This window comes from Sciurus vulgaris (genome assembly GCF_902686455.1).
Source record: "Sciurus vulgaris genome assembly, chromosome: 2".
Classification (NCBI taxonomy): domain Eukaryota; kingdom Metazoa; phylum Chordata; class Mammalia; order Rodentia; family Sciuridae; genus Sciurus; species Sciurus vulgaris.
Window position 1 is genome coordinate 184,365,778 of NC_136462.1, and position 285,844 is coordinate 184,651,621.

At 47.7% G+C, this 285,844-nt stretch overlaps 3 protein-coding genes, 1 long non-coding RNA gene and 1 pseudogene across 12 annotated transcripts; 3 read left to right on the forward strand and 2 right to left on the reverse strand.

Annotated features, from left to right (window-relative positions):
- Nucleotides 1-4,906: 4,906 nt before the first annotated feature.
- PPP1R16B (protein phosphatase 1 regulatory subunit 16B) lies at nt 4,907-106,179 on the forward strand. 6 transcript variants are annotated; one of them, XM_079126215.1, is made up of 12 exons: nt 4,907-5,264; nt 14,756-14,895; nt 33,662-34,009; nt 81,010-81,080; nt 86,311-86,456; nt 90,130-90,233; nt 92,107-92,231; nt 93,642-93,767; nt 94,495-94,570; nt 95,320-95,449; nt 95,539-95,707; nt 101,498-106,179. In XM_079126215.1, exons 3-12 carry the CDS (start codon nt 33,760-33,762, stop codon nt 102,005-102,007), a joined length of 1,707 nt encoding a protein of 568 aa, XP_078982341.1. In that variant the 5' UTR covers nt 4,907-5,264; nt 14,756-14,895; nt 33,662-33,759; the 3' UTR covers nt 102,008-106,179. The 6 variants fall into 6 exon arrangements, with proteins under 6 accessions (XP_078982341.1, XP_078982344.1, XP_078982345.1 ...); XM_079126218.1 differs by having other exon boundaries at nt 14,756-14,832; XM_079126214.1 differs by lacking the exon at nt 4,907-5,264 and adding an exon at nt 5,375-5,700.
- On the reverse strand, nt 5,261-7,567 carry LOC306653241. Its single transcript, XR_013761674.1, has 3 exons — nt 6,380-7,567; nt 5,652-5,800; nt 5,261-5,350 (listed from the first exon to the last, which is right to left on the reverse strand). It is a non-coding gene; the product is annotated as an uncharacterized lncRNA (long non-coding RNA).
- A 2,852-nt stretch (nt 106,180-109,031) lies between the features above and the next one.
- FAM83D (family with sequence similarity 83 member D) lies at nt 109,032-130,289 on the forward strand. Its single transcript, XM_079129200.1, has 4 exons — nt 109,032-109,550; nt 121,498-121,665; nt 126,447-126,571; nt 128,858-130,289. Exons 1-4 carry the CDS (start codon nt 109,074-109,076, stop codon nt 129,840-129,842), a joined length of 1,755 nt encoding a protein of 584 aa, XP_078985326.1. The 5' UTR covers nt 109,032-109,073; the 3' UTR covers nt 129,843-130,289.
- A 6,958-nt stretch (nt 130,290-137,247) lies between these two features.
- Nucleotides 137,248-206,711, forward strand: DHX35 (DEAH-box helicase 35). Of its 3 annotated transcripts, XM_079126212.1 has the most exons (22): nt 137,248-137,379; nt 143,672-143,805; nt 147,457-147,549; nt 155,877-155,954; nt 162,525-162,629; nt 164,442-164,503; nt 165,418-165,487; nt 165,869-165,928; nt 171,344-171,456; nt 172,290-172,386; nt 173,435-173,593; nt 175,246-175,456; nt 179,711-179,835; nt 183,617-183,671; nt 187,030-187,125; nt 189,404-189,498; nt 191,124-191,201; nt 192,589-192,718; nt 195,434-195,515; nt 197,410-197,481; nt 199,594-199,705; nt 205,388-206,709. In XM_079126212.1, exons 1-22 carry the CDS (start codon nt 137,340-137,342, stop codon nt 205,430-205,432), a joined length of 2,112 nt encoding a protein of 703 aa, XP_078982338.1. In that variant the 5' UTR covers nt 137,248-137,339; the 3' UTR covers nt 205,433-206,709. The 3 variants fall into 3 exon arrangements, 2 of the variants coding, with proteins under 2 accessions (XP_078982338.1, XP_078982339.1); XR_013761673.1 differs by lacking the exon at nt 205,388-206,709 and having other exon boundaries at nt 197,410-197,579; XM_079126213.1 differs by lacking the exons at nt 179,711-179,835; nt 183,617-183,671 and having other exon boundaries at nt 205,388-206,711.
- A 77,567-nt stretch (nt 206,712-284,278) lies between these two features.
- LOC306651807 (ATP synthase subunit O, mitochondrial-like) lies at nt 284,279-284,960 on the reverse strand (annotated as a pseudogene). Its single transcript has one exon. The product of its transcript is annotated as an ATP synthase subunit O, mitochondrial-like (transcript).
- Between the last annotated feature and the right edge of the window lie 884 nt (nt 284,961-285,844).

Consider the following 285,844-nt stretch of genomic DNA (forward strand, 5'->3'; position numbering starts at 1 on the left):
TCTCTCCCTCCTTCACCTTCTCCCCAGCATGCATTTCCTAAAAATAAGGACCTGTGCCTCCGTAACCACCATGTCACTGTCATATCCAAGAATACTAACCTCCATGCAGCGGTATCTCCTGCTATACAGACAGCATTTAAATTCCCAGCTGCCCGTGGTATTTCTTTTATAGCTATTTACTATTCCCATCAAGGGTCCCACGTTACATATTTTTCTTGATCTCCCTTTAGTCTCTTTTAGTTGAGCAACTCCTTGTCTTTTTTCAAAAAGTGATATTAACTCGAGGCTTGTAGAATGCCCCACATTCTAGATTTGTCTAAATTTTCCTCATGATTAAAATCAGGTTAAGTATTTTTGGCAAGAATATGACATAGAAGGTGCTGGGTACATCTTATTGCATCACATCACGGGGAGAACAATGTCAGGTTGTCCCCCTCTGGGTGAGGCTGAGTTCGATCCTTCAGTTGAGGAGGAGACAGCGAGAACTCTCCACTGTAAAGGTCCGTGGCCCCCTTTATAATTACCAAGTACTCTGGGGCATGCTATTTTGCTCTCCTGTTACCCACTGACCCTTCACTCATGGCTTTTGTATCCAATGCTGACTCTTATTCCCTCAAGCAATTACTGTATTGGTGATTGCAAAATGGAACCCCCATTTTAAATAAGGGCCCCAGATGGTTCTTCCCCTCAGGGAATTTGGGGAACCCTATTTAAGACAAAGTAAGGGATTCAGGAGGATGGGATGTTGCTACCAAAACTATTGAAGGCATTAGCTGTTCATTAGAGTTGGTTGCAATGCACAGTCCTAGGTTCCATCCTGTATCAAAGAGCACAGGGGTAGAAAGCAACATTCTCTACGACCCCATCTCCTTCTCTTCTTCTCCAGACATTTCTGTGCTCTCCCTAATTTGACGAACAGGGACAGTGATCTTGACCCCTGTCTACATTGCCAAGTTGCATTGCCAAACTCATGGGGAGTGTTTTGCTTTTTTTTGTTGATGTGTGTGTGTGAGTGTGTGTGTGTGTGTGTGTGTGTGTGTGTGTGTGTGTGAGAGTGTGTGTGTGTGTGTGTGTGTTTCAAATTAAACCTTCAGTGACTTTGATTGAAATAGTTTGGGGTAGAGTCTAGGTAACAAAAAATTTTAAAGGTTCTTTAGTGAGTCCAGTGCAATGCTGAGACTGAGAGCAACCGAGCTGGGTTTTCCATAAACTGAATACGAAAATGAAAACCTAGAAAATCTAAAAAGAAAAGAAAACCAGTCCACCCCCACTCTTTGTTCCTGAATTCTAGCAGCATCTTGGGACAGGGATCACGTGCCAGCCGCAAACACCTGGTGGTCCCTCCAGGTTCCCACTGTGCAGACAGTTATGGGGAGCATACAAATGAGGTAGAGAAAAGGTCACTTCCCTCAAAAGTGTGGGGGACGTGGGAAAAAACCACACATCCAAACACACCGAGTATTGTACAATTGGAGATTACGGAGCAGGAAACCGGCACTGGAAGAGGAAACGACCGCCCAGCGAGCTCAGGCCAGAGCCGGACTCTTCCCCGGAATGCCTTTCTCCCCACTCGGCTCAGTTTTACTTCAGACCTCGTGGCACCCTCTGCACTTCCTGCACTGCTGTCCCGGGGTCTGGCCTCAAGCCAACACCATCCAGCAGCATCAGCAAGGAGACAGGAGCCCCCGAGTGAGGCTCATGTGAGCCGGGCACTGGGCTGTTTGTTGAGTGGGTACAGCCAGCCAGCCCCTGCCCAGCAGCTGGTGGCACGAGCCACTGGATCGAATTATCTTTAGAATGCATCCAGATGCTCGGATTAGCTCATTTTTCAGATTCAAGGGTCTCTAGGGCTCACCTTGCATCATAGCAACCTTACAGCTCACCCCAATTCTACCTTCTATGGAAGGTATATCTGAGTTGGTTAAGTTGTAGTTGACATGTAGACATGTAGTTAATTCTATATTTATAAAATCAGTGCTTCAGGTTTATTTTCAGGTCCTCACTATTTTTCATAGCCTCTTAGAACTTTCTTTGGCCCTGAAATTGTATTGTTATATTGTGTGCATGCATGGACAGCTATCAAATCCCACCATTATGCACCACTATAATGCACCAAAAAAAAAGTTATGGAAAAAAAAAAAAAAGAACGTTCTTTGGCCTTGAACTATATCTTAAATATCTTACTATAGATGACCATAGATGTACCATAGATGACCTTGAAATAAAGGGTGGGACTTTCCTATCTGGGATAGAAGAGAGAGCAATTTGGAGGACACTGGAAGTGTTGGTTTCAAGGATTGGAGTATAGTTTAACCTTTTTTTGGCTGGGGGAGGGTAAAAACTTGTTGATAATTCACACACCATACAATTCATCCATTTAAAGTATACAATTCAGCTGGTTGTGGTGGTGCCCGTCTGTAATTCCAGCAGCTTGGGAGGCTGAGGCAGGAGGATCAAAAATTCAAAGCCAGCCTCGGCAAAAGCGAGGCGTTAAGCAACTCAGTGAGACCCTGTCTCTAAATAAAATACAAAGTAGGGCTGGGGATGTGGCCTCTGAGTTCAATCCTCAGTAACAGCACCTCCCCAAATAAAAAACTAAAGTATACAATGCAAGGGTTTTTAGTACACGCATGATTGTGTGATCATCTGCAATCAACTTCAGGACATTTCATCATCCCAAAATGAAACACCCCTTACCAGTCATCTCCCAGTTGCCCCGGAAAATACTCTCCCAGCTCCAGACAACCACTAATCTGCTTTCAGTCTCTATGCATTTGGTCTGTTCTGGACTTTTCAAACAGAATCATACAACATGTGGCCCATTTCACAGTGCAATGTGTTTGCAAAGCTCATCCATGTTGCAACATGTGTCAGTGCTTTGTCCCTTTCAATTACCAAATAATAACACATAGTGTAGATGTATTATATTTTATTTACTATTTATTGCCTGATGGACATTGCATCTTTTTTTTTTTTTTTTTTTTTTTTTTTTTGGTGGTGCTGGGGATTGAACCCAGGGCCTTGTGAATGCAAGGCAAGCACTTTACCAACTGAGCTATAGCCCCAGCCTGGTCATTTTTTAAAAAAATTTTAATTTTTCCCCCTATTCTGAACATTTTTGAACAAATTTTTTTGTGTGTGCATGTTATTATTTCTTGTGAGAACCTACCTAGGGGTGGAGTTGCTGGGTCATCTGGTAACTTTATGTTTAATATTTTGAGGAAAGGTCAGTTTTTCAAAGCAGAGGTATCATTTTACATTTCCATCATTGAAGTACGAGAGTTCCCCTTTCTCCATATCCTTACCAACCTTGTTATTATTTGAATTTTTCTTTATTATAGCCAACCTAGTAGGTGAAGAGTGATGTATTATTTTGGTTTTGGTTTGCATTTCCCTTGCAGTTAATGATGTTATCTTTTTGTGTGCTTCTTGGCCAATTATGTACCTTCTTTGAAGAAATGGATATTCTGGGGAATGAACCTAGGGGCTCTCTATATGACCGACTACACCCCTAGTTCTTTTTATTTTTTATTTTGAGACAGGGTCTTGCTGAGTTTCCCAGACTGGACTTGAACTTGTGATTATTCTGCCTCAGTCTCCTGAGTTGCTGGGGATTACAGGTGTGTCCTACCATAGCTGACATCATTGCATAATTTAAGGTCACAAAGATTATTCTTATGTTTTCTTCTGAGAGTTTTATAATTTTAGTCCCAACATTCGAGTCTGATCCATTTGGGGTTCATTTTGTATGGTGTGAGGTAGGGGTCCAGTTTGTTGTTTTGCACATGCCTATCCAGTCATCCCAGCTCTATTCAGTTGAAAAGACTATTCTTTCTTCACTAAGTTGCTGTAGTACTCTTGTTGAAAACTGATTGAACATGTATATCTTTTATGTCTGGACTCTCAGTTTTATTCCAGTGACCTATGGGTCCCTCCTTTTGCTCTTACCACACTATCTTGATTACGGTAGCTTTGTAGTTTGAAATCAAGAAGTGTGAGCCCCCCAATGCACTATTCAGTATGCTTTAACTCTTGACATCAACCCCGTGAGACATGTGAATGAACAGCACAATACGGGGATTTGGAACATCCTCTCCCACTTAAGACCACAGGCTCCAGGTTCTACCCATGCCTTGGAGAGATGGATTACCGCCTTCTCAGCCCGAAGCTCTTCATTATAAATCAATGGAAACATTCTGCAGAGAACAATGGTCCCCTTGGGTTATTTTAAACATCACTGTAAGTCTTTCCCACCTGCTCTGCTCTCTAATTGCTGCTACTGAAGCAGTGTCATTCACAAACTGGATTATTAAGGAACAGGGCAGGGAGGGAGACAGGGCAAGTGAAGGGGGACTTCAGGGGACTTGAGAAGGGCCTGTGGCCCCGGAGCAGGCATAACCAACCTATAAATTTTTCACTCCTTCAAGAAAAGTTATTGAGTTTTCTTAGTAAAGAGGAAATCACTTAAACTCAGGTGGTGCCTTCAAGCCTCAAAAGAATATTGCTCACAAATAATGACCCAGGGTTCTCGAAAGGAGACTGCTACAAATTGAATTTACTGGATAGAGCCCCAGACTCTCCAAACCTAAACTTCATCTGCCACCCCACCCCCAAGCTTGTTGGCCCTGGGGTGCCTAGGGCTCTAATCTGGGTGCTGAGGAAAGTTCAGGAAACAAAGCCCTTTGTTGAAAAGAGAACCCTATTGTTCTAAGGCCAGTGTTCAGCAAGTGTGGATTCCAGAGAATGTTTTGGGTTGGGTTTTTCCCCCTTTGTTTATTAACTTTCTCTCCTCTTCCTGGGGGGGGCGGGGAGGGCTTGGTTTTCAACAGCAACTTAAAGGTAGTTAAATCCATTGTTGTGTAAAGAAAGGCACAGGGCGCAGGGCCTTGTGCCCCAGAAGGGGCTTGGATTCAAAGACAGAAAGAAGGCACCCGTTATGTTATGCGTGTTTATTTTATTGCGTTTGCATTTTTAGCATGAAAGCTCAGGGAAGCAGCCCAGGTCTAGATCCTGCACATCTTCAAACGGCAGACGTCAGCGGAGGTACGACCACTTCCTTCCTCCTTTGCTTCACCTCCCTTCTTTCCAGAAAGAGGAAATGATGCTAGTCCACACTGCAGGTCACACCCACGTGCTCCCACTTGTCTCGCTTTCCTGGCCTGGGAGACCTGTCCCCACAGACCTGTTCCTAGGGCAAGACCTGGTCGCGTCCCCGGACGTGCTGGGAAGCCTGAAGGCTGACAGACTGCGCGCGGGCCCTCAAGGTAGGATACTTGAATTCTTGACACCGGCGCTGTTCTATGTGACCCGCGGGCAGGTCACAACTCCTTCTGGAGTTCACGATGCTCATCTGTCAAATGGGAGCAAGAATGCCTTTCTCGAGTTCCTCCTTTCCATGGTGGGAGTGGGTGGGAGGAAGCGCTCCATCTCATCTCCTTTCCGTTTCCTGTTGCTCAAAGAGTCCCTCGCCCCCGGGAGCCCCAGGACCCTTCTCCTAGCTCCCTTAGAAGCAGGCTGGTGTTGAGTGGGCCCACCCCACGCCCGCGACTCAGGCCCCGCCTCGGGGGAGGAGCCCAAAGGCGGCGCTGAGGCTCGCGGCGGAGCAGAGCCGGCTCTGTCGCCGCACCAGCAGCTGCGGCTTGGGGACCTACCGACTGAGCCAGGGCCGGGAGCCGCCCGGGGCAGGGCTCAGGAGAACGGGTGAGTTCCCCGGCGGCGCCGCCTTCCTCCCTGCGCTCTGCGGCTTGACAGGGCGAGGGACCAGAATCCTGGCGGGGAGGCGGTCTCGGCTTCCGATAACCTGGTTGGGGGCGAAGGACTTAAGATAATTTGGCGGGGGGCACTAGAAAAGCGGGTACTCGACTCAGGGCTGGGGATGGAGTGGGGGCGTCCTCCCGCGTCTCGAGCGCCCATGACTAGGCTGGGTGAGGAGTGCACAGGCAGGTTGTTAGCTGGGCTGTAGGGGCGCGATCTTGGGGAGGAAAGGGGGTCTTCAGAGGGTTCTGACTGTTGGGCCGCTGTCTGCCGGGGTCGCAGTGCCCGGCGGTGGAAGCCACAGAGCGCTAAACACTACCGGCGCCAGTCTCGGGACTGGGCATGGGGGCGCCGCCCCCTCGCGTGGCGGCGCCTGGTCCCCGCAGGTAGCGGCAGGGCACTGGGAGCGCTCCTGCCCGGGCGGGAAAGGTCCCCAGGGCTTGTACGCGGGCGAGCAGACCTGCCCCGCCGCGGGATCCCCGGTGTCCGCCGGCCAGGGGAGACCCCCGCGTTGTAGTTCCCTGGGAGGCGTGAGCCGGGCCTCTCCCCAGGGCCGCCGTGCCTCTCCCCAGGGCCGCTGTGTTGGATGCCGGGTCCCTGGCGCCAGGAGCGCTCTTTTCCTTACCGCCGAGTCCCGCGCGTCGGCTCCGGCAGGGAGTAGCGCCCCCGAGCGCCTAGGGTGGGCAGACATCGTACAGTCCTCTCTAAAGAGAGGTCGCGCAGAGGGGTCTCCCCCAAGGTCACCTGGCGAACCCAGATAGCCGCGGGTGGGGAGCCAGGAGGGGGCGGCGCTCGCTATCCGCCTCCTTTCCTGTTACAGACTCCTTCCTCTGCTTTCCCCGATCGGGTCGGGCCTCTGGCTTCACTGGAAATGCTGTTGATGCAGCTCCCAATCCCAGGCGGAAAATTGAGCCTAGGCGAGCTGTGAATCTGGCCCTCCCGGGAGCCCAGCTGCGCGCCGCCACCACGCGCCAGGCCCAGGACCCGGCGCTGCCTGAAATCTCGAGAGCGGAGGGAGAGAGATGCGGCTGCATAAGCGCTTCTCAGAACCGAAAGCCGAGCTGCTTGCGCGCCCATGTGATTAAATTCCACATAATGGGCCCCTGTTCTCGCTGTCAGAAGCGCCCACCAGTTCCCCGCGGCCCCGAGCACCAGGTGCTGCTTCTGAATCGCCCTCTGTAGAGGACCCGGAGCCCCGATGTACCAGGCGCCCTTTCCCGCCGGGATCTCTGGCATAGGCCTGCAGTTAGCCGCCTCGGCCCGCGGGGGTACTTCCCTGTGCGCCCTGCCATTTCCTGCGGCTGGGGAAGCACCGGAGAAAACCTTCCAACGGAAAGGTCTCCTTCCAGGCTGCTAACAAAGCTTCTCAGCTCAGCCAGCGATCAGCTGTCTGCCCGAGGGCAAGGCACTTGGCCTCCTGAGCCCTAGAGGTCTCTATGAAACGGGGCTACCCAGGCCGTGGGGATGAGGAGTGCCAGGCCTGCGAAGCGCTTGGTGCAGTGGAGCATGGGAGGGTGAGCCCTCCTAGGCAAACGCCAGCGCCTTCAATACTGGTTAGAGCTGGGCGTGTCTCTTAGACAGGTGCCTAAGTGGAGCCCTGGTGGGTGGTTCTGCAGGGGCTGGGGGAGTTTCTACATCTTCCTCCCTAGTTCTGTCACAGAGAGCCAGCTTGCAGGAGGCGGTGGGGGCCGGCTAATCCTTCCAGAGTGCTGCCTGCTAAAGGGGCCTTTCCCACACAAATCCCCCATCCCCTTCTCTCCCACCTGTCACCCAAATCCCATGTTTTCCACCCCAGTCCCTAGGATACTTCAGGCAAGGGGTCGTCCGGGCCACTCTGGACCTTCAAGTTTTGGGGTCTGACCAATAGGGTCTCCCCAGCTCTTCCCAGTCTCTGGGATGTCTTCCTTTAGGAAGACCACTGAATCCTTCCTTCACCTCTTTTGGTCTCCTCCTGCTGTGACACTCACTTGTAGCTCTGTGGTTCAGGTGCCAGGGCCCAGTGCTTCCTGTTGCTCTCTGGACCTTCCCTGGTTGGAAGTGCATGGTGGGAACGGCTGATGCCCGGGGCCTGCTCAGACTTTGTTCTCTCTGCTAATTGAGCCAGAGTGGAGGTTAAATTCTAATCTGGCCATTAACTCTTTTCAGGAGCTCAAGGGGATGTTGAGGCAGAGATTCATTTCCCCTAAGGCTAGAACTTTCTTCAGAGCTCATTTGGCACCCTTGAAAAGTCTGATCTAGGTTCTTCTCAAAACCAACTCCATACTCAGACTGAACTGTCTCTGACCAACAGAGGCTGAGCCAGTTTGGTTTAGCAGATTGTCAAGGCATATACCTTGATTCCATGCTGTTCTAGACTCTCAGGACTCCTGCCCCTGTTCATCTCTCTTAACATAGCCACCCAGCTCCCTGTCCCCAGGACACTTGTAGCATTTGATAGACAGGGCGTCCCAACTGACATCCTCCCAGCTAAGACTGGGACAATCTTCTTTGTTCCAGCACATCTTAGAGATTGGCCTCTGCAAAAGGTATTTTGTCTTTTACAGAAAGCTGTAAGTATGAAGAGTAAGGGAGCCAGGCAAGTCTAGTGGAAATTATAGCTCTAAACCTAAAAGCTCTGGGGGCCTTTGTAAAGTTCTTACTCTCTTGAGCCCTGGTTTCCTCATCAGAAAATTGGAATCATATTAATGCCTATTTCATAAGATTGTGAGGATCGTGGAGACCATAACACAGAGAAAGTGCTTAGTAGATCACCTGGCGCAGGGGGAATGCAGGAAATGATCATTGCCACCATCACCACCATTTCCTGCCCTTCATTGAGCTCTTAAAGGTCCTACTTCCTCCTGTTCAGGGAGCTAGATTATGTGTCATCTGCCACTAGCTATCTGGACAGGGAAAGCCTCACAGCCTGTGTTGGGAGGGAGTGTCTCCTGGGAATTTGAATCTAGCATGAGCCTGTCCCCAAAGAGTCTGAACATCCACTTAACCCTTCCTCAGCTGGCCACCATTTTCCAGGGCTCATTGATTCCCTTGAAGATGTTCAGTCCATTCCAAACCTTGTGCTTAGCAAGGGGTTTCAAGATGACCAAGGTAACTCTCAGGCCTCATTTGGGGGAGAGGTAGGCCTGGAGACAGATGGTGAGGACCCTGTGAAATAAAAGCTTCAAAAGCAAGAGGCAGGAGTTAAGAACATAGGAGAACAGGTGGGCTGAGGCTGACCCAGGTGTGAACCTTCAAGCTGCCATTTCATCACTGAGTGATGATGGACAGATTTTTTTTTTTTTTAACCTCTCATGCGGATAAGCTACCTATTGAAGGAAGTGATACAAGGAGAAAAGAGACCATGTGGGTAAAAACTTAGCTCAGGACCTTCTAGACATGAATAAGTACTCGCAGATGTTGGTTGCTATTATTATTAGTCTATTATTACCAATAGCAGGTGGGCAAAATTTGCTGTGGGAGCACATTTGAGCCCTTCAGTGACAGTTTTCGAGGTGGTAGGTACCAGAGGGGTGGGCAGCCCTTGCAGGGAGAACTGCCGTGCATGTAAAAAGGCACATGGACTTGAGAGCGCTTGGTGTCTTTGGAGAGCCGTAGGTGGGAGTCACAGCTGGACCCAGCCAGCACAAAGTGTGATGGAGCAGGGGCAGGAGGTATGGCCTGGGAGGGAGGCAGAGGCCATCCTGCCAGGGGCCCCGAATGGTTAAACACTCGCTGACCCGAAGCAGGCACACTGTGGCCTTGTAGGGTGGCAGTTCTCTGAGGAGTGCTGTTTGATTGTGGCATCCAAGAAAGTTCAGGATTGACTTTTGCACAGGACAAAGGACTGGCTGGCGCTTGTTTGCCAGTGCATTCCCTGTTCCTCCTTGGTTCCACCTAGGAAGCACAGAGGTTCCCCACTTCTTCCTGAGATGCTTTGCCCACCTCTGCACCTGTTTCTCCCTTCCTGGGACTCAGTATCTCACATGGAGGAAGTGGGTCTGGGAGAGGAAGTGTCCTGACCTGACTCCCTTATTGATCACAATATTGCACCAAATGCCTTTCTGGTCATGTTCTTGCCTTTACTTGCATAGCCATTGAGTTCTTGTATCAACCATGGAAGTGGATGCACTTGTCTATTTCATGGAGGAGAAACTGAGGCACATTGATAAATGCATGCCACTCGTATTTGAATCATGTGTGGGGATCTCCAGAGTTGTCACATACTGCCCCATACCTCCTCCTCATGTTCTTGGGGACTGCAGAAAGTCTGGCTTCTCTCCTGCTGTACCCCGCAGATGCTGGTCAGGGCACTCTGCAAGATGGGTCACAGTGGAGTGTGCTCGAGTACCTGCTGTGATTTTTGGGATATCGCTGTGCACAGGTACTTGTATGGGGAGGTCTTCTCGAATATCTCAGAATCCAGAATGTCATTCCTCAGCCCACTGGTGTCCCACAAATGTGCCTTGATGCAGGCAGTTTGCAGCTTGATTGATGTGGCAGGTGGCGGCCAAGCCCCACAGTGGCCCCAGGGAGGAATGAGTCTTTTAGGATGGTTGCTCAGAACATCACATGACCATAGAACATGTTTCAGAAAGCGTCTAAACAAAGGCTCAAATTTCCTTTTCATGGGGGGCAAACTTTAGGGCTAGGGTTCAAATCTTGGCTCTGTTTTTCACTAGCTTTAGGGCCTTGGGCAATTTTTTCGCTTCCTCGAGCCTCATTTTCCTAATCTGGAAATTTAGAAATACTCCCATATTTACTATAGATATAACACACATACACAATTCAGAGTTGTTGTAAGGATTGGTAATTCCATGTAAAATGTCTGGCTTTCAAGTCGTAGGTAATACTGGTTTAATGCCCATCAAATTTTCCTCCATGGTACTTAGTTATGATTATAGGGTTACATTCTACGGTGATCATTATTCTTTTAGTCTCCTGGTTCTCAGCCGGAGGCAATCTGCCCCACAAGAGCATTTTTGCCAATGTCTGGAAGTGTTTTTTGTTGTCACAACCCAGGAGGGAGAGCACAGGGGCAGAGGAGCTGCTGACCAGAGATCTCTCTAGTGCACAGAGACCAGGGATACTGCTAAATATTCTGTAGTATACGGCAGAGCCTCCATAGCAAAAAAAAAAAAAAAAAAAAAAAAAAAAAAATAGATCTGAGCCCAAATGTTGATAGTGCCAAGGTTGAGAAAACTCCACTGGACTGTAAGTCCCATAAGGTCAGTGACTGTCTAATTCATTCAGTCCTGTGTCCCCAGTTGCCCAGTATGATACCCAGCACACAGGAGGCAATCAATATGCATTAAAGGAATGAATGAGGACTTGGAAGGCCCTTGTGCCCTGGAGTCCCAGGCTTTGGCTTACGGGACATTCTGAATGGGAAGAAGAGATTTAGATGAAACTCAATGGTGATCAGCCAGTTGATAATTCAGGCCAAAGAAATTCAGACCAAGCACTTCATCTTCCTTCCCCAGCAGGTGTGTGGGGCCGATCTATTGGGATTGTTGCTGCAGTCGCGGCTGCACTCACTCCCGCAGATGCAGGGCCCACCTTGAGTCTGAACAAGAAGGCTAGGGGGCGGACAGGGGAACGTAGGTGCTGACAAGAAACACCGGTCCTCAGGGCCCTTGGGATTTGCCAAGCCGGGGCACAGCTGTGATAGCTTCCTGTTATTCCCCTTTCTGGTGGATTGAAGGAAACCCACTGAATGGCTATTTTTCCACTGCCATTTACAGGGGTGTGATAGGCCTTGGTCTGATGAGGTCAAGCTGTGGCGTGAAATCTGCCCGATGCCTTGACACCTGGCCAACAGGAAGGCCGTGCTAGTTTTCTTCTGCTGTCTGATGTGTTCGGATGGCTTTGGGCAGGGAAGCAGGGGTCAAGACTGTTCAAAAGAAGGGAGCGTTTTATGCCCAGAATCATAGGGGCCAGAGTTCTCTCTCTCTTTTTCTAAAAAAATTATTGGGAAGACTTATTTTAATATGAACTTGGAAATAAATACCTTATTAAAGCAATGATTCCCTCTGAGCCTCAGGCTGGCTGCTGAGCATGAATCTGGCTATTGAGAGGAGTACACTGTTTTTCCAGGTCTCTAGGAGTTTGAAGGACAAGATTGGCCCCCATTAGATATGCACATCGGTTAGAATCTATGCAGATCAGGGGAAGGGGTGAGGGTGTATGCCTGAGGTTCCTCTTAGAATGCAGAGTGTGACTCAGGGGGGCTGAGGCCAGAACTTCTGTGTTTCTAATAGGCTCCCAGGGTGCCATCCCTCTGGTCTGTGAACTGCACTTTGAGTAGCAAGTGTCTGGGGAACTCTAAGCCTACAGGTGAGGGTCCCTGGTGTGACCCACTCAAGCACAAAAGCAAATTCAGCCTGTGTGCCTGTTTGCACAGCCATCTGCTCTGTTGGCTGGCTCGCAGAGTCACAGATGTTTACTGCACTCATTTGCTGTGTGCCCAGGCCTAGGACCAGACGGGATGCTTGGTCTCAGGGAGCAACTCAAACAGCCAGCACTTGTGTGATGGGCTCTAGGGCTTCCAAAAACATGTGTCCAGGAACACACTGTTCCCAGGCCAACTGGTCACCTGGGGCTTTTGTTAAAAATACGGATCCCTGGGCCCTAGCCCAGCCTACCTGCGTCAGAATCAGCCAAGGTGGGGAATCTGTATGTTTCAAAAGTGTGCCAGGTGATTCTGATTCACATGGTGGAGGGGAAGGTGGAGGAAGAACTGGCACCCTGAGCAGGTTAATTGCTCAGCATGACTGCGGTAGGGGTGAAGAGCTGGTCCTGCCCAAGGGTACTGGGCTAAGGGAGGGGCTAAAACCCAGCCTGTGCTCCACTGGCCAAGCTCCGCCCCCTGCAGGCTTGCCTCTGCCTGGAGGGAAGGGCGACCTTTTCTTAATATTAGTAATAATCATTAACATTTGGTGTGTATTATGAGCATTGTCTATTTAACTCTTTTAATTCTCCTGGCAGCCCTGGAGGTGGCGTTATTACTACCCTAATTACTATTGCTCAGGAAAGTGAGGCATAGAGAGGTTCAAGGACATTCCCAAGGTCATACATTGAGTAAATAGCGGTCAGGATTTGAATCGAGCACCTCTGGCTTCAAGGTCCTTGCCCTTAATTATTTCACTTTCTGGCTTTTCTTTGCACAGAAATGCTGCCTTTTCTCTGTGCGGTTGTCCCTCCGTTAAGTCACATCAGCAGCCTGTTTTTATTTCTTATTTTGAGATAGGGTCTCACTGAATTGCTCAGGGCCTTGTTAAACTGCTGAGGCTGGCCTTGAACTTGCCATCTTCCTGCCTCAGCCTCCAGAACCACTGGGATTACAGATGTGCACCACCACACCTGGCTGGGAGTGCTTTTTGTCATCCTTCCTTCAGATGGGAGAGGGGGAGGCTAGAAGTGACCTCGCCTGGCTTTGGAGTCAGACTTGGGTTTAATTGCTGTCTCCACCGCTGAGTGCAATCTTGAGAAAGTCACTTGCTTAACTTCAATGGCTGAACTTCGGTGTCCCCAGGTGTAAAGCAGGATGGACAGTACAATGCTGTGGGTACAAGGAAGCAGGTCATCTTTGCTTGTCCTGTAAGATGTACTTGCTACGTATCGACTCTTACTACTGCATTCTTATCTTTAAAGTCAGCTCCGGGGAGATGACTGTAGAGCAGAGGTGACAAGTGAGCAGAGCCCTGTGTCAGGGGCCGGGTCAGCTGTGCTGCTCACCAGGTTACTTACAGCCATCACTTACCCGGGCATCCCCAGCCCTTGCTTCTTGGCACGGGTCAAAGCCCCGGCGTCCGTGCCAGGCTGGGGAGTTCTCAGAATGTCTTGGTTCAGTGTCTTCATCAGAACTGGTTTTACTTGCTGTCATCCACTTGCAAATAAAGGAACACATTCTGACACTCTCTTTAGGGTTCTTGGCCCTCGGTGACTGTCGGTGTCTCCAGGGTCCTGTTAGAACTATTGCTTTGCCCAGCTCTCCTGTTGACAGGAGAGAGAGGAAACGTTGTTGCCTTCCCAACATTACCCATAGCCTTACAAGGAAATATGAAAGGCTTTCCCCAAAATGTCATTTGTTTGTTTCCTTTGACATATAAAATCAAGCTTTTGTTTTCTTATTGCTGCGTTTTATGCTTTTTAATTATAAAAAGAATCCAAGCACGTCATAAAAGATTCACACAGTACAGAAAAGTGAAAAATGGAGAGTAGGATGTCCTGTCCTTCCCAGTCACGCATTCCCTTCCCCAGACAAAATCCCTCAGTGTTTTTGTATCTTAAATTTCAGATGCATACATAAACTCATATCCATTCACGTTTGTCCCTTTTTCTCTATAATGCATCTGTGCCACACTCTTCTGAGGCTTCTTTTTTCAACGAATGTATCTGAGCACCTGTCCACACCTATGCATAGACCCATGCCTTTTTTTTTCTTTTTCTTTTTTGGTATTGGGGATTGAACTCGGGGGCACACTACCACTGAGCCACATCCCCAGCCCTTTTCACTTTTCCTTTTGAGATAGAGTCTTGCTAAGTTGCCCTGACTGGCCTGACCTCTGAGATCCTCCTGCCTCAGCTTCCTGAGTTGCTGGAATGACCACTGCCCCCTGCATCTTTAGGGCTGGGTAGTATTCCAGTGACTACAAAAATAACAAACAAAAAAAACCATCATTTACTTTCTTGTCCCTTGCTAAGGTTAAAATTATTTCTACTCATTACCTCATGCAAATGTGTAAGGCTATAACATTGTTTGTATAGTGTATCTCTTCGTACATTGGTATGATTTTATCCATAAGGAAAATTCCTTGCAGCTTAAACTGGGTCAGATATTGCCAAATTGTCCTCCCAAGAGGCCAAACCAATTTCTTTTTCCTTAGTTCCTTGCCCTTCTCTGACACTGAGAATTTTTTTTTTTTTTTTTTTTTTTTTGGTGGTACTGGGGATGGGACTTAGGGCACATTACTATTGAGATTGACCTACATCTCCAGCCCTTTTATTTTTTATTTTGAGACAGGGTCTTGCCAAGTTGCCTGGGCTGGCCTGGAACTTGAGATCCTCCTGCCTCAGCCTCCTGAGTTACTGGAATTACAGGTGTGCACCACCGTGCCTGGCTCCAACACTGAGTATTAAGGAAGCTTAATTTTTGCCAGTCTGGTAGGTACAGGTTGAGTATCCTTTATCTGAAGTGCTTGGGACCAGAAGCAGTTTTTTTTTTTTTTTTTTTTTTTCTGATTTTTGGAATATTTTTATATGTGTTCTTAATGAAATATCTTGGGGGATGGGACCCAAATCCAAACACAAAATTCATTTATGTTTCAGATATATCTTGTGCGCATAGCCTGAAGGTTCTTTGGCAGTCTTTACTGTGCCTGCCTATTGGCTGCGACCTGTCACATGAGGTCATATAGAATTTTCTACTTATGGTGACGGTTGGTGCTCAAAAAGTTTCAGATGTTGGTGTATTTTGAATTTTAAATATTTGGATTAGGGATGCTCAAACTGTACATAATAGAGAACATTTCTGAGTCAGATTCTGCAGTAATTCAGATTTTATAATGTTTTGAACTGTGCCTATATAAAGATTGTTAAATATTCAAGATCTACATTTTATCTGGTCTTGTGCTTTGTACTGGAGGTATAAAATTAAATTAAGCCAGTCTTGGCCCTAGGTTGATCCCATCTCCTGGAGTGGGCAGAAACATAGACAAATAAAACGAGAGCAAAGCAGTGTGGCTGGCATTGTGCGGGAGGAATGCATACACCAGCGTTTGACGAGCCCTCTCGTGCACATTGCAGTGACTTCATAAGATCCAGCACGCACGGTGTCCTGGGATGCAGTGGGGGGGCACTTAAAATTCTCAGAAGAAAGCAACTTGATTAGAGGCAGAAAAGTAGCGCCCCTCCCTGGCGAGAAGTTAGGGAATGTGAGTGATCTTAAAGTAGTCTCTGGTGGTTTTCATGTTTACTAAGGTGGTTTGTTGGAGAGAGCCTGTGCAGAAACCCAGCCCAGTTTGCAGTGGGTATGGTTACGGATCCCTCATGTCTGGGCAGAGCTAGACTAGGATAGGGAGCAAGGGAGCAGGGGCTGGCTTTAAAAATCCATAGCCTTTGGGTCCACAGAGGTTGCACCTGGGTGGCGTAAACCAGCTGTTTACCCTGGGGTTACAAGGAGAGGTGCCTGTTGTAGAGCGGATGCACAGGATGGGTCTATGAATGAGCAAGCCTCAGAGATCTTCTGCGCCTTGTAAGGAATAGGTTCATTTAGAAAGGGATCTGATATCTGATCTAACCACTTAGTTGGGATCTACCTGTCCAGACCTCTCTTCATTCATTTGGGACATCTTAAGAGCAACATCAGGCAAGGAGCAGTTGAGAATATCAACTGAAACAGGGCTATGGAATGAACCCAACCACTACTTTCACAACAAATCCCAGAGGCAGTGAACGCAGAGCCAGTGTGGAGCAAGCGGAGTGAAGAGACAGCCCAGCCGGGGCAACCCTACTCCATCTGCCTGTGTAAGGGAGGTTAGCGGTCTCCCTTCTTTCTCCCATCGCCCAGATCTGTTTTGTCTGGTTTGATGCTACCTCTCTTGTTCCAAGCCAAAGGGCCACTTCCTGACCTTGGAACCATGGGATGATTTTAGTGGATTTTCAGTCCCTTGTTCTCCCATCCTCCCATGTATTGAACACCTCCCATGTGCTGGGTGGCTCTGCCATGGAATGCAAGGGTCAATAACAAGTATCCTCGCCTCCCAGGAGCATCCGGGCAAACAGAGCAGGTAGATCTAAAACCAGCAATTACTCAACAGTCTTAAGTGTCACTGTAGAGATGTGGCCAAGTGCCTTGGAACTAGAGAGCAGGGAGAGGTACTCATCTGGCACAGGGCAAATAAAGAATACTACAGAGGAAGTTTAAAGAGTAGTGAGAGCTGGGGTTGTGGCTCAGTGGTAGAGCACTTGCCTGGCATGTGTGAGGCACTGGGTTTGATACTCAGCACCACATTAAAAATAATAAAATAAAGGTTCATCAACATTTTAAAATATTAAGAAAAAAAAAAAAAGAGTAGCGAAAACTGGGTGTGGTGGTGCAGGCCTGTAGTCCCAGGGACTTGGGAGCCTGAGCCCGGAGGATCGCAAGTTCAAAGCCAGACTGGGCAACTTAGCAAGGCCCTGTCTCAAAATAAGAAAAAAAAAAAAAAGAACTGGGAGTGTAGCTCAGTGGTAGAGTGTCCCTGAGTTCAATTCCCAGCATCACGAAAATAAATATAATAAAATAAATAAAATAAAGAGCAGTGAGACAACATTGTCTGAAGGAGACAGGGCAAGTCACGTGCCTGGAAAGCACTCAAGGTGGGCATTGTCATGACAGCACGCAGTCAGCTCTGACAGCATGGAGGCCTTTTCCCGGTGAGGAGGTGAGGATGGTGTAGGAAACCGCGTGGGCTCTGTGCACGTGGATCTGGGTCCCCGACCTGCGGCCTCCTGGCTGTGACTTTGGGCGTGTTAGGAGGAGCCTTCCTTTCCTACTCTGCCCCGGGGGGATGAGGGTGTCTGTTTCTAAGACCCTTTGCGGGGATGACAGGTCCTGGTCCATTGCAGAGTCTCAGCAGATGCCAGTATCATCGTGCAGGTGTGAGCCATCGGGCCGGTGCAGCGCTGCTGACCATCGGGTCCTTATGGGTTGGACATGGGGGAGGGGTCTAGGATGGCCAGGCAGAAAGAGGAAACGGGAAGGCCAGAGGCAGGACGGTCTGGACTTGAGGCTGAGGGCTCGAGCTTGACTCTTAGGGGCAGTGGGAGCCATCACATCTTCCCTGCTGGGAAATACAGGATTGGACTTGGCCAGCAGTGTCGATGATGGCTGGATACGGAGGCCAGGACACGGCTTTGGAAACTGTGGCCTCCTCATTCTTGTCTTGGCAACTCACAGTTCACATCAGCAAGTAAGGTCTCTGTGAAGTCCTGCAGCCAAGTACTGCCTGGAGCAGCAGTTTGGGCAGTGGCTAAGGAGCAGGGGCTTCAGTGTCAGAGCCAATCTAGACTTGAACCCTAACCCTGTCCGAGGGTCCCACCCCACTGCTCACTAACTGTTGGTCTTGGGAAATGACTTAATCCCACTGAGCTTCAGTTTACCCTTCTGTAAAATGGGAGTTAGTAGTACCTTTCTCGTAGGCTTGCTGTAAAAGTTAAATGTGTTCATGTAGATAAAGCACTTTGCTCAGCTCTAAGAATGCAGTCAATGTTCAATAAAAGTTAATAATTATAATGGTGAAATATATTACCTATTTGACCACAGAACACTTTTTCCATTGAAGGTCTAGTAACATCGTCTACTCGTGTTTTCCAGAAAACATCCTGCTTTAGGTTTTCTGGAGAAGCAGCAGGATTTTCTGCTCCAAGAAATAGCGAGGAGGGTTGCCAAGTTCTGACACAGTGGTTCTTGGATGCACACGAGACCCACCTGGGGAGCTGTTAGAAATGTCAATTCCTGGCTGCACCCCAGATCCATTAAAGCAGAATCTGTCCAGCTGGGACCCTCAGACATCAGCATACTTTTTAAAAATTGCAATGACTTACTATGGAAGAACGTACGTGAAAGCATACAAATCCCAAGTGAATGAATCTTTCACAAACCAAGTGTGTTCAAGAGACAGAATATTCCAGCAATTCAGCAGCACTGCCCCCACTGTCCCTTCTCAGTCACCCTTCATTCCTACCATCCTGATTGATAACAGCATAAATTAGCTATCACCTATTGTTGAATTTTATACAAGTAGTATCATATAGCATGAATTTTTTTGTGCATTTGAAACATTTTGGCCAATGGTGTTTGTAACTGTCATCCACATTGTTGAATAAATTGTATATTGTTCATTCTCACTGTGGTACAGTGTTCCATTGTGAGAATATGGCATTCCCCTCCCCCTGAGCTGCTTGCTGTTGGGCATTTTGGATTCTTTATACTTTGGGTCTATTACCAATAGCGCTGTTAACTTTCTGGGAAATGCCTTTTTAGTGAATGTCTAGAAATTACTGTTGGGTATATTCCTAGGGATGAAACTGCTGGATTAGAGAGTACTCATATGTTCAGGTTTACAAGACAATGCTGAGCAGTTTTTAAAAAAGTGGTTATATCAATTTATAGTCCCATTCAGAGTATAAGAATTCTTGCCAAGGATTTGGTGTTTTCTGTCCTTCAGAAAATAATTGGTGATTCTTCAAAAATATTTGGTAGCTATGTATTAGTCTTGCGTTCTGGTCTTCATGTATATGACCAGAATTTCCAGTTGATTCTATGTATGGTCATGTTTGTGAACCTTCTACCTGACATGTTTTTGAAAATGTTAGTGTAAATGGAGAATGGGATGTTATGGTGCTTGTAGCCAGAGTTGTTGATGACCCAGCTGATCAGTCAGTGGAAGATGTTTTGCTGTGAAGGGAGGATGTTCAGGTGTATCAAACCTGACAGGTTGCCCCTCATTCCTGTAAGCTTTACATGGGGCAAATAACTCCATCAAGAGTGATGGAACTTGAGGCACCATGAAGCTCTGGAAAAAGGCCATGTGGGACTTCAATCGTGTGTGTGTGTGTGTGTGTGTGTGAGAGAGAGAGAGAGAGAGAGAGAGAGAGAGAGAGATAGAGAGAGAGAGAGATTAAAAACCTGAAAGAGACAGGAAAACATGAGAAATGACCATACAGATGTTGTCAGAGAAGATCTGGTCTTTGGGATCAGAGTTTAGGACTTAGTCATATTTTTGTTCCTTAAAGCTTGCCAAGAACCTGGCACTTGAAAGATGCTAACAAAATGATCACTGAAATAAATATTAGGACTGTATAACTGTCCTGAGTGAGAAGCACAATTCACATGGATGCAAAGGAAGATGACAGAGGATTTAGCTGAATTATTTTGGTTCTTTTGTTTGTAGTTTCTTTGTTGTGACTGAGATTTCCTATCTGTTCATTTATTACAAACACAATTTCTTTTATAGCTTTGAGTGAAACTATGATAGCTGCTTTGAAATCCTTATCTGTTAATTCTAACGTCTGGTTCATCTTGAGATCAGTCTTCATTGATTGCCTTTTCTCTTGAGTTTGGGTCATATTTCCTATTTTTTAAAATTTGTCTAGTAATTTTAGATTATGTTCTGAAAATTGACAATGAGTGAGACTTAAAGAGATTCTGAGTTCTCAGAACAGTGATTTAAAAAAAAAAAAAAAAATCTAGCTGTTAACTTGACCAAAGTCGAACTCTAAATTTGACTGGGTGGAGTAACATCTGAAATCTTTGTCCAGGTCATTTGACCTTAGTTGAACTGCTTGGAATCTGCCTGGCACATTTACTATTGAGGGAGATTTGGGCACAGTTTATACTCAACGTTGGGGGCTACTGTTCTGCATCTCTGTCTTTTCTGGACTGTATCTCTTCACTTTCCAGCTTGTGGTTACTTGAATTACTCAAATGGTAAAAGAGGAGTATTCTGCCTAAGCTTTAGCCACTATGTATAACATTTGCTGGGGCTTTCCCTCAGGTAAAAGGCTACAAACCCACAAATGTCACTTGGTGCCATTTCTTTGTTTTAAATGTTGACTTCCCTCCAGTTTTTGCCCCTTGTGTTGAACAAATCTAGTGACTTCCAAAAAGGTTTTTTTTTTTTTTGGGTGTGTGTGGGGGGAGCATATCTAGAGTTCATAATAACTGTATGTAGGAAGGTTGGTCCAATAAGAGCTGCTCTACCATTACTAGAAGCAGAACCTTTCTGATCAGAAGTTTGTTCATTTAGGGGTCCTGGGAGCCACTTTCCTTTACTGCCTAGCATATGGTAGGTGGTGATAAATACTTACCTCTTGACTAAATAAATGAGACTTTAAATTTAAAATGGAAGTGAATTAGCAGAGAAAATTGCCAGAAGAAAACCCCCAAACTAATTATTCATTGGTGGCTGGAAGACTGAAATAGAGAGGGTGTTCATTGATTGGCTGGTGATCTGAGGACTGGGAGAAGTCAGAGTCCCAAACAGCTGAGTGTCGACCAAAGTGTTTAACAAGTGAACCTGAGATTGTAACACGGGGAGATAAATTCAGTCCTGATAGTAACACCACTTTTGTGGGATGGGACTTCTGGCTCCTGGAGACTTAATCACGTTTGAAGGAAAGAAAGCTGGTCCGAAGGGAAGCAGAGGTATGCTTGGCATTCTGTACACCCAAGAGGAGGGAATCAAAGTGAAGGAACTTTGGCTGGAGATCAAAGGGGAGGGACAGAAGTACTGTACAGGCAGTCTCCTACAGAGAGGTCTCCGCACGGTGACCTGCAAGGTCACAGATCCAGTATGGGGAGACTTCAAAACCTGCGTGTTGGATGAAAACTTCATTGACTAAACTGTACAGCATCTGGAAACTTCCGGATCTAGTCCATTAACAGTTTCATCTTCCAGAGAGGAGAAGAGAGAGGGCAATAACAGTCATGAATCTGACTCGGGAGTTGGAGGGTGAAGCTCAGAAATGCTCATCAGAAAGGAGAGGCTGGCCGTGGGGGCTGGGCCCACGGGGATTTGGAAGGCGCATTTAATGGAATTTAGAATGAGATACATATATCTCCTGCCCAAGCCTCCAAAAGCAAGGACAGCTGCAACAGTAAGGGAAGTTATGATTTTAATCAGTTTTTCTTACTCTGCATAAATTTTATTTATTTTCCTTCAAGGACTCTCTCTTGCTACCAGTTAGGTTTCTGTGGCCCATTTTCCCTGTCTGACTTTTTAAAAATTGTGTTTTCAAGCAGGGGAGGTATTCCATATGCTTAGCAAATGGCCTAGGCACTGAGCTATCAGACAGATCCTGGGTTGATCCAACTGCAAACAGCTGGAACACCAGCCCCTACTTACCAGTTCCTTGTCCTCTCTGAGGCTCAGTCTTCTCCTCTTTGAAATGGGGATAATACCTACATTTTCAGAGTTGGTGAAAAGATTCCAGGCAGTGTTATATGCACAGTGCTAGACAGGTAGAAGGGAGCTGTGCATAAAGCTTTCACTCTTACCCAACATTCCTTATCTCTGGGTTCATTTCATGCACATAGTTTAACCTAGTTTTATCAGGTCTAAAATGCTTGCCTTTAGTTTCACATACCTTTTGCCGTACACTGATTTCAGCAAGTATTTTTTCTATTATTAATTGGTCTGTCCAGTTTCTTAGCCAAAATGTCCTCTTATCTTTCTGATCGCTAGTGCCATGGGTTTTCTAAAATCTTGCATTTCTCATGAAAGTTCTTTAAAAAAAAAACTGTTATGGTACTTTAGAGTTTTTCCTAGTTATTTCCTCTGCTTCTGCTGTAATATACATAGGTTTTGGACTTAAACCTGGGTTTGAATCGCACATCTGCCACTCACTGGCTGTGTAGTTAATTGGGATCAAATTTTTGCTTTGCTGTCTCCTTCCCCCTCTCATCCTTTCTTCCTTGACGTAGGACTTTCTCCTTCAAGTTTAACTCACTGCTTGCTATTGCCTTGCTCCTTTGGAATTATTCTCTAAACCTCAGTGAATAGTCTATATGAAAAGTTGAAAAATTCCAACCTCGGCTACTTCCTAACTGGCTAAGAATGCCACTGGCTCGTGGGGAGGAGCTGGGTACAGTGGCACACGCCTGTAAGTGACTTGGGAGGCTGAGGCAGGAGGATGGCAAGTTCAAAGTCAGCCTCAGCAACTTGGTGAGACCCTGTCCCAAAATAAAAAGTAAAAAGGGCTGGGATGTGGTTCAGTGGTTAGCGTCCCTGGGTTCAATCCCTGGTCCCCCTCCCCCCCAAAATAAATAAATAAAAAGGAGGTGGGGTGAGGAGATGGCTTGTTAGGGATCTATGTGAGGTTCCTGGAGAGAGAGATCTGATCAGTGATCAGACCAGAGTCCCCTTCTCTTTTATGTTGGTCTTGATGTGCAGCCCAAGATGCTTGGGATGGACAAGACAGTGACCTGATCTAGGTGCTGAGGGTGGGCGAGCTGGTGGCAGTGCCCTTTCCCCTTCCCCTTCAACAGTGGCCTTCAGGGGCTGGGGCTGTAGCTCAGAAGTAGAACGCTTGCCTAGCATGTGTGAGGCACTGGGCTCGATCCTCAGCACCACATAAAAAAAATCAGTAAACAAAGGTATTGGGTCCATCTACCCTTAAAAAAAAAAAGTGGACTTGATCCAGTTCCACCGACATGGCCTCTCCCTCCACTCCAGGGCTGCCATCCTTATTTTGAGGTGGCTCAGCACAGGGCTTGCTAGGAACTGGGTCCAGTCCCCTTTGCAGGATGGAGTACCACTTGTTCATTCACCCCACAAGGCAGGTTAGCCTCAGGTGTTCTTGATCGAGGCCACAGTGATTTTCCTGGGATTTGAGGGGCCTCGCCACTCAGTTTGATAACATCCTAGATGCTTATGTTTAAGACCAGTGTGTTTCAACCCGTGGGGTAAAGGCAACGCTGAAATCCAGGTTTAGGTAAGCACGAGGTGGCAAGATGGCACTCGGTGGGGGTGTGCACGCCTCACGCCTCTGCTTCCCACGTCTTTATCCCCCACAGCACTCACCCCTGTTACCACACCGGCTTCATAATCCCTGGCCTCCCAGTGCTCCGGACAGCCGCCACCAACCTCAGAGCTGACACAAGAGAAGAAAGCTTGGTGGAGGACTTGACTGAGAGAGAGCGGCAGAGGAGATGCAGGCCACTCTAGGCCTGGCCAATGCCAATAGCCACCCCTGTTTACTCACCCTGTAACCCAGGAGGATGTTCTGTGGTCACAGGTGGCCTCCTTTGGAAAATGATCCCTTCAGTTGCAAAGCGGATTTTTTCATCTTCCGGCAGAGGAGTGGACAACACTCCCAGGGGTCTGGAGAAACCGCCCTTGCAACCTGACTCCCATTTCCCTGTGCTTAGCTATTACATAAGCTTCTTTGGTTTGGTTTAGCACCCTGACTGTGACTGACACAGTCACATGGGATGTTTGCAGGCATCCTCTGCCTTGTGTGTGCCCCCGAGTCCTTAGCACCTTCTCCACACTGGTATTCTTAGCCCACTTCTCTGGGTTCAGGTTCGTGGGGGGACGTCGAACATGGAGGACTGGTGTGGTCATGGGCTGTGTGGGCTGTGGCTTCTTTGAAGATTTCCTGGAATTGAGCCTGAAAAGGCTGCTTCACCTTCTCAGGCAGAACCAATCCAAAATGTCAATCATCATCTACCTGGGTCCCCCAGGTTGTCTTGCCTGTCAACCTTGCATGCCAACTTGCATGATAGATGCTCACTTCTGATATGATCATCTCTCTTCAGGCCACAGTCGGGGTTCGCTGGCCCAGTCCCGTCTACACTCTGACCTGGATCTTCTCTCTCAGCAGACTCAGTAGCCACGCCAGGCTCTGTTGAACTGTCGGCTCTGTTAGATGGTTTCTCCTCACGCCCAGCGCTCCTGCTTCTTCATACTGCCTGTGCATGACCCGAACACTTCCTCAGCTCCCAGTGTGACCCAAGCAGCAGTTCAGACAGAAGGCCTTATTTTCCCAGGGCTGGACTTGGCTCTTTTCCTGGGAGAGCTCAAGGTGTATGTGTTGCTTGATCACTCTTTGTTCCCTTTGGACTCCTGACTTCTGAATCCTGCTTCCCCTCTCCTGCCCCAAAACACTAAGTCCTCTAAATGAGCTTCAGGGGCCAGTGACAAGTCAGGGCCAAGCCCAGGGCTGCCATTCGAGATGTGAACAAATGAAGCATAGCTGGAAGAAGCAGAGTTAAGGAGCTGCGTGGAGACCTGAGTCCCACCACAGACCCCACACTAGGAGTCCTGTCTATGGTGATAGAAGGTTCCTCCCGGCAGGAATAGTACAGGCAGTGAGAGGTGGGTGGGGGGACAAGGATAATTTCTAATTCAGATATTTGGAGCACCCCGGGCCCCAGAAGTCTCTTTGCTCATGAGTGACGCATCATTATGCTGAAAAAAAAAAATGATACTATTATTCAAAGACATGTGCTGTGGTAGGGCGGGTGAGTGCGTCCTTTAGAAGAGAAAGTAGGTCCCAAGTGAGCTCAGAGGAGGAGGAGAGCCGGACTGTTTGTATTCTTTTCCTTTTCCCCTCGTGCTCAACGGTGCAGGAAACACGAGGAGAAAAGCACTCATGGCCTTCCCCAGACAGCTGCCAAGATTGTGCGGGGAAGAATAGCTGAAGGATCGGGAATGGAATCTTAGCATTTTCTTTTAACGGTGTGAACTTTGGAATGCTTTCTGACTCATGTTTTAAAGTCTCTTCAATTCGAATTCACCTTCCTTCATATTGTTTTTCTCAAAAGCAGTTGGCTCGAGTCCAGAGATGTGTCAGCCAGCTACTCCCCTGGAATTACGGAGGCACAGGGGGCTGGCCATGTGGTTCAGTGGCAGGGCACTTGCTCAGCATGTGCAAGGCCCTGGGTTCAATCCCCAGTGTGTAAGGAAACAAACGGAAGAAAGAAAGAAAGAAAAGAAGGCATACAGGGTCTTCTCCCATCTCCGTGGGCAGGAATGCCATGGGAACGTGGCTTTGATCTCTCCATCCTCCCTCAAGGCTAGCCCTCTACTGGGGCCCAAAGGGCCAGAAATGGTCATTGTCGAGGGTAGTGGAGATATCTGGTCATGTGCCCCAGCATGTCTTGCTACAGGCCACAGTTCTTCCTGGGGTCTCTCTACCTGCTACCCTGAAAGTGTCATTGCTCTTTTAGAGTGACTTGGGGGCATAAATTAAAAAAAAATTCCAATTCACTGGTTTAAATAATGTAGGAGATTTTGTTGGTTTGGACGGCTGAAGCATAGAGGCTCCCTAAAGGACCCTGTTTCTCTACTGTCACTCCCAAGTGTTGGTGGCATCCAAGATTGACTTCCAGTAGTAACTGGGCTTCATGCTTCCAGTCCACATAGAGGGGGAGGGGAGAGTGTCAGATGGGAGCAACTCAAAAAGGGTGCCTGCACCTCAGCCAATCACTGTGGCTGGGCCTGGCTGTAGCAAGCTCTGGCCACTCAGGGTCCAGTATGTAATGAGATTGGAAGAACTCACAGATCCCCACCCAAACCTGTGCCCTGGTTGTTTCCCCAGGGGTGTGCAGAACCCCAAACTACACTCTGTAATAGGTTTTTATTTTGGGGTAATGATGAAGGGGTTCTTTAGGGCATCCTGCCTGCTCCCTGGTTCTACCTCCCTACCAAGTCCTGGTACACTAACAAGGGCCAGCTGGGTGCAGTGGCACATGCTTATAACCCCAGATACTTAGGAGGCTGAGGCAGAAGGATTGTATGTTCCAGGTTGGCCTCAGCAACTTAGAGAGACTCTGTCTCAAAATAAAAAATAAAAAGAACTGGGTTGTAGCTCCGTGGTAGACTCCCTGGGTTCAGTCCCCAGTGCCGGCTAGGTGGGGGAAGGGCAGCCTTTTGGGGCTGAGCCTCTGCTTCTCTACATGGACACTGACTGTTTCTCCCTCTGGGGACAGCAAGGGTCAGTTTATGCAGGAAGAGGAATCAAGTTCAGACTTTGTTAGACAACAGGCTACATCAAGGCCCTAGGGAAGAGGTGAGGACACCTCCACAGCCTGTTCCTACTTCTCCAAGGGTCAAGTGCCTTGGCCTCCATTTCCTGTTGGCCACAGTCAAGCTATATTGGTTCATTGCCCAGATGCTGGAAAAATTAGGTACCGCCCCCAATTTCCCCTGTCCTCTGATTTCTCTTCTCACATCGCACACGCTTCCTGGATGACCTGGCCTGACCTGGCCTCTGCAGGCCCCTCCCGACCTGCCAGTCCAGCCACTGTTGACTTATGGGTCCACATGTCCCGTTGCTGCATGAGGATGTCTGGATATTCCCACAACACACTGGGTTTTTAAAATGGCTCCATGCAGCTGGTTTTCCTCCCAATGTGGCCTTCCTTGGGGATCCCTGTTGGGTGTTTATACTTATTCTCCCAGGTCTGGGCAGCCTGGGTTATTATGTTTTCACTGCCATCCGGGGCCTTCTGTGGATGTGTGGACCGGTGAGCCCAGGTTTCACGGAAGCCACTCACGTCCCATTGGAGCCATAGGTTCTGTGCACTGCCCCAGCACCCGGGCCAGTGCCCTGTCTCGGGGGCTGCCCAGCTGCTGCTAGCAGTACCAGGCGACTCTTTAATTAGACCAGGCAGGGTTTTCTCAGACGGGGGCGGGAGGAGGTGTGTGGGTCTATTGGGGGAAAGTAGGTCACCTGAAAACCAGCAGTCAAGAGGGACCTGTCCTGGAGCCCCAGCTCCAGGGAACCCAGAGGGGCAAGACGGGAGGGGCTGGCAGAGAGAGCAAAGTTAGAGAAAATATGCCCTGGCCCCTTTTACTGGCCCTTGGGAGACACTGTCCTCACCTTTCTCCAGGGGGCTGGGCGACTGCCCTTAATTCCTTTGCCTAGACAGTCAGGGCGCTGTAGTGAGTGCCTCCTGTCTGCCTGGCGCCCGGGAGGGAGCGCTCTGCTGGGGCCAGGCCCCAGGGTGAGTAGCTGCTCATTCTCTGTATCCTTGGAGCATGTCACTGCTCCCTTGTGCCCGTTTTGTCATTCATCAGTTAGACAGGGGCTGTGTCTGTCTTTTACCCTGCCGTATCAGCCCTGGCGCACTCTTGGCACGTGGCAGATGCCTGATAAATATTTGTCAAATGACTATTGAGTTTGTGTGAGTGCTTCTCTTGTAAGATTGTTGTCGTGAGACTCCATGGCGAGGCGGGTGTCCCAGATGTCAGTCACTTATATTTTTTGCCAACGCTAAATACCATCATTATTTGATTTTTCTTTACTACTAACTTGCTGGTTTTAGACTGAAATAGATTTATTTAAAAAAGAAATTTTACACCACTGCCATAAATAAACAGTGACTGTGCAGACAAATCCACAGAAAACAAAACAATGTTATTACATTTTATCCTGCGTGCTGTTTGCTGGCCCGAGGCTAGGAGCCTGAGGCCACCTTTTCCTTTGTTGACAAGGGAGAGTGGCATGGTCATAAAGATGTGAAAGTCTGATTAGCACCAGATTGACACCTTCTTCTTAAGAAAATCTGGAAGATTATAAAAGAAGTGGTGCATGCATGTCATCCCATTGACTTGGGAGGCTGAGACAGGAGGATCACAGGTTTGAGGCCAACCTGGGGAATTTAGCAAGACTCTGTCTCAAAAAAAAAAAAAAAATTTAAAAGGACTGGAGAGGTGGCTAAGTGTTAAAGCACTCCTGGGTTCAATCCCCACTACTGAAAACAAAACAAAACAAAACAAAACAAAAACAAAAAACAAAACAACAAACAAAAACAAATAATAGCAACAAAACTCCCAAAACCAACCAACCAACCAACCAGCCAAACAAACAAACCAAAATAATCACAGCTTTCTGGGCAGGCCCATGTTATATTGAGTCCCATTCCCATGCTTTTGATAATTCCCTTGGGGTGGATTCTTTTTGCACACTTAGGGAAACACTTGGCTGAGATGATGACTGGGGTAGGTCTTTGAAAGGGGTAAAGTGCTTTAACAGTGTAAATGAGTGGTACGATTATTCTTCTCTTTATGCTTGGCATGTGTTTGGGGCCTCCTACCTTATAGGTGATCAGTGATAATAATGAAGAAATGAATAACTGTATATAATTTCAGCTGAAAGAAATCTTAGAGACTCCTTAGGTCTGCCTGATGCCAGCGGAAATTAACCCCGCGGTGGGTGAGGGAGAACTTGCTATCTCATGAGACAGCTGCTGTGTTGGACCATGAGCACCGTGTGAAGTGCTTGCTGGGCAGCTCTGGAGTCCAGTTGTCTGTTCTTGGGGTGCTCACAACTCCTTCCCTGTCTTCTGGTCCTGTTCTGCACTGGGGAGACTCACAGGCTGTCTTTTTTCTTAGGCAGATGGCAGCTCTGGATATTTGGAGTCTGTCATTCTGCCTAAGACAGGATTTGCAAACTCCAGTGACTGTAGGAGCTAGTAAGTGAGGATGGTTAATAGGTGAGGTCAGGTAGGAGATTTTGGGGAGCATGGGGCCTGTGGTAAGTCAGAAGGTGTGTGCTGTAAAGAGAGCAGTCCTCTCTGTACCCACTGGGGGTTGCCGGGTGAGCCCTGCATGGCCAGACATTGAAATGTTTCTAAGAAAAAGCGGAAACCCTACTGTTGGATATAAAATCTCTATGCTTCCAATGTTAGCAATGAGTTAAGATATTGCAAAACATGGTGTGGACTGAAACCAAATCAACCAACAGGTGCAGTGTGGACCACGGCATGTTTCTGGTTAAGTCTGACCCACAGCCACAAATTGCTCTTCACTCTCCCCCAAACTTCCTTGATCCTTTTGGTCTGGGTAGCCTGTCCTCTGTAAGACAGTTACACTCCATTTGAAAATCAGACCCTGCTTTGCCGTGGCAGGGTTAGTTGTCAGGCCACGTTAGTATGAGTTTTCCAGAATTCCCTCCCTGTGGCCAACCTCTCTGCATGCCTTTGAACACTACCAGACTCCCTCTCTCCTCCTCTGCTCTTCTTACCTGGCAGAGGGTTCATCTTTTGAGATTCAAATCAATTGTCCTCTACTCTGAAGAGCCTTACCTGGTAACCCCAGGGAGGCTGGTTCTTCCATTTCCTAGCTGTGTGATGTTGGGTAAATTAATTAATCTCTTTGTGTTTCAGATCACCTCTGAATCAGGCTAGTCATAGAACAAGTGTTCATGAAATGTTTGTCCACTCCAGGAAGTGGGGCAGAATAAGCCAGTGGTCCCCAGCTCTAGTGGGGTCTGACCATTATAATAATACCATGTGGAGGTGAATTCAACACTCAAATTCCATCTAAAAAAGTAGACGAAATATTAATCTAAATGGCTGAAATACAAGTCAGTGACCACATTGCACACTGGCAGTGAAACTAGATCACTTATACATTGCTGGAGGGAACATATCCCTCTGGAGAGGAGTTTGGCGGTTTCTTTTTAAATTCAGTGTGCAATTACCAGATGACCCAACAGCTGTACACCAGGAAATGAAAACTTGTTCAACTTAAAACCCTGTGCATGAATGTAACAGCCCCAAACTAGAAACAACCAGATGTTCTTCAAGGGGTGAATGGTTAAGCAAATTAGGGCACATCCCTAAAATGGAATACAACTCAGCAACCAAATAAAAGGAACTATGAATACTCGTGACAACTTGAACGAATCCCAAAGGAGTAATGCTGAGTGTAAAAAACCGACTCCAAAAGCTACCTGCCTGCTATTTCTATTTACATGATATATTTTGAAATGACAAAATTCTAGAGATGGGGAACAGATTAGTGATTGCCATGAACAGGGACAGGAGTGGGTTGGGAGGGGCTTAGAAAAGGAGATGGGGGATTGACATGAGGCATCCTTGTAGCCGTGGGGCTGCTTGTACCCTGACGGTGATGGTGGACCCACTGGTAAAATCGAGTACATGAAAACACACATATGCACACCAGTACTGGTAAGCCAGGAAATCTGAATGCGATTGGTGGATTGGATCAATGTTGGTTCCTGGCTGTGACATCGTACAGGAGTTTTTGAAATAAACCGAGTCAAGCATACTGGGATCTCTCTGTATGATTTGTTACAACTCACGTGAAGCTACGATGATCCCAAATAAGAAATTTATTTAGTTAATTGAAGGACAACTGCAAGAAATTCAAAATAAAAATCAAAAGAAAACCACACCAAAGGCAACCAGAGCTAGTTGGTTTGTTTCTTGCTGAGCTTGCCTTTGGCTTATTTATACTCTCGGTCACATCCACTCAGACCCCTTGGACCTTTGCCCTCGAGCCTTGCCAAGCTACCCTTTCCCCATCTGTTGGTACGCCCTGCAGTCTCAGGACTGGAAGAGACCTGAAGAACCGTCTCACCCACTGCCAGTTCCTGCGGGTCCCTGTTGAAGTTGGACTCTGGTCATGAGCCTCCTGAGGAAGGGCCGTCGGGACCCTGGGCTGTCCCTGTTCTCTTTGAGGTATAGGCAGCTCCACGTTGTACAGATGGAGACCTGTGCCCAGCTTTGCCCGTGGCCCAATAGCCCTCAGCCAGCGTTGCCTGCTGCATTCACGTCTCCCTGCCCTTTCTCTGCAAGCTCTTTTCTCTTTGCTACAAGGTCCATAAGACTTTGGGGCAGGGGATGGGGTTGTGGCTCAGCGGTGGAGCACTTACTTGCCTCTCACGTAGGAGGCACTGGGTTCGATCCTCAGCACCACATAAAAACAAATAAGATGTGTCCATCTAAAACTAAAGAAGACTTTTGGGCAGCTTTTTTATTTCTTGAACATTCCGAGAGGTGATAGATCATTTGGTAGGGGGAAGCAGGCTTATCGAGGTGCAGGTGATTATCCTCAGACCGCCTTTCTCTCTCTCTTTTTTTTTTGGCAGAACTGGGGAATTGAACCCAGGGCCTTGTGCTTGCAAGGCAAGCATTGTATCAACTGAGTATCTCCCCAGCCCCAGCGCCCCTTTCTCTGTGTCTGAGAATCCCGACTGTCTGTGCTGACATGCAGGCCAGTTGGATCCAGACTGAGATTTTGCTGACCTAATGTTGCTTGAGACCCATGAGAGCAAAAGGTATGCATTGTCCCCCCCACCACTTTAAAACGCTATCTAAAAAGGGAAACTTCAACTAGGGTTGCCTAGGTCCCAATAGTTCACCTGTTATCAAACGTTTTTGGTCTTAGAGCCACTTTATTCCCTTAAATTGAGGATCCTGAAGAACTTTTGTCTATGTGAATTATATCCATCAATATTGATCTTAGTATAAATGAATACTGAGATTAAAAAAAGTCCTTTAAAATAATAAACCTGTCATGTGTTATAACAATATAACAACCTACAACATATTTTATTAGACTGTTTCAAAAATAGAACAATGTGTAACATTTTGATGAAAAATTATTGATGAAAAGTTATTGAGGAAAGTGGCATTGTTTAAAAACTTTTGCAGTTCTCTTTATGTTGGGCTTCATAGCTGGATTCTCCTACCTATTTTTTTTTTTTAATTTTATTGTAAACAAATGGGATACATGTTGCCTCTCTGTTTGTACATGGCGCAAAGGCATACCATTTGTGTAATCATAAATCCACATACAGTAATGTTGTTTGTCTCCTACCTATTTTTGATTAGAGCATTATAGTTATGCATAATAGCAGGGTTCATTTTGACAAAATCATACATGCATAGAAATTGTTTCACTTCATTTCAGTCCCAGGTACCCTCCCCGTCCTCTCCCCTCCTTCCACTCCCTATTCTCCTTCCTCTACTGAGTTTCTTTTCACTCATTTATTTGTTTTTGATCGATGCTTTATACATGTACATAAAAGTGGAATTCATTGTGGTATATTTATACAAGCATTTGTTAAAGTCATTCTGCATTTCCTCCCTTTTCCTGTCCCTCCTCCCTGCTTCTCAGTCTCCTTCTATTGCACTATATGTTTGTGATATCTTATCTCCCCTCTTTCTCCTCTTATTTTGCTGTAGTTTCCACCTATTAGAGAAAACTTTCCGCCCTTTATTTTCTGAGTCTGGTTTATTTCACTTAGCTAGATGTTTCCTAGTTCCATCCATTTGCTGGATATATATATTACTATATATAATGAAATTTTACTCATCCAGTAAATTATTATATATATATATATAATGAGATAGAGGTAGCTCCTGAGCCTTCCTCAGGAGGCTCATGACCAGAGTCCAGCTTCAACCTGGACCTGCGGGTGAGATATATATATATATATATATATATGGTAAAACTTCATTATACATACACACACACACGCCACCTTTTCTTAATCCACACGTCTGTTGATGGACATCTGGGCTGGTTTCATAATTTGGCTATTGTGAATTGTGCTGCCATAAACATTGATGGCGCTGTGTTGCTATAGTATGCTGATTTGAGTTCCTTTGGATAAATACCAAGGAGTGGGATAGCTGGGTCATATGGTGGTTCCATTCCTAGTTTTTTGAGAAATCTTCATACTGTTTTCCAGAGTGGTTGTGCTAATTTGCAGTTCCACTAGTAACGTCTCCTACCTATTTCTACATTTAATCTGCAGCAGTGTCATCTGTCACGTGGCTTTGGGAACTCTGTATGTTTGTGAGATAATGAAAGTGGAGAAGATTAATAATAACAGCTTAATCTAATTATTCAAATAGTTTTGAACTTCAGAATGGTTTGAAGGGCTCTCAAGGGTTGCGCATAGTTTTCCCAGGCCATACTTTGAGGACCACCTCAGTGATATGTTATATCCTCTGGTTTCCTTCTGGTCTTGCCTGTCCTATCTCCATAACAACCTGAATCCCCTAATGAGCAAAACAAAAGAGCCTTGTGCAGAAGTATTAGATATTCCTATTTCTGAGGACTTGGGTTCCTATGTGGGTGCCTGCATAGTCTCCAGATTTTCTGGGTTCTGCAGCCCTCATGTTCAGAATCCATGGGTACCCCTCTGTTTCCAATACCCGCATATCTGAGTCCTTAAAAACACAATGACTTTATATAAGAAAACTGGACAGACATGGTTCTTATTAGGTGGTTGTGACTGCAGAGGAGGACAACCACCACTATCCGGTAGAACCTTCTGGAATAATAATGGGAGAATGCTCTCTGTCTGTGCTATCCAGCATGGTATCCACTAGAAGCAAGTAGCTGTTGCTCGTTTGAAATGTGACTAGTACAAGTGAGGAACTGAATTATTTTAACTGATTTAAACTTGAGTAGCCACATGTGACTCCAGCTGCCATTTTACCCAGTACAGTCGGACCTTGCACGTTGGAGTGCAAATCCTCCACTCTCAGGATTTGCACTTTTGTCCTAGGCGTAACGGAGAGAGCGCCTCAAAAGGGTCTGGACGTGGGGCGGCTGGGTGACATAATCAGATCTGAGTTTTGGAGTCTGACGAGCATGTCACTCTCTTCCTGCCACAGGTCCCACCATGAGGCCCCAGCCCCTCCGGAGCCCCCGTGCTCCGCCGGCCCTGGGTGCACCGCGCTAGCCCGCAGGGCACTTGGGTGGCGCGGTGGCCATGGCCAGCCACGTGGACCTGCTGACCGAGCTGCAGCTGCTGGAGAAGGTGCCCACGCTGGAGCGGCTGCGCGCCGCCCAGAAGCGCCGGGCCCAGCAGCTGAAGAAGTGGGCGCAATACGAGCAGGACCTGCAGCACCGCAAGCGCAAGCACGAGCGGAAGCGCAGCGCGGGCGGCCGCCGCAAGAAGGTGTCCTTCGAGGCCAGCGTGGCGCTGCTGGAGGCCTCGCTGCGGAACGACGCCGAGGAAGGTAGGCCGCCCTGTGCCTGCGGGGCTGGGGCCCTGGGCGCCGGTCTGCGCCAGGTTCTGCAGAACCTCTCCCCAGGTCAGGCCGCCCCACCCGGCCAAGGAGAGGAGGTTCCAGGGGAACCTTTGACCTCGTCTTAGACTTTTTTTTCTTTCTTTCTCTTTTGAGCCCAAGGCTTCCGGTGGTGTTGCCCCTGTTGGTCTTGAACTCCTGGCCTCAAGCAAGCCTCAGCCTCCTACAGGCGCGCCACCGCCCTTAGGCTAGTTTGTGGAAACAGGGATTCCAGCCTTTGGCTCATGAATGCTATAATAATTTCCCTCAATTCCCACAAATATTTACTGACAGCCTATGTCCTGCACATTACCACTCTAGGTAATGACTAAGTAGGACCTGGTTTCTCCCTTCCAAGAGCCGGCACTAGTAAGATCTTGGTTTCTTAAGCCCCTTCCTCTGTGCCACACCACGCCTGCCTTTGCTTGCTGGTCTGGTTTCTTAGCCCTCCCTAGACCTAACTGGTGCAGGGGATGGTTCAGAGGTTAAGAGCCTGGTCAGCCTGAAAGGTAGACTCCTCCGTGACCTTGGCAGTGACCAATCACTTCACTCCCTGTTCTTAGTTTCCACCTCTGTAAAATGAGGGTAATAATAGAATTCACCTTCAGGGTTTGTTGTGAAGATTAAATTAGGTAAAACCTGTGATGTTCTTGGAATGGCCCCTCATGCTGAATCAATGGTTACTGTTTTATTTTATTATATTCTTACTATCCTCCATTTTATTACACTTATAATTTATATTATTCTAGGATGTCCAAAAGGCCTGGAAACAGACACATATGCCCAATATTGTCGAGGGCATTTTTCACTTTATGAAGTGAATGAATAAATAAATGTAAACACATAAACACTCATATAATCTGTGTCCAGACTTTATGACTTCCCTATATTTTATATCTATATATCTATCTACGTCTATTTCTATCTATATATTTGGGGAATTACTGGGGATTGAATCCAGGGGTACTCTACCATTGAGCTATGTCCCCAGCCCTTTTTAATTTTCTTATTTAGAGACAGAATCCCACTAATTTGCTGAGTCTGGCCTTGAGCTTTCAATCCTCCTACCTCAGCCTCCTAAGTTGCTGGGATTACAGGTGTGTGACATTGCACCTGGCTACTTGTTACATTTCATTTAATTATATTACTATTATATATCCCATGATCCAGCTATCATGATATTTTGAAAGCTATGTATAATAATACCCATTTTACTGATGGAGAGATTGAGACTCAAAGAGGTTTAGAATCTTGACCAGTGGCAGAGCAGGATCAGAACCCCCAGGATCCAACCTCTGGTTAGTGCCCATGGCTTTGCAGGTGTGCTTCCCATCTTAAGGATGAATGAAGGAGCTGTTACTCAAGTCCTCTTCTCTGGGCATGTGCTAAGGGGGTCACGCCTGCTCACTGTGCAACCAAGTTTGTGCGCGTGTCCTTTGATCCCCTCAGCAGCCTCTGGCCCATCCTTGAATACTAAGCCTTTCTGTTGTCCCTGGGGAGTCCTAGTTGTTTCCGGGGCCCCTCCATACAAACTTCAGGCATATGGCGGGAAAGTAGTCAATCAAAGAGCTGAGAGGTGGCTGCATTTACAACACACAAGGGTGCTGGATTTCACTGGTTGAGCATCCCTAATCCAAAAATCTGAAATCTGAAATGCTCCAAAATTTGAATCTACCTGACTCTCCAAGTGGAAAATTCCACACCTGACCTCACGTTGGGTTGCAGTCAAAACTTAGGTGCACTAAAAATATTGAATAAAATGACCTTCAAGCTATGTATATTAAGTGTAAGTGAAACCCAAGTGAATCCCCGAGTTGGCTCATTACGTATATGCAAATATTCCAAACTCTGAAAAAAAAAAAAAAAAATCTGAGACTCTTCAGGTCCCATGTGCTTTCGGTTAAGCTTATTCCACGTGTACTCACTTAGTGCTTCAGGTTCTCCAGCTCTCTGAAAACACAATTCCCTTTCATCCGGGTATCAGGGGCTCTAGGAAGTGAGCAGAGACACATTTCCAGACACACTCAGCTGGAAGCAGCTCAATCTCAGAGGCATGCAGTCTCTGGCTCAGGGACATGGCCCTGAGGCTCCTTCCCACGTGTGGCTTGCCGAGTGACGTGGCAGCCCTATCCCACTCAGTGGGCGGCTCATCATGATGTCTGATTTTTGATGGGGTGGTGGCTCATCAGCTCTTCTCTCCCCACTCACCATTTACTCCCTTCTTTCCTGACAAAGCCCATCTCCCCTACCCAAGGGGCTTCTCAGAAGCCCTGTGAGCTGCCTGTGTGGTTTCAGAATGACTACCCAAGGGATGGCACCTCCTGGCCCCCTGCCCTGGCCGCACCCCTTAGTGACCATTATGTGCCCTGGTTAGAAAAAGCACTGGACTTGGATTTCAAGGGTCAGTCTCTGCCTCTCCCTCCAGCCTTGCCTGTGACCTTGACATTTCACCTCCCTGGACCCAATGTATTAAATGTATAGCATGGAGTCCTGAATGACTGCAAGAGGGTGTGTCAGCAATGAGGCAGCTTTTTGAAAAGTTACCCTGCGCCCTGTATCAGAATAGTGGTAATTTTAACGTGCTTTCTCTATGAATTTTTTAAAAACAGACTTAAATGTTTTTAAGAATGCAAATATATACAAACACAATCTTCTTGTAAGAATCCAACAACAGCTGGGCTTGATGGTGTCCGCCTGTAATCCCAGTGGCTCTGGAGGTTGAGGCAGGAGAATCGCAAGTTCAAAGCCAGCCTCAGCAACGTAGTGAGGCCCTAAGCAACTTAGCGAGACCCTGTCTCAAAATAAAAAAAGAAAAAGGGCTGAGGATGTGGCTTGGTGGTTAAGCACCCCTGGGTTTAATCACCAGTACAAAAAAGAAAAAAAAGAAATGTACAAGATCACAAGTCCCCTCCCTCCTCCTCCTCCATGCTCTTCCTTCCTTCTTTCCGTCTTCTCTGATCATTGCTTGTTAGTTTGCTGTGTTTCCTTCCAGGTCTTTTTTTCATTTACCTCTGTATTTGTGGACTTGGAGAGAGAGAGAGCAAAGATTTTTTTTTTAAAGCTTTTACATAAGTGGTGACATCCTGGAATCTTGGATACATTATTCTGCAATTTTCTTTTTTTATCACCCAACAATATGTCTTGGAGCTATTTTCATGCCCGAGCATGCACCATGCAATAGCTCTGCGGTATTCATCTTGCCTGCTGTGTACTATTCCAGAGGATGCTTTCACCAGAATTTTTGCACTGGTTCCTTAGGGATGACCATGGAGATTTTTGTGGTAGTTTTTCTTTTGCCACAGTGAATGTTTTGTGGGCACGTGCGATTGTTGGTCTAGAACCGATGTTGAAAAATGCAAGAGCTGAATCAAAGGCTATTCGATTTGCATGAGAAAAATGCTAGCCGCCAGGGGCAGGTCCCCTGACTCTGGGGACTGGTAAGCGAGGATGGACAGACCTGAGCGCTGTGCTCTGTGTATGCTATGGGGGTGGAGCTAGAGGCGCCCCGGGGTTCCAAGGTGGCCTGGTTTGAGGCAGGTGTGAGGCCATCAGACAGCCTTGATCCTGCTGGGCTGAGCTCAGCTTGCCGGCAGCATGACAGCCCAATGCTCTGCTCCCAGTTGGCTGGGAACGGCTTCTGCTTGACGTGGAGCTGGTGTTTGGGAGGCTGCCGGGGTGTTAGCTCCCAGGGGGGTGGGAGCAGGGGGTGGCAGCTCCCCCGCCTGGCTGAGCTCACAGCTTGCTCTGAGTCAACCTTCTTCACCTGCCTGGGGAGTGTGAGTAGTTCCCAGGGAGAGGCAGCGCCGGCGCGGGAACTCACCGAATTTCCCCCCCCCCCCCACCCGTGGCCTTTAGGCTAATGTCTTTGACCTCTGACCTGCCTGAGTCCTACCCTTGCTGTTCCCAATCATCCTCCCCTGCCCAGCCAGGCGGATCCAGCTCCTCCGAGCTCCTCCCCTGTACCCTGAGCTCTCTTTCTTTTTGCCCCTTCGCATATGCAGTTCCCTCTGTCCGAAACACTCTTCCCCTAACTCAGCCTCTTCAGGTTGGGTCTGGGGACCTTCTCTGGGAGCCACCTGGGAACCTTTTCTGTATCCCACCCCATCACTAGTTAGAGCAGAAACTCAATACCTCGCTTTTTTTTTAGCAAGAGGCAGGTAGTGTCCAGACTAGGAGAACAGACTGCAATGTGACCTCCAGGATTCAAATTCTGCCTCTATTATTGACTAGCTGTGCATTCTTGGGAAAGTGACTGAACTTCTCTGTGTCTCAGTTTCCCTGTTTATAAAGATGAGGATGATTATAATATACCTGCCTCATAGTTGTTGGAGTGTTAAATTGAGTTGGCAAATGTTGAAATGATGTGAAAAGAACTAGATAAGTGATGTAATTGTTGCTTCTACATTATCTATTACATATTCTCTTGTTATTACATATTCTCTTAATATTATATAAATTATTATATATTGTCATCATTATTGATTATCAGGTGCTTACTTTGTACCAGGCAGCCTGTTTTACCTGTGTTATCTCAGTTGGCTAATCCTCACAGTAACACTTTGATGTTAGAGAGTCAGGCCCCATTTAAAAAAAAACAAAACAGCTTGGGTTTAATTTTCAGGTTATAAAATGTATTTTTTTTTTTTTTTTGGTACCTGGGATTGAACCCAGGGGCTCTTAACAACTGAGCCATATCCCCAGCCCTTTTTTGTATTTTATTTAGAGACAGGGTCTTGCTGAGTTGCTTTTGCTGAGGCTGGCTTTTGCTGAGATTCTCTAGCCTCCTGCCTCAGCCTCCTGAGTCGCTGGGATTACAGGCATGTGCCACTGCGCCCAGCTGAACGTGCCGTTTTAAATGTACAAATTCAGTGGTTTTCTGAAAATTTATGGAATTGTGCATCCGTCACCACAGTCCAGTCTTAGAACATTTTCTCTACCCCCAGGCGAAGTTTATCGCCCTTGGGCAGTCCCTCCCAGGGCCTGTCCCCAGCTGTAGGCATCCTCTAGCTACCTCTGCCTCTGAAATTTGGCCTTTTCTGGAATTCAGCTTACATGCCATCATACGGGCTTCTTGGCTGTAGGGTGGTGTTTTCAGGGTCCAGCAGGCTGTGGTCTGTGTGCTTCCTGCTTATTGGTCTGTAGGGCTCCGTTGTACAGACCTGCCCACCTGGTTCATCCATCCCCAGCGGATGAACATTTGGCTTGTTTCCATTCTTGGTTAAGATGGAAATGCTGTTGTGGACATATGTGCAGGTCTTTGTGTGGACATGTCTTTGTTTCTTTGGGGTGGTGACCTAGGGATGGGATTGCTGGGTCCTATGCTGTATTGCTCAGTTTTCTGGGTTGGCTGCCACCGTGTTATATTCTCCCACCTGGATTCACAGATGAGGAACTAGAAACTCAGAGAGGCCAAGTCACTTGACAAGGTCTCATGGGACTTAAGTGTCGGATTCAGGACTCAACCCAGATGGGTTTTCTCTGAAGCCCTTGCCCTTGACTACCAGGTGGTCCCTGCACCCCCTGCTCTCGTTTACCCAGTGAACCGGAAACCACTTGGCTGCTTCTGACGTGCTTCTTTTGGTGGTATGGACCCCGGGGTTTCTGGTGGTCTCAGGCCTTTGGTTTTGGGGGTCCCCAGTTACGTCCCATATCCTCAGCCACTACTTCTTTTCAAGGCAACAGTAGCCCAGCCTTTTTTGAAACCACTGCTGTTTGTTATTAGGGCTTCTGTTTTTCTCTCGGAATGTGTATGGGTTTCTTATGGAAAGTCTATTCACATTTTGAAAAATGAGTGATTCTTCTATACTCTAAATTTAACTCTTCAAGTGTTATTCTCACAGTAAAGGTTTTTTAAACTTTTTTTTTTTTTTTTTTTTAAGCAGTGGAACCTTTGTGTGAAATATTATGCAGAAACCCAATATGTAAAACAGATGAAAACAGATGAAAGAGAATCTATTCTGACCCAAGTCTGCTGGGGACTGCTGGAACCTTCCCACCCACCCATGCAAACCTCTCCTGACCTCAGGCACCCATGCAGACACCTGGACTCTGCAGGGGCGGCTCCAACCACTGAGGGAGAAGTTCTGACCTTCATTCACTTTTGGTGAATTTGAAGGACTATCTCAATAAAAAAAAGGGGGGGTGTTCCTTCTCTTTTCAAAGTGAAAATAATGCATCCTTGTAGAAAAATTTTAAAGTACAGAAAAAAAGAAAACACTAAGAAGATAAAATGAACTGGATATGAAGTCACATACCTGTAATCCCAGCCACTTGGGAGGCTGAGGAAGAAGGATCACAAGTTCAAGGTCAGCTTTGGCAATTTAGCAAGAACCTGCCTCAAAAAATAAAATAAAAGGGCTGGGGATGTAGCTCAGTGTTAGGAGGTCCCTGAGTTCAAAATAAATAAATAAATAAATAAATACTCACACACCCTTTGAACACTAATAGTGATTGGTAATATTTTTGTAGTGTTTTATCAAGGACACGAGTAGGGCTCTCATGTAGGGTAAACTGAGGAAAGTTTAATAAAGGAGCACTTTACAAAGGGTTTTGGGCAGTAGTCTTCAACCCTTTTGGTCTTAGAGCTCTTTTGTTTTCTTAAAACGAAAAGTCAGCTGAGAGTCCCTAAGAGCCTTCGTTCAATTAGACTCTATCCATATTTACTGTATTAGAAATAACAGCAAAGGAATTAAATACTTATTCATTCATTAAGTCAGAACAGTAAACCCATTATCTGTAATCCTAATTATCTATTGCTGCAGAGCAGATGAGCTCAACATTTAGCAGCTTAAAACCATAAATATTTACAGTCTCACAAAATTTCTGTGGCTCAGGAATTCAGGAGCAGCTTAGCGGGACGGTTCTAGCTCCGGATCTCTCGTGAGGCTGTGGTCATCTCCAGGTTTAACTGGGGCTGGAGGATCCACTGCCAAGATGGAGCGCTTCATGGCTCTTGGTTGGAGGCCTCGGTTCCTCGCTGCCGGAATCTCTCTGTAGGGCTGCTGGAGTGTCCTCCCCATGTGGCAGGTGGCTTCTTTTGGCAAACCAAGAGGGAGAAAAAGCCACCGTGCCCTTTGTGACCTTGGAAATCATGTACCATCACCTCCACTGTATTCTCTTCATTAGAAGTGACTCACTCGGTCCTGCCCACACTCAAGGGGAGGGGTATTAAGTCTCATCTCTTGACAGAAGAGGAATTTTTGGACACGTTTTAAATGTTAACATATAAACATGATATTTTTATTAAAAACATTTTTCAAAACAAAAAGTAGTAAAAAGACTAGCTTTGTTTTATACTTTTGCAAGTCTTTTAATAGACTGTTTAATAGAAGACAGGTGGATTCTCTTATTTGCTTCTGTATTTATTCTATTGTGATATGTCATTTTGGTTGAAGTAAATGAAGAAAATCTTATCTCACAGAGATAGGTAGTTGGGAAAAAAAGGAAAAATTATAATTGCTTTTTAAGACATTTGTGGATAATCCCTGATTATACACCAAAATTCAACAGGTGGTAGTTTCTTAAAGGTTGGTTGTGTTGTAGAGTCTGAAACCGTTCTGATTTTTAACTTTTCTTACTCTGTCGCATTAAATTTTGTTGGTCTGTCTTCAGTTTCTCATGGTTCCTGTATCCATGTGTACTTTTTAAACAATAGGGTTTGATCTGTTGGAAAACCGTGGTTCACTGAGTTCCAAAGGTTAATACATTTCATTATATAACATAAAAAAATTATAACCAATCTCATCAGAAAATTCTTCAGGTTCTGGGAAACTGTAGGCTCATGGTGGCACACAAATTCTCTGAAATTCAAAAAAATTGGGTAGGGGTTGTGTTAGTCAGCTTTTCCTCTCTGTGATCAAAATGCCTGACAAGAACAACTTAGAGGAGGAAAAGCTTATTTTGGGCTCACAGTGTTAGAGGCTCAATCCATGGTTGGCTGTCTTCAAGGCAGAAACATCATGGCGGAAGGGCATGGCAGAGGAAAGCTGCTCAGCTGAAGGCAACCAGGAAGCAGAGAGAGAGAACAAGGAACCAGGGACAAGATATATCCCCCAAGGACACACCCCCAGTGACCTGCCTCCTCTAGCCTCATCCCACTGACCTATCCTTACCACCCACTAGTCCATCCAAATTATTAGTCCATCAAACAAATTAATCCATTGATAAGGTTTTAGCTTTCCTAGTCTAATGGGTTCTTCTTTGAACCCTGCTACACTGTCTAACATGAGCTTTTCTGGGGACACCTCATATCCTAACCATAATGGGTCAGCATGGTAGTAGAGCATGAGCTTGGCATGAGTAAGCCCTGGCTTCCAACCCCAGGACCAAAAACAAATCAATAAACAAATAAAAATATAAGTTAAATTGTTTGCTTGAAAGTTCAAATTATATCTTTGGTGACAAATGCTGCCTGTTTTGGGAGATCCTTTTGCTCACTTTAGAGAAAATGCCTTTAGGTGAGAAGGGCGTTCCACAGAGGCCGGCTCTGCATTGCTCAAGGAAGGCAGATGAAGATGACAATCATGCTTCCTGTGTTTCTCTCATTTTGTCACACATAATATTAAAAGGAAATGTACTCGGAGGATGAGTTTAATACAATTACTGCATTTGACTGCTTCATCAAAGACATTTGAAAAGGAAACTGGTATTGATTCTTTGCACTTATAAAAAGGCGAGGAAGACCGTAACTGCTAGTGTATTTGACTCCCTGAAAGTGTCTTGGGAGCCACTCAAAAACCACTGATTTACAGGAACCAACAAGGAATGGTCCAGTCATCTGGACTAGCAAAAGTGGGGAGCTGTTCTTACCCTCAGGGCCTCAAGGGTCAAGGGGAGGGGGGCACAGTGCACCTTACAGCAGGCACCCTAGGGAGAGGGCTGCCTGACAGGCGCAGGGCTTCCCCCTCATGCACCTGCTGTCCAGCCTTCTGCTGTTGCTTCCATTACCAGACCCAACCAGATAGCGTTTGGTGTGGTCCAAATAGATAGGCTTCCCCCGGCCCAGAGGAGGGTGCATCTGGAGACCCAGGTGGAGCTTTTGATCGCCACCCAGTTGACATCCACTCTTTGGATCTATAAACAAATGCAGAATAATTCCATGTATATTTAAAAATTCACTTTTACTCTAACCTTCGCTTGTCAGTTCAACAACACGAGACATCTCCCATGGATTTTAAAGAACCTAAACAAAGTAATGGCATGAATGAGGTTGGGAGGTGGGAGGCTTGTGTGAGTTACAGTGTCAGGGACCACGTCTCTGAGGAGGTGATGTGGGCTGAGCCTGGGTGTTAGAGGGAACCAGAGGAAATGTATAAAGGGGCCTGCAGTGGGAATGAACTTGGTGTGTTTGAGGACAAAAGAAAGGGGGAGGTAAGAGGATGGGAGGTAGAGAGGTGAGCAGGGGAGAGCATATTGATCCCCGAAGACTGGGATGGGAAGTGTACATTTAAATGAGAAGCTACTAGTGAGTTTTGAGAGGGGAATTCTGTGATGAGATGGAGATTTGGAATTAGGTATAGATTGTCCTGTCTGCTGAGTGGAGATTAGACTGCAGGATTCTATTCTCACAGCGTATGAGCAGGAGCAAGGAGGCCTATGGAAGCCATCACAGTAGTCCTGTGAGAGTCCCCAGTGTGAGCCAGGGAGGTGCAGCAGTGAGGAGGAAAGTCCTCAGGGCTCTGTACAAAGGAGGAACTCCATGATGGCATCTGGGCTCTAGACTTGAGCACCTACGTGGATCATGGGAAGAGAGGGGTGGGGGGGGTTGGGATTTGGACAGAGCTGAGAGCTCTGTAGGACTATCCATGTTGATATGCCCTTTACCAGGCAAGTGGAGATCACGAGGTGGCCACTGAGCTTGTGAGTACAGAGCTCAGGGGGAGCTCGGGATGGATATTGCACTTCAGGAGACCTTAGTGTGCAAATCTTTCCAAAGCCAAGGGACTGTAGCGATCATCTGGGGAGCAAGGGTAGATGGAGCAAAGGAGGTTCCCCAAGAGGAATCCTGGTGCACCTCAATAAGTACATGTTAAGCCAAGAGATCAAAGGAGACCCAGAATCAACTGACAGGGAAGTAGAAAGAAAACTAGGATGGTGTCTCCAGAGCCTAGGGATGGAGGGTTCTAGAAGGAAGGACTGTTGGCCAAATCAAATGTTGTTGAGAGGTCAAGTATTTTGTCTTATCTTTGTAGAGTCCTTCGAAAAGAGATTTTTTTTTTTTTTTTTTTTGCAGTGCTTGGGACCGAACCCAGGGCCTTGTGCTTGCAAGGCAAGCACTCTACCGACTGAGCTATCTCCTCAGCCTGGAAAAGAGATTTTTAATGATGCCCTCATATACCTATCTAGATGGATCATCATTTTTAAAATCACTCCTCTCTATTATTGTATTTTGTTTCTTCCTGATTTTTGCTGCTATAAATTGTGCTGTGGTGAATATCAATGTATACAAGTAATTGGCTATAGTTTTGATTATTTACTTAAGGTGGATTACTAGAGGTTTATTAGGCTTGAGAATATAAACATCTATAAGGTTTTGACATAAAAGGCTCCTCTGGTTCCTAGAAAGCTTGCGTGCGCAGCCTGTGCCTGGCCTTGCCACCACCTTCTACGTCAGTGCTCTGGCCACTCACTTACGTGTCCTCTATGGCTGCTTTCACACTGTGATGGCAGAATTGAGTTTTTGTAACAGAAATCATATGGCCTGCAAACATGAAAATAATTACTCTCTTGCCCTTTATTAAAAAACAAGTTCATGGATTCTTGCTCTGAGATGTTTCCTTTTCCAGCAATGTCTATTAACTTGTATTTTCTCCGAGTCTCTTTTGGCCTTATTTAAATCAATTCAACATGTAATTCTTCTGGAATTCATTTTAGTATGAAGTGGTAAATAAAAATCTGTCTATATTTTGTTTCCAAAGCGTTATCAATTGTCCCAGTATCCTTCGCTTTCCCACAGATTTGTGATGCCACCCTCCTACTCTGAAGCATCATCTGTAAGGAAGGGTGACTCGCCAAGCTGTTCATTCTGTTTGAACAATGTGTCTGTGTGCTAGTCACACACTACTTCAACCCCGAAGCTTTGGATTGTGGCTCAGTGTATGATGCAAAGAGTTCTTCCACGTGTTGCTTCTCTTTTCCAAAATGTTCTAGGTTATTTTCAGCTGTTCACATAGTATTTAGGACTAGTGGTTGTTTTCCTTTGGACCTAAAAAATTTGGAAGTATAAAAACTAATATATTAATTTGTACCAAACTGAGCTAGCTCTCTTTCTTTCTTCCCTTCCCTTCCCTTCGCTTCCCTTCCCTTCGCTTCCCTTCCCTTCCCTTCCCTTCCCTTCCTTTCCCTTCCCTTCCCTTCCCTTCCCTTCTTCTCTTTCTTGTACCTGGGATTGAACCCAGGGACACTTAACCCTGAGCCACATCCCCAGCCCTTTTTTTTTAGACCCAGAGTCTCATTAAGTGCTGAAACTGGCTTTGAACTCGTGATCCTCCTGCCTCAGTCTCCCAAGCCACTGGAATTACAGGCATGCGCCACCACATCGCAGTGAATTTTCTAAGCAGGCACATGGCATATGTCTTTATTGGGAAGGTACTCTTCCATGTCCTTCAGGAAAGCTGTGAGATTCTCCCCCTCCCCATATAAATTCTATTTACTTCTTGAAAGGAGCACTTTTGGGTTTTGTATATTAATGTTGTATCAAGCCACTTCATCTTAGTCCTGGTTTTTCAGTGGTTCTCCTGGGGTTCTCTGTGTGTTTGCAGATGATAAGGTTGTTAGATCAGCCTAGTGTTTCCATGAGCCTGAGCATAGTAGTCCTGTCCATATTCTATCTATCTTCTCATCTCCTAAGTTAACTACTCCTGTTCCTTCTACCATTTCTTTCATGACACATGACTTTGAGATTTGTGAGCATGTTCTACTTTGTCTGTATCCTCCCCAGACTCTGAGTGAATGGAATGGTCACCTTTCCTTGGCTGGGTTTGTCTCTTAGCACAGCCCAAGTTTCCATCAGCTATTTAGATAGCTGCTATTGACTCATATTGAGCTGATAAGAAATAAGCCCCCGAGTTGGTTTCTCATCAGTGAAGCATCTTTCTCATCTTGATGGTCTAAAAAACCATTTTAAAGTATAGTATATTCTTCCCACAGACAAAGGGCAAAACTAGCTGCACTTTCCTATGCTGAGCACACCATATAATCAGCACTCAAATCAGAAACTGAACATCGCCAATACCCAGAAGCCTTCCTGGATACATAGTTGATTTCTGACTTTGAAGTTAAGGCTCTAAATTTATCTTGTTGAGTTCAGAGCCCATTATCCACCTGCTCAGATAATTTTGGATTCTTGAATGATAAATTAGGACTTTTGTGTCATCAGTGACAGAAACTCAAACTAACTTAAGCAAAACAGGGTTCACGTAGCTGAAAAGCTCAAGGAGATCACAGCTCCAGGCATATGTGGCTACAGAGATCACCAAAAGGTAACTGTGAGTTGATGACCATCATCAGCTCGTAATGCATGCCCTATCCTTTCAGCTACCCTAATAGGATCAATCCCCCCCCCACCCCCCCGCCAGGAGTGCTCCAGGTTCACCAAGTCTCTGAATTGAATCTCATTGGCTAAGATTGGCTTTATGACTCCCTCTGAGTCCATCTCAGTGGCTAGGTCAGGGGGACCAGTGCTGTGCTCCGTCCTACCTCAGCCATATGCCCACACCTGGAGCCAGCTCCTTTCCAAACAGGTGGACTAACACTAAGAGAATATGTTATAACTGCCCCAAGGAAAGGGGATGCTGTTTCCAGGAGGAGACAAAGTGGATGCTGACCAGGCCATCATGGAATGTTTCCACTGCAAATGAAATGTTCTCCAGCACTTCCTACTTGCTGTTCATGACTGCAGTGAGCTTTGTCTTCCAGACCAGAGTTGTCCAGTAGAGCTTTTCTGTTGATGAAAATGTGCTGTCCAAGGTGGTAGCTACTAGCTATTGGTTCCAGAGCACTGAAAACATGGTTAGGATGATGGAGGAACTGAAGTTTTGATTTTATTTAATTTGAAGTCTTTGGAGTAGGCAGCTGTGCTGGACCAGAGGCTGCTCTATCCGAAACACAGTCCTTCGCCATTATCCAAATCCCTGATAAAAATATTGAATAGGTCGTGGCCAAAGAGAGCCTGAGGCACACTGTTAGAGAGCCCCCTCAGGTGAATGTCTCAAAGTCAGTCTTCACTCATTGGAAGTAGTTATGCAACTGACATGAACTTCACTCTGTTGGTATTTGTAGTTAACATGTGGGGACACAGCACAGAGGAAGAGCCTTCCTGCTGCGAAACTCAGCAGATTTCTCAGTGAGAGTTAAAGTACAACAAAACACGTGAGATGTGAGTGGGGATTCAGGCATGGAATGCGCAGAGCACCCCTGGCCATCATCAGACCGGTGATGAAGCAGCCAACAGGACAGGCTGGGCCAGACCATCCTGGAGCTCCGAGTCCAGCTCAGGCACTGGGAACACAGCACAGCAGTGATGTGCTTCACGCTAGGTAGAGCATCCTAGGAGGGCCTGGCCAAGAACAGATGCCCAGAAAAAGGAAGCCAGGAGATCACGTGGGAGCAGTGCCATTTAAATGCTCGCCTCAAGAGAGGGCACGGTGACCAACAACTTCGAGATTGCCATCCTGTTGCTAGGGACAATCTGATTACAGGCAAAAGATGCTTCAGCCAGTCTTGGCGTCGTGCCATTGAACACGATGATTATGAACCTCCCTGAAGCTTCTGATTGTCATTTGGCATCCCTGCCAGGTCTGCCTGCAAGCACAGAGCAGGCTGACCATGCTCAGGTGCATTTCAGGCCCCAGGGCCATTTCCATTCTCCTGTGATGCAGGCGCTGTGTTGCAGGAGCGGCCTCATGATCTTGGGTGGTATGAGGCTTCCCTGGGGAGATGAAACCTCTCCTGGTAGGCTGGTCAGCCATGGTCCGTCACCAGGGTGATGCATCCTGGGAGTCTTGCGGAGAGTCAGCCAATCAGAACTCCCTTGAAAGGGCACCAGACTCCAACCCCCTCATACCCAACCACTTTTCCCCAGGGTGTTAATAAGGACACATAGGAGAGGCTTGTCAGCCACTCACTGGAATCCAGATAATCCTTACCTTTGAAAGGTCTCAGTCTAGTGAGCCCATTGAGGAAATAGAGAAGGTTTTGCTGTGATAATTTATTCTTTTTTTTTTTTTTTTTTCATGGTCCTGGGCATTGAACCCAGGGTCTTGTGCATGCGAGGCAAGCACTCTACCAACTGAGCTATATCCCCAGCCCCATAATTTATTCTTGCCTGGCTTCTAAGGACCCCTGTTCCTATCTAATCGAGTGAGAAAATGGTCTCTAGTTCTGTCCAGCTCAGAGGCTCCTTAAATGCATGAACCCTAAGCCCTTCTCTCAACAGTCACTAAAGCCAACTCATCAGATGACCACATGGAGGAAGGCTAGGGTTTTAAAAGCAGAAGAATGTTCCAGAATCTTCCCAGGGTATTGCACTGTATGGAACACACATCCATGTTGGTGCCACCACTCCATCCTCTGCCTGCCATGGTAGTCTATAGAAACTGCATCCAGAACCGAGGTGGAGACTAAGAAAGGGGATACACGAAACCTGAAATGCTACCTTTGTCATTTACAGAGAAAAAGCTAAGCTAAACCCAAATCCTGATGGAGGAGTCAGGACTTCCAGTCCTTGAAGGGGAAACTCTAGATGCAGGCTTTTGTTTGAAGCCCCAAGTTCCCTGGGTATCACAAAGGTCCTTATGGAAATCCTCTGGTGAGTCGCCCTCAAGAGCTCAACTGTATTATTTAACTATTGTTGCATGACAAATTCCCCCAAACATTTTGTGACTCAGAACGACTTAGTATTTCTCAATGAGTCTTTGGCGTGCCTGGGCAGAGCTGCTACTGGTCTTGCCTGGGCTCACTCATGAGCCTGTCGCTAAGGGCAGCTCAGCCAGTGTCCAGGCTCAGTGAGGGTGACTTGGCCTCTCTCTCCATGTGGTCCATCATCCAGCACAGTGGTCTCAGGGCTCCAAGATGGTAACCAACCCCAATGTAGAGGCCTTACCAAGCCTTTGCCTGCATCATGATTGCCAATGTCTCTTTGGGCACAAGGTCACATGGCTGACCAGAGCGGTCACAAGCACACAGGTACTGGAAGGCAGGATTCACTGGGGACCATTATTGTTACAATATCATCCTAGACTTTGCTTTGCTTTAGACTGGATTTCTCACAACACAGTGTGATAACCCTGAGCATGTCATGTTGAGGGGACACCATGATTTGCTTTTGATGTCCCTTGAATGTTTTGGGTATGCTGAGTGGACTAAATACTGCTACTGGAGCCCTCTCTCTGGGTACTCTGGACCCTGGGTTGAGAATGCAGCTGATCTGATCAGCATTGACGCTAAAACCGTGGTAATCAGGAGGCAGCCGTGGAGAGTGGTGCTTCTGTTTATTTAATTTTATTGCATATTAGCTGCAGAGCCATGACAATGATTTATATGATTTCATAATATTATGTTGAACTCTCAATAATTGGGGTTAAAGTCTGGATCAATGTTGAAACAGAAACAGGAATAGAAAAATAATCATCAGCCAGATGGAACAAACCATTAGTTCACAAATGCAGTGTGCTCAGTAAGAAAATCTCACAAGACGTGGATGACAGAGGGGATGCAACGCAGAGGGGCCCTTGGTGGCGGAGAGGCGGAGACGTGGTGGACTTCCTGTGAAGAAGGAGCACGAACTCAGATTGGCGAGTGGCGCAGGGGTGGAGCGCTTGCCTTACATGCACAAGGCCCTGGTTTCCATCCCCAGCACCACAAAACATGGAATCAGACAAAACTAAGTTTCAACTTCTATTTTGTGACCTTGGGTAAATTACTTAACCTCTTTTGGACTCGGATTCCTCATCTGTAAAATGAAAGAGAACGACGTGTGTGGCAGGGAGGGGTAAAGAATGGGCAGCGAACAAGGTCAGTGTGAATGCTACTGTTCTCTGCCGCCAGCCGCGGTTCCAGCCGGCCAGAGGCAAGGTTAGCATCTCGTTTTTCTTCCGAACGCTGCTGCTCATCTGCATGGCCGTCACTTCTGCTGTGTTCTCTATTGCTGTTCACTCAGTGCTGTTCTCCTATTGGTCACTCACGCCAGCGTGTTCTTATTATAGTCATTTACACTTTGGTATGAAAGTGTCCACAACTTTTTTTTGCAAGTTTTCTTTGTAGGACTTGAAAAGTTTTGGCAGGCCCATGTAATGTATGACCTAGAGCCTGCTTACCTTAGGGAATTCTTTGACAGTCTCTAAAACAAAAGGACCAGTTCCCTGAAAGGACTTCTTTTTTTTTTTTTTTTAATTCATTTTTATTGTAAACAAATGGGATACATCTTGTTTCTCTGTTTGTACATGAAGTAGAGGCATACCATTTGTGTAATCGTACATTTACCTAGGGTAATAGTTTTTGATTCATTCTGTTATTTTTTTCTCCCCCCCACCCCTCCCACCCCTCTTATCCCTCTATAGAGTCCCTCCTTCCTCCATTCTTGCCCCCTTCCCACCCCCTATGTGTGTCATCATCTGCTTATCAGTGAGATCATTGGTCCTTTGGTTTTTTGAGATTGGCTTATCTCACTTAGCATGATATTCTCCAACTGCATCCATTTGCCTGCAAATGCCATAATTTTATTATTCTTTATGGCTGAGTAATATTCCATGGTATGTATATGTGTGTGTGTGTGTGTGTGTGTGTGTGTATGTGTGTGTGTGTATATATATATATATATATATATATATCACAATTTCTTTATCCATTCATCAATTAAGGGGCATCTAGGTTGGGTCCACAGTCTGGCTATTGTGAATTGAGCAGCTATGAACATTGATGTGGCTGTATCTCTGTAGTATGCTGATTTTAGGTCCCTTGGGTATAGGCCGAAGAGTGGGATAACTGGGTCAAATGGTGGTTCCATTCCAAGTTTTCTAAGGAATCTCCACTCTGCTTTCCAGAGTGGCTGCACTAATTTGCAGCCGTACCTGAAAGGACTTCTGACAGAGACCATAGACCTCACAGTGCCCAGGGTTTCTTGTGTCAGCTCATGAGGTAGCATGACAATCTGTTTTGGTTGGCCTGAGTCATTTGAGTGTCTAAAACCCATCTTAATTATAAAAGCTCTTTGGAGGGACCCTAATTAGTTTCTGTAAATTACTTCCTCTAACCTTGCCGAGTTAATGTAATCTGCTCCCTTGTTATTAAAAGAACCCACATAACCCTAGACTATTTTATAAAAACTTCTTCCAAGGTACTTGGGACTTAACATTTCTTTGAGGAGATGTGGTGGCCAGCCTGGCCCTGAATGGGCTCTGTTTCCCACAGTCATACCTTCCGGCTCTTGACTTTCTCCTCCATTGCTGCCCACGGATGCTGAAAATAGCTTGTTTTCTGGCAAGCCTGAAATGAGATTCTTTCTGATTTAATCAGATCCATAATGAACTTCTCCTGGCTTTCAGGAGAAAACACCCTGAACTGCAGGGCTGGCTAGGGCAGGGTCCTGGGGAAGAAGGGGCTTCGTGCCTGAGCGGCCCACCTGAGCCACTCCCGCGTCCTCCCGCTGCAGCCTGGACTCTGGTTCTGGCTGGCAGTGATTCATGGCATGTGTTGTGTGGGCTGTGCCTTCAGGTCCCCTGTCGTGCAGACCCAAGGACTCAAAGATAATAGGACTGTTCATCCCAAACATCAGCTGCTTGTCTAGGAAGAGACACTTTCTGACCAGGTCTAGAGGACTTCTCAAGGACTAACAGGCCTGGCTGGGGCCAGGCTTCACTCGATTTTTCCAAACTGGTGGGGCACTTTGTTTGTTTGGTTTTGTTTGCAGTATTGTATATGGAACCCAGGGCCTCACACTTGCTAGGCAAGCACCTCACAGCTGAGCTACATTCCTGGCCCTTTAAATTTTTATTTTGCAGATTCTGAAACAGGAGCTTGTTAAATTACCCAGGCTGGCCTCAAAACTGCAATCCTCCTGCCTCAGCCTCCTGAGTAGTTGGGATTACAGGTATGTGCTGTCCAGGTGCCCAGCGCAAAATGTTGTTAAGTCAGAAGATAACCACTTCAGGCCGGGCATGGTGGCGCATGCCTGCAATCCCAGCTACTTGGGAGGCTGAGGCAGGAGGATGGTAAATGCAAGGCTTGCATGGCAACTTAGTGACACTATTTCTAAATAAATAAATAAATAGGGCTGGGGGTATAGCTCAGTGGCGAAGTTCCTGGGTTCAATCCCCTGTTTCACAAAACAAAAACCCAAACAAAGAAAAACTCCAAGAGGATCACAACTCTGGAGAAGAGGCTGGGAAGGGGCGGCCATCCATCATCCGGTGGGTGACAGAGTTGGCTAATGAAGGAGCAGGTAGGCTAATGGGGAAGTAGCTGGGGAGAGAAGTAGCTGGAGGCGGGGAGTAATTGGGTATGGAGGCCAGGCACAGCAGTGAAGACGGCCCCCGAGCTGGGAGAAGCCCATTCCCACCTATCCAGTCACCTCCATTGCGTCACCGACTGAGGTCCTGCTGGGTCTTAGGCTGCCAGTCAGCTGAAGCGGGGCTGCTGTGAGCTGTGGGGCTCAGCACTTGGGAACAAGGCTGCTTTGAGGCAGTGGCAGGCGGGCATGGTGTGGCTGGGTGAGTCTCTGCCCTTTAGAGGGGCTCCCGCCTTTCTGGGCCCCTTGAGGGATGGGGAGGCTGCTGGCTAGAGGTTTTGGCCTCCCCGCTGCGGACTTCCTCATCCTTTCTATCCGTCCCTCTGCACGCTCAAGGTCCAGGCGTGGACTAATGCCATCTGTGCATCAGCTCACTGCACCTCCCAACTGCTCTTTGAAACCAGTACCATTAACAACGCCATTGTAGCCAGGCACAGTAAGCGTGTGCATGTAATCCCAGCTTTTCAGGAGGCTGAGGCAGGAGGATTGCAAGTTTGAGGCTGGCCTGAGCAAATGAGTGAGACCCTGTCTCAAAATTAAAAAATAAAAAGGGCTGGGGGGTGAAGCTCAGTGGTACAGTGCTTGCCTGGCAGATGTGACGTCCTGGATTAGATCCCTAGTACCATCAAAAAACCCACCTTAAAGGTAGATGGAGGGCTGGGGAGATAGCTCAGTCGGTAGAGTGCTTGCCAAAAAAAAAAAAAAAAGTAGATGGATTGAGGCTTAAAACAGTCTAGTGACTTGTCCCCTTTAGTAGGGGCAGAGCCAGGACTGTCTGACTACAGGATCTGTACTCCAGGCCCGATATTGTAGTCACAGTTAAACCTACGTAGATCATTTATCCTTCTTCAAAGTCCCATCATCCCCACTCACCGTTTAAGAGCACCTAGCAAGGCTGGGCTGGGAGTGAGGGCTCAGGGGGAGCTGCCTGCCTGAGCGAGGACATTGAGAAGCAGGTCAAGTGATCGTGGCCACCTCTGGGTGGCTGCCACCACCTGACTGCTATGTTCCAAACCCATTTCCGAGGAGGTCGGTCAGGTTAGTCAGGGTTTAGAATCAGGCTTCCCCAGGGTTTCTGTTTGCACTGAGGCATTTACAGTCCGGGGTGAGTCTCCAGCATCTGTGTAGCGTGAGACATAGAGAACAGTGACTTCACATGTGGGAAGTTCCTCCTCTTCAGACAGCCATCCTTCCAACAGGTCTTGAGACAGATGCCACACCAAGGGTCAGACCTCGCTGACACGTTCAACTGCATCTTCTGACACCAAGTGCTTGGAAAACATTGTATGTAATTCCAGGTTTAAAAAAAAAAGTGTTTAGAAAAGAATTACATTTGGGATCTGAGGAGCCAACTGTACTTCTTTCATGAAAGTGAAGCATCATGGCATCCAAGGTGATGTGGTACCCATTTAATAACCTGCTGGCTCCACATCAGGATGTTCTTGGTTGATAAAATTGTTTTTCACTTAAATAATCTTGAGGTTAAGCACCAACTAATGGAAGGGGGTTGGATTTTATATAGATAGATCAGTAGGTAGGTTTGGGGACGTGTCAAATACACCATCTTTGTCTCTGCAGCTGAAAATATATTCTTCAAGCCCACACAACTCTGTAGATTTCTTAAAGTTCCATTTTTGGCAAGTATATTCTGGTCTTGGTGTGTTCTGGCTTATGAACTGCTTCTGACTCATGGTACTCAGTGACTGATACTTGCCTTGACCCAGATAGATGTCTCTCAGGGCACCGTTGCTGGGGGCTCCCCATGGCGTCTGAGCCCTTCGCTCCTTAGTATACATGGCTTGAAGCCCTCATCCGGGCACTTGAGCACTGTCTTAGCTTGGGCTGCCATAACTGGATGGCTTAACCAATAGACACTTGTTTCCTTACAGCTCTGGAGGCTGGGAGTTCAAGATCAAGGTTCCAGGGTGGTTGGTTTCTGGTGAGGACATACCACCATCTTGCTGTATTCTCACAGGGCCAGGAGAGAGAGAGAGGAAGTTCCCTAGTGTCTTTTCTTATAAGGACACAAATCCCTTCATGGGGCCCCATACTCATGACCTCATCTAAGCCTAATTATTTCCCAAAGACCCCGTCTCCAAATACCATTGCATTGGGGGTTAGGGATTTAATCCTGGGAGGACACCATTCAGTCCACAGCAGGTACTTTGTGCTGTCAGGCCAGAGGGCTGGATTCTTTGATGCCCCTGGGTGGGGGTCCCTGCAAAGTGGAAGAAGCTAGCAGGGATTCTTCAGGGGGAGCACAGAGGCCTCATCAGGTAGGAGGGGGTTCCAGAAGGGAAGTTCACAGCTACTTGGAGGCACTCTGGACTCCCAGGTCTTAGCAGAGCTCAGGATGGTGGGGAGAATCCTGGCTGCTCCCGTGGGTCCAGAGTTCAGATGGAGCCCAGCAGGGAAGCTTCACTTCCGCTCCATTCTGTCTGGAGTCCCAGCCGGGATGACTGAAACAGTCATCCTTCAGGAGGCGGCACTGGGCACTGACTGGGCATCTCGCTCCCTCATCCTGTGGCTCCAGGGCCTCTTGCTGAGTCATCTCTAGCACGATGCCTTTGGCATAGTCTGACTTCCCAGGTGATGGCTTGCAGCTCCGGAAGCAAGTGTTTTAGGATCCAGGAAACTGCCAGTCTCCTGAGACCTCGTACTGTCACATGGCACACCCAGATTTAAGGGGAAGGGTGTCCCTTGGGCCCCAAGGGCCTCCTGATGTCAGAAATTTGGTGATCACAGTTGGGAATATAGACCAGACAGAAGGGTCTGAGTTCCAAAGGCAATTGAAGATATGTAAAAATGTGGATGTAACTGTGTCCCAAATGTAAGTGTAGATAAATACCAGTGCAGGCGTGCAAGTGTCCAAAGTGCTGTAGACAACCACCAAAGCAGATGAGACGTGTCCCAAATGTAACTGTTTACATTTGCCAATGCAGATGTGGGTGCATCCCAAAGAGAGCCGGACATGGATAAAAATGAAGATGTAGCTACATTTGAAAAAAAAAGCTCTAGCCAAATACCAATGCAGATGAGTCACTGTCCAAAAGGGAGCTGTGGACATACACCAGTGGAGATGAGTCTGTGTCACAGAGGTAACTGCAGATACACCAAAGCAGATGTGGCTGTCTCCTGAAGGCAGCTGTAGATAAATACCCACGCAGATCTACACCAGGGAAGACGTCTGTGTCCCAGAGTGACCTTAGACACATACAAAGGGAGATGTGTGTGTGTGTCCCTAGTGCCACTGAACACATGTATCTGTGCACGCTTGCTGTGTCTTAAAGGTAGCTGTAGGCATACACAAAGGCCAACATGGCAGTGTCCCAAAAGTAGCAGAATCACGACGCATGGAATTCAGTTTCTGTTCACGATCCTGCTTTTCCCTCCTTCTTCCCCTCTTCCTCCCACCCGCCTCTCCTTCCTCGACTCTGCTAGACCTCCTTTGCTCATCTGTTTACTCCTGTTTGATTGGTTCTGGGTCTTGTTTTTATAAGTCTGTGAAATCTGTGTGCAGGGATGTGCTATATGCCAACTCAGATTGGCCATGTTTCAAATGCCAGTGGCCACGTGCAGCTGACACTCACTGTGTCGGGGAGTTGGGCTCTGGACCGAGTCCCTCCGTTGCTACGTTCCACTGATCAGGACCCAGACTGTGGCTGTACCTTTGAAAGAGAGAATGGTACAGATTTTCAACCCATGTGCCCAGAAGAATAAGGAAATAGCTTTGTAAAAGCACAGCAAAATTCTGTCCCAGCAGCCAATGATTTTCTGTACACCTGCAATGTCCTAGTCAGCTGGATTGGAGGCTTTGCTTAGTTGTATATTTTTTTTGGCTGGGGGCGGGTACCAGGGATTGAATTCAGGGGCACTTGACCACTGAGCCACATCTCCAGCCCTGTTTTGTATTTGATTTGGAGACAGGGTCTCATTGAGTTGCTTGGTGCCTCTTTGTTGCTGAGGCTGGCTTGGAATTCCCATCCTCCTGTCTCAGCCTCCGGAGCCGCTGGGATTACAGGTGTGGGCCACCCCGCCTGGCTTGGCTTAGGCTTTCACTGGGGAAGGAAGTTTGTCCTCTAGACTGGTTTCCACTGGCTTATAGTGCAGGCTCCTCAAGGTGGCATCCCAGGTCTTCCATCGGGGGTCTGGAGGGTCCCATCTGGATATTCTTGCTCGTGCTCTTCCTTGCTGGGAGTACTCATGCCTTTTGTTGGGCTGTGACTCTCTCCCCTGATTCTCTACCCTTCCCTTGGCCCTCGGCTACTTCTCTCTGTCCCTGCTGCTGCCCCCACTTGCCACCTGGTACAGGCAGGAGGCAGCACGTGGATAGAGGAGGAACATGTGGTTCAAGAGCTGTCGGTTTGTGATTCCAGGCCCAGTTCTGTTCACCTGCTGTGTGGCTTTGGGAAAGTCACTGGACTTCTCTGAGTTCTAGCCTCCTCCTCTGTACAATGGGAATAATCAGAACTACAGCAGGATGTTGCTTCCCACCCGTCTGGGTTCAAAGTTCAAGTGCTATTTGAGCCAGTCCTGACCTGAGCAGGCCCTGGAAGAGGGTCAGACCCATGCCTACGGAGAGGGTTGACTTGGCCTTGCTGCCACAGTCTTGGCCTAGGAGATAATGTGCTGGCCTGAGGTGCCTGGGCAGTTCTAGTGCACCGTGGGGCAGCCCTGCCTGGGGCCAGCTCGGCCTCAGGTCCACCATCCGCTCTTTGGGGTCTGCTGGAAGAACCCCCGCCTGCTTCTGTGGGGATGCTGATTCTTCAAGTCTTTTCGCTGGGAGCAGGACCCCTCCTCACCGGCCAGCCCACATCAATCCCCTGCTGTCCACCTGAGAACCAGGACAGTGGCCTCTGGCCTATTTACTTCAGTCTCTTCCTGGACCCTGGGAAGAGGACTGGGGCCAGCTCTGACCAAGTTCAGCCTCCGTGGAGGAAAGAGCCGCGTCCAGCCATGGTTGTGTGGCCCAGCTGTGTGGCCTCCCACATCTGGCTTCCTGCCCTCTCCCTCATGGCAGGCTGTGCTGGGCTGACTTCCTGAGGCACTAGAAGTTATGAATGTCAGGTGACCGGCGACCCTGAGCCAAAGTCCCCCTTCCTCTGCTCAGTGGAGACAAGAACCGTGTTCACATGTTGAATGTGCAACTGGGCAGGGAGCAGTGGAAATGCACAAGGCAAAACCAAGGCGGGGCGGGGGTGTGCCCGTTTTTACAGAAGAGGAAACCGAGGCTCAGAGAGGCTCAGAGACTTGCTCAGGTCTCCCAGCTCCTAAGTGATCAGGTTGGATTCTGACTCCAAGCCCAGTGAATGCCAGGTCTGTGCTCCTAACTACAGCTCAGCCTCTCAAACTAGAAGGAAGATCTGAAAGCAAATTTGGAGATAACACAGCCGGTACCCAGAGGAGAAGTGGAGAGGCCGGTGACTTGGAAATAAATCACTGCCTAGAAAACTCCCGGCACATGATGAGATTGGTCGTCCCAGGAAGCCCTGAAGGACATGGCACCAGGTGGGACCAAGCAAGTCTCTGAGGACGTGAGCCATCAGATGAAGAGAGAGGCTGGAGGGTGTGAGCAGCCATGGTGGCCTTGACCTTCAGACTGGGGACCCGAGGGCAGGGTCTTGCAGGCCCTGGGCCCCCTTCCCACATCAGACTTCAGAACCCGTCAGTCTCTCCCTGGCTGCTGGCTGGCCAGAGCCCTGCCTGGCCCGGGTCAGCCTCCCAGGTATGCAGGGGTGCTGGGGACATCCGGGCCACCGGGGAGGGATAAGCATCTACATCGACGCACCCAGAGGTCTCTGGTCAGCCCCCTGGGGCTTGGGAGCTGTCAGGGTGCTTGTCACGACGCAGAGAGCGCTGCTGGGCTCTCCCAGCCCAGGACTGGAGCCCGGGACCACAGTGGCCCCTGGACGGCTGTTGCGTCCCTTGCATTTAAAAACCACCGTGCAAGACCGAAGGCGCGCTGACGCAGTTCCCAGGAGACCACTTCCTGGCGGGGCGGTGACCCTGGGCTGACCACAGAGGCCCGAGCACCTCCTACTTCCCCTCCTTCCACAAAGCACAGACGTGGCTGGTTTTATGCTGCTGGACTCACTTGTCCCTGTTGACAGGTTTAACTCCACGCGTGACTGTGAACGTCCTCAGAGCTGGCCCCTCCGCGAGCATAGGATGGGGACCTGGACCTTCCTTCCACCTTCCCATTTCCTGCTCTCTGGCCACGCCCCCTCCAACTCCCTGGCCACGCCCCTGACTCACTGGCCACGCCCCCTGCCCCTTGGACTCTAGCACAGATGACAGAAGGAAGTAGGTCCTTCCCAGTTCATGGCCCAGCTCCCCTGCACATCAGCTGTGTGACCCAGAGCAAGTTGCTTTGCCTTTTCAAGTAGATGTGACGGTGACATTTTTAGCCACTTCCGTGGAACTATGCAAATGTGTGTGTCAGCAAGCCTAGCACAGTGACTGTCATAGTTACAGCCAAGTGCTCAGTACCCGTCAATTCCTATCTTCTCTGCTGGGTGACCCCAGATGAGATGAAGATGTTTTATTTAACAACTACTTACATAATATTCACTCCTAGGCATTTCCCCTGAGAGAAATAAAAACATATGTTCACACAAAAATTCATCCATGGATGTTTATCACCACGTTTTTCAAAATAGCTCCTAAGTGGAAATAGTCCAAATGCCCATCAACTGATGAATGCATAAAATAAACCTGGAATAGCCACCAGTGGAATATTATTCAGCCATGTAAAGGAATGACGTTCTGACACATGCTCCAAGGTGGACGGACCTGGGTAGGCCAAAGAAGCCAGGCACAAAATATCACATATTATATGGTTCCATTGGTATGAGAGTTCCAGAACAGGAAAATATAACAGAAAATAAATTAGTAGTTACCTGGGGAGAGAAATCGGGAGCGACTGCTAATGGGTCAGCGACTGCTAGTGGAGTTTTTGGGGGGGGGCTCATAAAATATCCTAAGTTGACCTGGGGCTCGGTATAGAGGCAGGCTTGTAATCCCAGCTACATGGGAGGCTGAGGCAGAAGAATTGAGAGAAAGTGGTTGTACCACTCTGTGAATAGAGTACAAAATAAAAATAAAAGAAGAACCTGTTGGATTTTGTACTTTAAATAGGTGACATGTACAATATGTGGATTATATTCTCAATAAAGCTCTTAAAAATGAAAAGGTAGGAAGAAAAAAGGAAACTTACTAAGCAGCACTTGCTAATCACTGACTTAAATTGCTTCCTAAGGGCTGTAGCTGCAGCTCAGTGGCAGAGTGCTTGCCCGCATGTACAATGCTCTGGGTTCGAACCCCAGTGCTGCCAAAAAACAAAACAAAACAAACAACCCCACCTAAATATTTACCTATTTAATCCTTCTGACAGCCTCTTGAGAGGTCCTGTTATGACCCAGCGTTTGTAGTTGTAGAGACAAAAGCACAGAGAGGTAAAGCAACATTCCTAAAGTCACACAGCAGGAGAGCGACAGACCTGGAATCTGAGCAGGGGGTCTGGCTGGTGCCTCAGCACGTGCTACACCCTGAGCGGCTCCCACAGCAGCCCAGGACCAGCCTGCATAACAGAGGGGCTCGGGGTCTCCTTGGCCCTTGCCTCCCCTGCCTCTCACAGAGGATCTTCCCGGTCTCGGGTGGGGAGGCTGGGGGTCTGGAGGAACCACTGGAGGGCCAGATTCTGGGAAGCAGACAAGAAGTGGGTGTTTCTGGGTGACTCTGCGGGACCAGCACGTCTCTGACCCAGCGAGCTCGGGCCTCCCGGGTTGGAGCAGCAGACACGGATTCACAGAGGGCGGTTTCCACCTAATTAGCGCGACCTCCTTCTGGCTGGGAAAACACCGCGGACTGGGCTGGGCCGGCCTGAAATCATGCCACTGGCCTCAGCCCCGGTCCCCCTGGGGCTGTCTCTCTTGGGCTCTGTCCCCTTAGCCAGGCTGAAATTCAGAATGGCCCGAGTGCCCAACTTGGAGCAGGGGACAAGCCCCACCCCTGTCCCAGCCCAAGGAAACCCCTGGCTGGAAGACAGCCCTGTGGGGTGGCCCTGAGCCTGGCCCTCCAGGGAACAGGAAAAGGAAGCAGAGGCCCCCCAGCTTCTCCCAGGGCACCTGCCTTCCTTGCTGGGGCCCCTTCTCCGTGGGCCCACATGGGCGGGCTCCATTTCACAGATGAGGAAACTGAGGCGCAGAGAGATCGTCACGTACTGAATGCTCCCACAGCAGAAGTGGCCGAGCAGCCTCCTGACAGTCGGGTCTCCTGACTTCTGGCAGAATCTCTACCTACATCGTTTTTGAAGGCCTCATGCCTTACCTGGGTTTCAAAAGTCTAGTGAGGTTTGATTCCTGTTCTTGGTTTTGGAGGGAGGTTGATTACTCAGTCAATGGGCTCCTGAGGAACACAGGAACCCCCCAATTCTGAGTGCGCCCTCCTTTGTGGATCAGTTGTGTGTACAGAGGGGAGAGGGGGGAAACTGTGGGCTTTCCTGTTTGCTTGCTGTGTGACCTTCGGCAACTGACTTGACCTCTCTGAGCCTCTTTCTCTGTTCCGTAAAAGTGGGATCCTAGCAGCACAGTCCTCAGTGTTGTGAGGATTAAAGAGGACAGCCGAGCAGGTGCTCGGCACACAGTAAGTGCCAGTGCTGCTGGCAGTGCCACTTGGCCCCTGGTGTGCTCAGCCTCCTGGATGCTGGCATGAGGGCGGCTGCGTGCTTTTTCTTGCACCGTGGAGGGAAGGAAATCTCTTATCGCAGGTGCAGGTGTGGCTCCTCCGGCCTCATCAGCCATTAATGCTCGAACGTTTAACCTGGTGCTCATGAGAGTGAAGCAGAGTGATCCCGGGGAACAGGGATCGTTAGAGATCCACCAGGTGCAGGTCAGCTTCCTGTGCCGTCCTGCCAGGAATCACAGAGGTGCGTGGGTCAGACTCTGGGCTCTGGAGCGAGACCATCTGGACACCAAGCCCAGCTCTGCTGGGTGACCCTGGGAAGATGGTTAGACGTCTCTGTGCCTCAGTTTTGGTTTTGGTCCCGCGGGAATAACACCGACGTCGAAGGGTTGTCGGGGCCTCGCTGTGCCACTCAGGGCCTGGCTCCTAGGCAGTTTCCAAAGGGCGTCGGAACGTGGGTCATCGTTTGAATCCGCCAGTGGGCGCGACCCCTCCACCTGCAGCCCCCTGACTGCGGGAGTCCTGACTGTGCGGGGCTCCTGATTGGCACCTGGGGGCGTGGCGTGGCGTGGCGTGCCTCCTCCTGGGTGGCCCTGGTGTGGGTGGTGGCCGCTGTGTGTCCCGGGAGCCCCGCAAGGCCGAGGCAGGGCCTGGTGGGCGCGGCCGTGGGGACGGCTCTGGGGCCTCGGCTTGGATTCCAGCGAGCCGAGCTCCGCCTGTCATTTTGGGAGGATGTAGGTCCCCGTGCGGTTTAAAAACAACGCTGGCGGTCGCCGCCCCGCTCCAGTTCACACGGGTGGAAACGTGGCGCAGACCCAGTGCCACGTCACAGCCGCCGAGTTGACAGGGACCCTGCCGGCTCTGCTCGGGCCTCGTCGCTTTTACACGCACTCACTGCGCACGTGTGTGTGGCGCTGGGAAATCTCTTACCGCAGGTGCAGATGTGACCGCCGCCTCGGTCCCAGGACAGAAGGTGAAGTGTGGGCCACGTGAGGAAATGGAGGGTGCCCTGGCTGTCCTGAGGGCAATGAGACGTGTCATCAAAATGTCAACTGTCGCTTCCTTGACGTCGCTACCAGAGCGTTTGAAATGACCTGCGTAGCCGGCGACGTGTTCTCAGGGGACGGTGCTGGTCTAGACGCGACACCTGTCACCCCAGGAAGCGCCCCAGGCCCGTTCCCGGACTGTCTTTTACTCCTGTGACATGCGCCCAGGTGAACAGGGGGCACCGAGCTCGTGCGCAGCATTGTCCCCAGCCCTCTGTCGAGGTCCGAAAGGTGATCACCATCCCAGAGCAAACCCGCGTCCCCTGAGCCGTCGCCCCTCATCTTCTCCTCCCGCCAGGCGGCCGCCACCCAGCCGCTCTCCGTGTCTGTGGGTCTGTCTGCCCGGCTGAGCCTCCTCTGGCTGGCGTCTCGCTCAGCCTGACGTTTCCAGGGCGCCCTGTTGGAGCTCGGGGGCGTCAGGCCCCCCAGTCCCCCGACGCACTTGGATATCGACACAGGCACGTCTCACCTGCGCTCATCGCTCATCTGTCGGTGAGCACGGGGCTCTTTCCCTCCTCCGGTTACTGGGCGGGAAACGGACATCAGCGTAGACCTGCAGGGGTCCGAGCCCCTGCTTCCGCTTACCCTGGGGGTGCTCTGGAGTGGGATTGCTGGGTCTTCTGGTAACTGGAGGTCCAACTTTTTTGGGGAATTGCCCAGACATTTTCCATTTCCTAGCCACACATTTTCCAGTTTCCCCACGTTCTTGCCAGTCCTCGCTATTGTCTTTTAAAAAAATTATTGTTATTATTACTGCCATCCTCGTGGGTGCAGAGTACGTGGTCGGTCTTGCGTGTTTTAGGAAGTTGTGCGACGGGAACTGCTTGATGGGAAGCTTCTCTTACTGAGCAGAGTGAAGACTTCTGAGGTGGGGTGGGGTGAGGGCCTAAAATCCCACCCTGACCTGTGGAATATATTAAAGAGGAAGATAAAATGATTTAAGGCAAAGACGGTAACGCTCTCCCCTGCAAAGCCCTGAAGCCCTACATACAGAAGGAAGACCTGGCTGCCTTCCTTCATGGAAATTATTAGTTGAGCACCTACTGTGTGCTTGGCCTTGGGTAAGATGTCAGAGACTCAGTGAGTAACAGAAAAGGCCCCTGCCCTGGTGGGGTTTAGGGTCAATAGGGAGAAACTAACAAATTGACACACACGTAACTTGCAACTTAGAAGCCTGGCCGGGGCGGGGGCAGTACTCGTGGTAAAGCACCGGCCTGGTGCGCACAAGGGCTTGGGTCAGTCCAGCACCAAGTGAGAAAATGAGTGTAAGCAAGAGGCAGGGGGCTTTGAAAGGGGGCAAGGGGACATAATGTATGTAGGAGGACTGGCACGGTAGGCCTCTCTGAGTAGGTGACATTTGTGACCTGGAGGATGAGGATGACGCAGCTGTGCAGAAAGAGAGGAGAGCATTCTAGGCAGACAAAAATAGCATGAGCAAGGGCCCTGGGGCAGGAAAAGACTCTGGTGGTTCAGGGCCAGGTTGGGAAGGTGAAGCCAGGGGAAAGGACGAGAATGTGACTGCTGGCTGATGGCCTGCGCTGCAGGGGTAACGTTGCCAGGGCTTCTGGGTAACTTCTTTGTTGTTCCATGGGCTCCAAGGGGCAGCCCAGCCAGGATGTTGTCACTCACCCCAGTCCCAGGGGGTCTCCGAAGTCCAGGCCCCAGTGCACCTCTGCTGCTCCCTGGAGCGCCCTCTAGTGCCTCTGACCGTATATGCGCTCTCATCCTCCCTGGCCCCTGTGGGACAGGCAAGTGCAGGCTGAGCCTGGCACCTCCCCTCATGGGAAGCTTGGCCCTAAAGCCCGAAGCTCATGTCAAGTCCATGCCCCGATAGCCTCCTGGAACTTTAAGAAGAAGGTGTTCTGCACAGGGAGTCCTGGTCCCAGGACCCGAGTGCACCTGAGCCCCGTATGATCCCAGCCCCCAGTGACGTCAGGACATCTTTGGAATTGGGCTCCTTTTGAAAGGAAATGGAAAAATGACCCACCAACAATCAGACCCGGGATCTGAATCAGAGGGAGACACCCTGGGGGACCCTGGGTCAGTCTGCATCCTGGGTGTTAGTTTATTCGTTCAACCAACACTGCTGGTGTAGACTTTGTGCCAAGCCTCAGGGCAGGGGTTCCAGAGCAAATGTTCAGCCAGTGTGGGAGGAAAGAGAGATGCAGAAAGAAGGAGGAAGGGGAGAAGACAAATGGGCAGAAATACCTTCCCAGGGCACCCCGCTGTGGCAGCGTCGCTTGACTAAATATCTACAGCCTAGCTCAGCTCTGCTCAGAAGAAAAGCCATGTTGGCCCCAAAAGTAACTTTCCATTTCCTCATAGTTGTACTGCAGTAGAAAGGGAAGAGGTGAAATTAATTCAAAGAACTAACTCTAGATACTTCAACGGGAGTCAATGTAAAAATGATCAATGACATATTTTACTTTTCTTTTTTCTCTTCTAATGCTCCAAAGTCTGGGGGGCATTTAATACTCTGGTGTACCTCTCGGCACAGATCACATTTCTAGCTTTTCGTGCCCCACAGAGTCTTTGAGGACACTGGGGTGGGGGACGGGTGCTGACTGAGGGAGGTGCACATTGCCTGCGTGGAGCACTAAGTCAGGGTCAAGGAAGACTCATTGGGGGTGATTCATTATCCATTCACTACTTAATGTTCCGCTCATGCTTATGGAGGGCCTCCTGCGCTGGACAGGAGCTGGGCAGGGTTCTCTCGGGGGAAGAAAGTCCACCAGACTGGGGAGCTGCAGATTGCAAACTCGGAGATGGTAAACCGGTATGCATGTCCTTCCCTGCTGGTGACTATTTGTGGAGGGGAAGGAGAGAGAGAACTTGGGTGTTTCTAGGACATAGGAACCACAGAGGGGACTGTTCTGCACACTGGCTCCCGCTTGAGGGCAGATCAGAATCATGGGAGGGCGCAGGGTCCCGGGCGGTGACACACTTCTGTAATCCCTGTGACTCTGGAGGCAGGAGGACCGCAAGTTCAAGGCCAGCCTCAGCAATTAAGCAAGGCCCTCAGCAACTTAGCGAGACCCTGACTCAAATAAAAAAATAAAAAAAGGGCTTGGGGGTGTAGCTCAGTGGTAAAGCACCCTGGGTTCAATTCCCAGTACCAAAAAACAAAGAATCTCCTGGAGGAATTGTTAAACCATAGATCGGCCGCCTTCAGAGCTCCTGGTTCAGTGGCTGGGGCAGGGCCGCAGGATTTGTATTTCTAACAAATCTCCAGGTGCCGCTGCTGCTGCTGCCGCTGCTGCCAATCCAGGAACCATACCTGGAGAGCCACCCCGAGAGGTGCTGGAGCAGGAGAGGTCGGTCATTCAGGCTTGTGGTTTAGAAAACTAGGTGGCTGCCGAGGACAGGGGAGATGGTGCCTCCTTGCCAGCCTTTCTCTGCCGGGTCAGTGGACCCTGAGCTCCGGCGGGGCCCATCCTTGAGTGGTAGGGAAGCCTGGGCGGTGCTGCCAGAGCCAGAAAGACACCAGGTGCTGAGTGACGTGTGTGGGCAGTTCTTAGCACTGTGAGTGGACATGGAAACCCTGAGTCAGCTCTAGGCTTCCGTCAAGAATTTCCCCAGGGAAGGGAAATTTGGCGGACTGGGCGAGGGGGTGTCTGTGGTGCCCCAGATTGGTGTGATGTCTGCAGGCTCGAACGCTCTAACTCTGGTTGAAACTCTTCTCTGGTGCATTAGTTATGTCTGCTGCATAACAAATTTCCCCCAAATGTGGTGACTTCAATAATAATAGTGAACATTTGTCCTCTCAACTTCTGTGTGTCAGGAACCTGGGGGTAGCTGCGTGTTCAGACCCAGGGTGACTTGGGACGGTGCAGGCAATGTCATCCGGGGTCTTTTCCTCTGCAGGCTGGGCTGGGGCTGGAGGAGTTGCTTCCAAGATGGCGCTCATTTAGCTGTGGGCAGGAGGCCTCAGTTCCTCACTTGTGGTCTCCCCTGAGGGGTACTTGAGGGAAGCTCTCTTTCCCCAGAGGCAGTGGTCCCAGGGGCAAGCTGGAAACTGAATTGTCTTTTCTGACCCAGTCTCAGAAGTCACGCTCCATCTTATCATTGGCACCTATCAGTCCTATTTGGCGTGGGGGGGAACTGCCTATGCTTCCCTGGGACGCCTGGCTGGTGTCTCTGGGAGTGACCGCCATGCCACGGCTGTCCTTCAGCCCTGTCTTATAGCTGACCCCCAAGATCTCCCTAGATGCTTGCTGTCAGGAACTCCTTTGTTGTGTTGGACTCTGAAGACTGAGCCACACCTTGTGAGACTCTGGTACCCATTTTATAGAAACTGAGACTCAGGTAGAGGAGGTGAGGAGTCTGAGATGGAATCACGGGGAAACGAATGGTCCGGGTTCCTTGCCCTGGCTCCGTGTTTTCCAGCCAGGCGCCGTGCTGGGGCGGATGGCATGCTCCCAACAGTGCGCTTGGTGGCATCTCTCCAGCATGCAAATGAGTGAAGCAAAGATCCTTTTGTCCCTCTGGCTTGGAGCCGGGCACTGGGCACACTTGAGGACAGGAAACAGGAAGGCTCTGGCATGCAGATCCCGACCCTCCAACACCTGGGGTCGGGTTGGCTCTGAGACCTGCCTTGAAATCCTCAAGATGGAGCGAGTTCAGGTGTGGGCTGCGGGGCCTCCTGCTAACCGAGTAGGTCAGACTCGCTGTGCCTCGGTCTCCCGGATTGTAACTCGGAGCTCATCTGCAGCCGGCCTTGCTTCTGCCTGTGGCTGTGGTGGCCTGTTCTGGCACAGGCCCGGTACAGGCAGGATACCAGTGCTCCACGGAAGTGAGCTTGTGTTACCACCCGCTTGTTAGATGCTGATGTCTCTGCTCCGTTACCACAGCTGGCTGAACCGCGAGGACGTGAAAGTTGAGGACAGTGACATATTTCTCTACGACTGGGACCAACAAGTGATTCCCCAGGTCCCTGAGTGCAGGACATTCTCAGCAAATGACTTCCAAGTCCCATACTTACCTCTACTCCATCGTGTCCTGGTCCTCTCTGGGCCAGGGCTTGCTGAGAACAGTGAGTTCCGGAAGCTCTGGACAACCTGTTCACACCCCTCCGGGCCCAGCCAGCTCCTCTCTAGCTGCTTGTCTCTGATAAGGGAGTGGATTTTTCCATTTCCTGCAGCAGAGATGCTCCTGATTCCCCTCTGCCCACCAGCTGCCCTGGTTTCTGCTCCTGCACAGGCAGAGATGGGTATCTGCAGGCACAGGCGCTTGTGCGGCACGAGGGGAGAGGTGCAGACCGGGGGCCTGGGTAGGTGGGCCTGGGGACAAGCAGCATCCCCTGTCAGGGGGCAGACTTCTCTGTTCTGATGTGACAGGGAAGCCAAGCCTCTACCATTTCTGTATTAGAATTGGCAAAACCAAACATCAGCAAACCCGTCCCCCACCCCAGCCGGCAAACAGGAAGCAGGGGCTGGATAAAAATACCATCTTTTTGCAGCTGCAGCCTCCGCCATCCAGGTTGCAGGAGGTCACGCTCTTGACAGGAAATGCGGCTGCTTGCAGAGGGGTGAGGCAGCTCCTTTGGGGCTGGGGGTGGAAAGGGTGGGCGACGACATCAAGCAAGAACGGGAGATGGGTGCAGCCTTGACTCCTTGGCAGTTGGAGAAACTGGGCCTGTCCCCCATACTCCCTTGGCCTCCATGCCGGGGCCCACCTGGACATTCGTCCATCCCCTCCTCTCCTACCTGGAACCATGGGAGATGAGACTGTCGTTTTGAATGTATTTTGTCAGCCAAAAAGCACTACCCTAGGGATCAGCAGTTTTTCGGTAAAGGACCAGAGAAGAAATATTTGGGGTTGTGTGGGCCCCGCGGTCTGTTCAGTACTGCTCAGCCCTGCTGCTAGAGAGCGTGGCCTAGGGCAATACCCAGCCAAAGGAGCCCGGGCCAGTTAACTTACGGACGCTGACAGGTGACTTCTGGAGGTTGTTCATGTATCACTCGATGCTATTCTTTGATGTTTTTCCACCACAAAAAAAGTAGAAATTGTTCTTAATGTTCAAACAGTACAAAAGTAAGTGGCCGGCCCCGTTTTGGCCCATGGATCTTACTTTGCTGGCCCCTACACTGTATGAACAAGTTTACTTTTATTATCATTGCAATTTATTTAAATTTATTTATTTATTGGTGCTGGGGATGGAACCCAGGGGTGCTTTACCACTGGTTTCCATCCCCAGCCCCTTTTGTTTTTTATTTTGAGACAGGGCCTTACTAAGTTGCTTAGGGTCTCGCTCAATTGCTCAGGCTGGCCTCATACTTATGATCCTCCTGCCTCAGCCTCCTGAGTTGCTGAGATTACAGATGTTTGCCACCGTGCCCAGCTTATCATTGCAATTTAACCTCCTACCCAGCACATGAATCTCAGCTTTGTCAATTCCTTCACAGGGTCAGTCAGCTTGAGATTTCATTTCTGTACTAGCTGCTTAGAGCAGAAACACAGTTTTTACCATTTGGCCATCATTCGGTGGAGGGTTTTTGTTCTTTAGTGAAATTTGGAAATTCTGATTATCAAGGGAGTACATACAGATTTTTAAATGTTTGGAAAATGCTGCAACCGTAAAATAAAAATTGCTGATAAGCACAGTTAACATCTTGATGTTTTTCCAGTGAAAAGTATGTGGCTGTGTGGAATGCATTTTTTCCTTGCCAGTTGAAACTGCATTGAATGTATTCTTTTGATTCCTCGTTTTCCTATTCTATATTATTAATCAAAACTTTCCTAGGTCATTAACAATTCCATAACCAACTGCAGAGTGTTCCATTCCATGAATGTTCCATAACTGACTCTCTCAGTGCCCACTTGTTTAGACATCTCAGTTGCTTCCAGGATTTCTTGGTTGTAAACCATGTAGATAAACAACGGCGTGGTGAATGTCCTTATCTGGAAATCTTTGTCTACTCTCTGTTCTTTTCTTAGGGTGCGTGTGCTCTAAAGATTCCCTGGATAATTGTGCTTCTGACTTAAATACTAACAATTTTTGCTTTGCTGGATTTTGCTCTTCCAATTATGCAATTCCTAAGTTTTCCCAGCCTCTGTGATTTCGCTTTCCCCACCAGCCAGGCACGAGCCCAGACAATGACTGATCTGATTTCTGGTTCTGATTTCATTTCAGCGTCTCTTTTTCTGATGGACCCACAGCAGGTTGCCTCTGTATTTGCCCAGAATTCCATTCTGCATCATAGTAATGGTGCCCCACCCACTTTCTTTCTGTTTGCATTTGCCTGTCTTATATTTGAACATCCCTTTATTTTTAGTCTCTCTGTTATTTTGTTTGGGATCTATCTCTTGTAAGCAGCACGCGCACTCAAATTTTTTTCTTCTTGGCATCCACATCCTTTCTGCTATATAGGGTGTAGAGGAGGATGAGTGATTTTGTTCATGCTCATGGGAGAGTTGGGTTTGGGTTCATCTGGTATCCTGCTTTGTGGCATTAATTTTTGTTGTTATTTCCTTTGTTTTGTGACTTTTGTTGAATTCTGCATTTATTTGCATTTCTCTTTCCCACAGATAATAACAGAGATCCAAATCTTGATTACAAGTGCTCAGGTGGTTACCTTTAAATTTTTCAAAAATCTTATCTGATGTCCCTAGATGAGTGCAATACCCAAGTGGACCTGCTCATGTCACAGTACTGAGGCAGAGAGGCTAGATGGCGTCTTTGGGAGAGACCAACATTGAGATCCAGGCAGGCAGACAGAGAGGGATCAGGTGTTCAGAAGACAGAAGAGCACAACAAGAAAACCAGAAGGAGGTTTCAAAGTGGACTGGTGGGAACTGGAGGAACTTCCCCTTTATGATCAACTGCTTTTCTCTGCCTAAATATTGGTAGGCACGAACTTTATTCTTGACTTTATTTGGTTGAGGGTATCTTGGCACCAGTTGCGCCTGAAACACCAGTTACACGTGGAATAGCCCAGAGTAGAATTGAGTCTCAACGCTTCTTAGCAAAATGAGCTTGGACTGGGCACAGTGGTGTATGCCTGTAATTCAAGCTGTTTCAGAGGCTGAGGCAGGAGGATTGCCAGCCTCAACAGCTTAGTGAGGCCCTGTCTCCAAATAAAATTAAAAAGGGTTGAGTATGTAGATCAGTGGTAGAGTGTCCCTGGGTTCAACCCTCAGGATTGAAAAATAAAAAAAAAAAGAAAGAAAGAAAGAAAAAAGGAAAAGGTCATGGGCAAGGCATCCAAGTTCTCTGTTGAATGGGTTGTTTATGAACCCTAAGTCATAGGTTGTCATGGGGATTATCTGGGACATGATATGTCACATCTTAACATCTTAGCACAACACTTCGTGGTTGGAAAATAGTCAATTAATATTAGGTATTATTATGATTACGGTGAAGCCATTAACACCTTATGTGTATGCATCTCCTACCTGGAGGGCTGGGAGTATTTTTATCTATTACTTGCCTGGAGATATGAAATAATTGGGTTATTTAAAAAAATTCAGGAGAGATAGGTGGGAAGAGAAGTGGGGTGAGCCAGACAGGGTTGGGAGAGCAAGAGGAAGTCAGAAAGAGATGTGGAGGGCATTTGGGGAGAAGGGGGAATTGGAATAATAGCGGGTACCTTGGAGAGCTCCTGGGCCCTGCGCCTGCGCAAGTGAGCGAGCCAGGCTCCAAGGGGTAGAAGGGAGACCGGGTTCCTGGGTCTGCCGTGTGGTCGTGCAGGGGAAATCTTGGAGGTCTAATCGGTGGATATCAGGGATCTGGTGCAGCTAGGATCTGGTGTGCTCCCAGATGGATTGGGGGAGTTCCAGGATGTTTCAAGCTAAGCGACCCCTTTGCTTGAGTCTTGAGTTTAAGCAACCTAGGGGTCAAAATACCCATGGGATTGGGGGATAAAACGGAAAGGAGGGAGAAAGGAGGAGAGAAGGAAGGTGTGTAGGCAATCTTGGAACCTCTGTGGAGAACCTGGGCAGGTCCACATCTTTCCCGTGTCCATCGGGTCCAATGCTCTTCTCCTCCTCTTAAGGTGATCTAGTGCGTAGATGTCCACTTGCTCATTAGCAAGCGATTCTTCATCCCACCCCAGCTTCCACGGTTCAAAAGACTATATTTTCCAAAGGATCAACTGAAAACTTATTTTGTACATCAGCTTCCCTGAATTTTTAAATTTTGTTTTCGTAGAAGAGAAAAAGTTTTTGATTTGTTCATTTGCTCAACAGGAATTTCTTGAGCACTTAACTCTAGAGACTGGGTAGCTCAGGGAAGAAGACAGACAAGGTGTGTCCACCTGAAGGGTCTGCATTCATTTCTGCACATACCTGATGCTAGGTGTGAGTTACACATGCGGAGAGGCATCTGGGTAGTGGATGCAAATCTCTGCCGACCCCTTCTGTCCAGCACGGCCACACATCCTGGGTGTGCAGGTTCTGGAAAGACAAAGGGTATAGCTGTGTGCTTGGGGTCCCCCTGGCTGTCTTGATGCTGATGGTATCTGATATGTTAAGAGAGAAATTGAAATGATAAAATTATGGCATTTGCAGGCAAATGGATGAAATTGGAGAATATCATGCTAAGTGAGATAAGCCAATCTCAAAAAACCAATGATCTCGCTGATAAGTGGATGATGACATATAATGGGGGGGGGAGGGGTTAGTGTTAGGGTTAGAGTTAGGGTTAGGGAGAGGGGCAAGAATGGAGGAAGGAGGGACTGTATAGAGGGAAAAGAGGGGTGGGAGGGGTGGGGGGAAGGGAAAAAATAACAGAATGAATCAAACAACATTACCCTATGTAAATTTATGATTACATAAATGGTATGCCTTTACTCCATGTACAAACAGAGAAACAACATGTATCCCATTTGTTTACAATAAAAAAAAATAAAATAAAAAAAAAAAAGAGAGAAATTGGCCTCTTGGTACAAACCAAGGAATGAAGGTCCATGGCCCCAGTTCCGGAGCATCGTTGGCCAGCAGAAGAGGTGTAGAGTAGCCCAACAACAGATGCCCTGGCTGGTTCTGAGACTTGGGCAGAAGCCAGGTGGGTCCCATCCTCTCCTGCAGGCATTAGATATTGACCGGGGTCCTGAACTGCAACACAGTAGTGAAAAGATGGCGCTCCTGCCCCACCAGCCAGAGCTCATAGTCCAGGGCGGACACAGATGGGTCCACCACAGCTACACCGTGGTGTTAAGTGTTCTCAAGGTGGGGCACAGAAATCCATGAGAAGGGTACCTGGCCAGCCTGCTACCCTTAAGCTGGGTACCCTGAAGCTGAAGGCTGAATAAGATTTAACCAGGTAAAGGAAGGTCAAGAAAAACAGGCAGAAGAACAGTGCCCTGAAAGGGGTCCACTGAGGTTAGGGAGGACAATGCCTGGATAGGTGGGCAGAGGTCAGATCCTGTAGGGCTGATCGGAGCCCCATGACCTACTGCGTTAGGCACCCTTCTTGGCACTGCAGGTACGGTAATGACGGGTGTCGTATGGACCTCACAGAACCCCCAGGCTGGCATGGGAGTGAGCTTCCAGTAGGAAGCCTGAGGCCCAGCCCGGAGTCCCCTGCTCTTTTTAAATTGAAATATAATTCACATAAAGTCACTCTTGTGAAGTATGCAATTCTGTGGTCTTTTGTTCAAGACCTTCACGAGCTGGCCCAGACATCACCGCCAATCCAGTATCTAATTCCAGAACATTAGCATGTTCCCAGAGGAAAGGCCGGACTCCTTAACTCTTCACTCTGCCCTCCAAACCTCCCAACCTCTGGCAGCCGCCAGTCTGCTTCCTATTTCTGTGGACCTGCCTCTTCCCCTCGAAATGGGAGAATATCGTACGTGGGCTTTTTTGTCTGGCTTCTTTTGCTTCTCATGATGCTTTTAAAATTCATCCACGTTGCAACAAGTATCAGTACTTCATTTCTTTTTATGGAAGAATCATGTTCCATTGCATGGAATCTTGTTTATCTAGTCATCAGTTGATGGAAATGTGGGTTATTTCCACTTTGGGGTTATTATGAATAGTGCTGCTATAAACACCCACATGTAAGTTTTTGTGGCAACATTTGTGTTCATTCCCCTTGGAGACATTCTGGAGAGTGGCATGGTGCATCCTATGCTACCTCTGCGATTAATCTTTGAGGGGCTACCAGACAGTTTTCCAAAGCAGTTGCACCATTTCAGTTTCTACTGGCATTGAAAGAAGGTTCCAGTTTCCCCGCATCCTCACCAACACTAGTTATTGTGGAACCCTTTCCTCTTCTTGCATGGGTCCAGGAATGAGATTCTAGGGGAAAGGAGAGACTGGCTGCTGGGGCCTGGGCCTGGGGGAATGACCGTGAGGGAAGCCCATGTCTTCCTGGGCCCCCTCCGCCATGGCTGAGTCACTGCCCAGAATCCTGGGGGGACAGCCTGGCAGAGGGGCGGGCTGCACTCGTCACTGCAGAAGCCACCACGGGGCTTGACTGAGTCTCTACTCCAGCCCTAGGCAGCTGGGCTTCCCTGAAGCCGCTATTTCTGGCTATTTCTGTTCCAGGGAGGAGCAGTGTGTGGAAAGGTTGAAATTGCTCAGTGGGGTAATTTTGGAGCACGGTATTTTGAGGACCCAGGTCTTTGGCTTGAGAGGAGAAAGGGGCTGCTTTCTGAGAGCTCTGGGCCTACTGCACTGTGACAGCACCTGGAGGAGGGGACATGGGGTCGGTGAGGGCAGGATTTTCTATGGAGGAGGTGCAGCCCCTGTGGGTGGGGCCTGGCAGCTGGAGGCAGGCCACCCCGGTGCTCAGAATCAGGGTCGGGGCAGGGGTCTGCCTGATGAAGACACAACAAGAAGACAAGCCGAGGGCATGGGGGACCTTGGGCTCAGAGCTGCCACTTGTTTACCACATGACCTCAGGCTAAACGTCCCCCTCTCTGCCTCAGGGACCTCGTGTTCAAACTGTAATAATGAGGCTGCTGTAATAACTGCTGTGGTTATTGTCTCCTTTATCATGAAACGTTCTAGAACACCTAACTTTGTAGGCAATGGCCTGGGCTTTTCTTTTTGCTGTCTTTCCGTGGTTTTCACAAGGTAAAACTCTTTTAGCAAAGTGATTTAGTGTTTGGTCTTCCGAACTGGCCCGACGTGGGTCTACCATTCCCAGCCACGTATGCCCTCAGGACAGGGTCAAACCTGACCTTCAGTCTTCCCATCGGTAAATTGGGCAATAGTAACAGGTAGTGAGTTGAGAGTAGGGAGTTATCATTCCACACAACTGGACTATGAAGACTAGTTGACCAAATGCAAAATGCTTAACTAACTCAATGCCAAGCACAGTCGGGGCTCGGTTACATGAGGAACAAGTAAGGGCCGACAGAATGAGGACTGGGATCGAGGGCAGGAGGGAAGGTATGAGGGCCTGCGCCCAGCCTGTGGAGGGGACAGTGCAGGGGGGCTGAAGACCCTACGGTCAGCCCCAGGCCTGGCTGCATTGATGAGGGAGGCTCAGGGAAGAGTATTTGTTCCCTCTTTTCTGTAAAATCCATAATCCCTGCTTTTCAGTCCTTGAAAAATGCTTCCTGTGGCGCTCCATGTCTGCAGGACCACACTGAGAAGGAGGCCCAGGGCAGGAAGTTCTGTGGGCAGTGAGGCAGGTACTGCTGGGGAGTACAAATGCGCAAGTGCAGGGGGCTGCCGCGGAGGCTGGGGTCATCCGGGAAGGCCGCCTTGAGGATGTGACATTTGGGTTGGAATCCGAAAGGTGAAGAGGAGTTTGCTGGTCCAAGGTGGGAGGAAAGAGGGTTCCGGGTGCAGCAGAGGCTGCTGGGAGCCTGGGAGCTCAGTTCTTGTTTTGTTTTGTTTTCAGAAATGAAAGAAGCCAGTGTGGCAGGGTCAGTGAGTGATTCAGGGAGGGGAACAGGATTTGGGGGTGAGGTAGGGTCAAAGGCAGGCAAAGACTAGAGCATGCCACACCTTGGGAGGATGAGGCCTCCTGGCTGGGTGCCAGCAGGAAAGGAAGGGAGTTGGGAAGGGAGGAGGGCTCAGTGGTCAGTGCCCCATGACCATGACTGTGCATTTCACATGGCCAAGTGGTAGCAGCTCAGCCTCAGGACACCTGGGGATGTGGCTTGCCCAGGTCCACTTCCAGTGGGCAGACCCCTCTGGCTTCCAGAAATTGCACCTGGGGTTGCGTATGGCCCACCAGGTCCAGGTCAGGCTGTGCTCTGTGGGTCGGGGTAGGTCAGATGCCAGAGGAAACAAGCTTGTCCGTGCTGATTTCTTCCTGCAAAGGCAGCCGCCACCAGCTTCCTGCCGAGGGGGACCAGTGCAGCCTCACTTGCTACAGCTGGAGATGGAGGGGAGCAGATGGCCCTGCTTGGCCCAGATTCCAGCCAGATTGCCAGGGAGGTGTGGGTGGAGGGGGGCGGGCAGTGCCAGCAGCAGGATCCAGGAGTGAGGAGGGCAGGAGCCACCTCTTGGCTCTCAGTGGGTCCTGCCTGCAGTGGGGGGAGTGCAGGGGACCCTGACTCTGGCCTCATGGTGGTCCTTGAACCGTGCACATTGGAGCTCCCTGGAGAGGCCACCGTGTCTCTCAAGCCAAGAACTCTGGAGAGGCACAGGTCTGGGTGGGTACAGCCCAGCACCCAGCTCCCAGCCCAGGCAGGAGCACGATGCTTGTTTTCTATATTTATTTTCTTAATTAATGATAATAGTAGTTCTTGGGCATTGTCTTATCCTCACAGCAACCCTACAATGGAGGTGCTGATGTGATCCCCACTTTACAGATGAGTACCTGAAGGCACAGAGAGGAAGAGAAATTTGCTTTAAGTCACTGCTAAAAAATGCATGAGAACAGATGCCTCACTTTGATAAACTGATGGCCAGCACTGGGAGTTGGGTCCCTGTGGGCTGGCAGCAGACTTGAGCGTGGGCCAGGAGAAGTGGTGGGCACTCCTGGCTAGAGGGGAGACCATGGTCCTCTTGTCTTTGTACTTCCTGAGACTGTGTCAACCCTTAGGCCCCAAACCGTCTTCCTCCATTGCTTGAAGTGCTCACAGAACAAGAGATGAGCCCAGAGAGGCAGGGAGATGGGCCTTCGGTACAGCTGGCTGGGCTGCACACTGCACAATTCCAGGGCACTCCATCCACATAGACTAGGAAGACTATAGTGCCCTTGGAACTGTGCATGGTGGTAGTCCTGTGGGTGGGCCCACAGCAAAGGACCTTGAAGACCAGGGTCTGCAGCCCTTTCTGTAAAGGGCCAGAGAGTAAATATTTTGGACTGTGCAGGTCACACAGTTGCTGTTATAACTCCTGAGCTCTGTAGGGTGACGGCAGTCGTAGGTGATATGTAAATGAATAAGTATGAATGTGCTCCAGGGAAACTTTACCTATAGAAATAGGCTGCCTAGCAGATTCGGCCCATGGACCAGTTTGCCAGTCCCAGTGAAGGCTATGGAAGGACTTTGATCTTCCTTCTAAGAGCAGCGTGGAGCCATGAAAGGGTTTTAAGCTAGAGTAAAGAGAGCCCGACTTCCATCAACAATAGCTCTGACAGATCCCACTGTATCCCCCGCCCCTCCCCAGGGCAGAAATGGTCATTCCATCCTCTGTGGATCCTGGAGTCCTCTGCCTGCAAGAAGAGGGTTAGCCTGGGACCCGAGGGCCTCTGAAGTTTGCCTGTCTTGGAATCGGAGGCCACGCCTATGCATCCCCACCCCACCCCCACCGCCCTGCCACACTGCAGCTCTCAGCTCAGCAGGGCTTTGGGAATGCTGGTTCCCATCCCTGACCTCAGGGGAAGCACAGAGCACTGGGCCATAACCCGGATTTGGAAATCAGAGAGGTCTGATGCCCGATTCCAGGTCTTCTGCTTGGCAGCGTGCCTGCGAGCTATCCTTTCCTGACCTCTGGCTCCTCTTGGGCATCAGGGGAATAATTATAGACGTGTGTCCGTGAGAGAAAACGGTTCTGCATTGAGCTGGGTGTGTAGGAGAGGTTCAGTAAGGAGACTATTGATAGAGGAGTCCTTTTTCTTGATGAACTCCAGATGCAGGAGAGTCTGGTGCACTGGGTACCAGAAACTTTGCTCCAGTGAGCTGGGCCCAGTGCCAGGCTCCGGATGCCCAGCTAGAGCTGGAAAGTGGAACTGCCGAGGCGGCCTTGGCTCATGAATATTAAGGCTTTCTTAGAGAGGGCGATGATTTGTCCCAATTCTTGGGCTGAAAATAACTGCCCGACATCAGGGTAATTACATGGCTTGGACTCCCGCACAGCACAGAGAGCACCCCAATAATTACTGTGCACAGACTCTGCTTTTGGCAGCTGATGTTTATTTTCTGCCTCAAAGAGTGTCTCCTGGACAGGAAGCCTGTTCTACCACCCACCTCAGGCAACTTGAATCTGCCTCATGTGAACAGAAACTTCCAGAAACCCTTCTGGGACAGGATCATAATGGACTCTTCCACTCCCCGAGAAGCCCATCTTTCAGGCTTTGGGCAAGCCCCTTTGGATAGGCCTGGGTGATCACTGGTTTTGCCTGAATCTCCTAATGTAACCCCGAGGCTAGGACCAGGTTACCCACAGCTCACCTACACGTCAGAGGGACCTGCAGGCAGAGCCGCACACTATAGACAGGAGTCTGCTGGGGTCAGCACCAGAGGGTGTCTGCATTGCTCAGAGATGGCAAGTTGGTATCTTTGGACTAAACTAAGGGGCTGCCAATTAGGTCAAGAATATGGATGAGTTCTCAAGGACTTACTGTATGCCAGGCTTTAGATGTAGAGCCATAAATAGCAGGTTACAATTGTGCCTTCTTGCTGCTTAGTGTCCAGTGGGCAGACAGATCCAACACTCATAAATACTCAAATAGTTAGGTAATTATATTTGTGATAAGGGTGTATGTGTGTTGTATAGGAGCAATGAGTGCGTACAATGGGAGGAGCCTGGGGAGTTTGAGCTGAGACCTAAAGGAGGGGGGAGTGAGGCAAGTGTGTATGTGTTCAGATGATGTAAGAAATGGGTACATAGATGATGGTGCAGGATGGATGGGTGCACAGGTGCATGTGTGGGTGCATGGATGGATGACTGGCTGGGTGAATGTGTGGGTGCATGTGTGGGTGCATGGATGGATGACTGGCTGGGTGCATGTGTGGGTACATGTGTGGGAACATGGATGGATGACTGGCTGGGTGAATGTGTGGGTGCATGTGTGGGTGCGTGGATGGATGACTGACTGGGTGAATGTGTGGGTACATGTGTGGGTGAATGTGTGGGTGCATGTGTGGGTGTGTGGATGGACAAATAGATGGACGGATCCATGGATTCATGGATAGGTGGATGACTGATCTTCTAGGCAATGGGAACAGGCTGTGCAAAAGCTCATAGATCAGAGGAAGTGTGGTGATGGTAGCTGTTATGGATAATGTTGGGAACTTAAGAAATGAGACTGGAGAGGTGGGCGGGTAGGACCCCTGTGTCTGGTTGAGCACGTGGTCTGTTGCAGAACTCTAGGAGGTGCCAGCCTCCTAAAGCACCATGTGAATGGTGCCCCTGGATTGGCACAAAAACAGGTGTGTAGGTAGGACTCACATCATGCAGGCCTTCTATGCCATAGTTGGCATTTAGGACATTATTCCCAGAGCAAGTGGGGGCTGGGAAAGGGTATTAGCAGTTTGTTATGGGGCTCATTTCCATTTATAAAGCAGCATTGTCCAGTATGACTTTCCATGAAGACAAAAATGTTCTATTGCCACACTTTCCAATATGGTAGCCACACGTGGCTATTGAGTTCAGAGTGACAGAGAAACTGAATTTCAAATGTTTATTAATTTCAAATTAAAGAGCCACAACAGCTAAATGTAGCTAGAAGCTCCATATTAGGTAGTGCAGCTCCAATGGATGGGTGTCTTACTGGATAAAGGCTTGTCAATCTAGCCCCCATGGCTATGCCTCTCTGGCGAGTCTGAGGAAGACCTCGCATTTTGCAGGGTAGACCTCAAACACCCCTTCACATGGAGCCTCTGTTCACAGTGAGGCCCTGGGTACAACTACAGCTGTGGTCTGGGAGCCATGCCTAATAGGATGGAGCCGAAGGGCTGCCCCCATGCCCACTGATCTGGACTCCCCACCACTTAACTATCAGCATCTTGTCCTTGGCACCTGCTGGGGTGGCTGACATTTGTCCTGCAGGGTGGCTGCTGTCTTCACCCTTCAGGACTCACTTGTCATTTGTGCCCTACACAGAGGCAATTCACTGAGGTCACCCTCTCAGCCTTGCCCAACTGTATGAGCCATGGCTTAAAGACGGTGACCGCAGTGGACTTTTGAGGACGTGGATTAGGCTCATGGTTAAAGGGAGCCAGGTCAGTGGGTGTGGGAGGAGCTCAGAGGGGCCTGAACCAGCCTGGGCCTCCAGCCCTGCTTCACCATCCACCTGATGCCAGGGTCTCACACACAAGCCAGCCCATGTCCGAGTCGATCCATTTGCTGCACAGAGAGCCAGCCCTTCTTCATCCTTCTGGCCTAGGGGCACGATTGCCCAGTCACTGCCCAGTCCACCTTTGGGAAGCTCAGTCTGGGTAGGTGCCTGGTTTGAGCCTACATGTGGGCTCAGAGCCATTTAAACAGGAAGGGTGGAGAGGTGGCCCAGAAGAACCACGGGCTCCAGGAGACCCTCCTATTGGTCCCGTGGCCACCCCACTCCTCAGGGAGAGGCGTAGCTGGAGGCCAGAAGTGGTTCTGCTAAAGCTCAGGGACCAAAGCAAGGAAGGAACCCAGTGGCCAAGACTGGGTAGGGGCCTGCAGGGTTGGGGGACCAGCTCTTCCTCTCTTTCCCTGTGCAGTTGGGTTCTGGATGAGAGCTGGGGCCTGAATGGGGCAGGGTAAGAAGGAAGATCACAGTGGTAAGGGCAGAAGGGTCATCCTAAGGAAGAGGGATCCAGGCTGCCAATGGTGTTCACTCTGGCCTAGCCTATCCGTCCACCATCCCTGAGCACACACGCAAGCATGCGCACACAGGGGCTGGGGCCTGGCTCAGGGATGGAAACAGTTTGACCCTCCACTCTCCACCATCACCGTGGCTCAGTGGGGCCAGAGAAGGGGCATCTGGCACTCATGGGTGAGCCGTCTGGTACAGGGACCTAGTGTGAATAAATGGTTATGGGGCTGAGTGTGGTAGAGCTTTTGCTTGGCACGCATGTGGCCCTGGGTTCCATCCCCAGAACCACCAAAAATAAAAATAAAAATGGTCATAACTGCCAAAGCCAGTCGCCTGCAAACCACGTGCCACCCTCCGTGCTGAGTGCCTGACATTTCGCACTCCATCAGACCTGACGACACCCATGTGATGAGACCCGCACCAGCAGTATTTGACAGATGAGGAAGATGAGGCAGAGAAAGGAAAGGTTTGAATGGGGCTGAATTTGAACCCAGGCCATGGGACTCCTGAGGGGAGGTGTCAAGGAAGAGGAAGTGCTCCCTCTGGACAACCAGTGACAACTGCTCAGGTCAGTGCCTGGCACGGAGGACTGGACAGTGGTGAGCTCTTGTTAGTATTGCCCACAATGAGACAGGTGGTGCCACCAGCTGTTGGAAATCCTGGGCCCAAGACCTATGTTCCTGCCTCAGCTTCCTTATCTGTGTTACATGGAAGGGATTAACACTTATCTCATAGGCCTTTTGTCAGGAACCAGCAAGGTCATTTGTGTGGGGACCTGGGGGAGTGGGTCTTCCCTGCATGCATGCACACCCCTGTGTGTTGGGGCGCTCACCCCTGTCCCCTTCTATTGCAGTGCGCTACTTCTTGAAGAACAAGGTCAGCCCTGATTTGTGCAACGAGGATGGACTCACAGCCCTGCACCAGGTGAGCCGGGCTCTCTGGGGTTCCCCAGTTCCCTGCTCCCCACCTGGACAGGTGCCCCATTTCCCTGTACTTTCTGACCCAGAACCCTCAAGGAAGAGGGAAAGAAGGAGGGAGAGCCACAGGTGGCTCATCTGAAAAGCTCTTGTCTGCTTTGGAGATGTGTGTGTCTGTCACAAACATGCCCACAGAGCCCGTGTGCAGAGATGGGCTCCGAGGACAGGGAGCTTTTGTTCACTGCGTGCTCACTGCCCAGCAAAGCAAGTTTGTTTGGAGCTTGACATTTGACAAAGGATGCTCATACCCACCAGGACATCCTACCCACCTGGGCGATAAAGATGATTGACAGGTGCTATGTGACCTGCCTAAGGCTACAGGACCAAGAACTATGGCCACAAGCCATGTGCATTATAACACATACCCTTTGCCAGGAAGCAGAGTAGATCCAGCCCTCCCTGCCTGGGGACAGGCTGCTCTGGTGGTTTCCTCTCACACAGATGCTTCCTTCCCCTCCATAGCTCCCTACCAGGCCCCAGAATTCAGTCTGGTCCTGTTGTAATTCTTTCTCCATGTGGCAGCCACGGGGATGCACAAGTTAACAATCTCCCTGAGTTTACTTGAAGCTCTTCGATGTCTTCTTGGAATGCTGGGTGCAAAGAATAAACTCTGAGCATAGCTCTTTGCCATGCTGCCTGAGCCTGTGAGCCCTGCCCCGCTCTGCTTCCCGACTCCCCAGGCTTGTACCTGGAGTGTGCTCTGAGCTCCCCGACAGCTTCTGTGCACAGCAGGAGCCCGAGGGTGTGCTGTGACGAACATGCCTTTACCTTCTGAGTGCCCTTCCTAATGGGTGATTTAGCCACCAGTGTGACTATTCGATATTGTCCTTCCCTTCACCCAGATCCTGACCCTCCCGAGGACACAGCCCATGTCTCTTGCTCATTGGTGTGTCCCAGGTCATTTCTCCATGTTGGCATACAGTAGGTGCTCAATATGTGAATGCCGAATGGATGATTGAATGAAGCTTCTGTGCCCTGGCCCAAGTTTCTGAGCAGATGGGCTTGAGTGTAGCCTGGAGGGAGAGGCCAGGCACCTGGGGCCCTGGGTGGGGGTTGGATCAAAGACCAACCATGTGCTACCCATCAGCCTCAGGGGCAGAGTCTCGCCCTCAGGCCTAGAGCCCAGGGGCTCCCTGTATGTCCTCTTGGCTTCTCTTCTTTTCCCCCAGGGCCCCAGGTACCCACTCATGGGCAGCTGCCTCAGCACCCCACTGGATCATGCTCATAGAAACTCTCCCAAACCCCCAGCTCCATCGCCTCCAGGGTGCCTGAGACGGTGCCAGGGGGGAGTGGGGAGGCTGCCTCAGCTTACCCTGGATCAGCTCCCCAAGCCAGGAGGTGCTCCTCAGCCAGAGGTGTGATGGTAATACGTGTGGGCTGCTTCCTGGTGTGTTCTGGAAAGTGAGGCTGCTTGGGTAGAGAGTTGTCTCTGCCTGGAGCCCCCACTTTCCAGCTGTGTGATGGTGGACGAGTTACTGAAGCTCGCTGTGCCTCCATTTCTTCATTTGACAGAGGAATAACAAGTACCCATTTCATTGGGTTGTTGTGAGGATTAAATGGATACCCTGGACACTGGAGAGATGGTAGTCAGTCATTATTAAAGTCTGTCATGTGACCACTTCTCTGCAAAGCACTTCACTGATGTATCTCATTTCACGATAAACCTCGGAAATGTTACCATCCCCATCTCCTGGTTGAGGAAACTGAGGCTCAGAGACAGTCCTATTCCACACGACTTTCTACACCGATGGAAAGGTTCCGTGTATCACCCTGACTAATACCCTAGGCAAGAGCCACCTGTGGCCACAGAGCTCTCCGTGTGGCCATGTGACCAGGAAGCTAGATTCTGAGCTTTATTTTACTCTAGTGAATGTAAGTAAGTAATGTCTGCTGTATCAGACAGTGCAGCTTGGGGAGGTAGAATCTCTTTTCCAAGGTCACATTGTGGACTGCAGCAGAGACAGGACTTAAACAAGGAGGTCTTAACTGGTGTGTGGACACAGCGGTTGGCAGAGCGCTGGGCCCCCTTGCCTGGAGGCACCATCCCAGGCTCAGCGAACTCTCTGGGGGTGTCCTCCTTTTGTCTTGGGGTTCCTGCCACTCTCATGTCATGTCCCCACTTCTTTCTTGCTGGCATGGCTTCCCCAGGACCCGTTCCTGAACCTAACTCAAGGCTCCAAGTTCAGCTGCCTAGAAGTCATGGCTGGCTAGAGACTCACCCCAGCCCCCACCTCTACCGTCACACTGGCCTTGGGTCCCATTCCAAGATCTCTCTCTTCCCCCACTGTTCTGCAGCCTTCCATTCATTTGTTCAACCACTACATGCTGGGCATCCCCTCCGTGCCAGGTACTCGGCTAGGGATGGGACTCCAGCGCTCTCAGAGTTCATGGTGGGGTGTGATCTCAGGCACATAAATAACAGCACAGGCCACACAGTGTGTTCTGTCCTCACATGGAGGTAAGCAGAAGGCTCTGTGGCAGTTTGAAGCTGGGAGCCGATGACTTGCCTCAAAGGGGAACTGAGAAAGGCTTCCAAGAGGAAGGACATCGGATGGAGCTGGGTCTTGAAGGCTGAGTAGGAGTTTGCTAGATAGAAGAGGAAGAACATTCAAAGCAGAGGGAACAGTTTGTACAGAGGCATAGTCTTTCCAGTTTGGAGTTTGGGGGTTGATTGTGGCACAAGTAGAATGCAGGGAGCCGCAGGGAGATGACAGGAGGCAAGCTTAGGAAGGCTGGGAACAGGCCTTTGGCATCCGACTGTTTGGATTTCAATCCATCTCTGTAGGTGGATTTTAATCTTGGATTTAATCCACTTCTTACCGTGCGTGGGATTGTGCACCCAGACCTCTCTGAACCAGTTTCCCCATCTGTAAAACAAGATGAGAGGACCCTCACAGGCTCACTTTGAGGATTAAATGTGGCAAGGCATGGCCAGAGCTTAGCAAGGTGCCCTGCCCCAGTCAGCTCTCAAAAGCCTTGACTGATATTACAGATAATGTGACATGACGTGTTGTTATTACGTGGTTGCCAGGACTGTTGTTACTGTTGTCACTGTGAGTGTGGCTGCAGTACAACAGAGGAGGCCAGGGCACGTGGAGAGCTTCACAGGCCTGGCCAAGGAGTGTGGATTTGCTTATCTTGACAACAGGGAACCTTCTAGGTTTGCAAACCAAGAGCAGCATGATGAGATTAACCAGGAAGCTCTTCCTGGTTGAGGGTGTTTGGAAGGGGAGCAGGAGGGAGGCAGGGAGAGATGAGCCTCCCCAGGGCAGTAGCGGGGGGCTGTGACTGACAAGATACATCCACAGCTGGGGATAGATTGGATGTGGGAAGTGAGGGCAGGGGGCAAGTCCCTTGCCATTTTCCACATTGGTGAATTCAGGGCCTGCCTATGTCACCACCTACTACCCTCTCCACGTGCACCCCTGCACTTAGACCCCAACTCAGCCCTTGCTTGGCTATGGTGTCCAGGTCCAGACTGGCCCGGCCCCTGGCCAGCAGGCTGAGAAGACTGCAGTTCTGGGTGTGCAATTCCCTGCACCTCCATCCTGAGGCTTCCACCCCACGCCACGCTTTCTGGAGTATCTAAGGGTGAGATCTCTGTTCCTCTGTTCCTTGGAGCCCCTGACCCCAGGGCTCCAAGATCCATCTCCCAGTGACAGGCTGGGGCCCACCCCCTGCTCCATGCCTCACTCTGGTGTCTTTGGTGCCCTCTGCTGGCCATTCCACATCACGGCATGGTTCTGTCCCCCTTTGGCAGGAAGGGGCAGGGTCACATCTTTCTCCACCTGTCCACAGTGGCTGGCTCAGAAAGAACCTGAGTTTCTAGCAACATCTGTGCAAATGGTTGCTGCTTTCCCATATGTCATTCTGGCACTGAACCCTGGCTCTCTGGGGACAGGGTGGGCTGTGGTGCTGCCCACACTACACCCACGTCATGCCCACCTCACACAGGTGCTTCTTCTCCTGCTTCAGTCTCTTCTCTTCATTCCTACCATCACTTCTGTAGGCCAGTCTACCATCATCCTTAACTGGGTGACTCTGACATAGCTTCTCACAGTCTCCTCCAAATGTGGGTGTAAACACACACACACACACACATACACACACACACACACACACACACACAATCTGTTCCCCACATGGAACCAGCAGAGTGATTAAAAAAAAAAAAAAAAAAAAAAAACAAGTCTGTTCTACTTTTCTGAGTATAGTTCTCCAATGTCTCTGATTGCACTGAGAACCAAGCCTGCACCTGGATGGACAGGGCCGAGCTCAGTTCCCTGCTGTGTCCCCTACTGGCATCTCTAGAAGTCACTGCTAGGGAGACTCTCTAGCCTACAGTGTTCAAAGCAGCCCCTGACATCCTCCTCTCTACCTGCTCTCCACCCGCTCTCCTGCATGGCCCTGCCTGAAGTCCCTCTGTCCCATGGAGTCTCTCACTCCCCTGACCCTGGAGTCTGGGGCCCCTAGAGCCCTGTGTTCTCTCTGCAGAGCGGTGGGCTCCTGAGCCTTCCTTCTCGCTGGGCTCGCTCCCTACAGGTAGGAGTACAAACAAGCTGTCTCCTTGCAGAGGTGGTCTCAGGGCTGGAACCTGCATGTGGAGCCAGGTTCTTTGTGGGAGACCTGGTCATCTGGGGGCTTTTCCAAGTGCTTTCCTGGGTCAGAAGTTTCCAAGTCAGAGATTTCAAACCATGATCTGGCAGCCATACCTTGAAGACCACTGCTGGGAGGGGCCCCCCTCCCCAACACACACCTCTGCTTCAACCTGAGCAGTCCTGCTGGAGTCGACTGGGTATCTCAGTTGGATTCCCTGTGAAATGTTGTTTGGAGAAAGCCTTCTGGGTTTTTAAAACCCCAATCATATACCATGTCTCATTCCACCAACATTTGCATGACACTCTATAGCAGATGTTTTTTTTTTTTTTAAACCTTTATACTTTTGTCTTGTATGTTAACTTCATTTTTACTCACAAAGAAACTGAGGCTCACAGAGGTAAAGTGGCTTGCTCAAGGTCATGGGCAATGCTTACAGCATAAAAATAATGGAGCTGGATCCAAACTCAGGTAGTCTGACTCCACTGTCCTTCTCATGAGTGGCCTCTAAGGGGAACATGGTGTGTCCTCACCAATGCCTGGGGCCCTGCCGGGAACTCATCTGCCTCTGTTCCTCCCAGTGCTGCATCGACAACTTTGAGGAAATCGTCAAGCTGCTTCTTTCCCATGGTGCGAACGTGAACGCCAAGGACAATGAGTTGTGGACACCCCTGCATGCTGCGGCCACCTGCGGCCACATCAACCTGGTGAAGATCCTCGTTCAGTAGTACGTGCCAGCTCACCCCAAGGCTCTCCCTGTGTCTCTTGCTTTATTTGCCCCACGTTCATTCATTCTCCCTCCCTCCTCTGCCTTCCCTCCTTCCCTTCTTCCCTTCTTTCACTCACCTCTACTTTCTCTCGGCCACTCTTTCTTGGTCTCCGTTGGTGCCTGCCCCATCTTTCTCTCCTCAGATCCTCTCTTCATCTCCATCTCCTTTTCTCTGATTCCCCTCCCCTCCTCCCCCATTCCCTTCTCCTCTGTCCATCTCTGTGTGTCTCGCTCCTTTTCTCTCCATCTCCGTCTCCTTCGCCCTTGGTCCCTCTCAACCTTCTCTGCTCTTTGTCTCACTTCATTCTTTTTCTTTTCCTTCATCATTTTTTCTCCCATTTTTTTTATGGTGGCAAAATACCAATTACATAAAATTCACCATCTTAACCATAATGTGTGCAATTCAGTGGTATTAATTCTGTTCACACTGGTGTGCAAACACCACCACCATCCATACCAGAACTCTTTCCATCTTGCAAACGAGAAACACTGTACCTGGTAAACTATTATGCCTCCCATTCCCTCCCCCACTACCCCCTGGTTACCCATTCTACTTTCTGTATTTATGAATTTAAGTACTCCAGGAATCTCTCTGAAGTGGAATCATACACAATTTGTCTTTTTGCAACTGGCTTATGTCATTTGGCCTAATGTCCTCAAGGTTCATCCATGTTGTTGCATGCGTCAAAATTGTCTTCCCATTTAAAACTGATTAGCATTTCATCAAGTTTGTGTGTGTGCATGCTTGCATGTGCACACACCACATTCCATTGTGTATATATATGCCATATTTTGCTCATCCATTTATCTTTTGATTGACACTTGCATTGCTTCTGGATTCTAGCTTTTGTGAATAATGTTGCCAGAATGCCTGGTACCACACTTTTTTTTATTACTGTAGCCTTATAAGTTCTGAAATCAGGACACTTCTCTAGCTTCATTCTTATTTTTTAGGATTATCTTGGCTATTTGTGGTCCCTTGAGATGTCACATGAATTTTAAAATAGGTTTTCTATTCTGCAAAAAGCATCTTTGAAATTTTGATAGGAATTGCATTAAATACATAGATTGCTTTGTGTAGTATCAACATCTTGACCATATTGAATCTTCCAATCCTTGAACATGGGATGTCTTTTAAAATATTTTTTCAGATTTTTTTTTTCAATTTCATTATCCAAGTTTTTAATCTTATGAATTAAATTAATTTCTAAGTATTTTAGTCTTTTTGATGCTATTGTAAATGGAATTGTTTTCTTAATTTTTTTGATTTTTCATTGTTAACTTATAGAAATGCAATCAATTTTGTGCATTGACTTTTTATATCTTGCCGGTTTGTTGAATTTTATTATTAATTCCAACAGTTTTTTTTTTTTCTCTTTTTTTGGTGTGTGTGTGTGTGTGTAGAATTTTTAGGGTTTTCTGAATATAAGATTGTATCATTTGTAACAAGTATAGTTTTATATCTTCCTTTCCAATTCAGATGCCTTTTATTTTCCTGCATAATGGCTCTGGCTAGAACCTTCTAGGTTGAGTAGAAGTGGCAAAAGTGGGCATCTTTGCCTTGTTCTTTGTCTTAAAGGAAAAACTTTCAGTCTTTCACTATTGAGTGTGATGATTGCTGTGGGGTTATTTTGTGTATGGCTTTTATTATGTTGAAGTAGTTTTCTTCTGTTTCTAGTTGGTTATTTTTTGTCATGAAATGGTATTATATTTTGTCAAATGCTTTTTCTGTACCAATTGAGATGATCATATGGCTTTCTCATTCTGTTAATACGGTGTATTACATTGGTTTATTTTTGCATGCTGAATCATCCTTATGCTACTGTTCATGGTGGGATCCTTTAATATGCATCCTTTTACTATTTTACAAATTTGGTTTGGTAGTATTTTGTTGAGGCTTTTGCATCATCACTTATTAGGGATATTAGTCTGTAATTTTCTTATAATGCTTTTGCCTGGCTTTAGGATCAGGATATCATCCTCTTTTTATTATCTCCTTTTCTCTTTCTCCATGCGTCTACCTTTATCTCCTTTACTCTCTTAATGCATTGTTGCTATTTTGTTTTTCTTGCTATTTGTTAAAAAATGTATGCATATGTCGCACACACACACACTTGGTCTTACCCTCAAAGTCTGTCTATGCTTTTCTTTAAGGCAGAACTTGCTTGGTGTTTTTTGTATAAGAGGGGCCATCCAGCAGGGTCTTTCTCAGGAATAAGACCATTTCTTTCTGCCATGAAGGTCTTTTCCCATCTTGAAATTCTTCCCAGACTTCTCAGATTCTATAAACATACAGACAAAGCAACTTCGATTTCAAATATATTCATTTGAATCTAGTTAATAATTGGTGGGCTTCTGAATGGGGCTAGACCCTGTGCTGGGCATTGGGCACATAGGGATGCAAAAATCCTGGGGAGTCAGGCAGAATATCATGGCAGAGACTGAGCAAGGCCAAGGGGAGTAAGTGTAAGCGGCCTCCCTTTGACCAAAGAAAGCCTCTGAGTGCAGGAAGTCAGAGGAGTGACTGAGAGCAGGTAACATGTTACACAGGTCTTGGCAAGCAGCAGGAGCCCAACAGGTGGCTCGCAGGGGTAGAGTGGGCCGTGACAGTACTGCTTCTTCAGCTCAGAGAAGTGGATTAGCTTGCTCAAGGGTGCACAAGAGCTCAGAGAGGTCACAGCAGAGGGCTGAGTGTGGCTACATCTGCCAGGAGCATCAGGTAGCCACATACTGGATCTGTATTGATACTCAGAAGACAGAGTGGTGCTGGTCTGATCCAGTGGGTCCCCAATGCTGGTCTGTTCCAGAATCACCTGAGGCATGGGTTCCCTGGCCTCATATGTTCCCTGGCCTCGCCTCCAGAGACCGTTTCAGGAGGGCTGGAGTGAAGCCCAGGGAACCGCCTTTTATTTCAATGGTCCTCGGGTAATTTTGCTGTAGGGCACCCCTGCACAGCCATGCTTGGATACTGCTGGCCCAAAAAGTGAATTCTGCCAGGGAGTCCCAAGGCTTTGTTCTGCCCCTGTTGCTGGCCAAGGTGGGGACTTGGGGGGAGGATGTGTCTGTATATCAATGGAGAGTGACATAGAACAAGAAGTGAAAAGAGATATCACAAGAGAGACTGGAGTTTGGGTCTTGACCCTCCCTCAGCCAAGCTATGTGACATTGGATGTGACAGAGCCATCTGAGTCTTTGTTCCCTTTGAGTGAGATGAGGCCATCAGTACCACCCCACGGTGACTATTGTGAGGATTAAATAAGGTGACATGTATGAAGGGCTTAGAGCAGGCTTAGCTCCAAGCAGGTGTCTGGTGATTGGTCCCATTGCTGTTTATATTTTTATTATTGTCACCAGAACTTTAATGTCTGTCCCTAGGTGCCCACCTGCTGCTTCAACATAGCAGGAAGCTGAGAGGGGTCTTCTGGGACTTTGGTCCATTCTACCTGGGGCCCTGGGATGCTAAAGCCACTGAGCTCAGAGGCTGTGTGGTGGGCAGCAACGAGCATCACTTTGCTGGGGTGTCCATGGTGGAGCCATGGATGCTGGGGTGGCTGAAAGGTCAGAGGGCAGAGGCATCCAGACTGACCCTTGCCACCCCCACCTGGCCCTCACCCCGACCCTTTCTCTGCAGTGGGGCTGACTTGCTTGCTGTCAACTCCGATGGGAACATGCCCTATGACCTCTGCGAGGATGAGCCCACCCTGGATGTCATTGAGACCTGCATGGCGTACCAGGGTAAGGGAGAGTGGCATGCTATAAAATGGGCACGGAACTGCAGGGAGCAGCGCTTAAATTAATGCAAGTGAACGTGTTAGTTAGCTGTGTGCCTGTCTCCGTATGCTCAGCCTGCAGTGAATGTGAAAGTCGCTCATTATTGTTATCTGTGATTAACCAGATAAGGACACGAAAGGACCCTGGAAAGCGTGCTATGCTGAAGGGAGATATTGTTCTCATCCCTGTCACCCACACATGCGGGCGGCCTCAGCTGGCCTTGTTTCCTCTTTGTCAGCTGTGACAATTCAGTAAACAGCCACCATAAAGATATATTCCCATTTGGGAAGATAATAAAAAGTTAAGAACATTTGCGGGTGCTGCTCTGTGCCAGGCACCAAGCTGGCTGCCAGGGGCCCAGATAAACAAGATGTGGGCTGTTCTCAGCTCACAAATGAGGTTTAGAGAGGAAACAAATGCAGCAAGGGGAGAGGCTGCCTGCCTGCGCCCCCCCCCCCCCCCCCCTCCCCGTGCATGCTTCTGAAGTGCCTCCTCAGAAACAGGCCTCCAATGCAGACCTCCGCTGCAGCCCAAGGTCCCGCCTGGCCCTTGCCTTGGGTTTCTCCCCAGATAGCTGCAGTCCCTACTGATTGGGTCTCTGTTCTCTGGCACCTGCGCATTGCCACTCACCTTCTGCAGAGGTTCTTAGTGATTTTTGTGCCAGTCTGGTGACTCTATGGACCCCTTCTCAAAATAGTGTGACTCAATATAGTTATAAAATCACAGAATTGTACAGGAAGTCAGATTATATTCAAACACAGCTACCAAAATATTTTAAATACCTGAGGTAGAAACTTCATTAATTCATTAAATGGTAATATAACAATAAGAAAACCCCTGCTTTCTGTTGGGGATCAACTCAGAGGCACTGACTGCTAATACTACAGTGGGTTTTACTTTCATTGCAGGAAATTCCAAATTTCACTTAATCAAAATGAGCATGTACTTTTTTTTTTCATCCTTTCAAGTTTATAGACCTCTTGAATTCTGTTCAAGGGTGCTTGATTGAATGATCATTTTGTAGAGCATATCGCCCTCTCCTTAAGTACTATTAGTAGCTGCCACTATCAGCTTACACTTTTTAGCCTGGAATTCAGGTTATAAAATGTCTTTCTGGGCCCTCCTGCTTCTGTTTATTCAACTCTTCAGGTAATGTATTCATTAATTCAGTCATTTCTGCAACAATGCTATATTGAATATTGTACCTGGTGCTACAAACACAACTGTGGACTAGACAAAGGAAACTAGCAGAGACTCTGGTCAGATAGGGTGACCAGCAGTGATGCAGGCTGGGACCTAAAGAACGAGACAGAGCTGAGTACAGTGGCTCCTGCCTGTAATTCCAGCAAACTGGGAGGCTGAGGTAGGAGGATCACAAGTTTGAGGCCAACTTCAGCAACTTAGTGAGACCTGTCTCAAAATAAAAAGGACTGGATATAGCTCAGTGGTAAAAAACACCCTGGGTTCAATCTCTAGCACCAGAGAAGGAGAAAGAGAGAGAGAGAGAGAGAGAGAGAGAATGAGAGAACACCAGGCAGTTAAGCAGATGGAGATGGGTAGGTGTAGGTGGATGGTTGGGACTTTTAGATAAGAGAACGGCATACATGAAAGTGACCAATATTAATACCGTACCTACGGAGTGCCAGGCAAAAATGGCTCTTGCTCTGTGGGTCAACTTGTGTTCATCAGGCCTGGGGGACAATGGTTTGTGGGCTAGTCTGTGTGCACCTAGACTGGAAGACCCTGGGAACAGGAACCATCCCTCCCCATCTGCCCTCTCTCCCCTTCAAGGCCCAGCCATGAGGATGCTGAATAAATCCTCTTTTGCACTCTGCAGGCATCACCCAAGAGAAAATCAATGAGATGCGGGCGGCCCCTGAGCAGCAGATGATTGCGGACATCCATTGTATGATTGCAGCGGGCCAGGACCTTGACTGGATCGATGCCCAGGGCGCCACACTGGTGAGGAGATGGGCCGGGCTGGTTGGGCTGGGGAAAGGCAACAGAACCAAGACCTCCTAGACTTGAAGTGGATCAGCTCCTGGTGGATCGAGACTGAGAGTCAGGTCCCTGGATGGCAGGCTTGGATCTTCTGTCCACACACTCTGTCTCCAAGATCTTTCTTCACTGCAGTCTCCTGGTGCTCATCTGGAGTAACCCCTTCCTCTAGTGATGTCCCCCTCCCAAGGACTGATGCCATCATTCACCCACTCACCTGTGCCATCTTGCTTTGCACTGTCCATTCCCCTGCCTTAGTGTCTCCTGTCCTATCCCACTGCCTTGCCTCGTTAGCAGTCCCTGATTCTGCAGCAACAGCCTCTCCTCTGGGTTCCCTGTCTTCAGAAATTAGACAGCCCCAATCATCCATTCATTGATTGGTCCATCCATCATTCCATTCACCCTTCATCTGTTAGTCACCACCGTTTCAAGGGCTTCTTTGATTACAATGGAACCTTCTTCCCTCTCTCATTTGCCTGGTTAACTCCACTTCCTGCAGCCAAGTGTCAGTGATTTAGGGAAACATCCCTGTCTTCTGCTCCTAGACCCTCAAGCACACTGAAACCCGGTATTATCGAGAGTCTACTTCTGTAGCCTCTAAACTGAAAACAGGGCCATGGACCTGGACTCCCACCCCAACAAAGGCTAAGCACTGTCCTAGGCTTAGGCTCTGTGCTGGTCTTGGGCACCCAAGGGGTGCCAGGGTCTCAAACTTAGCAGGCAGGGCTCCATAGTACCAAGCTCCTTTCATGGTCCCTCAGGGATAACTTGGTAGGCCCAGAAGGATAACTGGGCTTGTCCCACTTGGGTTCAGAGCTCTGATCCCTACTTCACACCCAATTCTATCAGCTGGGTCCCTGCTTGGATGTCTGCTTAAGAATAGGTTCAGGTAGTGAGATTGAATGCTACTGGCCTCAGGGTGGCCCTCCGAGCTAGACCAGGCACCTATTAGGTCTCAGGTCTTTCCAGGAAGCTTGAGATAATAGTATCTTCTTCACAGGAATGTTGAGAGGTTAAGTGAGATTCTGTATGCAAGTGCTCAGCACCAAATTTATAAACTCAGCAGATCTTAGCAATGATCAGTATTGTTATTAATAGTATCACTATCCCACTTGTGCCTTATATTCCCAGCCAAATACTGAGCTGCAGGGCTCAGCACACAGTAGGGAATCACGGAGGAGAACTCACTTCTCTGCTTTCTCCTCTAGATCCGTATTTCAGATTTAATAATCCTCTGCTGATTTTCCCACCTCATTCTATTCCATTCTGCTAGCCTCAAGGATGTTCTGGGATGTCAGTGGGGGTGAGGGATATCCTGCCTCCAAATGTGGGGCCAGCCCCCTAGGGAATGCTCACTTATTTCCTCTCTTCCAGCTGCACATAGCTGGAGCCCATGGATACCTGCGGGCCGCTGAGCTCCTCCTGGACCATGGAGTGCGTGTGGATGTGAAGGACTGGGATGGCTGGGAGCCCCTGCACGCAGCAGCCTTCTGGGGACAGGTAGTTCACACCCACAGGGATGTGGGGGAGGCCAGCACAAGGTCAACCTGCCATCAACAAGTCCTTGGGCTGGCAGTTGGTTCGAAGAACCCACTTAAGGTGTTGACTACATCAAGTACATAGGATATGAAAAGACTCAGGGAGTTTGCAAAAACATTTGGTTCATTGTATCTTAATGAGGTGATAATCAGATTTTCCCAATTAGAAAATTCCCATCATTTCTGCTTTGCATATTTTCTCCATTTGTTTCCCAGATAGTATTGCAGCTGACACAGTGCCTCCTTAGACATCTGGCAGCTCTTGAGTCACAGCCAGCTCCAACTTCTTCTCCCTGTTGGTGTGACCAAGGCATGTGGAGGGGCTTCTAAGCCCATCGTATCTTCCAGGGTTCCCCCGTGGCTCCAGGTTGCAGGATCTTCCCTGAGAATCAACTTTGACCCACCATCTTTTGGGTTACATTCTAAGAGGTCTTGGGGCCAGGTGTGGTGGTGCATACCTGTACTTCCAGCTATTCAGGAGGCTAAGGCAAGAGGATCATGAGTTCAAAGCCAGCCTTGGAAACATAGCATGACCCTGTCTCAAACAAACTAAAAAAAAACCCACAAAGCCCTGGTTCAATTTCCAGCATCACCAAGTAAAATAATATAACCAAGACCCTGGGCACTCTCTGCCTTCTAGGCTTTGTGATCCCTGGTCAAGGGAACAAGGGCTTCTTCCTCTGTTTTAGATGCAGATGGCAGAGCTACTGGTGTCCCATGGGGCTAGTCTCAGTGCCAGGACATCCATGGATGAGATGCCTATAGGTAAGTCCTGCACAGTGTCTGGCATGCACAGAGGCACTGTGTATTGATGGGGGAAAGGATAAATGGATGAATTCATGGCTGAATGATGCGGGATTGGTATGTATGTAGGTAGATGAATGACAACTGCATTAATGAATGGTAGATTAATGGACAGATGAATGGATGGATGGATGGATGAATGGATGGACGGATGGACAGATGGATGGACGGATGGATGGAGTAGACAGGTAGATGTGCTGATATGTTGGTGGGTGGATGTGTGGATGTATGGATGAGTGGATGGATGGATGGATGGATGGATAAATGGATGGGCAGAGGATGAACCCATGGAGAGATGACTAGGTCAACCAATGGATGGATAGAAGGATTAGGTAGACCAGGATTGTGCATATTTCTCAGTTTCTTTGCATAACTTTTTGCTTGAGCCACAAGGATGGGGTTACTGCTTGTTTCTCTCAAGAGACTCTCCCAGAAACTATCAAAGAGGGGTATGAGTCCCTTTGTCCCTGTTGGGAGCCTTGGGAGTTTGTGTGCGGAACTGGGGTTTCCTATTCTTACCCTCTTCTAAGATGTGGTTCTAGCCCAGGCAACAAGACTGGCCTGACTTTCTCCCTCCCTGCATGCCCCAAAAGGTGTTGGGAGCTCTCAGTGGGTTGGGGTGGTGGCTGCCCTGGTCGGGGGTACCCTCCTGGGCCACATCCTGGGCCCTGCCCACCCCTCCCCCACTACTGATCTCTCTGCCCCTCCAGACCTGTGTGAAGAGGAGGAGTTCAAGGTCCTGCTGCTAGAGCTCAAGCACAAGCATGATGTGATCATGAAGTCACAGCTGAGGCACAAGTCGTCCCTGAGCCGGAGGACATCCAGCGCAGGCAGCCGTGGGTGAGTCGGAGCAGGGCAGCCAGGGTCCCCTGCGTGCTCTTACCTGTGGTGCTTGGGCGCAGCCTCCAGCACCCGCTCTGTCCCCTCAGGAAGGTAGTACGTCGAGCCAGCCTGTCGGACAGGACCAACCTGTACAGAAAGGAGTACGAGGGGGAGGCCATACTGTGGCAGCAGCGGAGCGCAGCCGAGGATCAGCGCACCGCCACCTACAACGGGGACATCAGGGAGACCAGGACAGACCAGGAGAATAAGGACCCAGTGAGTGACCCCCACCCTGCCCATTGTCAGCCGGTGCCTTGGGAGGACAGAGCCAGTTCTAGTCTTTCTCTTTATCTGAGAACCTTCAGAGGGAGGTAGCTGGCCCACAAGCAGCTGGGTCCCCTCCGGTGGGTGGTGGCTCCTGTAGTTAATGTGGTGACCCTTGGTATGTTAGTCAGAGCTGGGAGCTTTGGCATGCAGGAGGGAGACAGTGACTACCTACCATGTGCCTCCTTGTCCTCCAGCAGATCTGGTTTGGGACTCTCCAGAAGACAGGTTCCATAGGTCAGTCGTCCCAGGAGCTAAGGGCACTAAAATTTTGTGGGGAAAATACAACCAGATGTTGAGAATGGTGTTTATCAGAATACTTCTGGTTGGAAGAATTTCTGGAAAGATGAGTAGGGCTGGCAGGACCTCTAAGAAGCAGCCAGGGGGCCTGGGCTTTGAAGTGCTTCGTTTCCTGTGTCTGTTGTAACAAATTACGATGGCTTAGGTGTTCCTTGACTTTTGTTAGTGTGACTTCAATCTCCGCCTCTGTCCTCACAAGCCTTCTTCCTTATGTGTGTGTCTGAGTTTTTTTCTTCTTCTTCTAAGGACACCATTGGATTAGGGCTCACCCCAATCCAGTATGACCTTGTCTTAATTTAGCTAATTACATCTCAGAAGACACTATTCCAAATAATCACATCCAGAGGTTGTGGGTGGACATGATCAACCCAGGACCAACACCGTCAGTGAGGTCCATGCATGGCAGCTGTCTTACTGGTTGGAGAGGACAAGTTTAGGGCCAGGGCGGAATTGCTGAGCAAGGAGAAGGGAGAAGCTAGCTGTACCAGCAGTGATCTTCCTTTCTGTCAGTGAGCAGAGCAAAACATTCCTGGAGGATATTGCAAAATGATAAGCTGCCTGGCATGCCCATGGATCTCTGTGGGACCCGTTTTCTAGTGTGAATAGAGAGGTCACTCCCAGGCTGTCTCATAGGCATGAGTGAAGGCACCTGCCAAGGGATTGCTGGGCACAGAAAGGGTACATGTGCAAGCTCTGCTCTGCCTGGTCCCAAGCTCAAGAGAAGGGAAGGAAAGAGAGATCAAAAAAGTCACATTCACATGCTTCCCAGCTATGCTTAATATTTTCTTTGTGGTTGAGTGTATCTTATGTGTGGTATAGTATTCAAATCTTAAGTGAGTTTTCCAATGATTTTCTTTTTTAGTTATCAGTGGACCTTTATTTTATTTACTTATTTATATGTGATGCTGAGAATCAAACCCAGTACCCCACACATGCCAGGCAAGAGCTCTACCACTGAGCTACAACCTCAGCCCTTTCCGATGTTTTTTTTTTCTTTTTAAACGTGTATGCTTAGATGAATCTCTAGAACAATATCACCCTAGAAGGGTCCCATGGTCCCTCTCCTCATCAATCTCTCCCCCTACACCCCTATTTAACTTTGAGTGCTATAGACTGGTTTTGCTTATGCATATGAATGAGTGGGTCTTTTGTGTCTGGCTTCTTTTATGTCTGAGATTTCATCCACGTTGTAGCATATAGTACTAGATCCTTCTTCCTCTTTACTCTGGAATACAGTCAGCCTTCCATATTTGTGGGTTCTGCATCTGCGGATGCAACCAACTCGGATCGAAAATATTTTTAGAAAGATTGTGCCCATGTGAACAGGTACAGATGTTTTTCATGTCATTATTCTCTAAACAATGTAGTATGACAGCTATTTATTTAGCATATGTATTGCATTAGGTGTTATAAGTAATCTAGAGAAGATGTAAAGTATACAAGAGGATGTATGTAGGTTATAGGCAAATGCTACATCATTTTATATGAGGAACATGAGCATCTGAAGACTCTGGAATCCACAGGGGTTTCTGGAGTCTCTGGATACTGAGAGACAACTGTATTACAGTTTACCTAACCATTCTCCTGTTGGTGGATATCTTTGGGCTATTATTCCATAAAGCTGTTGTAGACAATCCTGTGAGTGTTTTTGGTATATATGAGCACTATTTTCTACTGGGCATTAACCCAGGAATCCAGTATGGGGTAGGCATGTTTAGTTTAGTACACACTACCCAGCCATTTTCCAAAGTGGTTGTACCTATCTGCTCTCTCATGAGCCATATGAGAGTGTTTCTTAGTCTTTTTTTTTTTTTTTTTTGACACAATACCTTTATTTTATTTATATTTATTTTTATGTGGTGCTGAGGATCGAACCCAGTGCTTCACACATGCTAGGCAAGTGCTCTGCCACTGAGCCACAACCCCAGCCCCTGATTCTTGGCATGCTTAGTATCACCAGTGCTTTTAACTTGAGCCGCTTCTCATGGGGTTGCTGTGGCAGCTTATGTTTTAAATTTGTTTTTCCTCTGCTTATTGGCCCTTTGTTTATCCTCTTTTGTGAAGCATCTCTCCCACCCTCCCACCTCCTGCTTTTCTCGCTGTGGTATCTTTCTCTTATTGATCTGTAGGAGACTGAGATTCTTAAAAATCTTTGTAGAACCAGCTCCCCGCCCCCATCCTGGCTTTATCCCTGTGTTGGTTCCCATTCCACAGGTGCAAGGACTCCCCCACAAGTGCTCATTGATGGAGTCTTATAAATCATTAAGCCTGTGGGGAATAGGGCCAGGTGTATAGGAACCAGGAACCACACTTAGGACTGATTCTGTTGTTACTCTCTAGGACTTCCTCATTAAGACTAAAGCCTGTTTGGTTTTAGATAAGGCAAACAGATGGGCTCATTTGCCTCTGGGACTGGGTTTTTCAGGTTGGGGAGAAGAGGGGGTGCAGAGAAAGTCTGGCTAGAGCAGGACCATAGTCACCTAGCAACCTACCTCCTGGCAACTCTCAGCATCCAGGGCTGCATTCAAACTGAAGCCTCCATCCCGGAGGAAAGGAGACGACAGGGCACAGCTACAGAGGTCAGAGCTCATTCCTTTTCCATCCCTGTCCCTTTCAAGGCTTTAGGTGTTAGCATGTGATAGTCTCTAAAGCAGGAATTCTCAAAGTGTGGTCCCTGGACCAGCAGCATCAGCATCATCTGGGAACTTGTGAGAACCGCAGATGTCCAAGCCACACCCCAGCCATACTGAATCAGCAGCCTTGGCCTGGGGTCTAGCTGTGCTTAACCAGCCTTCAGGTGTAGATTCTAAGGACATGAGGATTTGGGAGTCACTTATCTGAGGGAGTCTTTACTCAGCCTGCCCCCAACATTAGATTCTTGCCATGGCTCTGACCTGTGAGCCCCCCGGGGCTGGCTTTGCTTCACTCTTTGGCAGAGCTAACTCCCTGGTCCTGGGCACAACTGTGATAGGCTTTTCAATCCGTGGTTTAACTGTGCAATAAAAATCACCTGGGGAGATATTTTTCTTTCTTTCTTAAAAACAAACAAACAAACAACTAATGTCCAAGGCATGGTCCAGACTTATGAAACCCGAATCTCTGGGGTGGGGACTCAGGCATTTTATGTACAAGTTTCTTTTCAAAATTAATACCTTTTTTTTTTTTTTTGAGAAAATTTGAGCTTGCAGGAAAATTAGTGGAGAGTATAGACAGTCCTTATATACTCCTTCTTCATGATCCTGAGATTCCCCTTTTATTAACATCTTGCACTAATGTAGTACATATGTATTGCTAATGAGTCAATGTTGGTACGCTAATCCAGTTCACAGGAGGTTCAATCCGGGTTATTGCTGTGGGTTTTGACAAATGCAGTGTCAACACGCATCCACCATATATCATGCAGAGCACTTTCAGTGTCCCCCAAATCCCTGATGCTACACCTGTTCATCTTCCTCAAACCCTGGCAACCTCTGATCTTTTACTGTCTATACAGTTTTGCCTTTTCCAGAATGTCCCGTGGTTAGAATCATATAATATGTAGCCTTTTCAAATTGGCATTATTATATACCAATGGTATCCATGGGGACTTGGTTCCAGGGCACCTTCACTGATACTCAAATCAGTGGATGTTCAAGTCCTTTATATAAAATGCATGTAACCCATGCAGTCTTCCTATTACTTATAGAATAAGATTTGTAATACCTAATATGGTGTAAATGCTATGTAAATTGTTGTTATGCTGTGTTTGTCTAGGGAATAATCATAAGAAAAAAGTCTGTACGTGTTCAATACAGACCGAATTTGTTTTGTGTGGATATTTTTGACCCAAGGTTGACAGAATCTGCAGATGCAGAACCTGCAGATACGAAGGGCTGACTGTAAATGTATTTTTGATTCTCCAGATGATTCCAATGTATATCCAAAACACAGTGTCTTAGATCCTTGCTATTCAAAGCATCAGCAGTAAGGCGTTAGAAATGCTGAGTTTCAGGCCCCAAACCAGACCTATTGAATCAAAGTATGTATTTTAACAAGATTCTCAGGTGACTCATTTGCACGTGAAGGTTTGAGAAACACTGGCTTGAACCATCGAAATCTGTGTGTGTGTGTGTGTCCCCTTGTCCCCCTGTGATATGGTATGGTCTGCCTGCTTGGTTCAGAAGGAGCCATGAGAGAGAGAGAGAGAGAGAGAGAGAGAGAGAGAGAGAATAAACACACTACAGAAAGTGTCTCTCCCAATGTTACATTTTAACCTTATTTTATGTTTCCTGGAGATCTTTCCATGCCAACATGTGGAGACTTCTCCATTCTTTTTACCAGCTGCAGAACATTGCAATATAAGGACTGGTCACATTTTCTTGTTTGCCGAGAGATGACGTGCCGGTCTTTATGTGCCCCGTGAGGGAGCTTGTCTGTGGAAACAAGTCCTAGGTACAGTCTTGCTGGTGTGCAGCAAGATCCTTTTTATAAAAAAAATAATAATAATAATATTTTTTGAGCATGTGTGAGATCCTGGGTTCGATTCTCAGTACTTCAAAACAAAAACAAAAAGACAAAACAAAACAGAAAAAGGATACTTAAGTCTTTTAAAATTGACTTTTAAAAGCTGTTGATATATGTGCAAAATGAGCCCCTTTTTGTCATGTATGTTTCCAGCTTTTTCCTGTGTCTCTTCACTCTGTGGGGTGTGCTTTCCCTCCTTGCCACTGTCACATGTATGTCCCTGTTGGTGTCTAGTTTCTGGGCAGGGGCTGCTTTTTGAGCTCTTTTCATGCAAGGACCATACAGGATTTCTGGATGAGAATCTCTGTCATGTGAAGTGGAGCTTTGCAGAGAATAGAGAGGAAAGATTACAAGTGATCGACAAATCCAGCTGAAATTAACTTACACAAAAAATGGAATTTATTGGCTCACGTAACTGAGAAAGTCTGAGTTTAGCTGGATCTAAGGGCTCAAAGCACAACATGAAGATGCAGTCTCTCTTTCTCTCTCTCTCTCTTCCCTAATGGTGGCTTCCCTCACAAGCAGAGAAAGCACCTTTGACATGGTGTCTCCACAGCCTCCAATTCACATCATTCTTGCCTTCTGCAGTTCCTACAGAAACTTCTTCTTCCCAGTTGTTCAAGCAAAAGTCCTGGGGTAGAGTTTCACGGAATCACTTTCAGTCAAGGGCTCATTCCTGGACCAGTCAGTCCCTGGAGTAAAACATGTGCACTAGCCAGGCCTGGGGTCACGCTCCAGCTCTTGGAGAAAAGTTGGGGTTGGTCAGCTCTACCAGGACATATAGACGGGTGATGTCCTAGAGGAACACAGAGGCCCTGTTATCCAGGTAGAGAACAGATGGAGGATGCGTCAGAACATCCATGCTCTCAGCAAAGATGCAGGTGGGTTGTGGGTGTAGCCCCTCTAGCCAGCTGGTAATGCTGTTCTTCTCACCCTCAGAACCCCAGGCTGGAGAAGCCTGTGCTGCTCTCAGAATTTTCTACCAAGATCTCCCGGGGTGAATTGGATGGGCCTGTGGAGAATGGCCTCCGGGCCCCGGTCAGTGCCTACCAGTATGCACTGTCCAACGGGGATGTCTGGAAGATGCACGAGGTGCCTGACTACAGCATGGCCTACAGCAGCCCCAGCGTGGCCGACACTGCCCCACCCTGGAGCGGCTACAAGGAGCAGAGCCCCCAGACGCTTCTGGAGCTGAAGCGCCAGCGGGCTGCCGCCAAGCTGCTCAGCCACCCCTTCCTGAGCACCCATCTGGGCAGCAGCATGGCCAGGACCGGGGAGAGCAGCAATGAAGGCAAGGCCCCCTTGATCGGAGGCAGAACTTCACCCTACAGCAGCAACGGGACCTCGGTGTATTACACGGTCACCAGTGGAGATCCCCCGCTCTTGAAGTTCAAGGCCCCCATGGAGGAGATGGAGGAGAAGGTCCACGGCTGCTGTCGCATCTCCTAGTCCCAGTGTGCCGGAGGAGAGCAATGCCGCAGGGCCAGGCCCCTGGGACCCGGGCCAGCCCCACTGCCCTGACTGCGGAGGCCTCAGAGGGCAGCCTGGGAGAGGTGGGCTCAGCTTTCCAGAGGAATGCTGACCCCAGCCCTCAGCCAGCTGCCCTCCGCATCCCCGCTCCCCTCACTTCTGCTTCCTGCTGCATCGTCTGCCATCTGAAACGCAGTGGCCCTGACTCACTCTGCCGTCAGATTTGGGGAGGGCGGGCTTGGGATCTTAGTTCTGTTCTTGATAAAGGCTTCTGGGGACCAGTACTCCTCTGTCTCTTCACACACACACACACACACACACACACACACACACACACACACCACACTCGTGAACTGTCAATTCACATGTTCAGGAATGACCTGGGCTCACGGAGAACAGGAGGGGCTGAGAATTTGTGGGCCATTCCCAAAAGGATTGAAGTGAAGACAGTCTTGGCACAACTGCCGTGGTGGCTTAAATGGGAGGAACCTGCTAAGCTGAGGCCCACAGTCCTGCCCAGGGTCATACCAGGGTCCTGGGTCACCATCCACACCTGGCAGGGACAGGAAGTCCTCTCTGTGTCCAGAGGAGGCAGGAACCTCCATGGGTTAGACGTGGAGGGCACAGACCTACTCCTGCAGCCTCACTGAGAGCTGCCCTCCTGTCCATCTCAGGACACAGGAGCTGCGTGACCACCCAGGGGCTAAGTGGAAAACCAGGCCATTCTACTCCAGTTTTGCTCTTGGTAGACGGGGTGCGATGGGGAGGGATGCAGCAAAGTCAGTGTTTCCAACTACATTGGATGAAAACATTCTTTTAGGCTGTAACACTCCAGGTTTCTCCCATGATGGTGTCAATATCAGGTTTATCCATTGGTGTTGGAAAGATGAGGTGAAGCGAGGAGTTTTGTTGGGAGGCCTTTTCCGGGGAGAGAAGTGAGTTAATTTCTGAGAACATTTCCGGTTGGCCATGACAGAACCTAGCATCCTAGCCCGTCTTTGTAAGGGATTTGGGTCATTCTGGTCCAGCGCATCTCTGCCAGCCCTCCTTAGACTGAGCCATCAGAGTGAGCTGTTGGGCCCCCTGCGCCCCACTCCTTCTGCCTTACACATCAGTCGGGTATGCAGAGTGAATGCTCAGGACCCCAGGCCCAGCTTGTCTTTTCTGGAATGTTCAGTGAGAGGAGTTTGCCAGTTGGCTCTTGTGAGTTCCTGCCTGACCCCAGGACTCCCAGCCTACTCCTACTGGGTTGGCGGTACCTCAAGGCTACAAATCCAAGGTGCCTGTGGCCAACATCCTGTACTGCTCTCAGGAGAGCAGAGGTAGGGCTGGAGGTGGGCTTCTCCCTGGCCCTACCTGTCATAGCCCCAGTCTTCCTGCTGCCGGGGAGGAGGGCTCCTGCCATCTCACCCTCACATTCTCTCATGACCCCCTTTGAAAGTGTTGCCCATGAGTCCGGCTCCACCCACAGGCTTTGCCAAATCCTATTGGTATAACTGACAAGCTGCAGGTTTGTTTCCTGCCCTGTGCGCCTTTATTCATCCTAAAACTACCTCCTTAGAGCTCTGAAGGAGCCCTCTTGGTCCAGATTCTGATGTGGGGAACAGATCAGGGTTCCCTTTAACCTCCTTCTTTCTGAGCCTGTGAGAATTCTCCCTGGGTCAGGGGACTGGGGCTGGAGGAGCCCCCCTTGTGCCACAGCCTAGTAATGGGGTCCCCTCTTTGTCATTTTCAGTCCTGTCTGTGGCTCCCATGGCTTCTCTTTCCCAGAGAGGAAGCAGGACCACAAGGGCTCTGGTTGATGCTTTACCAGGAGCAGAGCAGCTGGGCCAGAGAGTAGCCCTGGTGGCTGCTGGAAGCAGATGGGGGTCTCCCAGTACCAGGTCTCCCCGTCCCAACTCCTGAACAGATGTAGTCTAGGGCAGAGATGCAGCACTGGAGACCGAAGATAGGTGTACGTGACACCTCTCACATCTCTGGGGTCTGGGAGTAGGGTCTCCATCAACTCAGCATATGGCAAAAGCAGGGGAATATCCCAAAACTACGCTTTGGGCTCTACTAACACTGAAATGCCTCTGTGGCTGACGTGGCCTACAAGGTAGATGGGGCCGAGGGTAGCCACCCTCCCCAGGAGACAGCTGTGCAGGTGTTCTGATTTTCCTGAGCAGGGGCCAGAGACTACTGTCCACATTGAACCCTCCTGCCCATTTCCTCCTTCCTTCTCTCCTTCTTCTGGGTCATTCCTCTTTACCCAGAAGGCTGGGAATCCCAGCTGATTCCCCCATAGGAGCTGTCCTCAGAGAGAAGTGATTCCTGGGCTTTAGCTCTTGTTTTCCATCAGGGATAAATGTTCCCTGTTAGGACTTCAAGTCCCTGGAGAGCTCTCCCTGTGGGTCTCCTGAATGTTGAGGGATGAGTTGGAGAACAGCTTCCAGGGTCATCAGTTCATTCATTCACGAAACTTCCTGAGTAGCTGAAACATACCAGGCACTATGTCAGGTTCTGCAGAAGAAGGAGGAACAAAGATGGAGTAAGGAGAGCCCTTCCTGGTTTTCATCCCTTGAGGACCACAGGCATCAGTAGCCCTACCTGGTTCACCTGAGCAGAGGGACTGCATCCCAATCCACTGTCCCCAGGCTGTTCAGCTTCTGGAATCCTTAAGAGTGTGAATCTTTTTAACTGGGAAATACCTTCATGTCCACCCCTGGATAACATTTGCCACTGAGTGAAGATGCTGAATCTAGGGTCCCAGGCAGACACATCCCAAGTCCGTCAGGAACCTTCAGAGTTAGCTGCCTTCGGGCCAGCATCCCTGGGGGGAGGGGGAGGGATTGTATAATAGCAGTCTGAGGTCATTGTCTAGAAGAATAAGGAGTCTGCAGTTTTGCTGTCAAATGCATCTCTGGTCCTTAAAGTCATTGTGTCTTGCTTATCTATCAGCCCCCTACTCCACCAGTGGACACTGGGAGGGAAGCAGCCACTACTTTAACATCAAGTTTTTCCCATGACTCAGCTTCTCTCCCTGGTGGGTGTGGATCAAGGAGCTGGGAGAAACTTGGTAACGTCCACCCGATGCCCAGCTCCTGCTGAGACCCAGGTCTGGTGGCAATTCCTGGCAGATTGATGGAGGCTATTTCCAAAGCAGGTGCTGCCTGGCTTGCTGTGAGCTCTGGCTCTTGCTCCCACCTTATGCACCAAATCATTGGAAATTGTTAGTGGGTTATCACCAAATTGTGAGTTTCCGGCCAGTAGCTCAGGGAACCTGAAAGAACCCTAGGCCCAGGTCTACTGAAGATTTCAGGATATAATTACATCAACTATACAGCTCTACACTGTTTGATCAGTTTTAGAAAGCTTAGAAAAGTAGACAAAGATGTGGCCCCTGTCTGGGCCTGCCACAAATTTGCTGACTTTGTAATAACATGCGACTCTTGGTTCTTGGTGTCAGACACTGTTTGATTCTGAGCTCTCTCTCCCACCTGCTCTCCCAGAGCAAGATGCTGGGGTAGTTTCCAGAAGGGCACTCCTTCCAAGATGCCCAGAAGGACTGTGTGTAACTCCTGCTATTTGTAGCCTGGGGTTAGCCTCCCCTCCCCAAGGGCACACAAGACCAAAGGGTCACATGGTCAGTGGACAACTCCGCAGGAGTGACTCCCTTTGCCAGAAGCTATGGTCCTCTCTAGTTGGTTAGAGGGCCTGCTTCCTGTGGGCATTGCAAGTGCCACCGTGCGGGGCCTGGCTCTGCACACCCAGGAAAAGTCTGCAGACCCCCAGCCCTCCGCAATAATTCACCAGACCAGAAGCCACTGATGTACAGAGAACACTTAAGAAAAATGTATTTTATGTGAAAAAAAAGTTAAAACTCTGTATACTGTATCAGCAGCTTTGTGTAAAAAATGGCAATCAAGAGAGTCTAATATATTTAAAACTTTTTTTTAAAAAAAATCCTCATGGATCTTTGATATTGTATTGAAGTAACTTCCTGGTAACTCCTCGCCATGTGGCAGTGGTGGGCCTCATGTCCAAGACTGGGTTCAACCACATCCCGAAGGGGGCGCATGCCCCTGGAGTTGCTTCCAGCTGCCAAGGCCTGTAACGGAATTCGCTGTTAAGAGTTTTTAATTAAGATTATTAAATTCCTTTTAATAACATCTGCTAGTGTGACTGTGATTATTGCTGTGGACTTACTTGGATTGGATTGACTTGAATTTGCAAAGTAGTGCAAGAATGGAGGGTAGGTGAGGCTGATGGTCCCAGGAGGTCCCTGAGTTCTGGGGACTCAGATGCACAGCTGTTATCTTTCTAGATTTGGGGATGATGAAAACTAATGAATTCAAGAAAACACGGTGTCTTAGTTTTTTTACTGCTGTGACTAAATGACTCGACTATCACAACTGTAGAAAAAGAAGAGTTTATTTGAGGGCTCACAAGTTTCAGAGGTTTTACTCCATAGAACGCCGGCTCCATTCCTTGGGGCTCAAGGTGAGGCAGAACATCGTGGCAGAAGAGTGTGCAGAGGGAAACAGCTCATATCCCCAGGACGCAGAGAGAGAGAGAGCGTGTCCATATCCCAAAGCCATGCTCCCAATTTCCCACTCCTCCAGCCACACCCTCCCACTTCAGTTACCACTCAGTTAATTCCATCAGGATTTAATCCAGTGATTAGATTAGGGCTATGACCCAATCATTTCTCCTCCAACCTTCTTGCATTCTCTCACACGTGAGCTTTTGAGGGACACCTCACATCCAAACTACAACAAACAGGTGTTTGGAAATGAACTTCATTCTGTTCATATGAGGCCCTATTGTAGCATATATTTATTCCCAACATTTTCAAAACCTTTGCCTGTGGACATATTTTACCAGTAACACAGGTTCCCCCTCCTCTGTTCCATTCTTGCCCTGTCCCTTCCCCCACCCATTCCAGTCCTTCTCATTTAGGTTACAGTGGGGAAGTACAGTACCATATAGTACTTCACCTTATTACAGCAACACAGCGGGTAAAGTCCTGGTTTTATTCTCTCCCCTCCCCCATCAGCAAGAGAGGCATAAGCAAGCTATGTGTTTGCATAGCCCTATGCCTTGACCCTTGTCCTTGTCACATATAGAATTTGTTGGTGTCTTGAAAGAGAAAGGAAAGGGTGCTCTCTTGTGGCCTTCTGCATGCTGGGTCCCAGAGCAGGGACACAAGGCCCTAGAGTTGGGCTTGAATAACTTCATAAACAGACTGGGGATGGGGAGAGGATGGGAAGAAAGGGAGGGAGGGGTGTCTTAGCAGTAGAGTGCATCAACTATTTTAAAAGGTGGTATCCACTCACAAGGATGAAGTGCTTTACAGTTGCACATATGCTCTCTGCGCATTTTCACAAAGAAGACCCACTCTGCAAATCAAACTGTTGGATTTAGCACTGTGGGGCTCATAATGACCTGACCAGAGGTTTTGGTAGAGCCATGGGTCATTAGCTTGATTAGAGAGTTCAAGAGAGAACTGGAGGGGAACTGGAGAGTCAGTGTAGACCACTTATTTGAGGTTGTAGACTGTGAAAGTGAGCAGAGAAATGGGGGGGGGGGTAGCGCTAGAGGAATGTAGGGGCAAGAGAGGTTTTTTTCAAGATAAGCTATACTTCAGCATGCTGCATGCTGTTAGGAATGAATTAATAAAGAAGGGAAAGTAGCTAGATGTGGTGGCTCATGTCTGTAATCCCAGTGGTTTGGGAGTCTGAGGCAGGAGGATTGCAAGTTCAAAGCCAGCCTCAGCAACGCAATGAGACCCTTTCTCTAAATAAAATACAAAAAAGGGTTGGGGACATGGCTCAATGGTTGAGTGCCCCTGGGTTTAATCCCCTGCACAGGAAAAAAAGCAGGGGGGAGGGGGAGTGATGATCCAGGAAAGAGAGAATTGCTGGAGAGATAGGGGTTAGTAGTAGAGGGGCTGGAAGTTAGTGTCCTGGCAGAAAGGTGGTGTTGGATAGGCAGAGGCACAGATCACCCATGGAAACAGAAGGCCTGTGTGGGCAGAGTTGCCCTCAGGGAAGTGGTGTGGTGGGGACGGTGGGTTCATGTGGAGTCCTCTTCCGACTACTTCTATTTTCTCAGTGAAATGGGAAACACGTTCACTGAGAATAAGGAGAGAGGAAAAGGTAGAGTGAATGTGCAATGTAAGCTGGCAGGCAATCTTAAGAACACACTTAAGATCATGCATTTGGAGCACAACAGTCAATGGCAAGGTTGCATTATCTTTCGCCAGCCCTATATGGCTGCTTGGGTGTAGGTGAAAAGTAGGTGGAAAATGGGGTTTAAACAGGATTAGAGTTTTGCTGAGCAAAAACTACAAAGTGAGAGAAAAGAAAGAGAAGTGTGTAATTGAAGGAGTGGCTTTCATGATAGTCCAGTATTTTTTGAACGAATGAATGGATGATTAGATGCAGGGGATAAAGATGGCAATAGCTGACCGCACCCAAGCTCCGAGAGCCCAGGAACAGTGCGAGTGCGGTCACAGTGACCAGAAGCAAGCATCAACCTGTCCTCCCTGGGTAGACTTGGCAGTCCCAGGTCTTATAGAGCTTATGGGGCGGTCGGCAGGGGGCGCTCTGGGAACGGTCAGGACTTTGGGGGTCTCGGAGATTCGCTGACTCGGCCACCGCCCCCAGCTGGCTGCACAGCCCCTCAGGCTCAGAGGTTCCCTCTAGCAGATCGCGTAGAGTTCGGTTTCCAGAAGGGCCGGAGCTGGAATCCCTAAAGCGCCACAGGCCAGAGTAGCTAAATTTAAATTCCGCTCAGCAATTCTGCAGTGAAAGCCCGAGCTGGGCGTCGCGGCTAGCCGGTCAGCGCAGTCTGAAGGGTGCGGCTGGGGCGTGCCGCTGGGCAGCCAATAGCAACAGGCAGGCGTAGCCCCGCCCCTCCCCGCCGTTGGGAGATGACAGCCAATGGGACGCCCGGGGCGGGGCGGGGCGGCCAATGGCGCGGGCCCGTTTGATTCAAAGATGCTTATAAAGTGGGCCCGCACCTCCTCCTAGCCCGAGCGTGGTCGGGTCTCGCCACCACCATGGCCCTGCGTCCTGACCTCCTGGACGAGCTGCCCGCCGCCTGCCTGTCGCCGTGCGGGCCGCCCAACCCCGCTGAGCTCTTCAGCGAGGCGCGGCGCCTGGCGCTGGAGGAGCTGGTGGCGGGCGGCCCCGACGCCTTCGCGGCTTTCCTGCGGCGCGAGCGCCTGGGCCGCTTCCTGAACCCCGACGAGGTGCGCGCAATCCTGCGCGCGGCGGAGCGACCCGGCGAGGAGGGCGCGGCCGCGGCGGCCGAGGACTCGTTCGGTTCGTCTCATGACTGCTCGTCCGGCACCTACTTCCCGGAGGAGTCGGACTTGGAGCCGCCGCTGCTGGAGCTCGGCTGGCCCGCCTTCTACCAGGGCGCCTACCGGGGCTCCACGCGCGTCGAGGCGCACTTCCAGCCCCGCGGCGCTGACGCCCGCGGCCCCTATGGCTGCAAGGACGCGCTGCGCCAGCAACTCCGCTCGGCGCGAGAGGTGAGCCGGCCCCCGGGGTCACCTCGGTGCCGAGTCCCCTCCTCAGGAGTGGGAAATTGAGGGCTGCTGGGAGCGCGAACCGGACCCACTACTCCCCTTCTTCTGTGCCCTACGCTGATGGTCTCGGGGTCCTTGACTGAACCCACTCTGCAAGTCTTCCTCGGCCCTGGTCCCCCTGGCAGCTCTTCGTGGCAGCAGAGAGTGAGAGGATCTTTGGTCCTCAAGGGTGTGACTTGTGCTGCAGTTCCAACTCCCCAAATTCATATCCCTGGAGGAGGGACCGTTCCTCATCAGTTAAAACCAAACCGGATTGTTAATTTTCCTGGCCGTCGGCCAACACTGGATCCCACTTTCAGGAGCTTGTTAGGACACGTCTTAATGAGGAATTGCTTTACTTAGAAAAAAGTTCCTGAAAGATGGGCCCCAGAGACAACTATGGGGCATTGGGAATCAATTTTTCCTAATTACTTACTATTTTCCTAATTACTATGTCTTATGTTGTAGTAGAAAGAGGATGCACGCAGGAGCCGCACAGAGCCCTACCCCTTTGTCTCCGGCCTGTGAGGAAGGGAAGGTTATCTTCCATGAGTAGAACCTTCCATGGAAGGTTATCTTTTCCATGAGTGAGGCAGGGGGTTTGCTTTTCCACGAACAGGGGTTTTTCCCGGCGCAGTGATCTCTTAAAGTGCAGATGCCTCTGCATTAGACCTGCCTCTAGTCATGGTGGGTTTCTGGCCTAGTATTGGGGTGCAGTGGGAGGTCTTGCCTGCCTGCCAGACTGAAATGGCAGCAAGGTTCTGGGAATAAGGGAGGGTGTGGCAACAGGCACCTTGGTCCAGAGCCATGATCTGCTTTCTTGCTGACTGGCAGTGCTCAACTTCCTGGCCTTCTGGCTGCATCAGGGAAGTGACTGGTAAAGCCCCAGACCATGAAAAGACTTGGTAGAACTCATGCCTGAGGGTGACTTTGGGTGACAATATCTGCATCAAGCCAAGTTCATGAATAAACCTGTGTTCCTGATGCTGGTTCTTCTTTATTTGACTGGCAGGGATACAGGGAGCTAGTGCTTTACCATTGGGGAACTGAATGTGGTCTGCAGCTGGACTGGTTTCACCCTCCCCCCTGACCCCCGTGGTGCTTTGGGGAACTGAGGGCACTTGATTGTGGATTCAGTAAGAATAAACGGTTGGAAAAGGCAGAATTTGAGGGCAACTGTGCATTCCCAGAGTTCACCTCCAGGAGAAGAACTTGAGCACTTGGTATGTGTGACAAGTAAAGAATGGGTCTCCATGAAAGACAGATTTAGATTGACTTTGTCTTTGGCTCAACCCCAAATTTTAGTGATAGTGGCAGGGCACTGGAGCTAGAGGCCAGAGAGAAAACTAAATGCAGTTTTACAGTCCCTTAGAAGGGATCAAGACTGGAGCTCAGGTCCTGACCTGCAGGCGTTTTATGATACATTCCTGGATAGAGCCTCCTGCCCTGTTCTGCACCCTAGTATCTGCCATCTGCCAAATTACTTACTCAGTACCTATTGTATATCACCCTGCCAGTGCTGGGGTCACAGGGTAAGGCATGATCCTTGCCTGCATTTGAGGATGGACAGTTTGCTGGTGGAAAGGGGTGAGGATGTGCTGCAAGCAATGGCAGAGAAGCTGAGAAAGAGTCTCAGGAGTGGTAGTGACCTTGGAGCAGAGTCCAGGAGGATGGGGTGGGGGGCTTGCCTGCTGGAGAAGGCGGGGGCTGGCCAAAGGTGTGAAAGGACCTGGCATGTCTGCGGGCAGCCAAATGCCCCCCAGCTGGAGCAGGAAGTACTTGAGGGTTAGGAGGCTGAAGGGGAAGATTGGAGCCAGATTGTGGATGGCTCTGCACCCTAATGAAGGAGCATTAGGGAGGGAGGTGGGCTGTGGTCAGTTTGGAGTCCTGAGCAGTAATTCTGGCCGGACCATGAAAGGGTGGTTTTGAGAGGGCTGAGAATGATGTTGGCATGGCTATAAGGAGGAGGCCAGAGGGACCTGTGCCAGAGAAGAGGGTCTGTGCTCAGGTGGTGTGGGCAGGAAAAGAGTTACAGGAAGAATCGATGGAACTTGGTTAGAATTGGAAGCGAGGGAGCTGGGGAGGATTGAGATGATTTTAGCCTGGATAGCCAGTGGTGCTACCAAATACGGGAAGGAGAATAAGGCTGAGGACAAAGGATGGTGACAGGATTTAGATTTGAGACATGCAGAATTTGAGGTCCCAAAGATCATCTCTCTTGTTAATAAATAAAAATTGCTTCCTCTGCCAGGTGCTTTTCTAAGTAATCCAGTAATCCCCAGAGTATGTGCAAATACCATCTTCATTTTAAAGATGGAACTGAGACAGAAAAGCATAAGTTGGCATGAGGTATGTAGCTAGGGAATGATGGAAACAGGACAGCCTGGGGCAGGAAGTTGACCTCTGTCAGCCACTGTGCCCTGCTTGTGCCCTGTGTGCAGAGGAGAAGTCTCTGTCCACAAGGAGTTCGTCCTCAAGTGGACAGAGGCTTTTGGGTGGAAAGGTAATAGAAGTCACTGTGGTGACCCTCAAGTGCTGCCTCCCTGTAAAGCTGTGTTGTATACATCAGAGGGTCTGTGTCACAGAATACAGTCAAGGTGCATGCACAGAGGTGCGAGTCCCAGGCTGTTTTCAGATGTCTGCATCTGTATTCCGAGGGCAAATGTACTTGATGATGATATGATTGAGTGCTTTCAATGGGTCTATTTCCATGCTAAGTCCTTTACCTGGATTATCTCATTTAACCCTTCCATCCTTGGGGAAAGACCACAGTTAAGAGACCAGGCACAGAGAGGTTAAATAGCTCACTCCAAATCACATAGTGTGAGACAGCGGGACTTAAGTCCAAGCCTGCCTGGCTCCAGGGCTGACACTCTTTACTCCGGCTCTATGCGTATTTCCTGCCAGGAGGAGGGATCAATGCCTTGGCAGTTTTCAACAGGCTGAGTGTTTGGAACAGTTTCTTAAAGACTGGGACTTTTAATTTCCATGTTGCAAGTTCTATAAGCAGGGAAAGATGATGGTGCTAGGGCTGCCCTTTTAAAGAGAAGACTGGGTGGCCAATTTTAAGAGGAGAGAAATGAAACTAGCAAAGAACTTCCTCGGCCCATCAAGTGGGAAAGATAGTTGTGACACCAGAATTTAGGTCCCCAGGGTTTAAGTTTTGTAAATTAGCAGGCATTTTGCCTGTCCTGGGGAAGGTACAACCAGATAGATATTTTTAGTGCCTGAGGCAGAGGAGAGAATGTGGGAATCTTCTAGTGGGCAAATGAAGAAACTTTGAATTCCACATGTATTCCCACGTAATGACCCCAAGGGTTGGGACCAGGCTGCAATGGAGCAAGTTCAGACTCAGTGTTTGCCCTGTGCAGCTTTATTTACCCTCACTGAGGAGGTCTTAGTACCAACTTGCATCCTTAGGTGTGGCTCTGGAAAGAATCTGGGTGCGATGCTCCATGATCAGGGTATGGGCAAAGGGAGCCAGGGCCACTTGGAAAAGGGCAGGACCCAATCCTGACATCACAGCCTGAATGGATGGGATAGGTTGTGTGGAGCAGCTCACTGACCGCACAGAATCACCCAGGGTGTCTGGCACATAACAGGTGCTCAGTGAATACTGTGGATCTGTCATATGTGCCCTTATTCTTTGAGCCTCATACTTTGGAAGGAGACGGAAAAGACAGGAAAACTAAGTGGTCACATAGTTCTGTCTGCCCTTCCACTCAACTAGTATTTATCCGTGGATAGGTGGGATGGGGCTGTGAGTTTGCATTGGCTCAGTTTCTGTGCACCTTTCAAAAAAACAGGCATTCTGCCACAGTGAGTGAGTACAGGTTTACGTGTAGTATGTCTTGAATCCAAGCTGCCACTTACCTGTTGCTCACTTGAACTTCATCAGAGTTGGAGGAAATACTACACTGGCCCTGTTGGGAACCCATGTTTGTCTTCTAAGGGATTTTTTAGGTTAGGTTGGTTTTGAACTAACGTGGGATTTTTTTCCTTACGTATTTGCTATAGCCTCTACCCCTGTATTACCGTGTCTGTTGATGGATCTCTCAGTCCTTGGTCGCCATGGGAATCGGTGCTTGGCTGTCTGGAAGAACTGCCTGGCCTCATTTGGTGAAAAGCTTCTCACGCGGTTGCCTGGCTATTGCTGGCTTCCAAATGGGCATCCACAGGCCAAGCTCTCGGTACCAGGAGATTCTGCACTTCTCACAGCCGTCCTTACCAGTTGCCATTCCCTATGCACTTTTGATCCAAAGAGGCTGCTTTTGCTGTGACCTCACCCTTGGGCATCCTTTTGATGACCTGAGCATTAGTGGAGACAATCTTTGCGTAGCCAGAGCGGGAGAAACAGCAGCTAGAGAATCTGTCGGAGGCCCCTGGTGTGTGAGGCAGTACTGAACCAAGGCTCTTGTCTTGCTCAACTCTGCGTCGCAGTAGCGCCTGTGCAGTGTGGTCAGTTCCTGTTCCAGATGCCTGGATCGACCCAGAGGTTTCTCAACCTCACCACTGTTGGCTTTGGGGCCGAATGATTCCTTGTCCCAGGGGTGATTGTTCTGGGGTTTGTAGGATGCTGGCCCCACTCACAAGATGCCAGTAGCTTGTCTCCCCCCAGGGAGTCATAGCATTGGGAGTTAGTGCTCAGTGGTCAGAGTTTCTGTTTGTGGGGAAGGAAAGTTTTGGAAACCATGGAGATGGATGTACGTTGTGAAGGTACTTACTGCTGCCACTGAATCACAGGCATTAAAGCGGCAAATTTAGGTTATATATTTTGCTACAATTTTTTAAAAAGTTGCCAAATGCCCCTGGTTGGAGGGGTGGAGGGATCGTCCGGTCTTCCTAGGTGAGAACCACTGGCCTGGAAGTCCTTGGTAAGGCATTATCATAGGACGTCACTGCCAGCACCCAGTGTGGCTGCCCTTTATCCCTTCCTTTTACTTATGTATTAGGGTAAGGATTTTAGAATCTTCAGTCTTTTTATTTTTTCAAATTATAAAATATACACAACAGAATGTACTGTGTTAACAGTTTTTAAGTGCAGGGTTCAGTGGGATGAAGTACCTTCCCAGTGTTGGACATCCACGTCCTCTCATCACTCTACACAGGAACTCTGACCCCTCAGCCATGACTCCTCTCCCTCCACTGCTCCTGGCAGCCGCCCTTTTCCAGCTGCCACTCCATCTCCTTAGCCTCAGGCCTTCATCAGGAAGATGCAGGATTAGCCTCTGACTCCTTTACAGATATGGAGTCTGCTCTTGCACACGAAACAAAAGCCGAAAGAACAAAATGTAGCGGGTTATACCAGCTTCTAAAAACAAATTTTGGGGAGGGGGGATGCTGGGGATCAAACCCAAGACCTTGTGCATCTTAAGCAAGCACTTTCCCAATGAACTTCACCAACAAAGAATTTTTTAAAATCTTGCTGCAGATGATATAACCTCTAGATGGGACTTTGGCAACATCAGCAAAATTTCAGTTGTATTCATGCAGTAACCTAATAATTCTATTTCTATGTAGCTAACCCAAAGATCAAATGGCAAAAACAGACATACGCGGTAGGCTACTTGTCTCAGCACTAATTCTAGTAACAAGAGCCTGGAGAGAGCTCACATGTCCGTCGTAGACGACAGGTGAACATATTACTGCGTCCATGCAGTGGAGTACCCCGCAGCTCTAAGGAGTGAGGACCAGCTCTGTGTTGTCATTTGAAGTGTCTAGGGCAGGAGCATTAGCCACACGTGGCCACTTATGTTTATATCAATTAAAATAAAAAATTCAGTTCCTCATCTCAGAAGGTTCTTCTGGAAATTAAAAAAAAAAAAAGAAGATAATTTTTAAAAAGGAAACACACAGGAGGTTCTTTTGGCCTGCACTAATCTCGAATGATATGTGTCATATACTCCTTTTATCTGTGGAAGATGTGAACACTTACATTTATACACACGTATATTTACAATACCTATGTATATCTACATACACTTGTTTACATTAAATAATGGAAGACTAAGCCAAAGGCGAGAGATTGTGATTTGTTATTTGAATGGGAAAGGCAGGGAGGAAAGGAGAAGCAGGAGGGAAGGGTGAAGGATGGAATCAAGGGGTCCCTGGAGGTACCTTGTTTTGAAGATTGGATTTTGAATTTATATACCATTATAAAGACTACAAATGATGAGCCCCCTCCACCCTCATGTCCCCCACCCCAAAATAGCTGTCTTAATGCTTTTCCCTCCTTTGAAAAGCCCAGCCCACCCGCACTGGGAAATGCAGCTGCATGTGGTCAGCCCTTCAGAGGGCAGTGAAAGCTTGGCTCCTGCCAGCCGCTGCCTGCCCGAGACGCATCCAGCCACGTGGGCCCTGTCACACTGTAATCTGATACTTAAATTGTTCATTTTACACTAACTGCCTATGAAACTAGGGAAAATGACATCCATCAACAACTTTAGGTTTTGCTGTGGAAATTTCCATTCTTTCTTATTTTTAAACCTTGAAGATGATATCAAGGCAATTATTTAAAGATTTTTGAGGAAATCCCCACAAGATAATTTCAGTTCCATTAAAACATGTAACAAATGGAGAGAAAATGTACCTTTGGCTCTTTAAGGCACCAAGCCTCTAGGAGAATAGGTGGCAGGAAGGGGACTGATGGAGCCATGGGGTCAGTGCCAGGGGCTTAGTGGCCGGGCTGCTGATGGCCGCTGCCCATGCTAAGGCACCTTTGAATGTGTGCACACCTTTGGTTGAATTCCCCGCACACCGCACACCTGACCTTAATCTATGACTCTGAGTGGGAAGGGAGGGAAACTGAGGAGCAGGGGGAAGGGGTGATTGACAGGTACTTCCTGCTTCATGTAGCAGAGCTGGAATGAGAACTTGAATGAGTGGCCTCGAGTGGCCACTGGAGGCTGCACAGGAGCCTGGTCAGAGCCCCCACCAGCCCAAGGAGGGGGCATGATTCACGGGCTCTCCAGAGATGGCAGAGGCCTTGTTTTGAAGACACTAGTCTCAGGTAGAATGACTTTCCAGGGATGGTGGCAGAATCAGACTAAGAATCTGAGCAAGTAGCTGCCATTTGAGAGCTTTCTGTAGGCTGGAAACTGCCAGTGGAGTCTCACTGATAGAATCGCGGCGTGAACAGGGTAGGTAGTGTTATTGGTGTGTTACAGAAGTCAGTATAGCTTAGTGTGCGGTAGCATACCTGGTCCTCAAGACAGGGAGCCAGGATGCAAGCCCAGATCTGACTACAGGACAGCTGTGCTTCCTCGGGTTTCCTGGTCAGCAACACTGCTGCAGAGGGAAGGGGCCCGGTGTGCCAGGGAGTTCCAAGTGCCTTGACGTCTGTTGATTATTTCGTGTTATTACAAATTGTCCTCCGTGGTGGGCTTGAGCCTGTGCACTTTATGGTGTGCTTTCCTGATCCTTTCAGGGTTCATTCTCTCAGTCATTTGAAGACAGGACCATAGACTTGTCTGGAATGATATGTCGTCTAACACTTTTCTTATAGATGACTCTGCAGTCACACAGATCTGGGTTGAAATTCCAGTTCCTACACTTGCTTATTTGTGTGTCACTCTGAACAAGTTACCTAGCCTCTCCAAAGCTTTAGTTTCCTCATCTATAAACTGGGTGTAATAGTGGGGTTTTGAAATCTCTAGATGTTTTGTTTATGCTTTTGTGCAAGAAGGCAAGTGGGAAAGGTTCCAGTTCTGCATGACAAGTAATGTAACCAGGCTCTGGCCCGACCCCTGCCTCCCTGCTCCGTCAAAGATGGAGCATCAAAGAGTGATCTCTGCTCTTCAAACATGTGGGTCCCTGTGTCCTTTAGTGCAAATCAGCAGGGACAGCTGAGGATACCAAGAGGGGTTCTGCGAGGACCTGAGAGGGTTTGTTGCCTGGGATGAAGACATGGGGTTTGACACAGGTGTGGGTGCTCCCTCTGTGGCCAGAGAAGCTCAGGTATGGTGTGGGGCTCAGGCAGCAGCCCAGTCACCCCAGCTTCTAAGCAGCTGGGCGTTTCCTCTGCAGGAGTCATCTTGGATGCAGATGGGTGCTGATCCTGGAGTAGACTCAAAACTCACCACTTGCCCAGCTCTGTAGCTCTGAGTCAGTGGGCAGACCCCGTGTGCAGCTCAGGCTGAGAGAAGGCAATGCCCAGGATGACTGGCACTTGCTGACCATGGGCTGCCCATCCTCTGGAGGTATCTCCTTTGCCATCCTCACCTTATGTCTCAGGAAGAGGGTGGAGTGACTGATGTCCACGCCATCCCTCAAGTCTGGGTGCACATCTGGGTCTTAGCAGTCTGCAGCATGAACACCTCCACCTTGCAGATGTGTCCACCCTAGAACATGGGGTTCAGTGAAAAGTCTGTGTCTTCAGAGCCGTGGAAAGCCCCAGGGCTAGTTCAGTTATGCAGAGCTTGGGTTCATGAAGGTGGGGAAGGGTCTTGAAGGACAGCCTTCCTGCTGAAAGCCACCAGGAGGACTGGCCCTCCCAAGAAGAGGTTTTCTATGAATCCTGCTTTAATAAGAAAGGAGGGCATGTTGGGCACGAGGGGAGTAGAGAAGGAAAATCTGCATCAGGCCCCTGAACCCCTGAGGGAATCAGGGACCAGCCTACCATCCCAACACTAGAAAAGTCCAGCCTTTAAAATTGAACAATAATCCCCGCTACTTGGGAAGCCAAGGCAGGAGGATTACAAGTCCAAGGCCAACCTGGGCAACTCAGTAAGACCTTGTCTAAAAATAAAAAGGACTGGAGATGCAGCTAACTGGTAGAGTGCCCTGGGTCCAATCTCCAGTACTGCAAAACAAAACATGAAAGAATAGCAAATTAGATACCCAATAACAAAGGTGTTGTCTGTACAATTGTTTTGTTAAGCGATGAATCAAAATTCAGTTTGGCAGGCCATGTGCCCTGGGCCCTGCTCCAGGTTCCTGCCTCCTGCAGCCCTAATGCTGCTGGCTGGGTGTGCTCCTCTGGTCCCTGTTTCAGTAGCCCCCAGCGTGTGGTCTGCTGGCCCATCACACCACATTACCAGCTCATCTGCTGCTCATCAGCCTGGGTTCCCGCAAACAGGGCTTGACTTAGACCCCCAGTGACCAACGCTGTGCCCGGCTCCTGTGGGCTCACACCACGTGTTTGAAAGAAGAGTAAGAGAGGAGAGAGGCAGGCGTCTGTTGGCCTCTTTAGTTCTTGTCACCGCTACTCTCATCTTACACCCATGTATCCACAACTCCTTTACAAAGGAGCCACCTCCAAACCGGTTTCAAGCTTGTTTCTTTTTTATTGCCCCTGTGTCCCCCTCCCTCCTCCGACCCCTCTCCCATCTCTGCAACCCTCACTGCTTCTTGCCTGGCCCATTGTCACAACCTGTGACTGGGATTTCCTCTTTCAGTTTGCTGTTCTCAACATTTGCTGGTGTCACATGGCCACAGTGGTGTGGGCCTTAGGTGCATGGCCCTGTGTTGGAGGAGGTGGGGCCAGGTCTCTGACCCTCACCAGCATCAGTTTCTTTGTCCTGTTGGTCTCACTCCAAACTCGTTGCTCACATGGGCAGCATGGGGAGGGAGGATTATGGTGACTCCTTAGCTGGCATTCAGAGCCTGCTGCCATCTTGCTCATTCATCCGTCTTGCCCAGTCACGTTCCGTGGCTCTTCCACGCATGCTGTGAGTTCCAGCCAAGCTGGTACGCATCCATCATTCCACCTCTTCCTCTGTCATCACGTGGCTGCCTGCCAGAATATCCTCACTTCTCCCATGTCCTCACGTCTGCCTCTTATTTGTGATTTAGCCCCATGCCCTCTCCTCCAGGAAGCCTTCCCTGCTCTTACTACTAAGCATTTGAGTGCCTACGGTGTAGGCACCACTGCAAGGGAGATGATGTGTGGCCCCTCTCAAAAAAAAAAAAAGGTTTTGCCCAGATCTAGTGACTTCTCAAAGTATGTATCACTGTACTTCCCTGCATCTCACATCTTCTCAGATTCTTCACGACCGTCTTTGTGCCTGGTACATGAATAGCCCGCGGTAGACTGAAAAGGTACTGGCTGCGCGATCAAACACAGTTCATTTCAGTTTTTGTCTCACTTAATTTTCACGCAGCCCTTGAACATGAGTACTGTTAATAGCTACATCTTCCAGAGGCGGACCCAAGACTAGAAGAGATGAAGCAACTTGCCCAGAGTCACACAGCTAGCAAGTAGCATATCCGAGTTCTGCGTTCGGACTTTTTGACCTTTTAACTATTGTGTTATGTGACCCAAACGAAGGGGATGGATACAACTGTCAAAATAGAACATATAAAATCCATTGGGCAATATAAACTGAAGCTGCCACCAATCTAGAAAGAACTTTTTATTTTTAAATCCCATGTCCAGTGGGTTTAGCTATGCCCTTTCCCAAAAATAATAGCTCACAGCGAGGGCATCATAAAGATCAGGCAGGGAGAGGAGGGAGAAGTAGGGAAGGGATAATGAGTGTCAGGTTCTGTCTTTAGTCCTCTGGGGCCAGTGGTAATTCTGTCCCCATTCAGGAGCCTCTGCTGCTATAGATGGTGTGAGACTGACAGATAACAAACCTTCAGAAAAAGGGTCGATGTGATCCCGAGAGACATGATACTTACTGTTGAAGCCGGAGAAGCCCCGACAAGCTCCCGTTTGCAAAAGAGTCCTGAGCCTGGGCTTCCTTAGTTTATACTAACTTCTGACTTGGTTTGTAGGGGCTTGCTTCTAAGCTGGGATGTTTTGACACCCCAACTACCTGGCCAGAAGTTAGCTGAGGGTTATGGTTTTAAGCCCACAAAAGGGTGATTAGAGGCTTTGAGGCCTCAGCAGCCTCTTTTTAAATGAATGAGCAAAGATAGGAACCAGCAGCTCCTTCCCCATGGAACTGTCTGGACAACTCCAACCCTGGACTGGAAAGTGAACACTTGAGCAGGTGCTAAGGGGTCTTTTGTACCTTGCACGTTATGCAGACTCATTTAGTTTTTGCTATAGACCTGTTTTTTTAGCATAGGAAACAAACATTCAAAACAACTATAATTTGCCCAAGGATGCTTGGGAGTCAGCTCTTAACTGTAATCTGATACTGGGTGTGGAAAATCAATTAGCAGGCACAAATGGAGCCTGTTGCTGGGGGGAAGAAAGGGACTGATGTGCGCGGAAGGGCAGAATCATGAGGAAGTTACCATGTTCTTGTGCAGGTTTGCACTGTGCTCCTGGACCTCAGAAAGCAGGGCCACCTTTCAGTAAGGAGAGGCTGTTTGGTTAGATGAGGCCTGGCTGGTGGAGACAGCAAAGGTTAAGATGGGGTGCAGCATAGGGAGGCAGAAGGTGGGAGAATCTGTGTTTCTCCTCTAATCATTTTAAGCCATGTGCAGGTGGTGGATGGGGTGGGCCTTTCTAAATCAGAGTAGAACTAAATATCAGAGAGCATGACTCAAAATCAGACAATAATCCAAATCACAGAACTGGAGGACGCTATACCCAGCCTGGCGGGGAAAGCAGCATGCCTTGGATGACAGTGTGGTAGCCCAGAACCTAGACAGCTTGCTGGTCCAGATGGAGCCTGGAAGATGGAGGTTTAGTAAAGGAGCAAAAGTTGAATGGAGCAGGTTATAGGAAGGCGAGGCACTGGCTTGATCTGCATTGCTGAGAAATTTGCCAGTGAGGAGAGTGGCTAGAAGGCAGCAGAGCAGGGCCAGGTCAAGATTTGTAGGCTGTGGGGGCCTGGGGGCCTTGGGAGAAGGAAAATAGTCCAGGTGGGGGGAGCCAATCTGTAGAGGAAGGAGGGCAGGAGGGCACTGGGCGGGGGATGCTTTTGCAGCTCCGAGTTGGGGGCCAGGGTTCAGGCGGCACACCATAAGGTGGTGTCCTTGTGCGCTGACAGCTTCTCTCCCCTCTGCCTCCCTGTAGGTGATTGCAGTGGTAATGGATGTTTTCACAGACATTGACATCTTCAGAGACCTGCAGGAAATATGCAGGGAGCGGGGAGTGGCTGTGTACATCCTTCTGGACCAGGCTCTGCTCTCCCATTTTTTGGACATGTGCATGGATCTGAAAGTTCATCCTGAACAGGAAAAGGTTTGTGGTATGCTATTTCCACTTTTGCCACGATCAACTATCGTGACAGAGCATCCGTGATCTACAAAGCTGTTGGTGGTAGTGTCCCCATTTTCAAGTGAGGGAACTGAGACTGTGGGCAAAGTCATTTGCTGAGAGTCTCACAGAAAATGAACAATGCCCATGACCTCATGATTCCACTCCTAGGTATCCACCCAAGAGAAATGAAAACAGGTCCACACAAAGACTTGGGTATAAATGTTTACAGAAGTGTTATTCATGAGAGCCAAAGGCTGGAAACAGGCCAACGTTCCTCAGCTGATAGATGGATAAACAGTTTGTTATCTTTTCATACAGTAGAGTATTGTTCAGCCATCAAAGGAACCAAGTATTGACACATGCCACAACATGGATGGGTCCGAAAACATAACGCTAAGTGAAGGAAGCCAGTCACAAAAGACCACGTATTGTATGATTCCATTTATGTGAAAGACCATGATGGAGAAATCTATTAAGACAGAGGCAGATTAGCATCAGGGTGGGGGACAGGTGGGGGGTGGGTGGGGTGCTAACCAAAATGTACCGATTGCGTATATCCATGAATGGACGTGGAAACCACAGAAGTGCACAGCAGGTGAGTAAACTGAATGGTGTGAGGATTACATCTCAGTTAAGCCGTTGAAAAGAAAGTGGCCGCCTAGCTTCAAACTCTGGCCTCTCCTAACAAAGCGCAGACCAGCCCCATGCTGAGGGCCTGGAGGCCGCCTTGGATGCTGCTGCGTGTGACAGTAGCTCCTGGGCGCTCCACTTTTCATCCCGTCACCCATCCTTGTTCGCTTGGGCTCTGTCCTGGGCACCGCTTGGTGCTCTTGACAAATGCTGTGTGACTTGCTCCTTTCAGCAGCCTTATCAGCTAAGTGGCAGTGTCCTGATGCTCTAGATTGGGAAATGGTGGCAGCGAGAGCCCATGTGCGCAGCTCCTGAGTAGTGGGGCCTGGGGCTCGACTGTCCGCCGCCGGCCCTGTGTGCGTGATCCCCAACGTGCTGCTGCTTATTTCTCATTATTATAAAATCAGACCTCATGTTCTTTTCTATGGTCATAAAAATAACCCAAGTATTTAAATGTAAGACTGCACAACTTAGCTGGCTTGGTCTTTTTGATGGAAAAAGGTGAGAGAAATAGACATATTTATTTCAGAATCCATTTTTAAAAAACTAAGCAACATAGACCTTGAACTTCAGAGATTAATTTAGTCACCAGCTACTTGAGCAACTACAGCTCCAAGCCACATGCTGTCATGAGTACTGGAAATAAAGCATTCGGCAAAGCAAACAGAACTTGAGCTTTGTTACTCCAGGTTTCTGCATGGGAGACACTAACTGAACACCTTGTTATTATCAAGCAATTTGGCTTGCAAAATTTTAGCTATTTAACGTCTCCCATAGAGTTCTTGGCTGTTTCCTCTGGTGACAAACTGAAGGATTCGGCCTAATTATGTAGTTACTAACCTGTCACTCGTACCACAGGCAGATTGAAGATGGAGGTAGGATTGGGACTTAGAGACCAGATGAAATGGGACAGCCTTCTGACTGTCAACTTAAAAGTGAGATCAGTCGGACCTGAGGAAAATGCACGTCGGGCCTGGGAAAAGTGCTGTCATCTAACTGAGCATTTGGTCTACAGCTGCTCATCCAGCATCAGGAGACGAAATGGAAGGTGTCAGTGTGTAATTTCAAGACTCTCTGTAATTAAAGCTGCGTGTTAGCAGCAGAAAATCACAGAATCGTCCTAGCACAGCTTTGACCCAGTGATTGGCAGAAGCCCAGGAGAAACGTACTGATGCAGTTGCCCACTATTGATGGCTGCCTCCATGGCTGTCAGATCCTCTAGGAGGGTTGGAGGAGGGCTCTATCTCTGGCCTCCCCAGTTTTTGTGCTGTCTCGACTCATTCCTAGGGAGGTACCATCTTTGCTGTTTGCCCTTCCCACCTGGTTATTCTCCCTTTATGGAGTCGGGGCCAACTCCTGCCTGCCCTGGCTCTGGCTGGTTTAGAACTTTGGATTGTCTTGTCTGTAAGAACTTGGTCATACATTTGTGTGCAGATGTTCAAAAATGCTTTGGCCACAATCACAGAGTCCTGTCCAACATTCAGATGAGTGTCAAAGGGAAAGATAGGCAATGCCATACCTAAATCAACCAATAGTGGTATTTTTATGCCATTCATGTATGTTGACAGCTCCAGAGTCATCACCTCCTCCAGCAAGCCCTCCAGCCAATTCTGCATGTGCTTCTATGAAATTTTCTAGTTTTCTTAAGAAAAACTTCACCTTGAACTAAGATTTAAAGAAGTTACAAAAATAATATGTGAAATTCCTGACTACCCTGCCTAAATTTTCCAAATGTTGACATCTTATAAACCTCACCACAAGTAACAGAATCAGGAAATAAGCCTGATCTGATAACTAATCTGCAGACCTCATGAATCTCACCAGGTGCTCCACTAACACCTTCTTCCTGGCCCAGGGGCCAGTCCAGGACTACACCTTGCCTTGAGTCATCAAGCATCCCGGGCTCCTCTCTGGAGTTGTTTCTGCACTTTTGTCTTTCGAGGTCTGATGCTTTTGAAGAAGATGGCCCGCTGTCTGTGGAGTCTGGGTTTGTCCTGTTTGCTCATGACTCGGTTCCTAACATTCTGATAAGAACACCACAGAAGCAATAGCATATCTAGCCATAGTGTTTTGTTGGTTTTATCTTTTGTTTTTCACTTCTCATTATGAAAAAATGGATTCATAGAGTTGTACTGAAAACAGAGAGAAGTTCCACGTGTCCTTCAGCTAGTTTTCCCAGTGGGGATTTCTTTCGTGATTTATAGTTCAATTTTTGGAACCTGGAAATGGACATTGGTGCGATTCTTGCCATTTTCTCTCTTATGCCCATCAAGACATGGAATGATTCCATCCTGCAGAACTCTCCCTTGTACTGCCCCTTCACGGTCACTCACCTGCTCTCCTTGCGCCCCACCACTCCCGCTTCAATTCCTGACACCCACTAATTCATTCTCCATCCTGATCGTTTTGTCCTCCAGTCCATTATGTAAATAAAATCATGCAGAATGTGACCTTTTGAGATTGGCCGTTGTCACTCAGTAGCATTCACCCATCAAAGGACTTTTGGATGATTTCTATGTTTGACTTTTATGAGTAAATTGCTGTAAATATTCACATAGAAGTTTTGGGTAGACATAGGTTTTCCTTCCTCTGTTTCGTGCAAGTCTCACCACAGACTTTTAATCATTCAGTTGGTTTTCTCCCTCTTATTTGAGTCCTTGAGGGCAAGAAGCATGCCTAGTATCTCTAGTGTTTCAGGGCTAGGCGCATAGTAGGGGTTCTGTCTGTTTGTGGAATGGATGGAAAGTGAAACAACAATCTTAAACATTTAATTTGAATGTGTAAGATTTCTAACATGTAGCTTCTGGTCTGCTCTAAAGAATGCAGATTGCAGCAACTTGGGAGGCTGAGGCAGGAGGATGGCAAGTTGAAGGCCAGTCTGTCACAAAAACTGTTTTTTGTTTTTTTTTTTTAAAGAACTGGGGGTGTAACAGTGGGATGGTGTCCCCAGATTCAATCCCCAGTATCAGAAAAGGGGAATACAGATTGTTTTATTTTGCATACCGTTGTATGTGTGTTTCAAGTGTCGTTTACGGGAATAGAGATCTGCATGCATGTTATGTGGTGTACCACCAGCACGCCTTTTCATTAAGCATGCACTGGTAGGAGATGGACCTTGCCAATTGAGCCCCACGTGATGTGAGTGTTTCTGCTGCAGTAGTCCTGTGTCAGAAGGCCTGTCCTCTGTTCTTATCTTCAAACCCCTTACTATATGGGGGAAAGAGAAATAGGCTGTTCCATAGTGATGTCATTAAACAAAGGATTAGAAGAAGTATCATCTTAGCTTCTCTTGCCCTTGTCAAAATGTTATCTATCATTGGCATGTTTTCTTTCGTGATTTTATTCCCCACATTTTGTTTCAAAATCATTTCTTGGATTGTGTGTGGTGGCACATGCCTGTAATCCCAGCAACTCAGGAGGTGGAGGCAGGAGAATCATAAATTCAAGAACAGCTTTGGGCAATTTAGTTTTGTCTTAAAATAAAAAATAAAAAGGGCTGGGGAGCTGAGGATATAGTACCCCTGGGTTCAATCCCCAGTACTGGGAGAAAAAAATCATTTCTTGAATTCTGTTATTTAGTGTCCCAAAAAGGTGAACCTTCTTTCACAGCACATACACACATGAACTAAGGGTCTCAAAAGTAAATATAACCTGGGCACGTTGGCACAAGCCTATAATCCCAGTGACTTTAAGACTGAGGCAGGAGGATTGTGATTTCAAAGTCAGTCCCAGCAACTTAGTGAGGCCCTAAGCAACTCAGTGAGTTGCTTTAGTGTCTCTAAATAAAATGCAAAACAGGGCCGGGGATGCGGCACGGTGGCAAGCACTTCTGGGTTCAATCCCTGGCACCAAAAAGAAGAAAAAGTAAATACAAGAAAAGGACATATGCAAAGACAGACTAAATGTAGAAGGATCGTTACTTGAGTGACATCGGGCTCATGCACCGTGTGTGGTGTTAGGGAGTGGTAGTGACCCTAAGCCACGCACTGCCAGCCCATGCATTTGTGAATAGTAAACTGAGCCCTCTGGTCCTACTCATTTGCTTACTGGATGACTGTCACTGAAGTGTTCGTTGATTTTTTTTTTGTTTTTGTTTTTGTTTTTGTTTGTTTCTTCTACTCCCTTCCCAACAGCTGATGACTGTGCGGACTATCACGGGAAACATCTACTATGCAAGGTCAGGAACTAAAATTGTCGGGAAGGTTCATGAAAAGTTTACACTGATTGATGGCATTCGAGTGGTGACAGGCTCTTACAGGTACGTTTCTGACAGGTGCCTCACTTGTTAATCCACACTCCTCACACAGAGGTATGACATTGTTCCTCTCAGCGAGAGCCTTTGCAGCTACACATCCCCACCTGCACACGCCTGCGTGTGTGAGTGCTTGATCAAAGCCTCTTCCTGTTGGAGGTAGGTGAGATGGGGTCACTTCCCCGGTGTCCTGCAAAACTTAAACTAGCCTGGAGACTAGTCTCTAAGTTGAAGTCTTGGCCTAGGCCTGTGGGGACCAACTGGCGTTATCAGTGACACGTGCAGCCTCAAATCTCAGTTTCTTGGGGATTTGGACCATGCTTGCTCTGCTCACTGGAAGGAAGGCAATTGCAGGCGTTGGCATCAGTGTTGAAGGCAGACCTGAGCTGTCCCCTTTGAATTGAACCCCTTCCTTTCACCTCAAGCCTTGTGAGTGCTTTAGTCTAGAAAATACTGGTCAAGTTTCCAACCTACCTTTGAAGTCATCCACCTTTGAAGTCTGGCTTTGACAATGGCGTCTTCAGGTGTGAGCTGGGTGTTGAACGAAGGACGGAGATAACAAGTGACTAACACTATCTCAGGAAGTTGTGCCATCTTTACTCATGTGGCTTATGGTGCACGTTTTGCTCCCTCGACATTAGTGGTCCGATGATGTGCAAGACGTGTGTCTGTAGAGTTTAGAAAAGAAAAAGCCGGGCTGGGGGTAGCTCAGCTGGTAGAGTGCTTGCCTCCCAAGCACAAGGCCTTGAGTTCGATCCCCAGTACCGCAAAAAAAAAAAAAAAAAAAGAAAAGAAAAACCCACTTGAAAACATGTGCATCACTGAGTGATGAATAGGTGTGGACCCTGAATCTGGCAAACGAGGCAGTAAGATAAAGAAGCTCTTGACACTTTACTTTCAAACGGCACTATCATGGCTCAGAACAGAATTGGAATTCTTTCTGGAGACTTCCGTTTGTAAGATCTTCTGAATACCAGAAGGAAACTAGTTTCTCCCCCCAAAGAAGAATTTCTCCATACTAATGAAACTTAGCTCCAAGTGGTTTTTTGGCTGTTGTAAAATCTCAAAATATAAAAACTGCCCTCCTCTTCCAGTGAAATATGCTATCACCGATGACGATGACAGCACCATTTGTTAGGACATGCTGCCATCCTGGTGTTGGGTAGGCACATTGTTTACATTATCTCATTGAGGGTTTTCAAAAAAACCTCCCTTCTCAGGCCTTGAAGGCAGTTCTCCGCAGCAGCATGTGCATTAACTGTGGGTCTCGGTTGCCAGAGGCAGAATTGATAATCATGTTTTATGGTCTCATTAAAACATCCTACTTCTGGTACAAGTCTCTCCATCAGTGGGGTGATTACAAGTGTCAGAAACTAACTCAAACTGCTTTATGCAGAATGAAACTTCTTAGCTCACAGAACATGGAGGTGTGAAACGTGACAGGCTTTTAGCTCCTCCTGACCTGGGGCTCGATACTTATCAGAACACTGTCTCCTGGTTCTGCTTTTCCCTGGCTGATCTCTATTCCCATGCAGCAGGCTCTCCCTTTGAAGGCAAAGATCCCAGCTTATTTCCATGGCCTTTCATAGCTGGCTTCCTTTCTCTCAGCACTTATATTGATCTCTGAAACTCATTTGGCACTGGTGCCCACCCTGGATGAATCCCTGCATGCAAGGGGTCTGTACAATCAACCAGCCTGGAACACCCACCCCCACTGAGACTGGAGAGGACATGTGCCTGAGAGCTTTCTGAGACAGGGGTGGCTGTGGGCTCTGTTTCCAGAGAAAGGGGAAGGGACACCGGACAGGCAGGGACACATGGCCACCATCAGCTCTAAATATGTTTGGAGTACTAGCGTTGTGCTTAAACTAACAAATCATCTCCCTTTGTGAAAGTAGAAGAGGTAGCAAGGAGCGAGGTGGCACTGGCGATTTGTGAGGGCCGAGCCCAATCTAGAATCTGCCATCAGCTCTCCACTATGTCATTTCTAACAGGTTTCCTCGCTTCTAAAATGAGGGTACTGGCCCAAGTGTTCTAGAATCCTTTCTAGTTTTTAAAACTCTAAGGCTCAGGATTATGTAGGTTAACAGTTGTCCTTCTTTCTTTTGTGTTGACACATATATCTATTATATAGTTACATTAAGACTAGTTGAATCTACACTAAATGGTACGTATGTTATCACCTTAGGAGTGACTTCTGTGCCAGGATATCTGAGCTTTATCAGGTCTACAATAAGTGAACTGACATTCCTTTTTCTTACCCACTTCTGTCATTTGTTTTCAATCCTTCAGTTTTACATGGACAGATGGCAAACTAAACAGCAGCAGCTTGGTCATTCTGTCTGGCCAGGTGGTTGAACACTTTGATCTGGAGTTCCGGATCCTGTATGCGCAATCAAAGCCCATCAGCCCCAAACTCCTGTCCCACTTCCGGATCAGTGGCAAATTTGACCACCTAGTTGACCGAAAACCACAGTCCAAAGAGCTCACGCTGGGCAACCTGCTGCGCCTGCGGCTGGCCAGGCTCTCGAGTACACCCAAGAAGACAGACCTGGGCCCCGGGGCACCCGTGGAGGGCGAGGCAGAGACCAAGCGCCAGGACTCCACGTCCTCCACCATCAGCGAGGAGGACCGCTTCCTGGGCCTCAGGGATGCTCTGGGGGACAGAAAGGTGGTTAGTGTTGCCACCCAGACGGACCCGGGAGAGGAGACACCCACAGTGAGCGTGAGCGAGGTGGGGACACAAACCGACAGCAGCACGGTGTGTGCCGGGACCCAAACCACTGTGGCCACCAGGGTAGCGGCCTCCCAGACGGTGGTGTGGACCAAGGCGGCCACCACACAGACTGATGTGGATGAGAGCGGGCTCTTTTCTCAGGGAACCCAGTCTAAAGAGGGGTCCCCAGTATCAAAAATGTCTGTGTCGAGGTCTTCCAGTTTGAAGTCTTCCTCCTCCATGTCTTCCCAAGGCTCGGTGGCCAGCTCCATCGGCTCCCACGCTTCCCTCAGAGCCACCGACTCCCACAGCGCTGGACACCCCAAGTACCTGGGCACCCCCCACCTGGAGCTGTGCCTGAGGGACTCCTTTAGAAACTTGAACAAAGAGCGGCAGTTCCACTTCGCAGGCGTCAGGTCCCGGCTCACCCACATGCTGGCCATGCTGTCAAGGAGAACAGTCTTTTCCGAGAACTACCTTAGCATCAGTCCTGGAAATTTCACGAGAGCATCGGTGAACTTGGTTGCTGTTAGAGATTTGGCTCTTCATCCTTATCGGTGACTTCAGTGATGACTCCTGGTGGCAGCCAGCTGGGCAGCCCCAGAGCTTCCTGCTTGAAGATCAGCACACGCCCCGACTGCCTCTCTTTCCCCCGACTTTTGGCCACCTTGATCCCCTTTGAATTTCTGTTCTGTACATTACTTTATGTGATTTTTATTTTATCTTTGTCATGTAGAAACCAGGTATCGATTGTATGGTACAAACACTATGAGTACAATTTATTTTGCACAATTTTAATATTGATGACTCTTAAAGAGAATGTTGAGGTTCATTTAGTAAGTGATAAAATGTTCCACCTTTTTCTTGACTTGTGTACTGTTCTTAGATGTCTGAGTCACCAGCGTTTTTATGATCAAAATCCTATTTAGAAAAACAAAACTGTTTAACTGTTTATCTCTGTAGAATATCTGTGTTCTTAGCATTAAATAAACAACTTGTTTGCTTGAATTTTCTTTTTTTCTTCTTGCCTTCTGGCATTTTTCTCTTTAACTCTTCAACTTTTGCATATAAATACGCCCACTAGGTATCTGAGTGATTTTTTTTTTTCTTTTTTTTTAGTATTGGGGTGGGGAAGAAGTAAATGATCTAGAGGGGGTCATACCACCCTTAGCATGATGGAGACAGATGTTACTCAGATTTTGGAGACACTTGGCAGCAGTAGCAGGCCTCTGCACATGTGCGAGCTATTCTGTTTTCAAAGAAAAAGCCTGAGCGATCTCAGTGAGGACCTTGGTCTTCGTTTTTCTGCCAGAGGAGGCCTTTGTGTGCATTCCTGGATTCATGCCCAATGTCAGCCCTAGTGGCCCCATGGGCCTAATTTCATCAGATGGGTGTATTGACAGTGTTTAGCAATCTTATATCCCAGGGTAGTGGCAAGACAATTATACCAGATTCCTGGTCCAGCAGCAGGCAATGTAACTGGTTTCTACATCCTGCTAATCAGGATGGTATGGCTGTGGAATCCTGTTTTTGTCCAGTCTAATGCACATGGACGAATCAAAGGAAGAGCGTTAAGCAGTGGCTTCCTTCTGGCCTGCTCCAGCAAGCAGCTCTGTGATAGGGAGGGCGTCGTCTGTCACGTAGAATGCTGAGGCACCTGGGCCGAGAGCACTCCGCAGGTTGCCATGCGTGTTCCAGGCTGCCTGGCCATGGTGGGGTATTGGCTGGGTTAGTGTGATGACCTGTGGCTGTGAAGCAAACTTAGGGAACTGGTTTGTGTCTGTTGCAAACAACTCTGGGCTGAGCCCCGAATGAACATGGTTATTTGAAACCATTTTACAGGTTTAGGTCACTTTGTGTGTGCTATTGTTTGGGATAATGTGGTAGAGAGTTATATAGGTTAGATAGCTGTTTTCAATTTTCTGACAAGCTGAGACCCAGATTAAAGTAGCATGTTCACACGGCTGGTAAACGATGACACAAGAACATCAACACACATTTCCAGGTTCTAAGTTCAGGACTTTTATGTTTCCTCACTTGGTAGGATTGGAGACACTGGAGTGTGTACACTGAACAATGGCAGTTAATGGGATTGTGAATGTAAGGCAGAAACAGCCTCAGGAACAAATATAGGTACCAAGCACCCCCCTCCTTTTTTTTTTTTTTTTTTTTGTACCAGGGATTGAATCCAGGGGCATCTACTACTGAGCCATATCCCGACCTTTTTGTGTTGAGACAGGGTCTCACTAAGTCGTTTATGCCCTCGCTAAGTTGCTAAGGCTGGCTTTGAACTTTCGATCCGCCTGCTTCAGCCTTCCGAGCTCCTGGGATTACAGGTGTGTGCTACTGTGTGCATACACACACACACACACACACACACACACACACACACACACACACACATATACTTTTTGTTGTTGTTGGACGTTTATTTTATTCATTCATTTATATGCTGTGCTGAGAATCAAACCCTGTGCCTCACACATGCTAGGCAAGCACTCTACCACTGAGCCACAACCCCAGCCCTTGAATACCATTTGAAATTTTAATTCAGTGTTCTATAGCACTATTAATAGGATTACATAAAGTTCTGTGTCAAGTTTGAGAAATACTGGACCAATAAATCGAAGCAGGTTTCTTATGTGAAGTAAGGGGCAATAAATTTCTCAATAGGGCAAGTACTTAGGCCTGTTAGAGACCTAACCTGATCATATAATCCTTTTATTTTATTTTATTTTATTTTTTAGCAGTCCTCTTTTTCTGAGCAGTACTCAAAGACTTTATTCCCTAGAATTGCTGCCAATAATTAGACATTAGAGCAAGAGATACATTGGATCCTAAGAAAATGGCCCAGTTTCTTAAAACAAGAAAAGCTTTTCTGGAACTAAGTCTGGGATGTATCACTATAGTTGCATTTCTCAAAGGAAGATCTGAAGACCACCTGCATTGGAGTCTGATGGAGTACTTGTTTAAAATCATTACCCAGGCAGAGTAGCACACACCTGTAATCTCAATGACTCAGGAGGCTGAGGCAGGAGGATCAAAAGTTTGAGATCAGTCTGGGCAATTTGGCAAGACCCTGTCCCAAAATTAAAAACAAACAAAAACATTAAATAAGGGCTGGGGGGTGTAGCTTTGTGATAGACCACCCCTAGGTTTGATTCCCAGTAGTGGGGGGAAAAAAAAAAGAATTATTAGGAGCTGGGGTGTGGTCCTGGGTTCCATCCCCAGCATTGTCAAAAAAAAAAAAAAATATATATTGATTATTGACTCTACTCCTAGGGGAGGTGGGGATGAGTGTGACAGACTATGTGGTTCAAAAACACTTGTTATCCCACCTTGGGAGAGATTACATGACTTTATCCGTTACCCACCTGGCTACTACAGATCTGTCTGTAAATATTTCAGCAATAATTCACTTTTTAAAAAAAATAACCATGATACCACTATCACGCCTGAAAAAATTTGACATTTTCTTGATATTGTCAAATAATGTTCAAATTTATTTTATTTTATTTTTTATCCCTAAAGGTATGTTTGAATTAAAAATCCCTCTGCAGGATTGACATTCCCTTATAAAACTTAAGAAAACTGCTGGGCATAGTGGTACGCTTTGGTAATTCCAGATACTTGGGAGGCTGAGGCAGGAGGATTACAAGTTTGAGGCCAGCCTGAGCAACTTAGTGAGACCCTGTCTCAAAATAAAAAATGAAGAGGGTTGGGCATGTAGCTCAGTGATACAGCACTCCTGGGTTCAATCAGTATCACACAAAAAAGAAAGAAAAGAAAAAAACAGAAAAGATGGCCACTCATACCTCTGTAGGCAGTCAGGCTGGGTAACTCCCCTTACTTAAGGAACTTAAAGTAACTCACAAGGTTAAACTAAGTTACATGAAGGAAACCCAAGGGACGGAGGGTGCAAATGGAGACAGACATGAAGATAAAAGAGTGCATGCCCTGACATTCACACTTACTTCATGTAGGCCACACGTATAACTTTAAAGTTTCCAATAACCAAGGTAGAAGGAAAAACCTGGTGGGATACACCAGTCACAATTCCATAAGATTGAAGTAAATTCAGGAACAGGTTGGACAATTATCCCTGCTTCTACAGGAATGTAAAAATTTCTTACAAGGATCTTATTAAAATGCTGCAGTGAAACATTCTGGCAATCACCTCCTGGTAATAAACTATGACAGATTTCTGGGGCGGGTCCAGAACCCAAACTCATGAGTGCAGTGTTTGAAGCTATAAATGAAATGAATGTGTTCAGGAGTATTTTGTGCATAGTATTAAATAGGTTTGGATCTGGAATGTCCCCCAAAGTGTGTTCAGAGGTGGGGCTTTTGGGAAGTGGTTGGATCATGGGGGCTCTGACCTCATTGATGGGTCGATCCTCTGAAGGCTGAGTGAACTACTAGAAGGTGAGACCTCCTTGGAGGAAGTCAGTCACTGGGGCCACGCCCTGGAAAGGTTTATTTTTTTTTCTGGCCCCTTTCCCTCTCTCTTTCTGCCTCCCAGCTTCCAAGAACTGAGCAGCTTTCCTCCCATCAAGCCCTTCCGCCATGATGTTTCTAAAGCCTGGGAGCCAGTGGACCACAGAGTGAATCCTCTGAGCCCAAGAGCCCAAATAAACCATTCCTCCTCTAAATTATTCTTGTCTCATATTTTGGTTACAGGGACAAAAAGTTGTCCAACACACATGGGTTATGCACCTTTGATTGAATACATTCAGATAAGCACGTTTACACGAGGTTTCACCAGTGCAACACACCTCAATAGGTGCCCCAGTTTGCCTGGCAGAGTTCCAGTTTTTCTCTTATCCCCATGTCCCATCTGTGTTACACTCCCTTTCATTCTCAGAAGTGTCCCAGTTTTGAGATTATCCAGAAAGCACCTCACAAACCTAAGAAGTCCTTCCCCAACCCAACCAGCTCTGAGGAATTGGACGCTTCTCTGGCCAACATGACAGATTCCTCTGGTTGCTGAGTCTTTCCAGTGGATCTCTCTGCCACTCTGCAGTTTCTTGAAGCCAAGTAAATACTTTTGCTTATGCTAATACATGTGAATGTGATCATTGGGGGGGTTTACAGATGTTGAAAGAGTTGCAGAGGACTGCACCTTAGATCCTCAGTGGAAAAGCCTGGTATAGTACAATCCCATAAAATAATTCTGCAGCAGACCTCTCCATCCTGGGGTCAGTGGTAGCTGCAATTTTTTTTTTTTTTTAAGAAGTTTACCAGTTCTAACACATAGATACGCAGATGGTTGTAGTGGACATGTTATTTTTACTTTATTCATTCATCCTTTGATAAATACCCATCTAAGGAACCATTCTGTTCCCAACTCTCAGTGTGGCTCTAGTAAAGCTGACCACAATTGATCCTGGGGGTAGAACTGGTACCTGGGCCTAAGGCAATCATATTCCCTGGCCCTGGTGATTGATTCAGGAATGGATACAAGAACCAGTCAGAGATATTTGTGCCTGGGAATTTTGGAAAGAGGTTTAATGTGGCAGTTGGATGTTGATATGGCCATCTTGTTGCCACATACCTGAGTCAGAAGGTGCAGAATATGATCGGAGTCCTGACTAGAACATGTCCTGATGTGGCTGTGTCTCAAGCCAGACTACCCTTGGACTTTTTTGTTTATATGAACCAATTTTAAGTGATTCTAGGTTGGATTTTTAAATCATGTTCATTTATACAAGTCTTAACTGGTTGGTATAGGGATGAAACCCCTAAGTTCTACATCTCCTAAGCATGGTCAGTATTCTTGATTTGGAAATATTTCAAAGCAGAGTGTTAACATAGCCACAGAAAAATTATAATGTAGCTGAAAAACATGATTTGGGGGAATATTGTTTTTCTGGAAAATATGTCATCATTTGGAAGTTGCAAAATGTACCTCTGTGTAACAAAATGATGAACTTTTTGTGGAAGCGTTGGCAATGAACTAAAATTCTTTAAAAAATTTTTTTTGTAATTATAGATGGACAGAATGCCTTTGTTTATTTTTTATGTGAGATTAAACCCAGTGCCTCACACATGCTAGGCAAGCGCTCTGCCACTGAACTACAGCCCCAGCCTAAATAAATTCTTAATGCAATTTAAGAAACAACGGTTTTAATTTTAGAGTAGTTATTTTAGACCATTCTTCCTGAACATAGTTGATTAGGAAGACTGAGAGTCTATTGAAACTATTCCTATTTGTGACAATTAAATCACAACATCAACATGTAGGTTATTACTTAGGTGTTTTCTCTAATTGAAGGCTGTGTAGGCAAAACAATCCATTGGGGACAGTTGGATTTGGAGAACTTCCTGAGGCAAATGGACTGAGTCTCACGTAGGAGAGCTTTGCTCTAGTGGTTTTAAATGGCCCATGTGTGTTGAAGAAACACCAGCTTGGGGATTAGAAAGCCTAAGTTCTAGTTTTAGTTTAACTCTGGTACTAAATTAGCTCACTAATTCTGATCAATCCTTTAAACCTCTATGGACCTCAATTTTCTATAAGAAAAGGAATTTAGGCTAAAGGTTGACTAAAATCTCAGTTTAAGATTGTAATCAATAATTTGGGCATGGTCAATCCATTTTCTCTTGGTAAACAGGAAGATTTCTTCATATTAAGTCATGAGTAATATCAAAATATAGAAAGAAAGCTGGCCCCAGTGGCCATATCTGTAGCCTCAGCTTTTTGGGAAGCTAAGGCTGGAGGATACCTTGAGCCCAGAAGAGACTAGCCCTGGCAACATAGGGAAATTGATCTTTAAAAAAAAAAAAAAAAATAGAGGTACTTATTTCACTTTCCCTGTATTCATATATAAACTTTGTCTTCTATATTTAGGCTTTTAGAAGGATCAATGTCATGAAGAACTGTTAGGATAATAATATACACTCCTCGCCCCCCCCATGGATTTGCTCTTAGTTGCGGTAATGAGAGGTAAAATTGATTGCCTGCATAGTCTTGCCTTGTGTTAGGTACGTTACAAGTTGTCATTTAATACTTTTTTTTTTTTTTTCCCCAGTCGTAGGGTCTGAATCCAGAGCCTTGCATATGCCAGATAAGTATTTTAACACTGCGCCTGTTTGTTGTTATTACGAAGGGTCTCGGTAAATTAGCCAAATCGCCCAGGCTAGCCTCAAACTTGAAGATCCTATTTTAGCCTCCTAAGATCGCAGGCACATGCCACCACTCCTGGCTTGCTTAAGTGTACAATGAATCAAAATGTCTGTAAAAATAAAAAAAAATATTTTAATTAAAAAAAAAAAATCTCATCTTACAACTAAGATTAAATGTCAGATAGGAGTCAGGAAAATTCACCAGCTAGGTGAATGCCCCGGAATGATTTCATTTCTGTTCTCTTCTTCCAACGCAATTACCCCTCCTACTCCGTTTTCCCGCCTTGCTCCTGTCACTTCTATAACATTTCGTACTGTTTTACTTGAGGATATTAATAAAACACTAGTGTTCATCCAGCCTTTCAGAACTTACAATTCACCCCACCGCTACCCCTGGCCTAGGGTTTAAACTTCACGAACAGGTAGAAACCGCTGTAACTGGCCACAGTAGACACCCAACGTTTACTGCACCACAAACCCACGAGGTAGGTAGGATCGCTATCCTTTGACTTGGAAATGAGACTGAAACAGAAACAGGAAAGCTGGGGCAGCGCATAATCTCAGTTAACCTTGGAAACACGTGCACACATTGCGTGCAGGGGCCCTCAGGCTCGCGGTCCTCTCTCCAAGCCCGCGGGTCGTAGGCGTGCATCCTCGGCCCCCAGGACAGGCAACCCAGACGCAGCGCGCTGAACAGAAACCAAGACGCGCCCCCTTCCCTTCAATATGGCGGAGCGAGGGGGTCACGTGGGTCCGGGGCGGGGCTGGAGCAGAGCCGTAGGTCACGTGGTCGAGAGGGTCGTGGCCACGGGGGCGTGGTCACCCTACTGTTCGTTCCGCCTGGGCAGAGGTTCTTCGCGGGCCACGCCCCCTGGGCCATGCGGGACTCGCGCGCGACGGCGGGGTGGAGCCTTCCTCGTGACCTTTCACCCCAGCATGGCTGCGCCCTTGGGACCCGTGAAGTTCTGGCGTCCCGGTAAGGCCCTCGGCAGAACTCCGGGCAGGGGCGGCGGCCTGACTTCGGCCTTGGCACCGCGGCCAGCGCCTTGGGGGCTGCGGACCTGCTCCTAGGCTTGACCCGGGTGGGCTGGGCACCACCGCCTCTGTGCGGGTGGTCTCTGCGACTCTGGCTCCCACAGTGGACCGGTGGGATTGGGGAGCCCACCCTCAAGCTGGACAGAAGCTCTTTGTGTGACCTTGTTCGAGTCTCAGCCTCCTGGTGCCCCGTTTTCCTTGTTACTGTCCCTGCCCACCCCGCGGGATGGGGAGTCCTAAAACTCCCACTCGTGCCTTGCTGCAGCCCTCGGGCTACTTTGGGGCCGAACAGGCGGTGCTGCTACGGGTTTAGGAGCTCAAGCCATGAAGGCAGACTGCTGGGGTTCAGATCTTCGCCCCCGCTTTATAATAGTAGAGTGACTTTGAGCAAGACGCTTAACCCTTCTGAGCTTTGGTCTCTTCACCTGTAAAATGGTCAGAATAATAACATTGTGCTTTCGGGTTGAATAACGAGCATGACACATGTTTGATGTAAAGTGCTTGTAAAAAGGGAAAGTTATATTCTTCAGATATCACCCTGAATGTATACAAGAGAGTGAACACTACCACCACCCACTTCCTCTCTTGCACACTAACATATCATTATCACAAAATGCTTTGTTTTGACACACACTAATCAGGATTTTATTGAATGTATATATACCAGACCATGCCAGATGCACTGTACTTCCTTTTTGTCCATCAGTTTCAGGTTAAAAACAAAAAACAAAAAACAAGTCTTTCTTTTTTCTCTTTTGGTGTTGTATAGTGAACACAGGGTCACTCCACCGCTGAGCTGCATCCCAGGCTTTTTTATTTTTATTTTTTATTTTTGAGACAGGATCTCGCTAAATTGCCCAGGCTGGCCTCTAACTTGGGATCCTTGTGCCTCAGCCTCCCTGTTGATGGGATTATAGGCATGCCAGTTACCAGCTTATTACCCTTGCTGGTCTGTATGTGCAAAGTATATTGCACCAAAAAGAAATGAGACAGAAAAGGTAATATAGGGAAAGCTTTTAAAGGGTGTTTTAGTGTTTGAAAAACTCTGACCATGCATGTAAGTGATATGGGAGATAAACCCAACCCAGTTGTGTACTTAATTCTTTTATAAGATCTGTAGTTTGCCTGTTAATGGTAGTTTTATGATTCAGCATTTCAGGGCATCAGTCAGTTATTCATTTTGAGTTTTATTTGCAGCCAAAACTAAAATCCCATTAAATAATGGGTTACTTTTTATGTTGTTTATTCAAAATTTTAGTAACAGATCAAAATATTCAGTATAATAAAGAACTGAGTGAATTGTTGAAAATCAGACTAGGGTACTGTTTTGATTAAAGAACATGGAATTACTCAAGAGTTTTATTCCATTTCGTTCTTTGAGTGTGCACTTATTGAAACTCTAACCCCATAGTCAGGAGACAAGTATAAATGATCAGAGCTCTTTTCTCAAGATGTGCCTCTTTCTCAATTGAATATGAAGTTAGAAGCTTGTTAGAAGAGATTTTTAAATGAGGCAGAATAAGGTGGTGTTAAAGAAGATGGGCCCAAGAGTCAAGACTGCAGTGGCCATCTTGACCAACTAGTTACTAACTTGGTGGCTTGACAAAGTTGAGTGAGTTCTCAGTCTCGGTTACCATCAGTAATTTGGCCTAGTGGAATTGTGAGGATTAAATGAAAATAATATATGAAAGGTTGAAAGGCTCTTAGCATTAGATATGTAGCTATTTAAAATTATATGGAAGAAGAGGGAGGGAAAACCCATCATAAAGAGGGTAGTATTTTTGGAATGCACATTAAGGGATGTTTCATGGAGAGGGAGATAGAACTGGAGGCAAAGGGTGCAGTGTGAACAAAGGCAGAGTGGAATTTGTGTCACAAAAATGCCTGCAAAACCAAAATAACTGAGTTAGTAGCGTGATGGTGTTATATGGCAGGGTGTTTTTTGGGATGTGACAGTAGATGCAGCTTCAAAGATAGGGAGGGGTCTTATTGTCTAAGATCTCTCTGGCAAGTTAAAGACTTCTCTTTTTAAGCAGGGGAATTTTTTTAAGTAAGGGAATTACACAGTCTGGTTTATTTCAGAAAAGTAATGTTGCTGGTGGTGTAGCACATGGATGGGTTGAGGAGCAAACTAGAGGCAGGGACTTTTTTTTTTTTTTAAATACTGGCTATTGAACCTAGGGCTTTGCTTTGTGCACACTTGACAAGTGCTCTACCACTGAGCTACATCCCCAGCCTTAGGGAAACTCTTAAGACAGGGTGGTACTAGCATCCAGGAGGGTGCTGGAAGCCTCAGTCCTGGGAGCTCAGATGAGGGACCTACTGGAGAGATGTTTTGGAGGTAGGTAGGGGAGAAGGTGAAGTCACTAATGGCTCAGATTTCTGGGCTGGTAAGTGGTTCTCAAATTCTGCCATAGAGTGGAATTTCTTGGGAAGCTTTAAAAAAATTCCTTTGTCCTTTTGTACCCCATATCTCAGAAGTTCAGAGAGCTAGGAACCAGGCAGCAGTATTTTTTAAACCCTTAGGGGAATTCTAGCCTGTATCTAAACTTGGGGACCACTTGTCTAGGTAAACTGTCATTAACTGAGATGGGAGTAGTTTTAGTACACACTCATTGGGCCCTTGCTTTGTGCTAGTCACTTTGACTATTTGATTGTGTATTAAGCAATCACAATATCTTTGTAATGGAGTTAGTATTCTTGTTTTACAGATGAGCAGACACAAGGGCAAGATATGAAATGGGTTGTGAAAATTGCAGGGAGGTGGTTGAAGCTGTATATACGCCTAGACATTGGAATGAATCATGAACATATCCTGTAGGTCAGGAGTCCCAGGCTCAGATAGCTACAGGGGCCTCTCAGACTATCTAAATGAGTGAAGCTGCTTAGTGGAATAATGAATGATAGGGACTGTGGCACACTAGAGCGAACAAACACTGCACAGGTACGCTCAGTGCAGGCATGCCTTGGAGCTTGCGTATGCTGAGGCAAGGAGCTGTACTGGGCGCCACCTAATTGTTACCACATGGGCTCAGAGTTGCCAGATATTTTTCTTTTTTAAAAGTAGCCTAATATCCAGATTCAAATGTGAATCATAATGAAAAATTTTTGCATGATCATTTTAATGAACCAAATTAAAACATTTTAGCAATAGCATATCTAGGGACCTTAAGCTACCAGTTTGTGATCTCTACCTTAGTAGTGTATTTTTATAATGTACCTGAAATTTTTGTAGAAAAAATATTCACTGAATTTTCTAGCACATGTGGATCAGAATGGCCTGTAAATTTCCATTTGCTCACTCAACAGATATTAATGGTTGCTGTCTGGGAACCTTACAGAAACTTTATAGCAACAGCTTTGAAGCTTTTTGACCTGACTCACAGTAAGAAATACACTGTGTTGTGATATAGCACATGTACATAGCTGAAAATTGTACAAAAATAATGCAGCTTTCTGAAATGTGCTCTGATAATTCCTGTTTCTTTTATTTCTTCTGTTCTGGGGATCAAAACCAGGCCTTGTGCATACTAAACATGGGCTCTACCAAGTTTCACTTTAAAAAAGGCTTCTATGAGCCCTGTATCAATTTCATAATTCACTAATGGGCCACCTGTCAAATTTTGAAAAGTTGGGCTAGTTGAAGGGAATGCTGGATTGAGCCTTTTTTAAATAGGTAGAGAAATGAAGGTGTTCATGGTTTGTGAAAATTACAAAGTTGATATTCCCTGAAGCATAGGGTAGATGCACAGTGAAAAAGCAACCTTAAGCAGCTGCAGTGGGCCATGGCATGTGTACAGAGGCAAGGGAGTCCTGATGTGCTGGTTTGACTGATCGGAGTCTTTTGTAAGAAAAAAACAAGCTCTTTATTGATTGACAATCATTATTCTTGAAAAGAGTTCTTAATAGAATATCCTGAGGTGGACTGGGCTGTGGGTTAGAGACAGCGAGGGATGGGATAATGAAGAAGACCTGTATTAAACCCTGATGTGGGAGGGAGCAAGGCCTTGCAGGAGCAGGGTTAAAATATTCCAGATATGGGTAGGAAGGTTTAGAATGTTTTGAAATGGAGAGAATTCTGGACAAAAACAGAGCAGAAGAGGATAATTTTTTTTTTTTTTTTTTTGTATTTTTTTTTCTGGGGATTGAACCCAGGGGTGCTTACTTAACTATATTGAGTCACATCCCCAGCTTTTTTATGTTTTATTTTGAGATGGGGTCTCACTGAGTTGCTTAGGGTCTTGCTGTTTCTGAGGCTAGCTTTGAACTTGTGATCCTCTGCCTCAGCCTTCCAAGCTGCTGGGATTACAGGTGTGTACCACCAGGCCGTGCCAAAGATAAGGTATTCTTTGGATAGTTTTATTGGGTAAAGATCCCAAGGAGTTATTAAGATGTAGCAATAATGAGAGAAAAAAGGACAGAAAACTTGTTTCTCGGAGCACAGGCTTTGTTCCAGGTTCTGTTCTATCTTTTATCTTGTTGAAAGGAAGGTCAACATTTTGGCAAAAGCAACAGAGTAGTGCCCCACTTATCTGATTTTTTGGCAATCTTGAATCTCTGGAACATAAAAACCGTGTTCCTGGAAGTAAATGGAAAGGGGATGGAGATTTCAAGCAGTGATTCTGAACTTAGCTTTAGACCTATGGACCCCTGTGCTTCCTATTCTGATAAATTATATTCTGGTGGATTCTTTCAGAATAGGGAATTCATAGCTTTTATCAGATTATTAAAGGGATTCAGAACCTCCAAAATTTTAAAATTAAATCACTGAATTCAGCGTTCTTATCCCAAAGCCCCTGTACTTTCTTATAGCATCACAGATTCTGAGTTCAGAAGACCTGTGAGATGGTAGTTTTTGGTAATTATCCCTTTGGGTGCCCCCAGTGGGGTGCTGCACAGCAGGTCTGAACTACTAACATAGGGTTTTTACTGGTTTGCAAGGCAACATACTGCATGCTGAACAGCTTTACTTTTAGAATTGTCTTCCTCATGATGGGTGGAATTCTGAACCCTGTGTCATTGGCTGGCTATTCCTAGTTCTGTCCTAGGCCCCCGAACAAATAAACGTGAAAAGTTACAGAAGCTGATCATAAAATCTGAACCCATGTTTCTTGTGAGGCATTTTACTGTTCAGACTAATGGCCTACGTACCTTCAGTGGGCTTTCAGAATGGGGTTTGTTTCCCCGTTCTTCACCGCGCTGAGCACCAGTGTGCCCTTGTTCTCAGCAAGGCGCTTGGCTGTCTCGTTTCATCTGCTCTGTTCAGTGTTTCTGGAAGAGCGTTTCCAACAGTCTTCCTACTCTGTGTTCTGATGGGGCTGCCACGTAGTGCATCCACTCCATTGGCTGTGAGTGAGTGGATGGGGTGGCTGTTGGGCGTAAGCTGGGAAGAGGAGTCCCTGATGGTCCAGTACATAGCCCCCTTTGCCCGCCGCAGAGCACAGCCCTAAGACGCTCAGTCCCTCTTATGGTGTCTTTAGTTCTCTCCGTGGCACCCTTTACTACTTTATGCACCAACTTACATTCTACAGGAAGAAGCAAAAGAGAGTCAGTTCCATGAGGTGGGCCTGCGCCCGCGCTGCTCCCTGTTGTGCTGCCCACACTCAAAGCGGTGCCCAGCACACAGCAGGTTCCCCCCTCCCTCGCTGGGGGGGGTGTGAGAGTGATCGGCAGAGGAGGTGAGAGCAGGAGCTGTGGCCCTGTCAGCAGTCTTGTTTCCAGCTCCTGTGGAGAAGCCACCCCCAGGGACTGCAAGGAACTTGTCAAGAGGTGCAGAGATAAGGAGGAGAAAAGCATGGCAGACTTCAAGTCATCCCTGAGTCTTGCTGCCATCTCACAGTAACAGGATTTGTCCGTGGCCTCAGTGAATTCTCGTTGGGTTTCTTTCACTTCTGTTCAGTGTTTGATAGTACACAGTTGTAGGTGGCATGGGAGCCCAGTAGGATTGTCATCTCTTTTGTTTTTGATACTGCAGTGAAGCTTTCAGGGAAGATTTTTGTGTTCTGATAGGTACTTTCCTAGCTTTATTTATTGATTTTTTTTAAACTTTCCGAAACTTAATGTTTAATACTAGTGAGATAAAAAAGCATTGCTTCTTGTCTAGACTGTGTGGTAATTCCTCTTCTATCAATATGTTGTTTCTCCAAATGGATATCTTGGTCTTTGAAAAATTAAAAATTTTGTCCTTTTTTGTTCACTGTATCAGAGAATCTGATGAAACATTTCTGCTGCAGGTACAGAGGGGCCAGGTGTCAGCATCTCTGAAGAGAGACAAAGTGTCACTGAAAACTCTGGGACAACCATTGTTTATAATCCATACGCTGCCCTTTCCATAGAGCAGCAGAGGCAGAAGCTGCCCGTGTTCAAGGTATGGCAAGTCTGGGCTGCTTTGGGGTCTGCTGAAGCTTTATCCTTGGAACCAAAAGACAGTATGCCCTTACTCTTAGTGTTCTTTGAACATAGTGAGCTAGAGGAACCCAGGTCCTAAGGGAACACTTCTAAAACATGTGTGATTTAATTGTATAAATCTTGAAAGTCCTTGAGATGGAAAGAATTGGACAGTTGTTCCTTTTCCCCTTCATTGCTTTCAATCATGGATGATTTCAAACCCAAAAAAGCAGGCAGAATAGCTCAGTGAATATCTGTGTACCCAGCTTTAACACATCGTTTTGCTTTCTTTTTAAAGATGTATTCCTTTAAACAAGTCCTTTTGTCCAGACTGTGCTGGTAATTCCTCTTCTTTTAATATGTTCTTTCTCCAAATGGATATGAAACTGCAGCCTTCTTACTTTACCAGAGTTGCCTGCATTGGACTTTTATGTGACCCCAAACATTTTAGTTACTTATGAACTGACAGTCTCAGGGTTTCTTCTTAGATGACTAACTTGAACCATTACATGTAAAAGTTAATGATTTTGTCCCTCAGGAAATGAGATGATAGGTTTACTGTTCCTTCCTCTCCGTGGAGGGTCACTGGTTTTGATCCATAATGAAGTCTCTAGACTCTGGAGGCAGACTTGAAGCTTCACCATTTGTGTGCTGTGTGACTATCCTTCACCTTGTTGAGCTTCCATTTCCTTACCTATGATACAGGGCGAATGGTGGCACCCACCTCATAGGGTTGTTACAGTGACCATGAGATGATCCATGCAGAGTGTTTGGCAAGAGGCCTGACATGTAGTAAATGCTCCAGTGCAAGGAAATTACTCTTTTCTGGGTACTCACATTTTGGCTTTTTCTTGGCTGTTTTTCATTTGCTGTCATATAAGATAAAATAAATGTAAAAATGTTAAAACAATGAAAACAAGTTGAGCTGTATTGATAGGATTAAAATGAACTTCGATCCTCCTGCCTCAGCCTTCTGAGTTGCTGGGATTACAGGTGTATGCCACCACAACTGGCTTGCCTTGGTTGCCTTCTGTTGGCTGGTATTCTCTTGGGGTCCTGGATACTGCTGAGCAAAGTTGTTCTTGTTCTTTTATTCCTGCCAGCTCCCTTCCTTCCTGCACCTGAGATTGAACCCAGGGGTTCTTAACCGCTTAACCCTGGAGCCACATCTCCAGCCCGTTTTATATTTTATTTAGAGACAAGGTCTTGCTAAGTTGTGGAGGCTGGCTTTGAACTTGCAATCCTCCTGCCTTAGCCTCTGAAACTGCTGGGATGATAGGTGTGCACCACTGCACAACCCAGCTCCCCATTTCTGAAGCTCAGTCCTACTTACTAGCTCTCCTTGGTTTCAGAGCCTGGTGGTATTACTGACTTTCTTCCAGTCTCTAGACCAGAAACCTTGTTGTCATCTCTCAAATGCAACACATTGGACGCTTTTTGTCTGTAATTCTGCTATGACCCCTAAAGCCTGTAGCCCATGAAGCTGGAATCATTTCCTTCAGTTTCTTTGCCTCCAGATCAATCTTGTATGCTGTTGTCAATTTTCTCAAAATGATTGCAGCCCATACTGCCTCCTGGGTATAGTCCAGATCCTTCAGCTCTGCATTAAGTCTTCACAATGAAGCCCTAACCACCTCTCCCAGCTCATTTCCAAATCAAACCTGAGCTTTTCATAGCCCTCTCTAATAGAGTTTGCATAGTTTATTTCCATCTTGCCTTGGCTTTTGTCATTTGTGTTTCCTAGAATGCCTTGTCTGTTGCTCTGTCTATATTCAAATTGTCTTTCAAATTTTCCTTTACTGTTCATCCACCCATCTGTACATAGGTTCATTTGAATTTACCATTTATAAAATAACTGTAAAGCACCCAAATCTTTCTTTTTTCCCACCCAACATGAAAGGAAGCACAAAGTCCAAGAAGAAACATCTACCAAAAGTCCTTAGACCACCTGCAGCAGAATCTCCTTTGGGTGCGTGCATAAATACAGATTTCTGACCCCACCCAGCCCTACTGAAACCCTGTGATAGGATGAGGAATCTTTATTATTTTATTTATTTATTTTTTATTGTTAGTTCTATTTAGTTATACATGACAGCAGAATGCATTTTGATTCATTATACACAAATGGAGTACAGCTCTTCATTTCTCTGGTTTCTACATGCTGTAGAGTGACACAGTTCGTGTAATCATACCATGTACACAGGGTGATGATGTTTGTCTTATGCTACCATCTTTCCTTCCCCCTGGAATCTTCATTGTCCTAGAAGATTTTCACATTAAGACTTGAGGATTACATACCTAGATCCCAAATAATGCCAAATTCAAAGGCCAGAAGTAGCCACCACCTTATTTGCTAGCTAGAAGCTGGCAGTATCCCAGCTCTCCTCGTCCTTACCAAGCACCTTGTTGGTGTGGTGACAGTGAGCTGAGCATCCATCAGAGAGGGAAGAGGAAGCGGATATTCCTCCATTCCAAGCCAGGTATTTCTGGAATCCCTTCATCATCCTCCAGTCCATCACTGTGTCTGTATCAGCTGTGTATAGAAATACCTTCTGAGGCCAAAGAGAGAGGGTGTTGGAATGACTGTGGCTTTTTAATGGCAAAATCAGTGTTTCTGCTCAAACAAAGTAAAAGAAATACATATGTTGAAATATAAATGTAACTTGTGGATGCTTTGTTGTGAACTTGGACTTAGAGGGAGAGGTAAAAGCATATTATGTATATTTTTTCCTTTTTCTTTCTTTCTTTCTTTCTTTTTTTTTTTTTTTTTAAGTAAGGGATTGAACCATACACATACTAGTCAAGCTATGTCCCTAGCCCTTTTTCTGGGACTTCTTACCCATTAATAAATAAAAAAAACTTGCTTTTTTGCTACAACAAGCAATGTACTTTATTTTTTTATTTTTTGAAATCATAGATAAGAACTTGAATTTTTCCCCCATATCTGTAAAACCTTTTTAGTTAGACAGCACATGTGTGTCATACAGAATTCTGAAATCTCCCTCACATCCTGTTCCTCACCTTTTTGCCTTCTCTAGAGGCAGAACTGTTTAGTTTTTTGTTTCATTTTTTTTTCCCAGAGAAAGTCTACATATAAATATGTAAGTATATTTGAATTTATCCTTTCTTTACAAATACAAATACTAGTATATTATTCATACTGTTCTATACTTTGCTTTCTTTCCTTAATGTATTCTGCAGATTGTTCTGTTTTAGTACAAATAGAGATTTATTCTTTTTAACAACAATTATTTCCTTATAGGAGTGTTTCATAACTGATCAAACACCTGTTGATGAACATTAAACTGTTTGGACTTTTGGCTGTTATAAACAGTTCTGCAGTGAGCTAGTCTGTTAAATGCATCTTTGTGTACATGTGTTAGTATGTCAGCAATAAGGGAAAATCTGAGATAAAGAGTTGGCACGTTTTCTATTTTGATAAGTATTACACTTGCAGCTGTGTCAGCTCAAGCTGACACTAATGGTACCTGGGAGTTGGAAATACATTTTGATAATCCTTTTTAAAATTTACTTTACTTTGAAAACAGCTCATTTCACAGTGTTTAAATATTTTTGCTTAGGTCTTTTGCGATAACATGGCTATTTACAATGTATAGTTATTCTTTTTCAGCTTAGGAATCATATTTTATACTTGATAGAAAACTACCAGACAGTGGTGATTGTTGGAGAAACAGGATGTGGGAAAAGCACACAGATTCCTCAGGTGAGTACATATTTGATATGTCTTTCCACAGATTTACTTGGAAGCAATTTAAGAATATCTTTACTATCATTTGCATTTTTAAGGTCTCCCGGGAAATATTTACCTCTCAGTTAAGGATTACTCACTTCAGGTATTTTTTATTATACTTTTAGAGATTATCATTTCTTTGGTTAGTACTAAAGTTAACAGTTGTCTTCAATTTATTATAATTCTAAAATAATAATGGAACAGCCATTTTCTGAAAAGATCAATGGGGTCTTATTCAATGATATGTAATATATAGTTTTTGTCTTCAAATAACTACAAGTTGAAGAGGTAGAGTTGAAGGAGTACAATTTTACTGTAAGTAAAAATTGGCTATTCTAGCCAATTATTCTAGCAGTGCTGTGGAAGAAACATGTCTTACCTGGAAAATTAGTATTTGGTGTGGATAGGATTGGAAAGAATGATCTGGAAAGGCCTTGTAAAGGAAATGAAATTTGAACTACCCCTTGAACAATTGGTGGGAGGGAAGTGGGGAGATATTCTAACCCATTGAATACTGTGGTTAGAAATGTTGGGGTGGAGAAGTGTAGAGTGAGGTCAGTATGTGTCTTAAGAACCTTGACCTGACTGGTGGCAAGTGGCAATTAAGTGACCAGTGCTGAGAGTCTTGACTATTGTTTCCTTCCTTTATGTGTGTGTATGTGTGATTTTTTTTTTTTTTTTTGTGTGTGTGTGTGTAGTACTGGAGATAACTACCACCGAGCTACATCCCCAGCCCTTTTTATTTTGAGATAGGGTCTCACCAAATTGCTGAGACTGTCCTTAAGCTTGTGATCCTCCTGCCTCAGCCTTCTGGGTCTCCAGGATTACTGATATGCTTCACCATGCCTGGCTATCTTTCCTTTCTTTTGATAAATTTTTATTAAAGTATAAAAGATATGTAGGAAAGTACTATATCATAATTGTATCACTTGATACATTTTTATAAGGGAATATACCTGTGTTTCAGTTCCTAGATTAAGACATACAACATTAGCAGAACCCCAGAAGCCCTCTTGTGTCCTCCTCTGGTTGCTACCTGATCCCTCTCTCCACCCCTTCAAACATACACACAAGGGTAACTCTTCTCCTGGTTTCTGCCACTGCAGATTAGTTTGGCCTGTTTCTGAATATTAGAAAGTAGATCTTTTGTCCAACATTATGCGCGTGAGATTCTTCCGTTTTTGAGTGGATTTGCAGTTTGTTCATTCTTGTTGCTGCATAGCTGGTGTCAGCAATCCATAGCCCAGGGCTTGTTTTTGTAAATAAAGCTTTATTGACACACAGCCATACTTGTTGAGGTATTCCCGTGGCTTCTTTCATGCTATAGTACGGAGTTGAGCAGTTGCCATGGGGACCATAAGACCTTCAGAGCCCAAAAATGTGTTATGTGGCCCTTTATAGAAAATGCTTGCTGATCCCACGGTGTAATAGTCTACTGTATGAGTGTTCTGTGGTTGATTTATCCTTCCTACTGTTGATTTTCAGTCAGGTTGTTTCCAGTTTTTAGTTGTAATGTCCTGTGCTCTGATAAGCCCACTGCAGCTTGTTTTTGTTAAAACATGTGCATGTTTCTGTTGGTTTATGTAGAGTAGCCATAACGGATCATGTTCAGCTTTAGTAAATAGCATCTGTCAGTGTTTCAAAGTCATGTCCTTGTGGGTTTTAGGAACATAATGAACAGATCTATACGAACATTTTAAAAATTCAGATGCAAGATGACCGAGAGGCCAGAGGAGGCAAACCACCAAGGGCTGTTGCACTGGGGTTGATGGAGCTTTTGTCCAAGCATGGTAGTGGGATGCTCGGGGGATAGGAATGAGCGCAGTTTTAGAGTTAGGTGCTCTCGTCATTAGAAACTGGTGGATAGTTGTGATGACAAAGGGAAGGAACAGAAGTGGAGGCTGACTACCAAGCCTTGCTACCTGGAAATAGTGGTAGTGTTAAATGAGGTGCAAAAGCAAGAGAGGGGATTGGTTTTGGGAAAAACTGATGAGTTCATTTTAAACAGACCCAGTTTTTCTTACATCATCGATGATCTTTGATGACATTATTAGCAGGAAAGTTTGATTGGAAGTTTGAAACTTGGCAGAAGTCAGACACAAAGGATGTGGAACTGCAGATCATCCACGTATTGATAAAACATCCTGATGCTTGCAGGAATGAAAGAGAACAGAAAGAGTTGAAGAAAGAATCAGAGACAAAGCCCCAGGAGCACTAACATTTAGGGTCAGGAGCAGAAAGGAGACAGGTGGCCTGGAGGAGATGGCAAAGGAATCAGTAGAACCTGTGGTCAGAAAGCAGAGGAGGGAGGCCTCAGGAGGTGGGTGGGCACCTAGAGGGTGGCCAGCGAGCAGGAGCCCTGATTCAGTTGTGGCTTCTTCATCTTGAGGGAGCCAGACCTGGGGAGTGGGGTGGGAGGAAGAGGAAGAGGGAAAGTTCACAGGGAAGGCAAGGAAGCAGAAACAGCAGCTCTGGTAGGGTTTTAGAGCTGGGAGAGGTTTGGGGGAAGCCAGTGAACATCCTTTTGCAATTTGGAATGTGTCACTGACTGCTTGGTCCAGACTTGTGGGCTTGTCAGTGTCTCTGTGGTTTGTTTTCTGCTCTGCTGTCCCACCCCATTCTGAATAATGGGTTTAGGATGGGGCCTAGATACAGGCTTTTTGTTTTTATTTTTATTTTTGTGGTACTGGGGATTGAACCCTGGCAGGGCCTTGTGCATGCAAGGCAAGCACTCTACCAACTGAGCTATATCCCCAGCCTAGACATAGGCTTTTTAAAAGTTTCCCAGGCAATCTTATGTGCAGCTGGGAAAGGGAGGTTGAGGGGAATGACTTAATGCAGAAAGGACAGTTTGAGATGCAGACAGCAGACAGGATGGTGACCTTGGAGCAGAGGTGTGTGCATCAGGAGCTCGGCAAGTTACTTGTTTCTTACAGAGAGAGATGGGGGAAGGGCCAGATTAAGTTTCTGAGAGGTCTTTAGTAATAATAAAAAAAGTAATTGTTATGATAGTAGCGCTACAGTACAAATGTTGTGAGCAGTTTACAGATATTTGCCTATTTAATCCTTGATGATGTAGCAACTATTATTATCCCCTTTTTATAGATGAGGACATTGTAGAGAGGTTGGGGAATATAGAAGAGACATAAAAGGCCATTTGAGATCTAGTAATGTTAGCCTGTTTTGAAATTAGTCTATATTGTTATTTTGTCAGCATAAATTATGTTAGGGTAACAGAGAACCTGAAAATCTGAGCAGCTTAAAGACACAGAGGTTTATTTCTTGCTCATACTGTGTGCTCATCTTGGCGTTGAGCTGTTGTGTCGTCCCTGGTACCCTGACTGATGGCACAGCTCTTAGGTAGGACTTGTTGATCTTGTTGTGTTAAAAGGCACCGTCATGAGATGTCTTCTAAAACCTCTGACCAGGAGTGGCCCTCCTGCTCACATTTCATGGGTCAAAGCAAGTTGCACAGCCAGGCCTGATAGCAACAGGGCAGCTATGGGTGTGACCCTCCCAAGGAATGAGTAGCAGATATTTGGAAGAATACAATACACACAGTGTTCTGGTGTCGTCCCCCCCCGCAAGCTTAGCTGCTAGGGAACAGAGAGGGCCTGCTGAGGGGCTGAGTCCTAGGAGAGAACGGCCAGGAGAGAAAGGGAGTAAGGGCTGAGGATTCAGACTGGGCAATGCGACACTACACTCACAAGATATGTTTTAATATTTTCATTTTTTTGGAATATTTAATAGGTTTGCATGATTTAAAAATCAAAAAAGCCTGAAAGGATATATAAAAAAAGATTTCCCTAGTGCCCTATATTCTGATACTCATTTCTTTTATGCAGATGCAACCAATTTTATCAGTTTCTTGAGTAGGAATTTCATATGCATTTACAGAGAAAAGAATATGAATATTCATTCATATATGTATACATGTATACATTCTCCCTTTAAAAACACGAATAGTAGCTCGTGTACATGTTTTAGTGCACCACCTCGTCTTTTTTCACTAAATGTACCTTGTTCAGTTTCCTAGGTTCTATTATGTGCACCAAATTTATTTTACCAATCCCCAGTTGATGGACATTTAGATATTATCACAATCATGCAATGGATCAATTAGGCATATATTTCATTTTGTACACATAGGTGTGTGTATATATGTATATACAGGATAAATACAGTAGATTTGGAGTTACTGGCCCCAAGTACATGTACATTTGAATTTAATTATTTTCAGGAATTTTATTTCATTGTAAGTACTTAGTTTGGATAGGAAATACATGGTACAAAAATTTGAAAAGTACAAAGTAATAAATGGTGAAAAGTGAATCTCCTAAGCTTTGTTGGTTAGTGATTATATTATTGGTCCAAATGTCTGCTACACTTTCTGTGGATGGCTCTTCCCTTTTCTCCTAGCCACTCGTTCCCCTTCTCTGAGACAGTCACTGTTTTCAGCTTATTGTGAAGCCGAGTTTGAGTTATGGCCTAGGAAAATCGGAAAGGCTAAAGAACCAAAGGTAAAGGGAGCATTTTTTCCCCTCTTTTTTGCCAAATTTATATAGTAACTTTCCTTGGAAAAGTACAACATACCAAAGCAGTAAACTCCAGTTTTAAAATCCTACAAACTATATTTGGAAGCTTGATGATTTTTTTTGCTCGAGTCTAACAAAACAATGGACCATGAAAACAGGCTTTTCTTAGCCCACTTTTGTTAATGGTGTTTTTGGTGGAGTTCTTCCTAATTCCATTCATTAACTAGAAGACCAGATTTGGTGATCCTTAAATAGCATGTAGAAGCAAGGTGGAATTAAGCCTCTGGTTTGGTGATCTCCCTTCAATGCATCCATTGCCCCCCCCCCCCCTTTTAAGATATTCTTTAGTTGTAGATGGACACAATACCTTTGTTTTATTTACTTTTATGTGGTGCTAAGGATCGAACCCAGGGCCTCACATGTGCTAGGCAAGAGCTCTACCACTGGTGTGAGGCCCAGCCCCTCACTGCCTCTTGATGTCAGCATTACTTCTCTTGGCAGTCCATGCATGCAGTAGAACTCTGAATCACATGGTGTATTGAGGTGGCAACTTCATGGACAGATTGTTTATTTTTATGGAAATTTTGTTTCTTTTAGCTCTACTACAAGACATTAGCTGCATGCTTGTTTGAATTCCGTGATAGAATTATGTCCTAGTTATGTGTCAGGGCTTTGGTCTGCTGAGTTTCAGATTAGCTGTATGCATGTTTGAAATTGGGTGGTAGAATTGTCTATAGGTTATGCATCAGGGCTTTGGTCTGCTGAACTTGAATGCCAGCTCCTAGATTTTTATTTGCTTCCTTGGACAAGTTATGTGACCTCTTTGTTCCCTCTCCTGTATGTTGTTGATGATACTGTCTTTTTTGAGGATTTGTTGTGAGGTTTACACAGCTAGCTGCTGGTACTTAGGAGGCTGTTCAGTGAATCTTAGCTATTGTTCTTATAGTTCTGTTCTTGTATTTGTGTTGATTGGGGTGGTTGGTAGTATTTTGTGTATGTAATTAATACAAGAGAGAAAAACATTATCGGTTTTATAGCAAAACCTCCTCCCCTTACATCGTGTACAGCATTTTGTTCCTTACTGCTATTTTTTAAACATTTTAACTTATTATAGACAAAGAGAAAAATTGAAAAAATAATATAGAATTCTCTTATGCCCTTCATCTCACTACTAGTTCAGTGATCAAAAGCAGGACCTTAACCTTGGGCCCAATGCTAGTACTAGACTACAGATCTTACCCGAATCTCATGTTTTCCCCATTAGTGTTCTTTTGCAGTTCTGGGACCCTCCATTGCGTTTGGTTGTTACTTTTCCCTTGTTTCCTCCAGTGTGTGAGAGTTCTTCAATTTCTCAGTGTCTATTAGAGAATACTAGGCATTAATTTTTTAGAATATCTCTCAGTTTGGGTATCTGTCCTGTTTTCTCATGATTGGAAGGAACTTAGGCATTTTGGGCATGAATATCACAGAAATGGCACTGTGTCTTTCTTAGCGCTTCATGTCAGATTTCTCCGATGTTAATGAATCTCATCACTGGTGATGTTAACTTTGATCCCTTTACGAAGGTTTCCTTTATAGTCTTTTCCTTTATAGTTGATAAATATCTTGGGCGAGATGATTTTATTTTGCATATTCTGCTTCTCTTCAAACTTTAGCCTTCAAATTTTAGTGTCTTTCAGTGAATCTTATCTGCAGAAGTGATGGTTTTCTTTTTTCCCTCTTTCTCAATAATAAATTATTATGGTCAATAATAAATAAATGGAATCTTCTCTAAGAAAGAACTGTCCCTTCTCATTCACTTATTTTGGTTATTTATGTGTATTAATATGGATTCATGGGTATTTACTTATTTTTTATCAGTTAAAATCCAGTACGGTGATTGTTTATTTTGTGGCTCATGTTGTTCTGTATTTGATCATTAGAAACTCCTTCAGTTTGGTTCCTGTTTTTTTCTATAAGAGTCTGCGTTATTTTTTCTTTTTTCTATTGTGAACTGGAGATTGTACCCTGAGGTGCTCTATCCCTGATCTACATTCCCTGGCCATATTTATTTTTTATTTTGAGGTAAAGTCTTGCTAAGCTACCGAGGCTGGATTTGAACTTGGTGATCCTGCTTGCCTCAGCCTCCCAAGTTGCTGAGATTACAGGTGCGCACTAATCACACCTGGCAAGCTTCCATTCTTTTTTGATCATTACCTTGTTAGTAGCAAAAGATGTGGCTCGTGTATATTCTGTGCACAAGCTCTGTTTACTTTTATTAGAAAATGGTGTTTAGAAATCATGAAATCATGATCTGGATGCTAGGGTGCTCATTGCTGTTTCAGTGGACTGATAAATACAAGTATGAATATTAACCCATACATAGAAAGGCATCTATCTACCTGTGTCTGTTCCTCTCTATATGTATTAAACACCATGAGTTTATGATGCTTCTTTTTTTAATTAATTATTTTATTTGTTCTTTTTAGTTATACATGACAGTAGAATGTATTTTGGCAAATTATGCATACATAGAGTAAAACTTATTCTAATTAGGATCCTATTCTTGTGGCAATCCTTCTTTTTTGATAGTCTGATTCTAGTCCAGTACCCTAGGGCTCATTTTAGCCTTCCTTTATCTGTAAATTTTCCCCACCTGTGAGAAACTCACTCCTTATTAGCTGCACTGCATTCATGAATCTGTTAAGTTCAAATATACAAGTTAAATAGTTTTGGAATTGCTAACCCATATCCCTATTTGAGTATTTACTGACATTCACTAACAGATGATAGCATTTATGTACAGTTATTTTCGTCTTTAGCATTTCTGCATCCACTGAGAATATTATAGTTCTTAGGTTAGTTCTTCTGCACCCCCTTCAATGTGATTATGTTACTTATTTGCAATGCAGAAAGGATCAATGTTTGTATTGTATTTCCTTTTATTTCCCTGCACATTCTTGTTGGGTTTTTTGTTTTGGGGTATTGGAAAAGAATATGAAACGTGACCATGGGTTCTACAGTCGGAGCCGCCCAGAGTGATCCGTTCAGAGCACTGCTGCTCCTTCTTCATCCCTGGTACTCTGTTGCTGGTTCCCCTTTAGTTTATATATTATCTTTCTATTATTTCTTTTGAACCAGTAAGCACATAACATGCAATAGTAATTATATTCTTTTTTCTATTTTAGAACTAATATATATTTTTTAAAACAATTAGACATTATAAAAATATTAACCTACAGTTATCCATGTTGATTTTTAAGTGCTTATAATCAAATAAATTCATAAATAAGTCAGATAAATACATTTAATCAAATTTTACATATACTAATATAATATAATGGTATATATCCATGTATAATTGTGAATAACTAGTTTGATTTAATTTGATTAAGATTTGTCACATGGTTATTTATATTGAGCTGCCTCTATGCATAGTTTAAAATTTTTTGTTCTACGCGTTTAGCACTATTTTGAGTCACTCAGGGATGGTTTTTCCCCCTTCAAGGCATCTGCAGTACATGGAAATTTTGCAGGACTGGAGCATCTGAATGCTAAATTTGTGCTTTGTGCTTTGGTTCTTTGGTTTATCAGCTTTGATGTGAACTTAAGTGATTACTTAACATTATCAAGATCTCTCATCTCTAAAATAATTCTCAAAGTTTTGCTGAAATAAGAACTGTTATTCCTTTGGCAGTGATTTTAACACGATGCAGGGTCATTTTGGGGAAGTTGCACCAGGAAAAGTGGTGTCAGATGTGTACTCAGGTGTGATTCTGCTTACAGTACCTGGCAGAAGCTGGCTGGACGGCGGAAGGAAGGGTGGTCGGCGTTACCCAGCCTCGGAGAGTGGCTGCCGTTGCAGTGAGTTTCTTTCTGTCTGCACCTTTTTTTCCCTTTTTTTAGTTATTTCCTCAAAACTACAGATAAATGCAAGTTGCTCCTTAAGAATTTAGCTCTTAAAAAAGAACCATGATTTGAATATTTTTGTAAAATTGATAACTGTACGTTATGAACATTTTATGTAATAAAGTACTGAGGAAGTAATTTATTTAAAAAAAATTAAAAAAAATTTTGGTACTGGGGATTGAAACCCAGGGGTGCTTTACCACTGAAGTATATCCCCAGCCCTTTTAATTAATTAATTTATTTTTATTTTGCTTAGGGCCTTGCTAGGTTGTGGAGTTTGGCCTTAAACTTGTGATCCTCCTGTCTTAGTGTCCAGAGTCTCTGGGATTATAGGTGTGTAACACTGTGCCCAGCCAAATAATTTTCTTTGGAATGGTCATTATTTCATTTTAATAAGGTCTGTTAAAGTATAATTTACATGCAGCAAAAATGTTCCCTTCTCAGTCAAGCATAGTGGCAAATCCAGTGTACTTGGGAGGCTGAGGAAGGAGGATCACAAGTGCGAAGTCTGCCTGGGTAATTTATCAAGACCCTTTCTCAAAATAAAATAAAAAGGACCAGGGTGTACTTCAGTGGTATAGGGCCTTCTGAGTTTAATCCCCAGTAACACACACACACAAACACACACAAACACACACAGAAATCCCTTCGCATATATACTGTTTGATAAATTTTGACAAGTGCATAGTCCTGTAATCACTGCAATAGTCATGATTGAGAACATTTCTAACACACCCAAATAAAGCCCTTTGAACTACCATAATTTTAATAAACCTTTTAGAGGAACCACAAAACCTATAAATATCACAGGTGATATAATGTAGCATTGCATCTTAGACAATTTATTGCATCTGTCCAAAATGAGTTTTGCTTTCTTGTAGTCATGCCATCATTTTCAGCCAAATAATTAAAACAAAACAAAACAAAACAAAACAAAATCTCAGCACTTGGCAAAAGTATTGTGAACATTTGTTAACTTAATTCCAAGAGTCCCTTCAAGATAAAGATGAGTGGTTGTCTGGTTGGACAGAAAGAATTTTATAAAAATGGGAACATGAACATACGCTTATTGTGTTGAGTTTAACAAAAGAGGAAACTGAAATGAAATAGGAGCAGCTTTTGAACTGTAGATAAATGTTTGTTCAGCACAAGAAAGTGTATTAAAACTGGAAAAGCAAAAAAATTATTAAGAACTTCATAATATTCCTTATTTTTCAAACTATATATTGTAGTTTTCCTTTTATGAAAGAAGAGCAAATTACCACACATTCATCGTCTGCCTTCTCGTTCCCCATTTGTAGATACAGAACTGTCATTTTCGTTTCTAGATTTATAATGTATGTATTCTTAGTCATAATTCCTGCAGGTGTTTAATTCTAGTTTGAATGGATTAAATGCTTGTTGCTAATTATTTTCCATGTTTCGCCAATCCCAAATTGCTCATTTTTGCTTTATTTCTTGATTGGCTGAATTTTATCATCCAGTAATTGTTTTTATGTGCGTGATAATATTTGAGTGTGATCTCAATGTAATTTTTTTCTTTTTTCTGTGCTGGGGACGCTAGACGGCCATGGGCCTTGTGCATGCTAGGCAAGCATGCTACTGCTGAGTTGTAACCTCAGCCCTAGTAGAAAACTCTTGATTTGCACTCTCCCTGGCAACTGTGCAGACTTCGTTCCACTGACTTTCAGAAACTCTAGTGAAATCTGAGGTCTGGAGGGCTTTCTCTACCTAACTTCTTGGTTTACCTTTTCTTACTGACTGCTTTTAAGATTCCTTTTTCATGAGGATATGTATTGATGTTATCATGCAGTCTCATATTTATATATTTTTTTCTTCCTGGTACTGGGGATTGAATCCAGGGGTGCTCTACCACTGAGCTACATCTCCAGCCCTTTCTATTTTATATTTTGAGACAGGGTCTTGAACATACCCTCCTCTTGTCTCATGCTCCCACATAGCCAGGATTACTGGTATGCACCATGGTTCCTGATGTGCTCTCTCAATTTTTTTTTTTTTAATATGGAAAAACTCTTAATCTTCAGATTCAAATCTCTTTGATATCTGGGTATACTTTTCTGTTCCAGTTATTTTATTCTCTTGTCTGAAAGTACTAGATGTGTACCCTATTGTCTGTTTTTAATATTGACCACTATCTCTGGAATCTGCTTCTCCCCTCTAGTTTTATGGGGTTCTTCAAGACTCTCCATAATGTTCATGATTTTTTCAGTCAAATTTATTCGTTTTGATTCCTTTATAGTTCTACCTCAGTCTCATAAACATATCTTTGAATCTTTTCTTTTTATTAAAGAAGTGAATGAAAGGAGATATACTTTTTATGAATTTTAAAATCTGTAATACTGCAAACATTAAAAATTCCAGAAAATACCTGTTTGTTTGTTTTTTTTCCTTGATGGTACTAGGGATTGAACATGGGGTCTTCCACCACTGAGCTGCATTCCCCAATCCTTTTTATTTTTTATTTTGAGACTGGGTCTTGCTAAGTTGCTGAGGCTAGCCTTGAACTTGTGATCCCTCTGCCTCAGCCTTCTGAGTTGCTGAGATCACAGGTGTTCCCCACCATTCTTGGCTTGAAATTTCTTTTAAAACTGCTTTTTTTTCTCTTGTTCTTTCCTCCTTTATTCCTTCTTTTTTGGCCGGCTTTCATGCACTAGGCTTGTGTTGGTACTCTTGTGAGAAGTTCTTATCTTTGAACATGTCCACTGGCCTCCTCAGAGGTGTGAGACTGTGCTAGTGTGGACATGGCTTGGCCTCTCGGTGATGCTTGTACCCTTTGCTGAGTGGGCATGAGGATGAGGATCTGGTGATGCACTCCTTGGTGTCTTGAGAGGTCTTTATGGCTCAGGCTACAATTCTCAGGACTCTCTGATTTGAGATTTGATACTTGTGTCCTGCCCACCTGTCATCATCTCACCCTCTCCCTTGTAACTCTTTATTGCCAGAGTAGGCCTCCACTTTGTGGACATTTCCTGTCTCTGGGGCCTGAGTGCTGCCCCTTCTAGTGGGAGGATTTTGGGCCCTGCCTTTTAGAGTCGTGACGCTGACATTAGGAAGCTGTAGTCCACTGCTGTGACAAGGCAAGGCCTCCCTTCTGGATTTGGACCTCACATGTTTGGCAGCTGTGCTTCCTGGTTTACTGTTTGGGCTTGTAGCTGCCTCCTTTCATTGAAGATGGAGTTAATTTTGTTTATGTTTTAATTCTTTTCTTTTTATTTGCTTCAAGAGGACAATGGGAACAAAAAAATGCCTTTATTTTGACATCCTTTCCTGGATAAGAAATTCATTCTGTTTCCCCAAGGTATTTTTACTATGTGTAGAGTTGTTTTTTTTTTTTTTTTTTAATATATATATTTTTAGTTGTAGATGGACACATTACCTTTATTTTATTTATTTATCTTTATGTGGTACTGAGGATTGAACCTAGGGCCTCACATGTGCTAGGTGAGTGCTCTGCCACTGAGCTACAACCCAACCCCTGGAGTTTTAATTATTGTTTAATCCTTTCCTCCAAAGTCTGTTTTCTAATGGTCTTCTAGTTAAAAATTATAGGTAAAGATTTAAAAGGGGTATGTGTGTATGTGAGTAAAATGGGGATAGCCTGGAAACTGCTGCAATGACAGAGTTAACCTTTTATGTAACTGAAAGATGACTCAGTTACCTAAAAATCAAAGCAATTTTTCCTGTTTGTGGTTTGGAATCCCAGCTCTTAATCAGTTTGCATTTTGGCTTCAAATTTGTAGCCATGGATAACTTCCATGCAACCACATGCTTTCTCTTGAAAGAACAAAGAATGTATAAATTAACCGTGTAGTATTAATAGAGCTGTCACATTTGTAATGCTGCATCTCAGAAAGTACTGTGTGTGCAGACTGAAATCTGAAAGGAATCTGAGCCTGAGAACAGATTGCATAAGCGGGGCTTGGTCTCAGTGAGAGGCAGTCAGTAATGAGCGTGCTCACTGGCCTCACACGCACATGCGCTGGGTATGACTCGAGACCGGGCCCTCCCGCACCTGAGGTTCAGACCAAGCTGGGAGCATGTCTTCTTTCAGCCCCCTCATTTCTAGGTCTGAAGGTATCTCGATGACCTCCTGGGCTGTGTGAAAGCTCAGAGGCCAGCACTTGCCATCTGCTCAGTGACTGGGTTTTCTTTCTTTTTTTTTTTTTTCCCTTTATATATTTGGGTTGTCAAGAAGATGGTATTTTTCCATTCCAGTTGATGTGATTACTGGGAGCAGAACATAAACAATGGGGTAAAAATCTGTTAAAAAACCAATAGATGGCCAGGCATGGTGGCATATACCTGTAATCCCAGCCACTTGGGAGGCTGAGGCAGGAGGATGGCAAGTTTGAGGCCAGCCTCAGCAACTTATCAAGGCCCTAAGCAAGTTAGCAAGACCCTGTCTCAAAAAGAAAAATAAAAAGGGCTGGGGATGTGGCTCAGTGGTTAAGTACCCCTGGGTTAAATCCCCAATAAATCACCTCCTCCAAAAAAAGAAAAGAAAAAAGCCAATAGAATATAATCTAGTATGTTTAATAAATGAAGAAATTTTTTAAAAGTGTGAAAAGAAAAGCATTTTTTAAGGCAAATGTATACAAATAGTGAAATAACAAGAATTAATAAGTTCGACTTTTGTTTTATAGGCCCACAAAATGATGTTTAAAGAAGAGGATTGGTTTACTTCTTCGGATTCTTACAAGCCTGTTTTCCCCACAGGCTCCTAGTGACTCTGTGCACATTCTCTATTCATTTTCTGAGATTTATGATATGACAATGTGTAGTTTAAAGTGAAACAGTGTAATAACAAAACTGGTGAAAAGCTGGTTATGGGGACACAGATGCTTCAGAGGTAGGGCAGTGCAGGATGAATTTCTGGTTTCATAAGGTGATTTGAAAGGCTGCGTGGGGTAGACCAGCTGCTCGATGATTGATTGTGTTTTGGCCTGCCAGAGCTGTAATTTCAAGTCACTGGACCAGGCAGAGCCACTTCTGAGCCTCATCTGCTCTTGAGTTCCTTAAATAGTGATGGGCAGATAACACTGGGTGTGCGTGGCTAGGAGCTGTGCAGGAGCCTCTGCTCCTGAGCCTGGGGCTCTGGGGTGCTGATGGCTGAGTCAGTAATTTCTGCTGCAGGACACCTCCTGTGGCAGCCACTTTCCAAACTGGGCCTCAGGAACTTCAGGGGTGCCGGCTGCCTTACCTGTGGAGGGCAGCTGATTGCCTGCCACACCCGGTTGGTTGTGCCAGGTCCTGGTGGCCTCCGTTCATGTTGCTTCCCTTTGACTCTCAGGTAGCTTATGTAGTGAATTTTAATTTCTTTTAAATTAAATTAAAAATCATCATTGGTCTTTTATTTATTTATTTTTTTGTTTGCTTTTGAGAAAAGGTCTCCCTAAGTTGTCCAGAATTGCCTCAAACTTGCGATTCTCCTCCCATTAGCCTCTCAGTGTCTGGCATTACAGGCATGAGTCACCATGCATGGCTTACATTTATTTACTGTTTCAAATATTTTCCATTAATCTGTTAATAGCCTTTGAATAGCCTTCTTGGGGATAATTCAGGGATTTTTGCTTGTTGGATTTTTCTTTTAAATATTTTCCCTTACACTAATTTTTTATTTGTTATAAGTCAGTGGGTAAAATTCTGTCTGTAGTGTATGGTCTTTATAGTACATTATTTTTGTCTTCTTTTACTTTATTGTGCAAACTTGGATCCTTTCTTAGTCTTCTCATCTGGCCTTTTTTTAAAACCTGCCTCCTTCATTTCCCCTTTCAGGGATCTTGGTAGTTGTGGTACTATTGAGAATTGTTTAGGTATGTGGCTCTTTCGGCCTCCAAAGAGAGATTGAACTTTGTCCAGTATTGAATTTGATCATTGCGTTTCTCCTGCTTCCATTACCAGGGGAAGGTGCTTTATTTTAAGAATGGAGAAGCGAAAAGTTGTCACAGGTTGGTGTGCTTTTTCTTTTGGAGCAGGGCAAATATTGTCATTTCTTTTGTTTCCTTTTTACTTTGGCCACAAAATTTAGAAGAGAATTTGTGGCTTAGCTTGTTTCAGATAACTTTAGTGTATGTATTTAAATTTCTTTTTCTCATTGGTGTAAATCTTTAGAATTTTATTGGTCATTTCTTTGAAATTTATTTGTTTATTTGCAGTACTGGGATTGAACCCAGGGCCTTGCACATGTTAGGTAGGTGCTCTACCACTGAACTGCACACCCCTCGCCTTATTTCTTTGATCTTGATCTATAACATCTTTATATGATTTCATTTTTAGTTTGTTTGCTTTTATAAGTGACCCCAAGACCATGGTAGGATGAAATGAGGTATATAAATGCATCAGTTAGTAAATTACAGAGGTTTTCATACTTATTTTCTGACATCCTGCTCCTTTTCTTCTTACTTACCATGTACTGTTTAATCAATGGCCTCTCGATTATCCGAGTATGTGCTCTGTGCAGTAATTGCTGTGTCTCTATTTTCAGCATGATCTTTCTTCCCAAAGGTTGCAGGGAGAGTAGCCGAGGAGAGGGGTGCAGTACTGGGCCATGAGGTGGGCTACTGCATCCGCTTTGATGACTGCACCGACCCGTTGGCCACGAGAATTAAGGTGAGGTGTTCAAGCTGCTTTTCCTGGTGTCAAAGGAGGAAGAGTGTAGGACACAGAAGCCGTGGCAGAAAGTGTGGGAAATTGTCCTGGCCCCAGGCACTGTGGTTTGCTGGGAATTACAGAGCTCTTATGCAGTGTCCTTGAATCTTGGCTCAGAAAGGAACTCAGGAGTAAGGTTTAGCCCTTGGCCTACAGATGAAGAGGTGAGGGCAGGGGAGGTTAAATGGCTTGCCTGTTGGTGACAGCACTGGGACTCAAAACTGTCTTTTGTTAGGTCTGTTTTATTTTTTTTCCACTGACTCCTATAGCTAGCTAAATACAGAAACAGGTCTGTTAAAGAGGTAAAAATGGACAAGGTAGTATAAACTGATGAAGTGTAGAATTCATAGATGATGTTTTAACTAGCTAGATCTTTCCTATTTTGTATGATAATGGATTTTTTCTGTGTGTTATTTGGCCTAGTTGCTAACATCAAAATAATTAATATCATAGTAATCGTTGTATAATCAACTCAGCAGGGCTCTACTGTGTACCACAAAGCTTGAATCAAATCTAATCAGATTATGCAATAAAACAGTGATCAAAATGCTCTGATGAGATGAAGATTGGTTATTAAAATCTCAGTTACCTTTTATTTTGCAACAGAGAAAAATCGAAAATAATCAGATGAACTAAATGAGCAATGCAGTGATTTATAAAAAATATGGTTCTTGTTTTCCAAATTTCTATATTTTGTTACCACTGACATTCCTTTTGCTAGGGTAAAGGGAATATTCTTCTGTACCATCAGATATATTTAATCTAGCTAATTTTCAGTGGATCACTAACCACATGATTGTTTTTGAGTCCTTCATGAGAAACTTTTGTATTTCCTTTGGCCATAACTCCAGGGCACTCAGTTCTCGACTGTGGTTTGTCATTAGTGGCGAGTTCTCACTCCTGATCCCGTGTGTGTGTGAGGCAGGTGGTACAGATCCAGGTGGACTATGGTGGAAATGCAACCTGCTCTTAAACCAAAACAAGAAAAGCAAAACATACATAGCACACAGGGAGGTGTTTGGTCTCGTTAACGTAGCAACTGTGTTCGTGGTGAGTCTGACAGCATCCAGTTATTACCGCACATTTCAAGAGTATTTTACAAACACTCATAGGCAGTAGAACTGATGTTCTTGAGTACTGGTGTAAGCTCCTGTGCTAAACTTTGTCTGTATCACCTCATTTAGTTCTCATGATATCTCTGTGAAGTAGATTCCTTTATTACTTCATTTACAAATGAGGAATCAGGCTCACAGGAAAAGAACTTGCCCAAGGTTTATACAGCAAGTAAGAGGCGGAGGCCAGGTCCGAAGTCCCAGTGGTGTGACACTGTAACCTATGTTCTTAACTCAACCTCACCTGGCTCCCTAATAACGTCTGTAGAGCTTAAGGTAAAGAACCTCAGGAGCCGCAGTCCAGTCTTTGGGAATTGTAAAAGCAGTTATCTCAGACTGCCAGCATTCCCTGGGCAGACACAGGTTTGTCTTCATTGCCCCATCATCTGCAGGACCAGAGGAAATGGACTTTAACTGGTGTGTGAAATTCTGCTAAGAGATGTGCAAGCCCAGCAGGAACCACATGTTTGAAATCTGTTTTGGTAACGGTTCTGTTGCTCGATAATAAAAATGTTGGGCTGTTTCCTCACAGTCCTTTGTAGGAATTGTCCTGTACATGTGCTGACAAACAGAATACTTGAACTTTATGGAGTTATGCTTGGATTTAAAAAGAGAATCATTAGTATACAGTGTAAACGAATTTTGTATTTTTATTTTTTAGTTTCTTACTGATGGAATGCTGGTGAGGGAAATGATGGTTGATCCATTATTAACAAAATATAGGTAAATATGTTTTTCCTATAATTTCCCTACAGTTTCCAAAGTCCACAAATAGATTAAACAGTATTTATATCAATAGGTGAGATTCACATCTGTGTTCAGCTACCCCATAGCTTTTCTCGTAACCTCGACTGTGTTGACCTTTTATGTTTTACTCAGAATTTGGATAGCATAGCCCTTTATAGACAGCTTGGAGTCTGGCTTTTTATTCACAGAAAGTAAATAAAAATGGGCACAGAAATTCTCTGTTCTTACTTGTTCATTTATTTTTTTAGTGTCGCTGGGCCTTGAACCCAAGCCTCGTTCGTGCTAGGCAAATGTTCAGCCACTGAGCTATATCATCAGCCCTCTTGTCAGTTAATAGCCCGTTGAGTTGTCCTTTCTACCTTGCTTCTGTTACACTCTGGGTTGATAGTGACTGTAGAGAACTAACTGGGCAGTGTTTTGTTGAATATAAGGCCCAGAGTGCAGATAATTAATCACTTTCTCCTTCATGGTCTTTGCCCATCACACACACCATAAGGCTCTGTGGTACATGTGTGTCCCAGCTGTGATCACCTGCCTGCTTGTTTGTTTCTACGGCTTGCCAGACTTAAGGTGACTGGGCCTCATTCTGGTATTTATATGCCCTGTGGCACGTAGATTGTATTGTTATTGGAAATCACATGATAGATCCTGTAGGAATCCATGTGTTGGTGAAGCTCTTTAAAAGTCAGCAGTAAATCACCACTTTCTTCACCAAGATATGTTGAAGTGACCATGTTTATTAGTTTAAGAATTATCTCATTGTCAAAGAGTGACTTGGATTTCCTTTTGATCTGAGGTGATTGTAGGAGGGCTGAGTACCCACAGGTTCCTTTGGTGGCCTGGATGGGGTGGTTGTTTCGATGTTCACTGACAGTGTCCCTTGATTTTAGTGCCATCATGCTGGATGAAGCTCACGAGAGGACCTTGTACACTGACATTGCCATTGGCTTGCTGAAAAAGGTATGGCTCCACTGCCAGAGTTTTGTTTTTATGTTTTTCCTTTTTGTACCAGGGGTTGAACCCAGGGGCACTTAACCACTGAGCCACTTCTGCAGCCCTTTTTCTCTATTTAATTTTGAGACAGGGTCTTGCTGGGTTGCTCAGGGCCTCCATAAGTTGGCTGGCTTTGAACCTGTGATCCTTTTACCTCAGCCTCCCAAGCTGCTGGGATTATAGGTGTGTGCCACTGCATGTGGCTGTTTTTGTTTTAGCTTTTCCAACTGTTGCAATTTGGAAAATTCAAACAAAATCAAAAGGGGGAAACAAAAATGTCATCCATCAGATTATTTTATCCATAAATATTGCACTGTTACCATTGTTCCTAATGCCTTTTTTTTTTAGATTCAGAAAAAGCGTGGGGATCTTCGGCTGATTGTGGCTTCAGCCACTCTGGATGCAGAGGTAAAGGCATCTCCCTTCCTCCTGTTCTCCCCACAGCACTGGAATTGTTGGATGAGTCCTCGGGAAGGGAGCTGTGGCAAGAGCTCATCTTTGGCAATGGCCTGCCTTCCTTATGGGACCATCTGCTGTCCTAGATTTCACATGATCACAGGATACTCCTTTTCAGCATGTGGGTGGAAATTAGCCTGTAATTAACTAAGGGAGTTCATGATTACCTACTTGTCTCATTTCTCTACACGCTGTCTTTCTCCCCACACGGGCGACTTCTTTTTATTACTTTTTTCAGTGTGAGGCTTGAATTTATTTATGATGAGACCTTATATGTTTAGTGTTTGTGTGTGTGTGTGTGTGTGTGTGTGTGTGTGTGTGTGTATGTGTATGTGCACGCCCACACGCACAATTGATGTTTCACCTGTACGTTTAATAATTTCTTCCAGTTAAAATTTTTCATGGTGGGCTGGGACTGCAGTGGTAGACACTTTCCTAGCATGTGTGAGGCCCAGGGTTCTATCCCTAGCTCTGAAAAAAATTATGGCTAGGTTTACATTATTTTTCTCTTGATGAGTAATATTTTAGTTTAGACAGTGGTTCAACTCTATAGATATTTTTGGCCATTTGCTATTTATGTATGTAAGCACTGTACTAGCTGCAGGGGATCCATACACTTCCCAACTCCTTAGGGGAAGCAGACATGTAAGTAGATGTTTACTGTTTGGTGAACTTAAAGTATGGGTAGTCAAGGAGGGAGCACTTAACTCCAGCAAACTAGGGAGTATCCAGAAACGGTCAATGAGGAGGTGGTATCTCAGCTCCTGAGAAAGATGCATAGTGGTTTTCCAGGTGGGCAAACTGGGGAGGGTCTTCCTGAGCAGGTACTGAACCACAGTAGAAAGAAACTATGAGTTCAGGGAGCCGTGAATCTTACCTTGCCTGCCAGGCCCTGCAGGGTTGATTCATCCCCCGATCACTGCTCTGACTTCCTCTCCTTCCACCACCTCCTATGTGTTCCCCCATTCCGGCCACAGTGGTCCCCTTGCTGTTCCTCAGAAAGAACAGGATACATCTGCTCTTGGGGGACCCCTCTTTCTAGATCACTGTTTCCTCAGGCAATTTCCATGGATCTCACATCATTTCATTCCAGTCTTGATCAGACCATATCTCCTTCCTTCCAAAGCAGTGTTGTCACAGAGTTGATGCCTGTGTTGAATAAATTTTGATCCAGTGGGAAGCAGTGGGAGAGTACACTAGAGAGGTTGGCAAGGGTCAGATGCTGGAAGGCCTGACTAAGCGAAGGGGGATGTGGTTACATTGTGCACCTGCTTGGGAGCCGTGGGGGCAGGTGAAGCAGAGCAATGACTTGATCATATTTGGGTTCTAGAAAAATCATGTTGGATGGTGTATAGATGACACAGGAGTAGATACAGAGATGCCAGTTAGGAGGCCAGTTCTGTAATTCAGGAGAGATGTGAAAAAGTTCTGGCTCTGGCTCCTAGTCCTTCGTCTCCCTTTAGCTTCAGGAATGCAGAACAACTTGGAGAAGGAAAAGCTCAGTGTGGCTAAGACAAGTGTCTGCACATGTACTCAGGTGGGCTTCTCAGACCTTCTCTCAGGCTCTCTGAGTCTGTTGTTAGGGCTGCCCATGACCACTTCTGAGTCAGAGCCTCTTTGTTGCCCTCTTCAGTTCTCATCTCCCTCACTCCTGGTATCTCCTGGAATGTTCTCTCTGAACCCAGGGGTGTGCTACCACTGAGCTGCACCCTTGCTGTGTTTTATTTAGAAACAAGGTCTCACTAAGTTGCTAAGGCCCTCACTAAGTGGCTGAACCTAGTCTCAAGCTGCAGTCCTCCTGTCTCAGCTTCCTGAGCTGCTGGGATGACAGCCCTGGGCCACCCGCTGACTGGAATGCTCTTTTGAGGACAGTGCTTACTCCAGTTCTTCCTCCATGGCCTCCTGACACAGGCTATCTCTGTTTTACTTCTGATCTTTGCCTCTTCTTTCTTTTAAAAATTAAATTTTAAAACTGTCCCAAATAGCTTTAGTTCTGGTGAAAACTAGAATGTCCAAGTCTTTTCCTAGAGTTGTTGCTTATCAATAATAATTGCTCAGAATTGCCTTTCATTGTCTTTTCACATAGAGATTTAAAAATAGCCACTGTTCTACCAGTACTAGTTGACATAGATATAGGTGATTTCCTGGAAGTAGTCTTTTTTTTCTTTCAAACGGGAAGGCAGTGTGTAGGAACTTTGTCATACCGTGGTGTGCTATGATGCAGGGCTTGCTGGGACCTCAGCAACACTCAGCTGGGCCTGTGGTGAGCAGGGTCACTTATTCCTTTGTCCCTTTCTTACCTATGCGTCAGTACCTCCTTTGTGAGGGAGGATCTGTGGGGCTGAGGGGATCAGCGTGTGGGTCCATGCTGTGAGGGTGTGGTGGGTAGGCGTGGGTCCACGTGGGTGATGTGTGAGGGCGAGGAGGTGAGGGGACGGGTGTGAGTGGGCAGGAAAGGACAAGAGTGAGGCGCTTTTGTGGGATCAGGTCAGAAATGGCTGAGGTAGCACTGTGATTTAGAGGCCTGGGATTTCCTGGAACTCTTCTCTGGCCCCTGGCTGTAGGCGACAGACTAATACCAAATTGCCCAGTGGGATAGGGCTGCTGATGTGGTACCTGCTCTGTTTTCATTCAGGGACTAGGGTGGCGCAGCTTGCAAAGGAAGACACTGGTGGCTGCTGTGGGGAGGCTGAGATAAGCTGAGTGTATGGGGCTGGTCACGCACTTGCTTTGCGGGTTTAGCTGCTTTGTGAATGTAAGCTCACTTAAGTGAAGTTACATACATGACCAAACAGTGACATTTATGACACAGTATAATTACCAGGGTTTTTTCCCCAAGGACTGGGAATTGAATCCAAGGGTACTCTGCTACTGAGCTACACGCCCAACTCTTTTTATTTTTTGTTTTAAGCCAGGGTCTCACTGAGTTTCTGGCCTCAAACTTGTGACCATCCTGCCTCATCCTCCCTAGTTTCTGAGATTATAGGCATGGGCCTGGATCATTGCAAAGTATTTCTTAACCATTGTATCACGTGGTGTTGTTTTTTATTTCTGTCCACATGATAGAAAATATGGTTGCTGACAGTTACCATACTTTTTGTCACAGTTTCAACTACTTGGAGGGAGACTTTCTCCCTTTTCAAATTCCTGGAGAAGGAACTTGAGGTCACCTGGGCTCTGACTCCCACCTAGGACCACTGTGCACGGGTTAGAAATTGTTGGTCAAGGGGTAGACATGGCTGCTGGGACCCCACTTGTGTGGATCAGGTAGAAGCAGCTACCAGGGAAGGAAATCATGGTGAGCTAGAGGACAGCCCAGCAGATGTCCCCATCATTTGCATTTCTTTCAGAGATTGTCCTCTTCCAGATGTCTTGTTACGTTTATTATCATGTCTCTATGTCATTGTGATGCCACCTCCCATGAACCTGACTTAGAATCTTTTTCCAGTTGTGTTGCGCTCATTTCCAGTTCTGATACTACCTCGAGACTCTTGTACTGTTGATACTGGATTTCTTTGCTTTATTGTGTATTTTATATTTCCAAATAAAGATCTTCTCAGTACCTGCTGAATTATTTGTCTTGAAAGAGTAACCTCCCATCTTTGCTCTCCAGTACCACATATTCCTAGGCAGTTAAGGAATATGTGGTGCTGTTAAGCAGTTAAGAGGATGGAGAGCAGCCACCCTCTCCAATAATATTGTCAGGGCATCATCTCCCTCCCTGTTCAGCATCCTTTCTGGTAATGTTCGGCTCTGTCCACAAACCCTTTTTCAAATCTTCCTCCTGCAGCTTCTGGAGCCCCGCCATCTTCCCTCTCTCCTGCCTCCTCAGTAGCTTCCTCCTGGGCCCTTGAATTGCTGTTCTTCCTCTTAAGGTTGCCCACTCCCATGGCCCCTGATTCAGCCAGCACCTCTTGTTTGTGGCGATCTTGCCTGTGCTTCTGTGCACCAGCCTGAGCTGTCCAGCAGCCTGCTGAGGGATCACCTTAACTCACAAACACCGTCTTCTTGAGTTTTCTGTCGCAGTCCCTTACTTGTGATCATAGTCATTCAGGCCCGAGTCTGTCTTTGCTTTAGGAAGTTTTTATCCCTGAGTAAGAAAAAAATCCCATCCTCCCACCCCCCCCCAGCGGGAACATGTGTGCATGCACTCACAGATTGTCAAGTCCTGTTTTGGCTGCTTAGCCCCAGCTCGTGCTTTCTCTCTTCCCCTGAGCCAGTTCAAGAGCTGCCTTGATTAGTCTATTTGGCTTCTCTCTCTTATTCCTGCTGCCCATCTCTAAAGTGGCCACCAGAGTTCAAGGTCCAGAACACAGGTCTGATAATATCATGCCCATCCTCACCTCATCTTGCCCATCAAATATGTGCCCAGGCAGCATGGATTCAGGCCCCTTCAGAGTGATAGCTATGATCCTCTTCCTTGGCTCATCTTATGGTTGGTTCTTTGCACATCTGCCTTCCCTGGACTGCTTGTTGTTTTGGGGTATGTTTAGTCTTCTCACTTACTTCAGTGTGCCTGTGCTGTATACTTGATAGGGACACAGGAAGGCTAAAGTGACTTGGAGGGAATTCAGGCAACAGGAAAGTGAAGGGTAGTACCATGTGGGATTCTCTGTAGCTCACAGAGTTCTTTTGTTGGCATGAGGCACTTTGATGTCTGCGCTTCCTCTTCCCAGACAACTCTAAGGCTAATGTGTAGCATCCCAATGTATTGTTAAATCCAGTGGATTCTTTTAGCAGTACTCTTCCAAGCCCATTCACTTTGGATTTGATTCCATTTACTAGTGCTGCTTCTGGGCTCCTGAGTTGCCAGCACAGGCCTCACAATTACATAATCAGGCCTCAGGGAAACTGGAATATAGCTGGAATGGGAAGGTCATCAGAGTCAAATAATGGAACCCTCAACCAACCCAGATGTCTGTGTCCCCTCACCACCTGGCACCAGCAGCTTCTTATCTAGTGTTAACTCACTGCCAGTGTGGTCACTTGGTCACTTAGCTCTTCTTACTCAGCTTCTCCTAGTATGTTGGGGGAACACTCACCATGAAGGGATCTTGGTGGTATCTCCTGTGGTCATTGGCGAGAGTTTATAACGTCATCCTCTTGGCTGCAAGTTTGGCATCCTTTGGTAAAGTGTCATTGAAACATGATTCCCCACAATTTCAATAAGAAGACTGTTAATATAAAAATTATTTTGCAGTGCATAATCTATTTTATACAGATATGTACATGCACACGCACAAGCACAATCTGATCCCTACCTCTCATCTCTCTCCTTTGCCAGTTTTATATTTTCTTTCCATGAATACTGTGGCCTTTTTGTTTTTTGAGAGAAAATGAAAAAAATTTTTTTTTTTTTTTTTTTAGAAATTTCGGGATTTCTTTAATCAAAACGAAACCAGTGATCCAACCAGGGATACATGTGTGATCCTTACGGTGGAAGGGCGAACATTTCCGGTGGATATCTTTTATCTACAAAGGTTTGACTCTTGATGATGGTGTTTAGAAACCTGGGCCTATAATGTGGAATGACAGGGAATTGTGTCTGTAGCTCTAAGCACAATGAGGAGGAGCGTGGTTTTGCTCAGGTCACTGCTGAATTTAGACCCTTGAAACTGACATGCAAATTTGTATGAAGAGCAAAATGATGAAAGACTGAAGGGAGGGGCTTGAGAGTTTTCTGAACTGAGGTGTACAGGGATGCCTGTCGGTGAGGGTACTACTGGTGATTCAGGTAGCTCTCTACGTCCTCAGCAAGAAGGCCTGGCTGGCAATTTTGAGAGGAATCCGCCTTGAGCTGGGAAGGGGCCATTGTAATTCTTGTACCTAATTGGGCAGACTGACCAAGGACCGGCCTAGTGCCTGGTAAGTCCAGAGAGTTGTGACCTTGACTTCTGAGTTGCTCTAGCTGGAGAGCACATCATCTTAGCTTGCTTAACCCATATGTGCTGCCTGTGGCCAGCAGGGAAAATGAGCCAGGGAGAGGGTGGGCTTCAGCATTGGAGCCACAGCCCCAGGCTTTCCCCAGCCTGGCATCTTTGTATGTTAAGACAGCACATCTGTATGCATATTATATCATTTTTGTTTCTTTGCAGATATAGCTGAAAATCATAGTTTATGTATAATTATGGAATTTTTTAAATGAATGCTGCATAAAAAAAGAGTGAATATTTGTTTTTATTTATCCACATACTAATTACCTGTTGGGCAGGCCCAAACTCACTTTCCTGAGGTTTTGCTGCCAGCTTATTAGGTAATTGATTTATAATTAATGAGCATATTCTAGTGATGAATTTATCTCATGTGTTTTCAGTCCTGTTCCAGATTATATCAAATCAACTGTGGAAACTGTGGTGAAAATTCACCAGACCGAGGGAGATGGAGACATACTTGCCTTTCTTACTGGCCAGGTAATTCCATCGGGCCTGATGAACAGACATGTGGAGGCAGCACGCCAAATACAGCTCTGTCACTTCCCTTAGCGATTTATTTCATGTTTCACTTTTTTTTTTTTTGGGTGGCACTGGGGCTTGAACCCAGGGGTACTGTATCACTGACCTACATCCCCAGCCCTTCTTATGTTTTATTTTGAGACAGTCTCGCTTAGTTGCCCCAGGCTGACCTGGAACTTTCAGTCTTTTTGCCTCTGCCTCCCAAATAGCTGGGATTATAAGCATGTATAATTGCACCTAGTTCATTTTATTTTGTAGTTACTTAACTGTTTAAAAAATTTGATGTCATTCATGTACCAACTGGATTATTGGGAATCATTAGCTCTTCTGTCTACAGAGGGTTAACTGTATTTTAAATTTACTAGCTGGTTCCAGAATAAGTTAGGTAGTTGAGTGTGTGGACTGTTTTGTTGGCCAAAATTGAATGTTACATTATGTGCGTCTTGCTGCATGCTTGTTGCCACTGTGTGCCTCTTTTCCTGGTGACACTTTTACAACTCATTCTGGAGTTGGTAAGTGGCCATCTTCCTGGGGAAAACAACTGAATAAGCCCAAGTGCACCCTCAAGGTTGTAACATTCTTTAGAACTACCTCACAGTCGTAACCTTTTCCACTGCCAAAACATTTTCTGCAATAGTTATCTTTTCTGGGGAAAACTTATAATGATGTTATAGGCCACAACTTGTCCATTTGCATGAAATGCTTTATTTTCTCAGTACACAAAAATGGAGTAAAATTGTCATTGTTTTTATTTATCGGGAACTCTCCTATTAACTACAGGTAGTTTAGTTTTAGTAATCAATTTTATAGTTTCAAATTTTTACCCCTCTGGCACTATTGTTCTAGCATTTGTTTAAATACCATCCCAAGGTGGAATGTTGTTTCACTGAGATCCATGAATCTGACCAAAATTAAAATTCTGATCCCAACTTTCATTGTTTTTCAGTATGATAAAATGACATGCTTCATATTGTTCTGTTTCTTTGGTTTCTGATTCAACGTTCAGGAAGAGGTGGAAACTGTCGTGTCTATGCTGATCGAGCAGGCCCGAGCCCTCGCTCGCACTGGAATGAAGAAGCACCTCCGGGTCCTCCCCATGTATGCGGGTCTGCCTTCCTTTGAGCAAATGAAAGTGTTTGAAAGGGTGTCACGCAGCGTCAGGAAGGTGAGACTTACCTTGATGACCAAGGGTGTTTGCAGCCGTCTATAGTCATGCTGGGGCCTGGGGATATAGCTTAGTGGGTAGAGTGCTTGCCTTGCAAGCACAAGGCCCCGGGGTTCAATTCCCCCAAAAAACTATGCATAAGTCATTAGGGGCTGGGGCTGTGGCTCAGTGGTAGTGTGCTTGCCTAGCATGCGGGAGGCCCTGGGTTCGGTCCTCAGCACCACATAAAAATAAAATAAAAGGTATAGTCATACTGGTGTCCCTTTGTCATGCATTGCAAGGATTTTTCTTTTAAAGTGAAACTCACTGAAAGGAAGTTTCTTTCAGAATTTTAGGCCCATGTTACAATAAATAACGTGAAGATTTTTAAACCTGCTCCACGGAGGGTCATTCTAAAGTAATTATCAGAGCAGGTGACTTCTCTTTGCTTCTCTTCTGCCTGCCTGGTAATTCCCATGGCAGGAATCTACCTTGGCTTAAGGATCTGTCTTGTTGGCTTGTGGTCAATCAGGAACAATAGATAAGTCACTACCAATAGTTTCTGAACCATTTGTTTTGAGTATCAGTTTGCCTATAGAGCCAAGTTGAAATCAATTAATTCGAGGTGTGACTTAAAATATTTGGCCTTGGAAATTGGGTTGGGGAGGGTGTGGTGGGAAGCAGCATTGATTAGAGGGAGCCAGCAGTCTTCAGCCATCAGCCAGTGTGACTTCTGCTCCTTACCCCAGGGCTTTGCTGCCTTTGCCTTCCATTAGATGAAGAATGCACAGCAGGTGGCAGAGAACACAGCTGGCGAGGGTTGGTGTGCGGAGGCAGTGCTAATCAGGCCACTTGAACTGGGTGCTGCGCCTCTTGACCTTTGGGAGGGAGCAATGGGAGTCTGCCTAGTCAAACCTGGGTTGCAGTCAACCTGTCAGGAGGCTTGGATCCCCCTGAGTTGCTTGTGTGCCCCAGGATAAGTTATTCAACTTCAAGTCTCAGTTTTTTGAAGCTGTAAAACAAATAATAACAACTTTGTGATAGATGGTTTTATAATATTAAACTCTATATATAAAAATGTTAAGAAGATTTTTGTAAAGTGATTTTATAAAATGTACAGTGCCTACAAATGTACAGTGTCCTCTGCTGCTTAAAACTCTCCAGAGGTAGTTCCCAGTGTGCTTGTAGTAAAATAAAGTACCTCCTGCTGGCCCAGAGATTGCACATGACCTGGGCCCTGCCTCTGTTCCCAAACTCATCTTATACTTGCTCTGTTCACCCTCATGTACCTGCGTGAGGTAGTGATTTGCTTTTGTTGTGCAAAAGAGGAAAACTAACATTGCTGAATATATACCATGTGTCCAGTATTAGGTTTTCATCACTTGATGTAGGTGTCTTATTTAATCCCCTCAGCAACCCCCGGGGAGGTGGTAATTATCATTATAAGTGAGGAAGCCAGCGCTCAGGAGGTTAAGGAGCTTGTCCAGGGTTCAGGATTCCAGAGGATTCCAGCCCAGGGCCCCCAACTCCAAAACTACTGCTCTTTCTAGTATGCTCAACTGCTTCACCGGTCCTGCTTTGAAATATTACATTTTTAGACTTTTTAAGTTTTATTTAAAGTGAAAAGAATAAATGGGCTTTCCGTTTTACTCTTCTTTCTGTGGGGAACTTAGGTGATAGTGGCCACTAACGTGGCAGAAACCTCCATTACCATCAGTGGCATTGTATATGTGATTGACTGTGGCTTTGTGAAACTGCGGGCCTACAATCCCAGGACGGCTATCGAGTGCTTGGTGGTGGTGCCAGTGTCCCAAGCGTCAGCCAACCAGCGAGCGGGACGTGGTGGGCGCAGCCGCTCGGGAAAGTGTTACCGCCTTTATACAGGTTAGTGCGACTTCCCTTAGGGTTTTTGACTCTCATAGTTAGCTCCGGTCTTGGAAAAACAATAAATGTTTATCCCTATGGTGGATCTAATGCAAACTCCAGCCTCCCTGCCAGGACACCCTGTGATCTGGCCCCTGCCCCTTCCTCGCCCTAAATATAGTGCTTCTTTACTCTTTCCTATTGGCTAAAGCTGGCCCAGCAAGTCACCCCTTGTTTACCATCCTAAGATCGGGCCCAGGCCCTCCTGTGGCTGTGTGACTCTCCAGTTTTAAGTGTCAGGTTTGGTCTTTCTCACCTTTCTCTTAGCTTAATGTGCCGTTTTCTTATTCTGAGATCCCTGAATCCTGTGGAACCTCACTTTGTGTCCCATTCCATCTTGCAGAGCTGGGATGAAGGATCTATCTGAGACTCAATCATGGAAAACAGATTGTTGGTAAATGGCTGTGTGCCCTGCACTGTGCGGGGCTCTGAGGGAGCAAAATTAAAATTCTGATCAAGAAAGTCCTTGCCCTTAAGGAGCTTTCTTCCCAGCTTGAAGACAGCTTTAACCAAAAAAGGATGTGTCTAGAGCTGCTCTCTCTCTCTGCACTTGGCTTTTGTGGGGAATGATACTGAGATTTTTTTTCTTTTTTTTACTTGTGCAGATTTAATTTCCAAGTCATTATTAATTCCCTCCTCCTTCCAGCATCCATCTGCAGTTGCTTACCAGGTCTGAAGGGTTTAGCTTTGCCGTTTATCGCTTCCTTTCCTTTCTGGTTCCCATCATCCTTATTCAGTTCTTAATGTCGTTCTCTTTCCTTATTTTCTTTTATGGTGTTGGGGATGGAACCCAGGGCCTTGAATGTGCTAGGCAAGCATTCTACCCCTGAGTTGTACCCTGGCCTTCTTTCTTTTAGCAAGTGTTCACAAAGCATCTGCAGCATGCTGGACATGGTGTCGGGGGTTGGGAATCTAGGGCTAGGTGAAACTAGGCTTGTGGCTGCGTGGTGGACAGTCTGGTAGTGGAGCCAGACCCACTAACAGATTAGCATGTTAGGGCGTGAAAGTAGGGGTTCTTGGAAGCAGAGAGCAGGGCTTGTGATTTTTTGCTGGGGAACTGGAGAGTGCTTCACAGCCAAGGTTGTGTTTGGACCTGACCTGATTGGAAGCTCAGTATTTATCCAAGTGAAGGAGAGGTGTTAGAAGATTTAGCACACCAGGCAAAGGGAGTGGGATGTCCAAGTACTTGGAGGGGAGGAAGGGGACATGAGCATGCCTGGGAGGGAGAACAGGCAAAACTGAGGCCAGAGAGGTACGGACAACCCCTGAAAGTGCTAGGAAAGCCTTATGAGAGTGGGAAAAGACCAGGATGAAAAGGACCCCAAAATGCAGAGGAGGAGGAAGTTTCAAGAATGCATCTGTATCTTTATATAATCTCTCTATGCATTTTAAAATTTTATTCAGGTGAAATTTACATAAGTTAACCATTTTAGAATGAACAGTGTGTGCAACTCTCCCTCTGTCTAGTTTCAAAACGTTTCCATCCCTCCAGTGGAAAACCCTTATTAAGCAGTTTCTCCCCATTCTTGCTGGCTCCCTATCCTTAGCAATGGCCAGTTTGTGTTCTGGCTCTGGATTTATCTGTTTGGGTTATTTCATATAAATGCAGTCATAGGATATGTGATCTTTTGTGTCTGACTTCTTAGTATAATGTTTTTGAAGGCCGTTTATCTTGTACCATGTATGTCATTTGTCATTCTTTTTTAAGATTGAATGATATTTTGTGATTGAATAATATCGTATGGATAAAGAACAATTTGTTTATTTATTCATCGATTGGTAAACATTGGGCTGTTTCCACCCTGGCTGTTTTGAATAGCACTGCTGTGAGCATGCATGTACATGTACTTGAGAACCTGTTTTTAATTCTTTTGGAGATTACAGGGTGGTATGGTGATTTCGTGTTTACTTTTCTGTTTTTTTTTTTGGGCACTCAACCGCAGAGCCACACCCCCAGCCCTATTTTGTATTTTATTTAGATGCAGGGTCTTACTGAGTTCCTTAGCACCTCACTGTTGCTGAGCCCAGCTTTGAACTTGAACTCGTGAGCCTCTTGCCTTAGCCTCCTGAGCCACTGGGGTTACAGGTGTGCACCACCACGCCCAGCCATGTTTAGTTTTTTAAGGAACACAGTTACTTCCTTTTTTTTTTTTTTTTTTTTTTTTTTTTGGGTGGTATTGGGTATCAAACCCAGGGACAGTCTACCCTTTCTATTTTTTAGAAGCAGGGTCTCACTAAGTTACCTAGGCTGGCCTGGAACTTGAGATCCTCCTGCTTTATCCTCCTGAATTGTTGGAATTATAGGCATGTACCACCGTGCCTAGCTCAAGTTATTCTGAAAGAGGTTATGGTCAGCACCATCTCTTGTGCCAAGGAAATCATGTAATAGAGTGTGGACTGAAGGCCTGCAGGTGGGTTAAGGTGAAAGATCATGGAGTCCCTTTGCATGAAGTTTCAGTGGAAGTGGTGTTGGGGAGGGGCCACTGAACAGTAGTACCAAGTGCTCCAGTGTCCAGCATTCAGGCTTCCAGAATGTAGCTTTTAGGGCACCTCTCAGCAGGTTGCTACCTACTCAGACCCTTTACAGTTTTCCAGAACCTTCCAGAACTCTTCCTCAGCTTATTTCCTCTCATTCATCATCCACATCTACTCACATGGCTTCTCAGCTGAACTGCACTCTTCTTGGATGTGCCCTCTGCTTCCCCACATCTGCTACTCGGATCTTGGATGCCTTTCTTGGGCTTTTTCCTCTTTGCCCAGCAAATCCTCTTTGGCCCTCAAGTCCCCTTAGTAGCAACTCCTTATGGGGCTACTTTAGAGCCTGCTTCTGGTGACCATTCTTTCCTCCTTCCCTAAGCTTCCGTTTCTCTTTGGAGGACCCTTTGATGGGACCTGGACTGTTCCTCCTTGCAGAGCAGTCAGGTCTTGGTCCAGGACCCTTCCTGTCACTGACACTCTTTGAGGGGATGGCCTGTGGCTTCTGGCCTACACAACTCAAGTGGTGCTTCAGCACCACTGAACTCTGAGGATGCACCTGCTTCCTGTGAGCAGCCCCTGAGCAAGGCTGGCCTCTCATCTGATGACTGTTTCTTCTTTGCCTAAGCAGTGTATTTGGAAATTTGTTTCTCCTGCCGAAAAACTGTATCCAAGATGGCTTTTGAAACTAGAGTGTCTATTTGGAACTTCCTGATGTTGCTCGGGATCCAGAACTTCCTAGGTAGACCCGTGCTTGTGGCAACTTATATCACTGTTCTTAGCCTGTTGGTTGTCTGTTTTCTCAAGGAAAACCTTTTTGAAGTTCTTTAGTGCTATTTCTTCATGACACTTTTTGTTTCAGTTTTTTTTTTTTTTTTTTCTAGTTAACTAAAGCTTTATAATCTAAAGGAAGGTTCAGTTACATTGTGTTTAAGAAGGGTGTGCATCTGTTAAAATGTTGACTGATGTGGGAGGGTTTGGTGGGTGGAGCATTTTCTGTATAATCCATAAGCTTTCTGAATATACACAAATAATTTAATCGCCTGCCTCTTTTCCTGAACCCTTTTGTCTAGTTTTTATAAAAGGCCTCCTGAAGTCTCTTCCTTCCCCACCCCTTTTCCTGCCCCTCCCAATGTAGAATCTCTGTGCCACGTGGTGCTTTTTCCTGCTTTAGGTCACCTTTTGTTCTGATGAGGCATGTAAGCATTCATTAATCTATTTGGGTCAACCCTGGATTCTGGGTGTGACATTGTGCTTTGCTTATTGATTTAAAAAGTTAGATATGGACAATTTTTTGCTCTTTATAGATTCAGTCATTTGTTATATTCTGAATGCAGTTTTGGTGACTTATTTTAAAATTGCTCTTTGCTTACATGTGCAGTTCTTGCCTCCTTCACATTCTTTACCTGAGAGATGATGATAACTGGGCACTAATAGTGATTCAGCAAAAACTTGCTGCTTTAATGTTTTGCTGACAAAAAGCACTTAAAAAACAGCATTCTAAAGTAAAAGGACACATTTTTATAAAAGTGTATTGTTAGAATATAGTACCTAAAGTGTTTTTTTAAATAGAATGGTCTTTTGTATATATAAAAACTTTGCATTACAATGTCATATGCATCTGGTCCCAGAATCCTGGAGCCTCTTGATCAAGGTAGAACAGGAAGACTGTGCCTTTGGCACATGATTGCATTTGGTTGTCACATTGGATCCCTAACTGTTCTGATTTGCCATCCTCAGAGGAAGCCTTCGACAAGTTGCCTCAGTCTACTGTTCCTGAGATGCAGCGTAGCAATTTGGCCCCTGTCATCCTGCAGCTGAAAGCGCTAGGGATTGACAATGTCCTCAGGTTTCATTTCATGTCCGTAAGTCCTGTCGTCCATGTGGGGGGCTGTCGGGGACGTCAGCGTGTTGTGGCAGAGCACCCGTCTTCCTTTATTCCTTTCCCACTCAGCTCAAGTGTTGGGTGCTTATTTGGCTCCAGGTCCAAAGCAGGGTATGGGGGAGGCAGACAAGCAGCCACACTTCAGTTTGTTGGTAATTTCAGTTCTCGTCTTCTGGGGGAGAGACAAGTAAGTGGGTAATTACAGAGCAGTGTGCCCAGTGCTCTGAGAGACAAAGGAAGAGCACCCATCCCTTTAGTCATGTCTGAGCTGAAACCTGAGACCTAAGCAGAATTTTCCACTGGGTCAGGAAGGGCGAAGAGTCCTGCCAACAATAGCATTATCCCTGGGAGCCCAGAGGGTTTTGGAAGAATTATAAGGAAGACCCTGTGGCTGGTTTTTGATTTCCTAAGGCAGGTTGCTGGGAGCATTGGGCCAAGGGCTGTTGTCCCTTGTGGCAGTGGATACCTGGCCAGATGGCTGCACTCACATGGGCTCCAGCAGTGCATGAAGACCTGGTCTGTGGTCCCCTGCCATGCTGGGTCATTTCCTTTTAGGCTTTTGCTAATGTGATTGGAGAGAGGGAAAAAGGGAAGGACAGAGAGGGAGAAGGAGGTTATTGTCTTTACCACTAAAATTTTTATTCTCATAGGTAGATGTTTTTTAAAAAAATTATTGGCCACTTTATATTTCTTTTCTTTTTCTTTTTCATTTTTTTGGCAGTACTGGGAATTGAACCTGGGGCCTCAACTTGCTAGGCGAGTGCTCTGCCATGGGCTCTTAATTTTGAGACAGGTTCTTTCTAAGTTACCTGTTTGGTTTGGAATTTGCCATCCTCCTGCCTCAGCTTTCTTAGTAGCTAGGATTATAGGCATGTGCCATTGAACCCAGCTCATAAGAATTTTAAAGCCATTAATCTGCCAGAATTTTCAAGAGTTTATTAAAGACAATAACCTTTGTTTACAATATTTCTTGCTGGTATTTTTGTTATTTTTATTTCACTGTTTTTTTTTTTTTTAATATGCAGACATTCTAAACATAATCAGAGTAAAACCTTTCTGTCTTTATCTTCATGATTTCTACTAGATTAGTTAGTATGTATTCATGCATGTTTGCTTCTAGAATCTCCATGTTTGAGGACTCACATGTTAGCTCTTTGTTCCATCCTGACTATAGTTATATATGATGTGACAAGTCTGGGTTTTTGGATAATAAAGTCCCTGATGTCATACATCATGGTAAAGTAGGTGAATAAAGAATAAGATGTACAAATACCAACCCCTCAAGAAGGATAGAGGAAAATAAAAAGCAAATAAAAATTAAAAACAACTGGGGATATAGCTCAGTTGGTTGAGTACTTGCCTAGCATGTATAAGGTCCTGGGTTCAATCCCCACTACCACCAGAAAAATAAATAAATAAAAGCAAGATCCAACGATACATTGTCCTTAAACATAAACAGAAAAATTAAAAAAAAAAAAAACAAAAACAAATCCCAATCCCTCAAAGAACATATTTATGTGCTCACCATAAGCATAGAATAAATGTTTCCTTGACTATTGCTGTATAGGATAAGATGCTATAAAGAAAAGATGAACAAGGTATGCAAATATAAAATTATGAAAAGTCCCACATCTAAGATTAAAGGAAAACATAATGGCAGAAATTACTTATCAGTGTCTTAAAAAATACCAAGAATTTTCACATATGCCTTCATTTGGAATACGTCAGATATCCAGTAAAGGAAAAACTAAAGGGGAGGAAGCAGCACAAATTACAAAGTGACACAAAGACCTGTCCTCCAGGGTAGATGTAGCTATAAAGTCTGACTTTACACTAATTAAATGTTCAACTATTAAGAAAAATGATGAAATCCAGAGCTGACACAGTTTGGGAAAGTAAATGCCTCCTGTGTTGCTGGTGATTTTATACACTGTTTTGGTTCTTGGAAGATACTTCCTGCCAATATTTTATGAACTATAGAAATGCCTTCCTTTTTTTCCTCATGGAAATTTCTCCTGAGAAAATAATTTGAAAGAAGGAAAAAAAAGCTTACATGGATGATAATGTTTATATATCAAAATTTAAAATGATAGATAATGAAATCATCGCAAAACTTTTGGATGATTGAAAAATGAAAAAAACACAAATTTATTTTTGTATATTCCTTTCTGGCTCTATTCTCTTGAAATTGTGTTTTTTAATAGTTAAAATCACAGGGTGCATATAATTTTGTATATTTAGGAATGTTATTTACAAAAGTGAAAAACTGGAAGCACTTATTTGCCCCGTGATAAGAAAACCATCTTCTTTATGGAGTGTGACCAAAATGGTATATTATTCAGTATCCCAGGTAGTTAGTGGGGTATTTCAGTGGGCACAAGAAACAATGAAAACAGGAAAACATGTGAGAAAAACAAGTGAACTATGCATACACAGTAATTCCAAATATGTTAAAACTCTGGTTGCTGTGATCCCAAATCAGAGAGGCCCTCGGGGCGTCCAGTGAATGTGCATTTGGAGGGGAATGCTATTGAAATGATTTCTGTGGGGCCTGGGGAGGCAGTTTTTTCAGTCGATGGTAAGTGACTGGCAATAGGGTCAGAATTGAAAAGGTCAAAGAGAACCTCGTTCGTGTAATTGTTCAGAGCCTAGGCCAGAGCTTTGCTCTTCCTGTGATAACATCAGTATTGACGATCCCCAGAAGGTTTAAGCTCCTGTACTTATGAACTGTCCATTTTGCCTCTTTGAAAAGAAAGATGTCACAGGAGCGAGGAGCGGCCAGTGGGCCAGGTACATGATTTGCTCCCAGTGTCCTGTGGAGGGCCTCTGTGCAGTGCAGCAGGTTCGGTCCCCACCTTTGTGGTTTGTGCACCTGAGCTTACAGTCGCCACAATTTTTAGAAGTTTGACTTGGGCAAACAAAGTGGATGAGGTAGAATGGAAAACGTGAAACCTGAACTTGGCTTCTGACTTTGCCACCAGCTGCCTGTGTGACCTTGTTCAAATGTCTTTCACTTATTGTTACTCAACTTTCCTCATCTTTAAAATTGACCTTAAAAAATGTAATGTTTAGAATACGTTTGTTATCTGAATGCACTTAGAAGAAAAGCCAGGCAGTTTGAAAAGTACTATGTGATTTTATTACCTGGCTTATTAGAAACCACATAATTTGGAGTGAAGAAAATAATGATGCCTGGCACTTCACAGGTGCTCAGTGAAGATTTGCAGAGGAAGGAAGGAGGTTAGGATCCAGAGAATCCGGCTGGGGGTCACACCGTCAGCTTTGCTTAACTTTAGGTCATCTGACATTTCGTTACTATCAGAAATTCAGATTCAACAAATGTTTTTAACCCTCCGTAGGCTTTGCCTCTGAGTGATGCAAAGATAAATCATCTGTGAGCACTGCTGTATCCTGGCGCTTCCAGGAGAAAGTTAAAACTGTGAAGTAACATTAGAAATGTATGAGGAGAATTTAGGAAAAATGAAGAGGTAGTTTAATTTAGGGACCATCACCTCTGATGGAGGGGAGGCTGGGGGAAGACTGTCGTGGGAATTGTTTAATCAAGCTGAGCCTTTAAGGCCAAGTAGTACTGAGGATGCCAAGAAGGCCGGAAGGACTTTCAAGGGGCGCCAATAGCAGGAAGCACGGAGCCTGGGAGGAATGGCCGTACTAGAGGGAGCGTGGATTTGCATAGGAAGTGCTCACGTCTTTATGTTCCGTGCCCAGAGAAATTAATTCAGGAGGACTTTTATGTTTTACAGCCCCCTCCAGCACAGTCGATGGTTCAAGCTTTGGAGCTACTCTATGCCCTGGGAGGTAGGCCTCTTTCTCTCTTACATGTGTTCCCCTGTGATGGTAGTTTGCTGGATTCACTTTGGCACTCCTAGTATCTTCAGGAATAGGATGGATCCTCCTCATATGTGTCCTCTTCTTCATGACACCCCATGGAAATAGAAGTTGGGACCATAATTAGACCAATAGTATGTGAAGGCCAATTATGACAATTTATAAAGCATTCCAGTACATCAACACTAGGTAACTGTCACAGGGCACAGATGTCCTCAGAGACATCGAGGTCAGCGATTCTCCACCAGAGTGCAGATGGTACCTGCCCCTACCACATCCCAAAAGCTGTGACTCAGTGTTCCTCCCCCCATCTCCCTGTACTCCATTCCTGGAGTTTCCTGGGGGGAACTGGGGAGATCACCAGTTAGGGGAATTGTTTGGGAAGGAAACAGCGTATTATGGAGGAACCTCTATTTACTTGATTGAGAATGTCGTTTTGTACCTGAAGATAGAGAAGATCATAACCTGAACTCACTTCCTCAGGAAGTACTTACTCTCTGAATGATGCCCCAAGCAGCTGCCTCCCAGTTTGATATTAAGTTTTAGTGTTTTTTTCCCCCCCTGAGATGTATTTTCATATTTCTTTTTAAATTGACTTTGTTGAGGTATGATTCACATACCATGTATTCAGTCATTTATGGTGTATGGTTCAGTGGCTTTTGATATATTCACAGAGTTGTGCATTCTTCATCACAGGCTAATTTAGAACATTTTCATCACTCAGAAAAGAAACTGTACCCATGAGCACTTACTCTCCATTCCCACTACCCCCCTGTCCCAGGCAACTACTAATTTGGTTTTCTCTCTCTTGATTTGCATATTCTGGGCATTTTATATCAGTGGAATCATATGTGGGGTCTTTTGTGATTGGCTTCTTTCATTTAGTATGTTTCCAAGGCTCATCGCCATGGTTTATTGTTTGGATAAACCATGTAAAATTTTTATCCATTCATTAGCTGATAGGCCTTGGTGTTGTTTCCACTTACTGGCTAGTGTGAATAATGCTGCTGTGCACATTAGCACACAGATTTTTGGTGGGCATCCCCCTGGCCACCGTGAGAGTCCAGTTTCTCCTCACTGTTGCCAGGGCTTGCTAGCCTTTGTCTTTTGTACCCTGCCTTCCTAATGGGTGTGAAATGGTATCTCGTGGTTTTGGTTTGCATTTCCCTGATGACTCATGATATGGAGCACTTTTTCCTTTGCTTATTTGCCATTTGTATACAGTGTGTCTCATCCCTTCGGCATCCCTGGGGCCTTGATTCCAGGACCCCCTCTGATGCCAGAATCTGTGGATGCTCAAGTCTCGTGTGAAGCGATGTAGGATTTGTGCATAACCTGCTCACACCCTCCCGTGATGTCACTTCCTCTGTGGGTCACTCGTGGTGCCTAACAATGTGAATGCTAGGCAGTACTGTTCTACGGTATTTTTTAGGGATTAATGGCTCTATATATGATTTGTACAGATGTAGTGTTTTTCCTTGAATATTTATGAACCATATCTGATTGAATCCAAGGATATGCAACCTACAGATATGGAGGGCTAACTGTATTTTTTTTTTTTTTTTTTTTTTTTTTAAGAAAGGCCTGTTTAACTGTGCTCATTTTTGCTTGTGTTATCGTCTTCTTATTATTGATTTGGAGGAGTTCTTTATGTATTCTGGGTGCAAATATCTTATAAGATATGTGATTTGTGAATCCTTTCCCCACTTCTGTGCCTTGGTTTTTCATTTGCTTGATGGTGCCCTTTTGTACTTCAGAGGTCTTAGGTTTGTGTGTAGGTCAGTTTATCTATTTTTTTCCTTTGTGGTACTGGGGATGGAACCCAGGGCCTTGTGCTTGCGAGGCAGGCCCTCTGCCGACCGAGCCATCTCCCCAGCCACTCTGTTTTTTTCTTTTGTCACTTGTTCTTTTGGTGTCACGTCTAGGAAAACATTGCCTTAGGGCTGGAGATACAGCTCAGTGGTCGTGCATGTGCTCGGCTTGAGAGGCCCTGCCCTGGCTTAATCCTCAGCAATGAGAGACAAAAAGAAAACATGGCCGAAACCTTGGTCATTAGAAGTTACTCTTAGGTATTCTTTAAAGAGATTTATGGTTATAGCTCTTACATTTATGTCTGTGATCCATTTTGATTAACTTTTTTGTTTGGGGTGAGATGGGGTCCACTTTCATTCCGTATCAATGATATCTCTCTGAGGAAATAGCCAGTTACTGATTAAAAAGCTCTCCATTGATTTAAAAGTCTTGAGCTTGGCCCACAGAAGATCAGCCTAGAATGACTATGTTGGAATGGGTTCCATCCCCTGTTCCCAGCTTGGAGTAGGAACTGGTGAGCAAGCTTAGTTTTAATGCAGATGTGAGACCATTAATGATATGGGTGTTTTTCATTTGATTTGATTTTCCTCCAAACAGAACAAAAGTTAAAATGTTTTCTGCTCCAAATAAGCTGGCAAAAGTTGAGGGAAACCCCCATCTTAATTTAGTTTCACCTTTAAAGAGATAATTATATTGAAACAGAAGAGAAATGACCTTTTCTGCTTTACTCTGAGCTCTTGTAACATTTCTTTTGATCAATAGTCTACATCTTGGGGTCTTGGGAGTCAATACTTGGATATTGGCAAGTGGTAGAGAGGCAAGGAGAAGAGGCGAGGAATTAAAAGGTGCGCCCAGATCAGTAAACTGCCCAGCGCAGTTGGATAACAGGCCTGGCACTGGCACCAGAGGGGCCTGGCCTACACTTAGATCCAGAGTTGCTGGCCTTTAATGCCTGCTCTCCTGGCATGAGAGGAGCAGAGAGCACAGGATGCCATCCTGGCACATCTATGGCATGTCGAGTTCTGGATGGGGAAGACAACTCCAAAGGCAGCTGAGGAGAGCAGCGAAGGAGCTGGTGGGGAGCCAGGAGAGCAGGGTCACGGGAGCTGGCAGGAGGCAAAGGCTGCTGGAGAGGGAGGGAGGGGCCTTCACGTGTCTGGTGCTGCCTGGCTGCTGGCCTGGTAAAGGGCCGACCGTGGATCAGTGGGAATGGAGGGAGGCCGCTGTGGATTGAGGAGGGAGTGAGAGCATGAAGAGGTCACTCGGCCATCTTCTTTAAAAGTCCTTGCACAGAAGTCATTAGAAGCAGGAGTTTTTAAAAATCGGGAATTTAGGAACTCCGTGGAGATCTTGTCTTCTTTTGATATAACAGCATTCTGGTGTCAAATTGAGTTTGGTAGTGCATGAGTCATCTTTTGGATACCATTTTTAGCATACATCATCTTTTATTCTCTCAACAACTACATCTTCCAACACAAGGGTACGTGCTTTCTGATATCTTTTGTTCTTTTGGCAGGTCTGGACAAAGACTGTCGCCTAACTGAACCACTTGGCATGAGAATAGCCGAGTTTCCTTTGAATCCCATGTTTGCCAAAATGCTGCTTGAATCAGGTGGGTAGAGCCTGACAACTTGTGTCGATTTTATTTTGATTTTCTGAGGAGTTGTTTTCCTAAATTCTCTGCGCCCCGTGGAAGAGTGCCCAGTTGATGGTTAAAAATCCACAACAAGGAACGTACAATTTGCCATATTCACTATTTTTAGGTGTGTAGTTCTGAGACGCTGGGTACGTTCACATTAGTATGCAGCTGGCAGCACCGGCCATCTTTGGACCTTCTTCTGTCCTCCCCTCTGAATCTCTACCCATTAACACTAAAGCCTGTTCTGCTTTCTGTTTCTGAGAGTTCAACTCCGCTAGGGACCTCATACAAATAGAACCACGTACAAATAGCGTATCTAGTGTCTAGCGTATTTCATTTCACATTGTGTCTTTGAGGATCATCCGTGTCACAGCATGTATCAAGATCTTCTCTATATGTAAACACCACGTTTTGTGCCTCCTTTTATCTGTCGGTGAGCATGTAGGTCTCTACTTTTGGATGTGGCGGACGATGCTGTAGTGACAAGGGATGTACAAGTGTCTCTTTGAATCTCTGCCTTCTCTTCTTTTGGGTAGATATCCAAATGTAGAATTATCAGGTCATATGATCATTCTTTGTTCAATTTCTTTAAAGTATTTTTGTTGTAGTTAACAGATAGTAATTGTATATATTCATGGGGTACAGTGTGGCATTTTGATCTGTGTATATATTGAAGAAAGATTTGGTCAAGCTTATGAACATATCATATAACCTTACCAAGTTATCACTTTTCTGTGGTGGCAGTGTTAAAAATCTACCATTTTAGTGATTTCAAACCATACATTACATTATGATTAACTGTGGTCACCCTGCAGTGATCACTGGTCACCCTGTACATCACCAAAACTTCCTCTTCCCTGAAACGTTATGCCCTTTGATCAACATCTCTCTTTTGCCCACCCCTCTTTCTCCCCAGCCTCTATTTCTGCTGTTGTCTCTGAGATTGATTTTTTTAGATTCCACACATAAGTAAAATCCTGTAGTATTTGTCATCCTATGCATGGCTTATTTCACTCCATTTCCATCCGTGTTGTTGCAAATGGCAGGATTTCCTTCCTTTTTAGAGGCTGTATGCTCTTCCATTGTGTACGTACCACCGTTTCTTTATCCACTCACCTACCGATGGACGCTTCGGTTGCTTCCGTATTTTGGCTGATGTGAATATTGTGTCACGGATGTGGGCGTGAAGATTTCTCTTCCACATGCCAGGTTCAGTTCTTTGGGGTATATGCCCAGATGTGGGATTGCTGGATCACCTGGCAATTCTAGTTCTAGTTTCTTTAGGGACTCCCTTCTCTTCTCCAGGATGACTGCACTAACATTAAGTTTCTGAGGCGTTGTCATACATTTGTCACAGTGGCTGTGCCATTTTGCCTTCCTAACAGCAGCACATCAGGCTTCCCAGTTTCTCTGCTCCCTTCAGTTTTTGTGAGGACGTAAGTTCTAAGGTGAGGTCTGTAACCTGGAGGTCTAAGTAGAGACCAGACTCGTCCAGAGTTTGGGTCATCCTCCCGGCCAGGAGAGGTACTGTGAGTGCTCTCTTGTTTCATCTGCCTTTCGTGCCAGCTGCAGTTTGTGAAGATGTATTTCACTGCACACCCACCTGGGGAGAGCTGGCTGTGGCTCTTTGGAGCGAGTTGCTGCTGGCGGCCTTACACAGAAGCAGCCTCTAAGCGTGGCGCTGGGAAAAGGCATGGCGCGCCAGGCCAGAGCTGCGGGCAGGTGGGGCGGGCAGGGCGGTTTGCTCTGTCTAATGCCCTGGAGGGTCGGTGGCTGCAGAGTCTGTTCCCGGAGCCACAGCGTAGCCCACAGACTGCCGTCCTGGTCTGGTTTTGCTGGGCTTTCCGGGTGAGATAAGCCCCTGGAGCACTTGTGAGAGGCCCCCATGGTACAGGAGGGCCTGGGAGCAGAGAAGCAGCACGGGGGATGCAGCCCACACCCGCCCACCTTTCCTCCCAGGCTGCTGCCTGGTTTCCAGATGCCCTTGGGAGAGACTACCCACGACGGGCCAGTCTGGACCCCCTTGACTGATGGCAGGAGCCTCAGTGTTACCGCTGCAGGCTTTCCCAGCTTCCCTCGAGGCTGGACCCCCTTCCACCTGGCAGAGTGAGGTATTTGTTTAAGTTTATACCTAGAAAATTAAACCATATAAAATATTACCTCAGATTACAGTATGGTGCATTGAAAAATGTGTTTTATTCCTTGTGGACACGTTAGACGTTGGCAATCAAACATGCTTTTTGTCTCACAGGAAATTTTGGCTGTTCTCAGGAAATTCTAAGCATTGCAGCCATGATGCAGATCCAGAATGTCTTTGTGACCCCCTCAAACCAGAAGTCTCAGGCAGTAAGTCCTCTTCCCTGCACTGTTTGCCTGATTCTCTTTCACTATGGGCGTTCTTACGACTCTCTCAGAAGCTGCTGAAGACAGAGCTGTGCAGATGGTGTTGGCTCACATTTTGAGGGTTTACTGTGTGCCTGACATTGTGCTTAAGCATTTTATGTGCACAGTTTCGTTTCATTTTCACCATAAACCTCAGTGGTAGATATTATCATCATCTTTTAAAGTTGGAGGCCCAGAAAGGTTAAGTAGCTCATTCCTGATTGCACAGCTGGAATTGGCAGAGTGGGCTGTCATGGTCTACAGCCCCAGACCTTCACCATTGCACTGCTGACTTCTACTTTCCCATCCGAGAAATTGTCACTCAGGCTACTCTGGCAGAATCCTTGGTAGGCACATTAATGACATGTCAGGTGCCTGTGCTGAATAGGCGCTGCACTGTGTCAGGGTGGTATTATAGGGGGGCATGTTGAGCTAAAGTTGAGCAGCCAAGACCCTGGCTAAGGTGCAGGCAGTAGTGCTGAGCCAGTGAGCATGGGAGAGTACTGTACCGAGCATGCGGGCCAAGGGGAGGTGTCCCCTGGAGGGGGCACAGGTGTGCTCGGAGTCTGCTCCCTGCAGAAAGCAGCCACGTTGGGCAGGGCGGAGAGTCTGGTTGCAAAAGGGAGGACACCTGTCTCAGGATCGCCAGACCCTCCCTGACAGCGGTTGGTCTGTACACTACTGTCCTCTTCCTGTCTCTGTGCCCAAATGGTCATGTCCTTTTTCTCAGATTGTTTGTCCATTTATTAACTTTTGAGACAGCCCTGCCTCAGGGTGGGCTTTAAAAGGAGAAAACTGAAGTTCTAACCCCTTCTCGTCTAGAGCAGCAGTCTGGTGCCACCTCTTGCCATCAGAGACCGTGTGTTTTGCTCACTTGTTTTGTTTTTCATCTCTGACCACTGTTTTATTCACTGTTGTATCCCAGACACCTAGAGCAGGGCCTGGCCTGCAGTAGGTGCTTGATGGAAATCTCTTACTGAATGAGGGGATGAGTGGGGGGGGTGAGGGAGGAAGGTGATTGATCATGTGACATTTGGTTCAAGGATAAAATTCTGGAGTTAAGAAATGTACCACTGTACTTGCTTATATGTCTCCTGTGCTGCTTCCTGACCCCTGGGGAACGACGTGCACTGTCCAGGGTCTTACACAAGGAAGAAGTCAAGGCTGGGGTCTGAAGGACTGTGCATCAGTGGTGGCCTAGGAATATGGAGTGTCCGCCACGTGCCAGCCAGGCACCCAGCCCCTGCCTCCTGGAGCTGGGAGGAGTGTTTCTGAAAGAAGAGTCCTATGGGACCAAGGGGAGAGTGACAGGAGCACTAACTCGGATCAGCTCCTATACCAGCACTTTAGAGAAGATTGTCTTACTCCACAGCAGCCTTGGTAGCAGGGCTTCGCTCTCTGATTTCACAGAGAAGGAGACTGAGGCAGGAAGGTACCTAACCCAGCCAAGAGCTCTCAGGGGTGCAGAGCTGGGATGGTGTGCACCAGGCCGTTCTGTGTCTGCAGCCACATGCTGTTTGTCGTGCAGTGTCACTCCGGTAGGGAGGCACGCAGGAGTCAGCCTCTCAATGGAGCTTTGTTCTTTCCAGATTCGGGTACACCGAAAATTTGCTGTGGAAGAGGGCGATCACCTCACCATGCTGAATGTGTATGAAGCATTTATCAAAGTAAGCCAACCTCCGCCAGCGGGACCCTCCGCACAGCCACCACTCAGGGGACCCAGAGGAGGGATCCCAACGTTAGCACAGAGGAGTGACCAAGAGTCCCTCTATTTTCCTCTGAGATTTCTTGCCAGTGGGTTGGATGTCCTGCCTGAATTTCTGGAATGGTACTGGCGGGAAGAGCTCAGGATGGCTTGGTGCGCTTCCTTACCCCAAGAGCGCTGTGCCCTAGAGCAGGTTTACGACCCTCTCCTGCCTTGCCTCGTGTCTGACACAAGGCAGCCTTTGAACAGGAAGTTCTGGTAGATCTTCTGCCAGGTGAGTGAGGCTGGGGACACCCAGGGTCTTGGGTTTATTCTTCTCAGCTGTCAAGAACCCTCTCTATAAAGGGCTGTGCACGTCCACACGTCCCTCTTGTGTTTGGCAATGGGCATTGTTGGTTTTTATTTTCAGCGTTCTATAAAGAGTAAATGATACAGCTTAAAGTTCTCACTAAGACTTGTTCAGGAGTGATCTAAAACTGAAGAAAGTGATGAAAAACTTCATATAAAAGAAAGAGAATGATATTTCACACTTTTCATTATTTGTTTCTTAAATACTTTTTTGGAAGAGGAGAAATAACCAAATTTTTATTTTACCGGAGATTTAAGGATGATCATTCAGTTGGTGAATGATTTTTGGGGGAAAAAAACCTCTATTGAGACTTAAAAATTAAATCAGCTAAAATTCATTTGTATAAGCACAGTGTACCATCTCCAATTTGAAGCTTTTCTGGCAGGAGCATATGGGTATAGGTCTGGATGGCATTATTCTTCAGTTGCTTTTTGGAAAATCCTCTACGAATAATTTTTTTTTTTTTTATTTTATTTAAAACACTCTTCTGCCTGCCTTAGAATATAGTTTTAGAGGAACATTCCCACAGCAAAGTTTAATCTGAGGCATGATCACACTTAAGAATGTAGAATTAAGCACAATGATGGAAAATTCATACTTTAGAGACAAATAATAATAGTGTGCAGATTATTTGTGCATTGATAAGTGTCGTATCACTTGCCTATAGTTGAATAAAGTGATAAAGAAAAGTTGCCTTGCGGAGAACCACAGGAAGCTGTTCTTTCTGATAGTTGGAGTCTCACACAGCCGCAGGCAGCTCGGCTTGTCCCTCAGGTCTCGTTTACTCTGTAGTGTGGAGAGTGAGGTCACAGGGCAGTCAGATGTGACGTGGTTGTCAGCATCTGGAGAGTGGGACAAAAGGGAATGCCAGTTATGATCTGAGGATCTCGCCTCATTGACCGAGCAAATGGCGGAAGAGACGGTGGTCACCTTCACAGGGTGCCTGGGTCACGGGCATTCCTGTGCCCCCTGACACTCCCCCGTCTGGCTTGTTCTGTAGCACAATAAGAACTCCCAATGGTGTCAGGAGCATTTCCTGAATTACAAGGGTCTCGTCAGAGCTGCCACCGTGAGAGAACAGTTGAAAAAGCTTCTTGTCAAGTTTCAGGTGCCCAAGAAGTCCAGCGAAGGTGAGAATAAGCTGCCCCAGGCATTGGCCGCCCCCGGGGACTTGCCTTCCTTTACTCTGTTCTTGGATTCTTAAATTCCTCCTGCTGGGCTGGTGGGAGGCAGCACTGGGCTCAGACCCTACACTGGTTTTGCATTTTTTATAAAATTACCTGCATCAATGAAATCTCAATGTTAAGTTGCTTATCTTCCCCAAGGAGGTCCATTTTTATTTCTGAGGGCCGTTCTCACAAAAAGAAATTTATAGCTTATGACAGCATATTAACAAGCTGAGTGCAGTAGCATGCATCTGTAATCCCAGCAACGTGGGAGGCCCGGGCAGGAAGACTGCAAGTTTGAGGCCAGTCTCAGCAACTTAGTGAGACCCTATCTCAAAATAAAATATAAAGAGGACTTGGAATGTGGCTCAGTGGTGAGGTATCCCTAGGTTCAATCCCTAGTAACCACCCCCCCTGAAATCATTAGCATTCACATCATTATACATCATATAATTAATACAATTGTGATTATTTTAAGAATGAATACTTCTTTTGTGTGTGTGGTACTGTTGGATTGAACCCCAGGGCACCGTACCACCCAGCTGCATCCCCAGCCCTTTTTATGTTGTTTTGCTACAAGATCTTGCTAAGTTGCCCAGACTGGCCTCCAACTTGCCATCTTCCTGCCTCAGCCTCCCCATCCCCAGGAGCTGGGATTATAGAAGTATGCCACTGTGCCTGTCTAAGAAAGACTGCTTTCAAGTGGATGAAATGTGTGGTTTTTACATAAAAATTACATTTTATCTTCAGATGCAAGCATAATTCAATCCAGTGCCATGTGGTTAGCCTAGGAGGTCACTGAAGGTAAGGCAGAAGATAGTATTGTGTAGGACATTCCCTGACCTCTCGCAGTGACAGTGAGGACTGTTAATCAAGGAGCGTAGGGTACACCGTGCAGGGGCTCCACGGTTACTCTCTCACCTCGCTCCCGCTGTGTGAGATGTGGGTGATTGTGTCCTTGCTTTATCGGAGTCAGAAAGTCCTGGGAGATGTTAAACGAAGTGCAGGGCAACACAGTTGGTAAGTGCAGAGCCTGGTCTGTTCAGCTCAGGGGCCTACACTTCCGAGGGAGCATCGTTCAGCAGTCGTCTTGGATGCTGTGTGCTGATCCTCAGCCGTGCTGTCACCCCACTAGTATGTGAACATTGCTCGGATACTTCTAATGGGCTGGTCATGGTTCTGAGTGTTTCAGATATTGATTCATTCAGGGCTCACAACTACCCTGTGAAATATGTACTCCTGTCATCCTCATTTTATAGATGAAAGTAATGAGGCTAAGAGGCAGAGAGTAACTTGCTTAAGGTCACCCAGTGAGCACATATGGTCACGTTGATGTCATTGATAGATACAGGAGTTTTGCAAGGGGTAGCTTCCTGGAGAGAAGCTGATCAGCCTCCTGTTACCAGGCAGGTGAGTGCTAGCCTCGTTTCTGCATCTGTGTAGCTTACCCTCTGCCCAGGAGAGAAGTTATATTAAATTTAAATTCTTTTAACAAGAGGAATTAAAGGACGAGTAATAAGATTTCATGATAAAGAGCTGGGCTCTGGAAGGCCACAAGCCACTGTAGTTTCTGAGCTGTACTTTCCGCCTCCCCCCCCCAAGAACCAGTTTGACCTTTTGGAAGTGACTTTGCCCCTGAGAAGAATGCATGGAAGCGAGTGGTAATTTCTGAAGGGCACTGGGAGAGGAGGGACCGAATCTTGGATCAGATGATGGTGAGAGATGTAGATTTAAGATCAGTCAGTTCTGTACTTGGGAATAGTAAAGAAGATCATGCAGACTGAATAAAGTATATGCAAATGTAAAACATCTAGCTATTAAACAGAAAGCAAATATTAAAGATTTTTCAGCAGTCATGAGATAAAAGATTAAAAAATTGATAAATGAGCAAAGGATTAGAATATAAAATTCACAAGGCCAGGTAATGTGGCATACACTTGTAATCCCAGCAACTTGGGATCTGAGGCAGGAGGATTGCAAGTTTGAGCCAGGCTCAGAAACTTAATGAGACCCTATTTCAAAATAAAACAATAAAAGGATTGGATAAAATTCAGTGGTAGAGTGTCCCTGGGTACAAAGATGTATAGTTACCAAGTAAATATAAAGTAAAAGAAGGTAACTTTGTTGGGGAGGGTTGCTGGGTATCAAACCCAGACCTTGTGCTTGCTGGACAAGCATTCTACCACTGAGCTGCATCCCCAGACCAAAGGGTAACCCTTTTTGCCAAAACATTGTTGGTAAGAGTACATATTTCTATATTGTTGATAACTTTGTAAATAGTACCTCCTTTAGGGAATGTGTTTGCTCACAACTGTGTTTCATTGAATCTAAAATACCACTATTATTTTATGTATCATTAAGAAAGAAAACTGCTACCACTGTAGTTGTGAATGCTATTCTAATCTCAGTGAGTTGAAGTGTTAAAAAAAGGGAGTGAATTTTAGAATTTTAGAATCGAGGAACAACAGTGTATCTTAAGCCATAAAAATGACACTATCCTTTTGCCCAGTACTGTGAGATTTATCTCATGGATACCACCCAGTGCGTGGAGAAGCTTATTCCTGAAGGGTGTCTGTCTACTGTGGTAGCAGGAACACCAATGGAAATGGCACAGCCCTGAGCAGGCGGGCACAGGGCAGGCCAGGGTCTCATCCGTGCTCTTTGGTGCTCTTTGTACAGGTGATCCTGATCCGGTTCTGAGGTGCATTGTTTCTGGATTCTTTGCAAATGCAGCAAGGTTTCATTCTACTGGAGCTTATAGGTAACACCATACTTTCTGAAGTCATTTGTTAAAGAAATCCTCAGAATGATCCCCCCCTCCAAAATGCATAGAAAACTGATGTGCAGAGATAGTAGAGAAATTAATTATTTTTAATTTAAATCATGTCTCCCTCCAAAACTGAGTTGAGGTTAGTTATATAGCTTTAAGCAAATTGTCCTGACTCTCTGGAACTGGAAACCTGTCTCCACGCTGTACTTCTTGTTTTTGAAGGACTACAGTTACATGTTGGAGGCTGACACTGTCTCAGCTCCAACAAAAGAATAGTGCGACCAGAGAAACCATTAAAGGAGATGTTTCCTAGAGAAGTTACTTGGACCATTTAGTCCATTTTGTCTGTAGAGCACTGTAGGACTCACTGGCATCGTGTGGCCACAGCTGGTGTCTTTGGAACTCTTCAGATGTCTCCTGATAGGACAGATGCGCCTCCTGCTACAATCTGCAGGCTTTCTTCCAGCTCCATTTTCTAGGCCATAGACAGTCACTGATTATTGATGCCTGTGTCAAATACAGTACAAACTTAAGTATAGTGCAGCCTTCTTTTCTCCAGACTAAATCATTCTGGCCCTTTGAATTGATACTTTTAGTCTGTCTCTTCTGTCCCTTGGCCATTGTAGTCTCCTAGCTTCACTGTAGCCTGTCAAAGTGTGGCTCTTGTCATTTTCTCGTGTTTAATAAAGGAACAATGAAAAATGCTTTCTCTTCAGCTCTGTTTTGGATGCCACCTCTATATTATTTTGCCATTAGTGTTTTTTTTCCTTGAGAGAATAATGAACTCCTGTTCTCTAAGACCAGCCAAGGGACCCTTTCCCTGAACACCAAGTGTCTGTTAAAGTGTCCAGAGTTCAGTGAGTATTTAAAATTTTTTGGCAGCAGTGTCTGCTCCATCCAGTGTCCTGGTAGCTGACTGTTTGAACTTTAAAGCACAGCACTTGACATTTATCTCTAGTGTGTTCTATTGTTGCTCTGGGATGTGTGGCCTGGCCCATCTCTGTCACGATTCTGAGCCCCTCTCACACCAAGTCCTCTGTGTCTGAGGCAGTCCCTCCAGGAGGCAGGCAGGTGCAACTACCCCTGGAGAGGCCTGAGCTCTCCTCCACTGAATGTCCTTGACTTGTCGCTTTGATTGCCTTGCCTGCCTCTCCTGAAGAGTCTCAACTAGCCATTTCTGCAGGTGTTCTAAAAATTATCGCAGCTGTGCACTTAACAAAAATAGGGGCTTCGTGAGAGGTTCTGAGGCTGGTCATTCCTTTGAGACCTAGTTCAGTGTTGGTCAGCTCCCCACCATTTGGTGGGAGAGCCAGGGTTCCTAGGGTGCTGGTTTCTTTATGGTGCCAGCAATGAGCTTAGTCCTGTGCTTAAAGCACTTGCCCTGATGAAACAGATCCCTGGTGCCCCGAGAAGCACTCCATGACTGTTCTGGGCAGTGACCTCCTAGTCTGTTGATTCAATTGTTAATTCAGTTGAATAAAACTAGTAGTCTAATACTGAGCTTTGAACATTTCTCACCTCCTGGTATATCCTTTAATTTTGTAAAATAGGAAAGTTATAGAAGAAATCATCATTTCTGCCTAAAGGATATTATTTAGAAAGAAAGCATGCAGAAGCAAAACAGGCAGAACATTATATTCCTAAATGTTTTTTTGAGACGCCATGTGTTGCTTTTCTTCTCTTCCTTTTGTATGATTTATTTCCGACTCCTGGGGTGGCAGCAGGGGAGGGTCAAGAAAGGGCACAGAGAAGATGGAGAGAATTGTTTTATTCATGTGAAGTTCAATGTGTATGCATTTTTTTGTTAATATTAAAAATATCCGTGGGAAAGTCTTGCTGTCAGTATTTAAAATGTGCTTCAGATGAAATCCTTGTGTCTTCCAAGGACTATCCGGGATGATCACGAGCTGCACATCCACCCTGCATCCGTCCTCTATGCAGAGAAGCCGCCTCGCTGGTGAGCCACTCCTGCTGCTGGGCTTTGGAAGCAGTGCCTAATTCTTGTTCTCTCTGGGTTTCCAGGTCCTGGCACCGGGCCTGGAACACAGGTGCTCTGTACATGTTTGTTGACTTCGTTCTTAGGCTGGTGGTCTGTAGAATTTCTGCTCTATCTAAGGTCCCTTTGAGCAGATGGATGTGTGTCTGCTTACTCATCCTCTCAACTGAAGTTCACTATGACTCACTGCCGAGATGCCAAGCCTTGTGCCAGGCACAGCTGTGCAGAGATGACTTGGGGTCCAGCCCTCCTGATGGAGACAGGCCCCAACAGAATCCTGTACTGTAGAAGGGCTTCACTAGAGGGATGATTAAGTATGGGCACTTCAGGTGCCAGGATGAGTCACTTCATGGACAAGGTAACATTTACTTTGAACTTGGGGATAAAAGTTTTCAGACAGAAAAGGGACTTAAAGGGCTTTCAGATTGAGGAAGTAGGCTGGGCACATCTGCGACAACACCAAGGAACTTCATGCCTTAGGGGAATGGGGAATCATGGTGGCTGGCCACGGCTTCCTCAGGGGTGGCCTGTGAAATGGTGTCAGTCTGCTTTCTGACCAGGAAGGAAGGGGTGAGTGCAGAAGACATTCAGATATTTTTATAGCATTTTGACAAGTTTTGCTTATGTCTGCCTGATTTAAAAACTAATAGATTTGGGCTTATGCTTTGTGTCTTTTTAAATTTCATTTTTCTTTTAATTTGTTTATATTGTATTTTACAAAAATATTGATTGACAGTAGATTGGCAATTTTAAACACAACCTCTGGTCCCTTAACCAGTTGGCAAACAACTCTGGGTAAAAGGGAGGGGGGCATGTATGGAAAGAGGGAGGGAAAGTGGCAGGAGATAAATTAGAAGGTCGAAAGGTCTGGTGTAAGACAGGTTCTTTGTAGCAGTGGTTTTCAAAGCACAGCCTCCAGACCAGCAGCAGCCTCGCCTGGGAACTGGCTGGAGGTGCACACGTGGGCTGCGCCCAGCCCTCCCGAATCAGAACCCCAGGGTGGGACCCAGCACTCTTTTTAAGGTGGTGCTTCACACCAGTGGTGAAGTTGAGCTCTTTACCTAGATCAGAGAGGTAGGCTGTCCTTAACTGGCACAGACCTGGAAGCTTCGGAGGTGGAGAGCAGCTTGGTCAGTTCTGGATTTAGAAATGTGGCCATTTGTATACTGGTCAAATTGAAGAGGGAAACCAAATCTCAGTTCAGAATCTTCTTTAAGGATTTGCTGACTTTGGGTTGTTTAAATTTGGGAGTTGCTTAAAAGAAAAATGTTTTTCTTTTTCCTGTTTCATTTCTAAGGAACCCTATGGGGTAAACAAAGGGTGGTGGAAATAGAGCCAGTCTGGAGCAGACTTGCACCATTCAGTGCCCCTCCCCCATGACCTCTGTAGAGGGTTCCTACCTTCCTTGTCCACTGAGACTCATATACTGGTTCTGACGGGTAGCAGAGTGTGGCTGGGGCATTTATGGTTCTGAGGAATGCCCTGAATCAACACTTCAGATAGCTCAGAAACTAGTATCTATTAATATGTGCCCCTACAGTCGGGGATTTGAAATTATGTTCTTGGTTCAGATGAGTCTTTTTTGTTCCGACCCTTAGTAAATTAGTAAATAATTACATATCATGAATGTACAATGAAAGATGAATTTTGACAAATGAAATCCACACTCTAAATAAGACATGAAATATTTTCCTCACTCTGGAAAGTTCATTGTGTCTCTGCAGTCATTTCCCAGTCTTTTCATAATCAGGCAAGCCTTTGCCTTCGTTTCTATGTTGTCTAATTATGTCCTTGAGTACTGTTCAGAGCTGTATAAATGTACACAAAGGATCCAGAAAGGTCCCTTGCAGATAACTGAGATGCCCTAGGAATCATGTAGGACTCAGGAGTCTTATCTGTGAAATGTGCACATATGCTTAGGGAGCAGTATATATGCAGGTGTTCAGTGCTTTTGTATACGGAGCACAGAGTGTACACCTGTGACCTGTGTTAAGGGAAGGGACCCAGCATCTCTCACTGTGTTCCTGACCATCCTGAGACGTGTGAGGATGCTTCATGTCTTTCTTGTTTCAGGGTCATCTACAATGAAGTTATCCAGACCTCCAAGTATTACATGAGAGACGTGACTGCCATAGAATCTTCGTGGCTATTGGAGCTGGCTCCACACTTTTATCAGCAAGGAACGGTAGGCATGAACAGACCTTGTCCCCCAAACCACCAGTAGAAGCTGCTTTGTAGTGTTGAATATACATTTCTTCTTCAATTTAGTACCCTACATCCCCCCTGCCTCCCACCCATAGTGCACAAGGTGACAAGGCCGTTAAGAGTACCCTGTTCTCCACAGCAGGGTAAGAGCATGGGTGAAAGCATGTCAGTCATTTGCTTCATAAGGAAGTACAATTAGAAATGAGTCCCTCCAGGCTTAAAAGGGAAAAACCCAAACCAAAACAAATATACCTCCAGCTCTTCTTTTCTCCCTTTGCTCCTACAGCATAGATATTCTCTAGGAAGAATTGCCTCGTGGAGACCGAACAGGTGTGCAGGCTTGAACCCAGGATAGTTTAAACCATTTGGTGGGTGAAACCTAGCCCGAATACAGTCCTCTGTGTTCACTCCGCTGCCGTGGTGGGCCCATGTACAGGATGAGCCGGGTAGTGAACACTGAGGAGCAGATTTATAATTTTGGTTTTTTTTCTTCACTTTTGCCCAAAACAGTCCATTCATTGCCCTAAAAAAATAAGGCCATACATTCTTCTAATAAGAGTTTTTAGTTGAGGGATGGTTGTTAATATTTAGAAGACTGACAGGTCAATCAAACTTCACAAGCTTTCTGGCTAACGATGGCTCAGACTCAGTCTGTTTTGTCTGCATTGTTTTTTTAATTTGCATGTTTAGTTATTAATGCAGTTGTCAATATGGCTAGATTTAAGCTACCACCTTGCTGGATTTTGTTTGTCCACCTTATTCTTAGTTCTTTTTTCTTTCTGTGTGCTTTCACAGGCAGATGCCCTATTATGCAAATTCTCGCTGTTTTAATATTCTATTTTATCTTTTCAGGAAGCATTTTATACCTCTCGGTTCATTTTTTTGGTGGTTGCTCTAGAAATAAGCATCCTTAACTCATCACAATCGACCTTAAATTAGTATTGACACTACTTGGTTCATGATATAAGAAACCGTAACAATGTATTTCATTTTCTCCATCTCATTCTTGGTGCTGTTGTTGTCTTATATTTTTTTTTCTTCAAATATTTAAACCCGGGGCTGAGGTTGTGGCTCAGTGGTAGAGTACTTGCCTAGCGTGTGTGAGGCACTGAGTTCAAATCTCAGCACCACATATAAATAAATACATAAAGTAAAGGTCCACCAACAACCAAAAAACATTCTTAAAAAAAATTTTTTTTAAACCCCACAATACATTGTTATTATCTTTGTTTTAAACAATTAGTTGTCTTCTAAGAGATTAGGAAATGGGACAAGGGTGTTGTGTTTGGCCCACGCACCTGTCATCTCTGTCAGTCTGCACCCTTCGCTAGACCCACCTTCCTGTCTGGCATCTTCCCCCTTTAGCCTGAGGAACCAACTCCCTTTCATCTATCTTTTAGTACATGTCTCTGGTGGAATATTCTCTCAGCATTCATTTATTTGAAAATGTCTTCACTTCATCTTCATTTTTAAAAGATATTTTTTGCTCTATAGAATTCTAGATTGGAAGAGTTTTTGTTTGCTTGTTTCATTTTAGCATTTTAAAGTTTATTCCTTGCCATCTGGTTCGCAGTGTCTGCGGAGCCAGTAGTCATTTTCATGGTTGCTCTCTGTGTGTAACAAGTCTCTCCCCACCTCCCCCTTTCCTGTGCCTGCTTTTAGGTTTTGTTTTTTCTTTATCTTTGATTTTTGGCAGCTTGACCTGGGAGATGCTTTGCTTTGTGTTTATCCCACCTGGGAGTTCACTGAGTGTACTGGATCTTGGAGCTGATTTTCTTAAATCATATTTGGGAAATTTGGGACAGTTTTTCCTTAAAATATTTTTTTCTGCTTCAGTGTCTCCTTCTTCTCCTGGAGCACCAGTGACATGTGCTAGAGCTCTTCATATGGTCTCGCACCTCACAAAGCTGTGGTCCTTTCCTCTGTGCTTGAGTTTGGATGGTTTCTCTTGACCTGTCCTCAGGCTTACTGATCAGTTTTGCAGTGTCCAGTACATCCAGAGAACATTATTTCAGATATGTATTTTTCCATTCTAGCATTTTCATGGATTCTCTTTAGTTTTTTTTTTTAATCTGTTGAGATCCTTCATGTGTTCATCACATCCAGTTTTTTTCTTTAAATCTTTAATGAACATATTTATAATAACTGTTCTCAGAGTTTTGTCTGCTAGTTCAGCATCTCTGTCATTTCTGGTATATTTTGGCTTTTTCTGTTTTTCTCCTCATAATGGGCCACGTTTTCCTGCTTCTCCTGCCTAGTAAATTTTTGTTGTATGCTGGATATTATAGATGTTACATTGTGGAGTCCGGATTTTTTTTTTTTTTTTTTTTAAGAATTTCGACTTGTTTTTCTGGCGGTCAGTTAATTACGGGCACATCAGTTTGATTCTGCTGAGCTTTGGTTTTAGTCTTCAGTAGGGCAGTTCTTAGCCATATGCCTAAGATGTGGCCTTTTTGGTATCTCAGTTAAACGATTAGCACATTCAGTGAGGGCTCTGCCAGGTCAGAGTGCCATCATTTCCAGCACCGTCACGCCTCCAAAATCTCCATTTCTGCTTATAAGTCCCAGTTACTGTTCTCTGCTATTTTTACTGAATCTTATATTTTTGAATCATGTATAAAGTTTAATATTCAACCAAAGACTTCGGGATAGCCTTGCGTAGACTTCTGGAGCTCCTCCCTTTCAATGCCCTATTCTGCAGATTCTAGCTGTTTTAACAGTTCTGAATTCTTGTCTCCGTTTCCTCTGTTTTCTGATTAGAATTTACATCTCTCTACCAAGGTTTGGAGACCTAGGAAGAGATTCAGGATGAGTGTGAAGCTCACCCGTTTCCTTTTTCAAAGATTATAGTCTCTGCTGGGGCTGCAGCTCAGTAGTAGAGTATGTACTTAACATGCACCAGGCCCTGGGTCCCATCCCTGGCACCACACACACACACACCAAGAAGCACGCTAGCACAGTGCAGTTTGTTTTCCAGTGCAGAGAGGTGGTGCCTTGAGGTGTTTTGTGTAGGATTTTTGGTTTTTACAGCAAAAGGGAAAGTCTGAAACCTGTTACTCTATCAGGGCTAGAGCTGGACTGCACAAGTGTTTTCAAATCCAAATTTGGAATTGATTGCTGCCTTTACAAATTGGAGATTTAAGTTAGTGTCAGTAACACACGCCTGCAGACCCAGATGCTTGGGAGACTGCGGCAGGAAGATCGCTTGAGCTCGGGAGTTCAAGGCCAGTGGGCAACATAGTGAGACCCTGGTTTTTTTGTTTTTTTGTTTGTTTGTTTGTTTTTAAGGGAGATTTCATATTAAATATGTTTGTTTTCTCTTGAAAAAAGTGGAACACTGTGCCTGTGATTTTGTGTGGTGGCAATCAGAGGCTGAGGAATGATTTCCTGCTGAAGATGCCACAGTCCTACTTCACTATTCATTCACTTGCTCAACTTTTGGAGGCATTTGAGTTTGTGACCCTATGAATAGAAAGGTCTTCTCATCCCTCCTCCTCTGTAAGGTCAAGGGAAATTGCCCTTTTCAGTCTTTATGTAATGGTTAATTATTACCTAAACCAAGAGCAATTCAGACCTCTGTTGTTCCCCGCACATCCTGAACAGGCATTTCCGCTAGAAAGCAGATCACCTATAGGGGCGATGAAATGCACAGTGTTGTCTCTGCCCTGCTGGGTTGTTAAGAATAAACCTGTAGTGAAAGAAAATCTTTTCCTTCCAAATCTCTCACGTGGAAGACAGCAGAATTGAGAGAAGCGATTAGAAATGCAGACTGGCGTGGAGAGGAGAGGGTGTGTTGAGGACTGCCTGCCCAGGAGTGAGGTGCCAGAGCTGGGGAGACAGGCCCGCAGCCGCCCAGCATGGCCCAGAGCAGTCAACCGCGAAGCCAGGTCAGCTTCCCTCCTCAGCTCAGGATTAGTTTAGGTCAACCCCACGAAGTGTAAAGAGCAGATACCTCTAGACGTTTGAAGAAGATGACAAGCCCAAATTTCCACACTTATTTTTTCTCTCCATTAGCCTGTTTTCAGCCCATCACTTTCACTGCGATCAGCATGTTTAGGAAGGCTGGGACGGTTAGAAACTGCCGAGTGCAGTGAGGGTCCCCAGACCCCGCTTCTTGAACAAGTAGTCCAGAGGTACTTCTGCTGCTAACTTTTCCACAGCAGATGGACTTGCCTAGGAACTCCCCAGATCTCCAGACCTGCCCATGTATAGTAGGTGTTCTTTGGTGAACATAAACCACGCGCAGTCCATGGACAGTCCATGCTGTGTACCTGGCACCGTAGGTAACTTTATATCATTTTTCAGAGTGTTGCTCTTCCCTATAAAGAGGCCAGAAGTGGCTCAGAGTCAGCTTTGTTTATGCTCAACATTCCTTCCAGAAAGGAGCACCAAAAATGGCCCTGTAGGCACAATGGCGTCATCTTCCATTTTCAAATGGAGGCTGTGGATGCCTAACATTAGTTGTAGGGTCATATCAGGTGACGTACAGAGAGGGGAGAATTCAGAGAACTAAATACAGCAAGAACAGGGTGATCTGCTCAGAGATTTGCCTTCCCATCCATAAATCGTTTTGTTTTTTGTTTCTCGAAGTTATCTTTGTTATCTAGGGAAAACCCTTCCACCCTGGCCTTTGGAAGACCCTTCCCTGGTCCTTCTCGGGCAGGAATGGCTAGAAAGTCCCAACTCCTGCTGCTCGCTGAGCACGGGCTCCTGCCATGCAGTCGTCTCTCACGCAGTATTTGGCAGTGTACTCTGTCTTCTTTCCTACCCTGTATTTGCCCTGGGACTGCAGTTTTCTGTGGGGTGGTGTGGCTTGATCTCATGAGGCTGTGTGCGTGCTGAGAAATGGGATTTGGGCCCGAGCCCTGTAAAGATCTCATGTGTGCCAGGCAGGGTCTTGGTATTTGTTGATAATTATGATGGGGCATCAGGTGAGCAGCTATCCCTTATTAGAAGCTTATGTTTACACACTGTGCCTCAAATGCATATTTTAAGATTTCCGTCACTTTTGGGTTTACCTTAAATGTAAAGAATATTTTTATCCCTTGATCCTGTTATCTGATATCCATGATTACATTAGTGAGCTTCATGTTATTACTGATTTTCTGGGGGGAAAACACTGTCGCTGGGAGCTATTCTTTACCTCTGTCTTCCTGGCTGGTGCATCCCCCCATGTGGGCGGGGCCATGGCTTTAGCTCCAGTGAGCACAGGTACCTGGCACGCTGAGATGCTCACAGAATTGGCCCATTTCCTTGTTCCCAAAGAGAGGGTACTTTTCCTTAACCATTGTCAAAAAACTCTTAAAAAAAGTTGAGGTTGTCCTCTGCCAAGACCCCGTCCTAGGGCACAGGCGTTGGGACACAGTGCTGCCTGTGGGCTGGGCAGAGGGAGAGCCGTTTCATTGGCAGCCTCTGTGGATCCCTGTGGAGCCAGCTTCAGCTTGGTGGGTTGGCTTCAGGTGCTGTGGCCTCCTGAAGTTCAGTTTCCTTTATTGGTCACTTGGGCTTTCCCGCTCCAGGCTGTTTTCTAAGGGACACAGAATTTCCTGAGAAGGTGTGGACCAGGTGGAAGATTTGATTTGGTCACCAACTTGGGAATCATGCTGGAGTCTGGTGTCTTTGTCCAGCTAACCTAACTATGACGTTTCCTCTTCTCTTGCAGCACCTGTCCCTGAAAGCCAAAAGGGCCAAGGTCCAGGACTTGTGAGCTGAGCTCTTGGTGGCCTCTTTTCCTTGCTGGCCTGGTCCCAGGTGGGGTGAGCTGGCATCAGCTCACCTGGAATCTGCAGCCACTATGGAGTGGGCTGCAGCCAGCTCACCGGCCCCCTTCCTCCCACCTGACAGCCTCTGCCTCTACTGAGATCCCGGAGAAGCCTGTGCATGGGCAGACACCCCGCGTGCCGCTTGGGCAGAAGGGGAGCGGGCCGGGCTGGCTCCTGGCTCGTCAGCTCACTCACTAGCCCAGCATGCCACTTTTAGCAGGCGCACAGTGCTGGCCCAGCTTGGGGAAGGAGGAAGGAAGCTTGCTGCTAAAGGCTGAAGCGCCTCGTGGGGTGGACAGAGCCTCTGCTGGGCTGCCTTTGCTTCCCTGCTGTGGCCATGGCTATGTTGAGCAGTGAGGTCCACTGCTGGCTGTGCCCAGCATGTGTCTGTGAAGGCAGGAGACCTTGGAAATGCTGGGGATTTCTGCCAGGGTGGCCCAGGATCATGTCTGCCAGGGGTCCAAACCAAGCAGCTCGTGTCTGTCTTCTGCCCATGTCCTGCTTACGTGTGGCCAGGAGACTTGCAAGGAATTGGTGGTCCCCAGGAGGTCTCTCATGCACCATCTCTTGGGTAAGCCCAGGACTTCTGTCTTTCACAAGTGGGCTTAGCTTTCTCTCAGAGCTCAGTACCATGTGCTGGTGCCAGAGCTGAGCACTGGTGAAGGTCACCAGCTCTGACCCTGGGGGGCTCCTCCGTGGCAGGACTTCACTAAGTTTAGATGCTCTAAGCCTCCGTAGCTCAGGAACGTACTCTCATCTCGTCTTTCGTTTATCTGCTGTGTTCTTGGGAGGACGTCGGTGGCTCCTCCAGCAGGCACTGGTTTGGTCCTTGCCCCTGTGGCTGCTCTGTGACGAAGACTGCTCCTCAATGTGATGATACGGTTTTCCCTTACCGTTTCAATGACAATTATTTTAAAAACATGTAGCTTGAAAATTTATTTTTATACTGGTTTTAGTTTGGATGTGCCACTTTTGGCATCAAACCTGTATGACATTTTTATTTCCATTTTATAAAACATGTAAATAGTAGTGATAACTTGTTAATAATGGTAAACCTTTATACCTAAAATACATGTGTTCCCTCCCATCTGTGGGTGTTGCGGTCTTTATTTTAAGGTGGTCTGATTAATTGTTCTGTGCGAGGGCCTGATATTAGCTCAGAAACCCGATACTGCGGTGTACACCAGCTTTGGGGTCACGTGGACACAGGAAGCTCCCCTCCCCAGGAAGGGCGGCGATGTGCCTGAATGCACACCACGGGAGGTGGTGTAGAGGCGACCCAGGGAGCTGCCAGTTCCTGCCACTTTCCCACTGGGATCTTTCCATATAGAGCTCGGAAAGGTCTTATTTTAAAAAGATTTTGTTGCAGTGGAAGGGGACGCATTACAGGATCCACACCCTAAGGTTTGAGGCCAGAGATCCAGAACGGGGGAGGTGTCTGACGGTCTGGAGGTGGTGGTAGGAGTGAGCACACCTTTCCTTGCCACCTCTGCTTTGGGTGCCTGGTCCGCGAAGACGCACTTCCCCTCTGTATCACCAGGGCAGGACTCCCAATTTTGTACCCTGTGTTATGTTACAGGCTTGGGGGTGAAGATGGATCTTCATTGTCAAAACCTGCAATTGCAAAGTCCCAAGCCCTTGGCTGGGGGCCCCTTTACAGAATTCTGCGTCCGTGGTCTGCACAGGCCTGGCCAGCTCTCTCCCAAGACGATTTCCCTGGACGCTGGGCGTTGCCGTCACAAGGAGCCCCTGCTTCCTGTCTTCTCCTGTGGGTCAGAGTCCAGCTAGCAAGTGTTGGCTGAGCGGAGCGCTGTGCATAAGGGACGTAGGGGAGATGCTGGCCAACAGGACGTGGGGGGTGGAGCAGATCAGATAGGGTGGTGGGGATATTAGGTGGTAGTCTTTTTAAACATGTTTTCCTTGGAAAAATAAAATGCCAACAATCCTACACCATCCACCCAATTAAAAACCAATTCAAAATGCAAACAAAAACTGGTTGGTGCAATCTTTGAGTCTGGGAACCACTGGGGTGTGGGCTGCCTGGACTTTGGGCCAGCTGGCAACACCAACAGCAGGCCCCATTGCTCTGGGAATAGGGATCCGAATGCCACGCAGCTGAATTTCCAGTGAACTCTTGCTGCAGCAGAGGTGGCTGCCTTTACAGCTCACTGGAAGGATTCAAGTTAGCTGGTCTCCGCCCCCATATCCCTTCTTCACCTCAAGATCAGCTGTTTTCCACTTTCCAATGACTCACCTGGATTTTTCCTTTACCTTCTGACTTGTGACGAAACAATGGTGGAACTTCGGATTACTTGTCATTTGAATATTTTTACCCCCTCTGGGTCACTGGAACTGGAACTAGTCCATCAAACCATTGTACAGACACCTGGCCTCTTAGAGTGGCCAGGCCACTCTAAGAGTATAAAAAAGAGTATACTCTAAGAGTTTTTATACTCTAAGAGTATAAAAAAGGCCATCTGGGGAGAGCTAGTGGCCCCTGGGTCCTCACCGACAGTTCTTCCTCTAGCAAGCAGGGCTGCCGTGCTGGCGCCTGGGGTGAATCATGGAGGTGTTACCTCAGGCACTCTTGGGTGGTATTGAACTTGTTCAGACAGGCTGTTTCCTTGCCTGCTTAAGTGGGGCCAAAGGGATTCCCAGGGCAGTGTCTCCCCTGGGCCTCTGGCATGCGTGGCCTCTCTCCCACTTGCATCTTCTACTGAAGACAGTGGGTGAGCTGGGAGGCTGGGAAGTGGGAGATTCACAAAGAAGTGGGGAGGTGGGGGCAGGGTTCAGTGGTTAATGTCCCGGAATCTCCAAAGCCAGGTGAAGGCCCAGCACTGGCTATGCCTAAGGCTTCTGAGGTCTTGTCCATTGACCATGGCCTGATTAGCAGCTCTGGATCAAAGGTCCTGGCCAGGCCCTTTGCTGGCATCAAGTATTGAACCAGAACTTGATCCAATGGTAGCCTTGATGCCTTCCTGCTTCGTGACCACTGCTCTTGGCCTCTGCCTCAGGACCCCAGGGACCCAAGAGTGGCTGATGAGGACGTACCAACCAGCCCTCAGTTTGTTTATATTAGTCTTTCTCTTTTGATCGTCCGCTCCTCCTGTTTTAGGCTTAATCTCTTTGAGCGGTCTTGGTTTGCACAGTGTCTGTTGTCTTGTGCCTTTTCTGTCCCTCCTTTAGTTTTGACTTGTGCCTGTTTTGCCCTTTTAACCTACCTGTCTGACTTCTGCATCATTTCCCCTTTTCCATGAAGTTTTAAGAAAAATACAGATGGGATTTTTTTTTTTTTTTATATTCTTTTCAGAACTATTTTTCCCTAGGATTTATTTTAACTTCTTGGTCTTTTTTATACTCTACTTGTTTGCTTCTAACTTTTATTTTGAGCAAAAAAAGCCTTAGGTAGTTCTGTTGTGCTTCTGTAAATATTTTCTTCCATTTAACGTATTCGTTTTGGACTCAGTGATTTCCCTCCTGTTTTCTTTACTCCTTTTATCTTCCTGTGCTTACTGTGCTTTAGTGGTTGGCACAGGCCTGCTGGTAGGTGTGGCAATAGATAACACCAATCAAGAATTACATGTCCAGAATGTACAAGACGCTCCTATAGATCAACAAAAACAATCCATATGAGAAAAAAAGTGGGTGAAGGGGTGAACAGGCAGACCCCAAATCCATCAAGCCAACACTGGTGCTCAAACCCAGTCATCCGAGAAACGCTAACTAAAGCAACCATTAGGTGTCACTTTGCATTCGATAGATGAGCAAAACTTGGAAAGGTGAGTAGTGGGTGTGTGGGCTGATTCACACTGCCCATGGCCAGTGTGGCTGTCCTGGAAAGCCAGCTGGCACTGCTCACCAGTGAAGTACATGCGTGCCCATGGCCCAAAAATTCCACTTCCATTGTGAGTTCCCAACACAAGTCTCCCCCGGGTCCATAGGAGACTTGAGTAAGAATGTTCCCCCAGTGAGGTGGGGGTGGCTGTGGGAGTCGCGTCCATGGCTGGGAGAGTGTGCAGGAGAAAGGTAGCGGATGATGCCATGGAGTGCTGCAGAGTCAGACAGCAGATGATACAGGCCTTAAAAATAGCTAAGTGGAAAAAGTGGGAAACGTGATCGTACCGTTTTCAGAAACTGAAAATACACGCACACGAAAGGCAACAGGGAGATTGCAAAAGCTGGGACCAACAAGGAGATGCACATCAGGAGTGCAGCCTGTGAGGGTGACCGTCGTCCTACGGAGGGAGTGGGGATGAAATTGTGGCTTGCCTGTCATCCCAGTGACATGGGAGGCTGAGGCAGACGATCGCGAGAGGGAGACCAGCCTCAGCAACTTAGTGAGACCCTGTCTCAAAATTAAAAAAACAAAAGGCTGGGGGTGTACTCAGTGGTAGAGTGCCCCTGAGCACAGACCTTGGCACTAAAGAAAGAAAAAGTAAACAAAACTACACGAAGTGAAAGAAGGAGCCCAGGTGTCTATCTGGAAGAGATCTGCATGAACCCTTTTTTGCCCAAGGTTTTGGATGTATTACCGATGGCTCCTGGGGGTTGGGGTCTTGGGGTTGGCCTCAGGAGCCCTGCTGCTGAACGCTCAGTTCACAGCCGGACGGGATCCACTCTACCCTGGATGGAATCAGCTGGCCAAGATCACGAGACGTCTTGGTGTTTATGTGCCTTGTCACACACAGCTCGCCGTTGTTCAGTCTGTGACCTCCCTGCGGTCCCCCTTAACTCATGTTTCTTCTGCATGCCGCATGGTGGAATTAGTTTTCACTGGCAATCTGAAGGCCAGCTAGTGGGCTGCTGTAACCACCAGGGAGCGAAAGGCTGGCAGCCCTGTGGTTCCTTCTAGTAGCGATGAGTGAACTCGCTGCAGAGTCCTCCCACGTATGTGGATAAACAGACTGCAAGAACAGTGGTAGCTTGTGGGTTTATCTGGGCACAGATCTTCTGTATTTTCCAGAACAGGAACCAGTAGGACAGATTTCATTCGAGTCCTGCCTCCTGATCAGCAGCTTTAAGATGGAATGTACGTTCGTGCCTACGGGGACTCCCGTCTGCTTTCAGCCTCAGGTCCTGAGCTTCTGAAGGCTTTGGCCCTCTTAGCTACAGAACTGCAAATATCAAGGCTTTGAAAATCCCTTCAGCTTTTATCATCCAAGGAGCCACCCCCAGTGTGGCTCTCTCTGTCCTCATCACTGGCTTCCTGGTCATTGAGAACTAGTTTAATTGGCCCTGGTGTCTGGTTTTCCAAGGATTGCCCTGTAGGGGGCTGAAATCTGGGCCAGGTTAGTGATGTAACACTCGAATTGGAAGAGGCCACCAGGGAGCTCATTAAAGTTAAGTCTTGCTCTAAAGTTTTCACTGCTTGGAGAAGGGTATTCTAGATCAACCTGGGTGTTCCCGATTTCAGCTGCGGGCTTGGAAGGCAGGCAGATTCTGGGATGGCCCTGTCTTGGTGGCGAGGTTGTGGAAACTCAGCTTTAAGGTACCAGGGCAGATTTTCTGTTTCAGATTAAAAAACCAGGGTTGCCGACCTGTGCAGCAAGGAGGCCTGGCCAGCGCTGAGGGGCCCAGGTGGAGGGCAGGTTTTTGTTTGATTTTTGCTGATTGATTGGTTGGTTGGACCAGATAGTTAGGGTGAGGGGACCCCGCTCGCCCACAGCCTCTCCTGGTTCTGACTCAGATGGGATTCTGAGCCCCTCTGGGTGTGGGAATAACCCTTAGAGGATGAAGGGCCCAGACAAGTGACACCATGACAGGATGTCACCTGAGTGTGGGAACAAGAGCGCTGAGATCTGAGAGAGCTAGTTCAACAAAACACTTTAATGAGGTAAAACTCACACATGACAAATGCACTCATTATAATCGGCTGCAACGAGTTTCAGTACAGCAGTGCAGCACGGTGATCACAAGAAGCAAACAGAACATTTTCATCCCAAAAGTTCCCTCATGATCTTTGGTAGTCAACCTCCAATATAGCCTGACCTCCAGCAGCAGTTCTGCTTCCTGTCACTGTGGATTAGTGTCGCCTTTTCCAGAGTTTCCTACAAATAGTGTATTCTCTTGTCTCTGTAAGACCTGGGTTTAAGTCCCACTCCCAGAATTTGTGACCCTCGGCAAGACACGCTTTCTTTGTGTCGGTTTCCTTGTCTGCCAAGTGGGGATGATGATAACTGAGAGCCCGCCCACCGCTCTCCTCCCTCCCTCCCCTCAACGCGCGTGGCACTGGAGTCAGCTCCTGAGAGGCCCTGGACCTGGGGTCGCTCCGTACCCCTACTCCTCCAGCCTGCCGGTGTTCCAGGAGGCTGCTGCCCCGCCCTCCCGCACCTGCCCTAGCCTCCCTGGAGCCATGAGTGCAGGTCTCCACATCTCAAGGAGAACAATTTTTACTTAAGAAATGGAGATATAAATACATCCCAGGAAAGGGCTGGGTGCAATGACAATCCCCTCCCAGAAGATGGGCAATGGTGAGAGGTGACCAGGGCTAGGCAGAAGGGCAGAGCATGTCCCAGTGGAGTTCCAACAAGCCCAGAGCACAGTCTCTCTGGCCCTTGGGTTTAGGGTATCAGGGTTTCCTGGGGGAGCACTTGCATATGGTATATGGGGTTTCTGGGCACTCCAGGCAGGCGGTGACTTCAAGGCAGACCCAGGATTGGACACAGCTTCTGATTCTGTCGGGGCATGTGTTGGGGGGGCCACTGACTACACGGAATCAGACTAAGCTTCTGATGCTGCAGAGTGGCACTGTGCTGCCCCCTTCTGGCCAATGAAGGAAGTGACTCCCCAAATAACTCCTCATCTGGAATTGGGTGGAGGGGCTGCTTTTGGTGCCTTTCTTCCGGTAAACTGGCAGAACAAATATGGAGAGGCAGAGCAGTGTGAAGACCGACGTGCTGACGTCTGTTATTCCCTCATGCCCCTTCTCCCCGTGCCTACGCAGACCTGGATTTAAGGAGTAAGAGCTGAGCAGGTCACGCTGCCATTCTGCCACCTCCTGCGCTGCTCCTTCCATGGCACCACCCCTGGGGCCCCTGTGGCAGCTGGTTCATGAAACCCTGTTCAGCCACCTCTCCTTCAGCAGAGATGGAGGGCCCAATCCTGGGGTTCAGGAGGAAGCACCTGAGTTTGGAGGTAGAGTGTGGGCCATACTTACCCAGCTGTCACCTTGCCCAGGCCATGAAGCCACTGTGGAGAGATGGGCTGGGCCTAGGTGTGCTCCGTTTGAAGAAGAACTGCGGACTCCTGGACATTCCTCCCAGGCAGAGCTGTAGTCTCTGGCTCCTCCTCTAATTAGCAGGCTGGTGACGGTTTGGACCAACAAAGTAGCATTGAAAGTGATGCTGTGTGGTTTCCAAGGCTGGGCCACAAAAGGCCACGTGACTTCTGCCTGGCCTGCTGGGATATGGAGCTGTCCAACAGGCCAGCGACCAGAATGCTGGAGAGGCCATTGGTAGGTTCTGGGCCACAGTCTCAGTGGATCCCACCGCAGCTGTCCAGCTGTCCCCTCCTGGGGGCTGGAATGCCATCTGGAAGGTGTCCTCCTTCCAGCCCTTCCAGGCCTCTCATTCACCCACAGTGGTGGTCCAGAGACAAACCATGTCACCAGATCTGTGCCCTGTCCAGATTCCTGGTGGTCTGTGACCAGGATAGAGTTGTAGTCATTTTGTGCCATCAAATTTTGGGTTGATTTCTAGGCAGCAACAGTCCTGGAGCATCGGGCCAGTGTAGGACATCAGACCCAGGCCACAGAAGGCTCTGGGGACCCCTGTGGCCTGGTCCGGAAAGGGAGGCTCTGTGAGAGTGCTGGTTCCTTGGGGAATGGTCCCCTCGGGGATTCCCAGGGGCCTGGTGGCACTGAGCCTCCCGCACCCCTAGCTGAGGTCTGCATGATCCATGCTCATTTCAATATGAAAGCAAGGTTTTGTGCCACACATGGCCTCTGAGAGGTCTTAGGGGTCAGAGACACGCTGGGATTTGGAGCTGCTGAAAGAGTTCGCTGGAGGCAGGGGGAAGGTCGAAGGTGGGACAGGAACAGAAGCAAGCCTGGGCCACAGTCGAGGATGAGGTTTTAGGAACACTTTGGGTGGGGAGGGCGAGTCCCACTCCATCTGTCCCCTAAGAAGAGGACGGGAGGCTCAGCGGCTCAGGACGGAGCAGCTCGTGCCAGATGTCCTCGAGGTGGGCGGAGCTGCGCTGCCAGCTCCCTGCACCTGGCAGGGGCTGACCCCCTACCGGAGTCCTGGCCACTGATGCCTGAGCCCCAGTCCAGTGAGTCGCCAGCCCAGTCCAAGCTGGCGGGACGCTCCAGGCAGGTGCTGCGCGTCGCGGCCGGCAGGGGGAGCTGGCTCCACACGTTTGCGCGGTTGGTAGCCCCTGTCCCAGTCCAGGTCTGCTGGCGAAAGACCAACGGAGGAACCAAACTAGGGCCGGCGCACGCATGCTTGTGACCTGCCCACCAAGGAAGCTCTCAGCTACCCTGGAGCGGAAGGAGACACCCCCGCCCCGCCACACACACCTCCCCCGATTAGGACCCTTCTCTGTTCACTTTGGCTCAAATCAGGACCTTACCCACCAGGTCCTTAGACCCCCTTCAGGAGGAGTGCACGAATGTCCCCATTTTACAGGTCCAGTTTGTGGTACAAATAAGCCACAACAACAACAAAAAGAACACCAGCGAAACTTTATGGAGTTCTAATTATTGCCTTAGCCTGCGAGGGTCCTTCAGAGTAGAACCTGGGTCGATGCTGGGGAGGGTATAGGACCAGCTGCCCTGGCAGACCCGAGAACCTGCAAAGAGGAGCAAGGGGACCCGTCAATCCAGGGCCCACTGAGTGGTTCAGCGCATCCCAGTCATCCTGTGTTTCTGTACACCGCAGGCACCTCTCCGCAGCCTTGAGCGGCCCGGTGCTTGGAGGGTGACCTCTGGGAGTAGGGAGCTGGCATCGACCAGGGTCATTGTCCAAGGGCGTGGTGATGGGAGATGCACCTGATTCCAGAGCTGTGCTCATCTGTCCCAGCATCACGAGGCCACAGTCACAGCCAAGAGCTCTCAAGGCCTGGCCTCATCCCACTCCAGACTGGCCTCCTGGAGACCAGCCAGCGAGTAGTTCCAGCCTCGGAGGCAGTCCTGCCAGGAGGCAGTGTGGTACAGTGGTTAAGGACTGGGCCCTGTGAGCCACAGTGCCTTGGCTCAAGTCCTGCTGCCACCACCTACCAACAGTGTGACCTCAGCCCTGCCTCTGTTACCTCCTCTGTAAAATGAAGGAATAATATGTACGCTCTGCACCAGTCATGCTATGTTTTCTGTTTGATGATGCCTTGGCATCTTGGGGTCTTGATGTCCAGGGGCATCTGCCCCTCCTGAGACTAATTCCTACAGTGAACAACCTGTCTGTAAACACACTTGTCCTCTGTAAAGTGGCCAGTCCGAAGCCCACACTCCCAGCCATCCCCTGTATAGAACCCTTGCCCCAAATCACTGCAGGGCACATACCCCACCACCAGGGGACAAACAGTGCGGCCTGGAGCCTGCTAAGATGCTTAACCAGTCAATTCTAAGGTGCTTATCTTGCCTCAACCATGAACAACGCCACAAAGGCTTTGGTCCGTGTTTCCCCCTCCCTCCTTCTGCCTCCTGACTGAGCCCGGTGCTACGCCACGTGCCCTGCGTGGTGTGCTCCTGCCGGGAACTGCAACGATCATTTCTGCTTTGGAGCCAGTCGTTTCTGTGTCTGTCCTCTTACTGCGCCCGATACGCAGAATCGTCCTGGGTCCGTTTTGAAACGACCTCACGAGATTGCTGCAGGGGTCGAATGGCTTAACTTTTCCAAGCGTTTACAACTGCTGGGTGTCATGGGGCGCGCCTGTGATCCCAGCAGCTGGGGAGGCTGAGGCAGGAGGAGGAGCCGAAGTTTGAGGCCAGCCTGGGCAACTTAGGGAGACCCTGTCTCAGAACAAAAAATAAAAAAAGCTTCGGGACGTAGCTCAGTGGCAAAGCGTCCTTGGGTTCAATCCCCAGTCCCGAAAACAAACAAACAAACAAACAAACAAACAAATAAATTTAAAAATATATAAATAAATCGTGCTCACAGTGGCAGCTGACGTGGGGAGTAGTTACGACCGACGTCTCCCTTGCCCAGCCTCTTCCTTCTTTGCACCAACTGCCTCTTTCTGGGAACTAGGAGCCCACCTGCCTCAGGAACCAGAGCCAGGGGCCTGGTGGAAGGTCCGATGGTGCTGGACCCCATCAGGCAGACGCTGACAGGAGAGTGGCCAGGAGCAGAGCAGTGACAGTCCTTAGGGCCAGCAGAGGGGCCCCCCCTTGACTGCAGGGACTAGATTCCTAATCGGGGACAATCTCTCCAAACCCGCATCCTGACACCCCCAGCTCAACCGGGTCGGTCGCTCTCCCAGTGATGCCCATGCTTCATCGTCACCATCATCGTCTGCTCAGTGGGGACAGTGATTGGGCAACGTGCTAGTTTCCTGCCCATCTCAGACTTTTCTGTCTCCGGAATTCTTTTTATGCTCTTAAAAATCATTGCGGGTCTCGAAGGGCTCCCGTTGACGTGGATTCTGTTTCTCACTCTTTACTATTTTACTAGTCAAAACTGAGAAAATTTTCATTAATTTGTCTATAATTTACTTAAAAGAGCAATAATAAATACATGTTAGCATAAAATCAATGTTTATGATAAACAACTGCATTTCCCAACACTCAGAACTGAGAGAGAAGGAAGCGTGGCATGATCTTACACTTCCGTGTGTCTTTGTAGTGGGAGCCAGCCGGATTGTCAATATCCGCCTCTGTGTTCAAGTTTCTGAGCTGTCGCGTGTCATGTAGTCCCTGGAATACCCCACTGAGTTAATTTTTTTTTTTTTCAATGAGAGCAAAAAAGACAAATAACACCATGGTGTTGTTATAACTGTAGTTTTGACTTTTATGGACCCTCTGGAAGGGCCTGAGGGACTCCCAGATGTACCCAGAACACACTTTAAAAACTGCTGTGCAGGCGCGTGGTGGTGCAGGCCTGTATCCCGGGGCGCAGGAGGCTGAGGCAGGAGGATGACAAGTTCAAGGCCAACTTCAGCAATTTAGCAAGGCCCTAAGCAACTTAGTGAGACCCTGTTTCTAAATAAAAAACAAAGGGCTGGGGATGTGAAAGACCCTCTGGGTTCAATCCACAGAACCAAAACAAACCGAAAAAGAAAACCACTGCCTGATACACACGATGAATCGAGTCTTATGTTGCCCCAGGTTTACACATGAGGAAACGGAGGCCTAAGGAGGTGAAGGCTCGCCCAAGGTCATGAAAGCCAGGCCGCCTGGTGGAAGTGTGGGGTCACTGGGAAAAGGCCCCAGCACGGAGCAGGGATTGGGCGCACCAACCTGAGAAGGGCAGAACGGGCCAGTGCAGGCCTGCAGTCCGGCAGGGGTTGGGAGGGGCCCAGAGGATCAGTTAGTCACCAAGTGGTCCCAGTGACAGGGCTGGAGATGGCAGCTGGCGGCGGATGCCGACTGGGGCTGGAAAATCAATAGGTGATCAGCGGTCCAGGGGCATGCTGTTCATCAGGTGCGGCGGAGAGGCAGGGGCAGGGGCGGGGGGGCCCCGGAGGAAATATCGCTGACCCCCAGCAGGATTGATCAAGCAGCCAGACGCCCAAGGCCAAACTCACTAATAAAGTGAGACGTTCAGCTCAGCCGGCGGCTGCTGGCTGAAGGTCTTAAAAAAACCGCTTAGCTGGGGACTTCTTGCTAAACTGTCTTTGTTTCTCTGAGGCAAGTGGGAGGGAGGACGGCTGAGGGGGCCCTGGCTGGCCACTGTGTGCCCTGGGTCTCTCGGTTTGACCCAGGCTGGGGACGGGGCACCACGGGGTGCCCACACTACAGCACACTGCACTTACACTTGGCCCGCGTGCACAGGCACGCACGACGTCACGGATGTGTACCAGCGTGCCTGTTGCAGGTATGTGCAGCGCTGTAGCACACAGCACTTGCACATGGCCCGTGTGCACACATACAGCACGCGTGCACACAGATGCGCCTTGCGTGTGTGCATACCTGTGTGCGTGGTCCCCAGTACAGCATCTGCATGGGAGGGATGAGCTTGTGGCTTAAGATCTTCATCCTTTTTCAAATATCACAGGCCCTCTGCCTGTGACTCCAAAGGTTCAGCATTGGTCACAACAGGCATGAGTATCATGTGGTGGAAAGATGGACAAGTGGGGACTGGAAAATGGTATCTAAGAGCCTAAGCTGTAGGAGAAACTTGGAAAGGAAGAAGGTGGGGAGCGCAGGGCTGGCCCGGCAGGGGTTAAAGGGCTTTGTGGCCGGAGTTGAGAGAGGCTGGGGCTGCGGAGGAGAGAGGTCCTGGCTAGCTGTGGGGTGGGGCAATTCAAGGCCAAAGGAAGAGCAGATGAGAGCTTAAGGAGCAGGTGGCAGGTGAAGAATCTGACAGCAGGCACCCTTTGAGGGATGGGAACAAAGAAGAGCAGCACTTCCAGTAACTTTCTGATTGTTGGGTTTGTTTGTTAAATGTGCCACCATATTGAAACCAGGCCTGTGCCCAGTTCGAGCCCAGTATGGATTCAACAATGACAGCGCGCCTACCGGCAGTCAGATTTTACAAAGTGCTTTCGAGGATGAGAGATCGTACCCCGTTCCCGGGGTGTCATTGTCTACTAACCTTAAGGGCAGGGACAACTTTTATTTCCATTTTATTAATGAGCTCATTAGAACTCAGAAGCTGAAACGCTGGCTTCGGTTAGGGACTGCAGGTCGAATCTGAGCCCAGACTTTCGGATTCAGGAGCCCAGGCCTGCCCCGGTCACCGTTGCTCAGCAGCGTGGCTGGTGGGAGCAGGTAGGTGGATTTGGGGAGCATTGCCTGTCATTGAGGAGAGCAGCCCCTGGTGAGAAGGGCAGACCCTTCACCCAGGGCACCTTCAGCCTGCCTGGCCCGCCTCTTGTCCCTGGTGTCCTGGCTGGGTACCATCTTCTGTCTTCATTGCTGAGGGGAAGCGGGTGCATCGGAAGGGGCTCGGGGGACCTGCCAGGCTCTGGTAGCTTTTAAGATCCGTAGCTCTTAAACCTTAAAGTGTTGGGGTTTTATAAAAGCATACAGCAAGCTCACTGAGAATGTTTGAGGATCTAAACCAGCGGAGAAACATAAAACTGCATTTCCTTAAAATGTGGTCCTTGGATCACCTAACTCAGAATTACTGAGGTGCATGAAAATGGAGACCCCTGGGTCTGTCCCAGACTGCTGAACCAGAATCTTTGCGGCTGGGGCCAAGGAATCTGTATTTTAAAAATGTCTTGAGCAACCCTTCCGTGTACTCTAATTTGATCCTTTGTACTTGCTGTTCTCCAGGTTAGGAATGCTCTCCCTGCAGATCTTCTGTGGCTCACGCTTTCACTCCTTTAGGTTTCTCTTCAGATGTCAGTTCCTCAGAAGTCTTTCCTACCACCTGGCCTAAAATAACACCCTTTGCTGTCTTTTTTTTTTTTTTCCTGGTACCAGGGATTGAACCACGGAGCCACATTCCCAGCCCTGTTTTACTTTTTATTTTGAGACAGGATCTCACTGAGTTGCTTAGGGCCTCGCTAAGTTGCTGAGTCTGGCTTTGAACTCAGGAGCCTCCTGCCTTATTCTCCTGAGCTGCTGGGATTATAGGCGTGCCCACACCTGGCCCCCCTTCTGTCTTAATCCTCCGTCTCTACTTTATTATTTACTCTTTTGTTTGTGCTGCATGGACACTCGCTGTATGTGTGTGTGTGTAAATTCAGTGACACTTGGTATAAATATTGCAGGATGTTATGCCGCGTGCCTAACAGAGCTCAGCCCAGGCCCGCTGCCTGCATAGGGTGCTCTCAGGCTGTCCTGTCCGTCTGCTCCGCAGCAGAGACGCCCAGTGAGGGTGAGGTTTGCCTGTGTCGCTTGCTGCACCCAAGCAGCCAGAGCTGGGCCCAGGGGAGGTGGCTGTGCTGGGGGAAGCGACGGTGCCTGCGAAGCGCCGGTGCCTAGAGGTGCTTCTCGACGTCGAGACTGCAGCCTAAGCGTCAGATGTGACATAAAACCAAACCCCAGGCTCTGCTGGTCAGTCCCCCACCGGGACCCGCGGAGCTGGCAGGGGTGCGGAGAACACGTTTCTGTCTTAATTCCGCACCAAGCCGACCATCTTCGTGTCCGCCTTCGGTTCCCTCCGCCTCCTCTTAGGGAGCATCAGCAACACTGATTCAGCAGCACTGGCAGTGTAGACATGTTTTGGGGACATGCTGGGGACGGCAGGGTTCCCATCCGAAGCCAACTCCTCCTTAGCTCTTTCTCTTGCTCTTGACAAATTTTGGGAAATCTGTCTGGGATCAGGGCAATCAGGTCCACGGTCAGTCAATCCATTGGCTGGCCAATGACCAGTCCAGCGTCCCTCTGGAGGACCAGTGACACGAACACAGAAGTCAGTGGGTGGACAGCGCTTACTCTGAAGGTGGACAAGTGGGTTCCCAAGGTGGATCCTTCTGTCCTTGAAGAGGTCAGGGAGGCTGAGCACAGTGGAGCCCCAGGCTGAGGTCTTTGGGATGGAACAGCATTTGTTTATCCACTGAGCCTTCGGGGTGTCCTTGCATTGTGTGTGCAATGTGTGAACAAGACTGGGAAGCGTTGGTGCAGGTGCAGGAACCAAGGCAGCTATGTTGGGCTTTGTTGGCTGGTCTTGGACCAGTGTCTGTCTGTGAGTATAAGCTTGCCTGGAACTCTGTTTCCTCAATCAGTAGCATCCTCGCCAGAACCTATAGCCCAGAGAGGAGCTGCGGGCTTGAAAAGGACAGAGGCAGTTGGGTGGAGGGAGATGGGGAGTCCGTGAACTGGGAAGGATGCTGTAAGAAGATGTGGAAGCCCAAGACAAGAGAAGAGATTACTAGAGAGCTCAGGCACTCAGATGCATGTTCGGCATTATCATGCCCATTTTTTAGACAGGGAAACTGAGGCTCAGAGTGGCAGACAACCTCACTCCATTGAAAGGCAGAGCGAAGCGGGCCTAACCTAAACTGAGTGATGACTTCCTTTCACACTGCTGTTCCTCGTAGCTCAGGGAAATTCAATAAAGAGTGTTTTGAAATGTCCACTGGCATCTGGCAAGTGTCCTTGTGACATTTAGGTAGAAAAGATGGACTAACGCGTGCTGGTTATTTGGCACAGTTAGACCTTGAGAAGGGATGGGACTTGGGAATGGAATGGACTTGACATTTTGCCATCTCAGGAATGGCAATTCTGATGGAGGCCATTCTGTTGCCCACATAAAAACCTTAGGGGTTGTGTTGAATGGAATGAAGTGTCCCAGAAGGTATTTCTACTTAGAACTCGTGACTACGACCTTATTCTGGAAAAGGGTCTTTACTCAGATATCATTAAGCTAAGGAGCTCAAGATGGGATCATCCTGGATTATCTGAGTGGGCTCTAAATCCAGGGCACGGAGCCTTTATAGGGAGAGGAGAAGACACGGACAGAGGAGAGATAGAGTGGAGGGTGACGTGAAGACAGACACAGGGACCAGGTGACACAGCCAAGGCAGGCCGAGGGCCGGGGTGTGGACAGAGCTCAGAGGGGCACAGGACAGACTTCCTCTTCCCTCTGGAAGAAGCCAGCACTGCCGACACCTTAATTTTGGACTGGTCTCCAGAACGGCGTGAGAGGGTATTCCCAATATTTAAGGCACTAACCTCATGGTACCTCGTGCCGCAGTCCTAGGAGCTGATCCTGGGGATGGGAGTCTGTCCCTGAGCAGTGAGGGTCGTCCTGTGGGAGGGGTCCGCTCAGGCTGGGCGCCGCGGGAGGAATGTGGGACTTAGAGACTTGGGCTTCCGGCTCCTCCGGAAGAGCACTTTCTAGAGTCAGGGTTCTGGATGGCGTGGCTGTCGGGGGACGAGCACCCTGTCACTGACACGGCCCCAGGGGAGGCTGAGCCTGTTAAGTACCAATGGTCCCCGCTGACGATGGTGTCACTCAAGATGGCACGCAAGCAATACTCGTTCAGTAGAAACTGTTCTCCGGGTTCTGGGTTGGGCCCTGTTCCCAGGCTAGTGGCGAGTGGCAGATCTCCAGTGAGCCCCGTGATCGGCTGCCGCGGGCTGAGCTGCTGAGGCTGTGCGGCAGGTGAGGCCCGGGAGCCGTGCGCCGCATCTTCCGCTTACCATGCTGCACCGTCCTTCGAGAAAAGGGGACAGGAAAACACCGTGTCCCTGAATGCCCCCCTTCCTGTCCCCACAAAGCCTAGTCAAGTTAAAGGAGCGAGAGCAAGCCTGGGCTGCGACGGCCAGACACGGATGATCTTCAAGGACACCGGCTTTCTTAGGCACACAGGGAACTAGGGCCTTGAGTGTCATTACGAGGGTCTTGACGATTCCTTCTCAGGATGCCCGCCACTCAAGCAACTCAGCAAGCGGAGGCCGATGATGTCACAGCCCCTGCGGCCCCACATGGAAAAGCCCTCTCTCGGGGGGCACTGGGGCAGAACTGAGAAAGCTGTGACAAGGAGGGGTCGCTGCTCCAGGCAGCTGTCACTGGACACAGTGCCGAGAGGAAGAAGGGGCCTCTGGAGGGAGGGCATGGATCTGCCCAGCTTACCACCACTGGATCTTCCTCCTCAGTATTTCCGAACCAAGGTTCCAGCCCGGGTACTTTCTTGGGTCTCTGCAAACTATCCCACAGCCCTGGTGCCACTGAGCTGTGGACCTGCCAGGCGGGCTTATCTGGCCCAATGCCGCCGTAAGCTGAGGAGCACCTGAGTGGCCTCGGTCCTGATAACCCACGCATTGGTGCAAAACAGAGGTAGAGGTTTAGAGGTGACAAAGGACCCAGAGACGATGCCCAGGGTGGCGGTGTGCAGGGTGGGACAGAGAAACGGGCCCGAGGGAGCCAAAGATGATAGGGTCTGGCCTGGCAGAGCCCCTCCTGGGCTCTGGGGACCCCAGCATGGGAGGTCCTGTCCTCGGTGAGCCGTGAAGACCACCCCACCGCACCCCTTCCCGCTTCCTCCTGATAAAGTCGTTTTCCGTGGAGGTTGGTTTTGACACAAGGTCCAACAGCCCCCGAAGGAAAGCATCCCTCAGGGAGGCACCACGTTTTCCCAGCCAAGAACTTGCTGCTCCAGATTCATTAAAACGGGTCTCATAGTCTCTTCCCGTGCCAAGAGTTCGTGCGGACGGAATTCAGAATAGCATGGGGCAATGAACCTAATGGATGGCTCAGTTGGCAAGAAATGAACTTGGTTATTTTTTTTTTATAAGTGCACCTTTCAGATTGGCGATGGCTTTTGGCGTGGGTGTGGGAGATGGCTCACGGGGGTGTGTGTTAGGGAGCATGAGTCGCTCACGGGGAGCAATTTGGAAAAGACTCCAGGTCTGGAATGGTTCTGGGGTTCTTAGAACTCGGAATTCCAGTGGGCAAGGCGTGTGTCGATTCTGCAGTTGAACTTGGTCTCTGTCTGGATACCGCCTCCTCCCTCCCAAATACACAAAATCCCGCCACCAGAAGGCGGAAGGGAAATTCTAGTTCATTCAAGATGTCTCAACACTTGAGGGGACCCTCTGTCAATTACAATTTCTGTTCTTACTTGCCTTCTTCTTGGGGAGGGGCCCTGTGTTTGGGGGGATCTGGTGCCAAGCTGGTAGGTGCTGGCCGGGTCCTGACCTCACTTCTGGATGCTGCCGACCAAGGTGTCTAAGGACCAGTGCGTAGCTCTCTCTCTCGGGCGCTTGCTCACTGCTGGGTGGCACTGCCACCCTTTCCGAGGGGGTTCCTCAGCTGGCTTTTCTGATCTCAGGTGCACAGAAACATCACGTCCCCCTTGGTGCTCCTCGGGGGCTGCGTCTCCTCCTTCCCCCTCTGCCAGCACAACTAAGGGTTGCATGTGGGAAAGGGGGGTCTGGGTCGCCTCCTCTTTCAGATCCCCAAACGTACCTGCGATGCCACCTCCCGCGTCCCGTATTCAGTGCTGGCCTTGAGCTGGGTGGCCTCACCTGAACCTCGTCCTTCTCCAACCCTTTCTCCTCCCCTGGCTTAGAGCATTTTCCTTATTTCAATCCACTCCTTGCAGGAAGAAAATCTCGCTCTGCAAGTCACTCACGGGAAATATAATGAAATAGTCCAGATCTGTGAACTATCTTGAGGGGCAACTTCAGAGACTGAGGGTAGAAGGTCCCTGGGGTGGGGGGATTATTACTTAGGACAGAGTTTTGTCTGGAGTGGTGAGAAGTTTTGGAGGTGGATAGACGTGAAGGTCACCCGACACTGTGACTGCACTTAATGAACTGTCCACTTGAATGTGGTCAAAATGGCTAATATTAGACATATTTTATCCTAATAAAAAAGTAAAGATAAATAAGTGCACAGCCACGGGCAACACATTCCCACATGGATGACTACCACCCAGGGACTTCACGGGGGCCACGGAGTGTGTGGAAACCTCACCGAGGTGGGCGAGGAGGCTTGCTGCAGCCCGGGGAGTAATCCCGAGCTGCTGGACACAACCTGAGTATCCATCAGACGGGGACTGGTTCATAACGATGGGGACCCACATCATGGGAAGCTGGCAGCCGGATAAAGGAGGAGCCGTGCCCCTCGTGGTACGGATGTGGAAGAAGCACACGCCCTGTCACTGTAAAAAATCGTATTATTTTGGAATCATTTTAGATTGAAAGAGAGTTGCAAAAACAACATAGGCAGTCCTGGTCTGCCCGTTTTACCCCTCTCTCGGTTTCCCTGGTGGAAATATCTTCCGTAGCCACGTCCCAGCTGCATGGGTCCAATGCTATTAGCTGGTGTTTCTACTCATGTATTTTTCTGTTTCAGAATCAAATCCAGGATCCCACATTGCATTTAGTTATCATGTCTCCTTAGTCTCCTTCGATCTGTGGCAGTTTTTGTATTTTAGGACCTTGGCACTTTTTAAAGCATACTGGTGAGAAATTATTATTTTTTATTATAGAATTTATAGTTCAAGATGGGGTTTTTTAATTTGTTCTTTTTAGACATACATGACGGTACAGTGTATTTTGACATATTCTACCTACATGAGTATGACTTCCCATTCTTGTGGTGTCATGAGGTGGAGTTACACTGGTTGTGTATTTGTGTATGAATACAGGAAAGTTATGTCCCATTCATTCTACTGTCTCTCCTGTTCCCATCCTCCCTCCCTTCCCTTCATTCCCCTTTGTCTAACCCAGTGAACTTCTATTCCCCTGCCCCCTGTATTGTGTGTTAGCATCTGCATATCAGAGAGAACAATCAGACTTTGTTTTTTTTGGAGATTGGCTTATTTCACTTAGCATGATAGTCTCCATTTCCTCCATTTACCAGCAAATGCCATAATTCATTCTTTTTCATGACCGAGTAATATTCTGTGGTGTACATATACCACATTTCTAATTCCACCATCTTTCCAACCCCCATACCCACTCCTCTCTGCTCCCTCCCTTCTGCCCAATCCAGAGTTCCTCCATTCTTCCCTCCCCCCACCCCAGTTATGGATGAGTATCCACTTATCAGAGAAAACATTTGACCTTTGGTATTTTGTGTTTGGCTTACCTCACTTAGCATGATATTCTCCAACTCCATCCATTTACCAACAAATGCCATAATTTTATTCTTCTTTAAGGCTGACTAATATTCCATTGTGTATATATACCACAGTTTCTATATCCATTTGTCTGCTGAAGGGCACCTAGGTTGGTTCCATAGCTTAGCTATTGTGAATTGAGCTGCTATGAACATTGAGGTGGACATGTCACTGTAGTATGCTGATTTTAAGTCCTTTGGGTGTATTTCAAGGAGTGGGATAGCTGGGTCAAATGGAGTTTCCATTCCTAGTTTTCTGAGGAATCACCATACTGCTTTCCAGAGTGGTTTCATCAGTTTACAGTCCCACCAGCAATGTATGAGGGTCCTTTCCCCCCACATCCTCGCCAACATTTATTGTTCCTTGAGTTCTTGATAATTGCCATTCTGACTGGAGTGAGATGGAATCTCATTGTGTTTTAATTTGCATTTCTCTGATTGCTGGAGATGTTGAACATATTTTCATGAATTTGTTGACCATTTGTATTTCTTCTGCCAAGTGCCTGTTCAGTTCCTTTGCCGACTTATTGACTGGGATATTGTTTTTTGGTGTTCAGTTTTTTGAGTTGGTTAGAAATTAGAGTGCTTGCCTTGCTTTATCATTTTCCTCTCCTAAGGATGTTCCCCCAACAACATGATCTGGGGTGGACACTCATCCAACAACCATTTTTGTTTTTGTTTTTGGTACTGGGAATTGAACCCAGGGCCTTGCACACGCCAGGCAAGTGCTCTACCACTGAGTTCCATCCCAACCCTTTTTAAAATTTTTACTTTGAGAAGGGAGAAGGGGTGACCTTGAACTTGTGATTCACCTGCCTCAGTGTTTGGGGCCACTGGGATCACAGGCGGGCGCCGTGGTGCCTCGTGAGTGGTGTCAGAAGAGGAGGGAAGTGAGGTCACACAGCCACGAGGAGGGAGGCCGTGTGAAGATGGAGGCTGAGGCTGGAGGAGTCTGTCTCAAGCCATGGCATGTCAAGGATCCTGGCCACCACGAGAGCCACAGAGGCCAGTTCTCCCCTGGCCTTCGGAGGGAGCCTGGCCCTGCGGACTCCATCCCAGACTTCCAGCCTCCATATCTGTGAGAGAGCAAATGCCTGTGGTTTTAAGGGACCCAGGGTGTGGGCTCTGTTCCAGCAACCTGGGAAGCCCGTGCCGGGCCCTCTCAGCAGGGACCCTTCTGCCGTTTGTCCCTGGTTGGCCCGGCTCACCCCCAGGACATCTTGGTGCCTCTCTGTCTGTGCGGTGGTCTCTAGAGGGCCACACCATAGTAAGAGAGCGTGAGAAAGTGACTCCAAAAACTAGTGGCCAAAATTGCTCCCGCTGAAGTCTGAAGGGCACAAGACTGTCTGGCCCAGGGGAGGCAGGAGAGGGCCAGCCAGAGGACAGCCCCTGTCCTCAGAGGCTTCCGACTGGCGGGTGGGCGAGGGAGCCTCGGGGCAGAGAGTGTGGGGTGCTCACCAGGTGTGGCTGGTTCGTGACTCCCACAGGCCGTCAGGGGCCTGCCTTCCTCTGCAGGGACTGTAGAACTCCAAAGGCCAGTCTGGCCCCACAAATGCTTGGCAAGTCCACAATTCAGCCCAGATGGCCTCTTCTGGAGTTCCTGAACCACAAGACGCATCATCTAGTGACGGGAAGTTCTGCTTCCTTGTGCCAAGCCTCGGCGTGGGCTTCTTATGAGGCGTGGACATGGTGGCAGTCAGTAGCTGCATCCCAGGGCACCCCACAGCCCTCTTGGTACTGCAGAGCAGTTGGCCCAGCTCTTTGATGAACTGTGTAGCTCTTCCCCTTCTGGACGCTCAGGGAATCAAGGGTTCTAAAAAGAAAGACAGCAAACAAAGTAGAAATGAGTGTCTTTGGGACGGTAACAGGCAGGAGAGGGTAGTAGGTAGGAGTTTGGGTTCTGGGTCAGGGTGCCTGAATTTGAATCCTGGTTTGCTGCTCAGTGGCTATGGAACACTAACTCTCCATGCCTCACCTTTCTTATCCAAAAAATGGATATATAAGAGTGTATTAGTCAGCTTCATGTTACTATAACAAAGTGCCTGAGGCAATTAACTTATAAAGACTGAAAACTTATTCGGTTTAGGGTTCTGGAGGTTCTTCTCTAGGATTGATGAGTTCCATTGCTTTGGTCTCCTGGTGAGGGCAGCACATCACAGTGGTGGTGTGTGACAGCAACCAATTACCTTGTGAACCAGAAGGCAAAGAGAGAGCCAGGAAGAGGAAGAGACTGAAGTCCCACAATCCCCTTTAAGGGCACATACCTAATGACCTAACTTCCTCCCACAAGGCCTCACATTCTAAAGGTTGTACCACCACCCTGGGGTTATTTAACCTGAGCCTTTAGCACATGGGCCTTTGGTAAGCCACTCATCCAAACCATACCAAATAGTCATGCTCACAGAGGTATTATGAATACTAAATTAGCTAACAGACATACAGTGCTTAGAATAGTGCACACAGCAAGTTCTATGCAAGAGTCAAATCCACTGTTACCTAGCTGGCTGTGTCAGTATGGGCATGTGTCCTAGAAAGTTCTAGAAATGACCAGTGGTGCTACCTGAAGGGAGTAAAGCTGGGTGTAGAGGAGAGGGACTTCCACTTTTTATTTTATATACTTGTGTGCTATTGAAACATCTAAAAACAAGCACTTGTAATGGTATCTAGAAATAAAATATTTGTCTTAGAAACCTGAACTCTTTAGAAGCAAAAGGTAAGCTTTTGGGTGGAAAAAAAAACCCCAAAACCGATCTGCTCTTCACCATTTAATGTAGAATACAAGACATGACAGCTGGTCCTCCAACTTCCTCTTGCTGCGTGTGCGCTTCTGAAGCAGTTTACCAGTGCATCTGGGACTGGGGGTGGATTTACCTGGCTCCCCAGATCTGGGGACCCTTAAACCTCTGCTGCTGGTCACCGAGGGGAGGCTGAGCCCTGGGCCTCATCCTCCACGCCTACCCGTCGTGGGCCCTCGAGGGCCACCCTCTGCCAGCACCTGCCCTGGTTGCCTGGGAAACAGCCCTTTATCGAGTGGAGCCAAGCCCAGTGATTTGTCCTTGTCTAATTATTATTACTCTTTGCATTTCCCCTTTGGATGAGTAATGGGGGAGGGCCGGGGAGGGAGGGTGCAGGAGCTGAGGAGCCGTGATTTGTGGGGTCGGCAGCTCATCTTTGAGAGGAGGACATTTATCTTTCTGGAAGCAGAAAGCAGCCCAGTGGAGGGGGCTGCCACGGTCCCTGTGGGTCTGTCTGTGTGTTCTCACACTGGCCCGGCGTGTGCTCACCTGGCGTGGGCTCGCTCGTGGACTTGAGCACACAGAGGGAGCGCCTGTGTCCAGAGCCCTGGCTCCGTGGCCTCCTGTGGCTCTCACACAGCGTGTGCACCACCCGCCTAACCTTTGACCCCCTTTGACCCCCTTTGACCGAGCGGCCTCACCTGGGTGTGTTGCTTGCACACACTGTGTGATTCTCTGTGAGCGTGCACGTTGTAGACAAGGCGAGGGGGACCTGGGCGCAGGTCCTAGTGGAATGTGCGTTTATCGCACGTGTGTGTCCCCATGCATCTGTGTGTACGTGGACCGTGTTCTGTTTTTTGGCAGTGGCCTCGTCTTTGGGAGACTGAGACCCGTGCATATGTGTGTCGACTTCTGAGCGTGTTGGCACGTGAACACATTGTGTGTATTGTTATGAAAACCGAAAACAGACCTGAAATCAGGTCCTTCCCGCAGCCGGCAACTCCTGGGGCGAGGGCCCAGGGGATGGAGGTTTGCACGCCACGCCTCGGAAGCTGGGATAGATGGCAAAATGTCTCCTTTCCTTAGCTCCTGCCCGAGTCCCTGCTTTTTAAACTTCCATTTGCCCCAGTAGAAGGTGAAATCTGTCACCTGGACTGGTCTTGAAACTTGCTTTGGACAGCAGAGTGAGGAGAAAGGACAATGAGCCAGACCGAACCAGGCTTCCAGGTGCCGGCGGCTTCCACCAGCTCTCCTGGAACTCGCCCCGGCTGCCCGTGACCAAGCTGGTCAGGATGCTGGAGGACGAAGGGCCTTAGCGACCAGGGGGAGGACAGTCCACCTGTGGCAGCTGAAGCCATCCTGACCATCTTACAACTGACCTGCATGTGTGTGAGGGTCCAGCAGAGACCCGTAGAGCAACCCTGCCTGTCCCAAAGTTGGCCACACAAATGAACAAACCTGGCGTCGCGCAGCCTCAGAAGCAGCAAGTTTTTCTAAATCTCTGAGTGTTGAGGTGATTTTTATGCAGCATTATGGGGGCTGTGCTTCACTGGTAATAACTGAACACCCAGCCTGTGCACCTGGTGAAAGCCTATTCTGCAGGTGTATGCAGGCATCGATTGCTCTGTGCTCGCACTATTAGCTAGCTATTGCTGTGTAACAAATTACCCCCCAATTTAGAAGCTTAGCACAACGAATGTCTGTTATCTCATACTTTCTGTGGGTCAGGAATCAGGGCAAGATTTAGCAAGATGCCTCTGGCTCAAGGTTACCATCACACTGTTGGGCTGCAGCCTTAGCTGAGGACTTAGCTGAGTGAGCTTCCCTCTTCACTCACAGGTTGTTGGCAGGATTCAGTTCCTTGCTGACGGTAGCGAGGTTGAGGTGGTGGGGGGCTCACTCAGTTCTTTGTCTTGAAGGTTTTTCCACAGGGTGGCTGACAACCTGGCAGTCACATGCATGTCACACACGGAGGCGTTGGTCTTCTTGTAACCTCACCGCACAGGTGACATCTGTCACTTTTGCTACATTTGTTAGGAGCAAGTCACTAGGTCCAGCTCACGCTCCAGGGGAGGGGACGGTGCAGAGGAGATGGGGCCTGAATGGAGCAGATCAGACTTTTAACATGAGTTTGACTCAAAGACACTGAATGTCAGAGAAAGTGGGTTCTTGGGGGGCTCCAAAGACCTGGGGGTCTGTTCTCTGGTCCAGGTCCTGGGCCCCTGGCTATTTTGCCTAGAAAGGAAACTCTCAGCCATGGGGTGTGAGGGGCCTTCACCCCAGGCCTCCTTCCCAGGGCTCCAGGAGTTGCATCTGAAGCTTGTGGAGGGACAGGAACCTTCAGGTCCCCAGACAGGAGGAGCCCTTACCTGGCGCGTGGCTGGAAGCTGAGCCCTCTGAGACCCCGAGGGGAGGCAGATGCTGAGAGCCATCTTCTTTTGTGTGCATCAGGCCTGGAAAAATTTGGCCTCAGACTGATGGGGTCCAAGTCTCCTCTTCGGGGGGACCCTTTGTCCCCAGGGGTCCCAGGGCTGGGCTTCCATGGGCATCTCACAGATTCAGCCCTGCCCTCCCCGCCTGCTATTTCAGGTCTTTGGCCCCTTCCTCAGGAGACTGGGGTCCTGCACACTGCAGAAGCAATGAGAAATAAGCAGGCGTGTGTGTGTGCATGTGTGCTTGCATGTGTGCGTGCGTGTGCATGTGTGCGTGCGTGTGTGCGTGCATGTGTGCGTGTGTGTGCATGTGTGCGTGCGTGTGTGTGTTGGATTGTGGGCTGGAGCTAGGTTTATGGGATCCCCATGACGTCTCCTGCAGCCAGCACAGGCGGATGCCCTGCCCTGTGGACCAGCCTCTCTGACACCCTCTGTCAGGAGTGGGGAGGGTCCCGGTCCTCCGGGGGCTGCACGGGACTCCAGCCAAGGGCAGCGTGACCCCTCCTCCCGCAGGGAGCCGCTGCCCCAGCACCTGCCGTGCTGCCCTTGGCCCGGGTGCTGGAAGCCGAGCCCCCGCGCCCCTTGGGAGAGGCCCACGCGGGAGCCCTGTTCTGTTGGGTGCTGCTCCGAGCGCTGCCCGGGCCCAAGGCTGAAGTCAGGTTTCCCGGCGCGGCGACCTTGAACAGGAGGGTCCCTGGGGTCCTGGGGGGTCCAGTCTCCCTGCCTTGGGTGGACTCGGGCGTGAGTCTCTGCTCGTGGTCTGGGGGAAATGATGGGTTCTGGGCTGGGGAGAGCGAGGGGTGGAGACAGCCAGGGAGTTGAACTTGGTGGATTTAGACACGGGGGCTGGGTGAGGGGTGTCGGGAGGAGAAGAGAGGGTGGGGGTGAGGAAGAGTGGTAGGCGGCATCTTCTCTGCCAAGTTCACCCGGATAATGAGCAGCCCTGGCATTTGCTAACGAATGTGGCGGCTCCCATCCCATCTGGGGTTGGCTCCGAGGCACTAACGATACCTGTGCACTGAACTTCTAGAAGGGCAGGCAAAAGCTGAATACAGAGGGGTGGCTTGCAGGGGAGCGGGGCAAAGAGGATTCCCTGCTCACGTCTTTAGAAAACTGGGCATCCCATGTCTCTGGGAGGACTTCCTTCCTTCCCTCCGTGCCCTGCCCCATTTAAGATTGTCTCTCAGGATTGACATTCCCTTTCCAGCCTTTGTCCCTCACTCCTACCCTTTGCCTCAGCCCTGTTTCTGTCTGCCCCCCGCCCCACTCTGAGTCCTGAACTCTGTATTTGTCAGAACTTTATTGACTTGTTTAATCGAGACATTTAGAGATACGCTGCCTTCAGGAACAGCTGGATCCAGGAGATCAGCCAGTGGCATCAGGAATCTGCTGTTTTATCTTTCACTGCTCCTTTTCTTTCCTGGCTCTCGATTCTCAGTCAAAACAGCTGCTGCAGCCCTGGACTTACATCTTAACTGATGAGCTGCAATGGAGCTAAGAGGACCTTTAGATTTTGAGGATAGTTCCAGTAAAAGTCCCTGCACTGACTCACTGGTGTGAGCCAGTCACTTGTCCCATGAACATGACATTTTACCTGGCCAGGGATGTATTGTACTTGCCCTAAGTGTTGGCCCAGCTCCATTCAATCGACACGGTCTGAGAGTGAGAGAGAGGGGAGGTGCCCAGAAAAAATTAGGGTGCTAATAAAATTAGCAGGACTGGACATGAACCACAGACCCACCTTGTCCCTGCCGCCTGGCTGGCTCCCGTGGCTCCAGCGTTGGGACCCCGCCTGCTCCTGCAGCCCGGGGCTGGCCCTGATACCTTGCTTTGGTTCTCAGGGGTAGACCATTTCGCCCTACCCTCATGGAACCCTGCTGTCCCTGATGGCCCAGCAATGGGCTCTGTTTTTACTCAAGTTTCTCCAGAAAAATCAGAAACCAACAGGCAGCGCCCACGCGTGCGTGCACACACACACACACACACACACACAAAGCAGATTTATTTTTTTCCACATTTTTAAATTGGCGCATTATAGTTGTACGTAATGGTGGGTTTGTTGTTCCGTGTTCGTACACACACACAATGGAACCATTTAATTTGGCCCATCTCACTCCTGGCCCGTCCCCCTGCCTCCCACCTCCCTCTCCTTGGTCCCTTTCCTCCACTGATCTCTCTGCCTTTTGGGAGATGGACCCACTTTTCTTTTCCCCTTTCCTCTCTAGCTTCCGCCTATGAAAGCATGTGACCCTTGACCTTCTGAGTTTGGCTTGTTTTGCTTAACACGATGGCCTCTGGTTTTCCTGCAAGTGCCGGAATTTCATTTTTCTTTATGGCCGAAAAAAAAAAAACAAAAAAAAAAAAAAACAACTCCATCGTGTATATAGACCACCTTGTCTTCATCCAGCCATGTTGATGGACCTCGGCTGGCTCCACGGTTTGGCTGCTGTGACCTGTGCTGCTATGAAATGGGGGTGCTGCGTCCCTGTAAGGTGACTGATGCCTCAGGATTCATACCGAGGAGCGGGGTAGCGGGGTCACGTGGTGGTTCCAGGCCTGGCCTTTGGGGAGCCTCCACACTGATCCCCATGGTGCTTAGAGTCCCACGAACAGCATTAAAGGTGTCCCCTTCTCTCCACTTCCTCTCCAGCACCTATTGCTACTTGTATTCTCGAGGACCGCCATTCGGAGGTGAAACCTCAGCCCGGTTTTGATTTGCACGTCCCTAATTGCTCATGACGTTGATCATTTTTTCATGTGTGTTGCCATTTGCATTTCTTCTTTGAGGAGTGTCTGTTTCGTCCATTTGTTCACGGTGTTATTTGATTTTGTGGGGTAAGTTTTTTGAGCTCTTTATATATTTTAGACATGACTCCTCTGTCAGAGGAGTAGCTAGCAAAGATTTCCCCCCATTCTGTGGGTTCTCTTTCATATTCCTAGTCGTTGCCTTTGCTGGGCAGAAGCTTTTTAATTGGATGCTGTCCCCTTTATTAACCCTTGGCATCCTTTCCTGAACTTTGGGGGGTCCTATTGAGAAAGTCATGGCCTAAAAACTGGAGTGTTGACCTTACATTTTCTTCTAGGAGTTGCAAGTTTCTGGGCTAATTTCCAGGTCTTTGATCCCTTTGAGTTGACTTTTGTGCAGAGTGAGAGAGAAGCATCTAGTTTCATTCTGCAGAGGGATAAGCAGTTGTCCCGGCACCATTTGTTAAAAAGGCTCTTTTCTCCAGTTTACGTTTCTCCACCTTTGTCGAGGCTGGAGACGTGTGGGTTTGTCTCTGGCTCTTCTATGCCGTACCCCTGGTCTGGGTCTCTTTTCCTGTCAGCACTGTGCAGTTTTCGGTACTGTAGCTCTGAGGTGTAATTTGAAGTCAGGTATCGTGATGCCTCCAGCTTTGCTTTTTTGGCTTAGAATTGCTTTGGCTCTTCTGGGTCTTTTATTCTTCCAAATGAAGGTTTTTACTGAGTTTTCTAGGTCAGGGAAGAATGTCATTGGTATTTTGGTGGGGGTTGCATTCAAATCTGTATACTGAAATTGATCCTGAGGAACTGGCTTATGTGGTGTGGTGATGGATGAGTCCCAGATCTGTCTAGGGAGCAGCACCCTGGAACCCAGGAGAGCCAATGGCCAGATCTAGTCGGGAGGCCAGCAGACCTGACGGAGGCCCAGGAGGAGGCAACTTCCTGTTTTGAAAACAGCCAAGTTGATCTTCTGGGGACATTCGGTCAATCCAGTGGGGTCACTCTGACCTGATCCCTCCCTCATCATTGGCGTAATGAATTTGGGTCATGGGCTGAACAGTTGCCAAGTTAGGTGACTATCTTTCCCTCCCTTCCTCCCTCCCTCCCTCCCTCCCTCCCTTCCTTCCTTCCTTCCTTCCTTTCTTCCTTCCTTCCTTCCTTCCTTCCTTCCTTCCTTCCTTCCTTCCTTCCTTCCTTCCTTCCTTCCTTCCTGTTTGCATCCAGCAGGGCTCTACCACCAAGCTACATCCCCAGCCATTTGCATTTCCTTTTCTTTGAGTCAGGTTCTTGCTATGTTGCCCAGGCTGGTCAGCCTCCCAAGTTGCTGGGATCACAAGTGGTCCTGACATTCGGTGACCTTTCTAAGGACCAACTAACTCTAACCCTAACCCTAACCCTAACCCTAACCATGTGAAGCGAGTTCAATGGACCCCAGAGGCCACTGTGCCTGGCTCTGCACAGCAGGCTCTGTCTGTGAGGAGAAATGAGCTTGACTACTCACTCTCTCGCTCACTTGCTCACTTGCTCGCTCACTCACTCATTTGCTCCTTCACTTGCTCACTCATGCGCTCACTTGCTCACTCACTCACTTGCTCACTCACTTGCTCACTCACTCACCCCCTCACTCATCCAGGAAGCTCCCTCTAATCTTTGTAACGTTCCAGACTGTGTTTCTGACGATTATCCATCAGGTCAGAAGCAACTTCCTGCCCTTTCCTTCTTTCCTCCCACCTGAGGACTGACTTACTAAGGTGTAATTTACATAAAATAAATCCGTGCGGCTCGGTTCATAGGCCAGTGACTTTGGGCAAAGGCAGGCAGCTGGGCACCCCACCCCGCCAGGACGCAGGCGTGTCCTGGACCCCAGGAGTTCCCCGGGCTTCCTTGCCGTCATCTCCCACCCAGCCCCTCCCCGTCGAGTGACGGTGCTATCATCGTGTCTCAGTTTAATTTTTGTATATTTTTATTTTTCCGGCTGTGTCCTTTTTTCTTGAGGGCACACCTCACCCAGGTAAAACGTTACCCATTTCTATGCCACCCGCTTCTTCAGCATTGCTGACAATGGGTGGATGCCACACACACCCCCCCCTCACCTACATTCACAAACAACACCCAAACTTACACATACACACAAACACACAAACATGCGCACGCATCTATTATGGGTGAAGGAAACTTTTACAAGGCTCAAAAAGGTATAGGCCAAGGTGAGGCAAAACACAGTTTTGTTTTTATCAAAACCCTCACTTTAGTCCACAAACACACACACACACACACACACACACACACACACACACACACACACATGCACACATGCACACACATGCACACACGCACACGGTCCCTGGAGCCCAGAACCATTTGCCACCACCTACTGCTCCCTGTCAGAGTCAGAGCAAGAAGAGAAAAATCGGAATTCTTGCCCTGTCTCAAAAGTAAAAGGGACAAATTAGTTTCTTGTCAGTGCACTGCAATAAATACATTGTCATTTTTATCCCCCAGTGAATCATAGTCTCCATTTCTCCCGTAACTATTATACAGTCTGCTGGCACTATATCATTTTTTGGTAATTTTATTTTCACCAATTGTTTTATGAAATTTTTGAGTTTTATGGACACTAAAACAAATCTAGCCTGCGAGTGTTATAGCCCTTTAAATCATCGGCAGGAAATCTCAAGGTTCCTCCAGACTCTGGTGGAAGGAAGCTCTAGGGAAGAAAGATTGCCCCTAGCTTATAAACTGAGCAGAAACCCAGAGATAAGTTTGTAAAAGGGACATAGATCACGGTGGGTGAAGACTGGGGTGTAAAACATCTCCCTGCTCAGCTCCTATAAGAATAAAAATGGACTTTTATTTAGCAGAAACACTAAAGAAGTTGGGGGGAAGGCACACGCAGTTCTTCCCCACCGTCTCAGCCACGTGGACGGTGTGTGCCTTCTAGTCTGCGTGAGGTCACCACCAGCAGCTCAGGGTCGGGGGATGACCAAGCTAGGGGCAGCTCAGGGAAGCAGAGCATCCCTGCCACATCGGCACCAGGCACAACCCCCTTTGGACCTCGGTGCCACTCTGTGACATCAAGTGAGAGGGGATCAAACTGATTCTCAGGTGCACCTGAAAAAAAGAAAAAATCAAGCTGAGAATGACTGTATCACTAAGCTTGCCGAACCAGATATGAAAATGTGTGATAAAGCTACAATAATAAAACCAGTATGTTGCAGGCAGAAGACGAGACAGGCAGATCAATGGAGTGAAATCGGTGGTCCTGAATCAGAGCCCAGCGCGCAAGAAGTGAAGGATCACCTCTCAGCAGAGGAGCAATGGATTATTCAGTAAATGCTACCTGTAAATCTGGTTTTTTGGAAAACAGTCAAGTGAGATCTTCATTGCATTCTATACCCCCACCCCCATGAAAACTAGATAAAATTTAAAAATTAAACAACCAAAGGTTAGAAGAAAGTAGAAAATGAGAAGGATTTGATTTCTGGGTGAGGAGGACTTTGTCTATGATCTTGGGTGAAACTACCAAATAAAAGAGTTGACCTCCAAAATGTTTATACTCCTCTATCTTAAGACATTCCCCCAACTAAAACCCCAAAGTTCAACTGAAAAAATCCTTTAAAAAACTTATATTTATTTAATTGATTTAGTCTTTTGTTGATGACCAGAACTTTATTTTTTTTTTTGACAAATTCTTTTTCACTTGTATGAAGAAAACAAAAGGTTAATGTCTGTAAATTGATAAAGAAAATCATTAGTACTTTCTAGCCTGGGCAAAGGATAAAAATTTATAGTTCATCAAAGAATAAAATATTTCCTTGGCACAGAAACACATTTCCAACTGTTATGGTTTGGATGTGAGGTGTCCCCAAAAGCTCACAGGTGAGACAGTGCAAGAAGGTTCGGAGGAGAAATGATTGGGTTGTAGCCTTAACCTGATGAGTGAATTAATACCTGATGGGATTAACTGAGTGGTAACTGGAGGCAGTTGTGGCTGTGGGGGATACACTTTGTGTCTGGAGAGTAAAATCTCTGCTCTCTGATCATCATGTGAGCTGTTTCCCTCTGCCTCATTCTTCCGCCATGATGTTCAGCTTCACCTGGAGCCCCAAGGAATGGAGCCTGCTGCCTGTGGACTAAGACCTCTGAAACCATGAGCCCCCAAATAAACTTTTCCTCCTCTACAATTGTTCTGGTTGGGTCCTTTCGTCACAGCATACTTGCTGTGATGGTTAATTTTATGTGTCAACTTGACTGGGGCACAGGGTGCCCAGATATGTGGTCAGAGATGATTCTGGACTTGTGTGGGAGGGTGCTCTGGATGAGATTAACATTGGACTCCAAAGACTGAGGAGAGCAGATGACTCTTCCAGTGTGGATGGGCCTCATCCAATCAGCTGAAGGCCCGGCTAGAACGAAAGCCCGGGCCTCCTACAGCGAGGCAGAACTCTTTCTGCCTGACTTCAGTTGTTTTGTTTTGGTCCTGCCGTTGGAGCTGAACTGAAACCCTAGCTCCCTGGGTCTTGAGCCTCTGGCATTGGGCCTGGAGTAGCCCGTTGGCTCTCCTGGGCCTCCAGCTCACTGACTACAGATCCTGGCACTTGCTGCTCCCCACAGCTGAGTGAGTCATACCTATGTGTTTCTCTGGGAACCCTGACTAACCCACTAGTCATCCAAGAAAAGCAAGCCCGAACCCCAGTGAGTTTGCTAGCTAGCTTTGCTCACGCCCCTGATTTATGGGACTTTCTCTTGGATCTGCCCATCAGCATTTAGACCTGTTCAAGACTGTCCCAGCTTTCAAACGAGTCCCTCTCTGTTCCCACAGCCCTCTCAAGACACCAGTGGCCCTTGTTCTTCTCACAGTCCTGTTTCCTTAACGTGCCTTCAAGACGGGGCTCCTCCTGGCTGGCCATCCACCCGGCTTCCTTGCCAGCCTTCGCCACGAACCCCCTTGCCCTACACTGGGTTTTCCTGTGCATGTCCCCGGAGCCAGGCTTTGTCACAGCTGTGCCCCGAAGTGCAGGACTGCCCCCTGCTGGAAGTGTGGGGGACTCGCGGCTCTCAGACCAGGGCTCTCAGGTGCACTTGCCTCGGGTGGGAGGAGGTGACATGCTGCGGGCGGTGCAGGGACCCTTCAACCAGGACTTCAGCCAGGATTTCGGCCCCACTGTGGCAGGTGCACTGGTACAGTCCCAGCTGTTTCCTGGCTGTCTGTCTCAGACAGGGAAAGCAGGCTTCAGAGAGTCAGACTCTCTACTTTTATTTAAGTTTGTGTTTTAAAAAGATGCAGCAGAGCTGGGTGCGGTGGCGCACGCCTGTAATCCCAGCAACTTGGGAGGCTGAGGCAGGAGGATTGCAAGTTCCAAGCCAGCCTCAGCAATTTAGCGAGGCCCTGTCTCAAAATAAAATATAAAAAAGGGCTGGGAATGTGGCTCAGTGGTTAGGCACCCCTGGGATCAATTGCCCATCCCCCACAAAATGCAGAGGATATTCAGCTAACCCTTTGAAAACCTCCACAATTCTTCCCGCCTCTCGCCCCAGCTGACTTGCTTTATTGTTAATGTGCATGTCAAAGTCTCTGGTACCTCGGCAAGGGGACAGGACCTTCCATTTGAACCAGGTCACCCGGCTTCAAAATCTGTCATTTTTGCCCTGGTCTTTGGTTGCTGTTAGCCTTTGTCTACCCAGCAGGCACAAGCAGCTTCCTGAGAATAAAATCCCACCACTCACCCCAGTCTAGAAGCCTTCAGATGCTTCTATTTGTCTGTACAATAACATTCTGACTTCTTTTTGGGCCTTGCCTGGCCCCTGCCTGTCTCTCCAAATTTTCTTTCCTGACTGCTTCCTGGATCACTATGGTTCAGCCGCATGGCCTCCATTTAACTTCTAGAACATCTAGCACTTGTCCATGTTGAGAATTTTGCCTAAGCCATGTGTCTTAGTCTATTTTCTGTTGCCTGTAACAAAATACTCGAGGCTGGAAAATTTATAAAGAAATGAGGGAGTTGGGGCTGGCTCAGGGAGAAGAGGGAAGAATAAGAATAATCCTTTGGGTCACAGGGATGGAGGAAGGCAGGCCTCTGCTCCTTCCCTTTGTGTAGGAAAATTAAGTGGTTAAGTACTTGAAAATGAACAAAACTTATTGCCAGGTGTATGTGCATGACTGTCATCCCAGTTACTGGGGAGGTTGAGAGAGGAAGCTTTCAAGTTTGAATCCAGGCTGGGCCATGTAGTGAGATCTTATCTCAAAATAAAAAATTAAAAGGGATTGGGGCTGCAGCTCAGTGGTGTAGCAACACTGGGTTCAGTCCTCAGTACCACAGACACACACGATGTAGTTTGTTTTAAAGGATGTCAGTGAATGCAGTGGTTCTCTGGTTTACCGTGTTTTAATCACCTGAAGAGCTTTAAAAAATTCCAAATTAAATTACAATCTTGGGGTGGGACACAGGCGCCAGAACTTCCGGAAGCTTCCCAGGGGATTTCTATGTGCAGGCCTGTTGGGGAAACACCTGGTGCCGATGATGAACCTCCAGCATCCCAGGTGGACCAATGCAGAGAGAACCCGCAGCCGGGCAGTGCCCCGAATGAAAGGAAAGTTCTGGATGCTAAGTTTGTGAGATAAGGGTTTTAACCCAAGTGGAACCAGAATTCCAAGGGCAGGAAAGTCCCAACCAGCAGCCACTAGGGAAACCCTTGGTTTGAGAGGAGAACTTCTATCAGTCTCAGTTTCCTCTTCTGTAAAATGGAAATAATACCCGTGCCCAAGAACTGTTTGGAGGAACAAAGGAGAGAGATAGTGGAGATGCTGTATAAAAAGGAAGCTTCTCAGAGCTCTTTGAACACGGTTCGTTATTCTGCAGGGCCTGGTTTTTAATAGAAAAGCATAATGGAGAATAATTTGTCAAGTAATCCATCAGAGCGGGCAAGGCACTAGCTCAAGCGCCACCTTGTGGTAGAAAGTTGAGTTGCAGGAGTAGGAGCAGACCCATTTCCAAAGTCTTCAGGGTTCCCCCAGGAATGAGCTGGGAGGTGAGAGGCTGGGCAGTTCCCGATAGGTGGAGAGACGAGCTTAAATAGTACAGAGAAGACTCCGGCAGCTTCTCAGCCTTTGCACTACTGATATTTTGGACTGAGCAGTAGTTTGCTGAGGGGAGGGTCTTTCTGTGCTTGGAGGGATGTAGAGCAGTGTCAGTGGCCTCTACCCACTAGTAGCATTAGGTCCTACGGCTGGGACACCCAAAAGTGTCTCCAGACTTTGCCAGAAATGTGCCTGGTTGAAAACCACTGAGCTCCAGCGAGCAGCAAGCAACAGCCCCGACAATAACATCTGCACACTGTCTTCGAGCGCTCAGCGTTTCTAGCACTTGACCCGAATGCTCTTGATATTTGATGTCTATTAACTTATCAAATCCCCACAGCATCTCCACGAGGTGGGTGTGGACACCCCCAATTAAACACGAGGAAACTGAAGCTCAGAGAGGTCAAGGTTTAGTTTGGAGAAGACGGTGTCTCCAGACCAAAATTGGTATTAGTTTCCTGATGCTGCTGTAACAAAATAAACTCAGTGGCTCAAAACAACACCAATATATTATCGTAGTGTCAGAAGTCATGAGTTCAAAAGAGGTCTTGAGGGATCAGATCATGGTGTTGGCAGGACTTTGCTCCTTCTCAGGGCTCTAGAAGGAGATTCTTTTCCTTGTGTCTTGGGCCGTTCCTTAGCCCTTGGGCCCTTTGTCCGTCTTGAAGGACTCATCCCAACTCTGCCTCTGTGGTCATGTGCCCCCTTCAACCCACGTGAACACACATCTGAGAGAGTCAACGTATTCTGCATATTATTGCTGAGGGTAATTTGAGGAATTTACAGCATGCAGATGTGAACTGATATCAAGAATAGATGTCAAAAAGCACCGCTGCCTGGCTGGGCTGGGCAGTGTAGTGGTTTGACGATGGGAAGGGCTGGCTGACATGGAGCGAAGGAGGGGGTCACTGGGGATGAGAGGTAGGAATGCTTGGCAGCGGGGTGAGGGGTGGGTGACCTGGGTGGGAGGGGCTCCCTTGGGATGATGGCAGCACTTGGGGGACAGAGGCCTGAGCCAGGGAGCAAGTCTCCAGAGTGCGAGGGGAGGGCTGCTTCCAGAGGCAGGGCGAGGAGGCAGGGAGACAGGACTTGCCTCCTGAAGACATCGCCCATGTGGTCTCGCAGGACCCTCCCCCTGAAAGTCCCTGAGCTCTGAGGTCCTTGATTTGAAATTCCCAATAATTTCATTTTTGAATCCGTGTTCATCAAAGTTTGAAGGACAGTGGACTATGTCAAGGGGTTTGGGCCTCTGTCCACACCCACTTCGGCTCTCACTGTCTCTCCGGGACAGGGTCTGGACCCCCACCCAGCACCTGCTGGGACCTTGGTCTTGGTCTCATGCAGGTGATTGAGAGCCGCTTAACGAAGGGACCCTTTACACAGCTGGAAGCAGGGGGAGGGGGAGGCAAGCTGGGGCAGGAGCTGGGGGGAAGCTGTGGGGACTCGGCCACCTCTGGGCAAAGGAGCTGGGGCAGACTGCATGGAGGGGGTGCTGGGTAGAGCCAGGAGCCGACTCCCGCTAACCACAGGGCCCAGGGTCAAGCACCCCAGGTCCCTCCTTCCTCCTTCCCGTCTCTGCCAGTGCCTCCCACTGTCCAAATCCAGCTCCAAGCAGAAGGTGGGCAGTTCCGCAGGCCTCCTCCCTGTTACCAGCAGTGGGAGAGGGTGGCAAGTGGGCCTGGAGGGGCCGGTGACCGTGACCAGGCCAGGAGGCTGGTGGCGTTGGAGAGAGACCTGGGGGAGTCGGGTTGGGGGAGGTCTAGCCTGGTGATCAGGCAGATGGAGGCCGAGGGGGACCTGGATCCAGGGAGGGAGGCCTTGGACATTTTGGCTCCCTCCGTGCCCCGCGAGCCTTGCGTGCCCAGGCTGGGCGGACGGATGTGAGGGTCTTGGGAGCCTTTGGAAGTCTGCTCTGTGGACTCACTTTCCATTTTGCCTGGGGGGCACCTCTGGGCTGGGGGCCAGCCTGGCTCCCCACTGCCCAGTCCCTCAGCCCGGCAGGGGCTCTGGCCTCAGCTCCAGCCCGAGGGTGGGGCAGCTTCCTCCTTCCCTTGGCCCCAGGCTGGCCTGGCCAAGGAACAGCTCTGTCTCCTGCTGTCAGGGCCGCCAGGAAGTGACAAGCGGCAGATGGGTCTCTGATCAATGGACCCCATCCCCAAGCAAGGACGATGGGGCTGGGGGCAGGACGGGGGAGCGGCCGCTAATGGATGGGCCTGGGCGCAGTGATGGATGGGCAGGAAGGAGCTGCCATTTGTCTTGGGAAGTGAATGGCTCCAGGGAGGAGGGGAAGGGAGGGTGTCTGATGGGCCGGGAGAGCGGAGAGAGCAGAGGAGGGGAGGCAGTGTCCCCGCTGGGGTGGGCTTGGGAGCAAGTCCCATCCCACCTGAACGCAGAGCTCCCGTCCCTGAACTAGGCGTCCTGACTTGTTGGTAGGCTCTCCGGAGGCATCCTGTGCAAGTGGAGGTCAGAGCCTGCCCTCCCTGGCTCTCAGGCAGGGCAAAGCCAAGGCCCTGCGTGGTCTTCCTCCCAGACCTCCATGACCGCCCTCACCTCTCCGTCGCCTCTGACCTGGCCTCCCGTGGCTCCCCTGGCAGGACTGCTCCAGCCCACTCACCTGCTCTTCCTCATCAAAGGCCTCCGGGCCTCCCTCCCCCAGACACCTTCCCCCAGATACCTGCGCAGTGGCCTCCCACTTGCTGCCAAGTGTCAGAGGAGCCTTCCCTGAGCCTCCCCAGCCGGCCGCACGCCCCCGCCCTGTGCCCCTGCAGGACACGCCATCACCTGCACCTACCTTGTGACTTTTAACTTGTTTTTGGTACCAGCCACCATCTGACATGCACTATATTTGCTTTCTTGCTAAATAGGACCATAGACTTCACGAGGACAGGACGCGTCCCTTCTCTTTGCTCTTGTTCCAGGTGCTGGCAAGGGCACGCAGGTCGGCACGCAGGTGTTTCTGACAGGTGTGGATGGGAAGGCTGGAACTGCAGCTCTGACACCTCTGGCTTTATGAGCTGGAACCGCGCCCTGACCTCAGTGTACACCCCTGCAAGAGGAGGGGCCTGTCCTTTTCCCCAGAGGGTTATACATGGCCGTGCCCATCCACACAGGTCCTGACCACAGCCAGGGCCTGCATTTTGGAGAGATGTGGAAGTCCTGGGACTTGTGGCTGATTTCTTATCTCAATCACCCATCCAGTAAGAAATTCTCCAAGAGAGATGAAACCTAGGACTAAAGATCAGATCCAAGGTGTTGCTATCAAGACTCCTTAAAACTCCAAAAAGCTTAATTTATGCTAGAGAACTCTCAGCTAAACAAAAGGGCTTCTAAGAATCATAGGGTTCCACAGGACTCGGTGCTATTTACGCTGGAATCAGCGTCACTTGGATGCATAGGAAACCCATAGCATTTTCAAGAGAGTTGTATTGGTAGAGACACTGAAACCTGAGATGTAAAGTGACTACTGCTGTTCAAAACAAGATCGGCTTCTCAGTGTCCAGTTTCCTGTGAGCAGGAAGTAGAGTGAGAAAATAGTCCAGAGGTGAGGGGAGAATCAAGAGTCCATAGAGGAGAGAGAAGAGCGTGGAGAACCACGCTCAGGAACCACTGCTCAGGAGCAGAGCTGGGCTCTGATCCGGGCTGTTCCCTGCTCCTGGAAGCAGAGGGTATCGCAGCACGTGCTGGGCTGTATTTCAGTATTGCTAAGAGCCAGGGTGGCCCAGTGCCTCCTGGGGTGGCTAAGCGCCTCCCGTTCCTCCTCTTTTTGGCTGTGGAGGGTATCTTGTCCCTTTTCCACCTTTACTCGTTGGGTGTGCGGAGCAGTAGGTGCTGCGGCCTGTGACCTCATCTGCATCTGACCCTGATTCTGGAGTGCTGGGCCAGACTGTGTTTCCCCCTAAACTCTCACGTTCGAGTTCCAACCTCGGTGTGATCATTTGGAGACGGGGCTTTCGCGAGGTAGTTCAGGTTAAACGAGGTCATGGGGGTGGGGTCCTGAGCTGCTTCCAGGAGGAAGGGAGGGCTGGGAGGCAGCTTAGTGCAGAGACTTACCTGCCACGTGGGAGGCCCCGGGTTCCATCTCCAGCACCGCAAACAAACCAACAAACCAGAGAATAACAAGGAAGAGAGAGGAATCCTCCTCCTTCATACTCACGCCATAAGGAAGGTCTGGGGAAGCAGAGCAAGAAGGAGGCTTCCTGTGGGCCGGAAGATGGCCCTGAACAGGACCCTGCCGGCACCCTGCTCTGACCTCCAGTACCAGGTGATGAGACAGTGCGCGTCTGTCTGTGTTAGTCAGTTTTTCATCTCAAGCTTCCCAGCAAGGACAACTTAGAGGAGGGAAAGTTCATTCTGGCGCATGGTTTCAGAGGGTCAGTCCCTGTACAGCTGATTCCATTGCTTTGGGCCTCAGGTGAGGCAGAAGACCATGGTGGAAAGGCCCAGAGGAGCAGCTCCTGGCTGCCAGGAAACAGAGCAGGAGGAGCCAGGCACGCCCTCCAGTGACCCAAGTCCTCCCGCCACACCCCGCCTGCCTACGGTTACCCCCCAGCAATCCATTCAGATTATTAACCCATCCAGTGGATTAACCCACTCAGAGGCTAACCATTGCACCTCTGAGCACTCCTCATTTACACTGGCGCTCTGGGGACACCTCACATCCAAGCCATGATGCTGCTGTTTAAGCCCCAGTGTGGGGTACCGTTTGCCGCAGCCGGAGCTGACTGAGGCTAGAACCAGGCCCAGAACTTCAAGCCTCAGCATGAAGCCAAAATGGGCTGAGGAGTTTGGGGGGAGGGAATGAGTGTGTAAGGCCCCCAAAAAGGAGACCCCAACTCTGTCCCATGGATCCACGGCAACCCCAATCAACCGCGGGAGGCGTCACTTGATGCAAACCGCAAGAGGTGTTTATTCCAGCGCGCTGGGACCCAACTCGAGGAGTCGAGTCCCTAGCAGAAAATCTTGTAGGTTTATAAAGGCAGAGGCCACACATCGGGAGGGGTCGCACATGAAAGGGAAAAGGGGGACAAAGCTGCCGGGAAATTTCAAAGGGGGTCTGGGTTTGCTGATAACATACAACATGTTTCACAATGTTTTACAACAGGGCGTAGATTCTGGTCAATAGTTTCTGGTAATCCTACTGTTTGAGCACTGTCTGGCTATCTGGCTCAATTTACCCTTTTACTCTCTGTTTGGGGCTGTTTCTTGGAACAGCTTTAAGGGCTTTGTTCCCATTACTGGGAGGGAGACCTTAGGGAGTTGAGATAACTGGGAGGGTGACCTCAGACAGCTTAAAAAAAATGTCCATTCTTTCATTTCCCCATTTTCTTTTCTGGTAAGTTCTAATCATGGAACTTCTGTCTCTATATACTCTTCTCCAAAGCTATTTCCTTGGCGGAGGGACTGGTATTGTTGCCTGAGCATTAGTACCTGTACAGCACTTATTCATTCCCTGATGAAGGTGACTAGGTGATTTCAGGCAGGCAAGAGCCCAGGGTGTGGGCCACCAATTAGCAGCCCCTTGTTTGCAGTCCTTGATAAACAGTCCTTGATAAAGGCAGGTAAATTTGGTAATCAATGGCCTCCGGAGATTCTTGACATTCCATTCTTCCAGGGGCAGTCTCCAACTTGCAGAGGCAGATGGCTTCATGGCTTCATTTCCTCCATTTGACCCGGATCCCCTATTTCTACACTAACTACCTGTTCCCAATTCTGGCTTCATTCCCCCCTTTAGCTTTAGGAACCCATAACTGCTTGTTAAGGAAATGAAAAGGGGCGTTGGTCATTCTGGCTGCTTCGAAGCTGAATGGGGGCAGCGAGGGGCAAGCATTTTGGAGTTCCTTCTTTTTTTAAAAAATCGGGTCAATCGAGGGGTCCCAGGAAGAAGCCTGGTTGGGGAAGAGCAGGTTGTAAAGTCATCTGGGGGTGGGTGCTTCTATGATAGAAGAACAAAAAGACATGAGTACTGAAATGAGATTAGTACAAAGTAAATGTTGCAGCATCTGAAACATGCCACTGAGTATCATGAAAATGACAGAAGTTAATCTCTCACCAGGAGGTGGAAGAACTGAGAAATTGTTCCCATAACTAGGCCTAGCAAAGGCTGGAGAGGACAAGACCTTTATTTGGGGACTTTAACATTGTCATAGATGTCCCCAAAAAATATAGTTAAGCTACTTAATGTCATCTGATTTTGTAAAATATCCCTTTATTGGTATAACCTGTGTTTAGTAGAGATCTCTATACTTCTGTTACTTAGAAATAGATAATCATACTGGCAAACATAGATTAAGTCTACCTGTGTAGCTTAGGAAGGTCTGCAGGCCTTAAACTGACTAAAAACTTCTGACTCTGGCAGTTTCTCTTGATAGTTATCAGGCACATTTGCTGAAGAATCTTTCTCTCATTTGTAGCTTCCAGTCTATTCTAGTGGGCTAGTACAAGTGTACATCTTAAGTTACATTTAACTATTATTTCCTTTAAATGCCCAAGAATGGCTATATTTTGGTTTTAACTGTTTTGCTGGGTATCTAAGATCAAGCTGGTCAAAATGACCTGGTTCCTGTCTTGTTAAAGAGTCAGCTGAGTTCCCACAGGGGTCACTCATACAGAACTTAAGAGCGGCTCCTTAGCTCCACCAGTGACTTTGATTAGGCAGGGTCTCTTGATGAGGTGACTTCCTTTAGCAAGGGATGTTTCCCTTTTTCCATGACCCTCCTCTGCAGCAGATGCACTGGGTGATTTTTCATCCTCTAGTCTCAACAGTCTCCTTGATCAGGAGGTTGTGTGACCCAGAGTTGCAACGCTCCTTAGAGAAGTTCTCTTATTCCCTGGGTTCAGGCTGACGTTGAGGGCAAGACCCAAATATGGACTTTTCTTGACCTCTGTATTTAACTCCAATTTCTAAGTTTGATCTTAATTATCCAGCAAGCCAGTCTCACCAGTCATAAAGTCTAACTGGAGTCTGCATTAGTACTGGAAGTTACCACTATCTATTCTATAGGTGATGGCTTAGGATCATAAGTTACCTAGGTTGTGTGTTCTTGGAGCAGCTACTTCTGCAAAACATTAACAGGTAACAGTTTTACAAAATGAAATTAGCAAGAGTAAAAATATATTCAGCTTGTATAATAGCAATCTTGAATTTTGATTGAGAACTACATTCTATCCCCTATAAAATTTACTCTTTATAAGTTTAAGATTACCATTACAGACAAGTTTAATCTGGAGGATAGCAGAGCTTAATAAATTCCTTGCTTTAAAAACTTGTGGTCCTGAAAAATATGAACACATTTAATATACAACTAGTGACCATTTCACAATTACCTTGACACTTTTATCTTACCAAATTGAGTTTTTAAAGAGAAATGTAGACTCTGTAACAAAGTACAATACTCTATAACAGTTGTTTAACCATAATTGTATACACCCCAATATTTAAGACTAATTGTTCTAAAGAATAAAACTTAATAGACACAAAGTTAAGAGTAAATTAGTGTTTCAAATCCTTGTCATTTTACCATGTCATTCTACCATATAGATTAAACTTTGGTTTATATCAGAACGTTAGTATTTCACCTTAGGAAAAACCTTAAATATTTTTAGCTGTCTCACATACATATAACCAACTTAGTTACATACAAACTTGTTGAAACTTGCCCTTTACTTACACAGACTTTCCTAGCACTTACTTAGACCCTCATGTATTTCATCACACAAGCACTTTCTTACCCAGAAACATTTCCTTTTTCCTTTTAGTAAATATAGTTCCATACCCAGAATCTTTTATTTTCTTTTTCCTATTTGTTGACCCCTTTTTGTTCACATTCTGAAACTCTTATGAAATTTCTGAATTTAGATAAATTACTCTATTTTAATAAGATTAAATATTCTGTTGTTTATAGTAGTCTAATTGAAACACAGTTGAAACTTTTGGGACCCTTTGTATATAGAATTGCACTTGTTAGGACATAACTCTTAGTAACCTTGTTTGTAGTTTAGTGATGACACAAAGCAAGTTTAAACCCTTTTATTTACCAACCTATGAAAACACCAATAATGTTTAAGTATGATACCCCATGGAATTTAAGGAGTTAAAAGTACTCGATGTTATTTAACAATTAGCATTTTAACTTTGTAAATTAATCAGATGTCTCTACAAACACATTAGAGTAATCCCATAAATGTTAACTCTGATTCACTTATTCTGTAAAAACCAAGATATCAGACAAGTGTCCTATATAGTATTTGCTGTCTCTTTCCTGTTGAAGAAAAGTCCTAGAAACAATTGATATTAGACACTTTATTAACATCAGTATTTTATTAGCTTGACCACCTAGAGACTTGAGTTATTTTCAAAGACATTTTACTTTTATTAGTTTACCCAATTTGAACCTTTTTAAATCACGTGAATTAAAAGTATCGGGATCCATTTTTAAATCTTAATTTTAGGAGCGCTCAGTTTTGATACAGACAAAACATGACATTAGACAGCACAACATACAAATAACACAAAATCAAGGCCTTGTAACTTTATAGGTGAATCTCCATTGCAATGTAACAGATGTTCAAAAACTCTAGTTGAATAAAAAATAGAACTGATCAAAAAATCATGAGCTCAAAAAAACATATAATTAAAAAAACCAAGAGTCCTGGAAAAAAATCATACGGCCGTTAATTACTTTATTAAAGTACCATAAAATTTACTTTGCTGGAGTTTTAAAGACTCTTTTTACCTTTTCTTTCCCTGGGTTTGAGACCGGTCTCCTACTGAGCCTTTAGGCTTCTTTTATTTATATTTCAATGCAAGCCTGGACTGAGATCGGGAAGGATCTAACAGGTTTTAACAGAAACTCTGTGTCTAAGGCATTTTAGCCATCTCATCAGGACAGGTTAGATGTTAAAATTATGAGACCTTATTTTTCATTACTTTTGAGACTGAAGCTACTTTGCTAAGTTACCCTTCAGGGCTGTCGGGAGGGGGAGTCCAGAGAAGGAACCTTTGGGGTCCACCCGAGAGTAGCCCGGGCCGAGAACCCCGCAGTTGTTCCAACCCTTCCTCCACCTCCGCCACAAACACACAACAGAACCAGAACCAGAACCAGACGGGTGCCAATCTCTGATCCACCAATTGAACCCCATCAACGCCCTTACCGACGGAGACTACCAGGCGTCCCTGGCTCCCCTCCACCCTTAGGGCGTCCCCCAGGGCTGCAACCTGTGGCCCCCCAGGCACGTCTGTCGACCACTGTTCGGCCACTCTCACGTGTCACCGAACGGTTGCCACCGAAACCGAAAGCGCACTCACAGAACCAGACCAACTAACAAAACACAAGACAAAGACAGACAACTTCGGGGTACCCCTTCTTACCTCCAAGGTCGACTCCCTGGATGAGGAGGGCCATCTTATCCCGGGCGAGCCCCCAAATGTAAGGCCCCCAAAAAGAAAACCCCAACTCTGTCCCATGGATCCACGGCAACCCCAATCAACCGCGGGAGGCGTCACTTGATGCAAACCGCAAGAGGTGTTTATTCCAGCGCGCTGGGACCCAACTCGAGGAGTCGAGTCCCTAGCAGAAAATCTTGTAGGTTTATCTAGGCAGAAACCACACATCGGGAGGGGTCGCACATGAAAGGGAAAAGGGGGACAAAGCTGCCGGGAAATTTCAAAGGGGGTCTGGGTTTGCTGATAACATACAACATGTTTCACAATGTTTTACAACAGGGCGTAGATTCTGGTCAATAGTTTCTGGTAATCCTACTGTTTGAGCACTATCTGGCTATCTGGCTCAATTTACCCTTTTATTCTCTGTTTGGGGCTGTTTCTTGGAACAGCTTTAAGGGCTTTGTTCCCATTACTGGGAGGGTGACCTTAGGGAGTTGAGACAAAGGGAGGGAGACCTTAGGGAGTTGAGATAACTGGGAGGGTGACCTTAGGGAGTTAAGATAACTGGGAGGGTGACCTCAGACAGCTTAAAAAAATGTCCATTCTTTCAAGTGGAAGGCACGGAAGGAATCGCAGCAGCGAGTGGACCACGGTAAAATGGAATTCATGGCCAGGGTATCTTGATGTCTGTCCCATCAAGAAACAGAGTCTGATTATCAAGAACACAATAATAATAGATGTTGGCGTGGATGTGGGGAAAAAGGCACACTTTTACATTGCTGGTGGAGCTGCAAATTGGTGCAGTCACTCTGGAAAGCAGTGTGGAGGATCCTCAGAAAACTTGGAATGAACCCACCTTTTGACCCAGTTGTCCCACTCCTCGGTTTATAACTAAAGGACTTCAAATCAGCATACTACAGTAACACAGTCACATCAATGTTTATAGCAATTCAATTCACAATAACTAGGTTGTGGAATCAACCTAGATGCCCTTCAACAGATGAATGGATAAAGAAACTGTGGTATATGTACACAATGGAATATTACTCAGCCATAAAGAAGAGTAATACTATGGCATTTGCAGATAAATGGATGGAGTTGGAGAATATCATGCTAAGTGAAATAAGCTAAGCCAATCCCAAAAAACCAAAGGCTGAATGTTTTCCCTGATAAGTGGTGGATGATATGTAATGGGGGTGGGGGAGGGGGAGATGAGAGAAGAATGGAGGAACTTTATGTAGAAGGAAGTGAGAGGGAGGGCGGGTATGAAAAATGGTGAACTGAGACAGACATCATTACCCTATGTACATGTATGATTAGAAATGAAATGACGTACCCCATTTGTGTACAGTGAATCAAAATGCAGTCTGTAAGAAACAAACAAACAAACAAACAAACAAAAGAAACAGGGCCTGTTTTCCCACTCAGGAGTTGTGATGTGTGCTAGTTCAAGAGGGGAGGGAAATGTTAGAAACCACCCAGACGGCTGTGGGCGGGGTATTGGCTAAATAAACTAGGGCACACCTGGTGGAAGTGGCTACTGGCGATTCAAAGGCAGGAAGTCGATCTGGTTCTATCAAGATGGAAACATCTCCAAGGCACGCGGCTGAGTTATGAAGACAAGTTGCTGCACCGTGACTTCAGAAAGGTGCCGTTATCTTAAAATACAAGGACACAAAGTAATACCGTAGGTAGTAGGTGGGTGTGCATGTGTGTGTGTCTGAGCTCGTGTGAACTCCCTTAGGTGTGTGTTAAGACCTTTAGAACAACAGAGGAAGAACCAGGTGTGGTGGCACACGCCTGTAATCCCAGCCAATCGGAAGGCTGAGGCAGGAGGACTGTAAATTCAAGGCCAGTCTCTGCAATTTACAGAGACTCTGTCTCAAAGCAAAACAGTGAAAAGGGCTGGGGACGTAGCTCAGTGGGAAAGCACCCCTGGGTTCAATCCCCAGTACAGAAAACAAACAAACAAACAAACAAACAAACAAACAAAGATAATGGAGAAACAGGACCAAATTGGAAATCAGGCTCACCTCTTAGGGGAGAGGAATAGGAGCAGAGTAAGATGGAGCTTTATCTTTTTACTTTCTATATCTCCCTTTTTAATGGTGAGACTATATCCACACATTAATTAAGCAATTTAAAAGGGTTAAAAGCTAAGAAAAAACACCCAGCGTCTGAGCCAGGATTGACCTGCTCCCGCCTGGCCCACCGTTCATGGGACACCATGGCTTCGCCCTCCCCGACTCCCCTGTTCCCTGGGGGCTGACGTATGCCCTCCTGCCATGCTGACCAGCCACGGCCTCCCCAGCATCCCCCGTCCCTCACTGTCGTTGCCTCCGAGAGCTGGGGGCTCCCTGGGCCTCAGGGTCTGCCTGGCTCCTGATGAATGTCACTGGCCCAGCGTGGCCACCGTCCACATGTCCTCTGGCAGCACAGCTGTCTTGCCCCGGGCGGTTTTTATGGGGAGCGGGTGTGGCGATGCAGAGGATGCAGGATGGGGGGACAGCAGGTGGTGTCCTCTTGGGCCAGCCACTTCTACCCCCTGCAAACGGTGCCTCGTGTGAAATGGGGACAGGAGTCTTGGCCCCAGAGCGACTGAGGAGAGCAAACTGGGGGAGGCGGGCCGGCACCCCTGCCGTGGCGGCACAGAGAGGTGCACGTGGAGGTGAAGAGAGGTGCACGTGGAGGTGAAGGACTTTCCTGTTCTGTCCCTACCTCCAATGCTTCCTTAGCTGTGTGACCTGGGGTGAGTCCCTTTACCTGTCTGAGCCACGCCTGTCACAAGGTGAGGCTGACACTTCCTGTCAGGGTTCATTCATGAATTTATTCGGGGAATAGTTGTCCGGGACCTAGTTAAGGTTCAGGCATTGTGCCCTGCATTAGGGATCTGGCGGAACAAGACAGTGTCCCTGGCTTGTGATGATTGTGATGGGCTGACAGATCTGGCTCCATGAGAATGTTCTAGGCCAGACTCTAAGGGAAATGACTAAACAGACTCCATTTTGCTCTGAGACTCCATGTTATGTAGGAAATAAGCTTCTCCCGTGGGAACACCCCGCCTCTGTGCCCATCATCAGTTACTTGGTGTGACATGTCTAATAATATAAAATGGCAACTCCTATGTAGTAAAGAATTGCTCTCTTTTGATCCCTATTGCTCCTAAACAATGTACCATGTGAACAGTGATTGTGTGGATGTTAGCAACCATTCTTTAGTTTGTACCTAGGTGAGGGTCATTCTGATCCACGTCCCCCTCTGTCGATGATCTCATGATGTTAGTTTGTAATTTTGAATCAGCAACAGACACTTATGATTGGTGTGATTTTTGGTATAAGAACCCCTGCAACCCTGTGGTCGGGGCTGTTCTCCCAATAGCCATTTTTGGGGCATTGTGTGAGACAGTCAGCCGGCGGCTTAATAAAGACTCTCAAATGTGGACTCATTGGTGATCGGTCTGTTCTTAAGTTGCGCCCATAACATGATGTCTGCCAACTAGAGAGGCAGAGTTAAAGAAAAAGAAAAAGTCCGCGTAGACCATGCTGTGAGCTTGGAGGTGGAGCAACGGAGCGCCCAGCACCTCCTAGGTGCGTGGAAGAGGAGCCGCTGCCCTGGGCCCCAGTCCTCCTCCATCGGGCGCAGCCATCCTCTGCGTCGTCCTGAAGACGTGGCCTCCCGCTGCCCCCCGGCCAGGTGCTGCTGCTCCTGAGACCCCAAAACGTCACCCCAAACCTCGCTGCCTGGGGCTGTCCTGTTTCCTTGGTGAGACTGTCCCTCCAATCTGGTGACTTTTTAACAATCTTCCTAGTCAGACCAGAGCCCGGAGCGCTTCCTGGGACCCCTGGTGGTGGCAGCGGATGAACACACACCCTCCAGGGAGCTTTGCGGCCACCGGCGAGCACTTTGCATTCAAATTTCTTCAATCCAGCCGCATCCCTGGACGACATCGCGAGTCCCATTTTATGGAGGAGGAGACAGAGGCACAGAAAAAGGGTCATGAAAGTGCTAGGGCCACTTGGTTGGTTAGTGGCTGTGTGTGAATTCAAACCCAGACTCTCGGCCACTTGAGGGCGATCTGCAACAATAAGCCTAATCAGCTGGGAAGACCAGGGATGCAGGGAGTCCGGAGGCTGGCCAGAGAGGCTATGAGTCTGGAGGTAGGACCCTGATATTCCTGTCTTTGGCCCCTTTGGAGAAGATCCTCCTCCCCCCAGGGAGGCAGGAAGGGATGGAGAGGAGAATGTGTGGGAAACACTTTGAGTATTTCTGTCCCAAGACAGTATCTGAACAATCACTGAACAGTTGCCCAGGTTGTGGGCTGTACAACTCTACATGGCATATTCGTCCATGACAATAGCATCCTGGAAAGTACTATGTGTTTCCCATTCTGCATGATGAGTGGCTTCTTGGCAGGCCTGGCTATGATGCCCCTGAGAAGGAAGGGCCTTTTCCACCTTAGAACAACTATTCTGACATTCTGCAGGAGAGAGATGTGAAATGGACAGCCCACAGTAGGGCCTCCAGTCTCCTGGGAAGATGAAGTAGAGGTCTGAGCTTTGTCTGGGTCTCCTTCCCCACAAGGCCCGTGTGTGAGAACCTGGTAGTCTTACTCTGTCCTTCCCTGTGCACCATGTGAGGTCTCTACAGGCTGTACCCTGGGGATTCGGGGGCGGGCTCAGCCTCCTGTGGGGAGGCTGGATTTCAGGGCCTGGCCTCCAGCCTTACTGTAGGTAACTCTCCAGCCAGGTCTTCTGGCTGGTCTCTGAGCCTCCCTGCATTTTTTCTGGGGACATTAAGGTGACCTAATTCCCCCACTTCCCTGGGAATCCTTCCTGTAGCCAATCTGGGTGTTACGGGGGCCCGGGGTGTGTTGAGGGAGGGATGGCTATGTCTGCCCAGTCATTCATCTGCTTTAAATTCATTTTTTTTTTAAAGAGGCTGCTTCTATAAAAAGCAGGAGAGTCTTTGGCCCCCTGGGCATGAGATGACCCAGCGGCCCCTTACCTGTCCCCACCCCAGCCGCCCTCCTCGGTCCCCACTCTTCCTCCCCCTTCCTCTGCGCTGGGGACTGATCTCAGCCCCCAGTGGTGATGGTTTATTACAGCTGACTTCCTGCTGTGAGTAAATAAGTTTGTCTCCTTTAAATTCCCTGGGCAATTAGGAGAATGAAAGACTGAGCTTTGGATTAGCATTTATTTCCTCTGAACGTTTATATGAGGCCATTTTCCCATTGACAAATCGTGGGGCAAATTGTTCTCGAGAAAGTCTGTCTGCGGCAAAGGTGCTATGATTAAGCTGCTGGTGTAAATTTGGGGCCATAAATCCTATCCCTGGGTTAACGGGATTTATTTGCAGCAACTGCCATTATGGGCTCAAAGAAATAATAATAAACGAGGTTGATTTTGCACCTGTTTCGGGGTAATTAATATGCACATTAAAGGGAAAAGAAGTTGTTTTTACAAACCGCCTGACTCAAAATTCAGAGTCATCCGGGGCTTGGGAGCAGGGGCTGTGGGTGTGAGGTGGGGGTGGGGCTCCTGGGCGGGGGCTCAGGGCAGGGTGTGGGGGTCTGGGCTTGATCTGAAGTGCTTGTGATGCGGGTGGAAGAAGCCCCTGGGGGGCTTGCTGTGGGGACAGCGACGAGCAGGCCATTCAAGCCTGGTTTACTAGACGGACCTCAGAAATCCAAGTCAAGTGAGCTCCCAGCATTTCTACAGAAGGGCCATGAGGTCAGGGTAGAGGCTCGGGACAGCCGGTGGCCCTCTTTCTTTCTCCGTTTTCCCTGGGTCTCTGCCCTTCTTTGCTCTCCGTGTGAAACTCCCACGCTGGGTCTTCAGCTCGCCTGTGCAGGGGTGGAGGGGGTGATATGATCCTGAGGCAACCTGGAGAGGCTCAGCCTCCCCACTGGCCACCTCCAGCTCCTCCTGAGCAGAAGCGGTTCCCTGGTACTGGGGAAGTTGCCCAGCATGCACCCTGCCACCTGGCACCTGCCTGCCATCTTGCCCCAATGCCTTGTTGGCTGCCCTCAGCTTATTGACCTTGGGTAGCTCTCCTGCTCCAGCGCTGCAACTGGGGACCCATGCCCAGACTTGGTCCAAGATTCCTCCCTGAGAGCCCTGGTCCCATGTCTCCAGCCACTGTCTGCACTGTTGCTTCAACAGATTCGCCCCAAAGCCTGTGATCTGAGCCACACAGAGCGGAGACTCCTTAGAGGAGTTTTAGCACTGGACTTCGGGTTGGGAGTGAGATCTGTTCTTAGTGCCTTTATTTGATTCTGTCAGGTGCCTCGCTCTCTTGCCCTCCCCAGACCCCCTGCCTCCAGGGTCTGAGCAGTAAGGATTCTGGGGGCTCCTCACTGGACCCCACAGAAAGCAGTTGGAATGATCCATTGGCATACAAATTCTTTCACAGCCGGTAAAGGCTGCCCTGTTTGAATGCCAGTTCACCACTTCCTAATGGTGCCATCCTGGCCAAGTCCTTTCACCTCTTGGAGCCTTTTAGAAGCTCCTTGGGAAGTCTGGAGGGTAGTAGACTCAGCCTAGGGCAGCGAGGGAAGCATTCATGGGAGAGGACGTAGGGAATGGGGCATTGTGGGTGAATAGGAGTTCTTCAAGTGGAAAGGACTTAATTCAAGGCAGAAAGAATAGCTCATGCAAAGTAGAAGGGAAAGAACTAATTGTGTTTGGGAAATGACAAGGAGCCGGCGTGTGCTCTAGAGGGAGGTGATGTTCTGAAGCTCACAGCAGAAACACAGATAGCAAACAAGTGTTCGATAAGATCTTTTCTTTAAATTGATTACATTTAGCTCAAATTCCTACACTGGAGCCCAAGGAACTAGTGGGAAATTAGTCTGTTCCAAGGTCTTGCTCCTTCTGAGGTCTTACTGGAATCCAGGGTGCTCGGGTGGCTTCGGTCAGTGGGGAAGTCCTCACATCTGCTCTCTGGGGGGCTGTCCTGCTGGCACCCTCCCTGTCTGAGTCCAAGGGGCCCTTGAGGAGTCTGGCTTTGAATTTGGGATGCTCCTGCCTCCCTCGCCCAGGTTCCTGGGATTACAGGCGTGTGCCACCACACCGGCCCGGTCCTTTCTTACTGCCCTGGCCAGTTCTCCCTTCGCAGGAGGATGACACGGGGTCCGTGTCCTAACGCCCGTCTTGTCTACTCGGGCAGAAGAGATCCTGCTTCTGGGTCGAGGTCCTCTTGGGACCCTCTTGTCCGGGCCCCTCTCCGTTCTCCTCCGCAGCTCGGAGTTTGTTGTAGGAGACACCCTGGGACAGGCATGGGTGGGGCTCGGTTTTGTTCTACGAAGCCCTGGGGCAAAGGTATTCAGAAGCTTCTAGGCACCAGCCCAAAAGGCAAAAAAGGTGGGGAGAGGGAGAAAAAATTAATACACAATAATTAATCTCTAAAAAGGCTGCTGCCTTCTGTGGTGTGGGAGGATGGGTGCTGTGGGCTGAATGTTTGTGTCCCCAAACATCCCCGAGTCCCCGAGCATTAGGAGATGGGGACGTTTGGGAGGTGACCGGGTCAGAATGGGGTTAGGATTCTTGTGAGGGAAGCCCCCAGAGAATCGCCTTCCCCTTCCTCCTTGACAGGGCACAGTGAGAGGGTGCTATCTACAGAACAGGAAGCAGCTCTCACCAGGCGCCCAACCTGCGGGGCCTTGATCTTGGACTTCAGCCTCCAGCGCTGTGAGGAATAAATTCCTGCTGCTTTCGAGCCCCAGCCGTGGTATCGTATTGGAGCAGCCTGGATGGATGGAGGCGTGGGGTAGGGCAGGTGGCTGGGCCTGAATCTGCAGGGATGCCCTCAGGCTGTCTCCTGGGGAGGACCTGACCCAGAGGAGGGAATGGTATGGTCAGACACGGGGCGGGACCAGAGAAGGTCTGAGAGGACTTCAGTGGTCAAGAGGCAGCACAGCCCCCGAGACTCCAATCCTGGGAGCAAAGGTCAAAGCTCTTGGACCTAAAGCCCACCTTCCTGGGTTGTCCTGGGGGGTGGGGGGTGCTGGGATGACAGGACTCCAGATGCTGCTTTTGCTAATACAAGGTCTGTGACAATTGTTAGCATCTCGAACCTCCAGCACTTGTTGGCCAGGGTTGCTCTAACAAGGTGCCACAGGCTGGGTGGCTGAGCAGTGGAAATGAATTGTTGCACATTTCGGGGGTCCAAAATCTAGGTGTCTGTCATCAGGGTTGGCTTCTTTGAGGCCAGAAGGAAGGAGTTTGCTCTGGGCCCCTCTCTCTGGCTCATGGATCTTCTGTGCATGTCCGTGTCCTCCTTTTCTTTCTCAGATTGAGGCCCGATATTGATGACCTCAAGTTCTTTAAGTAAGATCCAGTTCAGAGGTCCTGAGGGTTAGGATTTGAATGTATGAATTTGGGGTGGGTGACACAATTCAACCCAGAGCACAAAAGTAAGAGGAGAGTACCATTTAATGGACCTGCAAAAGAAAGAAGTGACCACCATCTTAAAAATGGGGAGTTCAAGATTGAGAGAGGTCAAGTTCAGGGTTGGAGAACCAGAGGAGGGGCAGATGAACTTGAACCCTATCGTGCTGAGCTATGCCCCATCCAGACCCCAGGGTTCCCTTGAAGGAACAGAGCTTGACTCCTGTGGAGGCTGGACCAGGCACGGTTGGTTGGGGGTCAGGCTTCCTGGAGGGCCCGGAAGGAAGCAGGGAGGAGAGAAAGATTCCATCCTGGGCAGCCCTTTCTGGGGCCTTTGTGTCTCTGCTCATTGCCCGCAATATGCCTGCATCTTATTACTCCGCCTAGGTAGATTTTTGCTTGGCTGAGCTGAGATCAAAAAGTAATTTTTCTTTTTGCAACAGCCAATTAGAAATTCATTTATTTTCACATTACGGACATTTGGCAAAAATTTCTTTGGCAATTTAGCTCCATTTATATAGTCTGCATAAAGGGAGACAGTGAGGCTGGGAAAAAAAAAGGCAAGGCCCCGGGCAAAAATTAAATGCAGAATCATGTATTAGAAATGAGATGTATTTACTATTGTTTTTGAAAATTAATGGTGCATTTTTAGCTTTTATAATGTAATTTAATGATGCAATTCATCTAATAAAAAAAAACCACACTTTAACTCAGTCACACAGGCCTGCTGGGCACTGCGCGGAACACCTTTTCCACGGAGAGGGGTTGGAACGGAATGCTTGGGGCCTTTCTTTTTCTGTTAAATAAAAAAAAAAAAAAAAAAAAGAAAGAAAGAAAGAAAGAAAAATTGTGTGTGTGTGTGTGTGTGTGTGTGTGTGTGTGTGTGTGTTTCCATCAGACATGTGGATAGAAAACTGAAAAAAAGGGCGATTTTCTTTTCTCGTACTGATGTTTGTGCTCCCAGCACGGCAGAGGGGCAGCTGTAGATTCTGGAAGAATCTGATGGCCGTCGCGACCTGCTGAGCCTGGTGCTAAGACCTGGTGGCCAGGAAGGAGAACGTGGACTTGAATTACCTGGAAATTGGTTCTTTCCGGGCTCTGGGGAGTGGGTTATGGACAGGGTGTATCCGGGTGTCCTTCCAGAGGAGGCGGCCACCCTTGTGGGGTTCAGAGCCTCCTGACTCCAAAGCATTTGTCTCACTTTCAGGTCAAAGAGCCTGATTTCGGGCTGGGGTTGTGGCTCAGTGGTAAGAGCGCTTGCCTAGCACGTGTGAGGCACTGGGTGCAATCGCCAGCACCGTGTAAAAATAAATAAATAAATAAAATAAAATAAAGGTATAGTGTCCATCTACAACTAAAAAATATGAAAAAGAAAAAGAACCTGTTTTCCACCTGCCACTGGCCTCCGTTGTGAGTTTTGGCAATGAAGGTGCCTCCTTTTACGCACGGGATGCTGGGAGATGATCAGGCCTTGACCTAGTGCCTAGGCTGAGTCGCACCCTGGTGGCTGTTTTATTGTCCCTCTACTCTTGTCACTAGCACATTGGTCCCTTGGGTGGAGGCGGGGCTACATATCCTGTCCTGTTCATGCTGCGTCCTCAGCCCGGCAGCACAACATAGATGTTCACTAGATATATATATATATATATATATATATATATTTTTTTTTTTTTTTTTTTTTTTTTTTTTTTTTTTCTGTGGTGCTGGGGGATCAAACCCAGGCCCGTGGGCATGTCAGGCAAGTGCTCTGCCTCTGAGCCACACCCCCGGCCCATCACTATTATCACTGGATAATTTTTGCCTAACAGACTGACAGATAAATCCTGGGCTAACGCGTTACCTGAGCGTCCATTTCACCTTCTCTCCCATTCACTGAGGAGGCAGGGACTCTTACTACCTGATTTATGGGAGGGGACATGTTGACTCAGAAATTAGGGAGCTTTCTCCAGTTCACCTACCTAGCAAGGGGCAGGGCAGGACCTAGCTGTCACATCTGCAAGTGATTGCTCTGAACCAGAACTTGCCTGACGACTGAGTGGGTGCACGGGCCAGTGAATGAAAGCGTGAGTGACGGGGCGGGTGGGGTGGGATGGCCTTTCCCAAGGTCGCCCACCCCAGGAGGGGAGGCCTGAGCCCATGTTCTCTGATTGCAAGTTGAGAATGTCTTTCCACAGCCCCTCCAGCCTCAGCAGGAGGGAGAAAGCTGTGACCACAGGGTGGGATGGAGGGGAGGGTCATCAGTGTGGAGGAGGCCAAGGGGCACACAGACACAGATGTCCTCTGGGAGGTGACCAGGAATAGGTACAGAATTGTCCCAGGGTCCTCATAAGGGCCGGGGCCACTTTTATTCATTCATTCAAACAGTACTTACTGAACATCTGTCCTGTGCCTAGAACTCACCTGAGGTCTTGGAGGCTCAGCTTCCCCACCTGTGAAATGAGGCCAGTCCTGCAAAGTGTTTCTCAACAGGTGGCTTTGCTGGCATTGTCAGTGGGACATTCTGTTGCTTTGCCTGGCAGGTACCCCACCCTCCCACGCCCATGGTGTGGAGATCCCCAAATGCTCCTGGATGCCCTCCTTCAGTGGATTGAGTGGGGTGCTGGGAGGGCTAAACAGAATAATCTGCCTGTGACACCAAGATCCTGGCACCGCAGGGTTTCCGTAACTTCCTCCACCACCTCCCTTCCCAGGTCTCTTCCCCTTCTCCTTCCTGCAGCCCCATAGACCTGCTCTGAATGTCATTTCCAGAGGTGGCTTGGCCCTATCAGCCAGCTCTCTTCAGGCACCTCCTCCCTCTGTTCCCCATTCTCTCCCTCCCTCCCTCCCTCCCTCCCTCCCTCCCTCCCTTCTTTCCTTCCTTCCTTCCTCCCTCCCTCCCTCCCTCCCTTCTTTCCTTCCTTCCTTCCTCCCTCCCTCCCTCCCTCCCTTCCTTCCTTCCTTCCTTTCCTTGATTTTTTTGGTCCAGGGATTGACCGTTTAGCACTTAACCACGGAGCCACATTCTCAACCCTTTTTATTATCTTTTTAAATTTTGAGACAGGGCCTCACTAAGTTGCTCAGGGCCTTGCTAAGTTGCTGAGGCTGGCTTGGAACTTGCCATCCTCCTGCCTCAGCCACTGGGATTACAGGCATGTGCCACTGTGCCCGGCTCTGCTCCCTATTCTCTCAGGCCTGTACACAACCCCCCAACCCCTGCCCCTGGCTGGCCCAGCACTGAGGCCTAAACCCAGGTCCTGCCCTTTTCCTGCACTTCCCTGTGCTGCCCTTGACCTCAGGTATTGAACTTGGGCATTTGGGGGCTGCTCAAGAAGTTTCCTTGTAGAAAGGCCTCTATGTTTGGATGTCTAGAGTTGCTCAGTCCAGTATGGTGGTCGCCAGCCACACGTGGCCATTGAGCACCTGCCATATGAATTGTGCACTGTGAGTGTAAAACACACCAGGTTTGGAAGACGTGGTGTCCTTGGAGTGCAAGTAGCTGAGTGTCACGTTTATCTCTTCCATTTAATTTGGAGTGGATCCTCACTAGATTGATGGGAAGTCCAACCTCAGATATGTGATCCCTTCCCCTCGCTGGGCCACGTAGATCATAAACTCTGACCTAGTCTCACCAGACGCCTGCCGCCAGGATTCCACTCCAGCCCTCAGCACCAGGGCCTGCCTACCCCCAAGGAACGGAGAGGGCCTGGAGGGGGCAGAGAAGCCCCTCCCTCTTCCTGAGACCCCAGGATTCCCGTGGAACCCCTTTTCATCCCCTGATGCCCAAGTTTAGAGAGTCAAAGGTCAGAGCCAGGGGCTTCTTCCAAGGGGCCAGAGAGCACTTTGTGCGTCCTGTGTGTTTGTCCCCTTCTTGGCTGCACACCCCTGGTGCGCCTCTGCACCCCTCTTGCCCAAGGACTGGGATATATCCGACACCTGGCAGTGCGATTCACAGTGAGTGGGGCCAGGCTGTCAGTTCCACAGGCCTCTTGGCAAGGGTCCTGCATGGAGGTGCCAGGTACAGAACGCTCGAGTCACTGGGAGGTCAAGCAGGTGAGAGCTGGCCATGGATTGCTCAGCGTGGGCCGCAGTCTCTGACACGTGTGCTGAGGGATACTGAGGTTCAAGTGCACGCTGGGCTCTGGGCTGCAGACCTGCTGCGTGAGAGCTTCCGCGTGTGCGCTATGATGTCATGCTTTATCCTCCCACCAACTCTACTCAACCAGCTACAGTTACTCCCACTTTGCCGACCAGGAATCAAGTCCCAGAAAGGTCAAGAAAACTGCCCAAAATCACACAGTTGGCAAGAGCCAAAACTAATGTTTGTTCCCAGGCTGCATGACCCTACAGCCTGGCAATTCTGCCTCTCATAGAAGAGTCGTGGAGACATGTGGACATGTGGAGACACATATTCAAATGTGCATTTAAAAATAGAGACCCATGTAGGTAGTGTGGCTAGACATTCAGACATACCACACTCATGTGGCTCCTGTGTGACACAAATATACAGCTGCATATATGTCTGCATGCACATGCACCTACATGTACACATGCACACACCTGCAACTATATATACAGCAATATACACGTGGCTACTCAGGCGTAAAGATACACCTATAAACACACCCATATATACTGGCACCCCCCCACCTACACATGTACCTATACACACACCAGTGCACGTGGCTGCTTGGACCCAAAAGTACTCACAGAACTCACATGCACACGTGGATCTGCCCCCAACTGTGCAGAGTTAGAGCCCTCCCCAAGTGGAGCATTCAGAGATGCTTGCATGGACCCTCAGCCCCTCACAGAGAAGCACATGCATCTAGATACACTTCTAAGGACACCCGTCCCCGGGAATCCAGAACAGCCCCCTCCCGGGTACACACTCACAGACACTCACTCAAGCACAGTGATCCAATTTAAACTGAAAAGGAAAAACCAAGTTGAAAATTAGAGGAGAAAAAAAGGTCCTTCAGAAAGTACAAAGCTAATAAGCTGGAAGTGGCGGCCGGCTGCCTGCGCGATATCAATAACTCAGTATTGGGTTTCCAAAAAGACATCACATAATTTTTCAATGAGAAATCCATGAGCCCTGGAGATGCTGTTATGGTGTGAATTACAATACACACGGCTCGTCAGCCGTCCCCGTCAGCACTTTCTCGGACGCCTTAACGGGCAGGAAGAGCTGGGGCTGCACCGGGCTGGTTATTGTTGTTATTATTTCTCCCTTTTGGAGCCTCAAATTAAGGATGCGGGAAGCTGCAGGGCCTGTCCTGCCCCACCCCTCCCCCAGGTGTTCCCAAATCGGGAAGTTCTTGGGCTTGGTGTGTTTGCAGTATGGCTTTTCAGATCCCAGCTTCCCCTCGTTCTGAGAGGGGCTCTGGGTGCTGGGGACACAGGGTCAGTGTGCATGGGTGGGGCCGCCTTCCCTTACAGGCCTGGGCGTGTTCCCGGCGCCCCCCAGTGGAGGTGGGAATACTGCTTTCCCATTCCTGCCCGGGGCCCAGAGACTCCGCTGAGCAGAGCAGGCCCATGGGCATTGCTGGCTCCTGAGGTTGCCTTTGGGTCCACGGGAGGGGGATCAGGAGTGGTCTGGGCAGAGGGCATGTTTAGGAGGAATCCGGGTGGCCAGGAGCAGGAGCCCAAAGGGCCGCTCAGAGGCCTTGGGCCTCAGGCGTGGGGCTGGGACGGGTTATTATTCTGCTCCGCTCGCCTGCGCTCCTTCAATGTGCTGTAGGAAGGGGATGCTCCAGTGAGTCACTGGTCCCAGCTGTAAGTCACCTGGGGCAGAACTGGAAGTGGCCTGCTGGCAGGAGCAAAGCCAACCCGCTGAGCACAGGCTTGTGAGGGTTTTTATACGATGCTGGGCTCTTGGTGCTGTTTGCTATGCGGTTTGTTAAGTCTGGGTTCTTTGTTACCTGGGATGTGGCTGGGGATGACCATGTGACTCTTGTGCTTCTTGCCAGAGCTATAAGCAGAAGACACAACCAAACACACACTCTCTTTTCAATGCACTGTTTTTCCAGGGAACTGATTCCTGCTGCTAAGCTCCTCTGTGCAGGATCACATGCCTGGCATGGCACAGGGTTTCTTGGAATAATAAGCCTAGCCCTGAATTCCAGGGCGCGTGCAGGATCAGGCAGGTGAGAGGTGCTGGATCCTTGCCTTTGGCAGAGGGAGAAAGACAGGTCGGGGGCACCTGCGGGCTGGGTGGCCTGGGGTTTCCTAGGACTCCTCATAGGAACTTGGAGATCTCAATTGTGGACCCCTCCTATGACTGACTCACTTCCTGTCTGGCTTGAAACCCACATTCAAATGTCATTTCCTTTTCCCAAGTATACCAAGCCAGTATCAGGCCCCATCTAGAGTCTCCAAGTTCCTGACACACAGGTACCATTTGGTGCTGTGGGGGACATAAAAAGACACTAGAACTGGGCATGGTAGTGCACACCTGTAATCCCAGCTACTCAGGAGGCTGAGGCGGGGGGTCACAAGGTCAAGGCCAGCCTTAGTGAGACTGTGTCTCAAAATGAAAAATTAAAAGTGTGGGGGGTGTAGCTTAGTGGTAGAGCACTGCTGCGTTCAGTCCCCTGAACCACCACAAAAACAGAATAAAACAAAACAAACATCAAAAACCGAAACCACAGTAGAGTTCTGGTTTTAGACATCTACATTCCACAGACCAGTAAAACGAAACAAACACGCACACACAGGACACCCACCAGGAGGTCACGTCTTTTAAAATGAGGACCTTTGTAAAACAACTGCCATCTCTTTCATCATTTCGTAAAAGAAAGGATATTTTAATGACAAAACCAAGGGAGGGACATGACATCAGAATGAAGCAGAATCCTCTCAGGAAAGGCTCGATAGCCAGGTACAAAAATACGGTCATCTTCTCAGTCATGGAGAAGACGCTTGAGCAAAGGACATGGGGGAAATTGTCTCCAGGGACATATTAAAGGCCTCCACGTGGAATTTACTAATTAGCGGGAGATGTTCTCAGTGGATGCAGAAATAACGATGACGATGAGGAGGATGAGCATGAGGAAGCTGTGGGGAAGATGAAGGTGATGACAATGACAATGATGGCGATGGTGATGGTGATATCCATGATGGTGATGGTGATGGTGGTGGTGATGGTGGTGGTGATGGTGATGGCGATGGCGATGGTGATGGTGATGGTGATATCCATGATGGTGATGGTAATGGTGATGGTGATGGTGGTGGTGATGTTGATGGTGATGGCGATGGCGATGGTGATGGTGATGGTGATGGCGATGGTGATATCCATGATGGTGATGGTAATGGTGATGGTGATGGTGATGATGATGGTGATGGTGATGATGATGGCGATGGTGATGGTGATGGTGATGGCGATGGCGATGGCGATGGTGATGGCGATGGCGATGGCGATGGCGATGGTGATGGCGATGGCGATGGCGATGGCGATGGCGATGGTGATGGTGATGGCGATGGCGATGGCGATGGCGATGGTGATGGTGATGGTGATGGTGATGATGATGGTGATGGTGATATCCATGATGGTGATGGCGATGGTGATGGTGATGGTGATGGTGATGGCAATGGTGGTGGTGATGTTGATGGTGATGGCGATGGCGATGGTGATGGTGATGGCGATGGCGATGGCGATGGCGATGGCGATGGTGATGGTGATGGTGATATCCATGATGGTGATGGCGATGGCGATGGTGATGGTGATGGCAATGGAGATGGTGATGGTGATGGTGATGGCGATGGCGATGGTGATGGTGATGGTGATGGCGATGGTGATGGTGATGGTGATGGTGATGGTGATATCCATGATGGCGATGGCGATGGTGATGGTGATGGTGATGGTGATGGCGATGGCGATGGTGATGGTGATGGTGATGGTGATGGCGTTGGTGATGGTGATGGTGATGGCGATGGCGATGGTGATGGTGATGGTGATGGTGATGGTGATGGCGATGGTGATGGTGATGGTGATGGTGATGGTGATATCCATGATGGTGATGGCGATGGTGATGGCGATGGTGATGGTGATGGCGATGGTGATGGCGATGGTGATGGTGATGGTGATGGTGATGGTGATGGTGATGGTGAGGGCGATGGTGATGGTGAGGACGACAGTAATGGTGGTGGCATTGGTGATGGTGATGGTGTCATCTGACATTTTTGAGCTCCTGCTGGATAATGGGCTCTGTGCACAGGCCTTCCATGGATTGTGTCATTGAAGACTTAGCCCCGTGTACTATATTCCTGAGGCTGCCACAATAAGGTACCACAAATGGATGACGTAAAGTGACAGAGGTGTATTCTCTCTCAGTTCTGGAGGCCAGAGGTCTGAACACAAGGTGTTGTCTGGAGGCTCAGTGGGAAGATGTGTCCTTGCTTCTCTCAGCTCCTGGCGTCTGTCAGCATTCCTCAGCTGTGGCCACAAGGCTCTGATTTCTGTCTCCATCTTCATACCACCCTTTCCTTCATGTGTCTTCTCTTCTGATTGATCTAAGAACACGGGTCTTTGGATTCTGAACCCATCCAAGTAGCCCAAGCTGATCTCATCTAAAGATTCTGAGTTTTGGGCTGGAGATATAGCTCAGCTGGTAGAGTGCTTGCCTTGCATGCACAAGGCCCTGGGCTCAATCCTCAGCACCACCGGAGGAAAAACAAAACAAAACCAAACAAAAACTGTATTTTATCTGCAAAGAACCTTTTTCTAAATACAGCAACATTTTCAGGTCCCAGGGACATATATTTCTTGGACACGGACATACCTTTTTTGTGTGGGGAGGAGGTGGAGAGAACACTGTTCGACCTGCTATATTGAATCTCTGGGAGATTCTTTAAACTTGTTCAAAGTCGCACAATGAGCAGATGATGAAGAAAGGATTTGAATTTGACTCCAGAGCTTAAACGCTTTATCCTTAAGAAGATAGGACAAGGAAGAGATGTTGTATGGAATATCTGCACTCCCATCTGTGAGTGGAGGGAGGGGTACTTCAAGGTCACATAGTTCTTTGGGACAGAACTGGCCTTGGTTTCTAGATTTGGAGCCAGACGCAGAACAAGTGGAGGTTCTGAGGACTTGTTGAGGGGAGTTGGGGGAAGGGCAGATCTGGGACATTGGGGTCCTCTTTTGGGGAACAGAATTACAGAGTCTATGACCATATTAAGAGGCCCAGATGAGAAATGACCTGAAGAAGATGCAGATTATGGAAATAAAGAAGCTAGGAAAGGCAAGGGGATGGTAAAAATGAGTCAGCTGGGTCTAAAAGCTATTGACAAAGACTCCATAATGTGTGAAGAGGTATGTAGGTATCTCTCCACGTGTCATTTGTAAACCCTTCCCCATAGCAGAACACCTACCAGATCACACAGGAAGGTGTGGAATAGACAGAAGCAAGTAAAGAGGTACTTTTAGTAAAGAACAGTGGGTTCAATATCTCATCCCATGAGATGTTGCCCTTTATTCAAAGGAGCTTCCTGTGAGTTCTTGCGGGTCTCCTCTGAGCTCCAGAGGGTAGTAGGCACAGTGGACCCACTGAAGGAGTCCAGCATTTTCCCTCTGGGTTGGAGACACCTGCTTGGGAAACAAACAGAGGTGTTGGGGACAGAAGTCTGGCAGTGGTACAGGAAGGAATTCAGGTGTCTTGTCTTGTGCTCAGGGTTGGTTTGGTCTCTTCTTCATGTCTGAGCCACCTATATCTGCAGGGACCCAATTCAGTCTGTAGGGAAATACGTGGTTGTCTGTACCATGGTGTGTATGTGTCCTGTCCATGGGCACAGTTGTCTTATCCATGGGGCATGATTGCTCTGTCCATGAGGCCAAGTGTCCTCACCCTCCTTGGCCTTGAGCGCTCCGAAGCCTCTTGTGACAGGATTTGCAGACTGTCCTACTTTAGCCAAAGCATCTCCACCTTTACGTGTTGATTTTCATGTACAGTTTTGTTTGAGGAAAGGGTTGAGCCAAGTGCCCGTGGCATTGCTGCACAGAGCTCTGTCTGGGAGCCCAGGCAGACCTGGGGCTTGTCTAGGATGGTCATGTATAATCACCTTGATGTGCCCTACACAGCCCCAGGGGTACCCTTCTCATGGTTGGCGATCTGAACCACATCCCAAGAGATGACTGCACTAGTCCTGGGTCTGTTCTTGGCTCTGACGATGAGCCCAGCTGCTGGCCCTGGTGCCCCTCCAGTCGGGGGTTAATTGTGATTTTCAATTACGTTCTTGACATTGTGACTCCATCAGCAGTTCCAGATCTGGGGGTGGCATTGTGAGGAAGCTTGCACCCCAGACTAACTTTGGAGGATTCATTCATTCATTCATTCATTCAATAAATCATGACTTAGCATCTTCTGTGCCAGGCTTTGTGCTTAATCATAAGAAGAGAAGATCCCTTCCTTCTGGAGAAGCAGCTCATTCCCTGGGGGAGATAGTCTATGAGCAAGAAAATGAATGTGTGACGAAGGTTTGGGACCAGCACTGTGAAGAAAAGAGAGGTGAGGGGAGTGCCCGCGGAGACAGGGTAGAGAGGAGGCGTCTCTGAGGATGTGGCATTTGAGCTGGATCTGGGGGAGGCGGTCACAGCCATGAGAAGCATTTGGCTAAGAGAATCATAAGCAGAGGGACAGCAAGTGCAAAAGGCACAGGGGCAGGAAGAGGGTTGTGTCCAAGGAACACAGCAATGTCATTGCACTTGGAGGACCAATGGCGAAAGGGGCCTTCATCTTCCGAAAACACCTGGATGAGGCGCCAATCAGGTGGAGCAGGTGTCGAATGAGCCCTCTGGCAGTCTCTGTATCCCCACTGAGGCAATAGTCCTCCAGGTAGGAGTTAGCAGAGTGCTAGAAGGAGCTGGAGGTGAGTTTATTTGCCTTCCAAGGAATTACCAACTATCTTCCATTCAGCAGATGAGATCCTGGTCCCAGTCTCCAGGGGCATATTCTAGAAAGGGAAACCAACATTAAGGTAATTCTAGCTGTAATAGAGAATCCGCCACCCGCAGCCCCTCGATGTCACAGAAGCTCACTGCTCACACCTGTGTTTGACAGGCAGCTTTCCACGAGGTGATGTGGGGATCCAGGCATCTCTTACCTGGCAGCTCTGCCATCCCTTAGGATCTTGGAGTCCTTCCCTTTTGCTGGGCAGTGAAGAAAGGGTAGAGCTTTGTGCAGGAGCTTTTGATGGATGGGATTTGGTTTCACTTCTCACTTCCCATTGGCCTGAATTCTGTTACTTGGCCACACCCAGTTGCACCTAGGACCCTGCCGAATACAATCCACCTGGGCGCTGTCCAGGTGGAGGAAGTGGGTTCTGCTGAATACAGTCCTCTCTGCCATGCCCCTTTCCCTTTGCATGATGCCAACAGCACAGAGCTTCACAGGAGATCCACCTGGGCAGCTGCTAGGTCCCTACCCCAACTAAGTAAACCAGAATCCCTGGGCATGGGTCCTGGGCACCTGGATTATTGAAAGAACCTTGGGAGACCGCAGTATGCAACTGAAGTTAGAACCACTAGCTTCTGTGCCCACCCTTCCCTGGGCTCCACAGTAATAATTATGATTTACTGTGTTCTTACCAGGTGACAGGCAAGTGTAGCAGGAAGGAAAAGCAAGAAGCTATTTAAAAAATAAAATGGTTGTGCTTCTACATTTTAGGGGAGAGTCTGACTTCATCTCAAATGTGGGCTGTGGATGGCAAATTTAATGGCTCCTCATGGTTGAGACAGCTAAAGACCTCATGTGGGTCAGTCTGGATGGATAAGGGTGGTAGAAGATTATTTTATGAGAACCCTAGAGAACACTGTAAGAGAAGAGAAGGCAGGGTACGTGTGAAAGAGTGGAAGAAAGACGGCGGGAAGGATGGGGTGTTGGGGAGAGATTATCAGACTATGAAAAATAGTCATGGCCCACGGAATGGGTGTGAATAATGAGAAATTCCCAGGACAAGAAATGGCCAGTATGCTCTTAGGAACCATCATGTCCAGCATTAAATTAGAAGTTGTTCTTTGTCCTTGAATTGTTTTTCCTAGCCACGAAACTTTAATAAGATTCTTAAGTCCATCAGTCTTTTATTAAAGCTATCCTGGAGGCACGAAGGAAGAAGATGTGTGCCAGTTAGAATTCTTTAGCTTCTGGCTAGAAAAAATGGATCTGATTAATATAAGCAGCAAAGGAATTTATTAATTTTGGACAAACCAGTGATACCACGATACAGGGACGCATAGAAGTGACTCTACCCATGGGGTGGGCATGGGTGGTCGTTGGGTTACCCGTTACTCCACCTCTTCTGCATGCGCCTTCCCTTCAATCCTCCCTGGTGGGATGATGGCAAGAGTGGTCGAATGCAATGTGAAGCTTCTGTGCATCTTTGTCCTTGGCAGACATCACTAATTGATCTCAGTGTGTGCTCTTGGGCAGCAGGCAGCTCCCTGCACCCTTTATATTCCGTTCCGAGCAGACATTACCGGTAGATTATGGATGACATATAAAATTAATTTGTGTTCCAGGGTCAATGTGACACTGCTTTCCAAAGCAATGGGTGTGCAATTTCTATAAGATTATCCTTGCCTTAGGGTAAAGCAGCTGAGGATTTCATGTCCGAGGGGTGAAGGATTGCCCATTCTGGGGGCTACTGCTACTGATTCTGCTGGCTTAGAGGCTACCATTTATCTGTGGGTGCTACCTTCTTGGGGATAAGTGTGGCTATTGACTCTTGGGAGGTTCACCTAAGGAGGTCTAGTGAAGGCAGTTCCTGCTGGTGTCACACTCTCCTCCTGACTGCCCTTTAGGAAGGCCCAAGCTTGCCTCTAGCTCCTGGCCCTGAGTCTGTGGGCCTTGCTTTGCTCTGACCTCACCGTGGTTCCGGTCAAACTAGGTACCAAGTGCAGTTATTTGCTAGCTTTGCTGCCATCCTTTGTCTGCAACCAGGCCTGGGGTGGCAGAGAACCATGGGACTGCCAGCCTGGAAGGGGAGGGGTGAGACACAGCTAATGGCAAACTGATGGTAGCCAGCAGTCACCTTGGTCATCCCAACGTGGAGTTAATTGGGTTCCTTTTCCACCTGGTTCTGTCTCCGCCTTCCTAATTACTGTTAAACCCTTTTCCCTAGACTTATCTTTGGCAGTTCACACCAGTGGACTTTTTCCAGAGGAAAAGCATCCAAAATTAGGGCCTGAGCTGGGTTTATATCCTGAGTCATCCTTTACTTGCTGTGTGAATTTGGTCCACTTAACTCACTTCTCTGAACTGTCCTCTGTCCAGCCGGGTCAACAGCTTCCTGCAGGGAAGAGGACTGAATGATCTGGCCTCAGATCAAGGGCCTGCAACTGCTGGATAGGCCGAGACCGCCATTGCTTCTCCTGGGTCTCATGCCTGCTGGTTTGGGCCGAGGTGTGAGGGGCAGGCTTTGGGGTGCTGGTTGGAGATGTCCCTTCTCTTTTTCTTCCCTGAGAGCTGCTGGAATTAAACTCTCCCTCTGTCTTCCTGGAAGACAGGACACCAGGGGTGCTTTAGCATAAACAAAACCCCTGTAAGTCATGCACTGAGGGCCGGCCGGCTAACGGGGTGCTTTTGAAGGGGCATTTTATTTTGCCAGATTGCTCTGGGGCTGCTGGACTCGCTGCTGTTTCCCAGCAGTGTTTCGGGAGGTCTTGTTGCAGACGATGAGAGGAAGGCCCCCTGGCATTCCGCCCAAGGCAGCAACTTCTTCCTCACCTTTTCGGCGCAGCACCCACACAGCAGGGGGCAGGAGCTCTGTCCTGCTCCATTGCAGGAGGAGCAGGGTCAGGGCATTTGCCCCCCTGAATCCTCCGTGGACACCTTCATTCAAGCATCCCCAGAAATCCTCCTTCTGAGCCGGGGGGAGCTGGCAGGGCCCTCCCCACCCCAACGTCATCCGGGCCATTTTCCTCTTCTCTTTTCTTTTCTGAAAAGCTGCGTGTCAGCACAGGACCGGCAGGTGTGTGAGCTCCGCAGACTGCTGTGCCCCAGCTCGGGAGGGAGGACATGCCGACTAGGAGGGAATCCTGAGTCAGGTGCCGGCACCAGCCTCGGGCGCAAGAGAGAGTTGGTGGGAAGGAAGCACTGGGAGAGGGCAGGAGGTTGGCACCCTCGGTGCCAGAACTGCCTCCAGGGGGCTGCCTCCCCTGGCCAGGAAAGAGGTCCTACAGAGTAGCTGTGGCAGTAGCTCCGAGACTTCCTCCCTCCCCTCCCTCCTTCCTCCTTCCTCCCCTCCCTTCCCTCCTTGCTCCTCATGTCCCTGTGCCTGTCCCCATTCCCCTCCCTCTTTCCTTGTCTCTTCCTGTTCCCTTCCCTCTCTTTCCTCTGGCCTCCCTCCCACCATTGCTGAGGATCCGCTAGTGCTCCTCAGTGTCCCAGGCTACAGGGACGTAGGCTTGGTCCTGGCCTCTCAGGAGTTGTCCAGGTGGAGGGAACCAGGCAGACAGACAGGTGACAACCCTGCCGGCTGGTCCACAGGTCTGGGCTGGGCCCCCTGGGAGCCTGGTCGTACCTGGAAGGGCCAGGAAAGCCTTCTAAGAGCAGGGGACAGAGACCTGGGGTCTTGCAGTCTCTCAAGCTGAGCCAAGAGGGAAGGGCCAGTGCCAAGGCAGGGAAGCAGGGTCAGGGCAGCCTGCACAAGAGGTGGTCTTGGGGTTCAGTGACCCAGCCCTTGCCCTGCAAGCCCTGGATACTCAGGGACTCCATGCTGCTCTCTCTGGTTCATCAATCAATCAGCAGATATCTATTGAGTTCCTGCCACAGGCCAGTCACTGTGCTAAGTCCGGGGAAGAAAATGTCAGCCAGGAAAAGACATCTGCTTTCTAAAGCTCCCAGTCAGATGGGGAGAGTTAGTCAGTGGACCCTTGGAATCTGGACCAACCTGAGTCACATCTCTGTTCCTATTGTCAGTATGACCTCCAGCCAATCACAGCCTCTCTAAGCCTCAGTTTTCTCACCTGTGAAATGGGAGATGATGGTACTCATGACTCCTGGGATGTTTTGGGAACAGAATTAGGTCTTGTGTATGAACGTGTCTAGCCGTATGTATATGGCCTTGTTTTTTTACCTTCATGAAACCCCTGGAAGTGATGTAATATAACATCCTCCTTTAGCAGATCTGGAAATAGTGGTGCAGAGATGTTGGAAAACCTGCCCAAGTTCACACAGTCTCCAAAGGTGTAGAGTGGAGATACCAAGGTACCCAGTCTGATCCCCGAGCCTGAGTCTTCAATAACGACCTTCCAAAAGTCAGCACGTGACCTTGGAACAAAAGAAATACATCGAATTCCTCTCCAATAATGGGGCTTTGCACAAACCTGGCCAGAGGATCACAGGGTTCCGGGCAGCTGTCTAGGGCCAGGGAGGAGCTGTTTTGAACTCCCCTCGCCTGTGTCTGGTTGGGGGAGTGGGTGGGGGAGCTGTTTGTCCTCCCGCTCTCCATATTCCCAGCACCAAGGCCCTGGGGTCCAGCTCTCCAGGCAGAGCCCTGGGTTTCCCTCCTCGTCGCTGTGCTTCTGTTCACCAGGAACTTTGCTCTGGACGCTTCCAAGAGCTTTCCGTCTTCTCGGACCAGCTTTTGCCTAGTAGGCCTCACTCTGGCTTCTGCCTCCTTTCTCTCCTCCTGGTTTTCCCTCCGTTCCTATTTCTCTACGAGAATGAATCATGGAAGCTCTGAGGGGCGGGGAGTGAGCACGACTATTCCCTGGATAGGGATCAGACACCCCAGCAGCCAAGACCAGGAGATCCCGGAGGACCCTCTGGCCATTACACACACTGGCCACACGATGGCGCCCTGGGACCATCACGCACAGGCCTAGTCTCTCCATTGGGCCTCTTGTCACCCTGGTGGTTATGATGTCCCTTAAATGTTCCACTGGCAAGAAAGTGTGTCCGCTTTGTCTTGTCACAGTCGGCCTTCTTATGACCACCCCCAAACACCCTCCCCACCTTGCTGCTCTTCCTCATCTCTACCTGGAAAGCTGACCACTGAGACACCTATACACCCCAGGCAGACAACCCCAGCTGTCCAGATGGGGCCAAACACAGGTCTCGCCTCTGGGAAGCATGGGTATCAGAGGGGGCATGAACTTCCAGCACCCGAGAAGGAGCAAGGGCTCAGAGCTACAGCAGGAGGGGCTTCTGGCCACAGAGCAACAGCACCAAGCCCTTTCCACGGACATGGTTTAGGAGCTGAGCAGGCTCCGGGCTGGGCCGGGGGAGTGTGGCTCAATTCGTGCATGGAAAAGTGAGGCTTACTTTTACAAGAAAGAACATGGTGAGGCGACCAGAGTGAATTCCACTTGTGCTCAGAGAGCAGAGGCAAGTTAGGCTTATGATAATGATGCTGGTGGCAAATGACAATAACAGGAATAACGGCTGAGGGCTTACTACACGCCAGGTGCTGCTTGAGGCACTTCACGTGGATGATCAACTGCATGGATTACCCCACAGAGTGGCTCCTGGAAGAGGTTTATAACACAAACCAAGACAGGAAACGAGGCAGACTTTGTTTTGGGACAGTAAGGCCCAGGGTACCTCCAAGCTGGGTCCTTTTGCTTATAGGGATGGACAGAAAAAACCCTCCTGCTAACTTTCAGGGTGTGATGGAACCTGTCATTACAGACTCTTCCATTTCTAACCACTTTTTTTCCCACTGGAAGGAATATTCCACAGAGGATGCTGGCTTCTGATTTAATAAAGCAATAACCAGAGAAATGCATTTCGGTTGATTATTAAGCATTTGTTTATTAGGGCTCAGTAACTCTGGCCCAAATAGCTGCTAAGTAGTCATTAAACATCAAAGAAGATGTTTCTGTTTATACATTTTGTTTATTTACTGTCATGAAAAACATTATTGCATCAATTAAATGTTGATTAGGGGTCTATGATTTGAATGAAATTATATACATAGCATCAAATCATTTTCGTGTTCCTTAGATATTATCTATTTCTGTTTTAATATTTTAAAAGATTCCATCTAAATGTTAGCGATTATAGCTGGTGGGGGTGACAGGGTGGCTTTGTCAGCTTCTAGAGCTGATCTTTCCTTTTCGGAGTTTGCAGTTTGGGACTGCATGATACTGGCATTGGTTTGTCATTGGTATTTGTGGAAGAGACATTTTTTCCATTGTGATTCTTGACTTTTTTTTGGGGGGGGGGGAGTTCAATTTCTTAAAAATCCAAACAGAACAACCAAAATCCTAATGACCATTGTAAAATCCTTATATATTTATCTAGAGGGTTAAACTGAATTGCAGAAATGAAAATACTTCTCCCAAATCAGGAGCATTGAAATCAGGAGGGATGTACTAGAGAGAATATGTGATTTTTCTGAGACACAGTTTAGAAATATTGAGATTTTAACACCTTTTTTAAAAAAAAAAATTCAAAGGGAAATTAGGAACATTTTCTTATTTTATGAGAAAACAAACATGACTATTTCTAAGATTACAGGTAAATATTTGGGGTTTTTAAATTATTTTAAATCAAATAAAAATTGTACATGTTTACATATGTGTAATTTGTATGTATTTATAATGTACAAAACAAGGTTTTAAAATATGTATACATGGTAGAATGGTTCATTTGAACTATCTTCCTGGCTTTTTTTTTTTTTTTTTTTTTTTTTTTGGTGCTAGAGATTGAACCCAAGGGTGCTTAACCACTGAGCCACATCCCCAACTCTTCATATTTTTTTTATTTTGAGACACGGTCTCATTAAGTTGCTTAGGACCTTGCTAAGTCCTTGAACCGGCGATCCTCCTGCCTCGACCTCGTGTGCTGGGTTACAGGTGTGTGCCACAGCCCCTGGCTTCTTCCTGGCTTTTTATGACAGGGGAGAAGAGCCCTGGCTTGATTGGGCCCCTTCAGACTCGGGACCCTCCCTTGCCTCCAGATCTGTCTCTCTTCTGCTGCATGCACTGAGCTGGTGGAAACAGGACTCCCCACAGGAACAGGAGCCAGGGATCTTTGGGGCAAGGAGGAGAAGGTGTGGCAAATTGGTCTTTCCTCCTGCCCTGATCCCAGCGTAGCCCGGAGTCACAGCTGAGCAAGGCCGGCGGAGGGGAGGCTGAGTGGAGTCTGTCCCTAGGGGCAGCTGGTGGGGTAGAGGGCAGGACGAGGGCTCTGCAGAGGGACAAGCCAGCTCTGGCTGCAGCCTGGTGAGGGCTGGTGCAGAAGCCCCAAAGCTCCAGTCAATCCCCTGCTTCCCCTGTCACCACTGGGCAGGGGTGGACCTCAGATCCAAGGCAGCGTTTGTTCAGGGATAAAGGAGGAAAGGGAAAGAGTGGAGGGGAGAGTGGTGGAGTGTGAGGGCCCAGCTTGGAGAGGTGCCATTTGCCTGTTTATGTATTCATGGTCCCGGGGACTGACCCCAGGCCTCGCGCAGGCTGGGTGCTTCACCACGGAGTCAGCTCGCCTCCTCTCTTCCACGTCTTGCCCAGGTGTTCTCACCCAGAATTGTTTTAGAGCCACAGAACTCTTTCATCAAGTGCCACCTTAAGTGAGCGGACGCTCCGTATGTACGTGTTTTGAACACACCTGAAGTATTTGGGGATAAGGCACAGGTGCCTCACTTGTCCCTTGCTCTTCCATCCTGAGGCGACCTGAGGCATCTCTGCAGGAATCAGTCCTGTTGCTCGACAGTCGGTCAGTACCCTGGACAGCCCCGTCCTGAAAAGCCAGGGCTGGAGACAGGTCTCCTCAAAGTCCCAGGCTCACCTCCGGTTCCTCACAGGGACTCGGCAGGTCTGGATTTCACCCAAGAACACACTTTAACAAGGTCCCCAAATGATTCTTAAGCAGGAGCTGGGCTGGGCCTAGACTGAGTCTAGACCATAAAATTCAAGCTCACTCTCAGCGCGGACCCTACACCTGTGTGACCCCGAGAGCCCACGTTTCCTTAAAGCTCACATCCTGGTCTCCTCACTCACATCTCTCGGTTCTGGTCCTGGCGGTAACCAGAGGCCACACAGAGGTGCTGAGGCGAGGCTTGAGTGAACAAAAGAACACCATTCTGTCCTAGAGATTGGCTTCCAGGTTCTCCACAGGGCTGGCCGGTGGCACCTTTTACCATTCCGTTGTGGCACATTTAATTTTTTGTGTTGAAATGAGACAAGACCTAGTGAGAAACAATTTACAACATGCCCCTCTTTTACCCTCATACCAACCACGTAACACTGAGTCCATTTTGTAAGTGAGGAGACCAGAACTGGGCAAGGCGAAGGTCTTGTCCAGGCTGACAGGGCTGTGGGCGGTGGCCATGTTTAACAGTGCCCGTGGCTTGGGCTCTTTACTGCATTAAGACCTCAGGAATAGGGGCTTCTCCTCAGCAGTGGCAGTGACAGAGTGAAACCCAAGGGGTGGCTTCCTGGGACATTTCAGTTGGAAGTTGGGGAAAGAGGCAGGAAAGAGGTAAGGGCTTCTCAAAGCCAGGACTCCAGCAGAGAACGAAGAGCATCAGAGATCTCACGAGGAGGCCTGACCTTGGTCTTACTGGTAAGGTCCTTTGTAGTTCTACAAGGTGGACAGGCAGGTATAATTTCCAGCTCTAGTAGGAATAAATTTTGCTCTTTTTTCAGGCTCGTTTGAGTTAGTTTTCTGTTACTTGCAACTAAAAGAATCTAACCCTAACCTAATACCACAGACTCTCATTCTGAGCCTTCTCTGAACCCCGCGACCCTTCCAGTACTTTCTAGTGCCTCCCTTCCCCTGTCTGTAGGACAGGTTTTTTCAGAGCGACTAAGGATTCTCTGAACACCAGTTATTTCCAGGAGGTTTCCTGCACCATGAGAACATGTTTATCTTTTAAAAATTATGATAAAATGCACACAGCAAAATTTACTATGTTAGCATGTTTTAAGTGATCCAATGGTATTAGCTCTATTTATATTGTGCCACATCACATAATCCAGTCTCCAGAACTTTTTCATCTTGCAAAATCAAAACTCTATTCACTGAACAAAAACTTCCCATTCCCTCCCTACCCCGCTGAACCTTGGTAACCATTATTCTACTTTATGTGTATGAATTTATCTACTTTAAGTATCTCATGTTTGGAATCCTATAGTGTTTTTCCTTTAGTGACTATCTTATCTCCCTTAGCGTAATGTCCTCAAGGGTCATGTATGTTGTAGCATATGTCAGAATCTCCTTTTTTTTGAAGGTTGAATACTATTTCATTGTATGTGTAGACTGCATTTTGCTTATCTGTTCATTGACAGACGTGTGGGTTGCTTCCATGTTTTAGCTATTGTGAATAATGCTGCGATGAACATGGGGGTACGAATATGGTTTTGAGACCCTGCTTTCCATTCTTTTGGGTATATGTTCAGAAGACTTGCTGGATCATATGGCAATTCTGTTTTTACTTTTTTGAGTCGCAGCCGCATGGTTTTCCATACCAGCTGTATGTACCATTTTACATTCTCGTTAACAGTGTGAAAGGGTTAAAATTTATCCATATTCTTGCCAACACTTTTTTTTCCTTTTTCTTTTTTAGTTCTGGGGATTGACCCCAGAGGCACTTAACCACTGAGCTACATCTCCAGCCCTTTTTGGTGTTTTATTTAGAGACAGGGTTTCACTAGTTGCGTGGGGCCTCACTAAGTTGCTGAGGCTGGCTTTGATCTCACGATCCTCCTACCTCAGCCTCCTGAGCTGCTGGGATTACAGGCATGAGCCACTGTGCCTGGTCTTGCCAATACTTTTTATTTTCTGTTCTTTTTCTGGATAGTAGCCATGGATGGGAGGCAATCCTGATGTATTTTTAATAGACAATGATATCAGTTTTGCTGCATAAAAACCACCCCAATAGCAATGGCTTAAAACAACTACCATTTACTCAGCTCACGGTTCTGAGTGGGCGGTACAGGCTGAGCTCAGCTGGGTGGCTCTTCTGGTCTGGCCCGACTCACTCATGCATCTAGGGCTAGCTGCAGGTTTCTTGTGTAGGATGACTTCTGCTAGGATGACTTGGTGCTTCCCCAGCTTGTTCATCTGGAGGCTGGGCAGGCTTCCATGAGAATGAACCGGAGCACAATATTCCCTCCTCTGAATCCTATTGGTCAAAGCAAATCACTGGCCCAGCCCAAATTTAAAAGGTAGGGAAGGCTCCATTTTTTGGTGAGAAGGTCTGTGAAGTCAAAATGCAAAGAGAGATGGATGTGGGGAAGATAAAGTTACATTTTTTTTTTTTTTTTGTAAAAATCTGTCATAACATTTCAACAAGCTTTCATATAAGACAGCAAGAATTTGCATTTGAGATTTGCTCTGATGGGCTCACCCAATTTGTGAATTTCAAAGACTCTGGTTCACGCCTGTAAAACTAAATGATTCTGGAAATCGTGGAGTAAAGACTGTTCACCTAATGATTTCAAATCAGAATTTCCCCCCTAAAATTCATGGATATTTTCAAATAAATGGTTCTTTGAGGCATGAACCATGGCAGGAACTTGAATTCCACATTCATTTGCCATGAGCAGTTGACTCAAGGTCAGCTCTCAGCTCTGTCCATGTGGCCCTGTACTGTTAATGAGAGGCATTATGTTATGGGCTTTTCCATCAACGTGAGAAGATGCCAAGCCAGACCTTCCCTTGAAGCCTTCAGGGGCAGAGTTCCACAGTCTGTATAAAAGCTCAGAAAGTCAAAGACAACCAAGAAATAACAGCTTCTAAAGCTCTGAGCCTTCCCAGTCATTGAATAAACACAGGGCACAAATGGACAGAGCTGTTTTTGGGGAGCATGGGAAGCAGGGGCCCCTCTGCATTCTATTGAGTTGATAAACCAGTCCCAGGGGGACAAGCTGGAAGACTTGAAGAAAGTCTCCTTCTATATTGTTTTACTTACTGTTATAATATTTATGCATAACAAAGCACCCCAAACTTAGGGGCCAACAACTGGGAGCATTGCTTTTTCTTCCTCATGGATCTGGGGGTTGACCGGGGCTTGACTCATCTTGGCCAGACAGGCTAGACCCCAGCAAGTGGGCTGGACCCAACTCTACTCCCCAGAGCCTGGGATGCCTAAACTATTCACTATTATTATTATTACTGAAAAAGTTTGCCAGTCCATTTTCTAGTGAAAAAAGCAAACAGATAAACAGGCAGTGACAACAGAGCATGATAATAACTATGACGGAAAAAAGAGCATGGTTTGGGGGGAGGGGGAGGATCAGGGAAGGCTTCCTGGAGGAGGCAATGTCTAATCTGAGATCTAAAGGCTGAGTTTGGTAATTTAGGCAAAGGCGTGGGGAGAGATCATCTACAGAAAGGCATGAACAGAGGGTAGAGGTAGGAGAGAGCATGGGATTTGGGGCTTGGTGTGACTGGAACTGAGACTGAGGTTGGAGGCAAGAGAAGAGGCTGTCGGAGGTGCATGGGGTTCTGACTGCCATTCAGGAACCGGTATCTAGCAGCAGTGGGGGGTGCTCTGCCTTATGCTAATGACATGCACGCGATTTCCTTTATTCCTTTTAGGGCTGCATTTTATCATTTCCACTTTCCAGATGTGAAAACAGACACAGCAGTAAGGGAACTGGCATTTATAGAGGCAGGGAATTTCTGGAAGGATGATCGTGTGTGTCTGCCACATCCTGTGTATGCAGGGTCCGGTCAGGAGGTTGGGCGTACCCTGGCCTGGCCTCATTCACTCGCGGCCCCTGTGATATGCATTCCAGACTGTTCCTGTCCCAGGCTGTCCAGTGCCCACATTCAGTCTTCCCACTGGGGCACCATCTATGACAGGGCTTCTTGGGTTGTGGGTTCGGCTCCAGGTTCTGCCCCTTCTTCCCCTTTCTGCCCATCCAACCTGTGTCCTTTGCCCTCACTCCTCTGATCCTGGTGTGATCTGCAAATCCATACTCACTGGAGAAACCTCTGTGACTCAGGCAGCTACCCTGTGATGCTTAGTGCGAGGCACAAGCATCGGCTGTCCCCTCTGGAGCCCAGGCAGATTCCCGAAGGATCTGCAGGCTTTCCTGCTGTGTCTAGGTGCAGCCCCAGAAGCCTGCTGAACATGGGATCAGCCTCACACTCCAAATCCTTTCCTCCACTGGGAGAAAGCTGCAGTTCACGCAGAACTTTCCATACCAACCTACCCACTGCCTCGGGAGGCGGACTTTTCTCACCTCTGCTTTTGACCCAGGATTCAACACAATTCAACAGATGTTCACGGAGAATCCACTGAGTGTCAAGGAGCAGAGATGAATAAACATGGCCTCTACACCCTAAGGAGCTCCCATCTGATGAGAGAAGTCATTGACTTCAGCTTCCTCTGAGGAGGGCGTCTCCCGCTGTTCAGGGCTGTGCAGGGAACATTCCAGGCTGAGCTTGACTTAGCTGTCCCCAGCTGAGTGGGCCATGCCTGGGGGTGGCCGTGTGGCCAGGACCAGTGGAGGAGAGGATGAACATTCCCCATGGTAACGGCAACAGCTCAAGGTGAGGGATGGGGTCAGAGGTGCCCCAGGCTGGGGTCAGTGACCTGTTTTGAGCAATGGGTACCACACCAGGTCTCTGGAACATGCATTCTGTGACTCTGGCCAACCAGCTGCTCCAGGCACAGAGGGGAAAGAGCTGCCTAGAAAAGAGCTGATGTATCGGGACCTCAGCCTCCAAGACAGGAATAGAACAGGAGGGAAACTGAGGCAGGGCAGGAGCCAGCCTGACTCTGACGGGGTGGATGGCCTGTGTCAGGACTCCTGCAGATGCACCAGGCTTTGGAAGGAAGCAGCTGCAGGAATTGTGAGGGCTGATCTTTCTGGTCTACCCCTCGGTGGCAGGCATTAGTTCCGGGACACTGGACAGTGGCAACCCTTACACTGGGACTCAGCATAGGAGGCGCTTGTGACTTTGCCGAGTTTGTTCTCCAGCAAAATGCACGGTTCTTGCAGTCCAGGCCAGCAGACATCTCCATTTCCCAACAGCCGGCAGTCACACCATTCTTAGAGGGATGTCTTTGACTTCTTGTCTTTCCAAGGAGATTTCCAGAATCTACTAAGTGGATGCCATGAATGGGCAGAGAAGGGAGTGTGTGTGCGTGTCTCAGTCACTGTGTAAACCACACACACGAAGTCAGACCTACTTCATCAGAATCAGTTTGCAAACTTCATTTCTTTAGGATGAAGAGAGAAGAAAATTATTATTAACATATCAATGGCACTTGCATGCTGAGAACAAGATTACCCTCAGCACACACAAGCGCCCAGGGAGGCACAGACACTGTGTTCTAAATGTGCTCCTTCTCTGCATCTTGCTGTTCCCCGCCCCGCCCCCGCTCGCCTTTTATTTTATTTTATTTTTATTCCTCTAAGCTTGTTTCTCTTGGAATTTCCACCTTGTGGTTGTGTACTGCTGACTTCACATTTGCTGTGGTGTGAACTCCACATCTGTGAATGGCTGACAGGAAAGATTAATAGCCCTGCTCCCTTCTCCTTGACTGTGGGCCCAGCTAATGAATAAATAAATAAATAAATAAACACAGCTCCAATCCCCTAAATAGAGACCCAGAGCCGGGGAGAAAACAGCGTTTTGCTGAATCCATCCTTTAAGGAAAAACCCAACCTCTAATGATCTCTGATTTACATAGTCGGCAGTTTTTCACTAAACACTTTTACAAAGACACAAAAGTTTGGGGTGGAGGGATTGCCCCCATCCTCTTTCCAGACAGAGGTAGGGGGTCTAGAAGCCGCCCGGGCTGGGCTGGGTGGGCTGGTGCAGAGTGGGCTGGTGGTGGCGACCAGGGACCCTTGAACCCATCGTTGGTGAGAGACCCCTCAGGGTCCCAGCTGTGGTCTCCACCCTTCCCCAGGTGAGCAGAGGGTGCGGGATCACTAGTCAGCTCCAAAAGTCTTTATAAGGAGATGGAGACCATTCCTTCCCTCCTGTCCCCTTCTTGCCTCCGATGCCTCTGGAAGAGACGCTTAGCTGTGCCAGGGCAGCTTCTCACACTTGAACGTGTGCACGATGACCTGGGGGGATCTTGTTAAAGTCCAGATTCTCATCCAGTGGGTCTAGAGAGGGATTGAGGTTTGTCATTTCCAATGAGCTTCCCGATGATGCTGATGGGGCTGGTCCGAGGACCACACTTAAGAGTAGCAGGATGCTGGGAGGTGGCAGCTCTCCTCTGTGGCCCTTGCCTGAAACGCCACCACGGAGTCACCTCTTTCTTACCAGCCTGGAGCTTGGCTGTTCCATGGTTTTCTGACCTCAGCTGATGCTATGGGTCTAATTATTCCTGGGCATCTCAGCCAAATCCAGGAAGCGTGTTCTCTCTGGACCAGGCTTGGAGGATTCTTGTCTCCACTGACTGCGTGGCTTAGCTTTACTGCATGATTGCCTCTCACCAGGTGGCTGCATCTTTAACAAAATCCATTGATGGATCAGAAGATGCTGTGGTGAGGTGACGGCGGGGAGTGACAGGTTCAGGTGCCTGCAGGCTTTGGTTGGGCTGCCAGTCCCTGGTACCAGTGGCACACTTGACTTATTGATGATGAAACAGAGTTGGGACCAGGCCAGCAGAGGCCAAGGTGAGAAGTCCCACAATGCTGGACACCTCCCTGCAATCTCAGTTCCTCTGGCTCAAGCAGATTGGGTCCAAGAAGAGCAAACAGTGTTCAGGCAGGTAGAGTCTTTTTTTAAAAAAAATTTGGTGCCAGGGATTGAACCTGGGGGTGCTTAACCACTGAGCCACATGCCAGCCCTTTTAATATTTTATATTGAAACAGGGCCTTGCTAAGTTGCTTAGGGGCTTGCTAGGTCGCTGAGGCTGGCTTTAAACTTGCGATCCTCCTGTCTCAGCCTCCTGAGGTGCTGGGGTTACAGGCATGCGCCACTGAGCTTGGCCAGGTGGGCTTGTTTGACTGCATGCTGCTGGAGGGGCAGGAGTCAGGAATGGCGTGGACCCATGCCTGACTTTCTACTGCTTGTCATCACTCAGCCAGGATGTCAAACCTGTTCTGGCCCTTCATTCCCGGCTGTGAGTCAGCCTGTGGAGGCCCAAGGCCAGGCTAGGACTCATCCAGTGCAGCTCACCTCCTTATTCCCTGCCCCTCTCCCTGGAGCCCCTGCCCAGGGAGCAAGAGCCTGGGCATTTGTCAGGACCTCAGTTTGCTCGCCTGTAAAATGAACCACAACTTCTTCTTCATGGGGTGGGGGAGACAAGGTAAAGGAGACAAGACTGTCCAGGCAAGGGCTTGGCCACTGGAAACACCGCACCTGGGCAGAGAGCAGGCCTCTGGCCTTTCCACAGCCTCCCCCTTTCCCTGGGGCCCTGCGATGTTCCATCTGATCAGCAAATGGGGGACCATTTCTCCTGCATGTGTTTCATGAAACCAACCCCATGAGATGCTCTGGGAAAAAAAGCCTACAACAACAAAATGGAGAACATTGCATAATATTCCTTGCTTGAAGAGTAAGTCGGTTTTAATTTTTTTTTTCTTCAGGAAGCATTTTATTGTTGCTCCATGTCTGGGAATTTTCATGATAGAAAATCGACACTTAGACGCTCTCCCGTGTAGCCCTGCTCAGCTTCTGAATCTTGGTTTTTGCAGACATATCAACACATTTCTCTCCAATACGGACAATCAAGCCACCCATGATTGCCGGATCAGTCTTAACCTCCAATTTCAGTACTTGGCCTTGACTTAGGAAGCTCTTCAGGAGGGTCTTTAACTCAAAGAGAACAGCTTCAGGTAAAGGAGACGTGGTGGTCACTGTGTAAGGTGCTTCTCCACGATGCCCACTCATGATGGTCAATAAGGCAGAGATGATGCCATGGGTATTGTCTAGGTGACCGTTCTCAGCAAGCAAGCTGCTCAGGTTAGCCGTGACGGGGGAGAGCCTCTCTTTTGCCGTCATGTCATTGAGGCTTTTGATTTTGAGAGAATGCTTGATGTAGGGATTCAGGGTAGCAGCAGCCACTTTGGGTTCTTCAGGAGTTGTGCTACTCTCAACAACTCCTTTTCTACTTGTTCCAGTTTATTCTGTTTAGATGCAGCAGGATCAAGGGCAGTGGCATAGCGACCTTCAATGCCTCACAAGCTTGGTAAACGGTCTGAGCACAGATGAACTGAAGCATTGCACCTGCCCCGGGAGCCGGGACGCTGCTGGGGTGGCCATCTTCTCCAGTTTTCATTTTGTTGCTCCTGCTTCACCTACATTTATTTGACCAACAACACTTATAAACAACTGGGGTGTCAGGAGACGAAAGCCCTCTCTTCTCCTCAGAGCCTTAGCCTAGAGGTTGGTTAGTGGCACCCAGGGCAGGTCTAAGCTGGGAGGCTGGGTTTGTGAGCACAAGTCATTTCTCACCTGAATCCTATGCCACAGCCCTCTCCCTCCTACGTCGTCTTCTGAGCGTACTGACCCTTGAAAATAGGACTCCCTGGGGCTTTTGCTTTTGACACCTGGTGTCTTATCTTTTCCCTGGCAGAAGGGTGAGGACCTAAACTTGGAGCCACCCACATAAGCCGAGCCAGGACCCCCCTGCCCCACTCCGCTTTGTCTAACTCCAGGGGTCGATGCCATGATACAGCCCAACCCAGACCATGTTCACCCAGGCTGCTGAGGTTGGTGGCCTGCTTGTCTTTTTGGAATTCATCCTCATAGAAGCTGCTAGCTGGCATCCCCCTGGAAATAGGTGTGACTCTTTCATTGGAATTTTCTGCTGCTGTTTCTGGGGAAGGCTGGACGTGCAGACAATTACTGCCCCCGGGAGGGTCCTCTGCCAGTGTCTGATTGGATGTGCCAGTTTCCCGTGGCTGCTGTAACAAAACACCACGGACTTGATGGTTTGGTTTTGGCGCTGGGGATCAGTGAAGCAGAGATCTCGGTGGGGTGTGAAGATCAGCATATCGCATTTCTCTGTTGTCATCCTCGACTTTTATCAGAAAAGAGACTTGACCTCCAGGTATTGGGGAAAGAGAGAACTCAGCTAAGCCAAGTACCATGCAAGCAATATTAAACAAACAGCTGCTTAGGAGAAAGGAATATCACAGGGTAGA

What these genes read in the sequence shown, in the direction of transcription:
- FAM83D (XM_079129200.1), top strand. Translation starts at nt 109,074, where the DNA reads ATGGCCCTGCGTCCTGACCTCCTGGACGAGCTGCCCGCCGCCTGCCTG. An exon ending in TTCATCCTGAACAGGAAAAG is followed by an intron (nt 121,666 to 126,446) that starts GTTTGTGGTATG and finishes CCTTCCCAACAG; the next exon opens with CTGATGACTGTGCGGACTAT. An exon ending in GTGGTGACAGGCTCTTACAG is followed by an intron (nt 126,572 to 128,857) that starts GTACGTTTCTGA and finishes TCAATCCTTCAG; the next exon opens with TTTTACATGGACAGATGGCA.
- PPP1R16B (XM_079126215.1), top strand. Translation starts at nt 33,760, where the DNA reads ATGGCCAGCCACGTGGACCTGCTGACCGAGCTGCAGCTGCTGGAGAAG. An exon ending in GTGAAGATCCTCGTTCAGTA is followed by an intron (nt 86,457 to 90,129) that starts GTACGTGCCAGC and finishes CTTTCTCTGCAG; the next exon opens with TGGGGCTGACTTGCTTGCTG. An exon ending in CAGCAGCCTTCTGGGGACAG is followed by an intron (nt 93,768 to 94,494) that starts GTAGTTCACACC and finishes CCTCTGTTTTAG; the next exon opens with ATGCAGATGGCAGAGCTACT.
- DHX35 (XM_079126212.1), top strand. Translation starts at nt 137,340, where the DNA reads ATGGCTGCGCCCTTGGGACCCGTGAAGTTCTGGCGTCCCG. An exon ending in GCCCAAGAAGTCCAGCGAAG is followed by an intron (nt 192,719 to 195,433) that starts GTGAGAATAAGC and finishes CTCTTTGTACAG; the next exon opens with GTGATCCTGATCCGGTTCTG. An exon ending in ACTTTTATCAGCAAGGAACG is followed by an intron (nt 199,706 to 205,387) that starts GTAGGCATGAAC and finishes CTTCTCTTGCAG; the next exon opens with CACCTGTCCCTGAAAGCCAA.